The 288,358-nt window shown below is 45.8% G+C and overlaps 2 protein-coding genes across 2 annotated transcripts; one reads left to right on the top strand and one right to left on the bottom strand.

The window, feature by feature from the left end:
• The first annotated feature begins 119,080 nt into the window (after positions 1-119,080).
• On the top strand, positions 119,081-240,267 carry STX18 (syntaxin 18). Its single transcript, XM_068543232.1, has 11 exons — positions 119,081-119,367; positions 186,606-186,673; positions 198,961-199,076; positions 200,838-200,915; positions 201,075-201,141; positions 215,207-215,322; positions 224,641-224,729; positions 233,941-233,999; positions 235,495-235,564; positions 237,950-238,030; positions 238,729-240,267. The coding sequence occupies exons 1-11, from the start codon at positions 119,200-119,202 to the stop codon at positions 238,822-238,824; spliced, it is 1,008 nt and encodes a 335-aa protein (XP_068399333.1). The 5' UTR covers positions 119,081-119,199; the 3' UTR covers positions 238,825-240,267.
• On the bottom strand, positions 239,663-270,737 carry NSG1 (neuronal vesicle trafficking associated 1). Its single transcript, XM_068543233.1, has 5 exons — positions 270,559-270,737; positions 270,035-270,189; positions 266,252-266,368; positions 248,316-248,426; positions 239,663-241,530 (listed from the first exon to the last, which is right to left on the bottom strand). Exons 2-5 carry the CDS (start codon positions 270,161-270,163, stop codon positions 241,330-241,332), a joined length of 558 nt encoding a protein of 185 aa, XP_068399334.1. The 5' UTR covers positions 270,164-270,189; positions 270,559-270,737; the 3' UTR covers positions 239,663-241,329.
• Between the last annotated feature and the right edge of the window lie 17,621 nt (positions 270,738-288,358).

Here is a 288,358-nt window from a genome sequence, read left to right as displayed (position 1 = left end):
GTTTCGAAATTAAGTTAATAGCAGTGGTGATGGGGGTCGGTGTCTGGGGTGCCTGGGAGAAGCATGTGCAAAAGCTCCTTGAACAGCAACCCTCAACCCCAGCAGCAAAGTGTGTCCACCGAAAATGAGCTCACACTCCACAATCACAAAACAATGGGAGTGAGTTGGCAGACACAGCCAAATACTAATAACAGAATTGTCATATCCTACTGTTTCTCATCACCTTCCTGAAACCACTGCCTCCGGGTGGGATTACTGCTTCTGCCCTTGTCCTCTCTGCAGTTTATGGTCAACCCTGATGATCAGAGTGAGCTTGTTAAAATATAATCGGATCACATCTCTCCTCTGCTCAAAATCTTCCACTGCTTCTCCATCTCATATAGAGTACAGCTGTGAGGCTTGACATCCCCCGGCCCCCCACTGCCTTTGAGAGCTCACCTTTAACACTGCTACCCATTCCCTCACTCTATGCCCAAGGGAATCCTGTGTTCCCCAAACACACCCCAACTATCTCTATATTCTTGATGTTTTGCTTATTCTGTTTGTTCTCTACTATTCTATCCTGTTTGTATCTTCTCTATTATACTGTAAGCAGAAGACCAGGGTTTTGCCTCGTTCCTCACTGTGTCCCTGGTGCCTAAAATAGTGCCTGACACACACTAGATGCTCAATTTGTGTTGAATGAATGAATGAATGAATGAGGACACTAGAAAACCACTGGTGCACTTTAATAAAAGGAGTAACTTGATCCTATTAATGTTCTAAAAAGTCACTATTCACATGAAAACCATGATTATGTTCAGCACATACTGCCTCTGTGTATTGATTTCATGGTCACAGCTACCATGTGGGGTCAAGGGGAAGTGAACTCTTTTTATACTTACTTCACAGATGAGTAATTGGGGGTTCAGGGATTTTAGTGTCTCATCTGACTTCATGCAACTGGTGGGACAGAATTGGACCCACCCTTCAAGATACATCACTCGGCCGCCTGTTTTCTTACCTGCCAATCTTACCCTAGTTTCAAGTTTCGGTGTGAAATACCTTTTGACAGATGAGGGATTTAGAGCTGAAAACCTAAAATCAAGTGTTCCTTAAAGAACAATCCCAGGGATGAAATGTCACTTAATAAAGGGTCTCATGGCAGGATTATTTGTGGGGATATTTCATCCAGGAAGAGCATGAAGTGGGAAGTGGCCATCTCTGTAGGGTCAATGTTAACACGGTTGAGTTGAGGTGAAAGCCCACCCAATGGGACACAGACGTCCTGGACTCCAGCCCAACCAGCATCCCCTGACCACTCTGGGAATGTTTTCTCATCAACAAAGGAAAGCAGAATCTCGAACTGAAGGAACACTACGTCCCTTCCAGCTCTGAAATTCCATGTGGAGGGGTTGATTGTTGAGCTTGAGAGACCACAGCACTTGATCGCTCTAGTAAACACTCTTCTGACCATTTCTGTCCGTGAAACGAGCCCAAACATAGCTCTCAGCCTCCCCAGGGACCCTGGTAACTCCCAGAAGCCGAAGCCGGGTGTCACGGGAGGCTGTACTACATTGTTGCCATTAAAATGACTCTCCACTGACTGACCTAGCACAGAGCGCCATGCTAACAGCTGTGCTAAGAGCTTGAAGCCCAAGGCCTGGGCTGGAATCCCGGCCTCACCCCCAGTGAGTCGCTTAACATTCAGCCTCAGTTCTCTCCTCACTAGACTGGAGATAATCACAGTCCTAACCCAGTGGGGCCGCTGAGAGGACTCCAGGAGGTCAGCGCCGTCAAGCACTGTGCGCCTGTTAGGGAAACGCCTCTCCGCTACATGAACATCATCAGGAAAGGAGAAAAGACAGTTCTGGGCTCACGAAGGCTGCGAAAGGAAGCTCCTCCTTGCCTCATCCCTCTGCTCTGCACCAGCCTCTGTCCTAGACACCTGGACAAGGTCCACCGGGACCCTGCTGCTTCTGTGCTTTTGGCACGAAATATCTGGTTTTAACAACAGGGACTAGCAGAGCCGCGAAAGGACGATTTGCAAACACCCACAGCCAAAGGCCCAGGGGGATATTGCCAGCCACGACCCATCAGGATAAACAGTGATGGAGTTTAGTGGGCTAGGAGCTTTATGCTGACAATGTTTCCTAAGTTTTGCCCAGCTTCATTTCAGCCGCTGGGGAGGCAGCCGCGGGGGAGGCCTGTGATGTCCCGGCCACCCGGCCTGCTCTGCCTAGCACCCCTGCCCCTCCGCTCCCCATCCCCACAACACGCCAGCCTTCTGTCCTCTCCCAGCACTGCGTGGGCCTGGCCTACGCCGCCCCTTGGGTGGGGCGCTCCCCGTCCCAGCCCCCGCCCGCGTCAGGGGCGAAGGCCCCCCAACCTGCAGGTTGGTCTCTGGGTAAAACTGACCTCCCTGCGGAGACCCTGCCTGGGCCTCCACCTAAGGTCAGTCCCCCCGGCTTTGCTCTTAGAGCCCCCTGTAGATTCTCCCTTGTATAACGTATCACAGTGGCAACTACCAAATTATTAGTATAATTTAGCGACTGCCATTCCAACTAAACAGTAACTTTCACGAGCGAAAGTGTCCTCCATCTCGGTCCTGTCACTGCTCAACTGCCAGGCCCAGCATCTAGTAAGTTCTGAATTACTGAATGAATGAATAATGAATGAATGAGAAAGAGGGGAACCAACATTTTATGAGCTCCTACTGTGTGCCAGCAACTCCTTCCCTTCTCCTGACTCCCCAGGGCGTAGGGCTTATGGATGAGAAAACAGACAAGGAAATTGCCCAAGATCTCTTGGGCCGAGAAGCAGGGGAGCAGGAGTTGAATCCAAGCAGCACGACCCCAAACTCAGTGCCCCTCCGTGACCTCTTGCTTCTCCATCCTCTGGGGTTCCAGCAGACCCCCTCAAGTCTCTGAAGTCACCCCAAAGGGGGTCCCCTCATGGTAGTTAGAGGACGGACCTCTAGTGGGTAGAAAGCTGCTGGCACGTGGGGACATTCAGAGAACGTGAGTTCTCATTCCTCCTCTGTTCTGTGTGGCCTGGAGAGTTCCACAAAGTGCTTCCATGTGTCTCGGCAAGTGTGGGGCGGGGGGAGGCAGGGGCTCGCTCCACCTCGCCTGACCCCGGAGTGCAGCTGGAGGAGGCCGAGAGGGCCAACGAGCGCCTGGCCGGCCGAGCGCGAGGTGATGCGCGGCCTCTCATGCGAGCAGACAAGGCTTAGTGAGCGATGCGAGACCTCCGCCCGGCGCAGGGAATTCACTGAAGTTACCGAGGCTTCAGCACCAGCACAGTGTCGTCCCGGGAAGCCAGCTGAAGGGTAAACAAGATTACACAAATCTCGCCGCCTCCTGGACTCATCGGGTTAATGAGGCTTGATGCCTGCCTCTCTGTGGTCAAAGAAATTAATTGTGGCCCCAGTGCCCACCTCGCACGGTAGAAGAGAGGGACCTCAGATTGTGCATTGGTGGACCAGCTCCTGACACACTGGCCTTGAGTGTGAGGGATGGTCCCCTCCTACCTTCCATCCTCCTATCAAATACTTACTGGGAAGTCAGTCCTCTCCTTAAAATTTACCTATGACCTGTCTGAACTTGACAGGTAGCAAATAAGAGGCATAAGAATAGTATTGACTAACACTGGAGTGTCTACTCTGTACCACTCACATGCATTACACCAGATAACACCCACAGCATTCTTAGGGACTATCATTATCCCATGTCACAGATGAGGAAATGTGGACGGGAGGGATGTAACATTCCCAAGACGCAGAGCCAGGGTCCACACCTGGCATGGGACTCTCAGTGCCAGGCACAGGAGGGCAGAGGGCAGCTCTGGGAGAAGGCCTCGGGACAGACATCACAGAGGGGGCCCTGGGCTAACTCTTCATCTCTCTGAACCTCAGTCCTCTGCTGGGTTAACCGGTATAGGAAGCCCTGCTTCATAGGACTGAATGAGGATTAGAAGTGGCAATGCACGTGGAGTGGGGATCCCAGCACATGACACAAAATAGTGCAGAAGAATGGTTTGAACTCACAGCCCTCATTGCCTGACAGCTCACAGAAGCAGGAAGGGCCATAAGGTCAAGATGCAGGGAGGCCTGGTGATTCTGGGGGTCAGACAGCCCTGAGATGGAAGCCTGGCTCATGGACCAACTGTGGAACCTTGACTCCAGCTGCAAACTCCTCAGCATTGGGGCCCTGGTATGTAGGATGGTAGATGGATGAATGAATGGATGAAAGGAGAAATGGATGGAAAGATGGATGGAAGGATGGGAAGGATGACTAGAAGAATGGATGGATGTGGGATGAGTGAATGAATGAGTGGACACATGAATGGATAATGGATGGAAGGATGAATGGGTGTATGGGTTGGTGGATAGACAGAATTTCAGAACTGAGAGGGGCTGGTCAGCTCAATATACCTCTTCCTCTTCAAGTGAACAGAGGCCTGAAGTGGGAAGTGACTTGCTCAAGCCCACACAATTAATTAGGCCCAGGGCTGAGGACCCCCAGCCCTTTTAACCTTGCCCCTCTCTCCTTTTAAGTTTCCTGATGTCATATAACACTTGGGCTGTGACTTAACTTGAAGCAGAGAATCTGGATCATACCAGCCAGGGTCCCTGCCCTGTATCCTCGTGTCCGGCCTGAGGTATGTGTGGTGCTGCCTCATTCAGCCTTCACGAGGACCCATCCCCATCTCCTCTAAAGACCGTATTCTCCCCCCTCCTCCAGGGCAGCCTCCCCACCTAGGAGATCAGGGAGCCACTCCCAGGTTTAATACTGCTAAGGGCAACAGTAATCACCATGGCTATCAGTTATTGAGCTTTTACTTGATGTCATATTTATTAATAAATTAACCTTCGTGGAGATGTGATAATAATGTTAATAGTAGGCACAGCTAACATTTACTGGGGTTTATCATGTCCCAGACATTGTGCTTAGCACTTTAACTCAACTCAGTGAGGTAAGTACATCATCCATTTACAGATGAGGAAACCGAGGCACAGAGAGCTTAAGTGACTTGCCCAAGATCACACAGCATGGAACTCAAGAAACCTGGATTTGAACTTGGGAGTGTCTGACTTGGGCACCTAATCTTTTTTCTCACACTAGTTCCCACTGGCTCCCAGATTACACAGACAAAAAAAAAAAAAAAAAGCCCCTAGTCACGATCAGCTACACCTTTATGGGAGATTTCACAGCATTTTCTACTCAATTTCTCATGAATCCTCAATAAGGTAGGAAGGTGAGTCCAGGTGAGTCCTGCCTTCATCTGGAGTCTAAAACTCTCTCATATACCCAGATACTGAAAGACTTGAGGTCAGCAAACTTGGCTGCTATAACTAATTCTGCCACTAACTGGCTATGCAACTTAAGGAAAGTCACTTAACCTCTCTGAGCCTCCTAAATAACACGCAAGGGTCATTCCACCTTTTAGGTTTATGGTGGTTGGGGAGAACAACTTCCAGGGCCAAGGTTTTTCAGAGCCATCCTGGGGGCTCAGTTACCTCCTAAATGTGGAGGAAAGGAGATTCAAAAGGGAGCTGCCCACATGAAGGGGAGGGGGCAGCAAGCCCTGAAACCCACTGGAAGATTCCTCACCTATGAAGCTTCTGCGGAAGCTGAGGGGAACTTCACAAGCAGCTCCAGCTGTCAGGCTGCCTGGCCACAGGAGAGGTAACGAGGCAAAGATGCAGTTTCACCGCAGTTCTTATTCAAACAGGAGAAGAAACTGTCTAAACCTTGGCCAGGCTGCCAAGCCCACGGGGGCCTCCTGCAGTCTTGTCATTCCATGAGCTGAGAAAAGTGATCCACACGGCCCCGTGATGGCAGGGAGCTCTGCCAGCTAGGACCCTTCAAAGGTGCTCACGTGTCCTTGTCCAACGGTCCCGTTGACTCCCTCAGCCTGCCCGGAGGCACTTCTTGCCCTGGAAGGGCTGCTTTGGAAGAAGCAAAGGAAGGATGAGTAAGAGCTGAGTGGGAGCAAGAGCTGGGAATCGGGGGACGCCCCCAGGCCAAGGTCACAGCTGGGGCTGGCCAGGGAAATCAGTGAGTAAGCAGAATCCACCCATCCCTGCGGCTCTTCAGCAGCAGTGCTGCGGGGGAGAGGGGTTCTACTGGGGATCAATTTAACTCTCACAGTAGCTCTGCAGAGTGGGTACTGTTATTCCCACCCTACGCATGAGAACAGTGATGCTGAGAGGGTAAGGAAATTGCTCAGTTTCACGGCTATCAAGCTGCAATTTCAGGTTTTCAATCCAGGTCTCTTGGACTCAAAGCCAGTGAGCTCTTGCCTCAGTGTGCCCCATGCCTGCTGCTGGGCCCTCACTGAGCCCAAGGAGAGGGATGTGCCCCCTCACTCCCCACCAGAGAGATGGAGGAGGTTGCGCCAAAGGGAAGAGGTCCAGCCTTTAAGAAAGCATAGGCAGCACCCGGAGCAAGGGCCACCAATGCCCACCCGTAGCTCCTCGCATGTACCCCAGAGGCCACTGCAGACATTCCCAAACAAGGCCCAGGGCTCCTCTGGTTGCAGGGGCTCGTTTGGCTTGGCCAATGGGGTGGCCAGAGCGCTAGAAAGTGGACAGTCCAGGAGCCACCCTTAACCAGAGCCAGACAAGAGCTGGAGGACCAATCCCCCAGGCTCCCCTCCTCTGGGGGCAGCTCTGGGGTGGGTTCTGCACACTCTGGACCCTCTGGGGGACTGAGCTCAGGATGCCTACAGTGGGGACCTGCCCACTTCACCCCCTTTATTGCCTCATCTTCCCTTCCTACCCCACTTCCCTTTTCTGGGTCCATCTCATACTATATTATACACATCACACATGAATTACTTGAATCGCATCCTTGTCTCAGGATCTGCTTTGGGGGAACCTACACATAGACACGACCCTGGAAGTAACAGGCGTTGTGTAAAGGGGTTGCTCCAGGCCACTCTTGCCCTCACAACCTTAATTCTGAGTCATTCTCAACTCCTCCTCACTGGATTCCTCCTCACTCTTAATTATCTGGATACTGACCTGGCGCTGTTTTCACTTCCGTCCTTACCTTACTGTGGGGATTAGACTCTGGGGTCATTCTCCAGGCTCCCGTGTCATGTTTTCTACTCAGGTAGATACTGTTCCCTGGACCCTGAGCCCAGGCAGCTCCCTCCCATGAGGCCACCCTTCTGGTGACAGGTTATCCAAATCTGCCTCATTCTCACTTACTCTCACTTTCACGAATAGTCTACAGTGCAGCAGTCCCATGAATGAGGTAGGGCCAAGAAGGCGGAGTCGATGACGACACCCATGGGTCTGGTTTGGGACAGTGGGTGGGCAGTGATGGCAGTCAATCGAAGAGGACCCCCAGGGTGAAGGAAGTCTTGGTGAAAGAATAAGTATTGAGTTTAAAGTGCCAGAGGGACGACCCAGGGGTGATATCCAGTGAGTGGGTGGAGCTATGGAGCTCAGTCTTGGCTGATGAGGTGTTGCTGAGAGATTTCCGCTACAAGGCGGATGCGCTAAGTCATCAAGCGGATGAGATTCCCCAGGGCCAGGACCTGATTCAGGTGTTTATGGGCCAGGAGCTTATACAATTTGGGATGGGGATGCTCATTAAGGAAAAAACCCACACAATTATGAAACCAGAATTGCAAGGCCTCTCTTAGACCCTTGGAAGGGATCCATGCCAAGTGAGGGACACTGAAGCTTAAGTTTGTTAAATTCATAGTAAACCAGTAGGGAGTTAAGAGACAGGTACATTATAGTGAAAGTACTTTCTAATGTTCTGTCTCCATCACTAGAGTGTGAGTATCTTGAGGTCTAGAATTATGTCAGGTTCACCTGTGGCCCCGGGGCCTTGAACAGTGAGTGGCTGCATCAGCAGGGTTCAGTGCAGGAAACAGAAATGTGTCTAGGTATTTTTGGCAGAAAGGTAGTCAGTATGAAGGAATAGGTGCTTACAAAATTGTTGGACAAGCTGGATGAGTAGAAGTTATGCTGCTGCTACTGGGTTTTTAGCTTCAGTTTTCACCACTGCTTCAATTTTGAACTCAAGAAACAGCTAGAAATCCCTGCAGATGTCCCAGCAACCCAACACCCATGAACTGATAAATAGAGAGTGGGACATGGAGTGTGGCCACTGCAAAAGCTCACGTCTGGTAGAGCCTGTCCATCAGCTGCCACAGCAAAAATCCTGCTTTCCAAATCTTTCACAAGCTCATCTCATTAGCAGAATCTAAATTACATCCAGAACACTAGCAGGAAGGGAGTCTGGTAATGCAGTTTTTATCCTTCCAGCCCCTGGGAAATAGCAGGGTGGGGAGATCATGGGAGGGGACACAAATGAATGCAAAGTGCCGGTAGAAAGTATCAAAGACAATGGGCCAGAGTGGGTGCTGTATTCATTATCTACTGCTACACAGAAAATCACCCCAAAACTTAGTAGTCTGAAGCAACATTTATTATCTCATGGTTTCTGTGGGTCAGGAATCCAGGCAGAGCTTAGGTGGGTGCTCTGCTTCACAGTCTCTGCCAGGATGCCATCAATGTACCAGCCCAGGGGTTGTGGTCTCATCTGAAGGCTCCACTGGGGAAGGAGCCGCTCACTCAGTGGTTGTTGGCAGCATTCAGTTCCTCGTGGCTATTGGCTGGGCCTCAGTTTCTCACTCATTGTTGGCTGGAAGCCACCTTCAGTTTCTTGCCATGTGCCAGCCGACTTCTTCAAAGGCACACACTGAGAAGTCAATAGAAAGCATCTGGTAGCAAGATGAAATCAGACTTTTGGAACCTGATGACGGAAGTGACTTCACATCATTTTCGCCATATTCTCAGGTTAGCAGTGAGTCACATTGGGTCTAGCCCACACTCAAGGGGAGGGGCTTATCCAGGGCATGAATACCAAGAAGCGGGGATCACCAAGGGCCATCTACTACAGGTGCTAACAAACACTTCGTGAACACCTGAGTGAAGAAAGGAAAAAGGAAAGGGGAAAAGAGACTGATATCCCTGAGGGAAGCCATCTGGCTGCCCACACACAGTTTCACATGGTCCTGGGATCCCGATGGAATCACCTGGCTCAGAGTTCCAAAAGGTGATCAGCCTGGGTGAGGCCGGAGGACAAAGTGAGGACCACCTCACTGGTACCCACTCATATGACATGGATGGATGAACTGAACACCAGGTGTCCTTTACAATGAGAAAGGTGACTGCCAGGTGGGCCAGCAGTTTGAATCAGCTGGTGCATGTAGCACTGTCTCAGTTTGACTTAATTTTGCCTTCTCTCCTAAAACTTTTATCTCCCTGTGTCTCTTTTTCCATTTCTCAGCCCCAAAATTCACACGGTAGACTGGATTCATTCATTTGGACATATTCAAGTGCCAACTATGTCACAGGCACATTAGATAAAGGGAATGCAGAAGTAAGAAGAAAACGGCACTTCCTTTCTAGGTCTTTGCAGAGCCAGGGTGGGGACATGAGCACAGATGCTGACAACCAGGTGTGATCAGGGACAAGCATGGGGAGGGGGCTCTGAACTCGAACCTGGAAAGACAAGAAGGCTTCCCATGGAAATGACTCCTAAGATGTATCTCAAGAGTAGTTCCCCAGCCTGTCCTCCTGGAATATTTTTATAAAGAATGCAGTGTTTTGGGGTACATTATTTTTGGTCTTTGTTTAGACTAAAAAGAAAAACAGCTAAGGCACTTAGCCTTAATGAAATTTGGTTAGCCCAGGACATCAGCCAACTGGAAAGAAAAAGCCAGTTCCTTTGACTTTCAGAACGCATGCATCACCTTAGGAGAAGCAAACGCTGTGCCTCAGTGTTTCCATCTGTAAATGGGGCTGATTGTATTTTACACCTACTCACTTGATGGAGTCGCCTGGGGATTAATAAAAATGGGGTTCCCAGGCAAAGTCACTTTCCGAGGAGTAATCCCCTCCTTTCAACAGTTTTGAGGCCCTCAGGATGAAATAAAACACATACGTAAAATTCTGTGATTCTCTAAGAACAAAGAGTCCCGACCAATTTGTAGGCTTAAGGAATAGGTGACTCACTGGAAGAGAGAGATGGGAAAGCCATGCGGAGCCAGGGAGGAGGGAACCAGTGAAACTGATGAGAACCCAAGGGTGATTTACAAAGGCAGGAATAGGGATGGGAAAATCAATAACACCACAGACAATGTAATATGCAGCTGTCAATGAAACTGGTGTTTACAAAGCAGCTTTAAGGATGCTAGAATAGAGGCATGATAATTATTCAAAGAAAATGTATGTGCAGGGACTTCCCTGGTGGTCCAGTGGTTAAGAATCCGCCTTCCAGTGCAGGGAACGTGGGTTTGATCCATGGGTGGGGAACTAAGATCCCACATGCCGCGGGACAACTAAGCCCACACGTCACAACAAGAGAGCCTGTGCACCACAACTAGAGAGCCTGCATGCCACAACTACAGAGCCCATGTGCTCTGGAGCCGCACACCACAACTAGAGAGAAGCCCACGCACTGCAACGAAAGATCCCGAGTGCCACAACTAAGACCCAACACAGCCAAAAATAAATAAATATTTTAAAAAAAGAAAAAGAAAACATATGTGCAGAGGAAAAGGAGTGGAAAGAACTTTGCTTAAATAAGATATAGAGGTAGTGGAATCACAGCTTTTTATTTTACATGTGAGTCTTCAAATTTGCCAGATTTTCTAGGGAGGGCATGTTATGCTTTGAACTCAGAAAAGAGAAACGTTTAAAAGTGAAGAAAGAATACCAGGGGGAGGCAGAGGAGAAGGAAAATGGATGAAAGCTGGAAAAGAAGAAATGCAGGCTGCTTTCCTGAACACTTCCCTGACCACATGCTGCATGCTGGGCACAGCATGAGGCCCCATATAAACAGAAAAGAATAAGATGAGGACAACCCTTCCAAGGAGCTTCAGTCTGGGGAGAGGCTGAAAAGTAGCAGGCAGCCTCAGTACCTGTGATGTATGCTAGAGGTAAAGGGAGCACAAGGGCCGTGGGTGAGTACTCAGCCCAGAGAGATCCAGGAAGCCTTCCTGTAGGAGGCAACACTGAAGCTGAGTCTTGAATGAGTGGTAGACGCCCTGATACAGGGAAGATGGATGATGGGGAGGAGTGAGCAAGAGGAGACAGACATCCCAGAGAAGGTTAATTTTTGAATTTTGTCATGAGAGACAGTTAAAGAGTGTCTTGCCGACTAGACCAGCCAACAGATAGTCCTAAACATCCTCATCTCTGTGGGTGATGGAGGTTTACTTTTTAACAACCTCATATTTGAATGGTGTTCGATTGTCTTAAAAGTCTTTACATGTCATCTCATTTTATGTTCTGACAACTTTCTGGTATAGATATCATTACTATTATCGTTCTATATGTGATAAAATTGAGATGTAGAAAAGTGAAGTGGGGTAGAGGGAGGGGAGTGTAAGAACCCAGAATCTGGAGCAGACTGTGTGTGGTCTGTCATGGACTGAATTATGTTTCCCCCCCCAAATTCGTATGTGGAAGCCCTACCCCAATGTGATTGTATTTGGATATACAATCTTTAAGAAGTGATTAAGATTAAATGAGGTCATAAGGGTGGGGCCCTGATCCTATAGGACTGGTGTCCTTAAAGAAGAGGAAGAGGCACCAGCAGCAAGATGCACAGGGAAAAGGCCATGTGAGGATATAGGGAGAAGACCGTTGTCTGTATGCCAAGGAGGCAGGCCTCAGGAGAAACCAACCCTGCTGACACCTTTATCTTGGACTTCTAGCCTCCAGAACTCTAGAAAATAAATTCCTGTTGTTTATGCCATCCAATCTGTGGCATATTGCTACAACAGTCCCAGCTGACTAATACAGGTTCCTATACTGACTCTACTACTATTTGCTTTGTGACCTTGGGCATGTTACTTAACCTCTCTGTGCCTCCATTTCCTCAACTGCAAAATGGGGACAGGAATAGTAGCCTACTTCCGAAAGCTGTCAGGAAGAATACATGAGTTAATATCTGTAAAGCATTAGAACGCACCTGGCACACAGTAGGTGCTCAAGAAGAATTGTTTACTGTCTTAATGATCCGCTTATGGTCACACAAGTGTTAATTTATGGAGTAGAAATGCAGACCCAACCCTGTGAGGACCACTGCTCCCTGCTGCCTCCCCTTAGGCAGGCAGGCGTCATTAAGCCCCTTCGTTTTACAAATACAGAAGCTGAGTCAGTCCGAGGGCATCTGTCTGGATGTTTCCCACTTACCTGAGTGAAGAAGCACACCTGAACCCTGAGATGAGTCTTACCTGATGGCAGGTACCACCTACCATATAACCCAGGCGTCCATCTCAATGGGTCCAGACCAACTTACACCAAGGGATAACCTCTCAGGCAGCCGGAGGTTTGGGCCACCACGTTTCATCCATTTTCTCAGCGAGTGCTGTTGAGCGTCTGCTGTGTGCCAGCCTGTGGGGACAAACAGTGAGCAAAGTGGACAGAACCCTGCCCTCAGGGAGCAGAGGGTGCGATGAGTGACACCCACGTTAGTTCAAGAATGATACACGTTAGCATAAAGTCATGTAACCAGGGTGTTGAACATGGAGGAAAATCAGGAAAACAGTTGTGTTTCTGTTTCTCACAGTCCCTTCCTACCTGCCCTTTATCTCCTGCTGGTGAAAACTCAGATCATCCCCAAGACTTTTCTGCTCCCTTGTACGTAATAGAAAGTTCCATCATCACTGGAAGACATAACCATGGTCTTGATTCAACATGAAGATCTAATCCCAAGTAATAACCAAAACTCCGAATTTCAATTTAAACTTGGACTCTCCATTCCCCAGCTTGGGCTGGCTCCAGACAGCTTAATGGTTTATTTCTTTTTGTCAATTACTTCGCTGGTATCTGCTTAGCGTGCTTGCGTTTCTTTGATTTTGGTGAGAAGGACAAAGCTATAGAACCGCATGGCTGAGCCACCCAAGGACAGGGGAATGGATAAGAGAGAAAGGGAAGGGGGAACAGCATGGAAAGGAAGAGGGAACAGCATGCAACTAGTCTCAGAGTTTTAGTGAAAAAAAGGAATGAAAATGAAATAGGGGAAGAGAACAGTGACCCAAAGCGCCACCCTTTACAGTTAGCATGTATTGAACAATTCTTGTGCCAGGCTCTGTTCTTTTCTTCACGGATGAGGAAACTGAGACAGATAGAGTTAAAGTAATTGGCCCAAAATATTAGAAACAACCTACATATCCATCCATAGGGTGTTGATGATAAATTGTAGTATAGCCCATGGTGGCACCCAGTGATGGGACAACAGTAACCGGAATGTAGAAGTTCATGAGCTGGTATCTTGCCATCTCCAGGATGGAGAGTTAAGTGGGAAAAGCAAAGTACAGAGCAGAAGCGGGTAGGGAAGGTGAAACCCTGTGCACGCTTGCTTGTGTGCACAGAACTCTTGAAGGGTGCACGAGAAACTCGGAACACTGGAAGCCTGTCAGGAGAGGACAGAGAGGGTTGCAGAGAAAGTTCTCTCACTGTATGTTTGTTTAGATTTTTTGGATTTTGATTCATGTGACTATATTAGCTATTTCCACCAAATTTTTTAGGTTAAAAGAAGGGAATAAAAACCATCAAGTTTCTCACCATGTCTCTGGTGGTAAGTAGAAGAGCTCAGCATTAGGTGCAGGGGGTCAGGTCCTGCAGCCCAAGCCCTTAGCCCTCAGCTCAGTTCCGTTCCTGAAGCAGGCAGGGCTGATGGGGCCTGGCTGGGAAGGAGCGTGTCAGCTGCCTTGGCGGATCACAAAGAGACTGCCAGGTCACCACCATCTCTTGTCCTCTAGTCATCTGCCCTGACTCCAGAGGTCCCTTCAGGCCAGAGCGTGCAGAAGAGCCGGTCCCAACAGAACCTGACGGAGAAGGATGCTACCTGAGGGACGCTCCCTGTTGTTCCCAGAGCTACAGCACTCCTAATGCACTTGACCCTCCTCGTACCTCCTCCTCTGAGGGCTCGAAGGATCAATCCCACCTCTCTGATGAGGAAACTAGGTCCCAACAGCAGAAGGAACTCGCTCAAGGACGCCTAGCTGTTAAAGGGCCAGAACTGGGGCCATGACCTTCCATCATCTGCTAAAAGCCAAATTGTAACCCCCCAAAATTCATATGCTGAAACCCTCATGCCTGGTACCACAGAATGGGACAATATTTGGAGATAGAGCCTTTAAAGAGGAAATTAAAGTAAAATGAGGTCACTAGGGTGGGCCGTGATCCAATCTGACTGGTATCTTTCTAAGAAAAGAAGATTGGGACACAGACATGCACAGAGAGAAGACCATGTGAGGACACAGGGAGAAGGTGGCCGTTTGCAAGCCAAGGACAGAGGCCTCAGAAGAAACCAAACCTGGGAATTCCCTGGTGGTCGAGTGGTTAGGACTCTCACTGCCGAGGGACCGGTTTCAATCCTTGGTCGGGGAACTAAGATCCCACAAGCTGCGCGGTGTGGCCAGAAAAAAAGAAGAAAGAAAGAAAGAAATCAAACCTGCCAACACCTTGATCTTGGGCTTCTAGCCTCTAGAATTGTGAGAAAATACATTTCTGTTGTTTAAGCCACCCAATTGGTTATGGAAGCCCTAGGAAAGGAATACACTCACCCTGCCCTGGGCACATCATTTCATTTAAATTCACAACAAGCCTGGATGTGTTATTCTCATTCAATGGCTGGGCCAACTGAGATGCAATGACTTGCCAAGTTGTCTTAGCCAATGAAACTGTGGCTTTTAAGAGAGGCAATCGATAGAAATGAAGGAAAAGGAAAAGTGTAAAACTTTAAAGAAATCGGGTGCCCTGTTCTACTGTGAGAGTCAATGCGACATTTCCATGGGGATGAGCATGAGGTGCTCAGGTCGGCAGGACTTTTTGCAGCCATGGAGTCAGGGTCAAGATGAAGTTTCTCAGCACTGTAACAGCAGTACAGTCTCCCAGACTCAGTAACAGGGTGAAGAGCTTTAGACTCCGAAGACCATGCTCCACTCACAGCGCCTCCACACCCGCCCCTGCCCAGAGAATCCCGGATGCTTTCACGTCCAGTCATTTTACAGAAACATAGACATGCACATAGATGTATATACATCACCACCTCCAGTCACCTCTATCCTGGATGCCTCTCTAAGGGTCTGGCTCCCCCTAAGCAAGGGAGCAAGATGCCACGGAAAGTTCTCCAGCACCGCAGTTCAACAGACACAGGTGTGCACCCAGGTTCCGGCAGATCCTGGCTCTGCCACCTTGAGCAGATCCCTTGCCAAATTCCAGACAAGACCTGAAGCCCTACCTCGTGCTTCTGTTTGCTTTTTAAGCACTCTGCCAGCATCCTGTGAAGAGTGTCCCTGAGGAGTTGCTGTTCCTTCAGAAATAACCAAAAATGAGGACACAGGGGGCTAGAGCCACTCCAGCCCAGCTCAGCTGACTGGCAGCTTGAAGCAGAACCACCCAGCTGAGCCCAGCCTGAATGTGCTGCCCCAGATGACACACACACCTTGTGTCCATTACTGAATGCCACAGAATTCTGTGGTTGGTTGTTACACAGCATCATGAGGCCATAGTTGGCAGATACAGGATATTAATGGGCCTTAGAAGTGCTTGTACATCATCACACACAGGGCTTTAAATTGGTAATGAGTTGTTCCTGGTATGGCGTGATGCAGAGGAAAAAGGTTCCTTGCCTTTATGCTAAAACCATAGTAATAACAAAAGCAGCAACCTTAAGAAGCAGGGTAGCAAAGGGGCTAAAAGCCTCTGAATTCAAATACAAGTTTTATCCCTCACTAGCTGAGTGACCTTGGGTGAGTTACTTAACCTCTCTGTGTCCCAATTTCTACTCTGGATAATAATATGCCTAAATCATAGGACTACGTAAGGATTGAATGAATTTTTACATGCACAGCGCTTATGCAGTATCTGACACATATAAGTGGTAGCTGTTAGTATTCACTGAGCACCTACTGCATACCAGGCTCTAGGTTGGGGGTTCTCGCTCGGCTACGGCTTATCCTCTCAATAAGTCAATCAGTCCCATTTTGCCAATTAGCTCAGAGAGGTTAATCCATCCAATTCTTTCCATCTACATATCTGCCCCCTAGCCCAAAATCTAGACTGCTCTTCCTCCAGGACCCCTCCCTATCTTTCTCAGATCTCAGCTCAGTTGTCACACCTTCAGAGACATTCTCCTAACCTCCCCTAACCAGCCCATTCCCCTACTATACACTTTCACAATACCAAGTACCTATCTAGTGGGGCTGTATTAGTCAGGATAGGCCAGGCTCTGCTGCAGTAACAAACAAGCCCCAGTCTCAGTGGTTGATCAAAGGTTATTTCTCCCTGGTGCTACAGGTTCACTGTGGGATAATGGGAGGTGGGGGGGGTGGGGCTAATTCATCATGGTCACTCTGGGACCCAGGCCTAGCAGAGGCTTCATCTTGGCACATGCTCCCACATTCCCCGAAGCAGTGGGAAGGGAATGGGGCAATGGTGCCCTGGCTTTTAAATCTTCCACCCATCACTGAGACACATGACTCTTATGGTCACACTTCATTAGCCAAAGCAGGTCAAGGCCAGGCCTAACTTCAAAGGAATGGGAAAGTGCGGCCCTACCATGTGGCTGATGAGGGATAAGGCGACGACTCTTCAGAGAACATCACTGCTAACTGCCACAGTGGCACTTACCCCAGTTGTGAATTGACATGCATTTCCATGACTGATTTATGTCAGCCTCTTCCCCTAAGACTATAGCTGCTGGAAAGAGGGTCCTTGTCTGGTTTTGCTCATGCTTGCATCTCTGGTGCTCTGCAAATAGTAGGCACTTAATAAGTACTTACTGAGTACATTATTGAAGTGACTGTTCCAAAGTCACCCTGTGACAAGATCTGGATTTGAATCCACATCTAGCTAACATAAACACTTTTTTCCGTATCACTGTACCAACATTTGAATTCTATCAGCTATAGCCTAAATTGGGTGCCCTCTTGTCAACTAACTTTTGTTTATTTGTTTGTTTTGTTAATTCTGAAAGAGTTCAGGTAGGAACACTATGATTAATTCATATCACAGTGGGGAATTAATTCAATCAGATTTTTTTTCTCACAAAACTTCGCTTAGCTCTACCTCAGAAACTGAATCTGGAGTATAGGGGATGGGATGGACCATGGTTTTAATGAGATAAAGAATGAAGAACAGGAAAGAGGCAGGGCTCATTTTGGAACTTTTACCACCTGGCAACATTTTGAGATGGGATGACAATCTTTGGCCATTTCCTAGTTTTGCCAACTGTGGACTCTGGCTGTGCAAAATGATACAACTCCAGTTAGACAACCTGATTCCTTCCTTAGAAGGCCTGAACTCTAAGAAACTGTCATGGGACTGCAAAATTCCATTCAATCTGAGTATACAGACAAGGAATCTGCACAAATATAACTTTCCTTTTTCTTAATTGTGGTCAGAAGTCATTTGGCCAAGAGTAATCAGGCCCTGGTTATGAAATACTTTTACTGAAAGCTACCCCACACAACACCCTGTAATCCTCAGGGTCTTGTGCAATGGGATACCAAAGCTCCCTCTTGTGTAAAACCTGGGAACTACAAACCCACCCCAGACATCACTGGCCAAACACACCCCTTACCTCTGTTCTGCAAAGTATGTTTCCTAAGACCTTTTCTTTTGCTATCAACCATAAGCATCTCAGACTCCATGTAGAATGCCTGAAAGACATGCATTAACATGGGATTCTTAGGAGTATGGCAAGAGGGAGTATGGAAAGAACTGAGCTATAGGCTGACAATCACTTGTTCACAGCAATGAACCTACTCTGATATTTTCAGTAATCACTACCTTTCCTAACTGCCGGCTTGAGTTGCACAATGAATGAGGAGGAAAAATCTCCTGTTTTTAAGGAAAAGAGAAGACCTACTTGGATAAATTAGGAGTTTGGGATTAACATATACACACTACTATATATAAAATAGATAACCAACAAAGACCTACTGTATAGCACAGGGAACAATACTCAGTATTTTCTAATAACCTATAAGGGAAAAGAATCTGCAAAAAAATATATATGTACGTATAACTGAATCACTTTGCTGTACACCTGAAATTAACACAGCATTGTAAATCAACTATACTTCAATTTTTAAAAAAATTTCTTTTTTAAATACATACTTGGAACATGACCAGAGTTAGGGGGAGGGGTGGGAGTGGGAGTGTTAACTTGGCACAGACATTTTTGCATCGAGAATCCGCCAGAAGAATAAGCGTGTTTTAAAGTAATCTGTGAGTTCATCTCCTTTTTGGTTTTCAAAAGCCTGACTGAGTAGCATGTTCAGGTAGGGCATTTACATTTTAGCCTGAGGACTTCCTGCCTCTGAAAAGGCAGTTCTGCAGACTTGACTACTGGTGACTCAGAAGCACAAATATCAATACAAGAGTTTTCTAACCTCAAAGGCAAGGCATCCCCAGGCACTTTTACTGGCTTCATTGTTGAGGTCGATTTAAATTTAAATTTTCCCCCAGGAAAACACACACACCCAGCTCCTGCTTGCACCCCAAGCAGAGAGGGAGCCCCTCTCAGCCCAACAAGGAATGAGGATCCCCAGCTCAAATGCCAGGGAAATTCTTATCAAGTCAGAGCTTCTTTCCGTGGGGAGACAGGCAGGATACTTGGAATGACTTGAGACAGATATGATCCAAGTCATAAAGAACCCATAATTACCAGTAACATTTACTAAAGAACTTAAGAATAGGAAAAGAGAGAGAAGAAAGAAGGAATGAAAACAACAACTAAAGAGTAGGACATTCAACAGTGCAATTGAGAGAGTAAGGAGAGAGACCAACGTGAAAATGTTCACCATAATACACGTGTGCTCACAAAGTTGCCTTTCTTCAGCAAGAGCCACTGCCCAGATGTCCCACACGTGAGGACAGCTGTGACACTTGGCACCCATGGAAGACTCCTAACTTTAGCTCTAGGGAAGATGTGACTCCTCCGGAGAAGAAGAGGCTGTTAGAATCTTCTGAATGGGTTTCCAGAACTTTCTGGAAAGTTCTGGAAATGTTCTGCTGATCCTTCTAGGATCAGGGGAAGATGTAGGCTCTCAGAGGACTGTCCCATCTGGGTTCCCCTCCTCTTTTCTCCAAACGTTATTTGAAAAGAGAAAATTCAAATCAACGAAATTATGTTTTCATTTTGGGGGTCAGAGGGCTCGAAAGACTGAAACAGCCCCAGGAAAGCCCAAGGACAAGAGAGTTTTTAGGAAAGGGAGCAGTATAGGCGGGAAAGTTGTTTCTAAAATAAGCGTGTGCTCTTGCCAACCGCCCCGATGCTCAGATGCTCAGCTTCTTGGGAAGGGGTGGTGGTGGCATGAACTCCCCGTGGCAGTTAGAAGGCTGGAGGCTTGAGCACAGACACACACGGGTAGCGTTTCCCAGGCTGAATCTTTGCCCACGAAGTGGTATTTTTGGCTTGGTCCTCAGCTAAATCTTATGAAAAGGCTTCTCTCTAAAGTGTCCATTGGACCGATGCCGACAATTTTGCTCTCAAAGGAAGCCGCTGGGGAAGCAGTAGAGCTACTATAAAAGGTGGTGGTGAGACACCCCTGAGTGTGCAAAACCCGGGAACCCGGGATCCAGAAGATGGACCACAGCCTCCATCCGTCTCTGACATTGTCCGCTTTTCAATGTGGACATCGCCTCTATGACAGTAAACCTTTCATTTTGTTTTTAGGTGAGAAAGTAGTTTTTCTTAATTTTTAAATTAAATTGTAATTAATTTTTAAAATTAATTTAAAATATTTTTGTTAAGCCAACTTTGGGGTCCACTTGTCATCTCTGATTTCTTCTTTTTAGATACCAATTGGACCTAATTCTAAAGTGCTTTTTTCTTTCCTTGTTATTTATTACATTTATTTGAGAAAACCTCTCTTCCTATGTCTATTTTAGAGTGATTTCTAGGGAATTGATAGACCTATAAATATTATGATTGTTTTCTATTTTTTCATAGAAATGTCCCCATACAATATACCTGTCATTTCCATTTCTATTAAAACACAAACACAACCCTCCCTAAACCTCCCCTTACAAACTGCAGGACAAAGTGGGAACACAGCAGGATGTACAGTTAGCTTTAAATCACTGTAAATACCTCCTAATTCTCTTAGCTTCAGGCCCAAGATGCTATCTGCAAGGGGAGATGTCTCAGAGCTAAGGGACATGCAAAATGCCCCCCTAAAAGCCACTCCAGGATCCCAGGCTGCCACCTCATTAACCCACCTGCTTGGTAAAGAGCAAAAGCAGAGGCTGCACGTTGGTGAGACTGAAACTCCATATTGACAATTGAATGTGTTTCATAACATGGTGGAGACTGGGCGGTGGGTAGGTGCGGGGAGTTTAATCTCCACTGAAAAGATTCAGTGAAGAAATTTCAGTGAGACTGGGGGCCACGGGTAGGGAGCAGGGCAGTGACTTAGAAGTAACAGTAGCTAACTCAGATAGCTCTGGCAGAATAAAAGGCAGAGAAAGACAGATCCTTTGATATCCTCACCTTTTTATTCTGTGGTATTGTAAACAAATGTGGGAGTAGCTCCCAGGAAGTCAGAACTGCAAATAATAGGATGGATGGATGGATGAATGGATAGGTGAGTGGGTAGGCAGGTGAGAGAGTGGGTAGAACAATGAACAGATGGATGGGTGGATGAGTAGGTGAGTGGTTAGGTAGATGGAAGGAGAAGGGTGGTTATGGGGATGAGTGGATAGGTGGGTAAATAGAATAAGCCTTTTCCCACTTTTATGTGTAATTTCATTACAGCATCCCCCCTTCCACGTTCACAGGTCTTTTATTTTAAAAATTGCCATCAAGCACTAAATATAATAAAATAGGCACTCTATACCCACTGCTAGTGGACACGTAAACGGGTACAACTTTTCCGAATGGTAAAGCTTATCGAGAATATTTAAAAGATTGGTGCACAGCAATGTTTACAGCAGCATCACTCATAGTGGCCAAGAGGTGGAAACAGCCCAAATGACCAATGGAGAAGCAAAATGTGGTCTATACATACAACTGAATACTCAGCCTTAAAAGGAACGGAAATGCTTTTTTAAAACAATTTTTAATAGTTCAACTAAAAACATAAGAATATTGATCAGACTTGCTATCAATCTAATGCTGGCCGCTGGTCCTCACCGTGTGAACACAGTGTAGCTGGCAGAAAACTGTTTTCCCAGGAATGGCCCTGGATTGAAAGTGCTTCACCCACATGCCCTTTTAATTTCTCGTTGGTGGCCAAGGACATAGTTTTTGGTTTCATTTTGTTTTGTTTTTCTGGCTGTATTGAGGTATAGTTGACAGATAAAATTGTACATATTTAAAGTGATGATTTGATACGTATACGTTTCAATTTAACAAATCTACCACTTCACATGGTTACTTTGTGTGTGTGTGTGTGTGTGTGTGTGTGTGTGTTTGTGTGTGTGGTGAGAACTCTTTAAGATCTACTCTATTAGCAATTTCAAGTACACAATACATATCATTAACTATAGGCACCATGCTGTACATTAGATCCTAAGAACTTATCTTAAAACTGAAAGTCTTTGCCTTTGGACCAACATCTCCCCATTTCTCCCACACACACACCCCACCCCAGCCCCTGGCAACCACCATTCAACTCTGTTTCTACAAGTTTGACTTTCTTTTTAGATTTCATATGTAAGTGACATCATACGGTATTTGTCTATCTCTGCCTGGCTTAATTCACTCAGCATAATGCCCTCCAGGTTCATCCATGTTGTTGCAAATGGCAGGATTTCCGTCTTCTTTATGGCTGAATAATATTCCATTTTGTGTGTGTGTGTGTGTGTATACATATATATGTGTATATATATATATGTATATATACATATATATATACACATATATATACCATATTTTCTTTATCCATTCATCCATCGACAGACACTTCAGTTGTTTCCACATCTTGGCTACTGTAAATAATGCTGCAATGAACATGGGAGTACAGATATCTCATAATCACTGATTTTGTTTCAAATATACGTCTAGAAGTGGGATTGCTGGATCATATGGTAGTTCTATTTTTAATTTTTTTGAGTACCCTCCATACTGTTTTCTATAATGGCTTTACCAATTTACATTCCCACCGACAGTGTACAAAGATTCTCTTTTCTCCACATAAAAGGAAGGAAATTCTGGTACATGCTACCACATGGATGAACCTTGAGGACATTATGCTAAGGGAATTAAGCCAGCACAAAAGGACAAATACTGCATGTTCTAATTATATGAGGTATACCTAGATAGCCAAATCCATAGAGACAGAAAGTAGAATGGTGGTCGCCAGGAGTGGAGATGCGGTAATGGGAGACAGTATTTAATGGATACAGAGTTTCTGTTTGGGAAGATGAAAAAAGTTCTCAATGCTGGTGATGGTTGCACAGCAATGTGAATGTAGTGCTGCTGAACACTTAAAAAAGTTAAAATGCCAACTTTTATGTTATATGTATTTTACCACAATTAAAAAATAAAAAGATTGGTGCTCTCTGACCCCTTATAAAGCTACTTAGAGCAATCAAGCCTTAGGAAATATATTAAAATGCAGGCAAAGGACTATGCACAGCTATGCTCATCACCCAACTGTTTACTGAAAACAGCCTAAATGTCCAAAAATGAGGACTGATGGAGAAATGATGGTACATCCACACTACAGATTATCATGCATCCATTAAAAATGAGATTTATAAAATTGTTTTAAAGAAATGGACAACATGTAAGATCACTTTACAGTATAAAAACAGAACACAAAATGGTGTTTGCAAATGATTAATAAGCCCATGAAGAAAAAAAGTAGCTAGAGAGACTACTATAAAGAAATTGGCCAAAACATTATTTCCAGCCCTCTGAGTAGTGGGATAATGGATAGTTTTTTGGCTTTATATATTTTTATGTTCTCTCCAAATTTCCTACAGTATGCACGTGTTCTTTTGATGGTGGTGGGTGGAGTTAGGTAATTGGATCGGAGCAAGAAGTATAGGTAATCTGCTCTCTCCTTGAGCAAAATAATTTTCAAATTTACTTGGTGGTAAGGAAACTTGGTCTCAACTGGCATCAGGATGACGTGTGCAGAGAAATACCTTAGCTGCAACCAGAAAGGAGGCTTCCAAAAGTGCCCGCGGGGAACCAGAGTCCCCGAGTGGAAGATGAGGTGGGCGTGGCAACGACGAGGGATGGGCGTGGTCTGGAAGGAGGATGGGTGTGGTCAGGGCAGGACTCCTGGCAGAGAAGCTTTAGTGTGCGCTCTTAGGCAGTCTTCAGAGAGTGAAAAATACAGATTCCTTTCTACGGTGAACAAGCCAGGCCGGATATTCAAAGAAAGCCGAAGGAAAGGGCTCAGAGAGGAGGCAGAGCCAATCAAAAGCTTTTCATTTCTCTAATGATTAATGATGTTGAGCATTCTTTCATGTGTCTGTAGGCCATCTGTATATCTTCTTTGGAGAAATGTCTATTTAGGTCTTCTGCCCATTTTTGGATTGGGTTGTTGGTTTTTTTGTTATTGAGCTGCATGAGCTGCTTGTAAATCTTGGAGATTAATCCTTTGTCAGTTGCTTCATTTGCAAATATTTTCTCCCATTCTGAGGGTTGTCTTTTGGTCTTGTTTATGGTTTCCTTTGCTGTGCAAAAGCTTTTAAGTTTCATTAGGTCCCATTTGTTTATTTGTGTTCTTATTTCCATTACTCAGCCATAAAAAGAAATGAAATGGAGGTATTTGTAATGAGGTGGATGGAGTTAGAGTCTGTCATACAGAGTGAAGTAAGTCAGAAAGAGAAAAACAAATACAGTATGCTAACACATATATACGGAATCTAAGGAAAAAAAATAAAAAATAAAAAAGCCATGAAGAACCTAGTGGCAAGACGGGAATAAAGACACAGACCTACTAGAGAATGGACTTGAGGATATGGGGAGGGGGTGGGGTGAGATGTGACAGGGTAAGAGAGTGTCATGGACATATATACACTACCAAATGTAAAATAGATAACTAGTGGGAAGCAGCCGCATAGCACAGGGAGATCAGCTCGGTGCTTTGTGACCACCTAGAGGGGTGGGATGGGGAGGGTCGGAGGGAGGGAGATGCAAGAGGGAAGAGAAATGGGAACATATTGTATATGTATAACTGATTCACTTTGTTATAAAGCAGAAGCTAACACACTATTGTAAGGCAATTATACTTCAATAAAGATGTTTAAAAAAAAAAAAACAAGCAATATTAAATGCTTAAATTTGAAAAAAAAAAAAAAAAAAGCTTTTCAGAACTAAATAAATTACTGATATAACCAATGGGGCTTTTTATGCTGTAGAGATGGGGTTAGAATGGAGAACAGTTGTTTCCGAGACTTTTTTAAATGAGAGAAACAGACGCAAACATTCTGGCCATGAAAGTTGTCCATGAGTTATTATTAATATTACTCATTAATTCTGCAAGTATTTATTGAGGACCTACTATGTCGGCACTGGTCCAGGCATCAGTGAACAAAACAGACAAAATTCCTGCTCTCCTGGAGCTTACATTCTAGTGGGAACAAATGACAGTAAACATAATAAACAGGTCCAAAAGAAGCTGTGCACCTACTGTGTGCCAGGCGCCATCCCCATGTTGGAAATGAGGAAACTCGGATGCCTGTCTGCTCCTGCTCCACTACATCTCCCTGCCTGCCAGTAAGGTCCTCACTGCAGTCAGAGCAGTATTCAAGTGATAAAGAAAGAGCTGGACCCTTGGAATATTGCCCATAGCCTAATCCAGCGACAGCACACGGCAGGCACACAGTAAACCTTTGCTGAATAAATCAGCGCATTGAAAGGTAAATGAGTGAGTGCATAATCAATCAATTAATGACCACATTCACCTGGCAGGTGGAAGGATGAGGTTTCTAGAAAAAGAATTGTACCAAGAAAGAGGAACTTGCCAGTATGAGGACCCACTGTGTGCCTGGCACTCTGTCCATGTAAGATCCAGTCACCAACCCTGAGCACTCAGAGTCAAGGCAAAAGGTTACATACCACCGTCCTACACGGGTATGTAGGGGGCCAGGGCTCACATCCAGGCCTGTCTGCCTTTCCACTCCCCTTCTCCAGGTGTCCCTGTGAAACTCCTGAGCTGCTAAGTTCTTGAAAACATCAGTGTCTTTGCCCCAAGCCACTGAACCCTGGAGAATTTCCCCAGGAATCCAGATGGGTTTGCAGCAATGGTGGCTAAAGGTGGTGCCTCAGACTGGCCCTTTGTGCATCTTTATCTAACAAGGCAGAAGTTCCTGCTAATTGCGTTGGTTTGTGGGTGTTCTACCTGATCCTACAAATTGCCGTCAATAAATTCAGAGCCTGATGCAGTCCTGGAGGCTGAGTAGGTTTAAATCTCATCTTGGTTGGGAGTAGATAAGAGCAGCCTCAGGTCCTCTGGAGGGGCTGGAAGGTAACTGGGAGCCCAGCAGGCCCCCAACCCACCCCCACCCATAAGCAGCCCGCCCTCTCCCGGCTCAGCTGACAGCAGGTATTTATGCTCTGGGACCTGGAGACGCTGTTCTTATAATGACCTAATGGCTGGTGAGCCGACGCTGTTTGGAGGAGGTCATAAATTAAGCCTGGAATTCTCAGGATAAACATCTTCAGGATTTATTCTTGTAGCTGCTCTCATGAGGCACATTTTTTTCTGGAGCCAGGGTGTTGGGAGAAGCCCACACACCCCCTCCTCAAAACTCACCAGAGAGAAAGGCTCCCTCTCGAATGGATGGAAGCTTCTGCTCTGGGAGGGCAACCGCATTGCGGAGGCAGGGCTCAGGAAGCCTCCACGCGTGGACTCTCCCCCTTGTCCAACTCCCCGGCAAAGGCTATTATTCTGCCAGCTTCCGCTTCAGGACTTAGCTCTAGCCATGCCCGGTGCGGTGCAAGGAACATGGTCTTGGGAGCTGGAGGTGGGCTTGGAAGCCAGCTGGGGGATACAGAGCAGCTTCCTCACCTCTCTGAGCCTCAGGGTCTTCGTTCATGAGAAATTAGCCCACTCATATGTGGGCTTTGTATTAGATGGCTTGGGCCACCTAACAAACTACCAGACTGAGCAACATAGACCACAGAAACTTACGTTCTCAGAGTTCTGGAGGCTGGAAGTCCAAGATCAAGGTGTCAGCAGGGTTGGTCTCTTCTGAGGCCTCTCTCCTTGGCGTGTAGAAAGTATCTTCTTCCTGTGTCCTCACATGGTCATCCCTCCGTGCATGTCTGTATCCTACTCTTCTTTTCGGATAAGGACACCAGTCCTGGTGGATCAGGGCCACTCTAATGACCTCATTTTACCTCACTTAGCTCTTTAAGGACTCTGTCTTGAAATGCAGTCACATTCTGGGGTCCTGGGGGTTAGAGCTTTAACATATGGATTTGCGGGGGACACGGTTCAGCCCATAGCCGTGCTCACAGAGTTGACTCGTCTCCAGGGTCTTGGGTAGTCCTTTCTGAGAAGCTGCACCCACCAGATGCTCTAAAGACACATTTCCCAGGAAAGGGAAAGAGGACCCAGATTTGCTGAGCACCCACCACATGTCAGACACTGTGCTGCGTGCTTCATGTACATATCTTTGAGTGGAACCCAGTGTGTTAAGGGATTTTGTGTGTGTGTATGTGTGTGTGTGTATTTTATTTCCTTCTGGGAGTGGGGAGCAGAAATTCCACCATGGAGTAGTGGTTTATATGAGCTCTAAGGCCCCTAGAGTTCTGGAAAACTGGGGTTTGTTTACACTTATCCATTCATCCAATAAATTTAAACTGAGTTCCTATATGGCCAGGCATTGTTTTAGGCAAAGAACATAAAAAAATCTCTGTCCCCGTGGAGATTGCATTCTAGTGGAGGGAGACAGATCATCGGTAGACACAGTGAGTCGTGTAATATGTTAGGGGAGCAGGTGCCAAGGGGGAAACAGAGGGGCCTCCAAGGGGGCTGGGGGGGGTGTGCCTATACTTTCAATATAGGGTAGTCCTGACAGAGGCGGAGCAAGGATTTGAAGGAGGGAAGGGAGCTAGTCATGCAGATGTTCAAAGAAACATATCCCTGGCACAGGGAACAGCCAGTACAAAGGTCCTGTGGCTGGTGTGATACAAGCAACAGAAAGGAGGCCAGTGGAGCTGGACAAAGTCAGCAAAGGGGAGTCAAGGGAGGAGAGGTCAGGTGGCAATGAGGCCCACATCAGGTCAGGCTCGGAAGGCCTTTGCCTTTTTCCTCAGGGAAATGGAAATTATCGGAGGGTGAGAATTAATGAGAGGAAGAATCAGAGTCAGCGAGTTCAGAAAAACAAATGGGATGAAAAACTGTGTCAAGAGATTCCCCATGACCCAGACCAGGTGCTGGCAGATCGCTGAGAGGTAACTGCAGTCAATGTCAGGTCTCTGACCCACTCCTGGGGAAGTCAGGGGCCAATTTCACAGCTAGAACACCAGCGTTTCAGATCTCTCCCAATATCAAATAGTATCACCCCTTAAGAGTGGTGGTATTGGTGTGGATTAACACAGAGAATCCTGATAAATAGTTTACTGGGAAAAAGAAAAAAAGCCACAAAACCACAGGTGGGAAGCAGTAAAATAAGTGGTTAAATGTTGGGGTTCTGGAAGCAGGTTGCAGGGTTTGAATCCCAATGCTGCTGCTTGTTGTGTAACCTCAGGCAGACTTCATGCTGTGAAGCTTCATATGTATGATCTCATTCTTGCTTTAGAAAGGTGGACGTATGTACATCCCTGTGCATAGAACAAAAGGTAAGGAAGGATGCTCGCCAAACCACAAGGGCAGGCATCTGGGGTGGAGGATACCAAGGAATATGTTGCCCTCGGGCCTGCTCTCTGCTTATGGATTCCAGAGCCTTGGAAGCCCAGATACACCCCACCCCCAACTCCACAGCTGATCCTCTGCAAACAGATAAGCAGACTCCATTCTCCCGATGCTTCCAGGGATGAGTGGTCAGTAAACTGCTAATTTACAGCAACTTTTCCAGCTACAAGGTCCCTAAGATCCCCAGCAGAACTTTTTCAGATGACCCGAGGCTGTAGAATAATACTGGTGATTAGATTCCCAGGCCCTGACATGAAGCAGCCCAGTGCAGGAGGCAAGAGGTGGCCTCAATCAAGGCCCCACAAGCATCAGATAAGGACCTGGCGAGAGGGAAGGCAGCCCTCCTGACAGCCCTCCTCACTAACCACACCCAGAGCAGGAACCAGCAAACAGCACCCTCAGCCCACCAGAATTCGACTTTTAGGAGAAAGTGGGAAATTGACAGGAGGATAAGCTCATAAGAACTGATTTTCTGTGTCTGGACCTCAGGACCCAGACAAACACGTTCCCTGGAAGACACCTCAGACAGGAACCACAGATCCTGGTGTGTGGCTCGGGCAGGGTTTCCAAAAACATGCAAGTTATGGGCTGAATTGTGTCCCCCCAAAAATTCATATGTGGATGTCCTCACCCTCAATACCTCAATATGTGACAATATTTGAAGATAGGGTGTTTAAAGAAGCATTCAAGGTTAAATGAGGTCACTAGGGTGGGCCCTGATCCAACATGACTTGTGTCTGTATAATAGACCGTTATGACACAGACACGCACAGAGGGCAGACCACGTGAGGACACAGGGAGAAGAAGCCGTCTATACAAGGAGAGGGGCCTCAGAAGAAATCAACCCTGCCGACGCCTTGATCTTGGACTTCCAGCCCCTGGAACTGTGAGAGAATAAATTTCTGCTGTTTAAGCCACTCATATAGTGGTTAATTTTTAAAAATTGGGAGATTTCAAGCAGAAATCCAAATTTCTATTTTCTCTGTAAAAACTGTGAGTCGTGGCCTCCGTGGGCTCATTCGCTCCTGGCTGAAGCTGGCAGTAGCCGTTCACTTCAGAGAGGCATCAGCCCCGCCTGGCCTCACTCCCGGACCCTTGTTTTCTGGCCCCAGTTGGCATTTGTGTCTTCAGTTCCTGAATTCAAATCTGCTAATCCCAGACACAGCCTTGGGACAGAGATGTTATTAAACATAGAGGCCCACGGCTGTTTGGCTAGAAAGACATGGGATGTAAAGCCACCGTTTCCTGCAGATCCAAGGGAATTGTTATCCTTGATGATAATAATTTCTCTTATTGTTGCTATTAACTGACCATTTGTTATATCCCCACCTGTGTTGTCTTATTTAATGTTCACAACAACCCAATGAAAGCTGAATATTATCCCCATTTTGCAGATGAGGAAACTGAGGCCCAGACCCAATAAGTGACATGCCCAGTCACACAGCTATGAAGTGGGAGGACAGTCATTCAAGGTCATTTCTGCTTGACTTTTCCACCATGTTCTAATTTGTAAAGAAGAAGTGCCTTCGATCTAAGGAAGTGGTCTGGGTGGGAGAAAGAGACCAGAGGCAGGAGTCAGGAACCCTCATTTCAGGGAAGCCCCAGCCTGGAGTTAACACAGGTGCTCACAAGGTACTCGCTGCCCTGCACCCCATCTCCCCATCCCCCCCATAAGTGCACACTACTATAACCTTGGGCTTCCCCTTACGTGTTGATTAGGAGGATCAGATACAATCAGATATTTCCAAAAGGAAATGCCTTTCCAGAGGGAAAAGCTTACTAGGGAAGGAGATGTAATTCTACAGCCCCCAAACAAGCAAACCAAAATCAAAAGGAAAAACAAGCTTTTAATGTTAGTTTTTAATACAAAAAATCTGGGAATGTTCAGACTCTTTACGTTGGGGTTTCTGTCTCCACATCACAGGCCAGGCTCCCACCTTCCTCAGGATGTCATCAACTAGCCTCTGCAAATATATGCAAACTCTAGCCGAAGGGGTGGGGGAGGGGCAGAATACCGGAGCCCCAGTGTGACCCAGGTGTGCGCCTCTCTGAGCCTCAGCTTCCTCATCTGTAAAATGGAGCTAGGGGCTTGTGTCTCGCCTGGTGGGAGAAGATTCCTTCTAATTCTGCAAGCTCTGAGGCCCATTCTGAGGCAAGATGCTGTGCTTTTCCTGAGGATTCAAAGGGCCACAAGGTGGGGGGGGCTCATTGGAAGCTCGTGGGTGACCAGGTGCTGGATACAGCATCCACTCCTGGTCAATGAGCAGGGTTCCCACAGGGAATGGAGAGTACCTTCCTCGCCTAAGAGGGAGGGTCACTCCATGGTCTGGAGGACACCTGTCTCATGTTCATCCAGACCCAGCATGAGCTCTACCCCAACTGCCTTCCTAAAGTTCCCAGAACCTGCCACTGCTGGCTCACCCCTGATAATAAAGATGGAGACCACTAACATTTATTGAGCACTTACCAGACTGAACCCCCATTTTACAAATCAGGACACAGAAGAACAGCAAGCTTAAGCGATGTGCCCAAGGTCACACAGCTGGTCAGAGACAGGGCCAGGATTTTAACCCAGACACTCTGGCTCCAGCGTCTGCACTGGGACTCTGACTATAGCACTGCCTTCTGCCTCATCTGCCTGGGGACTCCTTAAGCTCAAGTCCAAGCCCCATCTCCTCTCAGAAGCCTCTCCTGGCCACCTGCTAACCATGGCAAAATGGGACTCCACCCTCTTCGTGCCACTTCTGTAGTCCCCATGCATCCATGCCCACACACCAGGCACTTAATCCCTGATGGCTGCTCACCCCCAACAAGCGTGCAAGGTGGCCATTGTTCACTGCCATTTAACGATGGGGTCCTGAGGCTCAAGACATTTAAGTAACTTGACAAGGCTGCATTGCCGATCAGTGCTAAGGCAGGATTTGAACTCAGGTCCTCCTGACTCCAGAACTCCTGGGTGTCCACTCTTATATGCTGCCTGCCTTTCAAACTCAGCAGCCGTCACTTGTCACACTGACGTGCAGCTCTGCCTCTGGGGTGGGGCTCCTGCCTGACACATCCCTGATGCCAGGAGCCAACCCCAGGCCTGGACAGAGCCAGCACTGAGGACCTGGCTACCAGATGCCTATGGCAAGGGCGCCGACTGGGAAGATGCCGAGCACCAGTCACACGGCTAGTCCAGCTTCCTTTCTTCCTTCCGTCATTCATTCCATCGACAAATGTTTATGAACGCCCGCAATAGGCCAGGCACTGTTCTAGTCACTGGGAAAACAGAAGAGAACAAAACAGAAATGTTCCTGCCCTCATGAAGCTTGTATTCTACTGGGCAGTCAGACACCAAAAAAAAAAAAAAAAAAAAAAAAAAGACAGCAGTGTCAGCTGGATGGTCTTGAGTTCTGTGAAGAGAAAGAAAGCAGCTGGGGCGATAGATACAGGGGTGGGGCTCACTGTTTCATATCAGGTGGTCAGGAAAGGCCTCTGGTCAGAGTGTGCCTGAGCAGAGACTTGAAAGAAGTGAGAGGTCAGGGGAAATGGGGAATTCCAGGCAGAGAACAGCAGTCCTAAAGGCTGAGTGAAAGAAGCATTTAAAGATGGAGCAGGGCTTCCCTGGTGGCGCAGTGGTTGAGAATCCGCCTGCCAATGCAGGGGACACGGGTTCGAGCCCTGGTCTGGGAAGATCCCACATGCCACGGAGCGACTAGGCCCGTGAGCCACAACTACTGAGCCTGCGCGTCTGGAGCCTGTGCTCCGCAACAAGAGAGGCCGCGACGGTGAGAGACCCACACGTCGCGATGAAGAGTGGCCCCCGCTTGCCGCGACTAGAGAAAGCCCTCGCGCAGAAACGAAGACCCAACACAGCCATAAATACATAAATTAATTAATTAAATAAAATATGTTTGTTATCTCTAAAAAAAAATTAAATAAATAAATAAATAAATAAAGATGGAGCAAATGCTGGCTGCTGAAGGATGGAGAAGAGGCCAGAGCCAATTCCCAGTGATGCCCAGTGGTGCAGGGGAAAGAGAAGGCCACAGGAACGAGGTCTAGAAAATGCTGCACTCTGACAAAGTGAGAAGGTTTCTTCACCCAGGGGCCTTTGGGGGCTTTGACGGGCTGGTGCACCTTCTGAAGGCCCAGGTGTGGGAGAGCGCACATGGTGCCCCCAAGTGTATCTGACCCCAAAAAGCATCTCCAGGATAAACACTCCTCAGAAAACATGTTGGAACTATGGAGAGTGATTTTCTGCAGGGGCTGTTTTCTGAGCTGGAAGGGAATATGTGGCCTCAACCCCTCGAGATGTGATCCTGGGAAAACAGACCCCATCCTCAGGTAGGTGCATCCCCCTGCCTTCCCCAGCCGCTGCCCTGAGAGGCAGTGAGGTGGGAAAAAATGCCTGTGGGAATGAGGGCAAGTGCCTCAACCTCCCCAAGCCTCAACTTGATAGCACTTCCTGCACTGGAGTTGTGGGAGAATTAAATGACTCAACTTGTGGGGAAACTGTCAGGTCAACCGTAAAGCGCTGAATAATTATGAGTCATTGTCCTTCTGAGTCATCATCATGTCTCTTAACAACAGTTTAAGATATTAACTTTCCCAAAGAGCACTTGCGTGTCGACGGGGAACTTCTTGAAAGGCAAAACCTGAGTCAAAAGAGTGGCAGTAAGGATGAAAATATTGCTCCGCCCCCAAAGGCAAAAATAGTAATAAATAATAAAAATGGCAAAAAACAACAAAAGTAACCCTTCATTTACCACTCATCTTTGCCTGGTGCTTTACCGCTATTAGCGGTGACCCTATGGGGTAGACATTAGCATCTTTATTTTACAGATGGGGAAAATAAGCCTCAGAGAGGTTAAGTAACCTGTCCAAGGACACACAGCAGGAGAGGATGCCACTGGGAAGTAATTTATTCACTCATTCATTTACGAAATACCTGTTCCTGCTTCCTCTGTCCTGTTCTCTGGTGTTTCTCTGGTGTTTCCAACACTGAGCTTTGAAAATGAGGACTTCAGAAGGAGAGGAAGAAGGGCCTTTCAGAGCAAGGGACTGCCTTGCTGCAGCCCAGGTGCTTTGAATCTGTTCTCTGTTCTCAAGCAGGTTCATTGCTAGTGCCTTGGCAGTGAGGGGTCCCCTTGGAAGGATGGGCTCCTTTTTTTCGTGGATAAAAGAACGAGCACTGGACCAGGATACGGGCTCCAGGTCTGCCACCTTGGGCAACATGACCTTGGGAAAATCGTTCTGAGTCTCAGTTTCCCCAGAGAGGGCATTTCTTGGACAGTGATTTTCAAAGTGTGGTCCCTAACCCGGCAGCATCAACCTCACCTGGGAGCTTATCAGAAACACATTCTCACCCCCCGACCCGTGGAATCAGTAACCCTGAGTGTGGGGTCAGCCAACTGTGTCTTAACAAACCCTCCAGGGACGCTGATGCCTGGGAGAGGTCTGCTACCCCAAGCATGGCCCTGGGACCGGCCACACTGGCATCACTGGGGAGTGTGGTAGAAATGCAGAGTCTCAGGCCCCAGCTCGGGCCTACAGAATCAGAATCTTCCTTTCCACAAGATCCGCAAGAGGTTGCCTGCATATTGACTCTTGCAAAGCGAAGCCTGATAGCTGGGTGACACCCGGATTCTGAGTGACACCTCCTGGCAGCTGTAAAGCCCTATCAGGCGCTCTTGGGAAAATCACCCAACCTTTTATTTCTCCTTCTGTGAAGACTCCCAGGCAGGAGGGAAGCCCTTTGGGTTCAATCAGGGCTCTGAGTCCCTTTGATCCGTTCCAATCTCTGATAAGAAGTGGGGCGAGGGGCACTGGGAGGAACCTTCTGGCAATAAGGAGAAAGTGCTTTCCTGCAGGAGTCAGGAAACTGAACAGCAGTCTTCCGCCAGCTCGGCCAAGGAATGTCCCCTTACAGACCCTCTGGAATTGGGAAGAAACTCCGTGCAAATTCCACGGCCATCCCAAGCCAGTGCGAAATCGCAAGAGCTACCCAATGTGGTGTGGCCGGCTCGAAATTGAGTTCAAAACAATTACCAGCCGACATGTGTTTCCTATGAACGGTGCAAGTGTTAAAACGGATTTAATTTTCTTTTGTAAATAAAGAGGCCCATCCAGACCAGCCAGTTTATCTCCCTGGGAGAGATGAAAGTGTTTCATCTGCCAGTAGCCTCTGCCCGCTGCAGAGGTGGGGGGCAGCTATCTGGACCCCATGTGTTCTCTATCTTGTAATCCAAAGTCATCTTTCCCATGTAGGACTGTTTGGGCACCATGGGGTCTTGGCTGGAAGTCTTATTTTTAGTTATCTAAAATGGTACTCCCTTTCTTTTCTTTTTTTTCTTTCTTTTTTTTTTTTGGTTCTTAAACATATTAGTGATTCATAAACAGTAAAATTAGTCTGCTAGGGGCTAGTGGAGGTATTCATCCTGGTGGCGCCTGCTTTCCTGAGTTAGTAGTTAAAATAAATCATTGCTGTCACAATGGAATTCAGGCCTAAAAATCACCTGTAGGAATCCCCACCCCCTCCCCGTTCCACCTCCCCAGGCCCCCAGAGCATCAAGGATCAAAGTTATCTCCCCCACTCCAGCTGAGGGGGTGAAGCAGGGAGGAGGAGGGAGGAGAGAAGGACGGACGAGGCACAGGAGGAAAACCCCAGAAGTTATACCAAACCAGGAAATTAATGTCTCAGCTCTATTGTCGAAGCTGGAAGCACGAAAGCATGAGGCCAATTTATGATATTAGTGTTTCTAAAGTGGAATATGATTAACCACTTTATTATGTAAAGTTATGTTTCCACTTAACCTCCTTACGCTGGCATCCAGAACTTGGGGGCGGGGTTTTTTTTAATTGCAAATTTAATAAATTCCAACATGCCCAAACTTCCTGACTTCCACTGTCCACCGCTGGTATCCCTAGAAACTTCAATAGTGGGAGATAACTCATACAGTCTGCTGCCTACCTTCTCTGCCGATGCCCTAATCCGGGATCAGGCAAATAAGCTTTCATCTTCGGAGCACTTAAGTTAATTACATGGAGGCCGGCGGAGGCCCCCGGAGCCGGTTCTGCGCACAGCCCTCCCGAAGCCAAACATCATAGGATCCAGATGCAAACCCTTGGCAGCTTAAGCCCAACAAATTTCCTTTGTCAAGAAATGCAAACAGCCAAACATTGCCGCATAGGCTACTTCAGTGAGTGGGCCTCCTTCTGGGACGCTGGGCCTGCGGGGTGGAGGCCAGAAGTGCAGACCAGAAACCATTAAAAAAAAGCGCGCGTGGTCAAGGGCCTAGCTGTTTCCCAGGCGTCGGATGGGTTTGTTTTATTTTGGACGGGTTACCGATCAAAATGACTGGCTGCCTCCTTTAATCCAGCCCAAGGCGTTCTGATGATTTAGGAATCCATCCTAGGAGCGGGAATGCAGGGCCGGGGGAGTGGAGGCGTGGGGGCTGCTCCCACCCCACTGACCCCCTGCAGACTTACTTCTAGGTTCACTTCTGCGCTCCACTCTCTGGTTCCCTTCGGTCTGTCCCAGTGGGCACAGTCCCTTTGCCTGGACCCTCTCCGGGGATATCCTGTCCCTGCTCTCTGTCGTCCCCCCCCCCCCCCCGCCGGGACCTGCATTGTTGGGCAATCTTCCTCCCTGACTTTGTGCTCCACGTGCCATCAGAGCAACATGTGCGGCCCTCTCCAGCCCCTCCTCTGCAGGGTGGCTTGGACTGGGTGATGAAGCTGCCGGATTCCGGGGGTGGCCAGAGGAAGCCCACTGGAGCAGCATAACTAAGACCACGTTCAGCAAGCCACAGAGCTGGAATTCTGACTCTGCCCACATGACTTTGGTGACTCAGAGCTCAGGTGGAGAGCAGACGAGCGTGCTGGATTAGCTTCCTGTTGTAGGTGAAATCGTGTCCTCCCCCCCCGCCCCCACCTCCCAAATATAAGTTCAAGTCCTAACCCCCAGTGGCTGTGGATGCAACATTACCTGTTATTATTACTTGGAAATCGGGTCTTTGCAGATGTAATCCAGGTAAAACGAGAGCATACTGGCTCGGGTGGACCAGAATCTGATGGCTGGTATGCCTAGAAGAAGACAAAAATTTGGACACAGAGACACAGAGAGGAGAGAGACAGTCATGTGAAGACAGAGGCAGAAACTAGAGTGACGCCTTGAAGCAAGGAGCCAAGGATGGCCAGCAGCCGCCAGGAGCCGGGAGACGCAGAACGAGCCTCCTCCTGAGCCTTCAGGGGGGAGATTTCAGACTTCCAGCCTCCAGAGCTGTAGAGAATAAATGTCTGTTGTTTTAAACCAGTTCATGGTACTTTGCTTGGAAGCCCCAGGAAACGGATACACCTCCTAAAACCTCAGCACTAACCACCTGTGTTTTCCCACCTGGACCCAAGCATCTGAACCGGATGATGGGGCAGCGACTTCCACGGCTGTGCCTGTCCTCTTGGCTGGCACACAGCACTGAAGTCTGCAAATGCTCAGCTGACTTGTGGGCTACGGCCAAGCCTGGGGCCACCCTGCCAGCCTCTAGGATTCCATCCCTGGCTGCCCAGGCCCCCTCCTCCGTGCCTCAGCTACCCTGGGGCTTTGCAGCTCCCTGACTGGAACTAGGACTGCCCAGCCGGCCCCCAGCCCTTCCCCCAGGCTGTCCTCCCTCCCAGAGCCCACCTTTCCTTTATGCCTGGCCAATTCACCCAGCTCTCAGGACCCAACTCCAGAGTGCCTCATCCAGGCTCCAAGAGCGCTTCCCTGACTCCCATCCAGCCTGACTCGGGGCCTCCCTCTGTGACCCCAGAGCCCCTCACACAGCACCTGTCACCTTCTACTGTCACTGTCACTTGCCAGATTCACTACTGTGAGGCAGGCGTCACAGATGGCCCACCTCGAGCGCACATGCGGGCCCGCCATGCTCTGATGTGTGTGGAATGAAAAAGTGACTAATAAATAAGTGGGTGGATCCCAATGCCCTCCCCAAATGTGTCCTCCACACGAAACTCTACATCCCCTCAAGGGTCATGCCCCCCCCCATAGGAACAGAAATAGGAAGGGACACCCCAGCAGGACCTGCTGTCCCCTAGAAGGGCAAAGAGAAATAAAGAGAAAAACCCTCTGAATTCCCTAAGTTGGCCCATTTAAGTCAGACCTGAAACACGCTGTCTGAACTCTTGCTTTTGGTGTGTTTGTGTAAGAGAATTGTATTTTGTCTAGCTGGAGAACATTTCCTCCCTTGATGGGTTTCCAAATCCACCTTATCAGCCTGTGTCTTTGCCCGTTCGCTTTCTCCTGAGGGAATAGTGTTGCTGGCAAGGACGGAGATCCAATGAATTCCCTGAAGGCAATTAGCTTGGAAGGACCCAGAGGGAACCCACCAGAGAACGTCCTCACATTGATTCTGGGAAGAAAGTTCCAGAGGCAGGTCAGTGTTTCATTTATGGAAAAATATCTTTGAGCCCTGAATCAAGGAAGACTCTTTCTAAAAGTTCAACAGCCAATAACTTAATATTTCCCCGATGGCCACAACCCACCAGAAGGAGAGTTGGGACAGGCCGTGTTCTCTTGTATAAAAGTCTCATTTTTACACCGCACTTCTTGCTGAGGCTCAAATATGCTGCTTTCTGTTGTTCCCTCCGCCAGAAATTCCACTCCCGACGTGCCTTAGCCCTAACGCCTACTCTCCCTGCAGGGATCAGCTTAAACGTCCCGTGTCCTCAGGGAAGCCTTCAATCCCATCCAGCTCGGCCCCTCCTGCAGGCCCCATGTGTCTCGGGGTCCCTGGTGAGGTAACTGTCTCTGCCCCGGCCACACTGTGCCCCAGCACCCAGCACCTGGCACAGAGGGGACCCTCAGTATCCGGAAAGATGAACTGCTCAGCCGCCTCCCTGCAGCCCTGTTTTAGTGAAAGATACAAATCAGCGTAACCAGCCATTCAGGTTTGGCGGCTCTAACAGAGACCCAGAAAAACAGCAGTTTAACAAGATAGAGACCCATCTCTTTCTTATCAGGGATCCAAACTCCCTCTATCGTCTCCCTTTGCCTTAATAGGAAACTTCTACCTCATGACCAAAATGACACCTCAAGCTCCTGCCCTCTCATCCACACTCCAGCCAGTGAAATGAAAGGGGACCAAGGAAGGTAGGCTCCTGCATTTAAGGATGTGCCCTGGAGGTTGTATGCCTCACTTCTGCTTGCATGCCACTGGCCAGAGGTTGATCACATGGCCACACCTGGCTGCAAGGGAGTCTAGGCAAGTAGGCATTGGCTGGGCAGTCACATGCCCAGCTAAGAACTCAGTTACTGTAGAAAAAGGACAGAAAGGATATTAAGGGACAGTGGGCCTACTCTGCCTCCCCCTGGAACCATTCTGAGGTACTCTCACTCTCTTCTCTTCCCAAACATTTCTCTAACCAATCACCACTTCCTTGTCCTTTGATTTTTACCTCAAAAATGAATTTTGGTTCTGCCCCTGTCTCCCCTCACTACTGTGGCCTCAGATCAGCCACCTTCATCCCTTAGCTGGAACCCGCAGTGGTCTTCTGCCCTCTCTGGTCCTGCCACCCTGCGGCCCCATCTATCTGCCATATCTGAGTCCATCGGGTCCAACCCTACGGTGGCACTTTACAAATAGCTATCAAAGGGGCAAATTCATAGAGCCTTTGACCGGCAATTCTATATCTGGGAATTTACCCCACCACTGTCTTAGCCCGTTGGGGATGCTATAATAAATTACCATTGGCTGGGTGACAGATAAGCAATAGATAGTTTTCACAGTCCAAGATCAGGGTGCCAGCAGCTGAAACAGACAGGCAGTCAGTGCAAGAAAGTTCAAGGGGGTTCTGGGTGTTAGGTGTGCTCAGTTAGTGAAAATGCAGCACACTACACACATGTGCACCTTTCAGTGTTTATTGTAATTAAAAGTTTTCTAAAAATAAAATAAAACCTTCACATATAACATGCTTACGAGTGCTTGAAACCTAAGTGTGGACCAGGAGAAGAGGAGGAAAAGGAAATGGATATTACAGGGTAATGATGTCACGGATGCACTGTTTTCCTTTAACATCCTTTTGTATCATTCATTTCCTCTTCCCTTCTTCAGTATTTAAGAAGTAACTAAGCTAGAAGGATGAGGAGCAGGGAGGAACTGGCCACCTCCTCTCCCACAGGGTAATGAGGGCAAAGATTCAGAGAAAGAAAATAATTTACCCAAGTTACATAGCAGGTAAGTGGAGCCGTCAGGATTCAAACCCAGGTCTGGGGGCCGTCCTGGGTTGGTGTGTGCTCCTCTAATCCACATCTAGCCCACTCCATCCAGCTCGGCCCATCACATGCTCCCCTATTCTGTGCAAGGCATATAGAGAAGGGGATGCAACTTCTGGAGGTCACACAAGTCTTCTCATTAAAGGATGCATCACCCACTCAGAGGGTACAGAGCCAGGAGCCTCCATGTGCTCCTCACCCAGTGACAAATGTTTTTCATTCAGCAAATATTTTTTTAGCATCTGTTCTAGGTGCTGTTGTAGGTGCTGGGGATGCGATATTGCCCTGCCCTCGGGAGGCTGTCATTCTAGTGGAGGGGGATGAACAGTGCACAGGGGAGCAAGGAAAATATGGAGCAAGGGAGACGGGCTCTAATGGGAAATGGAGCAAGGTCCAGAGGGATGAGTGGGGCTGTGTCTATGTCTGATGGCCGGGGAAAGGTCCTCTGTATCCGTGACCTGGAGCAGAGGCCACCATGGCGGGGAGCAACGTGGGTCTCTGGGAATGATCATTCCAGGCAGATAGATGAGCATGTGCAAAGGCCCTGAGGCAAGAATGGGTTTGGTGTGTTTGATGAAGAGCAAAGAAGCCAAAGCAGCCAGAACAGAGCTGGAAAAGAGAGGGAGCTGGTGTCTAAACCCATCACCCTGAGGTCATGGTCGGGATCCTGGATTTTATCCACATGAGATGTGAACCATTGGGTTTTGAGCACAAAAGTGACAAGCACTGAACATCGGCTGAAGGGGAATGTATTAGTCTCCTCGGGCTGCCATAACAAATTACCCCAAACTGGGTGGCTTTAAACAACAGATATTCATCCTCTCCAGTTCTGAAGGCCAGGAGTCCAAAATCAAGATGTCAGCAAGGTTGGTTCCCTCTGGAGGCTCCAGGGAGGATCCATTCCAGGCCTCTCTCCTGGCTTCTGGTGGTTTCCTGCAATCCTTGGCACCCCTTGGCTTATAGATGCATCACTCCAATCTCAGCCACCATCTTCACATGGCCTTTCTGTGTATCTTCTCCCTTCCCTTCTTTTCTACGGATACTTGTCATTGGCTTTGGAGCCCATCTGGGTCATCCAGGATGATTTCATTTCAAGATCCTTCACTTGCTGCCCTTTTTGCAAGTAAGGTCACATTCGCGGGTTTTGGGTAAACATATCTTTTGAGGGCCAGCGTTCAACCCACCATGGGGTCCAGGGTGGACACAGGGAGACCAGTTAAGAGGCTACTGCTATCACTCAGTGAGTGATGACGGTAGCCTGGACCAGACAGGGGAAAGCTGAGACTCGGCAGGTTTAAGAGGTTATCAGGAGATGGAATCCAAAGGATGTCATGCATGACCAGGTACAGAGAATTGAGGAAGAGGGCACAGTTAAGGATGACTGTCAGCTTTTGGCTTAAACAACTAGGTGGATCATGATTCAAACAAAACAACCAAAACAAAACAAAACAAAACTTTATTTCATCCAATTCTATACCACACAACTTACCCTTCTCACACAACATTGTAAATCAACTATACGCCAATGTAAAATAAAAATTAAATTAAAAATTAAAAAGAAATAAACTTACCCTTCTCCCCAGAACCAATTACCCCAGTTCCCAAAAAGAGCACACCCAATCTCTTAAAGTCTGTCTGCTTCCCTGCAGACATTTTTAAAGGCTGCAGAGCCCCAGGAAACACAAGAAGACCTTCATGTGATTGCTAAGTAATTGCTTTCCAACTATAAAAGTAATTAAGAAATGGCACCAATTTCCCTAAGTGTAATGTAATTAAATCACTGGCTTGGAAAATCATTTGCGATAAACTGAAACAGCAAAAGATCAGGGGAATTAGGGAAGTGTCTGACACGAGGGACAGAGTGTTCTCAGGGGCTTTTCCCCTGGAAGGGTGGCCTTGGCAGGTGCAGGAGGTGGCTGGCAAAGGAGGGGAGGGTGGAGGATGGGGAGGGCCAGATCCCAGGCTGGAGAGGCCCAGCTGGGGCAGGGTTACCTGCGGGGAGAGGGTGGAGCCCAGGGACCGGGTGGAGAGGAGTAGAGCCCTTATCCCAGGAGGTCAAAGGCAGCTTCGACTTTGGTCAGGAAGGTGGCCAAGGAAGCAGGGTGAATGGTCGGGACTGAGGAATGAAGCTGGACCACGAACAGAAGCAGGTGAAATCAGGGTCCAGTTGGGCCAAGAAATGCAGACAGGTCAAGACCAAGACTCTGGCCAAAAGGCAGGCCATCAAAGGTCTCTTCTTCAATGGTTCCAGCTGCAGGTACAGAGTCTCACGGCTGAAGGGAGCCAGGAAGGCCAAATAGACAGATTTCCAGTATAGACTGCAACTAGCACCTTTTGGGGCAGAGTGTGGTAGAGAAATAAGAAAGAAATTTTGCATCAGGCGGAGAGCTCTGGGTTCAGATCCTGACTCACACACCTTGTTCTCTTGAGCACTTTGCTAAGCTCTCTGAGAACTCTGTTTCCTTTTCCATAAGAGCATAACAATCGTTCCTAACAAGCGCATTGTTAGGGAAAGATGCACACGACGTGCCTTAGAAACTATCAAGACCCATACAGATGTCCGCTGGGATTACTGAGAAAGGGCCATCCATCCTCTGACCCCTCTGTCCCATCTCTTCTCCCTCCCTGGGAACTCCCTCCAGCTGGGACTTCCTTCCGCTCCCTCTCCACATCAGCACCCCTCTCTCCTCTTGTTCCCTCCCCTGGACCAAGGCCCCTACTCTCTGCTCCTCAGTTTCCTCAAATATAATGAGAAGAAAATTAAAGTCTCTCCCTCACAGGGTATTGTAAGGATTGAAAGAGCTAATGCATGAAAAAATGTGAGGATTAAGCTGGGCCCAGGCCTCTGTGGGCCTGCAGGAGAGCTCAGCTATTATTATTATCACTAACAATCTAGAAAACAGAGAGCAAAAAGCAGAAACAAAAGCACCCCCAGCTTCCCCCACCTGGCAGGAACTATCGTTAACATTTGGAGAATAACCTCATTGGCTTTTTAAAAAATGCATAGAGTTAATTTTTTTTAATTTTCAGGAACTGATCAGATTCTTACACACTGTTTGGGGGACTATTTTTGTCATATAACAACCTATCATAAGCAACTTTATGTTATCTCACTTTCTTGTACATTGTTATTCTAATGGATGCCAAATTATCTGTAGTATTATCACACCATTGTTTAATCAACTAGCTGTTCCATGGACTGCTGCAAAAGCTGTCTCCATACCTCCTTTCCAGCCAGTTCCCATGCCCCATTTCTGGTGCAGGCTCACCTCTCTCCATGTCTTCCTACAGATCTCCATGAAGTAAGACACAGTTCCAAACACCTCACTCTTCTACTCAGACACCTTCAGTGGCGCCCCAGTGCTTAACAACTGAAATTGTATCTTCTCCCCCTGGCGCTCTCTCCAAAATGTTGCTCCAACCCTGTTACCTCCTAAATCCCCCTGTCATACTCCACACACCGCCCCAAGGACACTCCTCACTCTTGCTGTTCCCAGCACCCTTAAGGAACTTCTTCCCCCATCCCCACATCTTGGTCCTACCCATCTTTCAAAACCCAACCCAGTTCATTTTCTTCCTCAAAATATTTTGTGCTGCCCATTGTATCACTCAGGATCAGATTCAGCTGGGAAGAAACAAGACTCAATATAACAGTGACCTAAACAAGGTAAAAACTCATTCTCTCTTGCATGAGAATGACCTGAGGTAGATGATCCAGGGACTAGTATGGTAGCTCTTCAATCATCTGGCATCCAGACTTCTTCTGGCACTCCTCTGCCATTCCTGGGATGAATACTCACCCTCATGGTCTAAGATGGTTGCTAGAGCTCCAGACATTGCATCCACATTCCTGAGAGAAGAGTTTTAAAGAAGATAGGAAGAAGAATGTATGCTCTCTCTTTCAGGAGGCTTTCCAGAAATACCACACAGGACTTCCGTTTGCATCTTATTAGCCAGAACTTGTTCACTTGGTCACCCAGGTGCAAAAGAGACTGGGGAATGTAGTAATGTGTGCATTACTAAGAAGGGAGAATGGGTACTGAGAGAGAGCCCAGCATCCCACAACTAGCAATAGCAGCCCCTTCCTCTGAGCTCACAATGCATCTCCCATAACACTGGGCTCCTACTCCAGGAGGCAGCAGGGGCTAAGGAAGGACAGAGGCTTTGGAATCCAACAGACCTGGGTTTATTTAGATCCTGGCCAGCTGCTTTCTAGCTAGACAATTTAGGAAAGTTACTTAAACTTTCTCAATCTCTGTGTCTTAAAAAAAAAAAGAAGAAGCAGTTGTGGGGTCATAACATAGTCTTATGTATATAAAGTACCCAGGAAAGTGTCACGGAAGAGCCCAATAAATAATCATTGGCTGCCACACCCTTTTGCATTATGTCATCTACACCCATGTATTCCATCTTCTACAAGACTGTGAGGGTGGTCGAGCCCAGGCACCTGGCACATGGTAAGGGTTATCAGTAATATTTGCTGCATTCAATTGACCCCAGTTGGCCTATCCCTTCTCCTGGGCTCGTTCTGACCCTGCCTTAGCCATTGAACTTGTGGCCACTGGGATGCTGGGCATGAAGCTGACTCAGCAGGTTTGGGATGGAGCCTGGAAACCTAAATTTTTCGTCTCCCCAGGGTTGAGAATCACTGGTCCAGACATAAAGCACCTTCCACCTCTGACTCTATAAGCTCTTACAGAATACAGAGCAGGCAGCGAGTGCTCAGTAAATGTCAGCTCCTATCACCATGGTGGTTGCCTTTGCTCTACTACTGCTGCTGAGTTATAAACAAACCCTAAACCGTAGCGGCACCAAACAACCATTTTGTTATACTCATGGTTCTGTGGGTCAGGAACTTGGGCGGGCTTTGTCTCTGTTCCCCAAACTCTGGCCCTCAGCCAGGAGACTCAAATGGATGGAGGCTTGAAGGCTGGAATCATCTTTATGCATCTTCACTCCCACGTTTGGCGGTTCATGCCGCCTGTCAGCTGGGCTGTTGGTTGGGACACATGTGGCCTCCCTCTGTGGGCTAGGTTGGGCTTCCTGACAGCATGGCGGCTGGGTTCCAAGAGACAGTGACCCAAGAGAGCAAGGCAGGCACACGTGGCATTCTTATGATCTAATGAACTAGCCTTGGTAGTCACATAGTGTCACTTCCGCCATAATCAGAAGTCTGCCCAGGTTCAAAGGGAGAGAACATAGACCCCACCACTCAGTGGGAGCAGTGTCAATGTCACATTATCAGAAGGACATGTGGAATGGGAGATATTGTGGCGGTCATCTTTAGAAAGTACTGTCTGCCACAATATAATAATAATAATAATAATAGAGGAGGAGGAGGAGCTCGTGGAGGAGGAGGAGGAGCACGTGGAGGAGGAGGAGGAGCACGTGGAGGAGGAGAGGGAGAAGGGGTCACTGTCATCACTGTCATCATCTGTAACTACCCAGGCCAATGCCACTCAGTGTGATGGAACTGGCTTTGGAAATGGACAATCTGAGATCTACCACTTACCAGCCTTGTGACCTTGAATAAGACCCTTCTCTGTGCCTTATGTTCTGAATTTATAACATGGGTATCAGAATTCTTCCCTCCCAGGACTGTGGTAAATCTTAAACACATACAGAACATACAGAAAATTCCTAGGGCCTGGTGCTGGCTCCCTCCACGGTGAGATGCAAGTTTTCTGTTCAGGGCTGAATTAGAGCCAGCCTTCTCCACAGATACTTCTACAGCCCCTGCAGGGCATTCGGTCAGGGTCAGGGACCATGCTGGCCAGGCCAGCGATGTGTCCAGACCATCTTTTCTAATGGACTCATCATAGGCCTTTTAAACTTCAGCTTCCTGGATGACTATCCTTTGAAGTTACCCTCGGTGGTTTGAGCCTCTTTGGGATCCCCTTGACTTTCCCCCAGTGAGATATTTGGTTGGTGATATGGCTGGAAAGATCCACAGGAGAGACATGCAATATCTTTCTTCCCAAACTTCCCAGTCCTCCAAGGAAAGGGCGTGTTTGGTTTGAAAACAGAATGGCTTTATCACCAACCAGAGCCCTGGATGAAATCTCTCCCCCTAAAGCTGAATAAACAGCCTGGGCTCCACTCACACCCTGCTCTTAGCTCTTGAAACCCATTTGGGCTTATCTAGGCCCTGCCTTTCACCCTGGGGCTGCCCAGGCGCCCTCTTTTTGGAGGTGTGCCCTGAGCCCCATAACACCCCATGGGATGGGAGACCCGCATTCCGCTCCATCTCCTCCTTGTAGGAGAAAGAGGCGGCTGGATTCAAGCCTCTTCCTTCCCTAAGCCTCAGTGTCCTCATCTACAAAGTGGGGTGATGTTGCCTCACCAGACCGTGCCAGATTATTTTAATGGGAAGCACTGGCATAGTAGGTGCTCAGGGAGCCCTAGCTTGGTCTGAAGAGAATATGGCCGGGTGGGATCCAGGGTCCGGCTTGGCTCAAAACATGCTGTTTATGTGCTGGGTGACTTTGGGCAAATTCATTAACCTCTCTCAGGTTCAGCTTGTAAATAATCTTGTGATAATAACATTGCTACAAAAGTTAATACACTGCTTGAGCATTGCACCTAATGCATAGGCAGTTCATTAATGGTAGTTTATTATTATTATCGTTATTATTAATTCATTACATTCCTTTAGGCAAGAACTTATAATTTATTTAATCCCAACACTTTGCATACACAAAATGGAGCTCCTCAATGTGACTGTGGGTAGAATCTTACAATTTTAGTTCATTTATATTTTTTAATACAATTTTTTATTAAGGTCACTGTAGATTCATGTGCAGTTTTTTTTCTTTTTTTTTTTTTCGCCGCACCGCGCAGCTTGTAGGATCTTAGTTCCCCAACCAGGGATTGAACCTGGGCCCTTGGCAATGAAAGCACAGAGTCTTAACCACTGGACAACCAGGGAATTCCTGATTCATGTGCAGTTGTAAGAAATTACACAGAGAGACCCCTTGTACACTTCCCCATGGTAACATTTTACAAAACAATAGTGTATAACATTTTACAAAATATTTTTTGTATTCAAGACCAGGATACTGACTGATACAATCCACCAAGCTTATTCAGATTTTCCAGTTTTATTTGTTCTCATTTGCGTGTGTGTGTGAAGTTCTGAACAATTTTATCACCTGTGCAGATTTGTGTATCCACCACAGTCAAGATAACACCACGAAAGCCCTTTGTGTTGGGATCCTATCATTTTAAAACGAGAAAGGCACCCTAGTTTGATTTTACGTGTCAACGTAGCATATAGATTAAGAGGGGTTCAGTGACCTGCCCACCTGGGTTCAGATCCCTGCTCTGCAATTACAGCTGTGTGACCCTGGGCAGTGCCTCTTTAGTCTTTTGTTTCCTCATCTGTAAAATGAGAAAATAACAGCTCCCAGCACTCAACAAAGAATCCCATAAATGCAAGCTGTTAGTACAGCTTCCAGAAGTTAGTGATGAAGAAACTGAGGCCCCGGAAGAAAAGATACTTGATCAAAATCACACAGCAAGCTGGAGGCACAGCTGAGGTGGGAGCTCAAGAAGATGGACTGCAGTAATATTCTACTTGACAGGCCAGCATGCATTGGCCATAGATAAACCAGTCCTCTTTCCGTGGTTGACCACACAGGCTCTGGAGGCTGCCAGCCTGGGCAAGTATCCCCACTACTGGCATCTGACTGAAACAAGTGGCCTAAATTTCCCCATGCCTCAACTGCCGCATCTGCAAAATGGGAACGGCAGTTGGGCTGCAGTAAAGATTTGATGATGTCCATTGTAAAGCAATTAACAAACTAAGGGCAGTATGTGTGTAGTTATTATTAATGTTAAGCCAGTTGCTATTACTAGTTAGTGGCATGGTCTTCACTGATTTCTTTAAACTAAAATTATCATGAGGAACCTTGTGGGCTTGGAAAGGTAAGGCGAGCAAACATGTCAAATCACAAAATTGTACAGGTGGTCCTCCATACCTGTGGATTCGGAACCTGTGGATACCAAGGGCCTCCTGTACTACACCATTTTATTCAAGGGACTTGAACATCCGTGGATTTTGTTATCTGAGGGGGTTCTGGAACCACTCCCCGATGGATACCGAGGGAAGGTCGAATAAGGGAATCATGGAACGTTATCACAGAATCCAAGTATGTTCTGTTAGAACCTTAAATAACTGAGCCAGCAGATCCTCTCCAGTTTACAGGGAAAGCACAGTTTCTCATTCCTCCCAACAGAATTTCCTTCTTTTCTGTGAGTGGATTAACTCTTTTTTTTTTTTTTTTCCTTTTTTTTTTTTTTTTTTGGATTAACTCTTGAATACAGAAAACTTCTGATACTGTACTTGGAGCCTGCTGTTAAAATGTCATTTCCAAAAAACACAGGTTACAATCTCCTCTCTCTCTCTCTCTCTTCTTTTCCCCAAGATCAAAGGAGGCATTTGGGCCTTTAAGATAACATTCATTTGGAGAGAGATGGTAATATATAAGATTAATGAAAATTAACATAATCCCTCTGAATAGAAGAGAGCTTTTGTTCAATCGTTTGTCCTGCTGTTAATTATGCGTTAGGTGGTGATAAATGCTTTAAATCAAGCGATGCCTTGAAAACCATTTAAATGATTTTCACCTAATTAGGTTCCCTGCCTTGTTCTGAGTGTGGGGTATCCCTCCCTGCTGCCCCCCTCCTTCGGAAATGTAACGTGCCGGGGGCGGGGGGTGGAGGGGCGGATCAACAGACCCTGAGCTCCAGAGGGAATATTTCTTGGCTTCCACGGGCTCTGACCCACCCCGGTGGGCACACGGTTGTGATTTATTTTTTCGGAGTGGCTTTGCAGATCAGAGATCAAAAGGAAGTTTATCAGTTTCTGTCTCCCTTCAGCCTATTCCAGCCAGACTTTATGACAAGACCCTATCGGCCTTAAAGTTGAGAAGGCCCGGCATCAAGGGGAACAGAGAGGGGGAAAGGCCCGCGAACTGTCACTGTCAGATCAGGGGCGGAAATTGCTGCGTGGCACCCAGCGGTCCTCAGGAGGGGGTGGAACAGGGCAGGACGGGGAGGGGTGCTGGTTCGCGCAGCCCCCAGGGGTCACAGTTTCATAAAGGCTCCCCCGCTCTGCCACCCCCTCTGAAGTTGAAACCTCATCTGTGCCTCTTAAAGAAACGGGCTAAAGGTGAATGGAAACTGAAGAGGAAGGGCTTGGTGGGGGTGGGGAGGAATAACCAAACCTCCCAGAGAACCCGGCTCCTTAACCCGAGGCAGGCGTGAGCCAAGGACTCTTGCTGCTCCCCTACAAATTTGGGAATCAAATGAGCTCCTCCTCCTGGGGGGCCTCCAGGGTTGCAATCCAGGCCATTCTAGCTCAAGGGGGACCCCATGTACCTTCAGTCGCCACCCTTCTTTCTTGCCAGGAAATGAGGACATTAAAGACAGTTTATCTGGAGGCAAATCGCCACTATCCTAAGCTGTCAAGTGCTGACCATGGCATCCTGACACGCATGACATGACTCTCTGATCCGAATTTGAATTCCAGTCGAGACCTGCTACCTCCACCTCCATAGATTCCTGGTACCCTTCTGTCTGCAACAGCTGAAACATCACAAGGGCAGCAGCTCCCATTGGGGTTTAACTTCTTGCCACACCCTCTGAAGCCAGAAGATCCAAAAAGAAAAATGAAACAAAATTTAATTCCTTCAATAGATACCTCTTCTAGCTGAAATAAAGAAAAGAAAAGAAAAAAAGAGCCAGTTCACATTTGAAGTTGGAATCTTCGTGGGAGCTTTTCCCCTCCTTTCATCCTGAACAATTCTCCCATTTACCACGCAGAGGGTTTCAGAACCCCCTGAAGTTGCAATTATTTGGACATTTTTGGAACATGTCTGTTAATGATTTGTGATCCTAAGGACTTATTTTGAATTAATTCCTCTTTTAAAGGGCAGTTTGGTCTCCCAATAAGGGGCAGACCCTGAATGCCACAGCCTCTGCCTTTGTGCTAAATGAACTTTTTAGAGATTCCAGATGACTCCTGGCACCGGACAGAAGGAAGCCAGCCAGAGAGGTCAACGCTCTGGGCCAGCTTCCCGGGAGGATCCCCCCCATCCTCCCATCCTCCCATCCTTCTCCCTCCCCCTCCCCCTCCCCAATCACTGGGCAGGAACGGTGCCCCCCAGCCAGGTATTTCAGAAATGCCTTTGAGACAACAGGCCAGGCCAGCAAGGCCTTAGTGAGCTTTCAGCAGGGGCAAAATGGGAGATGGAGTCCCAAAGCTCCTCAGACACCACCCAGAAGGCCCTTAATCACTCCTCCCCCGCTAATGTTTTTTACTGTGGTAAAATATACATAACATAAAATTTATCATTTTAACATAATTAAGTGACGTTAAGTACATTCACATTGTTGTATAGCCGTCACCAACATCCATCTCCAGAACTAAGTCTTTACCTGTTCCCTCCACCTGGAATGCTCTTCTTTCACCTCATAGCTGGGTTAACTCCTAGTAACTGTCAACTCTCAATTGAAATGCCACCTCCTCCAGGAAGTCTTCTCTGATAGCCCCCTTAAACACTTAACACCCCATTCTCCCCTCCCCAGCCCCTGGCACCCACCATTCTACTTTCTGTCTCTGTGAATTTGACTACTCTAGGCACCTCGTATAAGAGTGGAATCAAACACTGTCTTTTTTTGGACTGGTTTATTTCACTCTGTGTAATGTCCTCAAGGTCCATCCGTATTGTAGCCTGTATCAGAGTTTCGCTCCTTTTAAAGACTGAATCATATTCCATTGTGTGCATAGACCACATTTTGTTTATCTGTTCGTCTATCATTGGATATGTGTGTTGCTTCCACCTTTTGCTAATTGTGAACAATGCTGCTGTGAGCTGGGTGTGCAAATATCTGTTCGAGTCCCTGCTTTCAATTCTTGGGAGGTATATACCCGGAAGTAGAATTGCTGGATCATATAGTAATTCTGTTTTTAGTTTTTTGAGGAACTGCCAGACTGTTTTCCATAGCAGCTGAACCATTTTACATCCCCACCAATAGCGCACGAGGGTTCCAATTCCTCCACATCCTCCCCACCACTTGTTATTTCCAGTTTGTTTGATAATGGGTGTGAAGCGGTATCTCATTTTGGTTTTGATTTGCATTCCTCTGACGAGTAGTGATATTGAACATCTTTTCCTGTGCTTATTGACAATTTGTATCTTTTCTGGAGAAATGTCTACTCACGTCCTTTGCCCATTTTTTATTGGGTTGTTTGGGTTTTTTTGTTGTTGAGTCATAGTTCTTTATATACTCTGGTTATTAACCCATTACCAGATATATGACTTGCAAATACTTTCTTGCATTCATAGGTTGCCTTTTCACTCTGGTGATAGTGTCCTTTGACACACAAAAGGTTTTTATTTTGATGTAGTTCAATGTATCTATTTTTTCCTTGGTTGCCTGTGCTCCTTAATCATTCTTGCCTCTAATACTTTACCAGTTCTCTCCACCTGGAATGAGCTTCCTTCATCTCTTAGCCGGGCTAACTCCTAGTAACTGTCAAGTCTCAATTGAAATGCCACCTCCTCCAGGAAATCTTCTCTGATAGCCCCAGCATGGAATAGGTGCCCTTCCTCTTGTGTTCCCAGGGATGAGAGGCTTCCTTCAATCAGAATACTTATCCAATTATTTTATAATTGGGCTTCCCACCAATATACACACATGCCCCTGAACTTCGAGTTCCTTCAGGACGGGGTTCTATTTTCTAGTTCATTAACCAAGTGCAGTGCTTGGCATAGGGAAGGTTCTCAATCAAATTCGTTGACAGAAATAAGCTATTCTGTGGCTCCAGATATTTTTCATTATAAAACCTCTTACATAAGAAAGTTTCATAAATCCTCCCCTGATAGAAATTATATTTCCATGTTTATGTTCATTGAGAATATCCGTGACAGAAACAGTGAGGTTTTCAAATAAATGTTTCTTCTTAGTCCCAATAGCATCAAAAGTCATTCCATCTGCCACCATGCTAGGTTTGCTTGAAGATTCCAAGACTCAGAGCAACTACTCAGTCTCCCCTTCCTGGGATCCACAGCCCACAGATTGGGAACAACCATCTATGTTATTGATGGGAAAATTAAGTCTCAAAAGGTGAAAGAGAATTGCCCCAGTGATTCCGGCAATGATTTGTCCTAAAATACCAACTGCAAAATCCTGCCCTGTTCTCGCCAAAAGATGCCTACGTTTGTTGGACTCTGGTCCAGATACAGGATTTGGGAAAATCTGGTGGCCGTGGCATAGACAAGGTGGTGGGTCCACCACCTCATTTCTTCTTCCCAGACACATCCTGGTCTACATTTCCCAGCCTTCCCTGCAGTTCAGCTAAAGACCATAGGACTGAGTTATGCCCAATGGAATATGGGCAGGGAGGATGGAAGCCGCTCTCAGCTCTGGTCCTAAATGCACCCTTTCCCTTCTCCTTCCAAGGTGGCCTTGGCAGCCACGTGTTTAAGATAATGACGTGCTGAGACGGAAGAAGCCTGGATCCCCCAATCACCACTTGCAGGAGAGCACTGGAGTGTGACCCAACTAAAATATACCTTCACTGTGTCAAGCCCCTGAGATTCCTGGTTATCTTGGCACCTGGCACTGCCCACCCTCTCCCAACTAACGTGTCTGCTCTGCAGATGAGTAAACCCACGAATACTGATTACGAAGGTGCCTCATGTGCTGGTGGGGTTCTCCCAGCCCAGTGCTCTTGTGACAAGTGACCTCTCTCAGTTTTATCTCATTGATTTGATGGGACTCAGAGACCAGTGACGTCTCCCCTGGTCCCCAGGCACATCCTAGTCCAACGGGGGAGGCTGACAAGCAAAGCCAAGGTTCAGGCAGGGGACCCCGGGGAGCCAGAAGTCAGAGTCACAACTACATGTGTTACAATGCCAGGGGATTAGCAGGACCCACTGTCTCTACAGGAAAAGTAAGTTACAAGTGACAAACCATGAGAGAAAAAAAATCGCGAAAAATCTTGGGCTCTGGAGTCTGACAAATCTGGGTTCAGTTCTTCCTTTGGCTACCTGAGAAATCATTTCAACTCACTGGGCCTCAGTTTTCTCATTTGTAAAACAATAATTACCAATACAAAATGAATGAATGAATGAATGAATGAATGGATGGATGAATAAACAAACAAATTATTTGCTGGAAGAATTGAATGAACCCAAATCTCCCACACAGTGGGCACAGAGCAAACTGCTACTATTATGACCACTATTATAAAAAAAGCTTTGTAAATTTTCAAGTTCTATATATAATCATCTTAGTCTGTTTGGGTTGCTATAACAGAATACCATAGACTGGTGGCTTATAAACAACAAATATTTATTTCTCATGGTTCTGGAGGCTGGGAATTCCAAGATCAAGGCGCTGACAGATTCAGTGTCTGGTGAGGCCTGCTTCCTGGCTCATAGATGGCCGTCCTCTCCCTGGTCCTCACGTGGGGAAGGGGGCTCTCTACCCCTCACCTGTTTTATTTATCTCTGTAGCACTTAATCACTACCTTGTACATTATATGCTGGTTTCGGTTTACTGTCTGTTTCCTTTTCCTCCATTTTGATACAAGCACCTTCGGAATAGAGATTTTTGGTCCGTTATATTCCCTGCTATTTCCATCATAATGCCTGACATGTGTGGTAGACATGCAGTAAATATTTTTTGGATGACTAAATGAATAAAATAAAGAATGAATGGGCCACTGGAGAAAAACTCTTGTCACCGGGCAGGTTCTGAGTTGCTTTCCCGGGTGAATAATGAGACAGAATCAAAACTAGCCTGTGTCTGAAAGAAAACCGAAAATTCCTCCTCTCTGTGTTGCAAGCGTGTTGGACCTCCTGACTACCTCTGGCTGGTGAGCTTGGTCCTAGGTTCATCTGATGGCTCATGTCCAACTGAGCTGCTTAATTCGCATCTCTTAGAGCAGGAAAATAACTCCTCCAAAGTGCCCTGAAATCCCACTTCCAAGAACCTCGGTGGCCATTGTGTTTGGACTTTTGAATATGCTAAGGGCATCATTATGTTATGTTATCTGCAGCACAGAAGGAGAAAAACTAGATGCAGGGATCCCACATTTTCAGAGAACTTATACCATAGATGCAGCAAGTGATTGGAGGCTGGTGAGTCTACTTACAGTGTAAGTGAACAAGTTCTATATCCTACCATAAAGTAGTATTTAATGTGCAAATAAAATATTTAATAACTTAATGTGCAATGATGCACATGCTTCGAGATGGATGGGTGACATATTCTGAAGATGTTTAGCAGGAATTCTGTATTTAACAGTGATAAAAATCCAGAGTGGAGTTGTAGCTATTGTTTTTCCAAGAAGTTTTTGCTTCATCTCAAAAAACATGGACAAAAGGGCTTCTATAAAATTAAACTTAAACTGACTTTTCCCTTCCTGTCTGGGGAAACTTCCTCTATTTTCGGGGTTCCCTTAGTCATGGAATGTAAACAGCCTCACCTTACCAGCAAGACATTCTGAAATTACAAAGTGCTCATCAAAATCAAATTCTTCTTTGCAGCAACATGGATGGACCTAGAAATTGTCATACTGAGTGAAGTAAGTCAGACAGAGAAAGACAAGTATCATATGATATCACTTATATGTGGAATCTAAAATAAATGGTACAAATGATCTTATTTATAAAACAGAAATAGAGTCACAGATGTAGAAAACAAACTTATGGTTACCAGGGAGGAGAGGGAGGGGAGGGATAAATTGGGAGATTGGGATTGATATGTACACACTACTGTATATAAAATAGATAACTAATAAGGACCTACTGTATAGCACAGGGAGCTCTACTTAATACTCTAAAATGACCTATATGGGAAAAGAATCTTAAAAAGAGTGGATATATATATATATATGTATAACTGATTCTTTATTGTACACCTGAAACTAACACAACATTGTAAATCAACTGTATTCCAATAAAATTTTTTTTAAAAATCAAATTCTTCTGTCCCAGGTTTGTCCAATTAAATTGTGACATCGTTTTCTTGTTTGTTTATTTTTGTTTTTTTCATTTTAACCAAAGCTGAATCAAAATGTTGGTTCTTAATTTCTATTTCTGCCTTTGGGAAGATCATTTTCATGAGCGTTAGACAGTACAGAAAAGTTGGTGCTTAAATAAACTCAATAAACCTTTAAATAAAGGTTCTGTTAGCAATGGTGTATTGATATAAACATTCTTTAATGATCTAATGATAAAATCACCTCCATTTTTGAGGGACTTGACCAATGGCACAGAGCTCTCTGCTGCGGAGCTGCATTTAATCCAAACAGGCTGAGAGGTAAACCAGGTAGGAGGGAGCTCTGCCCATTTGCAATTAATTCAATTCCACTCATACTTACTGGGCACCTACTGTATGTCAGGTCGCTCAAGGAGTTCACCCAGGGTCTCGTCGGAAGGAGACACATGGACAGTGTTGGCAACATAGTGCCATAGAGAAGAGCCAGTAGCTCAGTTCTTGCTCAAGTAGGCACTGCTCCAATTCTGTACACGTGTCATCTCATTTAACCCTCAGGACAGATTCGCAAGCTGGATCCTGCCAGGACCATCCCCATTTGGCAGCTGAGAACAAGACACAGTGAAGTCACTTGGAGTCACTATTCAAATCCTGGAGGTCAGAGCTGGAGCCCACACTCTTACAGACTGTAGCCACGTCTCTGACGCCGGAAGCTTGGGTGATATGGTCTCTGAGAAAGCAGCTACCCCATCCCAGGTGGGGAGGGGGCATCCAGAAAGGCTTCCTGGAGGTGGGAGAGCTGTGCAGAATGGTGTGGACAGAGTAGGAGTTAGCTAAGGGTAAGAAGATGTTCCGGGCTGAGGGAACAGCCTATACAATAACAGAGAGGAAGACATCTGTATTAGGGTTCTCCAGAGAAATAGAACAAATATGAATTTTCCTATTTTCCTATTTATTTATTTATTTATTTATTTATTTATTTATTTATTTATAGGGGGAGAGAGAGAGAGGGAATGAGAAATTGGCTTCGGAGGCCGAGAAGTCCCACTGTCTCCCATCTACAAGCTGGCGCCCCAGGAAAGCCAGTGGTGTAATTCAGTCCGAGTCTGAAGGCTTGAGAACAAGGGACACGATGATGTAAATCCCAGCCCAAGGACGGAAGATGACATGAGATGTCCCAGCTCAGTGAGGCCGAATAAAGGGGCAGGTTCCTCCTTCCTCCACCTTTTGTTCTGTTCAGGCCCTCAGTGGATTGGATGATGTCCCTGCCTCCACACTGGGGGGTGGGGGGGTCTGCTTTACTGAATCCACCCATTCAAATGTTAATCTCACCTGGAAACAGCCTCACAGACACAGCCGGAAACAACGTTTAATCTGGGCACCTGGGGGCCCCCTCAAGTCGTCACCCCTTCTGGTGCAACCCCTGATGCTCAGAGGCAGAGGCAGCTGGTGGGATGGAGTAGGGCCTGTGTCTGTCCGTTCGAGTCCTCGTCTCAGCTCTCCTAGTGATAGAACTTTGGGTTCATTACTTGGTATTCCTGGACCTCAGTTTCCTCATTAGTCAAATGGGGTAGCTGGTGTACCTATCTCACAGGGATATGACGGGATCAAGTGATAAAACATGGGTAAAAGCAATTTTTAACCTCCACCAAAAAGGGTTGGGGTTTTTTTTTAATTTATTTATTTATTTATTTTGGCTGCGTTGGGTCTTCGTTGCCGCGCGCAGGCTTCTCATTGTGGTGGCTTCTCTTGTTGCGGAGCACAGGCTCTAGGCACGCGGGCTTCAGTAGTTGTGGCGTACGGGCTTAGTTGCTCCGTGGCATGTGGGATCTTCCCAGACCAGGGCTTGAACCTGTGTCCCCTGCATTGGCAGGCGGATTCTTAACCACTGCGCCACCAGGGAAGCCCCACCAAAAACGTTTTTACAAATGAAAGGGCTCTTGTTATTATCTCCAATTTTCTACTTTTTCATGTTTTCCCCAAATATTATTTTGTTGTACTCCAGGCAAAGTTGGAATGAATTCATTCACTCAACAGATATTTGCTAGGAGCAAAGGGTAAAGATGAAAATCCAAGACATCTTGGAAGGGGACTTCCCTGGCAGTCCAGTGGTTAAGATGCCAAGCTTCCATTGTGGGGGCATGGGTTTGATCCCTGGTGAGGAACTAAGATCCTGCATGCCGTGTGGCACAGCACCCCCCCAAGAAAAAAAAAATCCAAAATTAAAAAAAAAAGACATCTTGGAAGTGTCAAGCTAGGGAGGCTTAAAATGGACTCATTCCAAAAAAATTTATGGAGCACCTATTATCTATGATACATTTTCAGAAATAACAGCGACCATATAGGTGGAAATAATATTAGCTCCTGTAACAAATATACTCCCCGATTGCAGTGACTTCACGAAATGTTTCTCACTCCCATAAGAGTCCCACGCAGAGGTACCTGTCTGCTGGGGGCAGGATCCATTCTGCAGGATTATTCAGGGGGAAACTGCCATCTCCCACAGTGGCTACCATAGTCATCCTGGGCTTTGACCTCTGGGCGAGAGATGGGAAAAGATGGTATGAGGACCATGCCAGGAGGTTTGCAGGCCAGGTGTGGAGGTGGCCACATCACTCCCATTCACATTCCAGTGATGCAGGCGCAGGGCCCCACCCCAGTGCCTGGGGAAAAGGAAACCAGGTTTGGTGCACAGCTGGCTGTCTATGCCAACTGACTCTGCCCTCCAGTGGCTCATAATATTACCTGAAAATTCAATTAAGGAAACAATTCCATTTTCAATACCACCAAAAAGAATAGAATACTTAGGAACAAACTTAAGCAAAGAAGTGTAACACTTGTATGCTGAAACTACAAAACATAGTTGAAAGAAATGAAAGAAAACCTAAATAAATAAAAAGAGGTCCTGTATTGGTGGATTAGAAGAACTTACATTGTTTAAAATGGCGATACTCCCCAAATTAATCTACAGATTCAATGCCATCGCTATCAAAAGCCCAACAGCCATTTTTTGCAGAAATGAACAAGCTATTACAAAAATTCATATGGAAATGCAAGGGACCCAGAAGAGCCAGGACAAACTTTAAAAGCACAAAGTTGGAGGATTCACACTTCTTAATTTTAAAGATGACTATAAAACTAGAGTAATCAAAACACTATTGTACTGGCGTAAGGATAGACATGTAGATCAAAGGAATAGAATTGACAGTCCAGAAATAAACTGTCACATTTATGATCAATTTATTTTTCAACAAAGGTGCCAAAACCATTCAATGAGGGAAAGAAAAGAGTCTTTTAAACAAATGGCACTGGAATAACTGGATATCCACAGGCAAACGAATAAAGTTGGATCCCTACCTCATACCAGATACAAAAACTAACTCAAAATAAATCAAATCAAGGACCTAATGTAAGAGCTAAAGATAAAATTCTTAGAAGGTAACATAGGTATAAATCATGACTTTGGATTAGGCAATAGTTTCCTAATATGTCACCCAAAGCACAAAAAGCCAAAGAAAAGAAGTAGATAAATCGACTTCACCATACTTAAAAACTTTTGTGCATCAAAGGACACTAACAAGAAAGCGAAAAGAGCAAATGGGAAAATATTTGCAAATCATATATCTGGCAAGGGTCTAGTGTCCAGAATACATAAAGAACTCTTTCAACTTAACAACAACAAAAAGCCTCAGTTTAAAAATGGGCCAAGGATCTGAATAAACAGTTCTTCAACAGAGAATGGCCAATATACAAATGGCCAATAAGCACAAGAAAAGGTGCTCAACATCACTAATCACTAGGGAAATGCAAATCAAAACCATAATGAGATACCACCTTATACCCACTAGAATGGGTATAAATAACCAAAAAGACAGATAATAACAAGTGTTGGTGAGGATGTGGAGAAATCAGAACCCTGTACACAGCTGCTGGGAATGTCAACGGTGCCGTTTTGGAAGACAATTCGGCACTTCTTCAAAAAGTAACCATGTGACCCAGCAATTCCACTCCTAGGCCCATACCCAAGGGAACTGAAAACATACGTCCACACAAAAACTTGTACGTGAATGTTCATTGTACCATTACTCATAGTAGCCAACAAGTGGAAACAACCCAAATGTCCATCAATGGATAAATGGATAAACAAAATGTGATATATCCATACAATGGAATATTTTTCAGCCAAAAAAGGGATGCAATTCTGATTCTACAGCCTGGATGAACCTTGAAAACATATGCTGAGTGAAAGAAACCAGTCACAAAAGGTGACATATTGTATGACTCCATTTATATGAAATGTCCAGAATAAGCAAAACTATAGAGATAGAAAGCAGGTTAGTGGTTGCTAGAGGCTGGGGGAGGGGCAACTTTGGGAGGGTCTACTAACAGGTATGGAAGATCTTTGGCCGGTGATGGAAATGTTCTGAATTAGACAGTGGTGATGGTTATACAACAGGGTGAATCTACTAAAAATACTGATGGTACACTTTCAAATGGTGAAGTTTATGTTATGTGAATTACATCCCAATAAAAGTTACTCTAAACTAATACGAGAGACACTGAGTAAACACATGAATTACAATAGAGTGTGATAAGAGCATGGCAGGTCACACAGGGGAAGGGACAATAAAGTATAGGGGCATCAAGAAGGCAGGGAACACTTCCTGATCGGGGCTGCCTGGGGTGAATTTTGAAAGATGAGTAGGAGTTTATCACACAGTGGGAGCAGCCCAAGCAAAGACATGGCCAGCTGCCCAGCATGGCCGGAGTGGGGACGGGCATTGGGAGAGCCAGGAGTGAAGCTGGAGAGGGCCCCGGGCCAATATTTCTATTAAATTATTTGTGTAACTGCAATCAGGGGTCTCCCTGCTTGACTGTTGGCTCCACGAGGACAGCCTATGTGTATGTCTTGTTCTCAACCACTGGCCCAGCGGCCAGCCCAGTGCATACTGAGAGGAAACTTCTGGAACTTATTCTCGTTGTCCACCTAGCTAGCCATCTTTGGGCTCTGCTAGCTGCCCTGCCTCCCTTGTCACCCTGCTCCACAGGTCCGGATATGTCAGACCGTGCATCTCTGAAGCCATGGGCTCCATCAGGGCAGACTCTCATTCCTAAGGCCTGCCGGCATGGGGACTCTAATGCAGGAACCCAGCCTCAGATGCCCAGCACTTCCAAAAGTCAAGACAGGAAGTAAAATTCAACTGAGATGCAATCAGAAGGCAGATGCAGAATTCTCTAATTCAGGCCAACCGCTCCTCCAAGGTCAAAATCCCACTGTACCCAGACTCTGTAGCCATCTCCTGTTGAGCCAGTCGGGGAATGAAATACCCATGACTTGTTCATGCAGAACAAATTTGTCTCCTAAACAAATACCAATCAGCAAAACAGCCCAGAGTTAAATACACTGACCTCTCGATAAACTTAAATAAGCTGTTGAGTTTGGACTTGTGGATGGGGGGCTCTCCCTGTGCTGTTTCTTTCCAGAGGGAGGAGAAGAGAAGCCCAGGAAGATCCCGCCTTGCTGATGCTTTGCCAAGGTCGCTGTCCACCCCCTGAACTTCTGACTGAGGGGCCTGGTGGGCTCCCAACTCAGGAAGCCCCCAGGAGCTGGGCTTAGCTCAGCAGATCAGAGCATGTTGACCTGCTCCAGCCCTTCCCCTCCTGCACAGGTATCTTTGGGAAAGTGCCCATGGAGGAGCTGGGATCACGCTGGGCTTGGGTGGGGCCGGCTCAGGATTGATGAGTTAGGGAGTGGGGACAGTTCCTCCGGCCCCATTGCACTCCAGGCAGACCTCTCCATAGAATACCAATAACGGTGACAGCTACCAGTTTTGTGTGTGTCACCATTACACACATTTTCTTATTTAATCCTCACATCAACCCTCAAAGTTAGCTGTTATTATTCCCACTTTTCAGATGAAGAAACTGACGCAACTTGCACAACGTACTACACCTAGTAAGTGGCTGAAAGGAGATTCTAATCCAGGTCTGTCTAATTCTATAGCGCACGTATTAACCATTAATATCACGCTGCCTGTCAGTAAGCCTGCAGTCCCAGTTTGCATGGGACTAAGGAAATTTCCAGAGCACCAGACTTTCAGGGCTAAAACTGGTTGCCCCAGGCAAACTGGGATGGTAGTTTACTGGGATAGGCTGAATCACAGCATCTCCCAGCCAAAGATGTTCTCATTCTAAGCCCCGGAAACTATGAATGGCAAAGAGAACTTTGCAGATGTGATTAAATTGAGGATCTTGAGATGGGGAATTATCCTGGATTACCAGGGTGGGTCCACTTATAAAGAGTCCTTATAAGTGGGAGGCAAGAGCACGAATTTAAAAAAAGGCGATGTAACAACAGAAGCAGAGGTTGGAGTGATGCAATTGCTGGCTTTGAAGGCAAGGAGGGGGCTACGAGGCGAGGAAGTCAGGTGACCTCTAGAAGCTGGAAAAAGCAAGGGACTGATTCTCCCCTGGAGCCTCCAGAAGGAACCAGCCCTGCCCAAATCTTGACTTTAGCCCAGTGAGACCCACATGGGACTTCTGACTTCCAGAACTGTAAAACAATAAATTTATGTTGTTATAGCAGCAGTGGGAAACCAACACAGACACTCCAGCTGCCTCCAGGCAATGGCCTTGCCGCTCTGTCTTACTTTCTTTTTCCAGGAGAAGGAACGTACCCTGGGTGAACAACTATGGTGTCAGGCCCTGGAAGAGTCTCACTCATTCTTTCACGCATCATCTCGTGAACTCCTGTGGACAATGGGTATGAACGTGTTATTATTCCAATTCTCTGTTTACAGATGGAAAGACTAGGCAGGAACTAATGAAGAGGGTTTCGGACTAGTACGTCCCTGAATCTGACAGCCTGCCCAGGCTCCAGAATTTCACCCCTGAGCCCTGTCCTAGAGCTCGGGGCCCTGTTACTCATAGGCCGATCCTGTTCATTCGTTCATTCATTCAGCAAACACTGAGCTAGCAACTTCTTGGTGCCGGAAGAGCTCCAGACACTGCGGATTCAGAGATGTGCAAGACATAAGTTTTGCCCACAAGAAGCTCACATCCTAAGAGGCTGATGTTCTCCAAAGTGGGGGAAAATGCACACCTGGGGCTGTGCACAATGGCACTGGGATGTAAGAATATGGGTAAGAATTGCTACTTCTATTTCTTCTTATCTAATAGTTAGCAGGACTTAGGAAATTAAGCTCTGCTGCATTTAATATGTGGATTGATGCTGGTGCCCAGGAGCCCACCTGTGTCTGGTGGGTCCACGTGAGCATCCCGCAGAAAGAGGGAGAACTAGTCATCACGTGGTGGAATATGCCGGGGGTGGAGGGTGCGGATGGGGAGGATTCGTGGTGATCCCGGCTCTTCCACTGGCCTGTCCGGAACAGTGTAGTTACCTGCACCAGGTAAAGTAGGTTTGCAACTTCATATTATCTTGCTAATTACATGAACTTTAACAAGCACACATAGCTGAACAAAATTCCTGCAGAGAATCCACAGATTGCAGACAACACTCAACAGGTAAGCCTGAGTGGGCCAGAAAACAGCAGATCTGACACTGCTCCTCCTCCAAGTATGAGCTCTCTGTCATCTCATAGGTAAAAACCCTGACATCTAATCAGAGGCCAAGGAAATGGGAGAGAGAGAGATTGAGAGAAATTCATCAGGAAGACAAGCTAAATATGGATCTACAACTGCTATCATTAGCAACAAACTTCTCTGAATGATTATATGTTGTGCCTGGAGATATTAACTACAGATTTCACAGAGTAAGGGATGTTTTTTAAAAAGCATCCAAAACATTATTAATAATTTCTGTTTTAGCACTGGGAATGAAGAGAATAAAAATAGACTTTTAAGAAATCTTGTTTAGTATTTTTTAAAAATCCATTGTGAAATTTTACTGTAAGGTTTATAACATTCATTATACATTTACAGTTATTATACATATATAATTTAGAAATATATATGGAGTGCCTGCTCTTTGCATGTGGACTGCATGATTTATGGGGTAAACAAATTTTTTAAGTGGAGACAAGAGTGATAGAGATGACAGGCATGTCAACCATGAAGTTGATAAAACATTACAGATGCCAGTTTAGCAACGCCAACTGCCTACTCTCTGTCTGCTCTCTTCTTTACTAAGAGAACCCTGATTTTTCTCTCTAGGTGTCAACGTGCCTGCACATTTCCCAGACTCTTTTGCAGTTAGAGGTCCCCACGTGACAGCCTTCTGGCCAATGGCACGTGTTCTGATTATCGGTTGCAGTGCAGAAAAACCAACCCCAAACCTGGTGACTTAACACAGCAACCGTTGTCTATTTCCTTTATGATCTGAATGTGTATCATCTTTGTTCCAGTGGTATCAGCAGGGGCAGCTCAGCTGGGCTACCAACCCCAAACCTGGTGACTTAACACAGCAACCGTTGTTCTATTTCCTTTATGATCTGAATGCGTATCATCTTTGCTCCAGTGGTATCAGCAGGGGCAGCTCAGCTGGGGCTGGAGGATCCATTTCCAAGACGGTTCGTTCACATGGCTGGCAAGTTGGTGCTGGTTGTGGGCTGGGGGCTTCAGTTCCTCTTCACATGGGCTTCCCCATGGGATGACTTGGGCTTCCTCACAGTATGGTGGCCTGGTACCGAGAGAGAGGATTCCAAGAGCTAGGGAACAGAAGCTGCCACTTCCTTAAAGCCTCGACCTGGAAACTAGCTCAGCACCCCTTCTGCTGTACTCTATTGCTCAAGCAGCCCCTGAGGCTGCTCATATTCAAGGCGAGAACACAGAGACCCTATCCCTCACCGAGGAGAGTAGCAAAGAATTCATGGATATCTTTAATCTACCAGTACCTGTAAGCAGAGCTTGCTAAGGATTCCTAGGAAAGCTTGAACATCCTTCTCTACTGTCGCTTCCTACTTCCTTTTCCTGGAACTCCAGTGGGAGACTTGGGGTGGAATGCCCATCCTCTAACCAGGAAGTAACCACGTTAATGATTGCCACACACTGGAGATGGTGTGGGGGGAGGAGACGGGGTCCCTGGGAACATCACTGAGCTGCTGCCCCCGCCAGGACTGCCCATATCGAGACTCCTTGTGAAATGAAAGGACACGAACTGCTCCTTGGTTCAGCCCCTCTAGTGACAGGCGGACAAACACCGTCCTTAGGCCAGAGCTCAGAGCTGGAGGAGCACAGAGGAGAGAAGGATGAGAAGACTTCATAGGGAAGTGATGTTGGAGTCAAGGCTTGAGAGGTGAGTAGATGGCAAAAGCTTTCCTGTAGCAAACGTGCAGAGGGGCACCATCTACTCTCCCTGCCAGCCACGGATCCTGCACCTGAGTTGCAGTCCCTGGGTAACAAACACCATCTCCTAATATCCCTCACTTCTTCTCGGCCCCCTGAGACCTCCTTCTCCCCCACTGCCACCAGGCCCAGGCCCCCTGCATCTCCCCACCCCCAAGACTGTTTCAGCAGGATTAAGCACTAGACAAGGAGCCATTTAGAAAAGGGAAAGAACAGGGAACCAGGCACCTTCTGTGAACCAGGTCTTGGGCTCTGTTTCATGCTTGTTATCATCTTGTTTAATTCTTGCAACCACCCTGATAAGGACACATATCCCCACTTCATAGGGGCAGGGGGAACCGAGGCTCAGAGAGGTTAGCGACATAACCAAGGTCACACAGCTACTAAGAGAGGTAGCTCAGTGCAGAGTTCAGGCTGCCTATGTCCCTTCAATGTATGTGTTCATTCTAGTCCAGAATGCACCCGATCTGCATCCAGGAGTCTTGAATTCAACTCTTAGCCCAGACACCCACATTCTATGTGGCTTAAATAACTTAGTTCACCTCCTGAGTCTCAATTTCCTCAACCCTAAAATGAGCGAGTTCTGAGGGCTGAATAGGAGCTCTCAAAGGAGGTTTCTATCTTCAATATCCTTTGATCTTATGCAACTTTGGATAACATCAAGGTTTATAAAAACAAAGTATCATCAAACAAGCTTGTAATAAAATTCCAAAGCAGTATGTAGAGGGGAAAAGGGCTATAAATCCACAGGATGTCAATTCCAAGTTGAATACAATTTACAAGAAAATGGTTCAAATATCACAAGGTCAAAACAATTTTGAGCTTTCCAGTATTTACAAACATACCTCACTTCATAAACCTTTCCAATCCATGCTGCGCAATATATACAGGACCATTTTAAAACGACTCTAGTTAATTTGATGTGGCTTGAAGTGAGGTCTGTTAGAAATGTGCTACTAATTTTGGACTTTTGTGTTTAGCAGAAAATGCGATTGAAGCTTAATCCAATTTTCTAACACCCAAAAACAGCTACAAGGAAATAGACAGGCATGAAGGAACAATGGCCTCAGAAAAGGCTCAACTCATCACTAACTTGCCCTGCTGGAATGTTCCGTACCAATAAAATGTTAGCCCTTCCAGCATGAGGGAAAGTCAAGCCGTGAAGGTAGCTCATAATGGGGCAGGGAGCTTAGGGAGAAAAGTCAGCTCAGCTTGTACAGCTGCCCTCAAGAAACTCTTTCTGGAGGACATTTCCGCTCTGACTAGCTGCACAGAGGATTCTCAATATATATCCACCTAGTCTTAGAACTAGATGACCGATGATAGTAACATTTATCATTTGTTGAGCTGCCCCCAATGCAATACTTTAGGTTGCCTAGCTAACTGCAGTTTCCTGTTTTTTCCATATTGGCCAATGCCCTGCCCCATCACCACTCTCACAAATCCAGATAGGTCTGAGCCAAACATGGCGGTCTCATCCTCCTTGTTATTGATTAGTTAATAGGTAAGCATGTGTATTTTGGCAAATTGTATTTTCCGAAAATGGCTGCATCCATATATAATCCATCCTATGTGCTCTTCTGAATATATGACTTTGACACTCCTCCCGTTGACAGGCAGGGGTCTAGGTACCCTCCCTCTGAATTTGGGTGGGATTGCGTCTGCGGCAGAAAAATGCTATGTGACGTCTAAGGCTACGTCGTAGGTAATATAGTTTCCACCCGGTTCTCTTGGGAGGCTTGTTCTTGGAACACAGCTACCATACTGTGAGGACACTCAAGCAGCCCATGGAGAGGTCCACAATGGAGAGGAATCAAGGTCCCAGGCCCACAGCCCCAGCTGAGCTCCGAGCCAAGAGCCAGCACCAACTTACCAGCTGTGTGAAGGAGCCATCTTGAAACTGGATTCTCTAGCTTCCAGTGGAGCCACCCCAGCTTAGGCACGGAGCAAAGTCAAGTTGCCCTTCCCCAAATGCAGATTTGTAAGCCAAATAAATGATCGTTGTAGTTATGTCACTAAATTTTGGGATGATTTCTTATGCAGCTGTAGGTACCAAGAATAATATGTGATCTGTTCTGACAAATAAAATATAAGTGGAAGACTGATGGGGGTCATCTGGGAAAGATTTCTTTACTCTTCAGAAGACATGCACAAGGGAAGAAAAAATGTCCTACTTCTGCCTCTGGACATGGGTATGTAAGAATCTGATGTCTGGAGCTGTAGCAGCTGTCTTGCAACTATGAGGGGAACTAGTGAAAACGCTGAGGATGGAAAGCGAAGAGGCAAGATGGAGAGAACCCAGTCTTTGCTGACATTGTTTAGCCAACCCTGGAACAACCCTATCCTCAGACTCCCTTTTAAGTGAGATAATAAGTTAATTATTGATTAAGCCAGTTGAGGAGGGGTGTTCTTTTACTCGTAGCCAAATGCATCCTAACTAAACATGTAGCCTATCCTTTACATCATTCTATTTATTTGTGACAACAAAACTGAAAGTTAAGTATTAATACCATCAATTTTGGGCTGAAGAAACAGACTCAGTGAAGTTAAGTAGCTCCCCCAAGGTCATTTACCAGAATTGGGGGACCAGAATTCACACCTAGGTCTGTCTGACTCCAAAGTCTGTGCCCTCCATGACACCCCGTATCTCTTTGTCACTGTCTAGTGGAACAAGCATTGACCCAGGAGTCAGGGTCCCCGGGTCAATTTCAGACTCTTCACTAATTCTCCGTATGGCTTTGAGAAATCACCTCACCTCTAGGAGCCCGTTCCCTTATCTTTAAGCCTTACGGGGGGAATTCTCTGGAGGTTCAGTGGTTAGGACTCGGCAATTTTACTGCCGAGTGTCCGGGTTCCATCCCTGGTAGGGGAACTAAGATCCCACAAGCCACGCGGCACGGCACCGCCCCCCCAAAAAAAAGCCTTACAGGGCTACTGAGAAGCCCAAGTGTTCATTTCATTTACTGTGACATGAATAATATTTGGATATATTATACAGATATACATTTTCATCTCCTCTACCTTACTATAAATCTCATTTTCTGTTAGCCATTCTACTTTAGGGTCCCAGGAAATAGGAGAACAAGAATGCCACCTTGGAATGAAGAGGGATGGACAGAGGGAAGTCCCTACCAGATAGGAAGGAGAATGAAATAAATCCATCTGGCTCTCGAAGAGGAGAGAGAAGGAGGTGGGACAGAGAAGTGATATGCCCGTGACCTTGAGGTAGAAATGTGCACATAATTTGGAGGAACCAGAGAGCCTCAGCTTCACGACCTGCTCGCCCAGGCAGAGCCAGAGGAGGCTGGAAGCCTCTAGGAGAAGCTGCACATTGCATGTGGTCCAACAACCAACATGGCGGTCCAGGGCAATAGGGAAGCATCGACAGAGGACATGTCTGGATACATGACCCTAAGGAGGCACTGCTCATTCTCCATGATCAACAGAGCACCCAGAGGTTCCCAAATGCCTTGGCGAGAGGCAAAAAGGATGAGGGGACCAGGAGAGGCTAAAGTCGGAAGGAAGGAGCCACAGAATGCAGAGACTTTGAGAGCAGAAATGAGTACATAGCCAAGACTGTTAGCAATGAGTGCTCAGAGGCTGCCCCAGAGGCCAGTTGGGCCCAGCTGACCCTCATGAGATCCCACACAGGGGCCCAAGGACCAGATCAGCCCAAACTGGACATGCCACCCCAACCAACCTGCCTCCATAGGGTCATGGAAGCATCACCCTCAACCCTTGCAGATGCCAAGAAAGGAGGAGACACGGAAACTCTGAGCGCGCACCTGAAAGAGATCTGTTACTAAGGAGACTTGTAACTGTGGAAGAGACTGAGATCCCAGGACTATCAAACTGTGGGTCCCTCTCCCCTTTCTGCTGCTACCCAACAGCACAGGTTAGGTCATTTCTAGAAAATACAGAAGCTGCATTTCCTTTGCCTGCGTGAGGGGTGCTGTGTAAATCTGCGATCCCACTCTACCTGTTAGTGTTATTGGTCCACCATATTGTCTCTGTCATAAGTCCTCTCTCGCAAAGGACGACTCCTATGAAAACTCATTTTAGAAAGTGTTCCAAGTGGAGCCGATGAACTGAATTTTCTCCTGAGGCCAGTCGGGACTCTGGTGTTTTAAGCAGGGAAACGGCTGAAGAAGTTAGTGGTTTAGGAAAAGCTGGAGGCAGTGAGGAGAAGGGACAAGATTCGAGACCCAGAGCCTCGGATGTGAACTGGTCCAAAAGAAAGATGGCGAGGATCCTGGACTCAGGCGGGGGCCACAGAGAAAACAGCTAAGGAGGGCAAGATTCAAGATATATTCAAACAGCAAGTCTTGCCGCTGTCATTTGTTTAGCGCCTGCCCTTGGGCAGGAACGACCTCCTCTCTGAACCTCAGTCTTTTCTTCCATTAAAAGGAGATAGTAGGGCTTCCCTGGTGGCGCAGTGGTTGGGAATCTGCCTGCTAATGCAGGGGACACGGGTTCGAGCCCTGGTCTGGGAAGATCCCACATGCCGCGGAGCAGCTGGGCCCGTGAGCCACAATTACTGAGCCTGCGCGTCTGGAGCCTGTGCTCCGCAACAAGAGAGGCTGCGATAGTGAGAGGCCTGTGCACTGCGATGAAGAGTGGCCCCCGCTTGCCGCAACTGGAGAAAGCCCTCGCACAGAAACGAAGACCCAACACAGCCAAAAATAAATTAATAAATTAATAATTTTTTTAAAAAAAGGTCTCCTTAAAAAAAAAAGAAAAGAAAAGGAGATACTAATACTGATCCAGCAGAGATGTCAGGAGTGTTCAACGAGATCACAGCGAAAACACACAGCACAGTGTTCCTCCCGCTACAATTGCTATCCTCACCCCAACCCCACTATGGAAGGATTCGTTTTCAAACAGCAATGAAGATGTCTAAGAGAGGTACACCTGTCTCTACTGCTGTTAGGAAAGCAAACAAAAAGCCTCTGTCTTCCACTTGGAGAAGGAATTATCTTTACAGCGACAAGCCGGGATCCGCAAAGCACAAGAGAATTTCATTACAAGTCTATAAAGAGGCACTCGGAAAAGAAACCCTCCGCACGAGGGGCCTTTGCCAACCACATCCAGATGTGTCGTGAGAACCGCGTGCCTCTGAGGGATTAGGTGAGACCCAGCATCCTGAACTAGAGTATTCTCTGCTTCTGTTTACTGTGAGAGGTCAGGAAGGCTCCTCACTTCTCAGGCCCTCAGTTTCCCCACCTCGAAGGGGAATAAATACCCCTGCTGTTACAGGGTTGCTGTGAGGCCTATGAGGAAGCATGCATAGGTGAAGAGGAGAAATCCCGGGTGTGGAGTCACGTGGATGACCTTGGGGGATAATCAGCCCAAACCTCAGTTTCCTCATCTGTTATGTGGGCATAGCACCCCCTGCCTGTCTCCCAAAGTTCATTTGTTCTCCCAAGTCTGAAGAATGGAACCAGTCTCTTCCAGGTATCAGGCTCAGACTGCATACTAGGAGTGCCACCAAAACACAGCAGATGTAGCCTCTGCCGCTGTGGGGCTTAAAAACACTGGTCAAGGTCATCCCTGAGAATAGCACAGACCCCTCGGTACAGAGGCAGTCAGGCAAAGAGCCTCTGGAACACAGCTGCCTGGGTGGAATTCCCATTCTACAGCTAACTAGCTGAGCCACTTTTAGGAAGTCACTTAACCTTTGCATACCTCAGTTTCCTCATCTGCACAATGGCAATAATACTAGTTCACTCAATTGTAAGAGCTCATTGAAGTAAAATGGGGAAGGCTGTTGGAAGGGTTATCTGCATGTCCTCTCTCCGAGTCCTACTTTTTTATGAAAGGATCTATGCTACCTGGCCCCAATCCCCTTACAGTCTCATTCCCTAGTATTTTCCTGCCATGTACTCACCCAAAACCTAGAGACACCAAGCCACTCCCAGCCTCCAATCTTGCCAACACCTTGATCTTGGACATCCAGCCTCCAGAACTATGAGAAAATAAATGTCTCTTGTTTAAGCCCCCAGTCCGTGGTGCTTTGTTAAGCAAACTCAGGCAGACTCATACAGATACACACATAGGACTTTTAAATTAACTTTTTGTGCCATTGCCCAAGTCACATTACTGGTCAAATTGGAGTTTTTGTTTGTTTTTTACTTAACAATATATCAAGGACAGCACCCCAGATCACTACATAGAAATCTAATTTTTAAAAGGTTGATATTCCAAAAAGATGTATATCATTAACTTCTTCAACCTTTCTAGTCCCAATGGACTTTCCAATTGCTTCCAGGCTTTTGCCACCACAAACAAGCGACAATAAACATCCTGTTCCTATGGTCTTACATTCTAGGGCTTTCGTTTCTGCAGGGGAGATTCCCAGTGTGGGATGGCAGGACCAAAGGAAATGTGTGTTTCTAAATGTTAATAGATTCTTACAGATGACAGTCCTAAGAGGCCTTGCCAGTTCCCAAGGACCCAAACAGCAACTCCTGTTCCAGCCAACAAAATACGGTATGAGAAAAGACTCTCTTTCCCCTGGGAGTTCAGCCCCCTGTCTGCAGAGAGCCTGCCTCCTTAGAGGCCAGCTGGCCAGGTTTCCGGGTGGCAGGGAAGCAAGCTGACAGCCGGGCCTGGGTCTTGGCTGAATGTCCAGAGGGAAGTGGCTCAACCTCGGACCAGAAGAGGACCCAAACCTGGCCCAACTCACCTTGCAAGCACTTGGCTGGAGAGAGCAGACACAGAGGGCCACGTGGTACATTGGGGACGATTGTTCCATCCCCTGAGCTGACTTCCTGACCACACTACTCTGGAGGGCAGTGCGGCCCAAGCCCCTTCTGTCCTTCCTCCCTGCTCACTCGGTATACACTGCCCTTCCCCAGGACAGGCCTTTCTAGACCCCCATTTGTTCTTTCTTCCTCCTTTTTCTTCCCATCCACACTTCGCCGCATCCTTCTGAGGCCTGGTCTGCCATGCTGGGCGTGGGTCTTCATTGACAAATAACAACTGCTCTCCTCCTGGTCACAAGATTGGCGATTCAACCTCATCAGTTCAGCAAAATAATAATAATAATGGCTAACATTTGCTGAATGCTTGGCACTAAGCACTTGAACTTGAGGCGTATTAGTTCATTTACTCTTCACAGCAACCACTGTTATCGCATCTTACAGGTGAGGAAATACAGGCTTAGCAGCAGGCACATGGGACCTTGACCTCCTGCTGCCTTGTAATCTTCTGTGAATTCCACAGGACCAGGACCCACCTAGTCCGGGCATCTGTGTGCCTTGGGGAGGAACCTGGACTCACCTTGGTCCTGATGGGGAGGCCCAATGTTCCAGGCAACCAAGGGCCCTACTGTGTCTGTCCCAGGGGTTCCTCTCTGGTGCCCAAGTTCCAAGTAAAATGTCTGCGGCAGGTTCAGCCACATCAGATGCCTTCATCAACATGAAGAACACAGCCAAAAATAAATAAATAAATAAAATTTTTTTAAAAAAACCAACAAAAAACGGTCTCCTTTAAAAAAAAAAAAAAGGAGATAGTAATACTGATCCAGCAGAGATGTCAGGAGTGTTCAACAAGATCGCAGCGAAAACACACAGCACAGTGTTTCTCCCGCTACAATTGCTATCCTCACCCCAACCCCACTATGGAAGGATTCGTTTTCAAACAGCGATGAAGATGTCTAAGAGAGGTACACCTGTCTCCCCCGCCATGCCCACTCATCATTAATTCCGCCCTCACCTGGAGCACCGAATATGTGCCAGGCGCTGGGGAAGCAGAGATGGATTTAAGCCAGTGCCTGCCCCCAAGGGGACCACAATGTGGTGAGAGTTTCATGAGCCCAGAGGGGCCCCCCCCCTGCCCGGGAGCAATCAGGGAAGACTTCCAAGGGAAGTAAAGTTCCACTGAAGAGGTATCAGGACCACCGTTCCTGGAAGAAGGCACAGAAAGAGCAAGGTCTCGGAGGTCATCAAGGAAGACCAGCACTGGATGCACTGCTAAGGCCCAAAGTTCTGAGAAGGGGGCCCAGATTCCTTGGTCCTGGACATTTTCCATTCCCAGAGCCCGGAATTAGAATTACAGTCACGGCTGCGTCTGACATCTGCTCGAACCAATTCGTTATCATTAGGAAATGAATCCCTAATGAATTTCTGCCACCATTAAGTCTGATTTACAGTAAGGGTAATCACTCTTGGAAGCACATGCTTTATCCCTTTAATTAATAATCCTCGCTTATCAGCAGACCTAATGATCATGGGACAAAAAATGGAAGAAAGCCTCCCAACTCCAACACCAGCTTCCCCATCGCACCCTTGGGGACAGGGGAGAAGGGTCAGGTCTCTGGAGAGGGTCCAGGGACCACGTTGTCTGCCTGTGAGGTTATTAACAACCCTGATCCTCTAGCTGAAACTTCTGAGCCAGCCAGACGGCTCGGCTCAGACCCCGAGGCCCACAGGTCACGGCCAGCCCCTGCCCTGCCAGGCTCCCCATTTCTCTGCAGGCTCACTCACGCTGCGGTATCTCCACGCTGCAGTCAGGGGTCCCATCTAGACTTTAGCAAATCTGAACAAGCCACTCCCTGCTTAAAACCCTGCAGGGGTGCACTTGTGTCCCAGCTCTCTACACCCCAAAACCACCTGCCTGAACCTTCCTTCTACACAACCAGCAACCCTGCCCATTCTTCTCCTCTTCTCCCAGACACCCGGGGCACCCTTGTGTGACCTTCTGCGTCACTCTGACATGACCTTCCTTCTGTCGCCTCACACTCATCCACAGCCCTTCTCCCATCCCTCTGCTGCTACCCTAAGCAGTTTGTACCAAAAGGATCTTCTGTGTATCCGAGAGGCAGGTGGACAAAGTCAGTGAGTAACACGAACGTAACATAAGGAGCCACCATCAGCACGTATGAGGCACAGAGGGGACCGAGAGGGGAGAGCTTTCAAGATGAGGGGATGCCTGAGCTAGGTACTGAAGAGCCAATTCTATATTAATGTTCCACCCATTACTAACCACTCAGCAGGTGCCGGGCACTTTACTACGTTATCTCACGTAAATGTCATATCAATGCTGAGAGGTAAGTATTATTACCCCCATTTTACAGGTGAGAAGATCAAGGTCCAGAGACATCAAATGTGCCTGAGGTTTTGAGGAGCCTGTGAGTGGCAGAGCTGGATCCCAGTCTCTGAGTGTCTGTCCCAAGATGCACACTTCCAAGGGTACCAGTTTTCATGGGCTTTTAAGAGCACTCTTCATGCCAAAGCAGGACACAATATAGCACTGCCATTATCTTGCCATGGCTCACACACACAGATCATATCGGCTGACTTGTTGGGGTCCACCATTGACCCAGAAACAACACAGCAGGTGTATGTTTCCACCCCATCTGAGGACAATTAGATTCAATATCTTGGCACACTTGGTCTCAGTCAGCTCAGGCTGCCATAACAGATACCACAGACTTGGAGGCTTAAACAACAGACCTTTACTTCTCCCAGTTCTGGAGGCTGGAAATCTGATCAGGTTCTTGGTGAGGGTCTTCTTCCTGGCTTGTAGATGGCTTACTATTCTTTGTGTCCTCACATGGCACAGAGAGAAAGGAACAAGCTCTCTGGTGTTCTACTTAGAAGGGCACTTACCCCATCATGGGGCCCCACCTCATGACCTCATTAACCCTAAGCACCTCCCAAAGGCCCCATCACATTGGGGGATTAGGGCTTAACGCATGAATTTGGGGGGGCACAATTCATCCATAGCACACCTGAAGCCCACTGATGGTGTGGGCTATGCTATGCTAAGGGGAAATCCCATTCATGTCAGAATGGTGGAGCCGGATGACAGAGCCATTTGCTGGGTTCAAATCCTGGCTCAACCCCTTACAAGGTCATGATACTGAGGAAACTCCCTGTGCTTCAGATTTCCTCATCTAAGAATGAGAACACCAATAGGACCTATCTCCTAGACTCCTGGTAAGGCTTAAATGAACTGAAACATGTAAAACATTTGCAACAGTGCTTGGTGCATAAGAAGCATTCAGAAGTGTTCGTTGATATTACTGTGTCAGCAGGAATATCTTGTTCTCAGCAAAAAACTGGTAAGATTCAGACCTTTGGAGCTGAAAGATGAAATGGATACAAATATATCTAATGAGACAGAAGGATAACAGGTTAGATGGAATTTTGAGATGATAGCCTGTATTTCCCCCCCCCCCCCATATTCCTTTTTTCTTCCCAATTCTGAAATGAACAGCCAGGTGACATGTCCTGAAACACTCCAGTTATAACAAAGAAACATAATAGGTAGAATTGTGCGCCATTCTCCCTAAAACCCTGGTCCAGGCCTTTCTTCCTCCACATGCAGGAGAACCTCCACGTCCTCAGGGCAGCGTCCGTGCTATTCCTCAAGCTGATCCCTGCTCCACATCTCTGGATTCATCTCTTGATGCTCTGTCTCCTGTGATGAGGCTCCAGCAACACCTGACACACGTGTGGACACACCAGGCTGTTTCCAAGCTCAGGGACTGTGCCTGCTCGTCCCTTCTCTCCTTCGTCAGCCCTAGCTCCAAGTTTCTGCAAGGACGCCCCTCCAAGAAGCATTCTCTGGCCCTCCCAGACTGTACCCTCCCTCCCATGGGCTTCCATAACCCCTGGGCACTGAACTTACCCCACTGCACGGCACCTGTTGGAGGAGGTTGCCCAGGACAGTGGTTAAGAGCATGAACTCTGGACCCCAATTGCCTGGATGTGAACCCTGACTTTGCACTTGCCGTCTGCATGATGATGGGCAAATCACTTGGGCCTCCCTGTACCTCTAGTGTGCCCTTTGTCAATGGGGTTACAGACATGCGCCTCCCTCACGGGGCCCTGTTAGGATATAAGGGTACATAAGGCCCTTAGAACAGTGTTCAACATGTACCCGGTCAAGAGGCCATTGCTACTTACAAAACCGTACCCCTCACTAATGCTGTCTGTACATCCCCACCGCCCGGCCCAGCGCCGGAGACTCAGTAGTTGCTCCATAAATATTTGTTGAGCTGAATTACCCGACAAAATGGAAACAGAGCTTGGCTCACAAACAGGGCGATCACTCATATTACACATTAGGCGATTTTTCCAGAGTATATCATGCCAAACATTGTACATTCTTTATTACAGTGAGGGCAGTGAGATTCATTAAAGGGTAGCGCCGTTTCATTAGAAACCCTTATTTTCGGAATTTTATAACTCGGCCACAAAAATTCACTCCGGGCAAAAACGCTAACTTTCGCCTGGAAGTAAATGGGTTTATTTTATAAATTTTTATGCATTTTCCACACATAAACAAATGGCTAGATAAACCATTCTTGAATGGAAGGATTGCAAGCGGAAAACTTGATATTTTGGCATAGGAGACAGAAAGACTCAAAAAGAGGGGCGGGGGCAAGGGAAGGGGGCTTGCTTGGCTGGAAAGTGTGCTTCACTGGGCATTTATACATAATCTTTCCTCGGAGCCTTTTCAAAGGTTTCTTGCATCATAATGACCACCATTGTGAGGGCTTCATCGGGCCAGCTGCTGTTCTAAGTGATATATATGTATTAACAAATTCCTCAAATTACAAATTACATGTCCTCCTAAAGGATGGGTATAGTGGGTTGAATCGTGTCCCCCCCCAAAATTTATGTCCACCTGGAACCTCAGAATGTGACCTTAGCTGGAAATAGAGTCTTGGTAGATGTAATCAAGGTAAGATAAGGCTTCCTAGACAAGGGTGGGCCCTCAGTCCAATGACTGGTGGCTGATAAGAGAAAAAGGAAGGAGATTTGGACGTAGACACACAGAGGTGAGAAGGCCCTGTGATGACAGAGGCAGAAATTAGAGTGACACAGCTACGGCCAAGGAAAGGCAGGGACTGCTTATTGCCACCGGAAGCTGGAGAAAGCAGGAAAGGATTCTGCCCTGGAGACTTCAGAGGGAGACATCCTGCTGACACCTTGATTTGGACTTCTGTCCTCCAGAACTATGAGAATACATTTCTCTTGTTTTAAGCCACCCAGTTTGTGGTCATATGTCACAGCAGTCCCAGGAAACTAAAGCAAAGCAAGGCCAGGTAACTTACCTGTTTACTCAGTGAGTAGGCAGAGCTGAGGTTGGAAACACAGGCGGTAGGCTCCAGGGTCCAGAGGTGTACCCACTCCGTACCTGCTCACCAGCACATACATAAACAAACCTTTCGAGCCAGCTCAACAGTAAACAACACACCTGTAGAAGACTGCATCTCTTAATCCTTCCCCAAGGTCCCACAGGAAAAAAGGAACAGGCACCCCGAAAATCTTGTTTTCGTTTCAGGATTTTAATTCATAATTCAGGGCTCTACCTAATAGCCTAAAAGCTACCTCTCATTGATTTCTACACCGTGGTGAGATCTGATTAGGGCAACAACATAGATCTTTACACACATTCAATGTCTAGAAAAACAAAGTCACAAGGAAAAGCAATTTAATAGTGTCTGGGTCAGGGCAGGAACCCCACCCAAACGTCCATATCAGCTCATAATGATAGGTGTGGAAAGATGTGCGCAGTGTTATGAAGTGAAGAAGCAGCTTATAAAATGGTATGTACAGTGCACATCATTCTTAAAAAATGTAAATGCAGGGAGTTCCCTGGTGGCCTAGTGGTTAGGATTCCGGGCTTTCACTGCCATGACCTGTGTTCAATTCCTGGTCAGAGAACTGAGATCCCTCAAGCCGAGTGGCACAGCCAAACAAATAAATAAATAAAATAAAATGTAAATGAAACATATAAACAAAGAAAAAGGGTGTGTGTGTATCTGTCCATAAACACATAAGTAAGAATGGAGAAGAGTTGACACAATGTTAATAATGGTTCAGTAGGAAGATATTAAGGGTCATTTTTGCCACGTTATACTTTTACTTATTGTCTGAATTGTTTTCAATGAATATGCATTTATTTTAAAATTAGAAAAAGATAACAAAACTCTTTACACTCAGGGAGGGCCAGGAAGCCTGCAAACTGCAGTGAATTGTGTGCGACCTCTTCTGCAGGACGGGCACCAGAAACCCCCCAGGTCACAGGGTCTCACCCAGCAGTGCCCCAGTGGAAGAAAGGCTTCGTTGAGTCAGCAGCCCAGAAGGATTGGATTTCAGCTCCCCTGTCAGCTCCCCCTGCAGCCATCCCTTGTAAGCCGGCCTTTCTTATCTAAAATGCAAATGAATTCCTCAGAGTTAATCTGAACCTCCTGGCCCAGTAAGCAACAGGGAAATGACAAACTAAGAGGGCCTACCAAAGCCCAACGGGGCCTGAGCATTTACAGTTAAGGGGACAGGTCCATCAGAGGGGATTCGAGTGTTCCAGAAAGAGAAGCAGTGCCAGGCAATCAGCTTTGAGAGGCAGAAAGACCCAGTGACTGCTTATTCAAGACAGAGACTGTTAGTTTCCTGTGGCTGCCAAAACAAATTACCATAAACCAGGTGGACTAAAACAACAGACATTTATTATCTCACAGTTCAGACGGCCAGAAGTACAAAATCAAGGCGTCTCAGAGCCATGCTCCCTTCAAAGGCTCAAGGCGAGAATCCTTCCCTGCCTCTTCCAACTTCTGGTGGCTCCTGGCACTCCAGTGGCTGCATCGCTCCAGCCTCTGTCTCCGGATTCACATGGCCTTCTTCTTTCTGCATATCTGTGCATCTTCTTACAAGGACTGTTGTTGGATTTAGACCCACCCTAACCCAGTATGATCTTAATTTAATTACCTCTGCCAAGATCCTATTTCCAAATAAGGCCACATCCTTAGGTCTGGGAGGACATGAATTTTTAGGGTACACTATTCAAATCAGTACAGAGACAGACCAGCTCCTGGGACCAGGTCTACTCCCAGCCTACCCCGAGGTTGTCTGTCCCAAATCCCACATCCTAACAGTATCTGGTGCCTGACACAACTGCCCCTCGGAGCAACTGGTCATCCATCCAACAGTCAACAGCTATTTATTCAGCAACAGAAGAAGGACCCAGACACATTAGGGTTAGACATTTGCATGCACATTTGCTCACTTTGATGGCTGATTTTGCGTGTCAGCTTGACTGGGTCACAGGAGCCCAGCTAAACATTATTTCTGGGTGTATCGGGTCAGGGGGGTGGTGTTTCTGGATGAGCTTAAACTCAAATGTAGACCAAGTAAAGCGCATTCCCTCCCCAATGTGGGTGGGCCTCGTCCAATCAGCTGAAGGCCTAACTAGACTAAAAGGCTGAGTAACAAAAAATTCTTTCTCTCTGTCTGTCTTCAGGCTGGGACATCAGTTTTCTCTTGCCTTCAGACTTGAACTGGAACCAATGGCTCTCCTGCTTCTCAGACCTTCAGACTTGGACTGGAATGACACCATCGGCTCTTTTGGGTCTGGACTTAGCCTCCATAATCACGTGAGCCAATTCCTTATAACCAATCAATCATATTGGTTTTATTCCTCTGGAAAACCCAGACTAATACACTCCAACATGAGGCAGATAGCCATAGACCATCGTCAAGGAACAACAGTGTAAGGAGGATTTAAAATAGAAGGGGGGCTTCCCTGGTGGCGCAGTGGTTAAGAATCTGCCTGCCAATACAGGGGACACAGGTTCGAGCCCTGGTCTGGGAAGATCCCACATGCCACGGAGCAACTGGGCCCGTGAGCCACAACTGCTGAGCCTGCGCATCTGGAGCCTGTGTTCCGCAACAAGAGAGGCCACGATAGTGAGAGGCCCGCGCACCGCGATGAAGAGTGGCCCCCACTCGCCGCAACTAGAGAAAGCCCTCACACAGAAACAAAGACCCAACACAGCCAAAAATAAATAATGAATTAATTAATTAATTAAAAAAAAAACCAGTGACCAATTAGAAATACAAAGGAAGAAACAATTCAGTTTACAATAAAAGAATTATTTTTAAAAAAATAGAAGGGGAAAAAAAAAAACCTATGAAACTCTGAGAATGGGCAGTCTTGTTTATACACTTTTAGCATAAACTAATAGGCTGGTTTCTAACCAAGAAGTCAGTCCTGGCAACCTGGGCCTAAGCAGACAGACTAGGGGTACACAGAAAACCGGTTCAGCTGTTTTGTGGATCCTCCAGAAAACCTTGGCAATTGGGCTGTGAAGCACAGGAGACAGACTGTCCTGCGTGAGGCTTCCTGCTCCTTCCTTCCACTTCCCATGGGCACGTGTCCCAGCCTCACTCCACGACAGGCCACGAGATCAGATACCGGGACAAGCAACACAGCACAGCCCCGGCCTCAGTGCGCTTTAATTTTCTCATGTCTTAATGACTCTCACCTTTACCACTTAAAGAATTGAGTCTTGTCCCAAGTTAGCATAAGGAGTGAAGGAGACTCAGCCCTCATCCCTGACATTCTCCTTCCACACTTTCTTTGATGCAAAACAGCCTGGCCTCCGACACCAGCCTGAGCTGGCTTTGAACCCCAGTCTTAGGAGGGTTCCCTAGATGCAGCCTCAGGTGGGGTCTAGCACACAAAGGTCACCAGCTCATCCCAGCTAGACATCCCCGGCTTTAACACTGAAAGTCCTGTGTCCCCAGGAAAGCTGTGAGACAGAAAAGCTGTCAGTCCAGGCTTATGACAGAGGGAGGGGAGGGACTCAGGATCAGATTGCGGGGGGAGGGGAATGAGAAGTTAAAGGCAATACAACCCCGACCCCCAAGGGCTGCTTCTGGAGCTGGGCTGACCCTTCAGCATGGACACCCTGATCAGTCAGAGGCAGGCTGCCCTCAGAAGGGCTGTCACTGTAGGTGAGGTGGCCCCCTTCTCTGACGGGGCTGACAGCGGGCTGACAGCAGCTGGGGCCACAGGCCTCTGCTGAGTTGGAGGAGGGTCTGGATGGCACATTCCATCCTGCTTTAAGAGCTGTGGATCTCGGGCAGGTTACTCCACCGCTCTGAGCCCAGTCTCCTCAAACAACATCGTTTTCCTACCTGAAAAGGGTGTGGGGAGGAGAAATCTAAAAAATATAAAGAAAGTGACTAGAACATAATAGGACCTCGCCAATGGGGTCGTTTCCCTCACTTCCACCTGGCTTTAGGACCTGAAATGAAGGTGATAATGAACAGGGTTGTACTAGTTTATCATAGTAATGATAATAATAGCAATAGCCAGTCTTTATGGGGCCCTTACCTTGCATGCTTGGTATTATTCTACGCACTTTGCATATATGAGCTCATTTGATCTTCAAAACGACCCTGGGAAGCAGGTACTATTATTATCCCCATTTCATAGATAAGGAAACTGAGGCTCAGAGGCACTCAGTAAGTCGTTGACGTTTGCAAGAGTAAGAGGGAAAGGGATGGTATTTACGTTGAGTATTCCTTTTTCTTTCAAGTGACAGAACTCAGGCTAAAGCACCTTTGACTTAGAAGAAGAAAAGTTAGGCAGCATCCAGGATATATAAAGAATTCTTACAACTCAATAACAAAAAGACACACAAGCTAATTTAAAAATAAGCAAATGACTTGAGTAGATATTTCTCCAAAGAAGATATAGAAATGGCCAAGAAGCACATGAAAATATGTCATCAGGGAAATGCAAATCAAAACCGCAGTGAGAGTTGGTGGGAATGTAAATTGGTGCAGCCACAATGGAAACAGTATGGAGGGTCCCCAAAAAACTAAAAATAGAGTTGCCATATGATCCAGCAATCTCACTCCTGGGCATATACCCAGCCAAAACTATAATTCTAAAAGATACATGCACCCCTATGTTCATAGCACCACTATTCAGAATAGCCAAGACATGGAAACAACCTAAATGTCCATCGACAGAGGAACAGATAAAGAAGACGTGGTACATATATACAGTGGAATATTACTCAGCCATAAAAAAGAATGAAATAATGCCATTTGCAGCAACAGGGATGGACCTACAGATTATCATACTAAGTGAAGTAAGTCACACAGAGAAAGACAAATATCATATGATATCACTTATATGTGGAATCTAAAATATGACACAAATTAATTTATCTACAAAACAAAAACAGACTCACAGACATAGAGAACAGATTTATGGTTGCCAAGGGGGCAGGTGGCAGAGGGATGGATTGGAAGTTTGGGATTAGCAGATGTAAACTATCATATATAGAATAGATAACAATGTCCCACTGTATAGCACAGGGAAATATATTCAATATCCTGTGATAAACCATAATGAAAAAGAGTGTGTATATATATGTATAACTGAATCACTTTGTTGTAGAAATTAACAGTAGAAATTAACACAACATTGTAAATCAACTATACTTCAGTAAAATTAAAAAAAAAATAAAGTGTACAATCCAATGGTTTTTAGTATTTTCACCACAATCAATTTTAGAACATTCCTATCCTCCCTGCAAAGAAACCCAGTACCTTTTGCCTATTACCCCTAATTCCCCACCTTTCCCAACCCAAGGCAACCACTAATCTACTTTCTGTATCTATAGATTTCCCATAGATAGAATCATAAAATAGGTGGCCCTTTGTGATTGGCTTCTTTCACTCAGCATGTTTTCATGGTTCATCCATGTTGTAGCATAAATCACTGCTTCACTCCTTTTTATAGCTGAAAAATATTCCATTGTATGGATGGACCACATTTTGTTTATCCATTCATCAGCCATGGATGTTTGGGTTGTTTCCACTTTTTGCTATTATGAAAAATGCTGCTATGAGCATTCATGTGTAAGTTTTTGTGTAGACATCTTTTTTCCACCCTTTTGGGTAGATAGGAGTGGAATTGTTGGGTCCTGTGATAATTCTATGTTTCACTTTTTGAGGAGCTTTTGGACTGTTTTCCAAAGTGGCCGCACCATTTTGCATTGCCAGCAGCCGTGTAGGAGGGTTCCAACTTCTCTACATCCTCACCAACCCTTGTCATTATCTGTCTTTTTGATTCTACTCATCCTAGTGGGTGGGAAATTGCACCATTTTTTAAATTACCCTTTACCGAACACTTAGAAAACACCAGCGACTCTGCCAGGAATTTTCCATGCACCGTGTCATTTGTCCCTTTCAACAGTTCTATGAAGCAATTACTTTCATTCTCCCTCTTTTACAACAAATACTAAGACTGAGAGAGTGAACAGGTGTGTCCATGATCACTCATCTTAAGCACGCAGGTCAATTGCTACAGCTGTCTGCCTCCCAGTTACCAGCTGTAAAATGGGTATAATAAAGAACAATAGCCACTCAGTGTGATGTGAAAATGGGATGAAATAATATGCGTAAGTGCCTGGCGTTCCCTCACTCACTCATGCATTATGCATCCAACAAGCATTTCTTGAGCATCTGCTATGAGGCAGGTGGTGTGTTGGGCACTGTGTAAACTAGAAATGTATTCCTCAAAGTGTGGTCTGCAGACCAGCAGTATCAGCAGCATCAGGACACTTGTTAGAAACACAGCATCCTCCCTCCTGAATCAGAACCTGCATTTTGCCGAGGTCTCAAGGTAACTCATCTGCTCACTTAAGTTTGAAAAGCACTTCATGACAGCAGCGAGTCTCAACCCAGGCTGCTGCCCATCCAAATCACTTGTACAATTTTTATTTTTTATTTTTTTAATTTAATTTTTATTTTATATTGGAGTATAGTGGATTTACAATGTTGTGTTAGTCTCGGGTGTACAGCAAGGTGATTCAGTTATCCATATATATATATCCATTATTTTTCAGATTCTTTTCCCTTATAAGTTATTACAGTATATTGAGTAGAGTTCCATGTGCCATACAGTAGGTCCTTGTTGGTTATCTATTTTAAATATATTGAAAGTAGTGTGTATATGTTAATCCCAACCTCCTAATTTATCCCTCCCCCCACCTTTCCCCTTTGGTAACCGTAAGTTTGTGCAACTTTTAAAACTAGAAATGCCAGTCTCTCTTCCCCTCACACTCCGCTCTCAGATTCTGATTCAGCTGATCCGACCTTCCTCTCCTGGTGCAGGGATCCAGTTGTGTGTCAGAGTCGGGAACCTGCGATGGAGACTAGGTCGTGCATGGCTCCTCCTCTCAGAGCTTTCTGTACGTGAGCAACCTGGCTTTGTACCTGGAAATGTGGGGGTCAGGAGACTGGAGAAATAATCTGAGCAAGAGTGATGGGGTCTGGACGGAAAAGAAACAACAGACCCCAGAAATGTCTAGGAGACGACCCTGGCAGAACCTCACCAAGGGGCAGTGATGATAATGATGGTGACCAGGTGACTGAGGAGGAGCCGGTGATACCATTCCAGGAAGGGGGCAGTGGTCACGAAGATAAAGAATATGGCATATGGACAAGCAGAGTTGGAGCGGCCATTGGAATAGCCAAAGGGTGATGCATTGCAGGTAACAGGATAGGCAGGTCTGATGCTCAGCAAAGAGTTGAGGGATAGAGACATGAACTTGGCGTGTGAGGACAAGACCTTTCAGACCATGCAATGATAGCCTTTTTATTTTTAGGATGTTGGGATGCCACATTAGGCTATGTTCTGCAGATGGACCTGTAAGGGTGTACTCTTACCCTTGTGTGAGCCACAACTCATCTGGTTTCCTGGAGAAGCGGTACATTTCTCAATCAAAGCCTTGGACCTGGGCAGGAATGCCTGAAGAAGGGAGATAAGAAGACATCCTTTCTCTCTGGTCTAGAGTCTGGGAGAGTAAAGGGTGCCCTGGAGAGCTACCTGCTCACATGTAGTCACATTAAATATATATATATATCTATGAACCAGGGACCTTCACCTGGGTAGAGGCCCAGGGAAATTCTCACTCAGGACTGAAGGGAAAAGGGTTTCTTTGAAGCAACATTTGTGGTGGAGGGGTTGGAGGTGATCTGGGTGTCCATCCATCACCAGGAGGATGGATAAATGAAATGGGGCAGAAACCCACCTCTGAGGACATAGGTGCTAAGTGAACCAAATGACATACAGAGCAAATTCTTCAATCTAATAACATCCATGGAGATTAAAAATCCATGAACAGACAAAACAACACTACCTATTTTCCAAGTATGCATAAAAATACAAGGATACCCATTGTTATAGACTAAATGTTTATGTGCTCCCCAAATTCATATGTTGAAATCCTAACTCCCAATGTGATGGTATTTGGAGGTGGGTCCTTTCGGAAGTAACTAGGTTTAGATGAGGTCCTGAGGGTGAGGTCCCATGATGGGATTAGCATCCTTACAAGATGAGGAAGAGAAACCAGCCTCTCTCACTCTCCACCATGTGCGAACACAGTGAAAAGGTAGCCATTTTTAAGCCAGGAAGAAGGCCCTCACCAAGGACTAAAACTTGGTCTTGGACTTCCCAACCTCCAGAACTGTAAGAAAGAAATGTCTGTTGTTTAAGCCACTAGTCCATGGCATTTTGTGATAGCAGACCAACCAGACTAAGACATTCATCAAACATTTTAAAGTGATTGCCTGTGGTAGTCATGAGGAAGGGGCGTAGAGGAGAGAGTGCAAGTGTGAAGTGGAGATAAAAAGAGAATAAATAAATAAAGCAAAAAAGCAGCCTCCCATAGAACAATGATGAAAGTATACCATGAATTGTGGAGTAGGATTAATTAAATTCTCCACTTTTGATGTCTAAAGATAAAACTGGAAGAGGGGTGGCCCTGCATGCTCTTGCCCAGTTGGTGCTTGATCTGTGACAACGGGTGAAGCCAAAAAGTGAAGGCACCTAAAACCCTCTCTTCATAGGAATCCTCATGGCATGGGACAGTCCCACAGATCCTGGAGAACAAGTTGGTTCTTGTGGTATCCAGCTTCCAAGATGGTCCCCAGTGATCCATGCCTCTTGGCATTCATGGCCCTGTGTACTCATCCCCCATACTGAATCAGGGCTGGCCCTTTGTGACCAATAGAATATTAAGGAATTGGACGTGTGTGACTTCTGAGGTTAGATAAGAGGCATTACAGCTCCTGCAATGACCACTTGCTCTAGGGAAAGCCAGCCACCATGCCATGAGGACACTCAGGCAGCTCTATGGAGAAGCTCACCAGCAGAGAAGCCGAGGTCCCCCAACCAATAGCCAGAAAGAGCTTGCCAGCCATGTGAGTGATCCACTTTGGAAGTGGATCCTCCAGCCCCAGCCAAGCCTTCAGATGATGTAGCCCCAGCTGATATGTGAGTGCAACCACAGGAGAACTCTCAAGTGAGACTGTCCATGAGATGCCTTTCTCTATTCCCACCCAATGGAAACCAGGAATATAATAAATGACGGTGTCACATCACTACATCTTGAGTTGATTTGTTACCTAGCATTAGATAACTCACACAGCTCTGTTGGTTCAGACCTTGTAAGCCAAGCTGTTTAACTTCTTTGGTCTTGTTCTGCTTATTACCCTTGAGTTTTTCCTTTGTATGTAGCCCCATATTAAGAAAGCTTCTCTTGTCAACTGTGCTTTAGGAAAGCCAAGGGGAAGGGATTGTTCACTCTTAGGTCAGAGATTTGCAGGAAAGCAGGCCCTTCCTGACATGCCCCAGAGGAGGGGTGAGCAAGAATTCCAAAGAAAAGAAAACTCAGACAGAGACCAGGTGGCTAGATACCCCTTCCCGTCAGAAAATTCTCCTCTCGACAAAAGACTTGTATGCAGAAAACTATAAGACACTGATGAAAGAAATTAAAGGTGATACAAACAGATGGAGAGATATACCATGTTCTTGGATTGGAAGAATCAACATTGTGAAAATGACTATACTACCCGAAGGAATCTACAGATTCAATGCAATCCCTGTCAAACTACCAATGGCATTTTTCATAGAACTAGAACAAAAAAATTCACAATTTGTACGGAAACACAAAAGATCCCCAATAGCCAAAGCAACCGTGAGAAAGAAAAACGGACCTGGAGGAATCAGGCTCCCTGACTTCAGAGTATACTACAAAGCTACAGTAATCAAGATAGTATGGTACGGACACAAAAACAAATATATATCAATGGAACAGGATAGAAAGCCCAGAGATAAACCCACGCACATATGGTCACCTTATCTTTGATAAAGGAGGCAAGAATATACAATGGAGAAAAGACAGCCTCTTCAATAAGTGGTGCTGGGAAAACTGGACAGCTACATGTAAAAGAATGAAATTAGAACACACCCTAACACCATACACAAAAATAAACTCAAAATGAATTAAAGACCTAAATGTAAGACCAGACACTATAAAACTCTTAGAGGAAAACATAGGCACAACATTCTATGTGACATAAATCACAGCAAGATCCTTTTTGACCCATCTCCTAGAGAAATGGAAATAACAACAAAAATAAACAAATGGGACCTAATGCAACTTACAAGCTTTTGCACAGCAAAGGAAACCATAAACAAGATGAAAAGACAACACTCAGAATGGGAGAAAATATTTGCAAACAAAGCAAATGACAAAGGATTAATCTCCAAAATATACAAACAGCTCATGCAGCTCAATATCAAAAAAACAAACAACCCAATCCAAAAATGGGCAGAAGACCTAAATTGACATTTCTCCAAAGAAGATATACAGATTGCCAACAAACACATGAAAGGATGCTCAACATCACTAATCATTAGAGAAATGCAAATCAAAACTACAATGAGGTATCACCTCACACCAGTCACAATGGCCATCATCAAAAAATCTACAAACAGTAAATGCTGGAGAGGGTGTGGAGAAAAGGGAACCCTCCTGCACTGTTGGTGGGAATGTAAATTAATATAGCCACTACGGAGAACAGAATGGAGGTTCCTTAAAAAACTAAAAATAGAACTACCATATGACCCAGCAATCCCACTACTGGGCATATACTCTGAGAAAACCATCATTCAAAAAGAGTCAGGTACCACAGTGTTCACTGCAGCACTCTTTACAGTAGCCAGGACATGGAAGCAACCTAAGTGTCCAACGACAGATGAATGGATAAAGAAGATGTGGCACATAGATACAATGCAATATTACTCAGCCATAAAAAGAAGCAAAGTTGAGTTACTTGTAGTGAGGTGGATGGACCTAGAGTCTGTCATACAGAGTGAAATAAGTCAGAAAGAGAAAAACAAATACCGTATGCTAACACATATATATGGAATCTAAAAAAAAAATGATTCTGAAGAACCTAGGGGCAGGACGGGAATAAAGACGAAGACGTAGAGAATGGACTTGAGGACATGGGGAAGGGGAAGGAGAAGCTGGGATGAAGTGAGAGAGTGGCATTGACATATATACACTACCAAATGTAAAACAGAGAGCTAGTGGGAAGCAGCTGCATAGCACAAGGAGATCAGCTCGGTGCTTTGTGACCACCTAGGGGGTGGGATAGGGAGGGTGGGAGGGAGATGCAAGAGGGAGGACATATGGGGATATATGTATACATATAGCTGATTCACTTTGTTTTACAGCAGAAACTAACACAACATTGTAAAGCAATTATACTCCAATAAAGACGTTTAAAAAGAAAGAGAATTCTCCTCTCAGGGCTAATCTGGGAGACTCTGGGTTTTACTTTATTAAGGCAGGTAGCATTGCCTTTCTGGTATCTCTAGGCTTAAAGTAACCATTTAAAACATGGGGCTGGATGAACTAACTCCGGGAAGAGAGTGTTTCCAGTGAGTAGAAGCAGAGACCTGAGCCCTGGGGAAAAGCAACATTCAAGGAATTACCTTTGGAAGAGGAGGCAGGGAAGGGAACAGGAGAGGATGAGAGGTAGGATCAGAGTTAGGGCTCCAGAGGGTCTTGGAAGCAAAGGGAAAAGATCTTTGAAAAGGGACATTTCTGTAACAAACAGACAAACAAGAGGAATGGATCTTATTTGCTTAAAAAAGAAAGGAAAAAGGCTTGAGATGATGACAGCTCTGCAGTAGTCCGGAAGGAAGGTTAGAGGCTTCAAGGATCCAATAAATGTGATCCTTGCCAGTCATGCTTCTCAGAGTCCCTCCTCTGGACCCAAATGACCCGGACAGTCACCACGACCCATCATCACACAAGCATCTACTACCTTTCAAGAAGGTGACGTCATTTCCCCATGTCTGTTTCTCGTCTTCAGACGAGGCACAACTCTAGAAATTGCTGAATGCACAGTTTTAGCAGAAAGATGGGCTCTGTCTTCAGCCCCTATTTTCCCAGTTGCTGTTCTCTTTTGTTTCTGCGCACCCTGTCTCTGTGTGAATAGTGAGATGTCATTGAGCATCCCCAAAAGAGGGACTGCACTCGACGTGCTGAACCGTCCCTGGAGGAATACACAATCATCTTCAGTGAGCGGAGGACAATAAGGAGGTGTCCTGTTACATAATTGAGGAGACAATGTCTTTTAGACTCAGTCTGGTTCACTTTTCACACTAAATTAATCTTAATAAGCATCTGCTTTGAGTAAAGGAAGTTTTGTGATAATTCAACCGTGACCTCTGTAAAAGTCCAAATGATTTCACTTTAGTCTCCCAGCCCCGAGTATCCTATTGAAATGGTCGTCTTTATTTCATGATCATCAGCATGTTAACATGAGCTGATTAATCCCATCAACCTAACTACACAGATCGGACGCAGCCCAGGGCTATGACATCATTAGCTTTGGGATGCGAGCACAGAGAATGGCAGACGGGGCCAGTCAGCTGGTCCCACAGGTCATTTGATCCAGGCTCCTTGTTTCTAAGAATTAAAAGCAGATTCTCCCTCCAGCTTGTTCTCTGACTCCAAGATCCAGGTAAAATTGTCCCTACAAGGGCATCACTGGGACATATGTAACAGGGGCCCACTGAGCCTTCATTCTCCCATGGGACCATTTGTGACCAAGCAACTGAACACTCAGCCAGGACTTAGGACCCAGCACCCCGTGGGCCTCAGTGGCCAGCATGATCTCTGCCAGCCTCTCTTTATCCTCCTCCATCATTTCTGAGCACGCCTTCCTCATGACTGCATCGCATACTTTCTCCAAAGCGGGAGCCCCTAACAACCTGGACATTCGTGTCCCTGCCACCTGGCGGCCATTGCTCCCAGCTCCTGCATCCTAATGATCTTTCCGGAAGTTTCTCTTCCCACCATGTACAGGCTGGGTGAGAATGTCAGTCAAGGAGTTCTGCCTCCTCTCAGCTTGAAGCGTGATTCTGGGACGAGCAGCATCAGTATCACCTGGGAATTTGTAACAAATGCACATTCTCAGGGCCCTCCCCACACCTGCTGAGTCAGAAAGTCTGGGACTGGGGCCCAGCAAGCTGTAAGCCCCCGCAGTGGCTCCATCGTATGCCATTGCCAGAGGTAGGCACGTGAGCCAAATTACTCTGTTGGCCATAAGTCCATAGTTTACATTAGGGTCCCTCTCCCTGTTGCACATTCTATGGGTTTTGACAAGTGTATAATGACATGTATCCACCATTACAGTATCATACAGAAGAGTTTCTCTGCCCTAAAATCCTCTGTGCTCCACCTATTCATCCCTCCATGTGCTCTGGTTTAAGCCACTTGTTTGTGATAATTTGTTACAGCAGCTACTTTCTCCCTCCCCCGGACTTTGGTCTGGAACAGAGTGAGGTAACTCGGAAGTGGGCTGGGGCCGGTTGTCCAGCATTGGCTTGGCCTCACCTTCTGTTGCTCACATGCCCTGCACCCTCACAGGTGCCCTGATTCCTGTCCTTCCAGAGCCTGCCTTGGCCTTTCTGTGGATTCCAAGAGCTATGATGATCGATCATCCTAGAGGTGGCCTTTCTGCTTAAGTGAACCAGAGTTGGTGCTTGCTGCTTATAACCATAGGGTCTTGTCTCCAAAGCGCAGATTTGAACGACAGTAGAAGTAGTGCCCATAGCTTACACTGAATTCAGCGCTTAGAATGTTAAGAAAAATCTATTTCTGTTTCTAGGATAGAATTTAAAACAACACTGCCACAAAGCTAACAACTTTCCATGGAAGGGAGCAGACCTCTAAATGGTGGTTCAAGTTGCTGAGCAAGTTTCCTGAGACTTCTGGGTCGGGCTGAGAACACACCGAGCACCATCAGAGCTTCATTTACTCACTCCTCATGGCAACTCTCTAGAGTGGACACTATTATGGTTCCCTTTACAGAGAGGAAACAGGTACAGACAGGTTGGCTGACTTGCCCAAGGTCACACAGCCCTGCTTACTCAAAGAGTGCAAAGATCACCATGCAGTCTAAAGCGCTGGTATTGTTTTCCGGCCTTGTCACTCACAGCTGAGTGCCTTTCTGTACCTGCTTGCTTTCCTATTAAATGGAGGTCACAATACTCACGTGACAGGTGGGCACAGAGAGGATGTGCTGGAATGAAAAGAGGGGCCTCCCAACAAATGGTAATCTTTCCACATGAACAAACCAGTGCAGATGAGAAAACCACAGCCCAGAGAGGACAAGTGACATGCCAAATGCCAGCCAGTCAGTGGGTGGCAAGATCAGAAAAGGTATTCTTAGCCGGACCCAGAAGGTTCCGGAAGCTTTCTCAGCAACTTTCACCAGCAGTAAGAAATCTGCTCCTTTCCATGGAGAGTTCTTAGCTCCGTGGTGGTATTGTTTTAAACTCTATCCTGGAAACTGAAATAGCTTTTTCTTAACATTTTAAGGAACATTTCACTTTCATTTACTATTTTAAATTATAACTTGGATATGAAGACATGACCTAGTTTGGCCTGCTTTGCAATTGGGATTTGGGGCTGGAACACTTTAGTGTTAGATATACAGACCCAGTCCAGCTCTTTCAAGATTTCTGCACACACACAGACACACACACAGATGCACATACCAGTATTACAAAATGAAGTCGGGGTTGGAGGTAGGAAAATCAGGAGGCCAAGCAAATCAGGCCTCCCCCATGTGACCTGTCTGGAGGCCTCAGCCCACTACCTACCCAGCCCTTTCAGAGCCCGTGCACACACATGGCTTAGATTTCTCTTCCTTGGCCTGGCATAGAGATTTAAACACAAATATCCTGTGAGAGGAAAGAGTCGGTGCCAACTCCCTGACTCACAGATTTGCTCCCTTTTCTCTGATTTTAGCAAGGACTGCAGGAGTGGAAGAGGCCTACCGCGGGTAGGCACTGAGTTTGGAGGCAGGACACCTGGGTGCTAGCCCATCCTCTGCTACTAACTCACTGTGCGGTTGTGGGTCAACCATCTACTCTCTCTGGGCTAGTTTTTACATTAGGAAAGGGAAAAATGATATCTTGTACCAAGAAGAGATCTCACTTAGAACCCCTAGGTTCACTCAGTTCCATAAAATACTCGCTGAGCAGCTATTATGTGAGGCACAGAAGCCATAAATATGAGAAGATGCATCCTTCTGATGAGAAGAAGCTCATCACTGGGGATCAGGGAGGTACCAGGGGATGTCGGACCTTCAGCCTCAGTTCTACCACTAACCATAATTTGGATAGCCCTGATCTTACAGACTGAAGTATTCCCCCCCACCCCCCACAAATTCATATGTTGAAGTACTAACACCCAGAACCTCAGAATGTGACTGTATGTGGAGATAGGGTCTTTAAGGAGATAATTAAGGTTAAATGAGGTTCTAAGGGTGAGGCCCTAATCTGACAGAAATCATGTCCTTATAAGAAGAAGAAGAGATACCGAAGAGTTTGCTCTCTCTCTCCAAGCCCTTAGAGGGAAGGCCACGTGAGGATACAGTGAGAAGGCAGCCGTCTGCAAGCTGGGAAGAGAGGCCTCACCAGAAATCAACCTTAATGGCACCTTGATCTTGGATTTGCAGCTTCCAGAATTTTGAGAAAATATATTTCTGTCCCGTAAGGCACCCAGTCCATAGTATTTTGTTATGGTAGCTGGAGCGGACTAATACACCTCTTCTCAGGCCGCCTCAGTCCTCCAATTAGGTTACTGGATCTTCGCCTTTTTTATCCCCGGGACCCTTTAGGAACCTGATGAAAGCACAAATGCTGGAAAACACCATTTCAGAGGTCTCTCCTGCCCACTAAAGAACATCCACGAGAGGGTCTTGAACCCCAGCTGGTCTCTGTTAGTTCCTGCCAGTCTCAAGCTTCCCCACCTGGTCTTATGCACTGACATAGGACAGAGAGACTGTCCCTTCTTCTCTCTCAAATATGGACCTCCTTTCAGTGCCATTAGAACAACCGCATGTCTTGAATAAGCAAAGAACACTGGGGTTTCTCCCTCACTATCCAGACAAACCATTAACCTTTTTTTCATTAGGGAAGAGAACCCACACTGAGTTAGCAACTTTCTTTATGCAAATCCTATACAAAACTTAATTCAAACTTCCTCTGCTTCTGGCTATACACAAGTAGCTATACAAAAGTATTCGGAGTAAACTTCTCACTGAGAACAACTATAAAGGCTGAATTTTTTTAAAGAAAGAGTTGTTTGAAGGCATCCAAAAATATCCCAGTCAGGTCAGACTAGAGGGATCAAGACCCCACAAAAACACACTGAAATAAGTGTTACATCCTCTGCTGATTAGCTCTTGGGGTATTTTTCACAATGTGGGTCATAGAGGCCGAATCAAAAGCAGCGATCCAGAACATAAGGCAGCATCTTACTGAGATTAGAAGGATAAAGAAAAAATTAGATACCAGGGGTAACAAGCACCTGGTGGAGGGGACAAGATACCAGAGGATGGAGAGCCATGAACAAGTGAGTGCTATAATCTGCCCTCAATTTCTCTACAAGACAGGTACCAAATCCTAAACTATGCAGTCACAGGGAGAGAGACACAGAGAACCCAACTAGAAAGTATCTGCTAGGAGGCTAAGCACAGAATTTGGCGGTCTCGTGGGCTTGGGGAAACAAAATTTGGAGTTCAGGGTAAATCAAGAGTAAGCGTTCCTAATAAACACCTCAGGCTTTCAGTTGAAACCCTAAAGGGCTACACTCTAAGAATATGATAAATGGGACACAGGCCAGACGTGACTGGATGAGGATGACGTAGCCATACTTTATCCATCAATAAGAAGAAAATTAAACCTCTTCTGGAAGAATATGATATCATCCAAAAGCTCTACAATTTTTCATACACAATTTCCAGCATGCAATAAAAAATTACCAGGTGGGATAGAAACAGGGTTGAATACCAACAGTAAAGAGAAAAACAGAGTGAAAACAGATTACAGAGGAACCAGATATTGGAGTTTTCAGACATAAACTTTAAAATAAGTATGGTTAATATGCCTAAGAAAATAGAAGAAATGATGGAGAAAATCACCAGAAACTGGCATCTATTAAAAAAGAATCAAAGCCTGCTAGTTTGCCCTACAAATTTTGGACTTGCCAACCCTCACAGTCACATGAGTTAATTCCTTTAAAAAATCCCTCTAAATAAATCTGTATCTATAGATATCCATAGATATGTATCTATATAGAGAGAATGTATATATATAATGTACATATCTTATTGGTTCTGTTTCTCTGTAGAACCCTAGTGCAGGCAAGATCAACCATTGAAGAGAAAATGGCTCAGCATTTTTCCAAGTTTTATTAGAGATATCAACCCACAGATTCAAGAAACTTTACAAATGCCAAGCAGGATAAACACAAAGAAGAGAGATTAAGAGAGCCCGGAAAAAAAGACTGGCTTCAGTTTTTATGATGATTAGAGGACAGAGCTGGGATTTGGCTTCCCACACAAGGTTCAGACTTGTGTGGTTCAGATTTCCCACTGGCACAAAGGGAAGATGCACCCAGGCTTTCTGAGCTTGCCCAGATGTGGGACAAAGGGGGAAGAGGGAGAGGCGGGCTTGAAGGCTGTCACTGTCAAACATCAAATGAAAGAGTCAGGCTTTCTGACAGCAAATCATAGTCAAACTACTGAAAACTAACAGCAAAGAGAATAATCTTTAAAAGATACTTTATCTTAAAAAGAGCAACAATAAGACTGACAATAGACTTCTCAACAGAAATGATGGAAGACAGCCAATGGAATGGCATCTTTTGAGCAGCCAAGTAGAATTCCATACCCAGTGAAAATATCACTTTTTAAATGGAGGTAAAATAAAGATATTTTAGACAAATAAAAACAGAAAGTTCACTGTCAGAAAAGCAGCACTAAAGGAATATATTAAAGGAAAATCTGAAATAGAAGCACAAATAAGGTAGAAAGAAATGAGGAGCAATGGGAATGGTAAATATATTGGTAAATATAAGTAAATACTGACTACTTAAAACAAAAATAACAATGTATTTAGGGAATTAATATATACGTAGAACTAAATACATGACAGTATAGCACAAAAGGCAGAAAGGATAAATAAGCTGAAAGTATTGTCAGGCCCTTGCCTTATGTAGGAAATACAAATACAAAAGTGTTATCTAGGAAATGGTAACACCCAAAAGTAGATGCAATAGGTCAAGGGTGGGTGTTTTATTCTCTAGGGTAACAGGAATAATAACAGAATGTATAACTAACAAGTTAGCAGAGCAGAAAAAAATGGAATAAATTTAAAAATTTTTATATTAATGCAAAAATTGTCAGATATCTAAAAAAGCACAACTCAATTGTATTGTGACTATAAGAAAAAGGTACCTTAAATATAAGGAGTCTGAAAAGTTAAAATTAGAAGGATAGGAAAAGCTGATTATGTTAACAGTATAGTTATTGCTATTAACCATAGTAACATATAGACATAGAGATAGCTACATGTCTTTAACAACATATAGTTAAAAAGATAATATATTCTTTAAAGCAAGATTTATTACTAGAGATATTTCATAATATTAAAGAGCCAATTTAACAAAACAATATAAAAATTTTATATCTGTACACAGCTAATAACATAGCCTCAAGATAATAAAACATAAACTGAGAAAAAAAAGAGAAGTAATCAAATCCATACTCATAGTGGAAAATTTAACATACCTCTTTCAGTTACTGAAAGAAAAAACAGGCAAAAATTCAGTAGATATAAAAGACCTGAACAACGTAATTAATGAACTTGAGCCAACAAAAATATATAGAGCACTGTAACCAACAACTTCCAGGTACATATTCTTTTCAAGAGCACAAGGAATGATTACAGAAATAAACCACATGCTGTGCAATAAAGCAAGTCTCAACAAATTTGAAAGGACTATCATTGTACAGATATATTCTTTGACCATGATGAAATAAGCTAGAAATCAATAACAACATAACTAAGAAATCAGCTAAATGTTTAGAAATTAAGATATAGCTTTCTAAAACTACGCTTGGTTACTAATCATTGCTCCTGGGAGATCATCTGGGGCCTCCTTTGGTTCCCTCTTGTGATACCAGAACTGTTAATAGATAAACTGAGACATAGTAAACATTTTAAGAGGTTATTTGAGGAAAAATAGATTTGAATCAGGTAGTACCAAACCAGGAGTGTTTAGGAGTGATCCTGGTATCAGGTGTTATGTTTAAGTCTTTAATCCACTTCGAGTTAATTTTTGTGAGTGGTGTAAGATAGGACCTAATTAAAAAAAAAAAAAAGATATACCTTTCTAAATAATTCATGGGACAAAAAAAGGAAATCTAAAAATATTTTTAGCTGAATGATAGTTAAAAAATGACATTAAAAACTTGTAGGATGCAATGAACTGCAATGAACACAGAGTTTATAGGAAAATATAAACTTAAATATACATATTAAAAAGAAAAAACAATCACTTATGTAAACCAGGAGTTAGCAAACTACAGTCCATCAGCCAAATCTAACCCACCATCTGGTTTTATAAATAAAGGTTTATTGGCACAGAGCCACTGCAATTTGTTACTATATTAACCATGGCTGCTTTTTACTATAACACAAGAATTGAATAATTGTAACAGAGATTGTAGAGCCTGTAAAGCCTAAAAGATTTACTATCTGGTAAATATTTCATTGACCTCTGATCTAAGTTTTCAGTCTCAAAACCTGGAAAAGGAACAGAAAACTAAACCCAAATAAAGTAAAAGAAAGAAAACAATAAAGATAGGAGTAGAAACCAGTGAAATAAAAAATAAACTTGCAGAAGAAATCAACAAAGCCCAAAGGCAATTTTTTTAAGATTAATAATACTGATAGGGACTTCCCTGGTGGCACAGTGGTTAAGAATCCGCCTGCCAACGCAGGGCACACGGGTTCGATCCCTGGTCCGGGAAGATCGCACATGCCGTGGGGCAGCTAAGTCCGTGGGGCAGCTAAGCCCGTGGGGCAGCTAAGCCCGCGCACCACAACTACTGAGCCTGCGCTCTACTGCCCACAAGCCACAACTACTGAAGCCCGCGTGCCTAGAGCCTGTGCTCCGCAACAAGAGAAGCCACCGCAATGAGAAGCCCGCACACCACAACGAAGAGTAGCCCCTGTTCGACGCCACTAGAGAAAGTCTGCACGCAGCAGCAAAGACCCAACACGGCCAAAAATCAATTAATTAATTTTTTTAAAAAATAATAATAATATTGACAAACTTCTGACAGGATTGTTGTGGAAACTGACAAGTTCTAAAACTCATATGGAACTGCAATCAACCGATAACAGTGAAGATAATCTTGAAAAGTACAAAATTGGGTGATTTACACTACCAGATAGCAAGACTTTTTGTTACTGTAATTAAAACATTTTGGTAATTATGTGACGATAAAGAAATAAACAGAACAGAGTCCAGAAATCGACCCACATATATCGGGGCCAATATAATGCAGCTGGCGAAAATAAAAAAGTCTTTCAATAATGGTACTGATCAACTGAAAAGCCATAGGAAAAAAAAAATGAACTTTGACCCCTACCTCACATCATATGCAAAATTTCATTCCAGATGGATCATAGACCAAAACAGGAAAACCAAAACAATAAAGCTTTTAGAACATAAAAAGAAAAGGATTTTTATGAACTTGGGATAGGTAATAATTTATCAATAGTACACAGAAAACACTAACCATACAGGAAGAGATTGATAAATTAAACATCATCAAAAACTTCTATTAATCAAAAGACACCATTATAAGAGTACAAGGCTAACCACAGAATGGTAAAACATATTTTTTACATATACCCACAAAATATCCATCTTCAAAATATATAAAGAGCTCTTATAAATCGTTAAGGAAAAGACAGATAGCTCCATTTCTTTTAAATTGGGAAAACACTTGAATAGGCATTTAAGAAGTCATCCAAATGGCCAGTATATAAATGCTGCAGAGGGTGAGGAGAAAAAGGAACCCTCCTACGCTGCTGGTGGGAATGTCAATTGGTACCACTATGGAGAACAGTATAGAGCTTCCTTTAAAAACTACAAATAGAGCTACCATATGGTCCAGCAATCCCACTCCTGGGCATATATATGGAGAAAACCATAATTTGAAAAGATACATGCACCCCAATGTTCACCGCAGCACTATTTATAATAGCCAGGACAGGGAAGCAACCTGAATGTTCACTTACAACCTGTGTGTCCTTAGACTATTTAGCTTCTCTGCACCTCAGTTTCCTCATCTGTAAAATAGGGATCATACTAGTACCTAAGTCTAAGGTTGTTCTGAGGACTCATAAGTTGATTCATGCAAATTTTTTACAGTAGTGCCAAATATGTAGTAAAATCTCACTAATTGTTTCGTTTTTGTTTTTTTTTTTGGTTGGTGTTATTATCTTTGCATTCAACCTGGAGGGCCACAAAAGTTGGGGTAAAAAGTAAAGACCTTACACTCTCAGGCATTCATCCCAGAAAAATGAAAACTTGTGTTCACACCAACATCTGTACACAAACGTTCATTGCAGCTTTATTCACAATAGACAGAAACTGGAAACTCAAACGTCCTTCAGCAGGTGAATGGTTCCAAACCATGGAACACCACTCAGCAGGGAGGAGGAATGAACCATTAGTCCATGAAACAACTTGGGTGGGTCTCAAGGGAATGATGCTGGGTGAAAAAAGTCAACCCTAAAATCATATAAATGTATGCTTCCATTTATAAAACATTCTTGAAATCACAAAATTATAGATCTGGAGAACAGATTTAGTGGTTGCAGGGTTAGGGATTCAGAGTTAGGGAAGAGAAGTAGGTATGGTTATATATGGGCACCACGAAGGGTCCTTGTGGTGACGGGGTTGTTCGGTGTCTTGACTGTAGTGGTAAATGCATGGACCTACAAATACGCTAAAATTGCACAGAACTAAATATATATGTGTGTGTGTATATAGACACACACACATAAGTACATGTAAAACTGAGGAAATCTAAGTTTGGTGGATTCCATCAATATCAATATATTGATTGATATCATAGGATAGCTTTGCAAGACATTTTCACTACGGAAGACTGCACAGAGGTTGCACTAGCTCTCTCAGTATGATTTCTTACAACTGAATGTGAATCTACAGTGATCTTTGATGTCAATCAGCCATGGTTTGATGTCCTGACTCCACCACTGACCAGCTGGTGACTTTGGGCCGGTAAACTCCCTAAATCCTCAGTTTCCCCATCCACTAAATGGAGATACTCATAGTTCCTACTCCCTAGGGTTATGGTAAGGATGGAGTCACTGAGCATAGTGTCAACAAATGCCACTTTAAGGAAAATTACCATTGTTACAAATAAGAAGAGGGACATTAAGGAGGTGAAGTGATTTGCCCCAGGTTGCCCTGAAATGAGCCAAGATTCCAATCCCTGAGTCTGGGGTCTATTTGCTCAGAGGGGAGAGAGGATCAAAAGTGGGAAATCTGGGGGTGGATGCACTGATTTTCTCCCTCTGACATTGTGTATGAGTATGTTGGGGGAGGGGAGAATTAGGAACCGGGAAGAGGTGCATTAGGAGACAAAGGAAGAAGGGGTCAGAGAGCAGACACCAAAAAAATGCTAAGAAAATCAAAGGGCCGAGGGGAAACAATAGTTTAGGGGGCTATTGTGCTCTTGCCCAGATCCTCTGGCTAGGTCTGAATAGAGTCCCCGGCCATGTCCTCCTCTCCCACCAGGGTGCATGCAGAGGTCAACTGGGTTCAAGGATGTGACAGCTGCTCTGGACAGCGAAATGCACTGCACAAATGTTTGTTGTTGTTGTTGATGATGATGATGATAATGACAATGATGATTTTTGTAACTGTTGGTTGAAAGGACCCTTGGCATCATTTCACATTTTTTACTCCCCTCGCTGGCCCAAATCCGGGCAACTGTTTGTCAGTCTCCACGTGCCTGATGCCAGGGCTCAAAGTCAGAGCCAGAAGTGACCCCAGAAGCCCTCTAGGTCCTTGCCACTCAAAGCTGGTCCAAAGACTGGCAGGAGCAATGGCATCATCACCAGGAAGTTTGTTAGAAAAGCCCCACCCCAGACCGCCGGAATCAGACTGCATTTTAACAACATCCTCAGATGATGTACTTGAGCAGCACGGCTCTAGTCCAGCCTACTGGTTTACTGCCAAGGAAACAAAGGTGTAGAGAGGGTGAGGGACTGCTCTGAATCCCAAAGCATGTTTGCACCAGAGCCAGAGTCAGCGCCGGAACCCGGGCTCCGGGGCTCCCAGACAGCTGCCTTTAGCCAGAAGCCTCTGGTTAAGATGGTTAGAGGAGGAATGGGGCTGAGCTTCCTAAGTAAGGAGGAAAGTTCTCTGTCTTCTCTCCTGAAAGCTGTCCCGGTAGGAAAACAATGCCCCTCGGTGAGCTCACTCAGCTTGTGCTTTGGGCACAGGTAACAAAGTCCACCAGTTTGCAAACATATAAAATCCTCCTCTTCCAGGGAAGGTTGTGCAGAAACATCACAGGAGCTGGATTGTTTTCGAGGTAGACCACTTCCTCTCTTTGTACCTTGGTTTCCTCATCTGGAAAAGGTGCTCTTCCCTGACAACCATGATTAAGCACCTGAATGCATCAGGCCTGGTGCTGGGCCCTCGGTAAAGATGCACACATGCTTACAGCCTGGTGGTCACAGACACAGGAAGGTCATTCGGTATCTGCTAAGGATACAAAGAAAAGTGGGAGGCAGCGGGGAGATTGCACCCAGAAAAAATGCAGAGAATCACAAGCCACCACTGCTGGAAACATTTATTTGACCCCACTTGCCAAAGCCAACCTTGGCGTCTTCCCTTCCCATAATGCTCATTTGGGTGAAACCAAACTGCCTCCTCCACGAACCATGTCAGTTGAAGAATGGTAGCACTGAAAGAGGCATCGTATTAGAAATCTCCTGGTCCATCTTCATTTCCCAGAAGGGGAAACTGAGACCCAGCGAGGGGCAGAGGCACCCCTGGGGACACCGAGCATTAGTGGCAGCACCAGGACTCTCCGCCCCTTTTCTGGGACACTTTCTATCTCACATCCTTCCCCCCACTTCCATGATAAAGTCACAATTCAATCAATATTGACAAGCGTCCTCCCTCTATCGGCGGTAGGAGGGTTGTTGACACTTGGTTACAGTTAGTTCTTGCCCTGGGTAAACTCATTGCTTAGCAGTTGGTTAGCCAGAGGAGATCCTGCCTACTTAGAAGTCGCAACACTGGAAGGATGGCAAGCGTCCCCCAGAGTGCGGGGGCGGGACTGGCGCGGGCGGGGCCATTCTAGGGGGTGGGTACCCTAGGGAAGAGCCTGCAACTCACAAGGTGTGAGGAGGGCTTTCCAACAGCAATGTTGGAGACCTGGATAAGTAATTTTTGGCTCCACCACGATAAAAGCAAGCTGCAAAGTCAAAACTAATAAATGTTTAATTAAAGGTCTACAGAAGGTAGCACCGTGTCAACATCATTAAGTTGCTAAATTAATTATTCCTAAAAGTTTCATTACATGTGAAAACGATTTAGATTTTCTCACTTTGCAAGAACTTCCCAGTTCGCCCAGTCAATCCTAAGAAATTGCAGCCATTATAAATTAGGGTCTTGTAACCAAGTAAAGCAAAATTAAAATCATTAAAAAAATCCTTTCAAAAATTTTATCATAAAGTTCTATGTAATGTGTGGGATGTTGCTCTTTTTAAGAGTTTGCTATGATGACAACTGGGACCTCCAAAACAGAGGTACCTAAGGGCCTGCAAGTCACCATAACTTGGCATGCTAACTAGCTCAGGGCTGGTGGCATACTAGCCTGCCAGAAATCCTTGGGCAAGTCACTTACCAACTCTGAGCTTCGGTTTTTCCCCTTCTGAAATATCCAGGGGAGTCAGTAACCCCAACTGCGGGAGCTTGCTGTGAGAATCCATGCCAGGCAGTAGAGGGGAGTGGACACCAGCTGGGTAGTACTTCCCTCACTTGTCTGCGAGGCAAAATTTAAATGGGCGCCAAAAAAACTGGGTATCCAAGATAACATTTTAATGCAGTATATTTTTTAAAAGCAAAATTAATGCACACACCAAAAAAGGCAGATGAGCAAAATACCAAATATGAAAATACGATCTGTTGGGGACTCTGAGGCCAGCCAGTCTGGCAGCACCACTTCTAGTTCTGCAGACTGGTGGCGCAGTTCCTTCGTGCCTCGTTTCCTTTAACTGTAGAACGGAGCTAACCATTCTCCCGTTTCGAGGAGTTTGGGGGAGGCGGAAATGGGTTAATAAACGCTAAAGGATTTAGAAGAGTGCCTGGAAGGTAGGCGCTTTAAGTCTTTACGGTGCAAAGAAAGCACTGCAGTCAGTGGGAATTTCACACGCCATAAGAGAAACCGAAGGTCACACTGTCACCAAAATTTGGTTCGGGCCAGGTCTGGGTAGAGACGAGTCCTGGCTGCGTTTGGAGCGGCCGGCGCTGCAGCTCCCGCCCCCGGGAGGCGCTTGGGGGAACTCGGGGACGGCGAACGGGCGGCGGGGAGCCGGGCGGGGGCGCGCGGGGCAGGCGCGGCCACCCGCTGGCCCCTGCCGCGTGCTCGTCTCCGCCTTTGTCCCGCTCCGCGCCGCGAGGCAGCCGAGCGCCCTTTGTCCGCCCAGCTGCGTCTCGCGGCGGCGCTGACACTTGATCCCGCGGCCCAGCAAGCCCTTCATTAGGCCCGGCCGCACTTCAAAGTGTGCGCAACCGTCCAGCTCCGAAGACGATCCCCGCGGGGCCGCGCCCGTCGAGCTACAGGGCCAGACTGTCCGACGGGGCGCGGTGGCCATCCCTGCCCCGCCGCGCCCGGGACACCGAGGGGGCGCGGGTGTCGGGGCTCGCAGTGAACATCAGCTCCTTCGGTGGGAGGTGGGAGGACGCCTTACCCCAAGGGGGCCAATAATGAAACGCTTTTTGTCCATTTCAGAGTCAAGTAGAGTGCGTAATTATCTTCAAGATTTTCTTTTTGTAAATAAAACAGCCCGCCCTCCACACACACACCCTTTGGCCATTTCTGAGACCAAAGGAATCCTTGAGGCTGCCCAGAAATCCTTGAGGCTGCCCAGAAGAATTACACGCTGGGAGTAAATTAGCGCACTGGGCCTCGCTGGATGGGTAGGGATGCGCACAGTTTCAGGACAGCTGGTGTGTGTGTGTTCTTGTGTGTGTTGGGGGCCTGGGGAGGTGGTCACTCTCAAACGGAGACGTGTGGGGGCGGGGAGACCAAGCCAGCACTCACACACTTCACCTACTTCAATCTTTTCCCACCCACTGACCTTGTCCCGGCTCCTTGGTCTTTTCCATCAACCCACGTGCTGTTCCTTGTCCTTGGAAGGCTCTTCTCTCCATTTTCTACTTAATGAACTCCCACCCCCACCCCCACCCCCCACCCCCGAGGCCCTGCTCAACTCACCCTCATGTGAAGTCTTTTCCCTTGCCTTCAGAGTTTTCTTGGTTTAGCGCAGGAGCTCTGGAACGAGAGCGTGGCTGCTTGGAATCCTGACTGGACCACATATCTCCCCCTGTGAGAGAGGCAGGAGGGAGGATAAGTATTGGGTAGGTGAATCCTGGACCAGGTTTCCCAGATGCTGACCTTGAGGTGAGAATTAGTGGTCAAGGGATTTATTAAGGAAGTGCTCCTAGGAAAAAGCAGTAGGGGAGTGGGGGAAGCAGAACAGGGCAGGGAAAGAGGGCAAGCAAGGATGCCAGGTTAGGCGAAGTCCCAGTCTTAATTAATCTTACAGGGAGCTCCTGAGGGTTAATTCCACCTCCATAAACTCCTTGACATCGGTTTTGGTGATGATTTTTTTGAATCTGACACCAAAAGCGACAAAAGCAAAAGTAAACAATTGGGACTACATCAAACTAAAAAGCATTTGCACGACAAAAAGCTGAATGGGAGAAATGCTTGCAAATCATATCTGATAATGGATTGATATCCAAAATATACAAATAACTCATACAACTCAATAGCAAAAAATCAAACAATCCAATTAAAAAATGGGTAGATGTTCTGAATAGACACTTTTCCGAAGAAGACAGACAGATGGCCAACAGGTACATGAAAAGATGCTCCACATCACTAATCATTAGGGACACGCAAATCAAAACCACAATAAGATGTCACCTCACACCTGTCAGAACGGTTATTATCAAAAAGACAAGCAGTAACAAGTGTTGGTGAGGATGCGGGAAAAGGGAGCACCTATGCTTTATTGGTGGAGACGTAAATTGGTGCAGCCACTGTGGAAAACAGTAGGGAGATTTCTCAAAATATTAACAATAGGATTATTATACAATCCAGCAATTCCATTCCTGGGTATTTATCTGAAGAAAATGAAAACACTAATTCGAAAAGATATATGCACTCCCATGTTCATTGCAGCACAATTCACAATAGCCAAGACAACCTAAATGTCCATTAATGAATGCATGGATAAAGAAGATATAGTACATGCATAACAATGGAACATTATTCAGCCATAAAAAGAATGAAATATGGCATTTGTGACAACATGGATGGACCTCCAGAGCATTATGCTAAGTGAAATAAGTCAGACAGAGACAGACAAATACTCTATGGTCTCACTTATATGTGACATCTAAAATAAATAAATAAACGAAGCTCGTAAAAAATTAGTTAAATAAATAAACAAATTACACCTCCCAATTTATACTGCCTGCAAAGCAAGGAACATGGACTCTCCTACCTGTCAGTCTTTGGCTACTGGGGGCTGGGGGGAGGCAGGGCTCGGAGAGACACACTTACAGGAACTGTTTGTTGGCCATCGCTGCCAGTGCAGAAGACACTTCTAGCATCCCAGGGTAGCTCCTTGAAGAAGGCTGCAGGTGTCAGTCTTTAAAAGCAGAGCACACAGAAGCTTGGGGGATGGGCAGGCAGAGCCAGTAAAGGGCATCTGAGTTGTCTGGGGGCTCAAGGTGTAGGGGGTCTCTGGGAAGAGCACTGACAGCATTGGCTACAGTAGCTCACAGTGGGGTGCCACGTCCTGGTCCAGAAGACACTCTATTGTTCTTCTCACTTATGTGTCTGCCCCACCCAGTAAACAACCAGCTCCTTAGGGCAACAACAAACCCAGATGAGGTATGTTCTATAAAATGTCTGGCCTGTAATCTTCAAAACAGTAAAGGTCATGAAGATTAAGGGAAGACTGAAGAACAATCCAGACTGAAAGAGACGAAAAGGCACTTGACATCTAAAGGCAAGGTGTGACTCTAAATGGGATCCTTTTGCCATAAAGGACATTATTGGGACAAAGGGTGAAACTTGAGTGTGGTCTGAGGACTAGATGCAGAAATGCATGATATGAACTTCATGAATCTGGTGGTTGGTCTCTGGAAATACACACTGAAGTATTCAGGGGTGACCAGGCATCATACTGACAACTTTCATATGGTTGAGGAAAAAAAATTCTTTGTACTATACTTTCAACTTTTCTGTAAACTTGAGAATTTTTGTGTGTGCATGTATATATACATGTGTATGTGTGTGTGTAATATATCAGGTCGTATCACTTCACTGCTCATGCCATTTATTGCTTCCATATCACCTTTGGAATAGACAAAGTCCTGACCCTGGTCTGTGAGCCCTACACAACCTTTACCCATGTCCTCATGCCTCACTGTGTTTCAGCCACACTGGCTTCCTGGATGTTTCTACAGTGTGCCAAGGACTCTCCGGCCTCTGGGCCTTTGCACTAGCTGTTCCCTTTGCTCGGAGTGTGGCTCTCCAGATTTCCACACAGCCCTCTCCTCACTGTATCCAAGGTCTCTGCTCACAGGTGCCCCATCCGAGAGACCTATGAAAATAGCTCCTCATTCAGGTCAGTCACCTGTGTCCCTTTACCTGGTTATCTTTTTTCACAGTACTTTTCACTACTTGACATTTTAACTTGGGTTTCCCTGTCTAAGGCTCATTTCCTCACTAGCACATAAGCTCCCTGTGGGCGGGGACTCTTTTGTTTTTCCTTCTACCCCCAAGTCCTAGAAAAGTCCTGGCACAATGTGGTTGGTCTGTGTGGAGCGCTCTGTAAGTCCCTAGCACGGTGTGTGGCCACAGTTAGTACTTAGTTAGTACCCGGGAAGATAAACAAAAAATACAACACTGACCAAGTTATGAAGTTGTTCGCTCAAGTCTTGGAACTGGAGATTTCAAGAGGTGAAAGATCAGGAAGAAAGAACACAGGCTCTACCTGAAGCCTGGAGAGGTAAGCCCCTGAGGACAGAGGCTGGATTCCAAATCGTTTCCTCTTTGCTCTGGGTACAGGTCGCTTTAGTGCTTTGTATCTGGGATTTCTGTCCGCCTCTGGGGACTGGGCCACGCCCACAGGGGTGGGACTTCTCTCTCCGGCTTGGGCTCAGCCTTTGCTTCAGACGCCTTCCTGGAGACAGGTTTCTCATTTGGCCAAGGCCGCCAGTGCCACTTGAGTATGATCCAGTCCACAGGCCGTTTGCTCAAGGCTGAGAAACAGTCTTGAAATGCGACATTTCCAGATTTGCTTTTGCTCGTTTATAAATGTATACTGTAAGCAGTTTCTGTCCCTGACAATCCAATCCCTCCTTTGGCACTGAATTACCTTCAGAGCACTAACATCAACATCAAGAGGATGCCCTTTCCCCAGCCCCAGAGCAACTGGAAACATTGGATATCCTTTTAGCCATTAAGGATGGATAGGATGGGAAGTTTATAAAATAAGTACCTATCACACTTTTGATAATCTTTGCGCCTTGCTAGGAAATAGAATTCTATTTTGCCAGGTCCTGCCAAGTTACCACTCATTCATTCAACAAATATTCATTGAGCTCTTCCTCTATGGCAGGCAGAACTCTAGATACTTGGGACATACATCAGTGGACACATCAGACAATGATCCTGACAAAGACACCTTTGTACAGGTGTGATGCACCTGATACACACATTTCTTCTCGCTTTACCTGGTGAATTTCTACTTACCCTTCAAGATTCTGTTCAAACCAAATCCACCTCCTCTGGAAAGGTTTCTCAGTGTGCCCTGGGAAAGTTAATTACTGCTTTCTCTATACTATCGCAATACTTTGTTCAGACCTCTCTTATAGCACTTTATTATCTTTTTTTTTTCTAAATAGGTATTATTGGGGGGGTAGTTTTGGGTTTACAGAAAAATTGAGCAGAAAGTACAGAGAGTTCCCGTATACTCCCTCCATCATACCTGCCCCCACTGATTTTCCCCTATTAGTACATCTTGCATTAGTGTGATACTTTTTTTTTTTTTTTTTTTTAATCTCTGGGGCTGGGACCCAGACACCAATGTTTTCCTTTTTTTTTTTTTTTTTTAAACTTTGGGTTTATTTATTTATTTATTTATTTATGGCTGTGTTGGGTCTTCATTTCTGTGCGAGGGCTTTCTCTAGTTGCGGCAAGTGGGGGCCACTCTTCATCACGGTGTGCGGGCCTCTCATTATCGCGGCCTCTCTTGTTGCAGAACACAGGCTCCAGACGCGCAGGCTCAGTAATTGCAGCTCACGGGCCTAGTTGCTCCGCGGCATGTGGGATCTTCCCAGACCAGGGCTCAAACCTGTGTCCCCTACATTGGCAGGCAGATTCTCAACCACTGCGCCACCAGGAAAGCCCTGTGATACATTTTTTATAATTGATTACTATGTGAGGAAAATAGCTCCCCTTCCTATTTAAACTGCTATTAGGAGGATTTGGGGATTGTGTTCTGTATTAGCTTTCCAAAGTAATACAATACCTACAAACACTTACTACAGGCCTGGCACTGTGCTAAGCCTTTTATAGCCATTATGCCATTTAATCTTTGCACTAATCCTATGAGAAAGTGGTACTATTACCACATAAGAATTTTTTCCAAAGCTGGCTCTGCTAAGGCTCTGCTTCTCCAATTCTACCCAGACTCCTGAGAAGCAGACCCCAGTCCATCTGCACTTACCCCAACACAGTAAGTTGGAGTTTTACTTACCCAGGTGTGGTCTTGGCAAGAAATTGCTTTGAGAAACAGAGATTTGAGCCAAGGTCTGCCACCCCCATCCAATAACAACAGAGAAATTTGTGAGTTGAGGCTGGAAAAAGATATGAGAATCTTAGGGCTCTGGGGTCACCACAGCGTTTCTGAACTCAATGCAGTTTACTGGCGGACAGTGGGGATGAACAGAACGCACGCTGAGGATTCTCTGAACATTTCTGGATCCTGGGGGTAGCCAGCCTCCTTTTCTAGAAGCTCCAACAGAGGAGAGGGTTGAGTGGTACACTGAAAGTCCCCCATCACAGTTAGCCGAATGATACAATTTAAAACAAACCTCCACTTGCTCCTGATATTACCGTCTGCTTTTTCACCAATAAGATTTGCATTTGGGTTAACGAGAAAACACCCTGGGTAGTGAAGAAGAGGGCAAACTATCAATCATTTACTCCTTAGTATGTATTACTTTGCTTCCATTTTCTCTGTAATACCTAGGCAAAAAGTTCTCAAAGAACAGAAGTTTCATTAGGGGATGTTGAATAAATGTGGCAGAATGAAAAAATCTGTGTATGAATGAGCTGCATTCATAAAGGAGTGTTCAGAAACTCACAGGTGGGCTCCTCAGAGCTGAACCCTAGTGTGTATATGCACACATACACACACACTCTAACAGGAGATGCAGAGCTTTTGAGGTCTTCTTGGGTAACAGGAACAAGATTCGAAAGTTCAAGAAGCTACAACAAGGGTACTAATGTAATAAGACTAAGTTTAACAAGGGCAGGTGTCCAGAACTGCCCCACACAGGGGGGAGATGCAGAAGGCAAGGCTTAATAGCCTAGAGGACAAACATGAGGATGGGGGTGGGGATGGGGGATGGGGGATGGGGGAGGGAGAGCGAGTGGGGAGTGCTGGTAGCCACCAGCTCCTGTGAATCAGGAGTAGGAGCTGGCTGCCAAAACATTAATGAGCTTCTGAGCCACTCTAATACAAGCACAGTTTTCAGAACGGGAGACAACAGAGGCATGAGAGTCAGACCACACCTGAAGTCTAGGGCTCAATTCTGGGAAGAAACACGGGCAAATGGTGACCGAAGGAAAAGCCACATGACAGGAGAGGGAACGGGGAAAGCAGGGCAGAAGAAGTGGCCTCCAAAAAGCAGGAAGGGGGCTTCCCTGGTGGCGCAGTGGTTAAGAATCCGCCTGCCAATGCAGGGGGACACGGGTTCGAGCCCTGGTCTGGGAAGATCCCACATGCCGCGGAGCAACTAAGCCCGTGCGCCACAGCTACTGAGCTACTGAGCCTGCGCTCTAGAGCCCGCGAGCCACAACTACTGAGCCCACGTGCCACAACTACTGAAGCCCGCGGGCCTAGAGCCCGTGCCCTGCAACAAGAAAAGCCACCGCAATGAGAAGCCCGCGCACCGCAACGAACAATAGGCCCCCCGCTCGCCGCAACTAGAGAAAGCCCGCACACAGCAACGAAGACCCAACACAGCCAAAAATAAAAATTAAATTAAAAAAAAAAAAAAAAGCAGGAAGGATGGGGGCGGCTGGAGAGCAGGGATTGTGTCTGATTCACTTTGATGTTCCCAGTGCCTGTTGCCGAGCCAGGGATACGTTTGCGGCTCTGTAAATATTTGCCGAATGAACAAATTGGAGCAAAACAGAAAGAGCTTTCCCGTTGAGTTCCCCATCCATGAGAGTATTTTGATACAAAATAGATGGCCCCTTGCTGGAGTTTTCCGGGAGAGATCCAAGCATCCAATGAAGGCTTGGGAATAGATGCTAAGATCGACGTCCTGAGAATCTTATTCTCTAAGTCTAGGTAGTAAAGCCCTCACCATCTCCACCTCTCAGACTTTATTTCTCTTTCATCAGTGATTCCCCAAGAGAAGGGAAGAGTGGCCAGTGTAAGGGCTGTTTGCTCCCGGAAGCTGTACTCCCCTCTCCCGACGCCCAAGGAGAAACACCACCCCACCCCCCTGCCCCCTCTCCCCGTGCACCACTTCATTAAGAGCATTCATTGTGCGGTGTTTTTCCCGTCTCTGCCTGGTGCACGTGTAACAGCCTCTCTTCCCTGAAGCCTGGCATCATTTGTTTTGTACCATTTTGCCCCTAACACTTACACAGTATTGGTTGAACAGTACCTGTTAATAAACATTTGTCCAAGGAATGAGTGAATGAATCCTGCACTCTTTAGACTTTGTTAGGAATGTGTTTTCTGCGCTGGCCTGTCTTTCATACAATATTCTTAGGTAAAGTTTGTGTATATCATTCCACTGGAGGAAAAAGGAAGGCAGGCGGGGTTGGGGGGTAGGGAGACATTCTGGAGAAGTAAAAACTACCCTCTGTGGGTTTCAGAAATGTCTGGGATATTATGCCTGAAGCAGAAACATCAGGTTGTATTTACTTTTGCTGTTCTATAAACAGCTGTAAGTTTCCTAAAAAACAAACAACAAATAGCAAAACCTCTTGCTACTTTTTTGTAAAGAAATCATGTGAGCATGTGTCTCTCAGATTCTGGGTCTTGGTACTCTTTCTTTTACTTGCTTTGGTCTCCAAGGTTTAGAAAAATTATGTATTGATCTTATGCCTTGTGTAAGGGTTTTTAATGAGCAAAAGGCAAAAAAGTACTTGAAGAAATTTCAATGAGAGCTGGGCTATCCATCCCCTATCATAGTTCCTGCAGCTAAAGCAGTGCCTGACCCATAGTAGGTGCTCAGTAAATACTCAGAGAATGAGTAAAATAGTTGCTGCCTCAATGACAGATATCACATAAGGAGCACATTATTAACAGTACTAGTTAATCTACCAACATCCCAATGGTTAAGTATGATTCTGATGTTCAAAAACAAAGAAATAAGGTGAAGGAACTAGTCAATGGTGGTAACTGAATGAGTTAGGATTCAAAACCAGCCGTGCCTGACTCCAAAGCCACTGATCTCTTGTGTCACAAGCTACTCAGGGGACAGTGGCCTTTGGTCCGAGCAAAGTTCATCTTGGGCTTTACCTGCTACCTGCCCAACCCCTTCTTCCCCTAGTTGTTCTTGGGTCCAGATCTCTGGCTACCTTTTTCAAATGCTTTTGAAAACAAGGTAGGATATAAGTATTAAGTGGGTGGATGGTTAGAGAGTGAGCTAAATGACGGATAGTGAGTGAAATTGATGGGTCGATAGTTAGTTGCACACATAGGCTCCTTCTCTGTCTGTACCTACAGTATCAGCCTGGCAATTTCAGTCTGGCAACACATCCTAACAAAACAAATTGGTCTCTATAACTCTTCCCTGCCAGTTCCATATCAGCTGCCTGCCCCACCCGGGATGGTAAACCCCGAAGTCTTGAAAGTGGAGCACACTTCTGCACTACAGTTTTTGCCAGACCTCGTTAATTCAGGAAGATGATACTTCAGTCAGTGGAAAGACATTGAATGCGTGCAAAAACTCCTTAATTGTGGGTTTCCTTTTGCTGTCTGCTTCCTTAATAAATTTGGAAACTATTTCATGTAAATTATATTCTTTGAATGGGGTCCTCATGCTTTCCAGCTCCATGAGCTGGAGCAGAGATGGAGCAGAGCGGGATAGAGGAAAACAACCGCCTGGTGAAAACGCTCCTTCCCAAGGAGATGGCTATTGTCACTACATCTGCCTTTTAACTCTGAATCAAATTCCTCTTAGGGATGCTGTATGTAAATGTGAACTTTGGGGATGCCGATGTGAAAGGGAGCCAGAAGTTTGATGTGCAGGCAACAGAGTAACGGTGCAGCAGAACGCTTGGCACCCGTAGTAACTCCAAGGGCAGGAAGTATACGCTAAGCCTGGAGATGCCTGGGGTGGGATTGGGTGGCTTAATAAGAAGGATGCATGGGCGAGAGTCAGTGAAATGGAGAAAAGAGAGGATGTTGGTCCAGCCAGCAAGGCAGAGCTGGAAGGGCGGCCCAGTGGGGAGGTCTGGCCAGGCCAGGAGCCCGGGGGTAGAGATGGCCCCTAAATCTGTTTGAGTCCACCTCTGGTCTCAAAGCCAGAGTTCCTGCAGCTACTCTGCACTTCCGCCTGTCTGGCCCACAAGCACTTCTGGCATGACTGATCTCTCCATGGGAGGCATTTCAGACTTTGGAGCTGGGCTGCTTGGGTTCCACTTCTGCTCTTTACTTACTAGCTGTGTGACTTTAGGCAAGTGTCTTAACCACTCTGTACCTTGGTTTTTCATATATATAAAATGGAATGATAAGATGACCTCCCTCATAGGATTGTGTGACTTATTGCCCATAAAACACTTAAAATAGTGCTTGTAAGTAAGTAAGCTAGTAAGTGGTACGTAAGGATTTACTATCACCGCCGCCATCATCATCCTCCTCTATCTCTATTAATGGCAATGAGTCACCCAAGCCAGAAATTTCCGTTCATCTGCTTGCGGGGAATGGATGTCCATCTTCACGCCCATCCTGCATTTCCTGGAACCTACACTCCCCAAGGCTAAGACAAATGAAGGGACTACAGCTCAAGGTGGAGGAGGAGGAAGACATGACGTAGAGAAAGAGGTGGCAGAGCTCACACCGGAAGCACGAATGAAACATCTGACCATTGTTTACACCATCCCCCCAGTGGGGCAGAGGAGACCTCCCTTCAGTCCTTGCATGAGCCCCACTAGCAAAGATGAATGACAGCCCAAGAAAAGGGAGGAGCCAAGGGGACCTCCAGGGCTTCAATAGACCAAGCAGTCAGGGAGGGAAGGACAGAAAGAAGGTCTGAGGGGAGGAGGTCTCTCTGCAGACCCAGGAGGGTGGCCATCAGGGTGCCATAGAAACGAGAGCTAAGGTCCGGCTGGCTATGGGGGCTGGGCCGACGATGGGTAAAGCAGCTGCCTCTGCCTTTCCTCCCTCTGTCGGCCATGTGTGGGTAAGAACCTGAAGTAGAGGACGATGAGAATATTTTTCTAGTCTGTTCAGTTATGGAAACCATGACTCCTCCTTTGACAACAGGGGAGGGAGGGCCAGCCTGGGCTCCTTCGTAACCAACAGAGTCCTGTGGGTCTGACAGGAGGCATCCAACACGTGAAAGTCCTTTGGTTACAATTAGGGACTTCGTAAATTAAATTAGTGGATTGTTATAATGAATTTGACATTTCCAACAAAACACTTTGGGGGAGTGTTAACTACTGAATGATTGAATGATACAGGTTCTTTCTTAAAAACCTCTTCCAGATTATAGCCACTCAACTTTAAATCACTTAAAACACAAACCTAACCCATCAAGCCTACTTTTGGGGGGAAATAACTCAAAACTATTCCAACACTGAAGCTCACAGTGAGACTTTTATGTTCAAATTTTAACTTAGAGCTGTAATTTGCCTGCCTTTTTGATGAACTATTATTAAAACCGGTGGCTGGCTTAAAGTCTTCCTAAATTAACAGTGAGAAACTTGGCTTTCATGGGAGGGTTGGGGAGAACTCCAGCAGTGTGGTCAATTCCTGGTTATTGATAACTTTTGGAATCCTGCTGGGCTGGCCTGCCTTATGCCTACAAGGCAAAGAAAGGTGAAGACAAGTGATAATGGAGACCTAAAAATACATCAACAGGAATAAATGTGTTGTGAGGAAATTCCAAGCTTTATTAAACGTACTTTTGTTGAAAGAAGCCCTACAGAGAATTTCTTAATAAATTTCAGAGAGGGGAGGTGTTTGGTCACTGGAGTAGCCTACATAAGCAATCGTGGTATTTGTGGAATGTCGAACGGCAGATTGCTGGAGGTTAGTAGCACAATTGTTTCTTACAACAGGCCAAGGTCTAGGACAGTGGTTTGGGGTTGGCTGAGACTCGTGTTCTCCTGTTAAAGGATTCTGTGAGTGACATGGGCTCCTCAGTTTGGAAAGAGCTTGAGAGTGTAGCCATCCCTACGTGTAGCCAATGCTCCCACACTTAAAGGTCTGTGGCCCAAAGAGACATTGTCCTGATATTAAACACCTTTTGGTAAATCATTCCCAAGTCCAATAACACCCACATCCAGGAAATACTTCTTGATGTTTAGCCTCAATCCCTCCTGCTTCACTGTAAGCTCATTTCCTCTCGTTCTGTCCAAAACAGAAATAGGGAACAGCTGGTCTCCATCCACTGGTTCATACATTCGAGGACCTTTATTTCATCCATCCCCTAAGTCTTCTCTTTTCCAGAATAAATACTCCAACTCCCAGAAACATTCTCTGAGACGGACCCAAACCACGGTGTCCAATTACTTTATAAGTGCTTCCTTTAACCCCTACACTGATCCAAGGTACCGTCTCAGCCTTTATTCACCCTTGCACAGCACACATTAGCTGGGTGATGCAGAGACCAGAAAGTGAACCAAGTCTCCTTCCGATACTTGAAGAAGACTCTCCACGACCTCCATTTGCCCCGACACCACCAGCCATGAAGTTAATCCTCAACGACCTATTGCCACAATGGCTGTACTTTCATTATTAGCTCTATGCCAGATGCTACCTTATACACTTTATGTAGATCAGCTCAACTCACACTTCCAAAGCCCTGTTGGATAGATATTTTTTATGTTTAATTCACACTGGGATTTGAACGTGAGACTGTCAGACTCAGAGCCCAGGCTGTTGCCACAATAACAGGCTAAGACCTCATTCCAGCTTTGTACAGTCCCATCAAGACTGGGATGACTGAAATGGCGAGAAAGGGCCACCAGAACATATTCTCTACAGTTCTATTCCTGCAGTTGTGTCCCCTTTCTCATTCATGCTGATCTTTTCCTATCCCTGGAGAGTGGGCTAGTGATACATAAAGCTTTTAAAAATTTCACTCTTCCGAGATGTCATTTAAAAAAAAAACAAACTCTGTTATTGTGCTTAACAGAGCACAACACGGGTTCGAGCCCCGGTCTGGGAAGATGCCACATGTGTCTATATATACACTTAACTGTCCCATTAGTTTTTGACCTTTTCCAAGGTGGGGACTTCACTTTGTTTTCATCTTTTCAGCACCTAGCACAGTGCCGCTTATTGAGTAGACACTGAAAATGTGTTTGGAATCTACCTGCCTGGATGGATGGATGGATGGATGGATGGATATAACACACACGAATCCACACTTACTAGTCAGCCCAATTCTCTAATCAAAAGTTCTTATATGATACATATAAGTATAGAAACACATGGGTCCCTTTGTATAAATGCCTCTCCCCCACTCCCGCCTCCACCTCCACTCCCACCACAAAGCTAGTCTGGGGGGGGGGCACTGAACAGTTTAGGGATAAAGAATAAAATCTCATTTTTTCCCACTAACTCAGTGTGTGATCTTGGATGAGTTACTTGTTTTCTCACCTGAAATACGAGGGGAATGGCCTGGATGATATTTGAGGACCTTTCCCGTCCTAAATTTCCATAATTCTATGACTATTTACCTACCTTAATCAGACTTATCTAAATAATCACAAAAAACACCACTTCATGCTGGAGAAACACAGTCATAAGAAACTAAGCAAAACCAAATACCCTTCAATATCCTGTTGTGAACTATAAAATGTCCCCTAAAATCACACTTTCCCCTTGAAACAGGATGTAAGAAAAATATTTTCCTATTAAATCCTTTTAAAGTGCAAGGGAAAGCATTTATTCTGTGATTTGCTGTCCAACTCAATAAAAAGTGGAGGATTCGGCCACGTTAATTACAGAAGATACTGTCAGAAAAGCAAAGGTGGTGGAAATTCAGGTTGGAAACCAAGATGCCATGCCAACAAAATGAAGCACGAGTTTTCTGGAGGAAGCTTCCAAGTGTGTACCCAGCATTTTATTTCTACCATTACATTGGGGAAACCAGTAAATGAGTTTTTATGAAGTGATTTACGAAACGCCTGGGGTGGAGGGAGTGAGTGCTGGGAGGAAGTGGCACCAACCTTGCAAAGCTGTGGGGTGAGGGGAGGGAGAGGACTTGAACTTTGGTAACTGTTGATTACATTGTTGCAAGTTGAGTCCTCTGAAATGGGTTCAACAAAGTAGGATACTTTCCTTAAGAGAGGTGGAAGGGGCTAGAAGATTTCAGAGGAAATCTTGGTACTTTGTATATCTGAAAGCCTCCTGCTAGATTAAATACTTTAAGGGCAGAGATTCTGTTTTCCTTTTTTCTCTAGACCCTTGGAATGTTTCAAGGAGCAGGACTGGAAACATTGTTTGAGAAATGGAAAAAGAATAGGTGGATCTCTCTGTTCATCCAGGGAGACAAGGCAAGAGGTATCTGCCCAGTTTATAATCAGTCCTCCTTTCTGTTGGAGCTACCCCACTGGGGTAGGCAGAATAATAGCCCCCCAAAGATGTCCAAGCCTTAATCCCTGGAAAGTGTGACTATGTCATGTTACTTGGCAAGGGAAAACTGAGATTGCAGATGAAATTGAGGTTGTTAATCAGCTGTCCTCCAGAGATTATCCCAGACTACCCAGGTGAGCCCAGTATAATCACAAGGGTTCTTAAGTGTGGAAGAGGGAGGAGCAGAGTTGATGTCAGAGTGATAGGTTGTAAGAAGATTGTTATCTGTAGGCAGAATGCTGTACAGCTGGTCTCAAAAAACTATCTTGTGTAACTGAAATTATATACCTGTTAATTAGCAACTCCCCACTTCCCCCTCCCCCAGCCCCTGGCAACCACTATTCTTTTCTCTCCTTCTATGAGTCTATTTTAGATACTTCATATAAGTGGAATCATGCAGTATTTATCCTTCCGTGAATGGCCTCTTTCACTTAGCATAATGTCCTCATGTTTAATCTGTGTTGTTGTATTTTGCAGGATTTCCTTCAAAAAAAAAAAAAAAAAAGAACGCTGAATAATATTCCACTGTATGTATGTGCTACTTTTTTTTTTTTTTTTGATCCGTTCATCCGTCAATGGACATTTAGGATGTTTCTATGTCTGAACTCTTGTGAATACTGCTATTATGAACATGGAAGTGTAACTATCTCTTTGAGATCCTAATTTTGATTCTTTTGGATAAATACCCAGAAGCAGAATTGTTGGATTATGTGGTAGTTCTATCTCTAATTTTGTGAGGAAACTCCATATTGTTTTCCATAGTGACTGCGCCATTCTGCATGCCGACCAACAGTGTACAAGGGTTTCAGTTTCTCCATCACCCTGATTTCTTTAGCTAGGTTCCTCCTTAGGAACAAGTTTATTCTTTGAGCTTCCCATCCCTAGAGTCATGGTCCTTTTTAGAATCCCTGAGAAAAAAAATTTGATGAATTTCTTTAGGTCCACTTTCTAAAGTGAAAACACATGTTCTCCAAGTCCTCTCCTCTTGCATTGTGAATTCTACCATGGCACGGCCAGCCTTCCAGGGTTTCTGTCACTCTAACGCTCCTAACCAGGTCTTTTCTATTGGTTAGATCTAGGTGTAATCTAGTAGTTCCTTCCTCTCTGTTCTTTACCTACTGAGAGATAACACTGCAATGTTGGTAATTGATGAATGTACCCAATAGTCTGTCTTGGTAGATTTCTGGATATGGGGTGTATCAGTCAGGATAGGATAATTATGCTGCAGTAACAAACAACCCCAAATCTCCATGGACAAGTAGAGCAAAGGTTTACTTCTCACTGCCAGCACACGTCCTTAGTTGGCTGTGCTCCGTGTCATCTTTACTCAGGGACCCAGGTTGATGACCCAATGGAACATTACAGGTTGCCATGGCAGAGGGAGAAGAGAGCACAGTGAACCACATGTTAGCTCTTAAATTTGCTGCCCAGAACCAACACGTCACTTTTCACGGCTAAAAGGAATCACCTGGTCAAGTAGCTGTCAATAGGTCAAGGAACTATAATCCTCCCCTAGGAGAAGCCATGAATATGAGTGAACAATGAAACAGACCAGCAAGGAGGGTCTCCAGTTACTACATTATTGTGGCAAGTCCATGATTTCATGAACCCAGAAAACTGGTCTCCCCATGCTGCCCTGCAGGAATTCACACTTCCAGGCATTGGGCACCCTCCTCCATACAGCAAATGCCAGCTTACACCAACTTTCCCCAGGCAGTAGGGCTAGAAAACCAACGTCTCTAAAGGATGCAACAATGACAAAACCTCGGTGGCTGACAACTACATGTCTCCTTCTAACTGACAGCACAGTTCTGTCATGGCTTGGGCACCCGGTTGGGCAATACACCCTCGTTTTGGTGGAGGCTGCATTTAATGACTTCCATGAGACTCCCCAGATGATTCTAAGCTGTCTACATCTATCCTGATTGTAAGGGGGGTGCTGTTATAGGGAACTCTATTCGGTAATTCCAATATGCCCTACTGTTTTTCAAGAGTAGAGAGCCTAGCCTAATGAATGAAACATTGTTACTAATGAAATATAATTTATGTACCACTTCAAACTTGGAAGTTTGTAATACACTCCCACCCTGCTTCTGTTCTTCCTTTCTATCCACATCCCCTCTCAGTTTTATGGGGTTTCCGTTAGTCCATGGTCAACTGAAGTGACCTTGCTCTTTGAGGTTAGAAGAGTAAAATAAAATAATAAAAATGCAACAGCTCATATCCCATGGTCTGTGGGACATCCAAGGGCCTCCTCAAGGTCTTTGTTAACTTTTCTAGTGGTTTTAGGTGCTTGTGGTCACTTGTGGTTTTAGAGCCTGATGTTTTGAGCTCACATGGGTCTCATCTCCATAATCTTCTTTGCTCTTTGCAGAGGCAGACAGAAAATTTAGACCTTCTCCCAAACTTTTTACCCAAAAAACCCAGCCGCACCAAACACACTACTCACTGAAGCTTTGGTGTAGCTCAGCCCCCTCCCACTCAAAAACCCTACCCAGTGAGCTACTATCTCCTTTCCTGGCCCCTTCCCTGGGTTCTGGTTCCTCCCTCTTACCCTTAATTCAGTCCCGTTCATTTTATTATGCAGGGTGATTTAACTCTCCTTCTACTCTGCCCCAGACTTACCTTTGCATAAACCAAAGACTCATTAATGTCTCGATAAGACAAAGGGCCACGTATGCAAGGCAGAATCATTGGCAGAGATTTTGTAATTTCTGTCTCATTTTCTCTCCCTTACTCTGTTGGTGGAAGAAAGCTGTATGAAAATTTATTTTCCTCATAAGGGAAGGCTGAAGTGGCTACAGTGTGGGTTTTAAATACCATTTTCCTTCTTCCTTCCAGGTGCCTGTGTACTTTCTTGACATCTATTTCTGATAAAATAGATGTCTGATAACATATTTAACACAGCGGGCGTCAAACTTTTGGTCTCAGAACTCCTTTACACTGTTAAAAATTATTGAGGGCCCTAAAACAGCTTTTGTTTATATGGGTTTTAGCTATGGATATTTACTGTATTAGAAATTAAAACAAAAATTTTAAATATTCATTCAAAGTAAAGATAAATCCATTACATATTAACATAAATGGTATCTTTCTGTGAAAAAAAAAAAAAGCATTTCCAAAACAACTTAGTGAGAATGGCACTGTTTTACATTTTTGCAAATCTTTTTAAAGTTTGAGCTAATAGAAGACAGCTGTTTTGCATTCAGTGTTGCAATATCACAAGTCACCCAGTCTCTGGGAAACCCAATTGTGCACAACTTATAAGAGAATAAGAGTGAAAAGATAAATAACATCTTGATATGAAAATAATTTTTTATTTTGCCTACCACTCTTTGACAACCACATTTTAATACATATTCTAGTTGTACATCCTCTTTAGAAAAAAAGAAAACAAATGATGAAATCAAAGAGATCTTGAATTAGATCTGAATCTCGAACCAAAATGGAGAAAGAATTCACTGGCTAACTTTCAGTCGACTTAAATAACTATGACTTAAGATGGTATATTTAAAAACCATACATGACCAAGAACAGAAACCAGTGAAACTCTTCCGTCCTTGTCTCGATCTGATAAATTCCTAGTCATTCTTCAAATCTGCCTTCTCTACAGTGTGATGCCTTCTCTATAGAGCTTCACCCACCATAATTAATTACAAGAATGTTAACAGTAATGTTATTATTAACAAAGGTAACTAACTTTCATTGGTCTCTAGGAGCCAAGCAACGCCAAAACACTTCGCACTTGTTATCTCGCTTAACTATCACAGTAACACTGAGGAAGGTGCTGGCTTCATTTTACAGATCAGGTGGGTGACGGTTGGAAAAGAAAGGCCTCTGGCCTCTAGCTCTGTGCCGTGCACACCTGCTCTGCCCTAGCACTTACTGCACCCAGGTGGTCACCGCCCACGTGCTTCGGTCCCGCACAAGATGGGTTCATGAGGTCTGGGTCAGGCTGGGTCGCTTCCTGTCCCCTCGCAACCCGCGCAACAGGGAGCCAAGAGAATGGAGCCAGCCTTCCGGCTTCCCGATCCCCTCGGTCCCGGGGCCTACACGCCCTAAGCGAGCTCGCGAGGGCTCGGGACTCCGGGACCTCCCCGCGCTGCCAAGCCCGCCAAAGTTTGCCGCGAGGAGAAACGGGCGCGGATGTGAGCGTCGCGGGGTCCGGGTCGCCGAGGGGATGGGCACGCGCGCGGGCCGAGGCCGGAACCTTTCTCCTCTCACCGCGGTAGCCCCGGGCGGGCCGGAACCTTTCTTCTCGTGTCGCCGTTGGCGGGCGGAGGCGTTCGGAGACGGAACGGTCCTCCATCTGCCCGGCTCGCGCCGCGGTCGCCGGCTGCTGACGTGCGCGGACCTGGTGGGGTCCGTGGGTGCGGGTCGCCATGGCAGTGGACATCACACTGCTGTTCCGGGCCAGCGTCAAGACCGTGAAGACGCGCAACAAAGCGCTGGGAGTGGCGGTGGGCGGCGGGGTTGAGGGCAGCCGCGACGAGCTGTTCCGCCGGAGCCCCCGGCCTAAGGGCGACTTCTCCAGCCGGGCGCGCGAAGTGGTGAGCTGGTTGCTATGGAAACGGCGGGCTGGAGAGGGGGGCGGACCCGCGGCAGGGACCCCAGACCCCAAACCGGACTCTGTCCCGTAAGCAGTGGGTGAGGGAAGCGCCTGGAGAAGGTGATGTCAAGGGGGGGCAGGAGAGTTGGTCCTAGAGAGTCGACGGCTGTCTTTGGAAAGGAACAGCCTTAGGTCGAGGAATGGGGACGCATGTTGGGGAACTCGGAACTCTGTCTGCAACGTACATGGGCTGCTTTGTGAGGTAATGAGCGTGCAGACCTGAACGCCGGCGAAGCTTCCCCCACCGCCCTTTGCTTTCCGGTCGCAGCACTGACTGCAGTCACAGTGTATTTATCTCTTCTGTTTACTTGTCTCAGCCCTCTCCGCTCCCCCGCCCCGCACTGAGATCCAAGATCGCATTCGGCCGCCCTGTCCCTTCTCCTTGCTTCCTGCAGTAGGTTAGGGTTCATGCCAGGGACCGGTCTGTCTTGAGACTGGTTTAGGATAATCTTTCACAAACACTCTCTATTACAGCCATCTAAACTACTTTCTGTTCCCTGAACACAGCAGGCTTTGGTTCGGGAGAGCAGGGACCTATTCCTTCAAGGCAGTAACAGCGTTGGCTTCACTTCAGAATCCCCGAAGCCTGACTCATAGCATTGCTTAGTAAATGTTTGTTGAATCAGTGAATGAACAAATGGTTGTCTCCTTCCCCACTAAACAGGAAACTCTGTAAGCGGAGAGATAAAGTTTGCCAGGTTCACTTTTGTAGCCTTGGCACCAAGGGTGGATCTAGTTTTTGTGGAGCTTGAAGCTTATACAGTTCTGTCTGTCCTCTTTAAGAAATAAAAATACAGAGTCACAAAAAAAAAGGTTCAGAGCATTGGGGGGTGCAAGGGAGGGGCCCTGATGCTTAAACTTCATGGTAATTCTACTTCTGTTTGATACACAGTGCAGTGCCTGGTACTTTGTAGACACTCAGATATTTTTTAATGAATATATGTATGCATGAATTAGTGACTGGCAGTTTCTAGAGGATATTCAAGCCTCGGAAGGGAAATTGGTCCAGATGAATATATTCAATCCATCAATAAGCATACATTAAGCGCCTACCTTCTGACCAGCATTGTGTTAGAATAACACGATTTAAAAGGAATGGTGGGAGAGACAGACACATTACCAAAAGAAGTGCCACAACACCTTGAAGACGTTGTGTAGGACACAAAGGAGAGTGTGTTCAATTATGCGTCAGGGCCAAGAAAGGCTTTACAGAGGCCCTGATGCCTGAAACAAATCTTGAAAGAAGAGTAGTTGGGTCCAGTGCAGATAGGGTGGAGAAGGGCATCTCAGGCTAAGGGAAGAGTATGCACAAAGGTGTGGAGATGGGTAACTTTATGCTCAGTTTATTTATACTCAATGCGTGTCTACCCATTAAATTACAAATTAGTAATGGCATTTCAGATTTGGCGGGGGGGGAGGAACTTTTCATAGCTGAACAACTCCTAACAGTGGTAACTGTGCCACTTTGCAATGGGAGCTTGATTAGTTAACTCGTTTGGGCTGTGGGATTAATGGGGACCTTGGGAGTAGAAACTGGGTCTTGGATTTAGAAGACTTAGATTCCAGTCTGGGTTCTGCTACTTAGATGTGGGTGACTTGGGTAAGTCCTGTTACCCGAGTCTCATTTCCCTTTTCTATAAAATGGGCATGATAATACCCTACTTGACTGGTAAGCTGATTATTAGGATCTTATGAGACTTTGTATATATCGTAAAGAGCCATAATGATTATTATTGTTCCCCTTCACCCTCCTACCCTAACCCCGTGTAGGCCATTTAGATGTATTTTCATCAGTGGCACAAAACTTTATTCCCTACACCACTTTGCTTTCTTGTACTTTCATTCTTTACTTGCAAAGGGGAACCAAGTAAGTTCATGAGGGAATCTGAAAATCCTGTGTAGGTACTAAACAGCATCGATAGTGGAGGCAGTGACACTCCTCTGTCAAGGTGAAGCTATCCGCGATGGCATATGTGTGGCAAGCATGCAGCTATTCCTCTTTCTCCCTCCCTGGGACCATGAAAGCCAGTGTTAATTTCACAGTACATCTGTGTTGCTCAGAATCCTTTGTGCCCCAGGCAACCATTACCTATTGTTGGACCTGACATTCAAGTTGATATTTGCTGACATCCTACATAACATATAGTAAAAATAGAGTCTTTGCCTGAAGCAGAACCATGGACTTTTTTCTTTTAGTACTTAAAAGGATCTTAAGTTCATGTTGTTCATTCAGTCTTTTCATTTTATAGGTGGGAAAACTAACACTCAGGTAAGTGAAATGTCTTGCCCAGAGTCATAATAGATGAGGTCAAAGGACAGAGCCAGAGGAAGAAGCCAGGTCCTTTGACTCCAGTTTAATGTTGCTTATTTCCCACCCTGCCCCATACATACATTTCCACTATAATTTTAAACCAAAAATTCTTCAGCTGAGTTTCTTCTTCCTGAGTTAATACTGAATTCATAACTGCATACTGAATAAGATTTGGAGCAGAAAGACCTGAATTTGAATGCCTTTTACTTACTGCATGAACTTGGGCAAGTTACTTAACCTCAGTTTCCTCACTCCTAAAATAGAGTGAATAATAGCAACCTTATAAGGTGGTTATGCAGATGAAATGAGAAAAGGTGTGCAAGTGCTTGCATCAGTGTGAATTCTTTTGATTGCTAGTAAGGGTAACCTAATTTAAACTAACCTGAGCAAAATAGGAATATGTTGGCTTGTATAACTGGGAAACACAGGAAGGAGCTTCTTTCTCTAGGTCGTATCCATAAAACCCCAGGAAAGGACTCTAGTTGGTTCTGCTTGGGTCCTGAGCCCTTGTTACGTCCTCAGAGGGATAAGGTTCTTCACATGGCCAGGTCAGATGTCCACTCCAAGAGGTGGGTTGGGTGCTGTGATTGCTGCCCCACCAGAACCTTGGAAAAGGGAGTGCTATGTCTGACACTAGGGAGTAAGGGATGCTGGGCAGGCAAAACCGACAAAAATGTTCCTTCTAGTCCCTAGCACAGTGCCTGACCTGTCTTCACTTTACCTGCCTGGTGGTCTTCAACTCTGTGGGGAATAAAAAACTAGAATTGTGGGAGTTTGTATGACAGGCTTTGGTGTGGGAATGTGTCTGGAGGTGCCTCGTAGGGGCAGCTCTTTCATTTTCTTACTAATTTATAAAGGTTACAGAGTCCAGGGGAAGCAATACACAGTAAACCAAGACCCCTCGAAGTAGCCAAACTGAGTATGCAAGGGCAACAGGAGCCAGTGAACAGAACATCAGGGAACCTGTGTTCTAGACCAAGTTCAGCCATGAAGTGGACAGACCACCTAATCTTTCTGCACCTCAGTGTCCACATTGGTAAAACCGCCAGCTTAGACTATAACTGTAGCGATTTCTTGTAAAACAAAGATGTCTTGTTTATAAGATAAACAGCGACTCTGTGTTGTTGGGAATTCTATTTTCAGATTAGGCATGCAAATGAATTTTTCTTTGTTTATTACACATTGCTTTTGTGAAAGCTAAGTGTCATTTATTTTTATTTTTGTTATGAGTTAATTACCTTTAGTTCCTGGCTTAAATTCAGACTTCTTACAGCAACCCAAAGCCAAATGGTCTGGTCCCTGCTACCTTCCTTGAGCCTCCCCTCCTCTCACCTTCCTCTTAGTCTACTCCAGCTGCCCTAGCCTCCTTGCTTTCCTCACGTGCACCAGGCACATTCCTACCTCAGGACCTTTGCGCTTGTTGTTCCCTCGACCTGGAACACTTTTCTCCCAGATTCCATGTGGTTTGATCTTTAGGCCTCTGCTCATTCGTTGTTTCAGTGAGCCCTTCCTCCACTGCCCTGTATAAAGTAGCATCCTTTTTCTGTTCTTTACTCCGCTTTATTCCTGTCATTATCTAACATATCATGTATCTATTGACTTGTTTATCCACTAGACTATATACTTCATTGAAACAAAGACTCTTTAGGTTCTAGAATAGTGCAGGATAGGTTCTCAGTAAATGTTTCTTGAATTAAAGAATGAGTGTTATCTACTGTGTCACTTTGCTTTTAATTTTGGAGCTGGTTGATCTCTGTCCAAGGCTCCTTCCAATTCTAGAAATGTGTGATCCTAACATGATTCCTTAATATTATACAGTATATATGTACACTTAATCCAGCATCTGGAATAAACCTTGAATAAATTGTAGCTTTTATTTTATTAGTAAGATTTAGTTCCTACCTCAAAGAGTTTATAGTCAAGTGGAGAAGCAGACCCATAAATAATACAATAACTCAGGTAGAAGTGACAACCGTAATGTTCACATTGATTCCCCAGGTCCTCCTCGATTTTCTTCTGAGATGTAGTGTTGAACTTGTGTGCCAATGTTTGGAGCCAAAGGTTAAGCTGGGACCACCTGGATTATTATCCATAGCAGCTGGAAATAGACTTTATCCATAGATAGATACTCAATAGATTGAGTATAATTCTACTTAAACTGGGTTTCAGTTGAGGGAGCATGGTTCAAAGAAGCAGTATCAGGCAACAAGTGCCAAGGGTCAGTGAGAAGCTGGAGATAGGCCCACACAAGACAGGAATAGATCAGGAAACAGTGTAGGTTTAGGATGTAGGATTCAAACAGAACGTGGGTCTGTTGAATCATATAGATTTAAAAAAAAATTAATGGAGAGTTCTTTTTGCAAATGAAATAAGGAGCAGCTTTTGCTAAGGCTGGGATGAGGGGGCGGGGAAGAGAGAGGTTCATTAGCCAGCTTGCCCCTCTACCGCCATTCCCCCTTCTCCTTGAGGAGCCCCTTTGGAACCAGCCATAGGGCTCAGAGAGACACAGTTTCTCACTGCATTAATGTTCTCCAAGTCTTCTTTTAACTTCATGATGCTGTGTGTTTATGGATCATAATAACTGAGTGTGTACTGTAAGCAGAACTCAGTGCTAGTGACTTTCCATGATATAAATAGTGAGCCCTTTGTATGGACTGCACTCCTGAAATTTTCCAGGATTTATGAAGACTACCTTTTGAAATTATATTTATTCAATACTAATTGATTTATTCCACCTCCTGTAAGCATTGGACTGTTGATAGGTGTCAGTCATTGTGAGGACACAAAAAACTATGAGACATATGTCCTGGCTCTTTGAAAATAGAAATAAAGGATAACTAAAGCCCCTTGAGGGAGAATCGGTAGAAAATCAAACTGAACCTTGAAGGATGAGAACCATTCTACCAGACAAAGGAAGGGAGTTAAATCACATTCCTGGCAGAGGGAGGAGTGTTAGCAAAGGCACCGGTGTACAACAGCAGGGTGACTGGGGGGAGCAGAGGCAAGGCTGGAGTGATGGGAACCCTTTTTTGGAGGAGGCCTGGGTGAGGGGCAGAGAGGCAGGGGATGGGGCTGTGCTGGATTAGGTTAGAGCAGGGGTCAGCCAACTCTGGCCCGTAGGCCAAATCCAGCCACTGCCAATTTTTGTAAATGAGGTTTCAGCGGAATGCGACCACGGTCATTTGTTTCCACGTAGGCTATGGATGCTTTTGTGCTATAGTGATAGAGTTGTAGCTGGCAAAGTCTGAAGTATTTCCTATTTGGCTCTTTAGAGGAAAAGTTGGCCAGACCTTGGGTGAGAGCATTGTCAGCAGTGCTGAGGAGTTTGGACTTTATGCTCTAAGCTATGTGAGAAGAGGCCTGAAAAGTTCATATTTGTCTTTTAAAATAATCAGCAATATTGCAGATGGGTTTGGAGTGTAACACGACTGACATAGAGGAGCTAATTGGGAGGCTATTGCAGTAATCCAGGTGAGAGCTGATGAGCTAGTGACAGAGGAGTGGAGGGATGAAGTAGATATTTAGGAGGTGGATTTAAAAACATGTAGCCATTGGTGGGGTTAGAAAGAGGGAGAGGTAGAATAATTCCCAGCTTTCTAGTTGGCAAGTTTCATGGCGGTAGATATCACAATAACATTTTTTTCAAAGTTAGAGTAGGATGCCATTAATCATGCCTTTCCGTTCTCAGTTCTAAACAGTGGAGAATAGATTCACGGGGCCCAACAGACATTAGAGTTTTATTAAGACAACAAGTGGTGGGTAACTCCCCAATGGCAGTGCTTCTTGGTAAATCTGGATTGGAGAGCATAGCTGGAACCCCCTGGGGTCCTCTAGGTTTGTCATATTTAGATCTTGGAGATGATTGAGTCTTTAAAAAGACACGTAGTTCATATACCCAGCCAACCACATCACAAATCCAGTGAACACTGGGCTGGGCCTTACTATGATGAGAGCTACAAGGCAAGTCAACCACACCAGACTGCAGATGGGGATACTCAGTAGGGCCATTTAGACACCAGGTTCTTACACAGACTTTTGTGCTCAATTGTGCATTCTTTATTCTTGAAAGAAATTCATCTTGGTGGTAATGACTGTATCACATACTGTAGAAGCATGGTTCTCAGGGATAGTCAATTGACTTTCTCCTTCATTCCAAGAAAAATCTGGAATGGGTCAAAGAGTTCCCTCTTTTCTCAGTTTCTAGTTGGCAGGTAGCCAGTAGTTCAGTGTATCACCTACTAGGATAGGGCTGCCAAAACAGGTCCTCTCAGGATGACATTGTTAATGAACTCTTCCTGTCCACGGTCTGATACTGTCTTGCAGGCTTGAGAACCAGGTTTGTCAACATACCAAGGATAGAACCATCTATCAGGGCAGATATCAACTGAGCTCACACCAACTTGTGTACAAGTTAGAATACCAGATTATTTTCTTTGAGTGCCATAACTAATACTCAGGAGGATCCAAATTTTGGAAAGTCAATTATTTTTGAGCTTCTGCTATAGGTCAGGAACTCTGTTGAGGGCTTTACATATGTGATCTCAATTAATTTTTCTCTATTTGAGGGAATAGAAATATAATATTATCAAGTGATTTTACAATATTAATCATATTATGAATAATATGATTCTAGAATTCATACAAACTTGATGTTTGAGGTTTCTTGTTATGTGAAAATCTATATGGGCTCCCTCTGGTGGGCAAAGTATCAGTGACGTTTACAATGGTTAATTATGGCTTGTGTTATGAGAAACTTGTTGTGCTTAAAACATATTAAGTTTAAAATTGACTTAAAAAGAGGCCCCTTCCGAACCCTCTAAGAGAAAGTGAATAAACCAGAGAAGTGAAAAGTATGATGTGTTGAATGAACTCATATATCATATAACTCACATATGAAAAGTTTGCAGCACAGTTATAGTTTTGAACTCGGTAGTACTTTTTTCTTCCTGACTTTCAGGTTCTCAAAGTCTGTAAATACTAGAATTTGCCTTCTCCTACTTGTCACAGTCTAACCTAATGCCTATTTGTCAAAACTTTCTTATGGAGCTCATAAGCTATATTTAACCAAGAGAAGTGAGTCTTTTCATTTCACAATATTGTATACATTCCTGTTCACTTTTTGGACAGATGATAAGAAAACCCTAGTAAAATCAACATTTGTCTTTTATAGTCTAAGTAGAAATGACAGACTGCAGCATATCTTGACTGGGAGAAGTTAAGAAAGGAATTAAAAAGCATAAGTTTTGAATTATAAATACTTTTGGACTATGCCAATAATTAACTGTGTGATCTTGGAGAACTCACCTAACCTCTATTTTTGTTTTTCGTTTCCTTTTTGTTTTTTTCATTTTTCTTGTTTAATGAGGAGCTTTGACTAGATAATCGTTAAGGACCTTTTCAACAGGGTGGTTCCATGATTCAGTACTCTTTTTTCTGAAAGTTTCAGAATATATTTTAAAATGCTTTTTGCAGTAGTAACTGCCCAGCGCCTTATGATACTTCCCCCCGAGCTCCTATGTACTCAGAATTTTTCACCTAGATAAAAAAAAATGATTTTGTTTTTCAAAGTTGTTCGGTATGTTTCCACAAGTATATTTGATTTAATAGTGATTATGTACTCTTATAATGGGCTGTTATCAGTGAGGCATGTTTTTGAAGTTGACTGATTTTAAAATCTGATTATAAAAACAGTAAGTGCTCATTGAACAGAATAAAAAAGAAAGTGAAACTCACATATAGTACTACTGGCCAGAAATAGCCACTGTTTTAATTTTCATATATATTTTTTCAGACATTTTTCCTATTAAACAAAAACAATTTTTCTACAATGCCGTTTTCTAGCCCCTCCTTTTTTTTTGTCTTGTCTTGGCTTTTTCACTTAATAACATATTGTGAACATTTTTCTATGTCAATACGTATTGTTCTTGTCATCAGTTTATTTGGCTGCATAACCATTAAAAATAATATTGCAGAATAAAAATCTCTTACCTAAAAAAAAAAAAAATATTACATAACTTATTCACCTGAACCTCTATTGAAAGATATTTAGGCTGCTTTCAGTTTATCACTATTTTAAACAAACAGTACATTTTTTTACCAAGTTTGTTTCAAATTTATAATCTCTTAAGATAAAAGGCAAAATGTATATAAATTCACTTTACTTGTTTTCTGTTGAATCTTTTCTCAAATGTAAAAAATTGGATGCCCTGATTTGATAAAAAGAAAATTATTCCTAACTTTGGGGAAAGTGTTAAATGTATGAGAACTTATTTCGGTGCTGGAGGAGAATGGAAAGGGGTAGGTGATAATTGGGAGCAGGCTAGTCAGGAAAACTTTTACGTGGGAGCAGAGCCTTGAAGAGCAAGTAAAATTGGGTAGGTGGTGAGCCTGAGCAGGATGTATTTCAGTGACAGTAAGGAAATTGGCTGACTAGGCCAGTGGGTTCTTCTTTGTCAGTGGCGTGAAACAAACTTGGGGAGGTACTTTATAGCCTGCAGATTACAGAAGGCCTCCTGAGCTTTTGTACAAAATAAGTGTACAAAAATCAGTGGCCATCCAAATCTAATTAATGACCATTTAAAATCTAATGAAATCATTTACAGTAGTAACAAAAAGCATTTCTAGAAATAACCTTAATAAGAAATGTAAATGCCCCATTTGAAGAAAACTTCCCAGTTTTGTAGAGAGATATAGAAAACTTGAATAAGTAGAAACACATATTGTGTATGTGGAAGGGAAGAAGTGCTAGAAAGACATCAGTTATTCCTAAATTAATTTGTAGATTTAGTGCAGCTTTATTCCAAATTCCAGCAGAAAGTAGTTCTGAAATTTATCTAGAAAAGAAGGTGAGTGAAAATAGCTAATTAATTTTTGAAGAAAAGTGGAAGGGTGTGTGTGTTGGGGTGGGTGTACTAGCCTTACCAAATATTAAAACATTTTAAAGCCAAAAAATAATATATGCATATATGGATCAATCAGTGAAGCCTGCTAGGCCAGGTGTGTATGTGTGTGTAACTCTTGTTTAGGGAGGTATTGTAAATCAGTAAGAAAAAGAAGGTTTATTCAGTGATTTGGGGATAATTGGTTAGCACTTTGGAAAAAAAGGCTTTTTTTTTTTTTTTTTTTAGGTCCTTGTCTTTTACTGTACACACATTAAAGTAAATTTTTACATGGACTAAAGATTTAATTGTAAAAGCAAAACTGAAGAAAATGGAAATGTGTATGAAATATTGACCTATCTTCTAGAAGTGGGAGGTCTTTCTGAGTTTAAAAATTAGCAGCAGTAATCTTAATAATGGTGTTGATTTTGATGATAGCAGCTATCCACAAGTACTTTACATAGAGACACTATAGCATTATTTCCAAGTACAAGAAATTATTAGGTGAATATGGCATACTGAAGAGTTTGTCATGACATGAGAAGAATTGCTCATATTAAAAAATAGTACCAAAACCAGATACAATTAAAACTATATATACAAAATCAAAAAACTCTAGGCATGGACATAATGATAGAAGGGAATACACTAAAATGTTAACAATGGCTATTTCTGGCTGATGAGACTATGGGTGATTTATTTTTCTGCTTCTATCTTCCTGAATTTCTCTAATGAACACGTATTACTCTTGAAATGAGAAGCAAACAGAATAAGTAAAACTCTAGGCAGATGAGTTTTTATTTGCATTGGAAGGAAATGGAAAAGAATTAATATCTTTTGATTGGAAAAATGTCATGAATAAGCAGTATCTAATTATATATTAAATGTACAACGGAGGGGGCCCCTCTTTAAAGGAAGTCTGTGGTAAATCTTTTGTAAAGGGAGTAATTTTCCTGTAACTCAGCTGGATTTTCAATTCAGACTTTCTTAACCTGTACAAGAAAATCATCCACAAATGCTTCATTGATGTCTTAGCTTTCTGGTTGTCATTCTAAAAAATAATAAACAATAATAATAGCTACCACTCGTAGAGCACCTACTCTACCTGGCACTATGCTAAAAGCTTTGTAATTTGGTTGACTATCCTTGCGAGTTAGGTTCCTTTACTCATGAAGAAACCGAGGTGCCCTGCCCAAGATGATGTAACATTGATGAGCTTGTGCCGTATCCCTGGGATCGCCTGCCACCTCTCCAGGCTCTGTGAATGCAGGGGTATGTGCATGCTGAGTGCTGTCCTGGGACTTTGGAGCTGGACATCACTTTGTATGGCACAGGTCAGATCTCTGGTGATTCTCTCCTTGGCGTGTTGTCATATCATCTACTGTCTTTAGGAGCATATTTTGCTACATAAATCACAGGTATTTGAAAATGCCTGACTAGCTTTTGGGGAAGTACAGCTGCCTCCAAATCAAACTCTTTTTTTAGTCAACAATTACTAGTAACTGTGTATTTTTTAGAGGTAGTGTTGAGGTATGTTTTTGGGAAAATGGAAAAAGGGTTGTAGTTTTAGTTAGTAAAATCATTGAGAAAGAAGTAGACCCAACTTATATATTATATCCATATGAAAAAGTATAATTCCCTTTTCTGTCACTGGGACACTAGTTTGTTATTTATTTGTTCATTCAACAGTCAGTCCCATGGAGAACTCGAGCTGAGATGATTTTTCAGAATTGCTCAGGTGAGGCAAGGGGCCAGGCCTTTAAAAACCATCGGTCAGTCATCAGATGAGGGCTTCACCAGGGAAAGGCCTTCGAGCTGGGTGACATAGCTTCCTTCTTCTGAGGACAGTGCCTGAGAGAGACTCAGCTGTGAGCCATCAGCAGGCAATTCTTCTGCATGTTGGGGGAATGGGGGCCTTCATCCTGAAGGCACAGCTCTGCCATACTACCTTTTAGGGTTGTTGTGAGGACTGAATGAGATATTTCATGTGAAGCTGCCAGCATTGTATCTGGTACATTAGAGATACTCATTAAATGGCAACTACTTCATTATCAGCTTATATTTTTTGAGTATCTGCCCATAAGTATAAGGAAGGCACTTAGATTGCTCTTTGGGCTGGAAAGATGAAAGAGACTTTCATTTTGGTCATTAATATGCTAACAATCTAGAAGAAGGCATTCATTCATTCAACAAATATTTATTGAGCATCTGCTATACGCTATGCACTGTTTTTGACCCTGGGGATAGAGCAAAGGTAAGACAGACCAAAATCTCTGCTTTCATGGAGAGTATATTCTAATGGGAAACTTATATTAAACAAGTAAACAGATTAAAAAATACTTGCGTCAGGTAGTGATAAGTAAACTCATAAGACATACTCATAGAAGTTTTCACAAGAGGAACTTTGATAATTTAGATAGCAGAGAGATTACTTCAGGGTAAGGTTGTGGGGAGGCTTCATGGAAGAGGTGACATTTAGGTGCGCCTCCCAGATTTTCCACATGTGGAATGGAGAGAGGAGATGCAGGACTGAACACATGACAAAGGCTCTAGGAGTGGGAAAGCACAGGATGGTAAAATCTGAGGAAAGCTCAGTTTAACTGGAAGGAGTGTGAAAAGTAGGTAATGGGGTGTGCCAGGTATTACCCCTCGGCCCCTACAGATCTACTCCCTATCCTTTCCACTCTGCTCCTGCATCAGGAGGCCGATCTTTAAGGAGTGCGTGGCTGGGTGTCCTTGTTCTCTGGCTTCTGATTGGGTGCAGCCAGTTCGAGGCTCTAGCAGGAGACTGGAGGGCTGGAAGAGGCAGGAGTTGGTTTGGGAACTGGGTAAAGGCTTTGCATCCACAATCTATTACTCAGATTATGTGTCTGCCCACCAGCCCTAGAATTTTTTACCTGTGTATGTCAGGCATCCCATGGGTTAGGATGGATTTAGCCAATAGGCTGGTACCAGCCATCAATAGACAGGATTGTACTGTAGCCCCACTCAGGGGTGACCCTGAAAGATAGTGACAAAGGGAATTCCTCCCCGTGGATAGAACTTTGGACAATTCATCTTTGCCTTTTTATTTAAGGTGGCTTTTAAAGGCGATATGTTTCTCTCTGTCTCTCCCTCAACTTTACAATTGGGAAATGTCAAGAATTTTAGGCTCAAACAGATTTTCTCTTAGTGATGTGGCAGTTCATACTTTTCTTCCAAATATGACCTGAAGGGTTAGAGGTGGTAAATGGTCTTGTGGCATTTTGACTATAAATCTGAACTGGACTGGAATCTGTAACCCATTATCAGATTCTGAATCAAGCTGCCTTGTCTTTCTCCTGTTTTTGTTTCAGTGAAAATGTGTGTTTTTATTCTGTCAGTGGATGGTTTACATACCTAATATACCTAATATTAAAAGGGAATTATATAATGAATACTTGATGTGAAAGGGACTAGTTAAATACTTCAACTCCAAAGGATTCCATTAAAGTAATAATTAAAGTAATAATAAAAATTACATTTAATTTTAAATGGTAGAAAGATTTTTTTAATGTTATTGCTATTAAGCATGTATTACACACACTCAAGCCATTTTTTGCAAATGAATTCCGAAAGCACAATTCATCTTTATACAGGTGGAGAGGAAATATTCTTGAAAAATATAGTTTGATGTTGTCTTCTTAACTGCGGAGAGAAGCATACTTTTCCAAAGAATAGAATGTGATGGTTGATTGGAAACTTTTGGAGTTACAGGCTTTTAGCTCTACCTCTTGAAATAAGAAAATATATATAAATGGGTCCCCAGATGAAGGCGTGGTGGGGTACTTTATAGCCCTAATTGACTCCAGACATAGAGGCCGTGATTTGCAAGCAAGCAGTGACAAGAGGAAGTTAAATCAAAATTAAATTAAGGGAAGGAAGAAAAAAAAAAAGAGATATCAAGGAAAGGTGATGAATTTTCTGAAGGCGTCTAAATACTTATCTGTAGGTAAGTGGGAAATCTGTGAATATATCTCAGTTATGTCAAAGGATGAAATCTGGAAACATTTCAGTCCTAAAAAAGACCTTCTTTCTTTTATAAAGTCTTTTTTTGTATTCATTGCTTGGTACAATTCAGTCAGTACAGGCATATTTGCTGCTATGCTTTTCCATGACTCAACTGGCAATAAAAATCAGCATCTCCCATGATACACATCAGGTGATATTTTGGGAGGATTGGTTTTTCTGTTTATATTTTGACTATTTGATTTTGTTCAGCTCATGTAAATACAATTCTGGGAATCAGAGCCTACCGGCCACTCAGCCATGCTGACCGCCATTTCTGCACTTGTCTCAGTTTCCCTTTTGCTGGCCTCCCCTGTCCAGTGAGTTCTCAGGCCCAAGAGGGCAGGGACTGTGTCCCACTCCCCATCACAGCAGAGACGAAGTGCAGAGTTCAGCACGTATTTGTGAAATTAATCTGTGCCTTGTGCTTCCTCTCTTTCTCATCCGGCCCACTGCTACCATGTGGGCCCATCCCTCACCATCTTGAGCCTGAGCTGATGGAACAGCACTGAGCACTCCCCGCCCCCGCCCAGAGCCAAGCCACTGTGCCGCAAATGCTGCTTTCCTTATGTTCCTGTGCTCAGAAGTGTTCAGTACTGCCCATTCCTCACACAGTGAATTGTGTTATTTGGCTGGTCTTCAAAGGTCTTTATAAAGCTAGCCCTACCCACTTTTCCAGCGTTACATCCCACACTTCCCTGGATCATCCTACCAGCTTTAACCAAGCTGCTCTTTTCACAGACTCCTCTGCTTTCTTGTCTCCTTGTTTGGCTCTTGCTATTTCTCTTGCCCGGACGGCTCGCTCCCCTTCACTTAACTCATATTCTACCCATCCTTAAAGGGTAGTTTAATCTCTTCTGAATTCAAAGCATTTGCTGCCTGTATTACTCGTTAAGCCAGCAACTATGTGTGGCTTATGACAGCCTTTGCATTATTGTTTGGTGGTGTTATTGTTATTACTTTTTGAAGATCTGATTGGCTTTATTCAGTGATTTATGAATCAAGCAGTATCCCATCTAGCAAAGAGCTAGGCACTCACATTTTGTTATTTAATGATTGCATTGTTGCTTAGCTTTCCAAGTGCTGTTGTCTAAACTATATTATTTATCTTTGAGCATGGGAGATGGAAAAGGAAAGGGTGAGAGTGATTTGATGTTTTTTAAATATTTCCCTCACTGGCTTTGGTAGCTAGTGCTGCAGCCGTTAGACAGGACAGTCACCACGTCTTACTCACGTTTTTCTTCCCAATGCCCAGCCCTGCTCCTGGTCCGTAGTGGTGATTCAGTACATGGTATGTGACTAAATAAATAGAAGGCGTTCTCAAATATTTGTTTACTAGTTTGACCCAAAGCTAAAAGAATCAACATGGGTGATTTTCCATCTTCTAAAAGCCATAAAAATCCAGTTTCTCATTTAGCTTTTTTTCACCCTTAACAGTTCTCCCTCGAGCACTTCTTCCTTTTGCCTGCCTTCAGCTTCATACTGAAATATAAATCAATTTCCTCTAATTCTTTTCCCTGTGAAATTGGAGAACAGCTGTTTAGTCACCTCCTTATAAATAACCCTTCAACAAGTTAAATTGCCTATAGGACTTGCTTTCTCCAGATTAAATTATCCCAAAGCCCTTTCTTTTGCTCATAAAGGCCTTTTCAGGAAGAAGCGTTAGTTATTTTTTTTTATTTCTTCTTCTAGCTCTTTATAAAACTTTATTCTTTTCATAAATGTACCATAAAATACGCTATAAAGGCCTGATTAATGCTGTCTGGAAAGGAAGGCATCTTGAATCTCCTTCTCATTTGTGTTTTGGAGTATCCTGTTAACGTTTTTCCCTGTTGCCTGTCAGATTTAACTTGTGGTCTACTCTCACCCTCTCCTTGTTTTGTTTCCTTTTTCTGTGCCTTTCTTCAAATGAGTAGCTTGATTTTCTTCCCACAAAACACTAACCTGCTATATCAGGAGTCTTACAATTACAAGTTACAGAGACCCAATGTAAATTAGCTTAAATGATTAAGGGAATTTATTGATTTATGTCACTGAAAAGTCTAGTAATAGGACTTAACCTCCAGCTCGGCTGGACCCAGGGGACAAAGCAGTGTCACCAAAAGCCTTTTACCTCACTCCCTATGATCTGCCTTCGTGGTATTAACATCTCCCTTAAGGTACCCCCAAACTCTGCTTCGTGATAGCTGTAGAGCTGCAGCACGTGCAGACCTTACTTGCCATACTACCCCATCCAGAGGAAGAGAGAGGTGCTTTCCTCGGAGTACCCACCAGCATCTTGGAACTGAGGCAGATGCCTCTCCTTAATCCCGTCTCCAGAGGTCTGCTTAGGACCCAGCTCTGCAAATAAAGGAGTGTCACACATGGCTGAGAATAGGGAAAGAATGATTTCCAAAAGAAATTTGGGGAGCTATTCCCAGGAGGAGGGCAATGGATGTGGGTGGCCAACAATAGATGTACGTTACACTCAAAATTGTGCTTCTTCATTCTGCCTTAGACAGATTATTGATATTGCTTTGGACTGAGGGTATCTCTGCGAATGAATTCTTCACTCACTCACTCACTCACTCATTCTTCATTGAACACTCTGGATAGAGTATGCCAGGCATGCAACTAGGTATTGGGTGTACAGACATGAGTGAGGCAATATCCCTGACCAGAAGAAACTCATAGTCTAGTGAAAAGACAGACTAATAGGCAGATAGTTAAAGCATGTTGTAATAAGTGCTGTTATCAAAGTATATATGGACACAGAGGTAGAAGTGAAGAACTCAGTGGGAGGGGCTCGAAGCAGGGAGGGCTTCACAGGAGAGCTAAACCTTGAAGAGTAGAAGGGATTTCCCTAGATTGGGGAAGGAAGGTCATTATCCTCAAAGCCATGGTGAACCATAAAACGTTTTCAGCAGGGGACTGGCAGGATCAGGTATGGATTTTAGAAAGATCGTTCTGCTGGCCGTTGGTAAGCTCAGTGGAGGTGAGAAGGGCTGGCAGTGAGGAGGAGGACCCATTGACTGCTGCAGTAATGCAGTCTGAGCAACACCCAGTGAAGACCTGAACTGAGCCAGGGACCATAGGGACAGAGGACAGATTTAAGATATATTGACAGGATTTGGGACTTGTTAGATGTAGGAGATGAAAATCAATGGTTCTAGATGAATTCAAGGTTTCAGTTGTGGGTGACTAGATGAGTCTGGTTCAGTTCAAGATGAGTTCATCTTTGTGGTTATTTGAGGTGCCTGTTGAACACCCACCCAAGGGATTCATGTTTATCAGGCCGTGGTAGATACAGAAGTGGACCTCAGGAAAGGTGTCTGAGCCAGAGACATAGACAGGGAGACATCAGAGTATAGGTGGAGGTTGAAGCCTTGAGGAAGGAGTGAGGTTACCCAAGGGGAATTTCAAATGCGAAGAAAAGAGGGCCTGGGAATGGGGAATGGCAACATCTGAGAGGCTGGTAGAGGAGAAGGAGAAGGAGGCTGTGGAGGAGTTAGGCATCTGGGTCCCTCCAAGTAATAGACCTCTTCTTATCTAGATAAAGGCAGTGTCACCTGGGAGGTTGGTGGCATGGTGGTTAGTTAAGAGCATGGACTCTGGGCTTTACTACCTACTGGTGTGTGACTTGTGGGCAAATTACTTAACTTCATTTCCTGATCTATAGGATGGGAATTAAGTAGTACCTAATTTTGGAGGATTAAATGAGCAAAGCGCTTTGAAAGTGCTTGGCACACAGGAAATGTTATAAAGTGTTTGATAAATAAACATGGAAACCAATAAATGCATGTGCCCTGCATTTATGCATCTGTCTCTCTGAGCTTACATATCCACTGGCCAGTTAATCTGAAATCCAAAATTAGTCTGTTTGGACTTAAATAATTTATTCTTCTGAAAACTCTGGTGATTCCAGTGTAACAGTTTAAGTATCTGACTTCCTGAAGATTTTCTGGATTATTTATTGGATTATTTTTTCTACTGGCTATTAATTTTACCTCTGACTTTGATGTATTTTTCTTTGTTTCTTCCATACTTCATATATTTTAAAATTGTTCTTAATAACCTCACAGCATACAGCTTTCTCTTCTCTCTCTCTTTTTTTTTTTTTTTTAAGATTTTCTTCCCCAGAATCAAGGTTCTGGAATGCTCTGTCAGTTGCTCCCCCGCATTTTGGTCAGTTTCTGGCATGTTACTTTTAATCAGGCTACTTTTTTCATCCATCTGTAGGAATTGGCAATATTTTCAATTCCTCTCCATTATGGTCAGGAATATGAACTTGCTGTCTTTTCTTCTTGCTTTTGCATTTTCCCAAGTATATGTCTTGAACCACTGATTAGATCTACGTGCCCACAATAACATAAGCAGGCACAAAGCTTAAATCTGATTTAAAGGAGTATTGTACAGTTTGTTACTCCATTAAAGTCTAGATTAAAATAGAACAGTATTCAGGGTGTGAGTTTGTCATGGAATCTCTAACACTCGTTGAATGAGACATCGTGTGTGTTCGTTTTTAAATAACCGGGTGGGTCACTTTTTTATTTATTATGAACACAAACACTGATGCTAACAACTGACATGTGAAAGGAAAACAGGGAATAGTGATGAAAACCATTTAATGATTAGTGAGGAAACAAATATTGTTTAATGAAAATAAAAACCATGTCTAAAGGGCCTAATGCTGACTTTTGGAAATATAACCATGTTGCGGTCTGTTGTGTACCCTCTGTCCTGTACAGTAGATATTGTTTAAAATTGCTTGGGAACTGGAGCTTGCAATTGTGAGCCTGGAATGTCCTGCAGATAATTAAGTTGTGGTCAGGCTTTGGAAAAATAAAAAGTTCTCGAACTATGATTTTATAAACATGCTACAATAACATTTCTTTATATTTAACAGTTTCTTATAGAAAGCTGATACTCTCATGAGGCATTGATTAAAGGTAAAACATCAAGAAAGAAAAAATATTAAATTAAAACTTCACTTAGGATGTTGACAGTTGGCTTGTAATATTAAACAGATGTGTATGTTTCTGGGGATATTCTTCTTTCTGAACTGAATTGCTAAGTTGTATTTTTTTAAATGACAACTACAAATTTTTGATCAGTTAATAATTTTAAATGCCCTTTCTACAATCTTCTGTATTCTAACTTCATCTGTAGTTTGAGCCCTCTCAATGATATAATGATTGGTGAAACCTTTGCTGCCTCTTCTAAAGTCTTTCATTTTCTTTCTTTCTTCATCTTTTCCCCCCCGTCTTAAAGCTTAACTGGGCTCTTCTGATTTCATGATGCATTCTTGGAGATTGATTCCTTGAAATAATTTTAGGATCACTGAGTGGAATTCTACCCTTTTAGATTTATGTCTGTAGTTTACTTCTATATAAGTTTCACGTTGCCATCTCAGTGCACAAGTTGACCTACATTGTGGTATTGTGTTTGTGTGGTCAATTGTAAAGGCTTCATGGTACGTGTGTAGAGCCAGCCATGCAGATCGGCCCATGCCCCCATGCTGCGGGCCCAAAGAAAAGTCAGTGAGGGACCTAAAGGAAAGAGATTCAGTAAACTCTTCTTTTTGCTTACAGGGTTTGCCGTATTAGGCAAATAATGTAGAGTCCAGTAAGGGCAGTGGAAGGGGTGGGTGGGTAGCCTTTGGTAAATGGAGGAGGAGTCAGGTCAGATTTTGTAGGATGAGGTGAAGATATTTTGCATCTTCAAAGATTCTTCGTATCTGTTCGCAAGACTAGATAAATTGTTCATTGCGTTTGGGCTGATGAAATTTTTTAGTTCTGAAGATCATTTTAATTGTAAGTCTGACATGTGGACATCTTAAGTTTTCTGAAAGATATATTTTATGAGGCAGGAGTCTCTGATTAACCTGGAAGAACAGTTTAGTTGGTTTGGGTAGATTTATTTATCTTGGAACTATATTGTTTGCACAGTCTTCTTTTTGGAATCAGTGTTTTTTCTCTGCAGAGTCCATTTGGGAAGCTCTGATTTGGGGCCTAGTATTTGGAAGGCATTTCCAATAAACACAAACAAAGACCCGCTAGACTGTCTGAACAAATACAATGACATACTTTAGCATACAAAGCTTTATTTAACCTCAAGAGTAATGAATTTAGTTTTAATAGCAAACTATTTAAACATTACTATTTGTTCTTTATATCTAATATTGTAAATCGTTTTTAAATGTCCTCTTTCTTAAAGTTTGATTTAGAAGCCAAAAATTTTCTTCTTATAAAGAAGTGCATTTTTATATGAAAGGATTTGACAAGTATGCATTTCAGGTGTTCAACTTTTGTTCTCCAGCTCGCTGTTTTAGAATTATTATATTAAATTTTGTGTGTGGGAGGAAGGAGAGCAAATTTCTGTGTTCGATGTCTTAGCAGATTTAATTGAATCATTGCCATATTCTCCTAGAAGTTTTCAATGCTAATTAACAGTACTCTTTCAGAAGGAGTTGGGAACTTTGAGCTACGTGCAAAAATACTATATAAATTTAGCATAATTTTTTACTCTAGAAAGAGCCATCCATTTTAGCATAAGAATCTGAAAAGCAGTAGAACATGTCTGTTAAGGTTTCTATCAGTTAGCTTGTTTCAGAGCTTTGTATTATTTCATTCCAATTCTCTTCCAATATTTTGCTGTGAAGGAGTGTTGTAAATATTTTAAATAGTTCTCTCTGACCAGAATTAATAATACCAGATATAAGTAGAAAATGCTGTTTCATTTTACCATTCTTACTGCATCATAAGCTAACTCTCTGTAAATGATATTCTTGTATAGATATTTTGGCCTGGCTCACTGATCCTAATTTCAGTATTATGCCTGACTTAGCAATAAGCTGCTGTGATCAGCAACAGTAAATTGTATTAGGCAGGCTTTATTTTCTGTGGCAGTGTGGTATTGTAGTTTCTCCCACCCCTGAGGTAGAAAACCATGGTCTTAGTATTGTTTTTCAGTTTTAATGTTTAATAACTCTGTCTTGGGGAAAGGGAAAGTGGGAAGTTTTTCAAAGTAGATGATGATTAAAGAGTTATACCATTTGAATTACTTTCATCTTTTAAAAATTTCATTTGATCATCCTTTTTTCTCTGTACAGTGTTTAGATCTTCTCAGCTGTTTCACAGATAATGAATTTGGTTCTGTTCGGGAGAAGGGAGTACATTGCTAGTGTTTGCAACGTTCATTCTCTTAACCGCGAAGTTACTGATTTGGGAATGGAAGACACTCGTTGGTCCCTAGTGGTCTGAAATGGGAAATGCATCTCCGGAAAATTTCATTTGAACTTTCCATAAAGTTTAACATTTGATTAGAAACAAAAATGTTAATAATTTTAGGTAGGTTGATTGGCTTATTTATAGTGTTCTTTGAGCTACAGTTGTAGTTACTTATTTTCTTAATCTCTTATTGAAAGTAGATGAACTACATATAAAAACTTGGGAACTAGATTAGCACCTGTATTTCAAGCCACTTAGGAAATGAAGGAAAATTCTGTAAATGCTTGTGTAAGTGCTAAGTGCTAAGTAGACTGAGGAAAATCTGTCAGAAGTTTTCTCTTTGTCATTTCTTTGTTAGCTTTATCATGCTTAATTTTCATGAAAATAATGTGTTTGTTACTGTGGTCACACCATGATTTAGCTTTGGCTTGTGTATGATATTTTATTGTCCCTGTCCTGGAAAATTATAGCAGTTTTTATGAGGAGTGGTTTGTGGGTTCACACAACCCACTTGGAGTGCCATTTACCATAATTCTCTTCTAAAAGGACCATAAAACATCATGTAAATTGTTTAAAAAGGGAAAGGCCTTCTTTGAGAAAGGCTAAGAAGAAATCTTTCCAGGCTTTCTTTTGTTTCTTATAGTTAGTTTCATGATTTTAAGCTCAATTTATTTAAAGTATTAATGTTAAAGAAATAAAGTGCACATGTATGTGAGTAAAGATTGTTGTGAGCCAGAGCTGGGGTAAAACCGGGTATTGATGCAGAATAATATGTATCAAATTCATTATAATATTTCCTGTGACTTTGGAAATGTTTCCTGTGACTTTGGAAATGAAATTAAGGAAGAAAGGAAGAGAGAGAGGGAGGAAGGAAGGACGGAAGGAGGGAAGGAAGGATGGAATTAATTCATAGCATGTATATCTTTTTAAGAAAACCCTTGTGTTCTCTTAAGTAGTTGTTGTGTATCTGTAGTCGACATTAAGGCACAATTTTTGGTAACCAGTCTTGTGAAACGCATATTTAATTTCACGAACAGATTTACCTAGAGAAACTTCCCTCCTTGGCCGTTTTACCATTTCGGTTGGCTTGTGGCACTCAGTTTATATACACCCTTACGAAGAAAGCATAGAATAGCACAGTAATAAGGCCAAAGTTCTGTCATGGTTTTCTGTACAAATACTTTATTCCGATATTATGTTGGTTTTGTGCATGAGCTCGATGGAGAGCAAGGACGGAAATTGTTAATAATTTTCTACAGCATTTACGTGGTACTCTGAGCTTCTAGTCACTTAATACAGATATATCTTATGCTTAGGAAATTTTAATAAGAAAATCCATACATATGCAAAATATAATATAGAGGCCCCTGTTTGTTTTGCGTAAAGATACAACAAATATATAATAGATTTAATTTAAAAAACCACTTCCTTAGTACATGTGAGGCTATTATAGTTGGAACAACATTTATGGGAACACTTACATATGAAATGATGATAGCTCTGTTCATGTAAATAGTGATATAAACATTTGTCTCTGCAAAAATTTTCTATTCAAATTAGTGTGTTTTAAAAAACCCAAGATTATCTGTGTGGTTTAGAAACTCCTTGGTTTTGTGACAAGAGGAGGTTATAAGTAGATTATATTTATGCATCTTGAAGAGAGTGTCAGTAAAATTGCTAAATTTTCTTGAACATGGCTATAAATCTTTGTCTATAAATACTTCCTATTTGCATGTATAATTTCATGAAGAATATCAACTTAGGTTTTATTAGGTGACTGTAAATTCTCCTTTTCCATGTGTGTTAAAACACACACAAGCACACAAAACCAACTTCCTAAAACATATCAAAACTTTTTAGAATTATTTCTTACTCTACACTCTATTTTTTTTTCTCCTGTTGAGGTGTTTCTATACTATCAGGATCACAGAGTAGCCAACTGAAGTGAACTTGGGGAATAGAAAATGAAGGAGATTTTAAAAAGAAACAGGCGAGTCTAATGTGACATTGTGAAAGGTGGGAACGAGGTGAAGGCTGTCTTGCTGGGCCTGGAGCCTCTGTGCCGCTGGTACAGAACCGCCCTTGGCCTGAACCAGCTTTTCTCGGGGCTCCTTTGGTGGAGTCGGGAACCCCTTTGACCAAGTCTTTAGCCTGAGAATCTACTTTCTGTGGTTAAGTGTACTAAGCAGAGAAGACTTTTTGTGGTATTTTAGCTGAAGCTATTGGTTATGCCACAAATTCTATAATTAAAAATTTTGTGTCTAGCTCTATTGACTAAATTGTTTTAACATGAGATGTTTGGAAATAGGATAGGCAGGACACTGAAGGGACCAAATACCAAATTCTCCAAGTTAGATATTATTTTCCACCATGAATTTATAATACACTGCTATATAATGACATCATTATTATTGTAAGTGATATAGAATGCTATGTTTAGGGGTTTTCTTTTTTTAGATTAGGAAATAATTTTTCATTTTTTGTGTTTACACAGACAACATACTTCCTAGTCATTTACAGTTATTAAATAAAAATGCATAAGGTGAGTCAAGTGTGTGTTACCTTGTTTTATAAATTAGTTGGAAGGAATCTAAACTTACTTTGCTTACAGCTTTTGTCCCAAATGTTGATGTTTCCTTGTTTCTGTTTTTCACTTGAGTCAGAAAATATTTTTCATGGACTTTAGGTGAGAGTAAATCATTTGTTATTAAATAGCTAAATTTTTTCTCTTATGTGAAAATCCTCATCAATATGACCAATTCCTGTCAGAGAAGGGGCACAATTTTTCAATTTTTCCCCTCAAAACTGCAACTTCAGAAAATATGTAAGAGATGTAGCAATTAACCTACATGCACATTTATAATACTAGAAAATGGGCAGCTAGTTACATTCAAAGACAGGATCTGATAGACCCAAATTGCTTAAAACATCACAGTTATTGAAGATCTACCCCAGGGAATTTGAGAAACCATTTAACAGATGAAAGTACATTTTGAAAAGTCTGACCTTACAGGCAATCATAAAATGAATCAAAACAGTGCTTTTTTCCCCCTGAAATGTACAGAGCCCATCTGTGTCTAATCCAGTAATTATAGACTGTGTTCAATTACCTTTTCAAACTTGGAGCAGACTGGAGACTAGGCAGTGAACAAACATAGGGTTTTGTCTAGACCTCAATTGACCACAGTCTAAAACTTGAATTTATATCTAATTTTATTTTTTGTTTGGTTTGATAGTTCTTAAAGGATTCATTTTTGCTACTTGGTGTTTTACCTTCTTAGATTTGAGATATTGCCTTTTCTCATCACAAAAGCTTTTGTGTCATTGATAGCTTATGCTATAATCAGATGTGTGTTTTCTGAATAATTTTGTCTGCAAATCAATAATTTGCACTGGAGAAAAGACTGCATGGGGTGGGGGAGGGGATTATACCTGTGAGTAGTATTTTTTTAAAGTAGCCTTTAAAATGTTGCTGCTGACTATAACTCTTTTTTATGTGCTAGGAAAAAATAATTTATTTGCCCTTAAACTTAGAAAACTATAGTTAAGGTAATTTTCAGTTGCTTTGTACACTTAATAAGATGTTTTTAAAAATACATGTAAACTGCCAAAACAAATCTGTCTCTTTTATCAAATATATTTTACAGTTGTTTTTCTCTTTACACATTTTTTATTGCATTTGCTCATCAGGCTGGTATCCATTATAAGATACAGTGTATAGTGTTCAAAATCCACTTCAAACCATTTCTCTTCAAGTCAGTTTATGATTTGATGAATCTTCGTGTGAGAATTAACCACCGCTCTGGCGGTTCAAAATATTTAAATTTTATCCAGGAATCTTGGAACTTCAAGTTTTTCTTAAAACACAAGACAAACGGAAGATGACTACAGTTTTTAGAATGCTTATGCAATAGTTAAAGCTCTTTTTTCCCCATTATTTAGTATTCAAGTCGTTCACATTCTAATTAGCATTGGAAACCAATGTTTTGAGGTATTTATTGGATGTCATCATTGCATATTGGACCATGAATTTTTCTAGAAACTTTATGACCATTCCCAGAATGGTGTTTTGGTTTTTTGTTTTGTTTTAAGTTCATTTAGGTCTCACCGTTCTAGGGAAGTTTTGAAGTTTCTGTCATAGGGGAGGGAAGTAGTTGTATTTGGTTGCATGAATGAACTTTCTGAGAGTTATATGGGGAAAATGAAACCTAAAGAGTGTTACAAATACCTTATGCTTAATATTTCCATGAGACATTTGCTCAGTTAGACTAGAATAGTACGATATCTTTACCTCTTTCCTGTCCCCATGCTTCTTAGGATCTTCACAGAGAAGGTGAAAGATTAGTCCTTCTAAGTAGGAACTTGAGAGACCCTTCGGATCCTGTCTCATTCCCTCCCTTATCTAATCCATTTAAAATGTTCTTGTTTCTATCTCCACCCAGTTTTTCCTAGACCAGCACTCCCCACTAGTTCCTACTTCATTATGTGGTGTTTGGGCCACTGAAGCTACCTCCTTTATGACACTTAGCCTGGTTTGGATTTTTATATTTGTTTATTAACCTGTTTAATGCCACTCCCACTGGACTGTAAGTTCTTTCAGATCAAAGGCTGGATGTGTGCTATGTTCTGTTGTATTCCACCATCAAACACAATGTTGCTTGTGGCAGGCATTCCGCTCCTTGTTGGCTGAATGATGGATGAATGCACTGTCTGCCTTACTTTCATCCCATTCTCCCTGGCTCAGTCACCATATCCATATTCTTTCTCAGATCATCCAAGCCCCTCTTAACCCAACGCTAGTCTTTCTCTCCTTTTCTTTTTGTGCCATTTCCTCATATAGATCTTATTTCTCTCACCAAATGACTCTGGCCATGCTGGTACCCTGCCCTGAATACCCCCCACTATTTTCCTTTCAGCCAGCCAATTACTCTTCTCTTTACAAAGTGATCCACTCCTCAGAAACACTGTTGCTCTAAGCTACATCTCCTCTTGTATACTTGTACTTAACTGATATTTGCACTTAATTGAACATAACCTTGGAGAAGTTGTTTTTATGGTTGAGGACATTGCTTTATGATCTGTTGATATAGAGCAGTTAGTCTTTTGGGCTGTGTTGTTATAGGGCTCACATGAGGTCTAAGTGTGTGAATAATAGCTAGTATTTCTTTAAAGCGTTCCAGCCTGCCAGTCGTTTTCGCTCAATTCTCACAATCCTTTTAGGAAGGCCTCCCTGTTTTAGAGATAAGAGTAAGTAAGAGATAGTGAGCTTCAGAGAACCCAAGCTGACTTGACTGAGTCATGAACCCCAAAGCAGCAGGACAAGAATTCAGATCAGGGTTTTGTCACTCTCAACTCTTATGTTCTTTCTGGCACATCAAGATTGTTTGAAAATATAAGTTTTATCTTTATAGACATTCTGGACACATAGAAAACTATTGGGTTGTTCATTGATTAAAACGATGCAGCCCATAGTTTTGTTATATCACTTATTGAACTCACTGCAGCTGTTGACTGTTTGTCTTCCCCATTTTTGCTTCTTAAAGGCACTGGCCACATCCTGTTTGATTTTCAGTCCACAGTGTGTGGTCATAGTAGAAATGCAAAAAACGTTTGTTGAGTGAATATAGTGAATCAAATGAAAGATATAAAAGAAATGCAATCAAAGATAAATCCTTAACTGACATAGATAATATCTAAAACATTGGGCTGGGGCTTCCCTGGTGGCGCAGTGGTTGAGAATCTGCCTGCCAATGCAGGGGACACGGGTTCGAGCCCTGGTCTGGGAAGATCCCACATGCTGCGGGGCAACTGGGCCCGTGAGCCACAACTACTGAGCCTGCGCATCTGGAGCCTGTGCTCCGCAACAAGAGAGGCCGCGATAGTGAGAGGCCCGTGCACCGCGATGAAGAGTGGCCCCCGCTCGCCACAACTAGAGAAAGCCCTCGCACAGAAACAAAGACCCAACACAGCCAAAATAATAAATAAATAAATAAATTAAAAAAAAAAAAGAGTTCTAAAACATTGGGCTGATATAAAGGCAGTACGGTGTGGTGGTTTAGACCAGAGAGGCTGGAATCCAGTCTGCCCAGGTTTTAAGCCCCAGCTGTGGCACTTTCTAGCTGTGTGGCCAGGCAAGTTTCTTTACCTCTGTGTGAATCAGTTTTCTCATCTGAAATGGGGAATTATAATCGTACCTGCCTCATAGGGTTGTCTATGTGTGTGTGTGTGTGTGTGTGTGTATATAAAAACTTAGAATAGCGTCTGGCTCATAATAATGCTCACTAAATATTAGCTTTTATTAGATAGACCACATAGGGCCACTGGGCCATAAAGATAGGCATTCGTAATCAAATATAAATATACTTGATTGTGTGTATCAGTTAAAATAATGGAAAGTATTAAGGAGTTGCTGGAGTGATTTGGGTGGCTCACGTTGTGTGAGGGCAGCATGAGAACGCCAAATGGAGGAGGGAACACTGAGCATTGAGTGTGGGAGAAGAACATTCACTCTGCAAAACACATGCAACATTTCCTGCGTACTCTGCCGTATATGATGTATGTATATTCCACAGGTCAAGTTCAGAGGAGAAAGGTGCTACGAGGTGCTCCTTTAGTCAGGAGCTAAGGATAATTCCTGAGACGTGCCCTCAGAGAGTAGAGGATACAGATCGGAATATCCTGGATCCCAAGGAAGAGAGAATTTTGATTAAATAAATAATTGGTTAAGTATCATGCAACAGAGGAAAACCAGGAGGTTTGACCATGTTAAATTGGTTATCATGTAGAGAAGAATTTCATTGAAGAGTTAGTTAAGAGAAGCCAGGTTGGAAGGGCTTAAGATTAAATATATGAATGTCTTGAAAAATCGGGACAAAGTGGACCATCCATTCAGGGTTCTTAGTATTGAACGACAAGAGTGAAAGATCTTTAAAAGGTAGTAGAAATCACATCTAAATAACACTGAAGCTCTCTCTTTCTGCCATAACCAAATAGCTGAAAGAACTTTATTTCTCACTCTAAATTTTTTTAAATGAGAACAGTGATAGAATGAATTTCATTCATGAGGTCTCTGTTTTCCATTCACGCTGCACTGTCTTTTGCTGTGCTTGACAAATTGATTGCTTTACTTACGATAATATTTATGCAACTGCTTTCCCCATCTGCAGTGAAAAGATTGAGAAACATTTCTTTGATTTGTGTATCTACAAGTCTTCCTGATTTATAGAGAAGCCTTGCAGCAATGACCACTCAGTAAACAGTTTTTGAGCACTTTCAAGGTGCTGCTTGATGCGGAGACATCATAACATACAAGTCCTGGCCTCGTGGAATTTGAAGGCTGAGGGTTGATCATCATGTCTCCTTTAGGCTGGATTCTCTCCCTCAGTGGAAGCTGGAATCGTGCAGTTCTTCCTCCAGTAGTGACTCATGCATGGGTTTCTCCCAGATCCTCAGTGTCTTTATCACAGCCCTGCCCTCAGGTTGAAATGAAAATAAATTATGGCATTTATAAAAGCAGTGATTGAACATCAGTCTTTTATAAGAAAAGATAGAAGTTTATGGTTGTCTAATCGCAGCCAACTAGCACGTTATTACTGCATTAGCACAGAGACACCGCAGACCTCTGGCTTTGCAGTGAGGATGTGAGTGCTGGGTTACTTTTTCCTCATCAGAGGATTAAGAATCTCATTGGTTATTCCTTTTTGTTGGGTGTCTGTTTAAAATGTAGAAATGTGATTTTTACTAAGCTTGGAATTTTGGAGATTTCCAAGGTGTCATATTTAAGTAATCTACTGATGAACTTTGAAAATATTAGTATTCCTGTGTGTTGCTGGTGAATGTAGCCCCTATAACTGACTCTAACACGGTAAGATTCAAGAACAGAGGGGAGAGGCCCCAACTCCCGTGACGCTGACGGAGATGACTCTGCAGGTTGAAACCCCCTACACTTTCCTCTACTGCTTCAAGCCTTTCTCTCTGTCCTTCCTTTGATTATGACTGGCTCCTGGCTCTGTAAAGGGGTGCTTCTTCTGGGATAAGTTGCAGTCAGGTGTTTGAGCCTACTTCTGTGAGATAACAGATGAATGGAAATCCTGAGAGCTCTGGCGTGCCTAAAGCTGAGATTTGGGAGCTAGGCTCTTTCTGATCTTACTGTCAAGGTGCAGGTGCTTCTAAATTAACATGGAATATAATTTCTGGGATTTGCTAATGGGAGAACCAGGGAAAGATTTCCTGTCTCCTGTCTCCTCTTAGTCTTTGGGAAAATTTTTAAAAATTTTAAACTTAGACTGCTTCCTTCCTTAAATTTTGAATTGAATGCATTCATGCCCATTTGATGTGTATATTATCATATTCCTGGATTTTATTCTTGAACCCAGTTGGAAAGTTTCAAGGCAAACATTTGGTTTTCTGTTAGCCCACAAATTGGGCAATGGTTGTTCAATTATGGTCTTCCGCTGACTTAGGCAGAGTCACATGTTAAAAGTATATTTTGCTAGTAGCCCACAAAGCATACCAACTGTCAGTCCTTTGTCATGTCTGCCTGTGGACAGTAATATTACAGTAATAGTAATATTCCAAAATTTCATCTGTGGATTACTTAAATGTATCATCCAGAAATTCACTTTAAAATACATCAGTGACAAAACAGCCAAGCATAGATGTTATGTACTCTGCCTGCCCACTTACCTAAAAATTATAATGGTCTCTCAGTGGACTCTGATGCTGCCCAGAATACCTAACTCACAGACGTGCCTCAAATGTAGAAAAGCAAGTTCAATATTATGAAGAAATATTATTTTCCTGACTATTTGCTCTGTGTTATGCTTATTATTCCGTATTAAATGGTTGTGGTGGATGCCTATTATATTTTTTGTCCCAAACCACCCTTCTATCAACAATAAGCACCTTCCTCCTTTTGGGAACTGATACCGTCTCTGACTTCAAACTGGTATTTTCAGCAGAAGCTGCTGTGTTTCCATGTAACATCCTCCAGGTCACACACAAAGGGTAGGTATCAGACTCAAATCAGGACAATAAGAATCCTTCCCTAAGATTTCTTAAAAATTGCAATTTGAGAAAAGAGTCATTCTTTGTCCAGAGGCCTGGATTTTATCAAATAAAAGGAGCTGTTGGTGGCCATGTTCCCATTGCTGAGATGCAGTGAGAGAATTAACGCTGAAAATCAGAGAAGAAAAGGGATTAGAAATCAAGGGAGCTCTATAATTTAAAAATTAATTAATTAATTTTTAATCCAAGTATAGTTTACTTATAATATTAGTTTCAGGTATACAACACAGTGATTTGATATCATTAGAGATTTCACACCATACAGAGTTATTATAATATTATTGACTGTATTCCCTGTGTTGTACATTATATCCCCGTGACTTCTTTATTTTATAACCAGTGGTTTGTACCTCTTAATTCCCTTCACCTATTTCACCCCTCCCCCCACCTTCCTCCCCTCTGGCAGCCACCAGTTTGTTCTCTGTATCTGTGAGTTTGTTTCTGTTTTGTTATATTTGTTCATTTGTTTTGTTTTTTAGATTCCACGTGTAAGTGAAAACATACAGTATTTGTTTTTCTCTGTTTGACTTATTTCACTTAGCATGAGATACCCTTTAGGTCCATCTATGTTGTCGCAGATGGCAAGATTTCTTTCTCTTTTACAGCTGAGTAACATTCCGTTGTGTGTGAGTGTGTGTGTGTGTGTATCACATCTTTATCCATTCATCTGTCAATGGGTACTTAGGTTGCTTCCATGTCTTAGCTATTATAAATAATGCTGCAGTGAACATTGGGGTGCATGTATCTTTTTTTTTTGCATATATCTTTTTGAATTAGTGTTTTTGGTTTTTTGGATAAATACCCAGAAGTGAAATTGCTGGATCATATGGTAGTTCTATTTTTAATTTTTTGAGGAACCTCCATACTGTTTTCCACAATGGCTGCACCAGTTTACATCCCCACCAGTAGTGCATGAGGGCTCCCTTTTCTCCACATCCTTATAGACACTTGTTATTTCTTGTCTTTTTGATGATAGTCATTCTGACAGGTATGAGGTGACGTCTGATTGGGGTTTTGATTTGCATTTGCCTGATGGTGAGCATCATTCCATCCCCAAACAGAAGAATACCCATTCTTTTCAAGTGCATGTGAAACATTCCCCAGGATAGATCACATGTTAGGCCACAAAAAACAAGTCTTAACAAATTTAAGAAGATTGAAATCATATCAAGCATGTTTCTGACCACAACGATATAAAACTAGAAATCAATTACAGGAAGAAAATTGGAATAAACACAAATACGTGGAGACTAAACAACGTGCTACTAAAAAACCAATGAGGCAATGAAGAAATCAAAGAGGAAATCAAAGAACAGCTTGAGACAAATGAAAGTAGAAACACAGCTTTCCAAAATCTATGGGATGCAGCAAAAGCAGTTCTAAGAGGGAAGTTTATAACGATACAGGCCTACTTCAAGAAACAAGAAAAATTTCAAATGAACAACCTAACTTTACACCTAAAGGAACTAGAAAAAGAACAGAATAAGCCCCGAGTCAGTAGTAGGAAGGAAATAATAAAGATCAGAGAGGAAATAAATGAAATAGAGACGAAAACAAACAATAGAAAAGATGGATGAAACCATGAGCTGGTTTTCTGAAAAGATAAACAAAATTGATAAACCTTTAGGCAGACTCAAAGAGGAGTTTTAAATACCCACTTCCAATTGTTTCAGAGGTCCAGCTGAATCTTTGCTCTTCACATGTTTTGGCATTAAACCAATGACTCTCAACTGGTGGCAATTTTGCCTCCAGGGGATTTTGGCAATGTCTGGAGACCTTTTTGTTTGTCACTGCTAGGGGCCTGCTCTGGCATCTAGTAGGTAGGGGCCAGGGATGCTGCTAAACCATCCTGCAATGTACAGGACAGCCCCTGTTCCCAGAATAATTCCCCTACAACAAAGAGTTATCTGGCTCAAAATTTCAGTAGGGCTTAGGGTGATAAACCCTGAAGTTTAACCCCTCTTTCAAACTTGTTGGATAACCTTAATATCCCCTTTTTTGGAATGCTGGCTAGAAGCAGTTGCTGTTCAAGAGAACCTTAACTAATCTAGAGGTGTACATGAACTAATTGTGAGTGTTGCTTGGTTATTGGTACACATTTTAGTTCCATATTTAAGATTTTTCAGCACAAAGCTGACCTAATGAACAGATATCCCATCACTCAGGTTTAGAGAGACTATTGATTCACCTACCACACCTACACACATTGTTCAAATGGACCTTTGGAGCCTTTCTTGGGTACCTAAGCAACATATATTCTGAACTTGAAAACTTTTGAAGCAAAATCTATTCATAAATTGCTACTAGGATTGCATCAAAATTATGCTGTCCTCCCTAAGATTTCTTTTGAGATTTACATTCAGCTCATATATAAGGGGTGAAATATCCATTTTTAGGAATAACTATGTGGAATAACACACTGTCTTACAATGGCCTTGATCAAGCATGGCTAACACAAGGAACTGCCATCATCTGTGTTAACATGGGCTGGGCAAGCAGAATTCCTCTTTGAAACTATCAGAAAGCAAGGTACCTCTGATTCATCTTCAGACTGATATACATGAATTTCTCAATGAAAAATTGATGAAAAGAATGTTAGTGATGACTTAACAACGAGAATTTGAGGTGCTGAGCACAGTCCTGCAGTTAATCTCCTAGATTAAGAATCAGATTTAATGTTTCTTACACTTTTCACTAAATCTTTTTTTTTTTTTTTTGTAACTTTCTTTGACTAATGTTTTTTAAAAACCGTGACGGGGAATTCTCTCACAGTTTCTTTCCCCCTGGCCTCCCCCATTGCTCTGGTTAAAACTACAGATGAACTGCAGAGCATTTTGTGAGGCTAAGTTTCTCTCTCTCCTCTGTTTTGTCTCTTTCTCTCTCTCTCTTGTCTCTTTTCCACTCTCCCTGGCCTAGTTGACACATAGGCACACATTAAGTGTTTGTTCAAAGAACAATGAATGGTTGTCTCATCCAACCGTACAGCTCTATTTGAGCTCCAGTGACTCCTACTAAATTTTTATTTCCAGCTCCAACTTCTCTTTCAAACTCTACGTTGGATTACCTACCTGACATCTGTGCTCAGAGATCCAGTAGACCTTTGGTGTCCTTGCTTTTCATCACATATGCTAGGTCTACTCCTGTCTTAGGGCCTTTGTACTTGTTCCCTGTACTTGTAATGCTTTCCCCCAGATATCTGTCTGGATGACTCTTACCTCCACTCCTTTAAGCATGTCCTTACGTGTCATCTTCTCAATAAGGCCATCCTGACCACTCTATTTAAAATTATAATTCATCTCTTCCCCCACATTCTACCTAGGTTTCCCTTCCCTTACTCTACTTTTTCTTTTTGTTCCCCCATAACATTTATCACTGTCTAATATACTTTACTAACAGACTTACTACTGTTTATTATTATATGTTTTTTAACATATTTATTATATTTATTGTTTACCTGTCTAGAATCTGGCTAGATTGTAAGCAGAGCCAGGATCATTCAAATTGGGGTCTTTTGACTCCCAAGTTTAATTCAGTTTTTGTTACAAACCAGCTTCTTCTTGTTGACTTCAGAACGGCCCTGGTATTTTGGGATCTACTACTTCTGGTCTCCTGAAGTGTTGGGCTCAGTCTTTGCTTCAAAATAACAAATTTCATATATATAACCTACATAATTAAAGTGATGTTTCTTTCTGTTTCTGACTGCAACACCAAAACTTCTTGGATTTTCACCAAATTCAGAGCTTATGTTTGGGATGATCTACAGTAAAATGTAGGCTACATAGCATAAATGAGAGATGAGGAAGGGCAGTCAAAAGAGGCAGTTTTCGGGCTTCCCTGGTGGCGCAGTGGTTGAGAATCCGCCTGCCAATGCAGGGGACACGGGTTCGAGCCCTGGTCCGGGAGGATCCCACATGCCGCGGAGCGGCTGGGCCCGTGAGCCACAACTACTGAGCCCGCGCGGCTGGAGCCTGTGCCCCGCAACAAGAGAGGCCGCGACGGTGAGAGGCCCGCGCACCGCGATGAAGAGTGGCCCCCGCTCGCCGCGACTGGAGAAAGCCCTCGCGCAGAAACGAAGACCCAACGCAGCCATAAATAAATTAAAAAAAAAAAAAAAAAAAAAAAAAAAAGCAGTTTTCTTCTGGAGCAGCTTCAACAGGGAATGGAGAGGCCCAAATGACAGGCTCCGAAGACCCCATGAGCAGGCAAAAAACAAAAGCAAAACAACAGTGGTTTGGGATATGAGCCCCAAGTTAAAAGTCCTAAAAGCAGGTGTTTTTCACCTGGGCATTTCTATAACGCACCTTACGCTCTAGAAGGAGTGTCAGCCATGATACCTTTATTTGATGATAATTCATAATTCTCCTAAGCAGTCGTGGGAGGCCAGCTAGTATTTAAATTAAAAGACACCCTATATTTGGGCTTTTACATCTGTGTTAGGGTGGCCAAAATCATTTGTTCTGTGGTCAGCTCTCTGGCACAGTAGCTGATAGACGATAAGCACGCAGTAAATACGGAATGCTTACTTTCCAGGCTGGAGCATAAGGTGCTAGGAGAGTCAGTGTGTATCTTTCCGGTTGGCTCCTTTTTTTTCTTAATTTTAATTTAAAATTAACATACAATAAAAGTGACCTTTCTGCTGTACAGTTCTATGAATTGTAATACATATATGTATATATATACACCAACATGTATGTATATATACATATATATATTCTCTTTTGGTATAACCATTTTACAGTCAGGATACAGAACAGTTACAACACCTCCAAAATCTCCCTCATGTTACCCTTTTGTAGACACCCCCACCCCCCTCCCCCCACACAACTGGTTCTTCCTTGCTATAGTTTTGGTTTTTTGAGAATTTTATGTAAATGGAATCATGTAGTATGTAACCCTTTGAAACTGACTTCTTTTAGTGAGTATAATGCCCTTGAGATTCATTTAAGATGTGTGTTTATTAATAGTTCCTTCCTTCTTTGTTGCTGAGGAGTATTTTATTATATGGAGGTACCATGGTTATCTGTCACTTGTTGAAGGACATTTGGGTTATTTCCAGTTTTTGACAATTATGAAAAGAGCTGCTGCAAATATTTGTGTACAGGTTTTTGTGTGAGCATAAATTTTCATTTCTCTAGGGCAGATAGCCAGGAGTGGGATTGCTAGGTCATATGGTAACTATATGTTTCATGTTATTAAAAAAAAAAACTGCCTGTGCACAGATGTTCTTAGCAGCATTATTCATAATGATCAAAAAGTGAAAATAATCCAAATGCCCATCAACTTGAGGAATGGGTAAATAAAATATACCTATACAGTGGATATTATTTGGTAATAAAAAGTAATGAAGTACTGATGCTTATTACAACATGGATAAGCCTTGAGAACATGCTAAGTGAAAGAAGCCAGTCACAAAGGGCCGCATATTGTATGATTCCGTTTGTATGAAATGTCCAGAAGAGAGAAATCCGTAGAGACAGAAAGTAGGTTGGTTGCCTAGGGCTGGGAGGGTTGGGGAGATGCAGGAAATGACTGCCAATGAATATGGGATCTTTGGGGTGATGAAAATATTCTAAAATTGATTGAAGTGATGGTTGCACAACTTGGGAATATACTAGAAACCACTGAATAGCACACTCTAAATGAGTGAATTGTATGCTATATGAATTATATCTCAATAAGGCTGTTTAAAAAAACCCGGCTAACTTGTTTTTCACAGTGGCTGTACATTTTGTATTCTCACCAGCAATATGTGAGAGGTCTAGGTGCTCCACATCCTCACCAGCACTTGGTATTGTCAGTATTTTTTATTTTAGCTATTTTAGCTAATGGGTGTGTGTGTAGTGATATTTCATTATTAATTTGTATTTCCCTAATGGCTAATGATGTAGAACAGCTTTCATGTGTCTGTTTGCCTTCTTTAGTGAGGCGTCTGTACAAGTCTTTAGCCCATTTTAAAATTGAGTTGTTTGTTTTCTTAGCGTGAAGTTTGAGAGTTCTTGACATATTCTGAATACAAGTCCTTTGTCAGATGTGTGACTTGCAAGTATTTTCTCTTAGTCTCCCAGTTAGTTTGTCTTTTCACTCTCTTAAATACTTCTTGATGGGTTACAAGTTCTCAGGGTTTCGTTGTTTGATTACTCCTGCCCTCACTGCCTAATATAGTACCTGGCATAAAACAGATATTCAGTTAATATTTGATGGATGAATGAATGAGTTCCCTCTTCTTACTGATTAGCAACAGGTTTTTGTTTTTGTTTTTTTTCCTGAGAGATAATATATTAAAAGTAAACCTAATTAGGTCACTTCCCTGATTAAAATATTTCCTTCCAGTTACCTCTATAGGAAAAAAAAAAATCTCTAATATAGATTGTAAAGCCTGGAATGATACAGCTTGGTTCCTTGAACATTTCATGTTCTCCTCTGCCTCATAGTCTTTATACATGCTGTTCCCTCTGTCTGAAACACTTTTCCTCCCACTCTCTTTGCCAGGCTAATTTATTTATTTCTTAGTTCAAGCATCACCTTCGCTCATTCATTCTAGACTCTGGGAATATAAGAATGAATAAGACAGACACAATCCTTATCCTCTTGAGGCTTACCTTTCATGGCAGAAACCCTCTCTGCCCCTCACCCCAGAGTAGGTTGGGTGCCTCTATTTTATGCGTTTATAGTATCCCTATGTATTTACTTCACAGAACTTTGTTTAATTATTTACAGTTATGTATGTTCAGTGTTTTTCACCCTACCAGCCCATAAACCAGTGACCTTTAAATATTTTTGTTTATTTGTCCTTTAAAAGAATTTTGAAAAAAACTAAGTAACCTCATACATATATTTCAAGCTGACGTATATAATTTTTCATTATAAGTTTAAATAGTTGCACAGGATATAATTTCCAGCATACTATAAAACTTGACATTTTAAAGTTAAACTTTTGATCATTCTTTTAAATGTATCCCATGGAATCTAAATACTATATTTGATACCATCATTTGTTGGAAAAAAAAAAAACCTTAAAAAATCTTTTTTATAGTCATAAATTTTACAGTCCTTCTTTTTCTCTGTAAACTCCATTTCACTTCCCCCACATAATATTATCCTATCCCTCATTATTGTTGAAAATCTTTTATTGCTCATTCTCTTATACTTCTTTGCAACAAAAATAGGTATGCAAGTAGAAATTTAATTTTTAAGGTATTTCCGGTGATGACCAAAAGGCTGTAATTGTTCTCTGTTGAACTATTGTGTTGAATTATTCTGTGTTGAGCTACCTTTGCAATTATTACCAATATACATGGATTAAAACAAAAAATACGTTATTTGACGTGAAAAGTCTCTTAAGGCAACAGATTTTTTTAACTAGATCATGTGCAAGTGGATGAATGCTACTTTTTTTCTAGACTATGACAGTGTTCAGTATCAACTGCATTCTTAATTTTCATTTCCTATGACGTAAGAGCCAAGAAACCTTGGAAACCTTGTTTGCATACATAAGCGGACAAGAGTGGAAGGAGTTTTGTTATAGCGCTGGCGCTCCACTCTGTTCTTTGAACTTCCTCTGACTTACATGCCCAAACTGTCATCAAAACTTTTTAAAATGATCTGTCAGCTGACAACTCAGATCCTCCATTAATTGTGTTGAGTGGAAAAAATTGGAACCCGCCCCCCCACCAGACTTGTGAAAGGGTTTCTTGTCCAGTCATTAGAATCATTCCCAGAATTTATAATTGTCCCTTTGTTAGAGGTTTTTATGTCCAGGACAGTGCACCATAGGAAGATTCAGGTATGGTGGAGCTCTGACTTTCTTTAAGAAGTGGGAGAGGGGTGCTTGTGAAGTGTTTGTAAGAAAGTAGAACCAGCAGGATGTGGGTCACAGCAGATTCACAGGCAGATCTGCTTCAGAAAAGAGTATACATAGATGTTGAGGCTCTAGAAATAGACTTCCTTAAAACTATGTGTGCCAGATACACCACAGCACAGCAGTCCCTCCTGTGCTTCCAGGGATACCCATCCCTCCGTTGTGTGGACTACTGCTTCAGGACACACGAGGGCAAAGAGCTGTGATTTTTTTTTTTTTTTTTTTTCCAACCACAATTTCCTCAACTCAGGACATCTAGTAAGAACTCAATAAATATTTTTTCACTGATGCAGGAAAAAAATTTTTCATGTAAAATTTGACTCCAAATCTCTTAACCCTTTCAGTTTTCTTTGAAAAGATACAAAAGGGAAAATGTTTTTATTCCGGAGTAGTGTTGTATGCTATGAAGTTCATTTTTAATTTTCAAGAATAAAATGTTCTTTTACAAGTAAAGTTTTTAACTCAGTAGCTGTCTTGCTATCTTAATAATAATGCCACTTTCCCTAAATCCTTTTCCTTTGTTTTTCCAATTACAGTGTTTAAGATAACTTTTACTGTTTTTCAAGTAATAAGGTTCCGCTTGAATTCTCCACTGAAATAATGTTTTTTTGGTACTTTTTATCCTAATGTAACTTTCAAAGATTTTTAAAAATAGTTGTCATTTGTTTTCCTTTTACCTGCAAGTGGTTTTGAGGTATCTGGCAGGTACTTTTAGGCATATTACACCTATAGGGTAATAAAGGTCTGTGCGCGTGCGTCACGTAAATAGGTTATATTGCTGCTAAGAAATATGAACTGCAGATTGGCAGCTTCATCTTTCTGTTAATGTGCAGATTCTTAATGCTTAATATCCTGGAGGTTTCTGTTTTTCTGCAGAAAATCTAATACAGATTTTCTGTTGCCTCTTAAAATGCTGCACTTCTCCAGGAAACCTTATCTTCAGTATAGCATCTGGTTTTCTGTGAAGTCAAAATTCTGAATCAGAATTTCCAGCTGTTGCATCTAGTTTTATGGAGCCTGAATTGAAAATCAAAAACTAGGTTATGTACTTAAATACCAGAAGTGAATATTATCTTTCTTTTTATAAAACAGTATGGCAATTGTATTTAAGTATTTCTAATTTGCAGTTATTGTTCATGATTTGCTCCAAGAGAAACAAGATTGAATAACAGCTGAACAGCTTTAAGTGAATAGGTTACGTTTTATTCTCCTGTCGGTGTCCTGTGAACCTACACATACGGTGTCTGCACAAGGACAGATAAGAATTGTAAAATGTTAGTACTCACAGGTGCCTTACAGACCATTTAGTCTAACTCTCCTCATTTTCTAGATGAGGAAACTGAAGTCTTATTTTGCCCTGTATATAGAAAATGATCACTAACTTGAGGCAGAAGAAATCGGGTTTAATGGTATTAAGATAATTGTGTTGTTTACTGTTCTAAAAAGCAGTCATTCTGAACAGGCAAACAAAGGGAGGGGAGTCTTGGCAGTACTGCTCATGGACTGCCGCTGTGTGCCTGGGACTGGGATGCCGTATGAGGCAAATAGTTCCTTTCCTGTCTGGGAAACCGTTTGGCAATATATGTCAAGATTTAAACATGTTTGTAACTTTTTAGCTTGTAATTCCTCTTTTAAGACTTTGTCTTAAGGAATCACAAAATCAGATAAAGGTTTAGTATACAAAAATACTCTGGTATGGTTTAGCACAAAGATGTTCATTACAGCATAATTTATCCTGTGGAAAATCGGAAGAAACAACTTAGTTATCCAGCGGTAGAAAAATAGTCAAATTATGGTAAATTTAAACAATGAAATGTGATATAGCCATCAAAGTAGTTTTTAAGAAGATTTTTTTAATTATGTGAGAAAGTGCTCATTATGGTGTCAATTAAAATAAGTAGAATATAAAATTGTACATGTAATATGGTTCCAATTATATAAAGGATATATATATATATATATATATATATATATATATATATATATATATATATATATATAAAATGGAAAATACATCAAAGTGGTAAAAGAGTTTATTTCTAGGTGATCTTATGGGTTGATTTTATTTTCTTTATATTTTGCTTATTTCACAAATTCTCCGTGATTAGCAGAAAATAAGGTTATTAAAAAAGAAACTTAAAATGTAGTTGAAGAGGCAAAATTTTTTCTAATACCAAGTGATGGGAAACCCACTTTAAAATCCCACTGAGGACAGGCTCATTGATACACAGTCTCTGATGCTTGTGCTCTGTTAAGTCTCACACAGCTGCCCTACCTTCACCTCCATGGCTGGGATCCTAACGGTGGGAGTAGTGACCCATCTGGACTGTGGGCAGTGGGGAGAAATCCACAAGTAACTGCTGTATTAATCAGCAGTCATTTTATTTGGAAAAAAATATATTTGAAAAGCCATTTCCCCCGGTTGAATGAACATTCCTTTATTCTTTCATTTAGCAAACGTTTTTAGTGCCTACTAGTTAATTCTTCTGACTTGAAGGTAACATTCTGCTACTAGTGATTCTTTGCCCAGTGATTGTTGAGATTTTCCTAAATGTGCTTGCCAGAGTATTCTGGTATACAGGTAACTCGACACAGTTCCTGTTCTCACCTGGTTCAGGTTTAATAATTAAATTGGGTTAGCGATTAAATAATGAATGTTTGTGTAGAAGCCAGTCAGTGTAATATCTGTGAACCTGAAAATACAACTTTATAAACAGTGCAGGGCTTGGTGGGATCCATGTGGCTGTGGCTTTGCAGTGCAACATGGTCGAGCAGCTGGGCAAATTAAATGCTGTTTTTCTAAAAGGTAAGCTTTCCAGAGCATGATATGCTTTTCTTTGCTTTCAAAATTCTTTGCAAAATCTGTGAATATTTTGAAGTCCTCAATTCCACTTTATAATTTAAAATTAATAACTTCTTACTACTGTAATTTCATACGTTTTATACTAACCCCCTAGGAAAAAAAAAGTATTTACTTACTTCAAATTTCTTATATTGATTTCAGTTGGTCTCATTCCACATTACAATTACGGCTTTTCAGTCCACAAGGTATGGCTTAGAGTTGTGTTTCAAATTTGAAATGGGTTGTGCATTAATAAAGCTACTGTTTTTAATTTAAAAGAAAAGATCTTCGAAGAAAGTTTGTTAGGCACTGGGATAAATTTTTTAAATGTCTGTTATATGTAAGTTCATGATAGCCTCAAATTGTTATCCCCCTGCTAAGAAGTGGCACCTTTTTTCTTCATTTGCCTGTTCGGCCTAGTTGTCCATTTTGTCTCATAGGCTATAGCCAAGGAATTCTAGAGCTGGAAAATGCTGCCAAGGTGAGCTTTCTGTCTTCTTGCAAAAATAACCTGAAGCCCTACGATGAGTATCTTATTCTTAAAGGCCTTCAGAGAAGGCCACAGTCTTTCCAGTGCTTATTAGCATTTCTCTCTCTTTTTTTTTTTTTATCTGATATGAAACCTAGATCTTTTTCTTAAAATTTAAGCTGTTTTGCTATTTGCCTAATATTTGGGAGTACTAAGTTATACCCTTAAGGATATAAACTAATTGTTCTTATTATCCTTCCTAAATGTTCTGACTGCTTATATATTACCTGATTGTTTTGTCCTAACAATAGTGTTGTGTACCAGTGAACTGGTATCACAAAACTGTTTTTCTTAGAAAGATTATGAAGTCTTTGATATTGGATTGGGCCAGTGTTAGGTTTATTTAGCAATTCAATAGGTGTTTATGGGATACCGGGACAATGTGCCAGTCATTGTATTGAGGATTGAAGATACCCCAAAAAAAAAAAAAGGGTGAGGTTAAGTGTTTCAAAGTACAGCAAGTCTAGTAGGGAGACCTTTCTGATATATTGGCAGTAATATTATAGTTATTTGGGGTTTATTATTGTTAATGGGTTTATTATCCAGTATTATTTTGCAAAGAAGTAGAAAAGTGACTTCAAATCTGTTTTCTTTTTGCTTCCCCCCCCCCCCCCCCACCTCCCCACTCTGCCGCCCCTGGGAGTGTTTCCCTCCAGAGAAAAATTGTTCTAAAAAGAAAAAAAAAACTTCCAAATTTAGGGAAGACATATATAAATCAGTTGTAAATTTATGTGGTAAAAATAATATGCATTGAGGTTCTGTGGAACAAGAATTCCCCTTTTATAGAAAAGAGTGATTAAGTTTGATTTTCCCAGTTAGTATTGTTACAAAAGTTTTATGTGACTAATTTTAATGAGTAGAAGAATACAACATCTGTTCATTTACAGTAACTAGTAATCATACCTCTCTTTGACACATACCATATACCCTCAGATGTAGACACCCAGGAGTACATTATCTCTGGCCATAGCATATTGTCTCCTTATATTCTTGTGTCTTAGAAGATAAAGTTAATCTTCGTTTAACTCAGCAGGTGCAATACACATTTTGTTCTAGGCCTAGTAGATGTATCTCAGGAAGATACGACAGGGTGATTCTGAGGACCAGTGAACACATTTTTAACTTACAGATCTTATAAAATTCTAGCGCAATAGGCGGTATAGACATTAGTTAAGAGCAGAGATTCTGGAGCCACATTAACTGGGTTTTAATCTAGTTATGCTCTGCATTAGCTGAGTGACAGTGGGCACAGTATTTAACCTTTCTGTGCCTCAATTTCCTCAAATGTAAAATAGGGATAATAGTACTATTCACCTCATAGATTAAGGAGAATTAAGTGAGTTAATATCTGTAAGACAGAATAAAACTGTGCCTGGTGCAGGGTGTTATATGGGTGCTAGTGAGTGTGTGAATAGATGTTTTGTTATCTGTTGATGTTTTTGGTATTAATCACAGAATAATAAGGTGCCATTTGTAGTTCTGGGGCCTGCTCGGGGGTCGATGCTGAACAAGTTGAATGGTGATACAGCTTTTTCTAGTTTTCCTTAGTTCCCCCCTGCCGCCACCCCCAGTTTTTCTGCAACTCATGGTTCATTATAAACATCTTAGAAATTGGAAGTCTGTGATCTTTATTGGCATATTGTGCAATAATCCTGGGAATTCAGCCTGAGCCCCTGAGAGCTAAATCAGAGGTCATGCTCTCCTAAAGCCATACCAAACAGGCCTTCTGGTACAGATACTGGGGGGCAGGGGTTGGAGGAGTCTTATGGTCTTCACGGCTCCCTTTGTGCTGTGGAGCCTGAGGGGGCGTCTGGGCGATGGTACACTTGCATGTCTGTGATCATCCACTCCCATTGCCAACCTAGGTCCTGGATCTGGGATGGCAGACCCAACCACAGTCCTCAGAAACCAACACAGTCCTTCATTGGTTCAAATGCTGTTTTTATGGAATTCATTTCTGTGTAAAACATTAAGAAGCCAATTCTTCCATTGGCTATTAAGTCCTCTCAGATACAGGCTAATTTGCCTTGGCGGTATGAAGGAATCTTCTCCCTTCCTCCCACAAAAGGCATGTAAGTCACTGCTTCCCACACCCTTCATCTACCTCTTTCAAACAGCTGTTCTTTGCACACCCTAAGTGCTAAGACTTACAGAATTTGAGTCTCCTGCATGACACCATGGTTTAATGTGGCTGGTGGTAGGTTTTTTTCCTTTTCTTTTTTTTAACTCCAAACCTGTGGTACTATAGTTATTTAACATGGAAAGGGTTATAGGTAAAATGTCAGTCTTCCTACCCACAGTTGTGTAGGCAGCATCAGTATGGTGAGGCTTTTAATGACACTCCAAAGCGGCTGCTTTTAAACAGCACAGGTAACCCAGGCCTCAGCTCCTCCCCCCATTACTGTGGCTTGGGCCAGCTGGGTGGGTGGGGTGGGAGTGTGGGTGGTGGATCAGAGAGCGGAGAGCCTGCAGAGCAGGGACAGCAGTGAGGCATCGCCACGGTTAAGGCTGACGGGTGAGCAGAAGGGGGTGGATTCAGGAGCCGTTTCAGACATGGAGTCTGGAGGGCTCGCTGATGGATTGGCCGGAGTAGTTCAGTGGGAGGCAGTGATCAGCTGTGGGGGCTCTGCGGAAGAGGACACTGACGTTCTCGTAATCTCATAACTAACCCAGAGCATAGTAGCTGACACAGGACCTGCGGCCACGGTCCTGCGATGCGGGGTTATCAGGACGTGAGAGGCCTCACAGCTCTTGGATGCTGTTTCATTTTGCTGCCCAGGCCTCTCCTTTCTTCCTTACCTCACCACTGGGGTTGCTGTTTAAGAAATCAGAGTTTGGGACTTCCCTGGTGGCGTAGTGGTTAAGAATCCGCCTGCCAATGCAGGGGACATGGGTTCAAGCCCTGGTCTGGGAAGATCCCACATGCCGTGGAGCAACTAAGCCCGTGCGCCACGAATACTGAACCCGCAAGCCACAACTACTGAAGCCCGCACACCTAGAGACCATGCTCTGCAACGAGAGAAGCCACCGCAGTGAGAAACCCGCGCACCGCAACGAAAAGTAGCCCCCGCTCGCCGCGACTAGAGAAAGCCTGCGCGCAGCAACAAAGACCCAACGCAGCCAAAAATAAATTAATTAATTAATTTTAAAAAACCCCAAAACTCATCATTAGATGTTTAAAAAGGAAATCAGAGTTTATCTCAGTTAATGGTGGTGTTGGGCAGTCCTCTGCCTCTCGGTTTCTTCATCTTGATATTGAAGATCTTGTATTACTTGCTTTACCTTTTCTCTTGGGAATGTAAAGAATAAATGAATAAAAAGAGAGAAATCTTGTTTTTGAAAGTATATATGACAAAGAGATCTTGATGAAGGTACACTTATTTAATGAAATATAATTCAACTATAGGATAAAAATATCACATGATCTGATAATCATAGATGTTCTCATTTACCATCCCAATATTTCAGATGTGGACAGTTTTTAGAGCCCGTAGTGTGTAGTTGACAGGCCCACTGTACTACGTCATTTTATTTTAACTCTCATATCCATTTTAACTTGTTCCATTTCCTTATACTAGGATACTGTGAGATCCTCCTTTTTAAAAAAATCTTGTTACGGTTAACTCAACAGATTATTTTACCTGAAAATGAATGTTATTATGTGGGTTTTTTTTTTCCTGTTTAATAATTCAGACATGGGGTTGGGGAGCTGGACCTGGACCTGGACTAACACAAGGCTACCATTTATTTTTTGTATTTAAATGTACAATTTTAATATGAAAGAAAAGAGAGAGAAAGAAAGAAAGCTGTCTTCTTCTGTCAGCACTGTCTGTAAAAGAACACTTAACACCGTTGGCTTACAGAAATTCCTTCACTGGGCATTCAAGGCCTTCCAGTCTTTGCATAGTACTTGTTGTATGCCAGGTATTTTTCTGAGCAGAAAATAACCCATTTCACCCCCATACATGTGTGGTATGTACCCATTTTTACAAAAGAAGAAACTGAGGCAAAGATAGGTTAAGTAATCTGGGCACATCCACACAGCTAGTGACTGTCAGAGCCTGTGTTGGATCCAGGCAGTCTGAGTGCAGAGTCCGCTTTACTGTCCCCCACCCTGCCCGCATCAGTGGTTCTCAGCCTGCTTGTCCATTAGACCCATCTGGAGAGCGTGCCAAGAGGGCCAAGGGATAAAGAGAGACGTTTTACCTGACCCTACGTGAGACCAATCAAATCTTCCTCCTTCTCCCTTTTCAAGGTCACTGTCTCCCTGTTTTTCTAGTCCACCAGACCCTTTTCTTCCCCTGATTTCATGACATATGTAGGGTTTTTAATGGCCTTTTGCAATTAATGGCATACAGCTTTATGGTTTGGCTCTCTAAGGCAGGGCCCTTGGGGACAGGGACATCCTTCCTCCCTGTGTGTAGCCTTCCCGGTGCCCAGCACAGCATTGTACGCATACACAGCACTTGATTGTTAATCCCTCCGTGGACGCTTCAATGTACTGTTGTCACTTCGAATCAGGGGAGATCCCATGATGTATGGAAAGAGCATGGATAGTTAATTGGGCAGATCTAATTTGACCAACTCTAGCATATCTGAGCCTCAATTTTCTTACCTGTAAAATTGTAAAGGTGATAATATTAGAGGATTAATGTGAAGATTAAATGAGATATGTGAAAATATGGACTGTGTTCTGTAGTAGGTAATCAAAAATAAACGCTGAATTCTTTCTTTGTAAAGTAAGCACAGTTTTGAATATGAAAAAGCGCTTGAAAATGTGCTGTTCAGCTTTCAGTCAAATGCAAGAAGTCATGGAATTTTTGGAGCTCAAATAGACCTTCAGCATCAGGGAATGCAGTCCCTTCATTTTACAAGCGAGGAAATTGAAGCATAAAGAAGCGACTTGACCAAGGGCACGCTGTGAGCCCAGATGCAGTCTCTGTGTGGATTACCCATTCTGTACTGGTGTACAGATAGGTGGTTAATAAATGCTTTCTTACTACTGTGTTTATTATTACCTTATGCTTCATAGCGTTTGCACTGTCACCTCAGTGTACTCTTATATGCGTTATGGAACTCTCAAAGCAACTTTGCAGGCCTCCAGTGTCTGACCCCAGTGTAAAGCTTTGCCTGTTGGATACAGTCCTCAAGGAGCCACCATCGGATATGGAGTTAAGGAGGTACAAGGAAAGAGTATATATTTACTTGATTTTTTGATTTTTTTGCACAAGAGGGAGAAGAGTTAAAAATATACAATGAGGTTGAGAGCCCATGAAGCTCTTTCCAGTTCCTGTGTTTTCTGTGAAAACGGGGCTCTTTTATCTTTCATAAGTTCTTGCATGTATAAGGTTAAAAGCAGACGGGAAATGAAGTTATTCCAACTATGCTTCTAATAGAACGTTGATATTTTGTTTTTACTAAACATCATATTGTAAAAGCTTCAGAATAGCATCATGCTTTGAGGTTGTTTAAACCATTATAAACGTCATTTTCTGTTGATGCTTTAGAATAGATTTTTTAGATTTCTATTAATGTTATTATAGTTTGAAATAAAAGAGAAAAACAATTCATAGACACATAATATGTATTATTTATTTGGGGGCCTAATTGCTAGGGAAGTGTGCAGCCAGTAGTGAAGATAGGAAGATAGTAAGATGCATCATTTTCTGATCTCTGAACCCAAATTCTTGACTCCTGTCATCTCCCCTCCACCCCCTGCAGAAACCCTTTTTTTTTTCATAGTGGGATAGTTTTTGGAACAACCAAGGTGAACACACTCTGGTGTCAAATCATTTACAGTTCCTCATCATTTTCTGTCCCATTTTGCAGCTTACTACATATGCTAAGATGTCTTGATTCTCTTAAATGCTTGGGAAGGTTTTCCTTTGTAGGACTGTGAAATTAGCCATGGACAGTGGGTGGAAGAAATGCCTGTGTCTTTTCCAAAAAGTGGGTTTGCTTAGAGAAGATGATGATAGATGTTTAGCATTCTTAGCAGCGCCTAAAGTCATTCGGAGAAATACCTATTTCAGGCCTCTCCAAGGACTTTGTCTAAAAGCAGAAACATTTGTAGTTTGGACTTTACTTGGGGTTTACAATATACTGCATGAGCACGTTACAAACATTTAACATTTGTTTTTTGACATGATCATTGGTATCTTTGTTTCCTGATTCTACACTAAGCTCTTAACCTTTTTTTGTTTTTATCTTCTTTTTCAGAAAAGTCTAAACGGGTGGGTTTTTAAAAATATAATGGAAACAGAATGTGGCTTAACTTCTAAAATTATTCATTATGCAGAGAAAAACCCAAAGCTATAAAATTTAAATCTCATGAAAGTTAATCAAATTTGGTAGTGCACAGATTTCATCAAAACCTGAATTTCATAAGCGTCGGAAACTTTGATGTTTTAAAAATGTTTGAGGAGTTTGTCTTTACCATTCCTCAAATACACACATTCTTTCAGACCACTCGGGAAGAAAGTGTACAGAAGAGTGTTGCCGACTCCCTGAGGCGTCCCCGACTGGTTTCTAAAGCTGAAAGAAACTTCTTAGTCATATGGTGATAAGCAGAATTCAGAACATGTCTCTATTTTATTTTAGCGCGTGTGAAATAGAAAGTGATAGTGATCACAAGAATGAAATTTGAGTTATGACATGTTGGTGGATCTTCATATTAAGGCACCGTAAATGATATTTTCGGTTTCCTTATGAAAACAAAGTGAGTTCTGCTCTGAGTGATTCTCCTAATTGTTATTGTTAAGTTCTTTGCTCTGCTCTCTCTCTTTTTCTGCTCACGCTTAGATAATCTACAAATATGGTTTGGATCCTGTGTGTTTCACTTTCTTTTCTTAACTAAAAGTTTTCAGTGGGTGTAGTCTCTGAGCAAATCTTTTTCTTTCCAACAAAGTATTTAGCTTTCTATGCACACAAATTCACGAGTCAGTTAAACGTGTTTGATTAATTTATCACAAAGAGTGCCACCTTGAGTAAAAACAATTCTACTCTGTGGAAAGTTCTTTCTTTTTAAAAGAGGGTCCTTATTTCTAAGAGCAGAGCTCTGATTTAATTAAAGAGCATTTTATGCAATTTTTTTCTAAAGCTTAAGATTAATTTCTATGGTTACTAGGGGTATAAATCTCTAGATTGCTTTAAAACAGAGATTTTTGTTCAGGAGAGAGTTGACAGCTCCCTTTAAGAGAAGCAATTACTTAATTTTACTTTCCTAAGTTTAAACACATAAAAATATTTGTAATGATACCCCAAAGGCATCATAAAAATGTAAAATAATTGTACTCTAAAATATCTAAAATTACAGGAAATAGACCTCATTTTAAAAAAAGAACTGGGATTCATGGCTGGGGAACTGGGGTGTGACATACTTCAAAATCAGAATCTCTTGTCTGGAGCCTTTTTTTTAATGGTTAAAAAAAAAATCTTTTCTATTGCCAATCATACAGACTTTAAAATATGTTCATTTTATTAGGAAATATTTCTTTATAGTTTCATTACCTTTAACATGTATTACTTTATGAATGTCTTAGATCCCCCTTTAGAGACAAACTGCTGTCTCTAGAATTAAATGGCATCAGTTGGCTGGTGGATTAACTGTATCGCAGTTACCCTTTAGGCTCTTTTTAATGATTATTTTTAAACCTACATAGCCCAGTTTTCTAAGCAGCTTTGAACAAGGGCAGCATAAATAGTTTCCAGTGTTTTACTTACCCAAAGTATACTTCCTTTTTCAGTAGATAATGTTAACTGGTAAATTGTTCCCAGGTTAAAGGTTTGTCATATTTTAATAAATATAGTGCAAGATCTATAGTAGGGACGCTTAAAGAAAACCTCCCACCTTTCCAAGTAAATGAATTAATACTTATCTTCTTTCCCACTTTGGTATTGTAGTATCAGTTCTTTTGCTATTTTCAGTTACTAAAATTTTAAGTGGGTCTTATATAGTAAAATGTCATTTTATTAGGAAAAGTGAAATTAGATAGTTTTGAAAGAACTGGTGTTTCTTATGTAATATGAATGCTGTTGGGACTAGATATGCTTTTAGTTTAAAACGTGCCTGATTCAGGAATGCTTTGCATTAAATGAGTTTATATTTTGAGAGCAAAATGGGGGGAAAGAAAACTACTTTCCCTCCTTTTTTTTTTAAGAGATAAAAAAATTAAGTTGAATGCAGATATTGAAAGTGCTGTGAGCTGAATGTTTGAGCAACAAAAGTAAACACTGATTATTGCAAATGTACATTTGGACCAATTTACTTTTATCTTTCAAGCGAAACATTTCCCACGGTTTTTGTGGGCTTTTATTTAAGTTGGGAAAACTTTGGAAGTTTGTGTGAAAGTATAAATAAGTTTGGAAAAGTCATGATTAGAGTTTGATAATAAACATGCAAAAGCAAATTGGGAAACTCTATTAAAGTCAGATGTAGTATTTAATAATGTTTTCTCTAAAAACTCATTTTCAGGGAGAAGAATGGTGATTTATGTGGCTCTGGAATAAAGACTTTGGCTGTAATTGAAAATAAGGGTTAAATATGAATTCTTCAACATGTACGAAATTTTGCTTGTTTTTTTTTTTAAAGAACCTTAATGATTGTTTGGGAGTTCCCAAAATGTCCCCCTCCAATTATGGGCACAAAAACTACATATGGATTTCCATGTAAAAAACAAAATACATACTTAGTTGCCAGGAAAATTTAAACTACTTTTTACGAAAGAAGCATTAAATTTTAATGTATAGGGAGATTCCTAATTTTGCAGGGCGGAAAAAAATTTTAGCTCATTTAATTATTGAAATATATCATAATATAGAGTATAAATAAAATTTAAAAACCTTAGTAGTCTAAAATTTGTTTTAAACCTCATTGTCATTACATCAACCTCACAATTGCAAACTGGCATTTTATTTTTAGTTGTTTATACAAATTCTTGGGGAAATTTGTCCGTTTTTTACTGTAAGGATACTGTAAGTGTAAAATGATATTACTTTAGCAGTTATTACATTTAGGTACTTTTGAAATAGTAGTCATGCCAACATTTGATCAGATACAGAATTTTTGAAGGATTTCTTGAACATTATAAAGTTTTACTTTCCTTTCTTTGACACACTACTGTATATGTCCCTGAAAAGTGTATGTGTTTGGGATGGGGGGGGCGGTTAGTGTTACATTTTGATGACAGTTTTATTGCTTACAAATTGATATGTGATTTTAGCTGAAACTTGTTGCTAGGATAAGAATGGAAAATTTTATATGCATGATGTTTCAAAATGTGCTTTACCTAATCTGAAAAACTGTTAAAAGGAATTTAAATTATATACACTGGTTTTACTTTTAAAGCTTTCAACTGAGTTCTCAATATAAAATTCACATATAGGACTTAAATATTTAGGTGTCTAAGTATAAAACAGTAAATCTTAAAAGTAGGCTGAAAAGATATAATTTGATTCTCAAAATCAAGATCTATATATACAGCTCAGGATCTAACCATTATTTTTCTAGTTATTATTACACACTGATTGAAAAATGTATTAGGAACTAATTATTTTCTGCTATTTTGAACACTTAAGTAAGAATCAGTTTTTATCAGGCTAGTCCCCATTTTATAAAAACTAGCAGTTAGCAATTTGCTACAGTTTCTTTAAGTCCTAGATACAACTAAATTTTATTTTCGTTTTTTTCAAGCAAAGAGATTGTTAGAATGTTTTGTAACTTATTCCTTGAAATAGTATTTTTTCCTTATTCTCACTTTCAGTTTTATGCCTTATTTACTCCAAAGAAGACCACAATGAGGGAAAGGAATCTATATTTTTTAGAGGACAGGGAATGATGAAACAAGGCCCGGATTTTGCTTGGAATTTGAACGTTTGTATTATTGTTTGAGGCTGGCATGCTCTGCATTTTATTCCCACTCACTCAGTTGAAACATGACTTCGGAGGCAAGGCTGTGTATCTTGTTACCAAGCCCTCTTTCTCAGAGCTTCATGATAAAACGCACATTGGTTCCTTTGCTTTTGTTTTCACTAATAAAGAAAAAATACATGTTTTAATAGAGCAAAGCACTTAAACACTTTGGGGGTTCGGATGTTATCTAAGCGTTTTCTGTTGGATGTAAATTATTGGCATCTATCAAGCAGTATGGAAGTTGAATGTATGTTTTCCCTTTGTACCACCCTCAGTTGATTTCGCTCTTCTCTTTGCTGATGTGAAGCAGAAACTGGACAAGGTAACAGTTTTGATGATGAGATTAGAGGTAGCCAGGCTGACTGTCTCCTGGCTTTTAGAGAACCTTATAAGCTCAGGGCCACCCCTTCCCCTTGTTTAGATATTACTTGCTCTTTTGAGTTTCAGATTACAGGAGCAATTGATCTGCATGACCTATCTTAAGAACTTTAACTTTGCAGTGGAAACTTAAACCAAATGTATATCCTCAAGAGACAAATCATCTTAAAACCAGGCTGTTGTCATTTTGATATACTGTACTGTTCTCTGAGGGACAGTGTGGTAGAGGGCACCACCTAGTGGACGGGACGTGCACTTGCTGCTCTTGGGTACAAGGTTTAGAGAGCGAGTCTATATTGATGTGACTCTTGCCCTTCCTTGGCTTGCAAATAAGTGAGGTTTTATGTTGTTCCCAGCTCATAATTTCTACCCAGGGCTAGGGTCCCAGGAGAATGAGATTGGGAGAAGTTGTGACATGTCAGTTTTATTTGTTGTTTTCCCACTTGCATAGGTGTGTGTGTTGGTCCTTGCCATCTTCACAAACATATTCTCCTCATAGTTGATATTATAATTAAAACAAAAAGATCGTTTTTAAAATAATTTTAACACTCCTTTTTTATTTTTCTTTCTTTCTTTATTTTTTTAACACTCCTTTTTTAAAATTTTATTTATTTATGTATTTATTTTTTTGGCCGCGTTGGGTCTTTGTTGCTGCGCGCGGGCTTTCTCTAGTTGCGGCGAGTGGGGGCTACTCTGCATTGTGGTGTGCAGGCTTCTCATTGCGGTGGCTTCTCTTGTTGCAGAGCATGAGCCCTAGAGCGCGTGGGCTTCAGTAGTTGCGGCTCATGGGCCCTAGGGTGTGCGGGCTCAGTAGTTGTGGCTCACGGGCTCTAGAGCGCAGGCTCAGTAGTTGTGGTGCACGGGCTTAGTTGCTCCGCGGCATGTGGAATCTTCCCGGACCAAGGATCAAACCTGTGTCCCCTGCATTGGCAGGCGGATTCTTAACCACTGCGCCACCAGAGAAGTCCCCAAAAAGGTCATTTTTTAAAATGTCAATAGGGCAACATTCAGTCTTTGGGGATTTTATGTTTTTGAGTGTTTGTGTTTAACCTTAGTAATAAGAGACTACCTTTGGATAGAACTGCTTGTTGCCATAGCCTTTATACTCTGTTGCTAATCTGTTCTCTTTATGAGAAGAGGAGTTGCTGCTGATTTATCAACTGGATCATAAATTGTTGGCTGCCTGTTAACAGAGAGTTGTGTGCCTTTGGAGTAAACTAACAAATTTGCAAAAACAGTGTGAGAAAATTCCATATTAAAAAAAACTTTTAATGCATCACAACTACCCATTTTAGGTATAGCTATTCCTTAATGTTTATTTTAGAATGAGACATTCTTAATAAAATGTATCACTCTTTCAACAGACACTTATTGAGTTAGGAACCTTGCCAGATTAGGGAATCTGAAACGAATGTGACATAGTTCTTTTTTGGACATGCCATTTTTTTTTTTAAGTCTTTTAATTCTTTACTACAGAAGGAGTGAACATATTCCTGAGAAGTGGAATGTACTACAATTGGGTATAAATGTGTTTATTTGCATGGTGTTTTCTGCCACGACTGGAAGAATTTAGAAGACATTTAGCAGGTACTTTTGGAGGAACCGATAAATAAAATTGATGGCTTTCTTTTAACGAGTTTGGTGTGTGGGAAGTTGTAGAAGCCTGCATGATAACTCTTCCTCAGTTGGGTTCTTCAGCTCGAGTTTTATGCTGAAAGAGCCCAAGCTTGGAGATGCAGCGTGAAGAATTTAAGAGCACAGGCTCTGGAATCTGTTTTGAGTGTGGACCTTGGCTTTTCAACTTGCTAGCTGTGTGACCTTGGGCAAGTTACTTAACAGCTCTGCGCTTCAGTTTCCATTTTCTCATTTGTTACGAGAATTAAATGAGATCGTCTATGCAGTGGCATAGTCAACACTAAACACTGATGATGATGATGATGGTGACGACGCTCGGTTAGGGCTTCTCTTCCATCTTCCCTTTTCTCCATGCTGTAAGGCAGGAGTGTGAGTAGTTGTGACAGTGTGCTCAGTCTTCCCCCCACACCTGCAGGCCTCGCGCCCCTGCCGCCTCCACCTCTCCCTGGTTACTGTTACCACTGTGCAGGTAGACTCTGCCGATGGACGGCCAGCAGCTGCTTCCAGGTGCTGAGCTGGAAGTGCTTCCTTAGGCACATGAGGTTTACAAAAACATTGTGCCCTCCTGTGTTTGTCTGTGTTTGCCTGTTTGTTGAATTGTGTTTTGTGATCAGAGGGTCTTAACCTGAACTCCAGTGAGCCAAGAGCCTCTGAAGCTCAGAATGGTAGACAGGAAGTTTTTTGTATCTTTGGGAATATTCATCTTCTTAAAGGAATAGATCAGACACATAGCTTTGGTTAGTGTCTCAAAGGATCTGTGCCCCCTAAAAGGGTCAAGAACTATACCTTTGAAGTTCACAGTTCTTTCTGGAAAGCCACTCATGAAATTAAAGATACTATAACCCACCCCCTAGAAAATGAAACTCAAATTTGACTTTTACACTATTTGTTTCGTAAGATATACAGGCATAATTTTAAGGGTAGAGTTGAGAAGTTAATTTAATTTGAGAAACTCAAATATAAATGGAACATTTTTCCTCTTACCCCTCTTGTCAAAGTTCTGAAGAATCATAAGAGCAAGGAAAAGTTAGGAGTACAGGCTCTGGAGTAGACCCCCTGGTCTCAGATCCAGCTCTGTCACTTGCTAGTGAGACCCTGAGCCAGCCAGTCAGCCTCTCCCACTGTAAAGGGGGAATAATGACGGTACCTCCCTCATAGGATTGCACCGAGGGTGAAATGGAGTCATCTGGACGAAGCCCTTGTGGCTCTTCTTGGTGTGTAGTAAGTACTGCGTGTTTGCCATTATCATTTTGTTGCACATTTTTGTTTACCCAACAACATTTGTAATACGTACAGATTTGTTGCCTATTACAAATGGTCTTTAATTGTCTATTTTACCTATACTTTATTGATGTGTGAACAATTACAAATATTTCTAATTTCTTTCTTCTGACCGGACTTTCCAAGGTTCTATAGCTGAGTTGCCTGAGTCAGAAAAACCTTAATAAAGGAGGATCCCAAGTACGTGGATCCTTAAAATCACGCTTGAAACTTTGGAGAGCATAAAAGGAGTGAAAAGAAACCAGTAGGGTTTGGTCAGAAGGAACGTTCAAATGGATTGAACGCCAAAAATTATCTTGGAGTTTCTTAGTCGAAAGGACCTCTGCGGCCTGCAGGTGAGGAGTTTGACTCCCAGAGCAAAGAGCAGAGAGTCGGAGGCCCTAGGGCCGGCTCCGGGCCCGGTGCGCCCGTGGTGGGGGTGCCTCTCCCTGCCTGGAGCTGGCCGCCCACCATACCTTCTGCTCGAAGCGCGGTGTGAGAGCAGGGTGGATGCGGCAGGCTAGCTGCGGAGTGCCAGTGTGAGCGGTGGTCCTCAGAAAGGGGGCGGTAAATGCAGAGACTGCCTGGGAGGAGAGCACCTGCGCTGAGAGAAAGGAAGTCCTTGTGAGCCGAGAGAAGATGCGGAGGAGGGGGGGTGGGGGGGTGGGGGAGCCAGCCGCACCCTCAAGACGCACCTCACAGATGCTGAGCCGGCAGGAGTCGGCTCCGTGTGCTTGGCGGAGAAGAAACACCCATCTCGCCTGGGCCCCTTGTTGTCCAGTCTGCACGTGCGGGCCCCGGGTGAGGGTGGGATGGAGCTTGGGCACTGCTGTGCCTTCCTCGGTTGTTTGCGCAAGGCCTCTTCCGGTAAGAGTACCTTGCCTCACTGCCTGTGAGTCTGGCATCTAAGAATAAGCATTTTTGCTCTCATTGTGGCTCTTAAAACTCAAACCAGCCACTCCCTCTGATGCACAACTGAAGAAATGGCAACCGTTCCAGCCCTGGGGGAACGAGCTGTCTTGGACGTACCGTAGGAGGTAGGAGCATCCGGAGCAGCCTGTGTAAGCGCCGGCTGGGTCCCGTGGGCGCGTTTTACCTCGTGCCTGGAAGTTAGCCTGGCGGTGAGGGGCGGCTCCGCTGTGGAAGCAGCCCGAGGACAGCAGGCAGCGGAGCTCTCGTCCAGCCAGCTCTTTTCAGGAGCTGGTCGTGCCCACGTGAGTTGTTACCAAGCTGCTTTCAAGAAGGGCTTTGCCGGGTGCCCCGCCGCCGTGGCGTTGAGCATGCATCAGGGCGCCTCTGCCCCTCCTGCCTCTGCTCTTTGCGCCTGACCTTGGTACCGGCGGGGGCCACCCGTTGCCGCTGAGGCAGTTAAAGTTGGACTCCGCAGCCAGACCCTCTGGGGCCAAGTTGTGATAAGTCACGGACTCGCTGTGGGGCCTTGGGCAGCGTGTTAACCTCTCTGGGCTTCAGCTTCCTTCTCTTCCATGGGGGTAGTAACAGTGCCTGTCTCATAGGGTTGTCATGAGAGTTAAATAAAATATACATAAAGCTCCTAGAATAGTGCCTGGCCTGGAGTAAGCAGTCAATGAACATTAGCTACTAGAGTTAACCACCACCTGTCCTCCACTTGTGCTGGATTTGTGCCAAATCCAGTTTCTTTCCTTCCCCTGACTCCATAGCTCTCTGTTCCCCTCAGTGCTACGATTTTGTGAATGACCTTCTAGGTCACAGCTCTTTCAGGTGACCTGGGTCCCTCCACCCCCCTTTCCATCCGCTGCCCCAGGCAGCCCCTACCCCCATCCAGGCAGACCTGGCCTCATGGGTAAGGCCCAGACAGCGACGAGGAGGCGGCGGAGGGAACCTTAATATGCTTGAGTACCTGCTTTGTACCAGACACAGTACCGGCATTTTCACTGACAGCTTGTAGTCACCTTCAGTTACTGTCTCCAGTTCATACGTCAGAGGTTAAAGCTCAAGTTAAATATCAATAAGTTGCAGAAGGCACTATCACTAGTCAGTGACAGGGCTGGGATCTGAACCCAGGTCTGTGTGACTCTGGAGTTCATGCTTTGCATTACCCAGAGTGGACAGAGCAAGATACGTGCGCACTCTGCACACACACTCTACACACAGCCTCCGGACCAGACGGGATTTGGATTGGGTCTGAAAAGCGATGTGAAGCCATGTCAGCCCTGGGTTGGAACTTCCTGTCTGTCCTCCCTCCTCCCTTCCCCTCTTCTGCCTTATTATCTCCCTCCTTAATGTGCTTGCCCCATACTGGGTCTTAATCTGTTTGTCCAGAGAACAAATAAAAGGAAGGTTTCCAAGCACACAGAAAAGAAAGTAATGATGATTAACCAGCATACATTTGCAAAGCACGAGCCCTGTCCCCCCCAGCCTCATTGTGCACTTTTGGATCAGGTTGTAGGTGAGGAGAAGATCTGATTTCAGAGTGCGGTTAGCAGATCTCCCCGTGATATTTTTGTGGAGGAAACTTTTTTTTTAATGGACTGAATATTTGGATTGCAAGGGTGTCTGTGGTTCGTTGATCTGGCTGTCCACCGGGAGGGGTCTATGACTCCATGCTTCTTTTTCAGCCCTGTTTTCATTCCAGTTTTTAAAATGATAATTTTTACTTAGAGATGTCTTTAGTGGCAGAATGATCAGAATGGCAAATGCCAAGGAGCCAGGCGAAAATATGGATATAGTGAAGACATAGTTCTTCATGGAAAAGGCGATTTTACTTGATGGAAAAAATAATTTTAGTTGATGTTAAGTCAGCTTGACTCTGACTTGACAGTGAACATCCTCTTAGGCGGCATTAGTAGAAGCACAGAGGCTGGAACGGAGGTAATGGTCCTGCCTGCTCTCCACCTCCTGTTGACACAGAGTATTGAGTCCATTCTCGGAACCACATTTGACTTTGGAGGCCAATAAATTCCTGCATTCAGAGACTAATAAGTAAGACCAGCAGCCACAAGTGTATTTCACGTAAAGAATTCCCTAAGGGATTGAGAACGTTTAGCTTACAGAAGAGAGAAGACTCGCGTGGGGGGCACACAATAGCTGAACTCGATTCAGAGTGAGCAAGAACTGTGAGCTGTGGTGGAGCGGATGGCCCGGAAGAAGCAGGGGCTCCCTCCAGGCAAGCAGAGCAGGGTGTTACTTCCTGGACTTGTACTCTGTATGTCAGCTAGCAAATAGCGGGTTCAGATAGGCCAGGAGTGGACCGAGCTTTGGAAGTGGAGGGTATGTGCCAGCAATGCCAAACCCATGCAGTTTGGGGAGCCAGTAGAATGGGAATTAAAATGTTTAATGAGATTAAAGTGTGAACCTGAAGACGATGAGATGTAAAGAGAAAGTGGGGCAGAAGGATTGAGGAGGAAAAGGTTGAGAACCTGATACGCTTTTACTTTTTCTTGAGGTTAAGAGTCCTAGACCTGTTTTAAAATGGAATTGCATTGAGCTTCATGGGTCATTAAGCCCTGTGGTGCTACTCAGCTTTTGAAAGTTGTCATGAGTTCGTTCATTATGTCATTAGCACTAAGAATCTAAGATTTTACTTTTTTCATTTCTTAAAAGGAGATGGGGCTTAGTATTAGAAAATAATACCTTTCAGGTTGCTGGAAGGTTAGTTGCTAATATCAGCAATTAGACCACTAAATTCATCTCGACCCCCGTTAGTTGTCCTTGTCCCCTCCGTGGGACCGTCCCTATCGTCTGCTCCTCAAGATCTGTGCAGCTGGCGTAGAAGGCTGGAACTAGAAGAACCACTCTCTCTCCTCTTTCACGTACACATTTCTCTCTCCCTCTCTCTCTCTCCCTCCCTCCCTCTCTCTCTCTCTCTCCCCCTCCCCCTCCCCCCTTAGAAAACATACACTGAATTCTGGAAACTACAAACCAGTAAGGTTGGCACTGGTTCTCAGCAAAATTCCACAACAGGTTATTTAACCACTGATGACAGTTTCCTTAGATCAAGAACGTCTATATCTTTTTTTCTAATGAGATTTCCAGACTGATGGGGTAGAGCACTTTATATATTCAACTAACATTTATGTTATATATGTGCACACATATATATGCATGTATATATGTAATGTGTATAACATATATACATGCGGCAAACATTTATAACATTCAGCTAACAGACACTTACAGCATGCCTCCCGAAGGCATCATACAGAGAAAGTGGGAAGTGAACCCAGAATGCCATATTTTAAAACCTCCTAAGGCCCAGCACATTTGAGTGCTTGGTGGATGAGAAAGAAGATGTTCCAGGCAAAGCAGCAGTGCCAAAGGGCAGAGGCGGAAAGAGGAGGCTGGATCAGGGAAGGGCTCTGAGGGTCTGGGCTCCGGGGTGGGTGTGGGAAAGCAGGCAGGGAAGCTGGCTGGTGGGTGCCCATTCCTTTGGCAGATTTTCAGCCAGTGGTTTGGACAGGCCTGGCTGACCAGTTTACTCTGTGGGGTGAAAAAGAGGGAAGAGTCAAAATGTTCTGAGATTTTCTAACTTCGGGAATCGAGAGAGAGAGGCTCTGTCTCTTTGCGGGGACAGGGAGGGGCTGAGGGTAAGTCAGGAGGATTGAGCGTGAGTGGTTGGATGACTAAGGCTTTGGGACATGTAGCTTTTGAGGCACCAGTGGGACATGCAGTAGATGGTTGAATACGCTCCTGGAACACAGGAGCGAGGCAGGGGCTGGGTGGGCATTTTCTGTAGATGGTAAATTAAGCTATGGATGGAAGGGGTGGGTTTAGCAAGAATGTATCAGGGCCGAGCTTCATTAAGTTTCCGAGGTGTGCAAAGGCAGAAGAGGCAAGGAAAGAAGGTGAAGCAAAGTTGTCAGAGGTTTAGGAAGAGAACCTGGGGACAGTGGGGTCCTGGAAGCCGAGGGAGTATGGTGCTTCAGGAGGGGCTTGTGCGAGGACTGCAAGAGTGGCTGCCACCCCTCCAGGGCCTTGTACGCGCTGAAGGGTGGCCTCGTGCAGTAGAAATTAGGGCGGAAGTGATAGGAGGAGGCTCAGACTCCTTGCTTATTACTTGCTTATTACTAAACAATTGCTGAAAGGAAAGAAGTGAGAAAGAACAGTTCATACATGTAATCCTTTAACACACTCACTGCTGTGACCCCAGCACCGAAGGAATGTCTGTGGCCATGCCAGGCTCTTTTGTGGGTGACTAGTCACTGGGAGCTTCTCTAGCACGGGGATGGGGACAGGACTCAGACAACCCTCACCGTGACTTCAGCAGAGTCGTCGCGCTCCAGAGCTGTGACGGTTCTGAACTTTTAGCTATAATTGGTATTGATGCATTTTTCAATTATGACTGAAGGGAGGTGGATTTGGAATTTAGTTAGCGGGCCTCCAAATCAGACTTGGGAACATGATCCTTGTGAAAAGTCGTTTTAGCTTATCAGTGGTTGGCAAACATTTATACAACAGTGGTTGTTCTGACTGTGCCTTTGGCTGCCTACTAAACTGGACAGCAAGCTGTGTCCACTGATTGAATGAAAAAAATAACGATTTTGTGTTACAGGGAACTTTTTACAATATGCCAGAGGGCCGAACTGGAGTCTCTTTAATCTTTAACAATGGCTGTCCCTTGCAGAGGCAAATTATGCAAATCAGTACTTAGTGTTTCATAATCAATCAGGTCTTTGTTGGAAGTGTTATGAGCGCCAGAGCAGAATTCCTGTGGCGGGGGAGAGTAGTAGGGGACGTTGCAAGTCAGGCCACTGCTGTGATCTGCAGAGGACACTGGTGGCTGCTTTGAACCCCCCTGCAGTGAAAATGCAGTCGTCCTTTGAGAAGAATCCCTCCGTTTTGTAGCAGGGTTTTTGTTTTACAGTTTATCTTGCTTTGGGTAATTTACAAAACACCCACGAAGGAGCAGCTAGCAGGTCTGTGCTGTGGATGACACACATAAACAAAGCTGGGCCCGCTGCCTGGGATGGCAGATGGCAGCCATGCTCCGGAGCTGCCTTTGTGTTGAACCTGCCAGGAGTGCAGTGTTTTAAAACCTTGGGCTCATCCAAGTGCGCGTGTCTATTTCAAAACAATGTCATTTCAGCTTCAGCCTGCACAGCACAATTAACCTTTAATAATCCTTTGATTCTAGATCAAAAATACAGAACCAGAGAAAATTTTAAAGGCCTTGGGAAAAAATTGTGATATTTTTGAGAGTTCCTGTTACTACTCCTGCTATAATACATGTGTTGCCATCTAGTGGATAATGTAAAGTATATAGCAGACTTACTATGTTTGGAGTTTATTTTACCCTGCTAGTAATTCTTGAGGCGAATAGAAAATCAGTTCAGTTCGGAGCATTAAAATCATTTTTGGAGAGCCGCTTTGGGCTAGGCATATGCCTGAGCAGCTTATGTCCGATAGACATGAAAACATTTCGAAACAAGATGGTGGCATCTCCGAAAAAGAGGTGCTTGCGAGGGGTCCTTAAGCTGGCCTGGAAATGGCAGAGAAGACTTCCGGGAAGTGTATCCCCTGAGCAGAGTAGGAGTAAGTCAGAAGACCGGGATTGGGCGATGGGGGAGGGCTCTGAACCCGGAGAAGTCAGCAGGGCCAGGAACACTAGGGGGTCCCAGGCTCAAGGAATTGGATTTGACCCTGCGGGGCCTGGGGAGTCAGTATACACTCTTAGTTAGGGAAGAGTTACCTTTTTGTTTAAAAACATTTTTTGTCTGGTTGCAAAGATTACACATACGAAGCGTAGAAAAATTTTAAGGTACAAAAAGGTATTAGGAAAAAGCAAGGTCTCCAAATCTTACCACCCAGACAACCATCAGTGTTTTGATGAGCAGTCTTTTAGATTCCTCTCTCTCTCTGTGGATTCAGCTTCAGGTCTGTATTTCATATAATTTACCTAAGTACATGCTGTGCACAACCTTGGCTTCCCCCCGTTCAGCAGCATGCTTGTGGGCAACCATCCATGGGGATGAGTCCCTGCGGCTGAGTCCATGTCAGCAGTGCATATTTACCTGCGGGAGCAGATCTCACGGCTGCACATATTGGGATGTTTTTGTTTGGTCTCTCCTAGTAAAAGCTTTATGTGTAACAACAGGTAATGTGAGAATCTGTTCTTCCCTGTCAAATGCATCTAATATAGGGACCACTGCTACTGTTTTTTATAATCAGTCTGCTTATACGGTAGATGTGTTTTGTGGAGAAGTCCAGTGTCTTGATGATTTTTGAAATTAGCCTTATTAAAATACAGTCACTTAAAAGTGAACTTGATTCCTCTTCAGAGAAAGAAAAGGATGAGTCAACGTGAATGCCTGTCATTTTAGAATGGAGTTTAAACAATTGTTTAGTTGAGTATCACCTTCGTGGAGAAGCCAGATCCTGGCTGACCCTGGAATGTGGCTCTTGGCTTTGCGCTGACCCATAGCTGTTGACATTGCATTTGACCTGAACAAGGCATCTCAGCATTGGGTGCTTTTGATCTTAAAACGTTCTGTGTGCACTGTGGTGAAAGCAGCCCTCAGAGACCCACTGCGCTCCGATGGGACAGTAGGCTTGTCTTCATGGGCGGACTTGCAGAGGCTGAAAGCACGCAGGCGCTTGGTTTGGGAGTCACAGTCCCCTGTTTATTTTGAACCATTTATATGAAATGTGTCACTTCAGTGTCTTCTTATCTGTAAAGTGGGATTATAGTGGAACCTATCCCACAGGGTTATTAGGAGAACTAAATGAGCTAATGGATACACAGTGTTTAGACTGGTTCCTGCCACACAGCATGTGCTCGATGAAAGTTGGCTATTAACTCGTGCTATTTCTATTTTTAAAGAATCATTTTTACTGCCCTCCCTTTGTAGTGAAGCTCAGGGAGATTAAGCAACTTGCTCAAAATTTCAGTTGGCAAAGGTTAAGAATTTAGGGAGTTTATTAAAAACACCTCTTTTTCCCAGCACAATTTTGGAACTACCTGAAAGAAATACAGGAGTCAGACGTGAAATAAGCCAAACGGAGAACCTGGCTTTAGATTTGTGGCCAAGTATGGGTGGCGCGCTGGCCAGAACAGACCCTCTCTGCTGCCTGGCTGCCGAGCGTGCTCACTGCTGTCTCCACACCCTACACCAGTAAGTCCTCTTCCCTGAGACGCGCGAGTGAAGCGCTGGGAGACAGAACAGGAAGTTTGTCCGGCTGGGGTCCCTCCACACGAAGCCTGAAGGTGGGGGAAATCAAGGTCCCCTTCAGAGTAAGTGGTGGAGATTGAGCAGAGATTAGAACTGAGAAGCTCAGCCAACTCCCTGGATTCCGTACCCGTTCTCTCTCGTCTGCCCTGCTCCACCCAAACCCCACAGTCTTCTGCGCGGAGTCCGCTCCCCTGCTCATAACCCACCCCACACTACGCGTGGAGGCAGAGGAACTCAGACGCGGGGAAGAGACCCAGTCCTGGAAGTTGCCTTCGTTACTTGTTTAAACTGTGTTTTGAGGCAGTCTGATGATTGATACTCAGGGTGAACGGGTCACCGTTGCACCGCCAGTCTTTCTGACCATCCTGGTTCCTTGCTCACAGCTGTGGGCCTTCCTCCCAGCATCCCTATGGTACTTGCGAATTCCAAGCCTCCCGTGTGGCAAACACAAGGAATAACAGCCGACCTTGGAGCAGGAGACTTCAGTGGTAAAAACAGGCACTTTGGATATGGGCATGTTCCTACTTTGAGTGACTTTTAAAACAAGCGCTCTATGTGGAAACATTCGAAAAACCTTTCTTGCAGATCTTTCTGTATCCACTGTAGTTGAAAACATTTTAAAAATCAATATATACAAATACTGTCACATGAAACCCAGTTTATATTTCTGTGAAGAAAAGCCTCAAACTTAAATAAGCTAAATAGTAATAGTTTATTAGTCTTTTGACGACGATATAATGTAGAATAAATAACTTAGCCTTTGAGTCATACAGACCCGTGATCCATGCCAGTTCTTCCCCTTATTATCCTGTGACCGACCTCATGTGGGCCTCAGTTTCCATGTTTATCACACGGGAATGGGGGTAACGTCTAACTCATCTGATTGTTATAGGGGAGCCGATGCAGCACACAGTGAGCAATTCACATACTTCCTGGCACACACATGCCTGGTGTGTCACTCTCGGGTAACATCAGGTGTGTAGCGCACTGTTGAATACAGATACAAGAAAACACAGCTTGCTGTTGCTCACTGGATGCTTTTCTCGGTTCCCAGTCATCCCTCTTTGTGATTACTATACTGGGAAACTGCACTTGCCACCTGCCAGGAATCTGTGCTTAAATTTGGGCGTTAAGAACTCAAGCCTGATACTTAGAATGCTGGGTTCCATTCAGGCTTCACCCCATGCGTTCCTGAGCAAATTACTTACCCTGTCTCTGACTTAGTTTCCTCATCTGTAAAACAGGTGTGATGATGTTACCCATCTCGTGAGTGTTGCTGGGAGAATTTGATGAGCTAATGTGTGGGGAGATCTTGGAACAGAGCCTGGCACGTAGTAAACTCTCAATGAAGGTTTTGTTGGTGGTGGTTTTTTTTAAGTGGCATTGATCCTCTTAAATGGAACTTTAAGCAAGGCTTCCAAGTACTTAGAAATAAAATAGCTAGAGATTTTGGGTGGGGTTGAGTTGTTGGTTCAAATGTGGGTTATTACTAGTTTGGCAGCAGAAAATCTGTACTTCAGAATCACCAAACACGTTAAAAGAGAGTGCAAAATGGGAGATTTTTTTGAAAATAATGTTTTGTTAAGAAAAAATGTCAAGTATATACTAAAGTAGACAGAGACTGTAAGGAGCCCGCGTGTACGCATGTGCCCATCTTCAGCTGTCAACTCAGGACTGAGCCTCTTTCACGTGTTCCTCCCCACCTCCATATTATTTTGAAGCAAATCTCAGGTATCATGTCATAAGAAATTGGGATCACATTTGTTGTACTTTAAGTGAAACTTCTTGTAAGCATGTTTTCTGAGATGCCTGCGGGGCCTTCTTGTTCCTGGCACTTATCCCCTTGCACCATTCCACCCTGGTGGACTGAAATTAGCTAAAGCTGGGGGGTGGGGCCGCAGTAAGGGGGTGCTGCTGGGTCTAGCCTACGTAGTAGATTCCTTTGGGCCTGTTCAAACTTTTTATTGAAAACTTTGACTCCTTTTTTAAAAAAAACTGTTTTGGATAAGGCTTTAAACAGATATGCTATGACTGAATGTTTGTGTCACCCCAGAATTCATATGTTGAAGCCCTAATACCCATTAGGGTATTAAATACCCATGGGATGGTATTTAGAGGTGAGGCCTTTGGGACCTAATCAGGTCATGAGGGTGGAGCCCTCGTGAATGGGATCGGTACCCTTAGAGGAAGAGACACGAGACCACCATGTGAGGATTCAGCAAGAAGGCAACTATCTACAAATCAAGAAGAGGGCCCTTACCAGGCACCAGATATGCTGGCACCTTGACCAGGACTTTGCAGCCTCCAGTACTGTGAGAAATAAGTGTTTGTTGTTAAAGTCACCCAGCCTGTGGTATTTTGTTATAGCACCCCAAACTGAGACAAAGTGTATTAGTTTCTTATTGCTGCTGTAACAAATTACCACAAGTTTAGTGGCTTAAAACAACAAAAACTTACTATCTTCTAGTTCTGTAGGTCAAAAGTCTAAAATGGGACTCCGTAGACTGAAATCAAGGTGTTGGCAGAGCTCTGTTCTTTTCTGGAGATGCTAGGGGAGAATCCATTACTTTGCCTTTTCAAGCTTCCAGACGTTGCCTTCATCCTCTGGCTCCCTTCCTCCATCTTGAAAGCCAGCAATGTTGGATTGAGTCCTTCTCCCGTTGCATCACTTTGACTCTCTCTTCTGCCTCTCTCTTCTCCATTTAAGGACGCTGTGATTACATAGGGGCCTACCTACCTGGATACTCCAGTATAAATGCAGGATATTCTCCCTATTTTAAGGTCAACTGATGAGCACCGTAATTCCATCTGTCACGATAATTCCCCTTTGTCATGTAACATAATATAGTCACAGGTTCCAGGGGTTAGGACTTGGACATCTTTGGGCGGAGGTAATGGCATTACCTTGTCTACCACAGTAGGTATAATCCTTTGGGGATTATTCAGTACCCACTATCTATTCAACATTTAGTAAACGTTTCTGAGACTCTGCTTTGCACCAGGAATTGTGCCTGACAGGTTCTGGGGAAAGAGAGAGGACCCTTTAACCTCTAGGAGCTTGCACCCTGGTGAAGGGAAACCAGTCGGTAACGAGTCATTGTGGCCTTTGTGGTCTGTGGGGAGCGCGGCAGGACTGAGGCCACTCAGGACTTTTGGAGCTGAATTGTGAAGGGCCTTGAGTGCTGCATTTGGGGTTTGGACTCAATCCCATTGGTTAGGCCCAGAGATGACAATTAGCTGCCCTTTGGCAAGTTGGCCAGCAGAGGTGCTTCCTTTGGCTGCAGTGTGTTTTAAAACCAGAATTCATCCCTGCCCAATGCACTGCACCCTCCACTCCTCTTGCTTTACTCCCTCACACTGCTTACCTGGCCCCTTGCAGGCAGGGGTTGGGGAAGGGAGTGGAAACCATTGAAATGTATTAAACAGGAGACTTAACTTGATTAAATCTTGAATGTGGTACAGTAAATACCTTGTTTGCACATCTCTTAAATTTTTTTCCCAACAATCTTAAAAGTCAGATTTTAAAATGCAGCGTCAGTGGAAAATAGGAGTAAGAGTGTGAGGAAGGCAGCTGTGGCTTGGTGGAAGACAGGTCAAATTTGAACTCAGAGAGTCCCAGGCTTGCCTCTGAGCCCCACCAGGCACTAACCATGTGACTGGGGACGAGTCACTTAGCTTCTGCAAGGTTCACTTTCCCAACCTGGTTAATGAGCGCCGTGACGTCCGTGCCCACAATGGGCTGCTGGGAAAGAACGAGGTCATGTGGGGGGGAGTTCCTCATGGAGCCAGGGATGCTGGACAGACTCTGGCTGTCTCAGTTGTTGTTTGTAATCTGGTAAATAAATGAATATTATGGCCATAGTTCAGTTTTTCTTCGATTCATGCTCTTAAGATGCCTAAGGGTGCTTTTCTGAACCATATTTGTTTTTAGTCTAGACTCTGTGAGAAATTTAACTGAACCTTTACTGACCTGTCTCCAGACAAATGCTGAATGTTTCCTTAGTGGCAAATACTATTTTTGCATTTAAACATTTACTCATTCCACAAATACTGACTGACACCTTCTGGGCTTCATGTTGTGCTTAGAGCCATGCAGGAAGCTGTGCAGCCCCTCCTTGCATGGTTCCTAACCCCCAAGAAAGAGGTGTGCATGCAAAAGTGGAGCCAGAGGACGTGGCTGTGTGTAGCTGAGTGCCCAGTGGGTGGGATGCAGAAGTGCTTTTAAGTTCAGAGCAAAGTGAAAATTAGCCTGAGTTGGCCTTGACAGAAAAACTTTCATGAAAAAGATGAAAGTTCAGCACATCCTTCAAGGCTGGGGCTACGTATGTTTGGAATAAGTACAAAGGACATTAGGAGGAAACTAGTGTGAGCTGTGGTCAAAGGACAGGGCAGGCCACCAACTTAGTTAATCATTCTCTCCTTCTGGAAACACTTTTGTCCATATTGACCATGATCCTAGGTTTCTTCCTACCTCTTTTTATTTTGTTTGTTTCTTAATCCCTCATTCCACACACATTACCTGACACATGCTTTAGTACTAGAAATGAGCCATCACAAATTCCGTCCTCTGTACTTTTGTGTCTGTTTTGTTCATCCGTGGAAGTAGGGAAAATGGAGATTTGCTGTGTAGGGATAAATTGTCGCTCCTGCATCTTTTCTTTAATTCTGCTGGTCTGCATGGGCCCTGTTTATACACTTGATAGCTCCAGCCTTAGAATCCATCCCCTAGAACACTTGGAAGAAGGAATATTTGTCTATAAAATTTTGGATATAAGACACATAAGGAAGGGAATTGGCCTTTATTGAGCACATGCTGTGTAGTTACTAGACATGCACTATCTCATTGAATCTCAAAGTTCCTTAGAGATCATCTCTTCGTTATGCCACAGGTCACAACAGTTACAGGAAGAAGGAACCATCGGTAAGAGACCAAGACCCAGGAATGTGGGTGACTTTCCCAAAGCCACCCAACAAGTCAGTGATTATACAGGAGTCTAAAACCAGAGATATCCAGTTTGTAGCTTCAAAATCTTTTTACTACCTGCATTCCATTCTCTACTAATTTAAAATTTGTTGCATATGAGCGTAACATATTTATCCATATAAATCGTTTGCTTGCTTTTCATTATAGATTTCGCACATTGGCAAACTGAGAGATTTTCTTCTGGAACACAGGAAAGATTATATTAATGCTTATAGGTAAGTGTCTATTTTTTACCATGATTTTAGTGACTGTTCTTTTCCATACCTATATTCCTTTTGAGCTTTTTGTCCTCACTTTTTACTAACTTAGGGTTGTAATGGGGAAGGTCAGTTTGGCAGTGGAAGAATATCTGCAGAGCAAAAAGGGGCTCCCCCCCAGCCAAGGTAAGCTCAGCCATACCCCATGTCCTCAAGGTCACCATATCCTCATAGCAATGTCCCCTATTCTGATGTTCCCATGTGTCTGTAGCTCTGTGTGTGCCATATATGTTGTGAAACATGCAGAGAGAAATGGGGCAGTTTCTCACTGATTGCATATTGCTGAGCAAATGAAGAGATAATGCAAGTCATGTAAAAATGCCATTTGGAAAGACAAGAGCTCTTGCCTCTAGTGAAGAAACTTTTGGTTAGGTTGATTTTTAAAAAGAAAAAGCATTTTGATCGAGCCTTCCAAAATGGCTTCTGGAATAGACTCCAGCTCTCAGTAGACACAGGAACACCGCAGTGCAGATATCATGCCTCCTGCTCTTCCCTGACCTGCATTTGCACCTGGCTTTAGTGTGGCGTTTCTACCATAGGAGTCAGCTTCAAGTGTATTACCTAAATTAATGGAAAAGTTGGATTAGACATACGAAGTGACATCATTAGAAGCATCTTTTTAGGATTTCATCATTATAAAACAAGGGATTTTGCCCTTCAGAAGCCTTCCTATCACAGTTAGAAAATACAGAACAAATCTGATTTTTAAAAAAACTTTGTCAATATATGCAAAAATGAAAATGTTTCATATAAATTCTTTAACAGAGAAAATAATTGTGCCCCAGGTGAATTTTAAATAATCTCTACCACTTTGTCTACTTTATACTTTTAAGTGTATTTCATTTGCATAATTTTGGAATATACTGAATTAGTCTAATGCTTAGTACCAAGAAAACCTTACTTTAAAGTTCTCAGTTAAAATAGTTGGTCACCACTAGATGGCAGTGTAAATTTTATTTCTAAAGGTGTATGTACATCAGATGCTAATTTTATAGTGCATAAAAATGGAAGCGACAGTCATTTTGGAAAGCTTAATAAAACCAGTATAAGCCTATCAGTTCCAGCTCCTTTCTTTAGTACTTTACAACTTAGGTTAAATAAGTGGTTGTAGAGATCTCTCATGGAAATCCATTATTAACTCCCATTATTTGCCTTGAAAAGGCATCCAGCCAGGTGAATGCTTTAGAGGTTGGTTTAGTTCAGGCCACCCTGTCCCCTGATTAGCCGTGCAAACCTGAGAAAGTCACTTAATCTGTAAAATGCAGTGTCTTCCTCTAAACCAGGGGTCAGCAAACCACAACCTGTAGGCCAAGTCCAGTCTACTGCCTATTTTTGTGCAGCCTGTGAGCTGAGAATAGTTCTTATATTTTTAAATGGCTGGGGGGGAAAATAATAACAATAGGGACTTCCCTGGTGGCTCTGGTTAAGACTCCTCGCTCCCAATGCAGGGAGCCCGGGGTCGATCCCTGGTCAGGGAACTAGATCCCACGTGCATGCCGCAACTAAGGAGCCCGCCCGCCGCAACTAAGACTTGGTGCAACCAAAATAAAGAAGAAAGAAATATTAAAAAAAAAAAGAAGATGAAATTAAGAGAAGATGCTGGGCCAGTGCCCCACCTCCTCTTCCCTAGTTAATTAAATACACTGTCCCTCTTAACAGTATACGTGTAATACATAAGAAATAAAACCAGTTTTTAAAAATAATAATAATTATAATAATATTCTACCACATAAGAAAATTATATGAAATTAAATTTTTGTGTCTATAAATAAAGCTTATTGGAACAGCACCATGCCCATTCATTTGCATGTTATCGATGGCAGCTTTTACACTACGACAACAGAGCTGAGTGGCTGTGACAAGCTATATGGCCCTCAAAGTCTAATATGTATACTCTGTGGCCCTTTTCAGAAAAGGTTTAAGGAGCCCTGCTCTAAATAATGAGAGTGATGATCACTTGCCACTTGTTAGGTGATTCAAACAAGACAGTACAATTGAAATGCAGTGCAAAAAGAAAAAAGCAATGAGGGGACTTCCCTGGTGGCGCAGTGGTTAAGAATCCGCCTGCCAATGCAGGGGACACGGGTTCGAGCCCTGGTCTGGGAAGATCCCACATGCCGTGGAGCAACTAAGCCCGTGCGCCACAACTACTGAGCCTGCACGCCACAACTACTGAAGCCCGCGCACCTAGAGCCCGTGCTCCGCAGCAAGAGAAGCCACCGCAGTGAGCAGCACACATACCGCGACAAAGAGTAGCCCCCGCTCGCCGCAACCAGAGAAAGTCCGCGCGCAGCAATGAAGGCCCAACGCGGCCAAAAATAAATAAATAAAATAAATAAATTTTTTTAAAAAAAACAATGGATTTATAAAAGGATTATAAGGCTGCTATTCTGTAACTTTGCAATAGTTTTAAACTTTTGATTATAATGGTGGGATTAAGGCATTTCTCCTCGAACAGCACAGCTCGGCGCCACGCACTGTGTGTCAGTGTTTCCAGAGCAGGTGTGGACTTACTCCGAGTCCTCATGCTGCTCAGGACAGTGGGCAGCTGGCCTCGGCCTCCCCCTTTCCCGGCTACCATGGCAGCACACTCTGGGGCGGAGGACCAGGGTCCCTGGAGCCCGTCTCACCCTGCCACTTACTGGTTGTGTGGCTGCAGCGTCAGCAGAACTAGAGCTCCTGAGGCTTTCTTAGTCTTGACCAGTCATTACCCCATTATAGAAACTCGGTCTTGAATTCCTTTTCCCAGTTGCAGTTCATGGCCAGCCAGTGCAGTCTGAGTTTCACTCCTGCCCCTGTTTTGGTCCCTTTGAAAGGTCAGGGACTTTGAGGGTCAATCACACCTAGGTTCTAGTCCCAGTTCTGCCACATATTAATCATGTAAGTGTATACAGCTCACTTCACATCTTTGTGCTTGCTTTTTTTGTTTGGTTTTAAATAAAGTGTGGATAATGTTCTTGTGAGGATTAAATGAGATGTGTGAGAGTTCCTGGCACGTAGAAGTCCCTTGGTGAATGGTACCTGAATTGGAATCCCATTTGACCTGTGATGAAGGTGGGGCAGTGGTCAGTTGATAAAGAAAGCACCTCTAATTTCCTGCCAGAGGTGGGAGGGAGGGAGAGAAAGAGAGAGAGAGGATGCCAGAGTCAAGTCGACATGACAGAGATGGACGTGTTCTCAGCTTGATCACTAGTGAAACCTAGGGTGGCGGCAGAGGTTAGGTCTGCAGGTGGGTGACCTTGCTGAAGGCTCCTGAATTAGACGCACTCAGCCATTGGTGCCACTGAACGGTCACAGCCCCGGAGCACAGAGAGCACAGAGGCCCCTGATAGCATATGAGAGAGAGGGCAGGCAGATCCCAGAGGAGAGGAGAGAGAGGAGCCGTGGCTCCATGCGTGTTCACGCCCATGCCCAGGTCCTTCTGCCAGGCTGCCAATCAGAGAAGTCCCTGCCCCCAAGGGAGGGGCAGGAGGGAGGAGGCTGAGGTTAGGTGTCATGCTAGAGGAGTGGATTCATGTAGAAACATGAGGACCAGGGAATAAGCATTCCCCTCCATGCCCTACATTCTCTCCAGATGGAGAAAGGCCATCTTTATCTTCTCCCATCAAGCTCTCCCTCCCAAAGGTGGTAGACTGTTTAAAGCCTTTCTTTTTTTACTGCTCTGCCTCCCGATGCAATGTGCTGGCCTTGGCCTGTTCCTGAGAAGATTTTGGATAGAGTGTGATCATGGAATTGAGAGAAACATTGCCTTCAGACCCATAAGGCTATGTTAGCTTGGCATAGTTAGGAAGCTGTAATCTTTTCCACAATGTAGAGCTCAGACTTTATTGACCCATTTAATTTTTTTAAAATAATGACATTTTACTAGAGCAGAACAGCATGCAACCTAGATAGCCTCTGGCTGGACCTCTTAAATGATTTTAATTAAAACTAATTCCTCCACTTCTGGTAGATGTACCTTTTCCTTAATATCCTGGCAACAAAACGATACCACCTGGGGGAGAAACTTTCTTGGTTTTTGTTGTTGTTACTAATAGAATAACCATACTGTCAATTTCCAGTTTAAAAGGTTAATATATAATGTCTCCTAAAGGAACATCACCTTTTAATTGAGTAATCAGTTTTATCAAATTAACCTTTAGACCTTTTCAGTTTCACTGAGCTGAGTTTCCATTAAGTCAAAATAGAGTAGGAGGATGTTAATCTGATGTTCTTGGAATTAGTCATTTATCGGTCTGCTCCGACCACGGGGTGCATAGCCACTTGGAAGTGGGTACCTGTCTTATTTATTTGTTCCTGACCCCGTTAGCCTCCGTTTCCGCGGAGACGGTTTCTATTAGGGGCGGCACAGGACTCGCCGCCCCTCTGCTCACTGCTCTCACTCCGCCCGCCTTGACCTGACTGGGGAGTTGGGAGGAGGGTGGAGCATGCTTGCCCAGCCCCTTCCCCTCTTTCTTGGGTCTTCTGCCTCAGGTAGAGTACATTCTGTCAGGGTTACCATGTTAAGCCAAACTAGTTAAGAAAACAAAGTATTGGGGAGGGTTGGGAGAGGGAAATAGGTCTCTGTTGCTTTTCAGGTTCTGCTGACGGGAGGACCATCCATTCCCCAGGAACCCATGGGCTTCCTTCTCTCCTTCCAACGACCCCCCACCCCCGAAAATGTGGACCCTGGGGTTGGGTCGTGGGAAGGTGCCGCACTGAGGGAGGAGAGGAGACTGGCCTCCTGGTTGGCCCTGGGAAGAGCCTTAGGCTTACTCTTCCCTCTTCTCTTGGGTGCCTGTCATCAGGATGGACACATTCCCTGCCCCTCTGTGCCTCCACTTTTCCAGGGAAGGCTCTGGAAGGGGGGTGCCTGCAGGTCTTGGGGTGGGAGTGAAATAAATCTGGGAGGGACCTATTAAGGAGCACAGTTGTGTAGCTGTGTGTCAGGCCTCTTCAGGTCGGCCTCATGCATTAAGTGAGGTCATTCAGAAAGTATTTGACTATTGAGATATTGAGATATTGAGATATTGAGAATAAATGAGTAAAACATAATAGTGTTAGAGCAGGATAAATGCTTTTAGGGGGAGGGGAGAAGGGAAAATAGAAATTGTCAGGGAGGGTACAAGTTTATAAAGGTAGCTTAGGGAAGGACTTATTAAGATGGGGGGGACATTGAGTAAACACCTAAAAGAAGTAAGCAGTCAGTTTATATAGATATCATCCAGGGAAAGGACATTCCAGAAGGAGAAGACGGCAGCAAGTGTAAGGTCCTAATGCAGGAGTATGTCTGGAGGGTTCAAGGAACAGCAGGGAGGCCAGGGTGGCTGGAGCAGGAGGGACTGGGGAGTGTGGGGGGCGGTAGTTGAAGATGAGCTCAGAGAGAGGGCAGCAGCCAGATCTCGTGAGCTGTCTTACGGCTCGTGTAGCTCTTGTAAGGACCTTGGCTTTTACTCTTAGGGGGGAAGCACTAGAAGGTCTGTACAGAGGGTTGATAGGATCTGACTAACTTTCTAACAGGATCAGTAAGGCTAGTGTGTTAGAATAATCTGTGGAGGGACACGACAGAAGCAGCAGACCAGCTGGGAGGCTACGGTCATGGTCCAGGTGAGGGATGCCAATGGCATGGCCCAGAGGATGTGGATGTGGCAACGAGGTCACATTCTGGAATTATTTTGAAGGTAGAGCCAACGAGATTTGTTAATGGATTAGCTGTGAGCTGGGAGAGAAAAAGAGGTGCAAGGATGACTCCAGGTTTGGGGCCTGAGCAGCTAGAAGGAATGGAATTGCCGTCAACCCAGATGGGGGAGCATGTTTGAAGAGAGCGGGCAGGAGCTCAGTTTGGGGCATATTTGTAACACAGATTAAACATCTGAATAGAGATGTTGAGCCAGCAGTTAGATATGCGTGTCTCAAGTTCAAGGAGAGGTTCAAGCTGAAGACATAAATTTGGACTTGTCACTGTAGAACTGGTATATACGCTGACAAAAAAAAAGCCATGAGCCTAGCTGAACTCACCGAGGGAGCAACGTAGACAGTGGAGAGATTGAGGGACTGAGGGTAAAAGGTATCAACCAAAAGCCTGAAAACGAGCAGGCGGGGAGATAGGAGGGAAACGGGAGAGAGTGTTGTCAGGGAAGACAGAGGAGAAAGCAAATCAGGGGGAGGGGAGCCATTAGCTCCATCCAATCTGTGGCAAGTAACTCAGGGGAGGGATGACCCAGCGGTGACCTTGGGGAGTGAGGACCACAGTCGGGGGATGAGGGCAAAAGGCCCTTTGGATGGGGTCGAGAGAGAATAGTCAGGAAGATGGAGACAGGGTTGTAAACGTCTCAGAGGAGTTTTACTGAAAAAAAGCGGGGAAATTGGACCGTAACTGGTAGGAGATGTGGATTTGAGAGATTTTCTTTTGTTTTTTAAGTTGGGAGAAATAACAGCATGTTTGTATGTGGCTAGGAAAGATCCAGTAGACGGGGAACACTGATTTTATTGGGAACTAACACGTGTAGTGTTCACTGTGTGCCAGACACTGCCTAAGCACCGTGTCTACGCAGTAATTCTTTTACGGTTGATGGTGCACGAGAGAGAAAGGAGAATCACTGGGGCCAACCTGGTGCCCAGGTGGAGGGGCAGAGCTAGGAGATGGACACGTCATCCTTAGTAGCTGGGGAGAAGGCACAGTGTGCCGGCCCATGGGAAGCAAGGTGGGGAGAGCTTGGAGGAGCGCCCAGAAACCAGGAAGCACAGTTATTACTGATGCTGCAGATGGGGACGGAGGTGTTGGAGGTTTGAGCTGTGAGGAGAAGATAGGAAACAGGCACCTGGGAGAGTGGGAAAGCAGACACAGTGAGGACATACCGCATAATTGCCAGGCACCATTAGGGGGCCATGTGTGGTTAGTAATCATATAAAGCCAATATTTTGATCTCTGTCTGATTCCCACTTGATCCTAGACTCAGCTGCTGGTGAGCTAGTAACTCTCCGTTCTCTGTACAGCGCTGGTCTCCGGACTCTTAACTCCAAATGGCCCTTCTCTCAGTGCTTCCCACTCCTGGCATTCTTCCAGGAGCCAGACTTTTCCTATAGCCCTCGGAAGTTTAGGATGGAAAGAGTCAGATCAATTAAACAAAATCCAGGCAACCAAATATTTTTTGAGTGTCCATCGTGTGAAAGCAGTCTGTTATTAGTTTGTGGACTGCACCAGTGTTCTGTTCTCTTTATCAGGTGAACGTCAGTAACCTCAGCCCTGTGTCAGCTTTGTGGCCACTGTGCTGTATGTCACAGTGACTTTTCCCTTTCTCCTTTGTAAATTATAGAACTTCAGAACTTTAGTTTCTCTAGATTTTATCACAAAGTGTTTAGAAGACCATTTGCCCTGGTTTCATTTTTGAAAACAAAGTATCAATCATGGAACATCTAGTCTCAAGAGCATTACTTCTGTCCTTTTGAGTTGCATTATAAGGACAAGTGTTAGTAGCAGCTTCTTTCTTTCATATTTCCAGTTCTTTCTCCTCTTCCTTCTGTGCTCTTTGTTTCTACTACTGTCTCTTGCTTACCCAGGCCCCAGATCTCAGGGTCTGCTGATGCTTTGCCTCCAACGTCTACTCTGTTCCTGACGATTTTTGCATCTCAGATCCATCACCTCTTTTCGGTCTTGCCACCCACGCTCTACCATTGCTCCTGTCTTCAGTTCGACAGAAATTTACTAGCACCTACCTGTGCTAGGGATATAAAGATGAATAAGGCAGGATTCTTTCTGACTTCCATAACCCATCACCTGATCTTCCTCCTCTCTTCCAGCTAATGTGGAATTGCCAACATTTATCTTCTTCAAGCTCTGCCTTTCCATTGGCTACAGAATAAAACTCCTCAAGTCATACTGGAGGCCCACCAAGAACTCATCGCTTCTACCTAGCCTGTGCTCCAGCCAAACTGAACCACTGACTGTTCTCCAGACAGGCTCCCTCTCTCCCGATTCCGTTCTATTGCTCAGAGCGTCTGCTCTTGTCTCCCACGGCTACATCCTGCCTTTCAAGATTTAGTTCATAGATCACCTTCCTTCTGATTAGCTAATAGGGAATAAGCATCCCCTCTTCTGAACTCTTCTACCTTTTATGACTCAAGAAGTGCCTTGAGCAGTGGTTAAGAGTGTGGAGCCAGGATGCCTTGGTTCAAATCCAAACTCTGCTAATTCCTAGCTGTGTGACCTTGGCAAGTTACTTAACCTCTCTGTGCCTCAGTTGCATCATGCGTAAAATGGGAATTATAATAGTACCCACCTCATAGAATTTTGATAATTAAGTGGGTAAATATATGTGAAGTGCTTACAACAGTGAATTAGTGTCAGTGTTAATGCATGGAAAGTGTTATATGGCTATTAACCTTTGTTTATGATGTATAGTTGTGTACATAAGCCTGTGGATATTACCTGTTGTGATATAGTTTATTGAGAGCAGGGTCTATATTTTGTTCATGTCTGTAGCTCAGACATTAACAGTTTCATTTCATAATGTATATTGGGCATATACTATGGGCAAGGTACTACACTCGCTCATATTTAATATTTATAGCAAAAATGAGATTGTGGTCTTTAACTTTTGTCCAGACCTTTTCAGTAACCTTTGGAACAGAGTCTAAAATAATTTACGTTATTCTCTCTTCTTCTCTGTCTTCAGGAAGTATCTAATTGCATATTAAATTAATAGGCAGAATGTCAATGGTATTTTGTAATTTTGAACTTGCCCTTTCTTAACATACTAATCAACCAGATAATTTTTAAAAGCCTATTCCTTTAAATTTCTGAACCAGCGAATGAACTTACTCCTCTGGTTTTTTCCTTGTTTCTCCCTGAAATAAATTGACTAATCCAAACCTATACCTAACATAATCTCCTTAAACTGAATCTAATATTTAGATAAATTGAAGTCTGTAATAAAATTATTCCTCTGCACATCATAAAGGAAATAAAATCAAAGTTTGAAAAAGTTATGTGTGCATGTCCTGTGAGAATATATCTTTTGGAATTATTTTCCAGATGGTTAACCTTTTCCAAATAGTAGTAATTTTGTTATGGTGATACGTAATTTGGGGCTATGTCACTGGCAAGCGTTCGTTACTTTTGATGAGTGTTTCAAATGCCGATTATATAGCTAGTGCTGTTCTTAAAACATCACAGAAGAATCAGAGGTTGAACCCTTTCTCAAGTTGCTCCATCTCCTCATCTGTCACGTCCTAAACTTTCTGTGCCATCTTTGGCCCCGCACCTTACCATCTTTCCTTCCACACCTGTGCTTTCTTCTGTGCTCTGTGTCCTAGGCGTCTCCTCATTTACCTCCACACCCAGTCAGCCCGGTCTTGTAGACCCAACCTATGAGATCTCTCTCAGATCTGTTATGCTTCCTCTCCCCCACTGACGTGGCCTTGCCCAGGCTCTGTTCATCTCTTCCTGGATGCTCAGCGCCCTCTTAACTGGGGTCTGATTTCATCCACCTCCAGGCCAGCGACCACAGAAGACCCCATGCAAAATGCAGATTCCTCTGTTTAAAATCCTCCAGTGACTATGCCAGCCGGCAGTCCCCACCTTCTGTACCGCAGGGACTCCTTTCCAGTTGATAGTGGCATATTTGTATTTTGTATGATTGTTTTATTTGGGGGAAACCTATTGATACTGAAGAAACAGCTAATGCACATTTGGTAACTTTAAATAAATGTGTACTTATCATAATACCGTCTGCATTCCTTTGGAAAATTCTGTAGACATATGCTAGACACATTCAGTGTGGAGACACTGACCGGGTGCATGTGATGTGCTGCCCCTTGAAATAAATCAGGGGGTCCCAGAGGTCCATAGCTAGGATGCTTGGTTTACAGGGACCACCTGGTATACTTCTGTTTTCCCTTTCGTTCTCAGATGTGTCCTGTTGTAGATCATACGTTATGTGGTCATTCCAACCATGACCCACAGGCTGGGGATTTGGAGCAGGTCTTCTCCCGCTGTCCCCTGTGTGGAGACTTTTCCTCTCCACCTGCCCAGCACCTCCCCTGCATGAACTGACCACTCCCCGCATGGGTCCCACTGTCCACTTCCAGACCAGTGCCATCCACCGCCGTTCCTTGTGCCCCCCCGTGTCTGTGCCAGTCTCCCCTGTGGTGTGGTGCCCTCTGTGGGAATCAGAAATGAGCCTTACTTAATTAACTTTGAACCCCCAGCCCCGCCACAGTGCCTGACATATGGGGGGCTAGTATACAAGTGAGTGAATGAATGAATTGCGAGGATTAATAAGTAAATAAAATACATGTAAGGCACCGAGAATAGTGTCTGGTGCATACTAAGTGCTCAGCTAATGTTAGCACACCTACTGTGTGTGGGACAGCATTTTTAGGTATTGGGGAAACAGAAGTGAATGAGACCAAGTCCCTGCTTTCATGAAGCTTGCATTCTCCTGGGAGGAGATGGATGTTACTATTTCAGAATGCTGTAAAGGAAAACAAGCCAGGTAAGGAACGTATAGTCCGAGAGGAGTAGTGTGATTTGGGGAGCCGCAGCCCTCACATCACAAAGCAGAGTGTGGGAGGGCAGCTTTGGAGCTGAGAGACAGTGACTTAATAACCAGCACAGACTATTTACAACAACTGAGACATGGAAGCAACCTAAATGTCCATCAACAGATGAATGGATAAAGAAGATGTGGTGTATATATATATATACAATGGAATGTTACTCAACCATAAATTAGAATGAAATAATGCCATTTGCAGCCACATGGATGGACCTAGAGGTTATCATACTAAGTGTAGTAGGTCAGACAGAGAAAGACAAATATCATATGATATCACTTATATGTGGAATCTGAAAAATTGATACAAATAAACTTATTTACTAAACAGAAACAGACTTAGAAAACAAAGGGGTTACCAAAGGGGAAAGGGGTAGGGAGGGATAAATTAGGAGTTTGGGGATCAGCAGATACATACTGCTATATATAAAATAAACAACAAGGACCTACTGTACAACACAGGGAACTATATTCAATATCTTGCAGTAATCTATAATGGAAAAGAATCTGTATAACTGAAGAATCTGTATAACTGAATCACTTTGCTGTACACCTGAAACTAACACATTATAAATCAACTATACTTCAATTTAAAACCAAAGAATTAGGCAGACTAAAAAAAATAAAAATTAAAAATAACCAACACAAGCACTGACCATCACTGAGGGCGAGTGCTGGGTGCGGCACAGGGGGCGGTCGGGGGGCTGGCTCTGATCAGGCCGTGTGAGCAGAGATACGAAGGCCGAGAGAGGGCAGGCGTCTGCCGGGAGAGAGTCCAGGCTGCCGAAGGCTGTGTGTCTGATTGGGGGACAGCAAGGAGGCCATTGTGACTGGAGCGAAGTGAATGGGGGCGAGAGGCAGGAAGTATGGTCACAGGTGGAGGTTGGGAATATCAGGACTTTATATTTTATTCTCAGTGAGAATGGGAACGGGGGCTAGTGCGGCTGGTGGGTGGAAATGGAATGATTATCTAAGGTCCCTTTTAACTTGACATTTTGTGATTCTGAATTTCAGCTGTAGTGTCCGGGGTATCTCATCACTGTTCATAATAATGCTGCAGCACCCACCCATGTCTTACAGAAATGAGCACAGCGATATAACTACAGCAGCTTCAGGGTGCAGCATTACTGAAAGTGGGCACCCTTGCTTGTTCAGTAACTTTAGAGTTTTAACTGATTATCAGGGGAAGTGAAATGGTTCTAAAAGCTCTTTCATTGTGAGTTTTGAAGACCGCCTGTCAACATGGGAGAAATGCCAGCCTGAAGCAGCTCTTCACAAATGGTGTCCCCGCAGCACTCTCCATGCAGCCCCCAGGCGTTCCTCTGGGGGACTCCGACTCTGTCAGTGTGCTGTGTGACAGCCGTCAGTCGCTGCCCCGCTGTTCTCAAAGTCAAAGCCCACACTCTTAACAAGGCCTGTGTGCTCCGGCCCCTGATTCCACTCCAGGCCCGCCACACTCCCTCGCTGGCCTGGCCTGCTCCAGTTTGGTCTGCAGGAAGCTTTTCCTACCTGACAGCCTTCTTAAGTGTTGGTTCTACTGTCTAGAGCGTTCTCCCACCTCTTAGCCTGGCCAGTTCCTCCTCATCCTTCAAGTCTCAGCTTAAACGTCACTGCAACAGGGAACTTTGCTCTTCCTTTCACACCCCGTGACTCCATGTGTGGTCATTTGCTGCTGCCCTTTAATTTTGTGCCTCTCTCTCTCTTTGTTAGCCATGTCATGTCTGAATATGGGAGAATGACGGACACAGAACGAGACCAGATAGACCAGGATGCTCAGACATTCATGAGGACCTGCTCAGAAGCGATCCAGCAACTGAGAACACAAGGTGCCGTGCCCCGAAAGATGCAGCCAGCCAGCTGTGACTCAATTAAGTACTTACATGATGCATATGGCACAGCCGCGTAAAGCTCTCTTTTGTGTTCTTATTTCGATTTAGGTTTCAGAACTTTAAAATTCTTTTTTCCTGATTAGTGTTTTAACCTAAGCTGTTAAAAATAATGAAAAGGCCATGAATTCAAGTTAAACAGATGGGAAGAGGGAGGCGGAAAGGACCTCTCCAGACAGAACCAAAAATTTACCAAGGGGCCAGGGTCAGAGAAGATGAATCGTGTGTGGAGGTGTGTGCATGTGTGCCTGTGTTCTGGGTGGCACTGAGAGGGGCAGCAGTTGATGGCACGTGGACAAGTATGCAAGGTCTCTAAGCTCTCTACTTAGAGTATTAAGGTAAACTGTAGTATCAGACTCTCGTGGTTAAGAGGAAGGCTCTGGAGCCTTGGCTGCTTATGTACCCACCCCAGCTCCACCATGTTCTGGCCATATGGCCTTTGGCAAGTCACTTAATCGCCCTGGGTCTCAGTTTCTTCATCTATAAAATGGAGATATTTCTTAGCGTATATTTCTTAGGTATATTTCTTAGGGTTGTTATGAGAATTCTCATAGCATCCTTAGAACAATAGCTAGCATTAGGGTTACTATTATCATCTCACTTTCACTGATGTTTAATTCTTACTGAGGGACTGAGATGGCTTCCTTGATTCTTTTTTAATTTGCTTAGGCAGATACAGATTACATTAACATAGCATAGAGTTCAAGTGGCCAGATGCTATTGTGCTTGACACAGACTTTTGTTTGGGAAGCTTCCATGGACAACCTGGAGAATCTGTTGAAAGCTATAGACATTCCTGCCAGAAAAAAATATACGTATGCACAAAATTTTGTGTATAATTTCATGGATCCGCTAAATTCCTCATGTGAATCTCAGATTACGCGGCCCTATGGTAGAAACAGATCATGCCCCCTACCCTTAAGGACATTCATTGAGATAACCTAGAAAATACATGAACATTAATAAAATGAGGAATTAAGTACCAAACCACGTGACCTTGGCCTCCTTATTGACTCTGAGCCTTAGTTTCTTCATGTGTAAAACAGGCATAATTATAATTGCCTTTCGGATTGTTTGGATCATTAGCAGTGAGTTATGTAAAGTACTAACAGGGTGCCTGCACATGGTAGGTACTCAGTCTCTCATAAACCGGAGCTGTCCTAGCAAAGTAACTGGCACAGACTCTAAGAAGAAGTGATGGTTCACAGAAGAAAGGCATCCTTGTGGCTCAGTGACTCAAGGTTTCCTGGAGAAGGAAGGTTTGACTCGGTGTCTAAAGGAAATGTGAATGGCTGAGGGGAGAGGACGGAGCATTCCAAGCTGAAAAACAGGCAGGCAGAGGGGGCGTGTGTGCTCTGAGTTTGATTTAAACATGTTACTTGAAGGTCAGCTTGAGCGTTGGACGCTGTTAATACGAACGGGGTCAGCACTCAAGAAGAGGGCCGTGTCAAATGCGATCCCTACGTGCTGTAATAAACCATAAATTATTTGACTAGTTTTTCTGCAGGTTTAATCTTTTGCTCTCACAAAGCCTAATAAATCTTACTCTTTTAAAAATGTAATGTCACTTGACACAAGACTTGTTTTATAGCTGTATTTTTAAGAATACTTCTAATAAAGAAACTGTTGTGAGGAAGATGATGAATTGTTCTTCTGTATAATTGAATACAGAGCCCTGAATATTGTCCTTTTCTGTTACAGCCCACAAGGAGATACATTCCCAGCAAGTGAAGGAGCACAGGAGTGCTGTTTTGGATTTCATTGAAGATTACTTAAAAAGTATTTCATTTTATCTTAAAGGTCAAATGTGGCATTTCACAATAGATGGGATGCAACATTTAGCTTTGCTAGCTGAGGACTGTCCTGTCTCATTGTATTTAATGATACCTTTGCCTGAAACGCAGTTCTAAGTGGTCTCTGGTATTTTCCCCTGAACAGGAGTATGTAAACTTTACTCAGAACAAAGAGCCATCCGAGTTAAGCGAGTGGTGGACAAGAAAAGATTGTAAGTATTGTCTCCATTGGTGTTCTTTAATTAATAATAGTAATGATAATAACAGCAACTAAAGTTTGTAGAGCACTGTGCTTTAGAGTCAGACTGGGTTGCTATATAAACATAAAAAAAAGCTAACTTAATCAGGATATGTCATAATTAGTGAGATCAGTAGCAAGTTCAGAGTGGGGACTGGTACCATTGAGTAGCAAAGCCTAGGACCTAAGAGCTCCAGCTTGCAGGCAGGCAGCCTGTGTTCAAATCCTGGCTTTGCTGTGTGACAATGGGAAGATTGCTTAACTTCTCTGTGCCTTAGTTTCCTCATTTGTAAAATGGAAAGATTTATAATACCTACCTTGTTGGGTTGTTGTGAGAACAAAATGAGTTGATATAGGTAAAACACTTGCCGTGAGTGGTTAATATATGTTAACTTATACTATTATCTGCTCTTAAGCATTTACCATGTGTCAGGCACTATGTTTATTTCATTTAGTCCTCACAGCCACTCTATTAAAAAGTATTAGTATCCCATATTATAGAGGAAATTGAGGCTCAGGGAATTTGGGTTACTTGCCCGGTATCACATAGCTGAACTCAGATTTGAATGTCAGGTTAACCAGGGCAGATTTCTCTAACAATGGGCTTTGTGTTGGATGTTGAAAGAAAATAATCTGGGTAAGGGATTAGAGAGGAAGGAAGCAGTCCAGGCTCAGGCAGGAGGGCAGGCAGAGTATTTGCCCAAAGCAAGTCCTGGAGGAGAAGTTAGGGCCTTGATGGTGTGTGATTTATCATCGAGATGGTGCGTGGTCACTGGGTCTCACACCCACCAGAGCGAGAGATGCCAATTCTGCTTCCTTATCTCAGGCGGACCTTGACACTTGAGACTTAACAGGTACCTTGAGTAAAGTAAGAAGGGGCTTTTGCAGCTGCCTCCTCAGTTCCTGGTTCTCAGCAGAGGTTTGGACAAATTAAGATCAGATGGGAATTGTTCTCATTTAGGCAGTGAAGTTCATCCTCGTCTCCTGTCAGATAGCTGCCCTGTGCCAATTACTTTGAGCAGAGGACCTTGAGGGAAATAACTGTGTGACCCTTCACAATGTAGTCCAGCCCTCCCTTCTAGTTCTTTCCTCACCTTACCCCAGAAGGCATCTGCCTAAAACACATATACTTTTATCACTCCCTTGCTCTAGTGTCTTAACAAAGCTAAACTTCACAGCATGACATTCCAGGCCCGTAATGATTTGTTTCTTAGTTGGTCTCCATGGATTTATGCTCTGACTATACCTGACTACTTTGTGTTCTAAAGAGGCCTTGTTCTTTTAAATTTTTATGCCTTAATCCTTGCTGATGTCTCTGCCCAGAATGCCCTTCACATATAAATTTATATTCTCTGCCCCTGTCCCCCCATTCATGTGGCAAGCAAATTCCTATTTATCCTTCCAGTCCCGGTTAAGATGTTGCTTGCTCTTTAAGGACTTTCGCAGTTCCCACGGGCCATATTAGTGTCTCCTTCCTATGTAGGTTCCCTGCGCGTTGTCATGGTCAGGTGTGACACTTCCACTCTTGGAAAAGCTGCTAGTACGCCCCCTTAGCCCAGTGTGCAGCATGATGCCTGTCCCAGTCCAGGGAAGCCACTCAGTAAGGACTGTGGAATGAATGAATGAATGGCAAGTTTCCTGAAGATAATTTGGCTGTAAGTAGAGTTGTTTCCATTGTCAAGTTGGATTGGTGGGGTCTTTGTTTTTGTATTATTTTCTTTTCATTGGTGATGGTTATTGTTAAAAATCATTCTTATAAAATAGATTTGAGAAACCCAAGTTCTCATGTTTTATGGCATTGTTGCTACTCTCGTGTTTGTTTTTTTCTTGGTGAAAGAAAAGCATATTTGTTAGTAAAGGGGCAGTCTGATAGTTTCGTATTTTAAATCTTTCACAGTATAAGGGAAAAGTTATTCTCTGATGGTGTTTATTTTCATAGAATGGTAATATCAGACTAATCTCTCACACCAAAGGGCTCTTATTCCAAACAGGGTAAAAATGTTTTGCCCATGAAGGCAGACATAGTCTCAGCCGAGCTTTCTGGGGTTTTCTCTCCATGCCTGCTCCATTTCTTAGAAGGATGCACCATTGTCAAACGTAACTCTCTTCACCCATCCCTAGGCACTGTGCTACCTGAGTTGACAGTTGCACCTGCTGTTAGTTGCCTTAAGCTGAACATGCGGATGGTGATAACTCTTGATGGGGTCTCACCTCTGTTCTTCCTCCTGCTATGAGACTGAGAGTCCTTTGAAGACAGGGACCATTGTGTCTTTTCTCTCTGTGGTCCCAGTGCCTTAGTCAGAGCCTAGCACAACGTAGGTGCTCAGTTAAGGGTTCTTGAGTGAAGGAAGGAATGGGGCACAGACACTCATTACAGGATCCTCAGGTCTGCGTATTGAGAGCTTATAAAATGGACAGGTTGTGGGCAGTATAGACACAGCATTGGCACAGGTGACCTTGTCATCCCCAAAGGGTTTGGCATACACCCATATCCTCCTGATCACCTGAAAGCACTAATATTTTGGTTAAGATTTAAGTTGAAATGGCCAACAGATGCCCTCCTGGGTATATGCTCTAATTTAAAACATCGGAAACATTTCCCCTTTCCAGAAAGTAATCAGGTTGTGTATCAATCGCCTTTCTTTTTCCTGGGAAGAGGTGTAAGATGGCGATCTGGAAATTAAAACTAACCTCTGATATTGTTTTTCACTAGTTCAGAGCATTTTCTTTGTTTAGGCATAATAAACTACACAGAAATCCAGGAACACATCCAAACTTAAAATAGTAGGGCTTCTCTTCAAATTGCTGTTTCTCTCTTATTCAGCGGTGGGTGAGTCGTCTGATCCTGAATCTACCCATGGCTAACCTTACTTTAAAGTTTGATGGGTTTTGGCCCATCATTTGAACACATCACTTTTCACTAGTACAGTGATATTCTTAGAGTGGGAACTTTTGGCTATTTGTTCTGCTTTAAGGGAGACTTGAGATTGATAAAACATATTGCCTGAAAGATTATGTTTCTTCTAACATTGCACAGGTTATGAAACAACAGATAGGAAGTCTAGACAAGTTTACAGCACCTTCTGAATTTATCATTGTAGCTTGAAGTTAATTATCAGAATATTGTCTAATCCTACTATTAATTCTAAAGGATAATGTAAGTGAGAATTTCCCGTGATATTCTGAGGAAATCCTGGCAACCTAAATAAAATAAGTGTTACTCTGTAAACAGGTTCCATGGTCAAACAAGTTTGAGAAACTCTTAGTGTACAGAGTTCCTTGAGTCTTTACACTGACCCTGTGCCTTGATTACATCTTTCTAAGAGAGAGCCCTGCTCACTGTGGAGCCTTTTACTCTTGAAACACCTGGCAAACACACTTTAGAACTAGTGCCCAATCCCATGGCCAGGTGTATGACCTTGAGTTATTTATTATTTACTCCCTTAGGTTGGTTACAAAAGATAAAAATTTTGCTGCATTCCATTTTTCCTTCTCCTTTAAAGAAAAATTGGTATACTTACAACACATGCTCGCCATACTTATTTGGTACTTAAAGAATGTATTCATAGTATTATTTATGATTTGGTCCTCTCATTCCAACTAGATTGGAAGCTTGGTGAAGGCAGAATTTTGTCTTTTACCTCTTTATATCCACAGCCCCTAACCCGGTATCCTACACATCGTAACAGCTCAATAAATTTTGCCAATGTTGGGGATGATAATGATGATAGGGATGAAGAAAACAAGAAGTGATATGATGTGATACTAAGTCCATAGCAATGATTTTGTGTGTTTTTTTTTAATTTCAGCTTTTTTGTATTTGACATACAAAATTTTAAAATATTTAAAGAGTACACTGTAGTAATTTGATTTATGTATGCATTATGAAAGGATTCCTGCCCATCTAGTTAATTAACACATTCATAACCTCATACATTTATCTTTTTTTAACCTATTTATTTATTTATTTTTTGAATTTTTGTATTTTATTTTATTTATTTTTTATATAGCAGGGGTTTTTTGGGGTTTTTTTTGCTGAGAACATTTAAGTTCTTTTCTCTTAGCAAATTTCAGTTATACGATACAGTGTTATGAGCTATAGTCATCATGTTGTACATTAGATCCTTAGACCTTGTTCATCGTATAATTGAAAGTTTGTACCCTTTTACCAACCTCTCCATATTTCCCCCACCTATGATTTTGTCTTATTCACCACCTAGAACAGGGGATCAGCAAACTATGGCCTGTAGGCCAAATCTAGCCTGTTTTTGTATAGCCCTCAAGGTGAACATGGTTTTTATACTTTTAGATGTTTGTAAAACAAGAAGCAAAAGAAAAAAAGAAGAATATGGGGATAGAGACCATATATGTTCTTTCACAAAGCCTCCAGTATTTCTCATCTGGCCCTTTGCAGGAAAAGCATGCTGACCCTGGCTTAGACCAAACTCTCTGAGGTGAAGGACCACATTCTTGTTGTTTGTTCTTTGCAGTCCATCGTGGATTGATGTGTCAAGTTCCACTGCGCAGGTCAAGTTCATAGCTTGTGCTGCTGGTGAGCCACCACAGTAGTTTGATAACACCTGAAGTGGTCTATACCCTGTTCAGAGACAGGAGTCCCCTGATTAAATGGCAGTATCAGATTGCTATAAATGTTTCTAAATGCTTACTCTTCATTTTTGTACTTATTCATAGCAGACCAGTAACAAACAGTTCATAGTCTCATACTGGTCTGCGGACCATACTTTGAGTAGCACTGGCCTGAAAATCACCCAGTATGGAGTAGATGCCCAGTAAATATCTGTAAGTGTGAAGATGGCTTAAGGTAGTGTGAGATATTCCCGCTCTGTGGGAGCAGAGGGTACCTGTGCCAGAGTGGATACCTTAGACTGAAAGCCATCTTTGAAATGAGAGTGCGATAATATTAGGTATCAAAAATATCTCCTTTCTACCCAGAGTCTTTGTTGGGGGCATAAAAGAAGTATAAGAGCTATGCCTGACTCTGGAATATTAATCATTTTTCTCTAATATTTGTATAGGGCTTTATTTAAGGTTTGCAAAGAACTTCTTCCACATATTTTCTTGTTTTAAAACTGGAAAATCTGTTTCTCTCCCTCTCTTCTATCTCTTCCTGTTCTTAAGTTTTAAATAAAATCCCAAAGTCTTTCAAATAAGGGACCTGGAAACAGATGTTGGCCAGGTGGAAACTGTTTTGATTGCTGTTATGAAATGCTCAGCTTTCAGTTAGAGAAGTCAATTTAAGTAAATCATGGAGCATAAACTGATCTTTCTGATGACTTTTTAAAAATTGCTTTTTTCAAATTACCTTCAACTAGTTAATCTGTAATTTCCCTGAGGATCTCAGTAGACATTCTGTATATAATTAGATCTGTTTTTATCACTTAAAAAAAAAAAAGCACTCAACTTCATCTACGTCTGCTGCATTGCAGTCTTTTATTCATTTTAAATTAAAAACTGGCACATTAGCATACCCTGGACACAAAGGGCGACAGACATTAATGGAACCCTTTATTTAAAAGTCAGTTAAGCCCCTCTCCTTCCTGAACAATTCAGTCCTGCAGCCATGGAGTGGGGCACAGTAAGGCGCGAGTCTGCAGCTTCGGGGAGCTGTCATTTCCCAGGGCAGGTCAGAGTCTGAGCAAGCTGAGGAGGGGTGGCTCAACTGGTCAGTGAGCAAGGACAGGGGCGTGTCCACATGGGGGAGGAGTGGCAGTGGAGGTGGCAAGTTGGTGGTGTACAAGGGGGACTGATCAAATAATAAGTATATACGGATAATGGGAGCCAGGTTTCACACTCTCAGGGGAGTGAAAGGGAAATTGGATTGGAATGAAAAGTACTGGTGTGAACTCATGGTTTTCATTTTACATAGGTAGATATAGAAATGAAATATGGTTGTAAACGTGTATGCGTGTCTAGGTCTGCAAACACATACACATACTTTCTGGTTCTGTCCACTGAGAGGGCCTGGACGCACCGACATCCCAGTAGCAATGAGAATACTTAGCACTCAGATCTTGGCCTTTTAATAGCAATTTCAGCTTCCAGGAACCAGCGCTCCTTGGAGAAATGGCTGATTCTGGGGCTGGGTCAGGGAAAGTATAAAATGAGCCTGGACCATTTTGTTGGGCCAGAAAGCAAGGAACGGCTCAGAGAGTGATAGGGACATGCAAAAAGGACATAAGCCAGTTTGAAGGGGCTTCCGCTGACCAAATTAGAGACAATTGGAGCGTCAAAATACATGGTAGCAGATTATAACCCATTGAATAAAGTAGGGCATCATGAGCCCATCTAGAGAGGAATAAATAAATGAGTAAATTGAAAGTTTGAAATTGATAATTGCATAGTATCTAAGCAGTCCCTCCCCCAGGACTTATTAATTACAAAGAGGGAAAGAGTAACTTTACGGTTACGGCCACTACCTTAATCAAGTGATCAAAGTGAAATCATGTACAGCCTGATAGGATGAAATGAGAAGTATAGAAATAGAATATCACTTCTATCATATCATATTGTTTTTACACCAGAGATGCATAACCTGAATCCAACCGCAAGGAAAGGTCAGACAAACTCAAATTGAGGGATGTCTTACAGAATAACTGGCACATTATTGTGTATCAAGGATTTGAAACTCAAGGAAAGGCTAAGATCTGTTCAATCCAAAGGAGACTAAAGAGAAACGACAACTAGATGCAGTCAGTGTGTGACTCTGAACTGAATTTTTTTCTTACAAAGGATATTATTGAGATCTGGTCAAATTAGAATGGGGTCTAGGGAGAGGATGGGAGAAATGTATCAATGTGAATTTCCTCATATGGATGGTTGTATTCTGACTGTATCAAAGAATACTCTTGTTTTTAGGAAATACTAAAATATTCAGAGGTGAAGGGGCATCAGGTTGGCAACTTACTCTCCAATGGTTCAGGAAAAAGCGTTCTTCGTACTACAGACTTCTCTGCATGTGATTATTTCACAATAAAATAAAACCCCACAAGATCCCATTTCACACATGTTAGAATGGCTAAAATAAAAGTGATAAATGTTAGGGAGGATATGCAGCAACTGGAACTCTCATTTATGGCTGGTTAATAATTGGAACTCTGATTTATGGCTAGTTACTTCTAATAAAGTAACTCTTTATTAGAACCAGCCAGGGACTTCCCTGGTGGTGCAGTGGTAAGACTTCACGCTCCCAATGCAGGGGGCCCGGGTTCGATCCCTAGTCAGGGAACTAGATCCCACATGCATGCCACAACTAAGATTTCACATGCCGCAACTAAGGAGCCCGCCTGCCGCAACTAAGACCCAGTGCAACCAAATAAATAAATAAAAAGAAATTTAAGAAAAAGAAAAGAAAAGTATATTAACAACCAATTTATAAAAAAAAAAAAAAAAAGAACCAGCCAAATAGTTCTCCAAAGTTAAATGACCACCCAATGGCCCAGCAATTCCACACCTAGGTTCTTTATGCCTAGAATATCCTTTCTGCTTTTCTGTGCCTGGCAAAACTTTACTCCTCTTTCAAGAGTTTGCCTAAGTGACACTTCCCCTGAGAAGCCCCCAGTTATTTCTACTCTCTGAATTAGTAGCAGTAAGAATTTATAAAGTACTTACCTTTTCCATAGTACTTTTTTTTTTGGTCTGCTGTGTTATTTAGTCTTTGCAGTGACTTTGAGTGTTAATACTGGAAGGATACCAGAAGCCAGGTTTCTTATTATCTAAGATGTGAAACGGAAAAAGGCAGAATGAACCTTGTTTTATTGGTTGGAACAGAAGATACTGGAAGCTGCTCTACAGATATGGAAACTGAGGCCCAGTGCTTACAAGGTGAGCCAGGGCAGCACCTACTGCACGCCAACCTCTATGCTAGGTCTGTTGTCACGGGTGATCTCATTCAATGTTGACAAGAACCTTTTTTTAGAAAAGCGCTATTTAATTCATTTTGCAGATGAAGAAAACTCAGACAAAGAGGATTTAGAAAAACAAAACAAAACAAAAAACCTGTCACATTGCAGATAAGTGGCAGACTAGAGGCTACTCTGCAGATAAGCTGCAGACTAGGATCCAAGCCCACTTTTGTCTCCAAACATATTTCTGAACATATTTATCTTTCTCAGGCAGTCAATCAGCCAATGGTTTAAGGACCCAGTCTCCTACCACCATGGATGTGTGGAATTACTGGAGTAACCTGTCAGCCAAGACAGTCTAGGAGGACATCAGGCCAGTCCTACTGAGGAACATGGCTGAGGACAAGGCTGTGCACACTCAAGCAGCTTGTGGCTGCCCCCCCGAGACCTCTCCCCTGCTGATGTACCAAGACTCCTCAAATCCTTCCCCCTCCACAGCACCAACCCAGAAGATGAGCACTAGTTGGCCCCTAATTGGAAGACGCTGCTGAGTCCCTTGCACTGATTACAGCAGTGTTCTCCCTTCTCTGAATTTTTTGATTTTTTCTTTTTTTTTTTTTTTTTTTTTTTTTTTTAGATTTTTGGCCACACCATGCAGCATGTGGGATCTTAGTTCCCAAACCAGGGATCAGACCCGTGCCCCCTGCAGTGGAAGCACGGGGTCTTAACCACTGGACCACCAGGGAAGTCCCTGAATTGTTTGAATTATTAATGGATTTTGTCAGCTGTTTTCTTCTGTTCCTCCATTGGTCTGCATCTTGTCAGAATAAAAAATGTATATTTCTTTAGGATTTCACAAGACTATATAACCCCTCTGCCTTTTCTTATTACCCAGTGATAGTAGCAGCAGTAGTAAGAGTGGTAGTAATAGCTAATTTTTTCAGCTCTTGCTCTAGACTGGTCTAGAGCACCTTTTCCTCTGCTTATTGACCATTCGTATATTTTCTTCTTTGAGATGTCTGTTCAAGTCTTGAACCCATTTCTTTACCGGATTGTTTGTCTTTTTATTGTTGACTTGTAATGGAGTTATTTTTGTATAGCATGCATACAAGTTCCTTGCTGGATATGTGCTACAAATATGTTTCCCTGTTCTGTGGCTTGTCTATTCATTTTCTTAAAGGTGTCCTTTGATGAGCAGAAACTCTTAATTTTGAGGAAGTCCAATTTATCTGTTTTTATATTGTCTACCAAGCTATTCTTTCATGTTTTCTTCTAGGATCTTTGTGATTCTAGGTTTTATGTTTAGGCCCATCATCTATCTCAGATTAATTTTTTGATATAGTGAGATGAGGTTGAGGTTCATTTTATTCCATATAAATATCCACTTACTCCAGCAATATTTCAACTTTCTTTTCCTCGTTGAATTGAACTGGCACCTTTGTCAAAAATCAATTGACCATACATATATATCTGTTTCTGGACTCTTTATTCTGTGTTATTAATCAGATTTTTCTTATTCTGGTACCCACTATCTTGATTACTGTGGCGTTGTAGTAAATCTTCAAGTCAGCTGATGTTAGTTCACCAAATTTCTGCTTTTTCAATATTGTTTTTGCTATTCTAGATCCTTTGTATATTTCCATAGAAAGTTTAGAATCAGCTTGTTAGCTTCTTCAGAAAACCTGCTGGGATTTTTATAGGGATCATATCGAACCTATATATAAATTTAGGGAGAATGGATATCTTAATATCTATCCACAAGCATGGTATATCTTTTCATTGATTTCTATCTTTATATTTAAATTTCTTTTTCTCAGCAATATTTTGTCATTTTCAGCATAGAGGTGTTGCTCATCATTTGTTAAATTTATTCCTAGATTTTTTGAAGCTCTTGTAAGTGGTATTGTTTTATTAATTTTCCTTTTCAATTTCTCATTGCTAGTGTATATAAAATACAATTAATTTTTGTATCTGCAAAATACTTTCTGTCCTGCAACCTTAATTAATTCACATATTAGTTCTAGCAGCTTTTTTGTAAATTCTGTGTAATTTTCTGCATAAACAATAATGCCATATATAAATAACATAATCTTTATGCCTTTTATTTCTTTTTCTTGCTTTATTGCACTGCCTAGGATGTGGGCCTCCAGTACCATGTTGAATAGAAGTGGTTAGAATGGACATCCTTGCCTTGTTCCTAATTACGGGGCAAGGATTTATTGCTTCACATTAAGTGTGAAGTTAGCTATAGGTATTCTGTAGCTCTTCATCAGGTTAGGAAATTCCCTTCTTTGTCAGGGGTTCCCAAGACTGCCCTCAGGTTTAATGATTTGCTAGAAGGACTCACAGAACCCAGAGAATCTGTTATACTCATGGTATAGTATTACAGTGAAAAGAAACAGATTAAGATCAGCAAAGGTAAAAGGCACGTAAGGCAAAGTCCAGGAGCCACCAGATGTAAGCTTCTTGTTGTCCTCCCAATGGAATAGTACGGACAGTGCTTAATTCTCCCAGCAATGAGAATGTGTGATGTGGGACAACATGTACACAGTATTTGTCAACCAGGGAAGCCCACAGGATTTCATTGGGGATCAGTCATGTATGCATGGAGCACCGAAGCCGCTGACTTTAGTTAATCAGTCTAGTCCCTCCAGAGGTCAAACTCAAACAGCTTGGTCCAAGACCCCAACATTAATCACATTGTTAGTGTAAACTGTCTGGTGTGGTCCAAGGCCCCAGGGGTACAAAAACAGTCTTTATCAGGCAGGATGTTCTAAGAGCTTGGTGGTTATCTCCCAGGAACTGGTCCAGGGCCAGTTTCTTTGTAATGTGTAGAGTTGCAACACCCAAACCTGCTGCATCGACCCTTTCCTGCACACTCTCTAGTACTAGTTTGCTGAAACATTTTATTGTGAAGGTATCTTGAATTTTTCAAATGCTTTTTCTGCATCTAATGAGATGATCATGTGCTTTTCTTCTTTTCTGTTAATGTGTATTACACTGATTGATTTTAAGATGTTAAACCAACTCTGCATTCCTGGGATAAACCCCACTTGGTCATGATGCATTGCTGTTTTTACACATTGTTAAATTCAGTTTGCTTATATTTTGTTAAGAATGTTTGCATTTATGTTCATGAAGGTATTTGTCTACTTTTCCTTTCTTGTCATATCTTTGTTAGATTTCCATATCAGGGTAATGCTGGCCTCATAAAATGATTTGTAATTGTTCTCTCTCCTCTCTTGTTGCCCAGGTATACTACATCCCTACCTTTTTTCTCATCTTAGGGAAAACATTTAGCCTTTCACCATAAGGTATGATGTTAGCTGTAGATTTTTTGTAGATGTCTTTTATCAGATTATGGAAGTTCCCTTCTATATGCACTTCTCTTCACCTTGCTTGATTTGCTCCATAGCAGTATATAAAGGTATTCTTCATTCCTTGCAGCTCCGTAGTACTACAGAGTTTATTAAGCCAGTTCAGGTTGATGGACATATGGTTAGTTTCCAGGATTTTGCTGTATTAAAATTGAATTACAAAATTGCTACAATGAATAGCCTTGCACCTACCGTTTCATATTATTGCTGTATCTTTGGGATAGAGTCATAGAAGTCATATTGCTGGGTTAGAAAGTAAATATAATTTTGCTAGATATTACCAGATTTCCCTCCATAGGCGTTAACACCATTTGGCATTTTTTATGCATTTCAAAGTAAATTGCAAACATCAGTACACTTATCCTTAAATACTTCAGCATGTATATCATTAACTAGAGTTCAATATTTATTTACAGTTTTTCTGACTATTCTTGCATGTTTCCAAATGAATTTTATAATTGACTTGTCTGACTTCATGATGGCGGGGTGGGGGAACCTGGTGATATTTTTATTGGGATCACATTATATTTTTAAATTAGGGAGAACAAACAGCTTTGTGATATTTCTTTTTTCAATCCAAGAACATGATATATCTTTTCATTTGTTACAGTATATTTTTTTTATCTTTCAAGAACATCTGTGAGTTTTGGGCTTTTCTTGCTAAGTTTACGCTGCAATTTTTGTTGTTATTGTTAGTTTTTTAATCTTTTTTGTTTTGGCTATTGAAAATGGAGTCTTCTCTTTAGTTGTATCTTCCAACTCTAAACCAGGTACTTTTTGATGAACATCTAAGTCATTTTTTTGTTATTATAAGCAGTGCTGAATATCCTTGAAACGATATCTTTGTGCATATCTGTGATACTTAGAATAGCAGATGTATTTTTCAAAGATGGCTGCACCCAAACATATCCCATTCCACATGGTCTTATTAAAATGTGATTTTGTTACTGCTTCATTGAGCGGGAGATATGAGGTCTGTATTCCCTCTCCTTGAACCTGAGTGGAGCATTGCAACTGCCTGGGCAGTGGAATATGACAGAAATGACAGTTTGTTATAAACTGAGGCTGAGGCTGTTATAAAAGGCATTCAAGCTTTTACCATAGTCTCTGAGACTGCTTTCTTTGGGGGAAGCCAGCTGCCATGCCAGGTAACACATTGGCATGGCCCCATGAGGAAGAGATGGGGCTCCTCCCAGCACCAACACACAGCTGTGTGAATGAGCTTCCTTGGAAGTGAACCCTCCAGCCCCAGTCAAGCCTTCAGATGGTGGGGCCCCATTGCCCTATAACGGTACCCTCATGAGTCAGAACCGCCCAGCCAAGCTGCTCCCAAATTCCTGACCCCAGAAACATCGATAGGTGGTAAATGATTAATATTGTTTCAAGGCACTAAATTTTAGAGTGGTCTGTTACTCAGCCATAGTAACTGGAACACTTAACATGATTGATATTATAATTACTTTTGAAATTTCTTTTGTTAACGTTGTAGAGGAGCATTTCCGAAACAGCCTTTCTTAGAACACTAGTCTGTTGTGTTTTGGGTTCCCTAAGGTCACATCCCACCCCAGCCATTTACTAACTATGTGACCTGGGCAAGTTTCCTAACTTCCCTATACCTCAGTTTCCTCCTCTGTAAAAAGGCCATTAATACTAGTAACTACTTTATAGGGATGTATGACATTAAATAAATTTATGCATATATAGTGCTTAGAAAAGTGCCCAATACCTGATAAGCCCTCAGTAAATGTTAGCTGGCATTGATTATATCATCCTTATATGCATTTACATTGTTCTTTTTATTTTTAGTCTTTCTGCCTAGTAACGTGGAAATTATCTTAGATCGTTTTAGCAATCTGCCTGGAATTTTCATAGTGCTGTATGAATTCCAATACAAGGCCCGTTGTTTCATAACCGGGTTGTTTTTCCTCGTATTAGCCATTTATTGACAATTATAAAGTATCCGTTCATTCAACCTATATTTATTAAACACTAAATGGCACACCCTCATCTAGAACCTAGGGCCACACAGCAACCACGACTTACAAAGTCAGGTACCCTGCTCTCAGAGCGTGCACTCCAGTGGAGTGAGACAGACAATAAAGAAATGAACAAGCGGGGTGATTCCAGACTGCAGTGACTGCTGGGGAGAAGACAGACAGGCACTGGGGCACAGGTTAGTAACAGGAGGAGGCCTCTTTTAGGTAGGAGAGTCAGAGGAGGCCTCTGTGAGCGCGTGAGGTTGCACCTGGCCCTGAGGGTGGAAGAGAATACACTGTGGGAGGAGCCCAGGGCCAGTGCTGAGTGCTGAGGCTTAGGGACCTGAGTCAAGGCCTTGCCCCCCAGTGGATATTTAAAGACTTGGGCTTTTACGGTTCAGTTCTTTTCAGATATTACTTATATATCATATTTGTTATATAACGTGCGTGTGTGTAGTCAGCAACACTTTTGCATTGGTGTAAGACAACCAGCTTCTTGGGTTTGTTGAACTTAGAGCAGTCGGCCTTTGCTGCCCACGTGTAGAGTGTGGGTTCAGGAGGTCGGGCTGTTCCGGTGTCCTTTCTTTCGGCGCGTCCTGACGGCACTCGTCCTGCTGCGTGCTACGGCTGGGGGTGTGCGGTCTGCCATGTAGTAAGTGCCCCACTAGAGCTGTGTGGGGATGGCCGCTGGGCCCAGGGCAGCGGCTCTGCTCTCCCCCAGAGGGCACAGAGCAAGCGTGAGGGCCACGTGTGACTCCTCTCTGCTTTCAGGCAGAATCCTGTTGTGTAAGTAAATGATATGACTGCTAATTTTTTATCTTTAGATCTAAGCTGGAACCAGAACCAAATACAAAGACAAGAGAATCCATGTCTTCTGAGAAAGTTTCACAGAATCCTTCAAAAGACTCTGAAGAAAGACCTGTCACTGAAGAATTTCCAGGTATGAATTAAAATCAAAATCTTGCCTTGCGCCTCTTCCTTGTGACACGTTGGCCAAAATACAAAGCAGAAAAAGAAGGAACACAGCCCCAGACATCTTGTGGTGTTAGTATTTGCATAAAGCAAAGGAAACATGGAAGTGTCAGTCTTTTTTGGTCACAGTTGGATCTTAATGCCGCCGCAGGGGTGGGGTGGGAGGATCCCCCAGTCACCTGGCAGCCGCCAAGGTCCAGAGAAAGGGCCTGAGTTGCTGTGCACCAGTGGGGTGGGGACTGGAGACTTAGAACCTGGAAGAATCATGGGGATCTTTGCCTGTCAGTCTCGGGAATGGTGGGGCGCTGCCTCCCCTGCACCCACGCAGCGCACTGTCAGCACTGACCTTGCCTGGACCTGACCATCCTGCCTTGGGCGGAGCCTGTGGTGTCAGCCGCCTTTGTCAGCCAATTGAGCCACTAGGACAAAATGCAAGTCTGGGTTTATACACTTCCTGTCTTCATATTTGCTAGCCGGGCTCCTAACACATGGTGGATGCTGGATAAATACAGTGTCTCTATATAAAGTCTGGAAACATAGGGGAATATATATATATAATGCTGTCAGGGACATCTTCAATCCATGTGTCTGGCCAGGGTGGCCACCCTGTGTAGGGGATGCATTCTTAGTTTGCTCTACCTCAGAGGCACATGAGCTTTTGCTTTGTGTGAATCCCAGGATGCTGAGGCCCGAGAGTCTTCCTCGCCTCCTCTTCTGTACTCTCACAATGGCTGTCATTTACTGCATGCCTCCCAGGTGCTGGGCACTGTCCTGAATCTTCACAGACATCACCACCATCCTTGTAGCAGCCCTCTGGGATGGATTTTATGACCTTTTTTTTTTAAGATGAGCCTTCTTAAAGGCTCTGAGCGGCTGGGAAACTTGTCCAAGTTAAAAGTTCATAAATGGTGGACCTGGCATTTACATGTGGATCTGTGCTGCCCTTCCATCTAATTTATTCCCTACATATTACAAGTGAGGGAATTCAGAATGCATTTGGGGCTTTGTGAGCCTGAAAGATGCCAGAGGCCTTTCTGTGGCTGAAAACAGCTTCTATGGGAAGGGCAAGGAGACTGGCGTTCAGTGACCCCCCCCTTCATTGTGCTGGGCACCCACTGGGGGTGTCAACAAATCAAGTCTCATTGAGTCTTTTGAGGTGTTATTGTCATCATTTTATGTGTGAGGAAACAGAGCTTTGAAGAAATTATATAACCTATTAAAAGTCAAATAACAAATAAGGGCGGCACTGGGATTCCGGGTGTGGGTCACTCTTTGTCGAGCCTGAGCCCATCCTCTCTGGAGGCTGCCTTGTCCCATAGGCCAGAGGCCTCGCACACACCCTCCCATCCCCATCTCCACTTGTCCCTAATGAGGGAAGACCCCAGCATCAGTCACAAAGTGATGGGGCCCTGCTTTTCTTAAACAATACATAGGGGTATCATATCTAAATTTATTCCTGCCAGATATAGCCGCTCGACCCTTTATCCATCCATTCATTCACTCAGGAACTATTGTCAGGGCTGCTGAGAGTGGGGAGAAGCCAGTCCAGAGTCTTGGGGCCCAGGTGAGGGTAAATCTCATGTGAAGAGAGTCTGCCCTTGCTGGGTCCCTCGCTCACACTGAGAATTGTTATGCCAGGCACTGCGCTAGGTGTTGGGGATACAGGAGCGAGTAGAAAATAGGCACATGTGCTTGCAGTCCAGAGGGGAACAGATGGTAATGGAATATTACACAACTGGGTACACAGTCAGTCTGCGCTATAAGAGAGAGGGTCCTGGTAGTAGAGATTTGGCCCACTGGAGAGGTCGGAGCCCTTGAGGTTTCAGTAAAGACCCAAGGGCAGTGAGGAGTGAGCCATGTGGCTCTCTGTGGGAAGAGGGTCACAGGCAAAGGAAGCAGAAGTGCCTGGTGTGCTGATGAGCAGCCGGGAGGCTGCAGAGTAAGGGAAGAGCAGAGGGACAGGAAGCGAGCAAGTACCAGGGCACCAAGGTCATGGGGCCTTCCGGGCCACGGGAGAGCTGTTTACCCTGAGTGAGGGGGGAGGCCACCAGGATGCTTGCACAGAGGACTGTCACACAGAGGACTACATTTGAGCAGGGTCCCTCTGGCTGCTCTGTTGAAATAGATTGTTTAGGGGATCAAGAAGCAAAATAGGGACAGTTAGGAGGCTGCTAAAGTCTCCTGGAAACAAGCTGATGGTGCACCACACCAAGCATGGGAGCAGGGACGTGGGGGAGAAGGGGTAGGATTCTGGATATATTTTGAAAGTTGAGCCACAGAATGTGCTCCCTGGATGTGGGGCATGAGGAGGAGATGGGGCAAGGAAGGCTGCAGTGGTTGTTGGCAGTGGGAAGAAGGTGGCTGCCCTTCACTGAGATGTGGGAGGCTGAGGAGGGGCAGGCCGGGGACTGCAGGTCAGCTCAGCGTGGAGTATGTTAATTTAGGGATGCCTGGCACAGAGGCTGAGCAGGAAGTTGGGTTTATGAGTCTAGAGGTCAGGGGACAGGTCTTTAGGTCACGTCAATGCCATGAGACAGGCTGGGATCCCTGAGGAATGAGGGTCAGTAGAAAGAGGATGAGGCACTAAGCCTCCCGATCTGGTCTTCCCTGTTTTGTCTTTCTCCCCGGCACTTGTCGCTGCCCTTCTATATATTTGACTCATTTATATCCTTTATGCTCTGTCTCCACTACTAAAACAGAAGTTCCACAAGGACAGGAATTTCTGTATGTGCTTTGTTCAGTGCTGTAACACTGGCACCCAGAACAATACCTGGCACATAGGAGGTGCTCATTAAACATTTGTTGAAAAAAATGAATGAATGAAGACTCTATTTGGAGCACTGATTGCTTTTAGTTGCTGTGGAAATATTTCCTGAAGCAAAAGGAACCTAATGCCTCTCGGTGGTAGAAAACAAATGGTCAGTGAAAGAATGCTGTTCCTCACGGTTTGTATTTTTATCTTAAAGTCAGTATTTGGATGCTTTATAATCACGAAGTTATCTCCTGACTAAGCCAGCCCACCAAAATGTTGAGAGAACCCTCCAGTTTAGCTTCTGCTCAGCGTGTAGGAGCAGAATGGTGTGAAGGGTGTCTCTCTGGAGGCCGTCAAGGTCCCAGCTGCAGCATTTAGTGGCACTTCCGAGAACCATTTCCCCCATTTTGTAAATGCATCTCAGGACTCCTCCTGCGCCATCTTGGTCCTCTCTTGCTTTTTCCCCTGCATCCTGGCCCCTGCTGCCACTCCTGGCTCCACTTCACTGTCCCCACAGCTCCACCAGGCAGCTCTTTCCTCCATGGTCCTTTGGTGATGCTCATTTCTGAGTCATCTCTTCCTTGGTTATGTGGAGTCCCAAAGGGTAATAAAATCTGAATTAGTACTTGTTAAAAATGTGCACACTTTATGTACAAATTCCTGCATATATAACAGGCTTTTTCTACTTCATTTTGTTTGTTTTTCCCAAAAGAAAGCTATTACCATTGCTGTACCCCACCTTTATCTATTTTCTGTTCATGGAGATGGACCATCCCTTCCTCTGAGTGTGAGGGAAGGGAAAGCACAGTGGTTGCAGTGTGATGTCATGGAAGGGTCGTGAACCTTGGTTTAACAGTCTGGCCTCTGTCCTGCACCGTGACCTTGGACAAGTTATTTGAACTCTGAGCCTCCACTTTCTTATAGTATCATGTGGCTGTGGTTTGTTGTGAGCATTTCAGGAGCTAGTATAAAGGGCCAGGCAGTGTCTGGCTTGTGCAGTAGGGCTCCACAAAGAGCACATTTTACATTAGTTCGTAGAGCAGCTATGACGAGATCCATTGCTTGACACTCAGGATTGGGCAGGATTCTTTTTCAAATGAGTACTAGAAGTCAATTAGTAGGCTGGCCAAGATAGCAAAGGCAATTAGGAAGGCAAAGGAAATGAAAGTCTAGATTAGGAAGGAAGTTTTTTCTATTCACAAACCGCCTGGTATTGTGTACAGAAAATTTTAAGGAATCCACCAATAAAAGAAAAGTAGTAAATGAGTTCAGCAAGGTTGCAGGATACAAAACCATTATACAGAGATTTCATTTCTGTATACTTTCAATGAACAATCCAAAAATGGAATTTAAAAAGCAACAATTCCTTTATGATAGCATCAAAAAGAATAAATTCAACAAAAATGTAAAACATACTTTGAAGGCTACAAATCATTATTGAAAGAAATTAAAAATGATCCAAATAAATTGAAAAATATCCCAAGGTCATGAATCAGAAGAATTAGTGCTGTTAAGATGGCAGTACAGGGGCTTCCCTGGTGGTGCAGTGGTTGAGAATCTGCCTGCCAGTGCAGGGGACACGGATTCAAGCCCTGGTCTGGGAAGATCCCACATGCCGCGGAGCAGCTAGGCCCGTGAGCCACAACTACTGAGCCTGTGCGTCTGGAGCTTGTGCTCCGCAACAAGAGAGGCCACGACAGTGAGAGGCCCGCGCGCTGCGATGAAGAGTGGCCCCTGCTCGCCGCAACTAGAGAAAGCCCTCGCACAGAAACGAAGACCCAACACAGCCAAAAATAAATAAATTTTAAAAAAAAAAGATGGCAGTACACCCCAAAATGATCAACAGTTACAATGCCCTCCTCTTCAGAATCCCAGCTGATTTCTTTGTGAAAATTGACAAGTTGATTCTAAAATACATGAGGAAGTGCAGGGAACTCAGGATAACCAAAACAGTCTTGGAAAAGAACAAAGTAGGAGGACTCACACTTCCCAATTTCGAAACTTACTACAAAGCAACAGTAATCAAGACAGTGTGGTACTGGCACAAGGATGGACATATGGATCAATGGGACAGAATTGAGAATCCAGAATTAAAACCGTGTGGCTCTGGTCACCTGAGTTCCAACAAGGGGACCAAGATCATTCAAGGGGGCAAGAATGGTCTCTTCAACAAATGGTGCTGGGAAAATTGGATATCCACATGCAAAAGAACGAAGTTTGACAGTTAAGTCACACCGTTTATAAAAGAGTAACTCAAATAGACCAAAGGCCGACACAGAGCTAAAACCCTAAAACTCTTGTAAGAAAGCATACGGCTAAATCTTCCTGACCTCAGATTTGACAAAAGATTAACAAGGATATGACACCAAAACACAGGCAACAAAAGGAAAAATTAGATAAACTGGCCTTCACCAAAATTAAAAACTTTTGTGCTTTAAAGATTAAAAAAAAAAGAAAGTGAAAAAAGCCCACAGAATGGGAGAAAATATTTGAAAATCATATATCTGATAAGCGGTCTATATGTAGAACATGGAAAGAACTTTTACAAGTCAATAAGAAAATGATAACCCAATTTTAAAATGGGCAAAGGGTCTGAATAGAAATCTCTCCGAGGAAGGAATACAAATGGCCAAAAAGCACACGAAAAGATGCACAACATCATTAGTAATCAGGGAAATGCAAATCAAAAGCACAATGAGATTCCACTTCACACCTACCAGGATGGCTAGAATGAAAAAGGCAGATGATAACAAGTGCGTTTGCAGGATGTGGAGAAATCAGAACCTTCCTGCAGGTAAAAGTTCTCCAGGCAGAGGGACCAGCCAGTGAAAAGATCAAGGAGAAATGAGCTGGCATATTTCCACATGCGTGCACACACTCACACTCACAGAGGGAGGCGCCAGTGAGAATGGTACAAGAAGGGGTGAGAGACGAAGGCAGAGGCCTGATCACACAGGGCCCTACAGGCCGTGGCAAAGGTTCAGCTCTGAGTCTGTGTAGTGAGGAGCCCTGGAGGTTGTGAAGCTGAGCGTGACAAGGCCTGGGTCACATTTAAAACCTCCCTGACTACCGTGTGGAGCTGGAGTGGAGTGAGAAAAAGAGGAACCAAGTGGACTTGGGAATCTATTGCAGGAGGCCACACGCCGGCGGGACGAGGTGTCACATGAGGGAGGTGGTGGTGGAGACGGAGATGGCCGTGGAGACAAGGGCTCAAACTCCGCTCACACTTGGGAACTGAAGGTTAGCCAGTAGGTAGGACGCGAGAGGTGAGGGACAGAGAGCCACCAAGGGCAACTTCTAGGTTTGGGCTGGACCGACCAAGAGGAGGAAGGTGCGAGGAAGATGAGGTTCGGCAGCGAGGCCGGGAGGAGTGGGAGGGAGCAGAATCATATTCTGGCTACACGCGTGAGGTCTGAGATGCCTATTGGATTTCCAGGTGGAAATAGTGAGTCCGTTGTTGGAGCGAGCCTAGAGCTCAGGGAAGAACTCAGGGCTGGAGGTCGTTGGGAGTCATAGGACATAGGCAGTTCAGAGCCGCGGGCCTGGATGCGTCACCTAAGGGGAATGTGTGGGGAGGGGAGAAGCCTCCGCAGACCTCCGTGGTGCTGCCAGTTTTCCAGGGCCTTTGACATTTCATCTCCGTCCCCACCTCGATGCTGGCAGGTAAATCTCGTCCCCCACACCCAGCTGGTTCCTCTTAGGGGTGGCGTATCTGCCCTTTTCTCTGTGCCGTTGGAAGACAGCTTCTTCCTGTCCGTGGACATTTTGCTAAGGTTATCTACAGTTAGTAGAAGGATTTTTTAAATCTGGTCTATGTGGTGTCTTTTTGCTTATCTTTTCAGGTTTTTCATTTTGCTTTTGAAACATGAGATGTAACTTAGAAAAAATACTTTAGTGTAGGACTAGGCGGTACAGTTCTAGGCAGAGGGTGGTTTCTTGCTTGCCATACTCCTGTTTCTTAAAAAAGGCACTAGTCTTGTTACTTTTTCATTTAGGCAGCACAATAAAGCACCTCTGTGGTCACAGCTGACCTTCTGTGCATATCTGAGGTTTAGGTTTTTTCCTTCCATATTCTTACTCAGCCAGGATGAGATCTTTGTGGACCCATTTATAATTTGTTTCCTGACATTGGTTTCCGCTAAGATGGGTACGGTTATTTGTGAATACTTCTTGCCCTTCTTCTCCAGTCAGTCACAGGTCCTGCCCTCAGTTGACAGGATCAGATTCCAGCCCCTGAGAAAGTGAGTAGTGCCAAAAGAGAGGGCACAGGTGGGAAGGACGTAGTCCACTCAGAGGGCCAGGGAACTTCAGGAGGAGGTGGTCCGGAGAAATGAGTCTGAACCTGAAAAAGGGGAAGCTTAGAATGTTCTAGGCAGAGGAAACAGCATGAGTAAATACTCAGAGGCCGGAAAGCGTGGGAGAGGTATGGAATGTAGTCAGGAAAGAAACCACTTCTGGGTCAGCAAAACTCACAGAAAGGGGAGGAGGAGTGGGCCTTAAGGTGGGAAAGGTGAATGGGGCCAGAGCATACGGAGGGCCTCAAGTACTGGACCAAGGAGTCTGGACTTGAGTGCCTTGGCATCGGGGTGCATGGAGGTCTGGGCAGAGCACTCGCGTGGGGTGTGCCGTGCTTCAGGCTGATTCTTACAGCTGCAGGTCAGGATGGCTCCAGGTGGCTGCAAAGGCTCCTAACAAAGTTTCCATTCTAACTCAGAGCAGATTCATGCTTCGTTCTGATGTGAATGATGTTTCTGTGTTTCTAAATTTGATGTTCTTATCCTTAAAACACATAAAGGTAAAAGCTTGAGATGGACACAGTAATGAGGTCAAGTAGGAGATAGAGAGCTCTAGGGGTGGGGGTGGGATGAGTGAAAAGTACAGATGTTCCACCTGAAGAATGTCATCTCAGAAAAATACCTCCTCAGCTTCTGAAGATGTTTTCAACCTTTTATAAATATCTTTTATATAAAAATTATATATTATATTTATAGGTACTATATTATATCTAAGTTATACATGTGTCTTTTATAAATATGATGACAGTTCTGGCAAAAACAGCCAATTTTTAAAAACTTGCACAAGGTCGCAGATGACATGGAGTTTTTTTGTGATGACATATCCAGAATAACCATACTTTGTACATAGGTCTGCCTAATCTTCTTTCTCTAAATTGGTGCTATCATTATGTTCTTTTCCCTTATCAGTCTCAAAACAAAAACTCTGGACTTTTGCCCATCTCATGGGGCTGAGAGCAGCTATGGGAAATTTACTGAGATTGGGGAAGAAAAGAAAAAGAAGCAGTATTTGCCTTTAAGTACTTGGCAACCCACTGACAAGCCCAGAGGCACTGCTGAGACACCCGACACAAAGTCACCTATAGAAAAAAAAGACCCCATTACAGCCTCCACCCAGGGGTGACGCTCCGCCTCCCCCCTCCCCCCCTGCACCTTGCTCCCAGCCCACCCCTGGATGAGCCGCATAGGCCTCTCTATCAGGGTCTCAGGTGGGGCAGCCCCTTCTGGGAGCTGTGCTGTTGGTCTGCTCTGTCAAAGATCTGGCCCATGTTTATGTGATCCCGGTCAAAATGTTCTCTAGATTAAAAGTAAAATTACCACCAGTCAGCAGTCCATGCCCAGGTTCCCGTCCTGGAGTACATCAAAATGCACCAAAGCATGGACTGGCACACGTACCGTTGTACTAGCAGAAAACCCAAAGTAACCAAAGGTTTATCAGTGGAGTTACAGTTACACAGAAAATTCCTTACGGTGGAATGTTATGCGGCAGTTAAAAGAACAAGGTAGATCTATGTGGAGTGACATTGGATAATCACCCAGATGCATTGTTAAGTTATAAAAAGCAAGTTTTAGAACAATGTGTTACCATTGATATCTTTGTGAAAAGCACACTACCACACACACAGAACTATAAATTATCTCTAGGCTGCGGTGGGGGCAGAGGAGGCAGGGAATTGCATATCTGTGTGTGTGTGAGTGTGCTGGATAGAGCCTGCGAGACTCCATCAAAGCACTGACAGTGGTTACTTCTGGGAGGGGAATGGGATTGGCGTGGTATGTCATTTCCTCTATTTTATATATATATGTATGTATATATATATATATATATTTTTTTTTTAATGAAATTACCCATACATTTTGCAGTCTTTAAAAAGTAGAGGGAGGGGTATAAGTGTACGAGTACGTGTTTTGAAGTCAAGTCCGCTTGAAAACTGGTCCTGAAGAATGTCCATTTGGTTTGCAACCATTACTGAGATCAGGGCAATACTGAAAATGTGCGTGGGTCCCCTTTATCCATACACACACACACACACACACACACACACACACACCTTTACATTGTAAAGAGTCATGCTGCAGTGCTTGAATATTAACCAACAGATAATTGAATGTGGACAAAGCTCTATGATTTCCTTCCATCTCATGTTTTTAAATATGCCTGCATCCTAAGACAACCTATTCTAAAGTGAATATTTTGCCTTCTGCCTACTTTCAATTTTTTTTTTTTTTTTTTTAACAGAAAAGGTTCCGGCCGAAGCACAACCTGAGTTGGGAACCTGGGGAGATGGGAAAGGTGAAGATGAATTATCCCCAGAAGAAATACAAATGGTAATGCTATTCTCTGCCTAATCATGTATTTTTAACTAGTTTTAGTAAGAATATTTCATTGAGTAGGAGGTCATCCTAAATGCCCTTGCCCTAATTTTTATACTGACTTTTAAAAATTACAAATAAATATTTTAGATCAATTTTCCACTTGATTTCCAAATTCTTAGTATGTTTTTCATATGTTTTAAATTTGCAGTAGCATTAAAGAAGAAATTGCCTTGGAATAATTTTATTAATATTAGATGTCTTTTCAGCAGCAGTAAAATAGTCTTCTATTCTAAATGGGTCTTTTATAATCGCTGCTATGGTGCTTTTTTTTTAAAAAATTTTATTTATTTATTTGTTTATTTTTAATTTTTGGCCGTGTTGGGTCTTCGTTTCTGTGCGAGGGCTTTCTCTAGTTGCGGCAAGCAGGGGCCACTCTTCATCGCGGTGCGTGGGCCTCTCACTATCGCGGCCTCTCTTGTTGCGGAGCACAGGCTCCAGACGCGCAGGCTCAGCAGTTGTGTCTCACGGGCCCAGTTGCTCCGCGGCATGTGGGATCTTCCCAGACCAGGGCTCCAACCCGTGTCCCCTGCATTGCAGGCGGATTCTCAACCACTGCGCCACCAGGGAAGCCCATGGTGCTTTTTAATTGTTTGAATTACTGGTGCATGGTAATGTGAAGAAAGCATAAGTAATGGCTGAAGAATGAAAAGAGTAACATCTTAACTGCGAATATCACCTCCTTTTATTTACCTGTCCCCTAGTTGCCAATTGTAGTTTATTATCTCTGGGTGAGTTTCAAAAGAAAAGGGACAGATTTGGCCAGAGCCCCTGCCTGTTCGTTTACAGCCGGGTCTGTGCACAGCTGTCTGGACATCGGTGTGACAGAGCCACATGGAGTACGTGTACCTGGGTTTGGGAACAGATGTGTCCTAGAGCTGCCCTGGTGGGATGCTGGCCTTGCCCAAAGAGCTGAGAAGCCGGTTCCCACACAGTCCCCCTCCAGTGGCTGTGCCTGGCAAATGACACCTTAATTTGCAGCTGTTTACGGTGGACAGAACTTTTTAGTACTTGTTTTATCCGTGATACTCTCAGTAATCACACTAAGAGGTGTTGGGGCATTACTGTCTCCTTGTAACTTTGGCAAAAAGCAGTCGGCTCTCTTGTCTACGGGCCCCTCGTTAGTAAGTGGTTGAGCCTATCTGCAGTCAGCGGTCTCCTGATGTCTCCTGAAGAAGATGAGAGGTAGAGCTTCGAGCCATGGCTGTCGAGTGAGGGAGGCCCCCATCTCCTCCCAGACCTCACACAGAGGCATTCGTGTCACCACGCTCTTCACTCTTGTCTTCCTGTCTTACAGGCTCAGATGTTATGTCCTCAGAGAGTCCTTCCCCGACCACCCGGCCTGAAGCGGCCCCAGCCACTATGTCTGTGTGCCCACATCCTGCCCTCATCCCTCCACTAGAATACAGGTGCCCCGAGGGTAGAAATCTGTCTGCTTTCACTGCTGTGTTCCCAGAGCCTAGAGCAGGGTGGGAACTGTTTGTTGAATGGATGAGTGACTTTGATGAATATAATATAAAAACTCTAGGTTGTTTTAAATGGTAAAGCAGGATCATCAGTAAGAACTACTAGAATATTCTAAGTTATTATTGTTATTATTTATATTTATGAACACCTTCTATGTGGCAGGCCTTGTTTTGTTTAATCTCCTAACAGTCTAGTGAAGTAGGAATTATCTCTCTTGTATAGTTGATGAAAATGGGGCACAAAACTTCCAAAGCCCGTGCAAGGTCACAGAGCCGAGCAGCCGAGCCGTGCTCCATGCCCCGAGCCCTGGCTCCAAACCCTGAGCCTTTTTCCTGCATCACAGCTCATGTGAGTGCCCGCTGGGATCTGGTGGTCTAGGTGAGTGTAGCCTGCACAGGAGCACTGGCGGACTGACCTGGGCGGCCTGACAGAGGCCTCACCGGCCCCAGCCAGGGGGCCAGGTCTGCTCTCCTGAGCGCTGGCTGCCGAGAGCAGAAAGCTGGCTCGGAGTCCTCTTGCTCTCGAGGCTTCCTGTTTCTTCCCCACGCCTGGTCGTGGGATTGAAACACCGGTGGCCCCTCACGGTGGGCTAATGACTGAGTGAGCCAACCCAAGAGGGTGCCAGGCGTACAGAAGGCACTCATTATTGAGTTCCCTCGGCCTTTCCCCTTCAGAGTGGCAGGTGTGCACAGAGGCAGGACAGCGTGGCCTGCACAGGGTCGGGGGGGCCTGGGCAGTGCTCACGTGTGTGGGGAGGGGCTGTGGTGTGTGTGCTGCCCGCACGGCAGGATCAAAGGGCCACGCAGGGTGGCAGCTGCCGCTCCATGGAGTCTTCATACAGATTTTATCCTCAGGACTGTTTCACACACATTCATTCACCCAGATGAGCAGTTTCCCCTTTAAGATCATCACCTTAGAAGCGTGACACTGATTCCAGTGATGACACCATTAGCCATGACTTTCCTGGGACTTGCTATGGGGGTGCTCCCTCAGAGCCTGTGGGACTTTCTTTGGAACAAGAAGCAGAGCTACCTGTGCCCTTGATAGATAAAAATAATTCTGAGCTAAGGAAGTAACTCAAACACCTTAAAGTGGCCTGCCAGGCCCCTGCCTTCCTTCCACACCTCTGACTTGGAGTACATGCTCAGTGCCCCCCAGACCAGCAGGCACGTGACCCGGAGGCCTCGCAGTGTAGACTGCAGCACAATTCCAGGCAGCAGCCGTGGCTGCCCAGTCAAGTAGAGAGAGGCTGAAGACGATGGCCAGGGAGTGGAAGTGAGAGCAGAGATGAGATAGATGCTGCGGGAAGCGGACTGGACCTGGTGATCCACTGGGGGGCAGCAGGGCGTGTGAGAGAGCGAGGCAGGAGAAAGAGCCTGGAGCTTTGTGACCTGGGGAAGCAGGATGCCGGCAGTCAGGAAATGACCTGGTCACCGACAGGTGTGAGTCCGCGGGAGGTGTCTGGTGGCGCTGGGATCCTGGGCTTGGGTTTTGGGCTGGAGACGTGACTGTGGGATACACCCGAGGGCTGGTGTTTGAAACAGTGCATACAGGGGAGAGAAAGGCACAGCACATCACCCGGGGATGCAATGCCGGAGGGCAGGCCCAGGCGGAGAAGCCAACAGGCTAAAGGACAAGTTGATTATGCTCGCTGGTAGCCAAATGATGGCCAGAGTTTCTTAAAAGCTCATAGTTTTTCTTCAGTTTATACAAAATAACTCTATATTGAAAATGATGTCACGTTCCCCGTATCATGTAACATGACCACCTATGTTTGCTAGAGATAAAAATATGTATAGTACTGTCCCTTCATTAAGAAAGAATACATTTGTATTTAGGCAGAACTTAGCTTCCATTTAGGGCTTTTTAAAAAATACACTGCACTGCTTCATAAAGGAAGTAGCTAGAAGAATGGCAGTCAGCCGTTTGCCAGAGGACTTGCCTTTCCCCACAGGCAGTGGTGAGCAGCAGCGGCTTGTTAACCTACACAGACACGTGCTTAGAAGCTGCAAATGCACAGGGGTTGGACCAGTGGAAGGCTGGCAGCAAGGATATCTGTGATTAGCTGATGCTTGGCCCCGGTGAGAGATGGCCCCAGTCAAGGGCTTTGGGACTTGACAGAGTTGGTTTTTAAGCCTCTTTATGTCACTTACTGCCTGTGTAATTTGGGGGCAAGAAAATAAGCCTCACTGAACTTCAGCTTGGTAAATTGACAGGATTGTCAGGAATACAGTCATGTATGTATGAGTGCCCAGGAAAGTGCAGGGCACATAGCAGCTGCTCAGAGAATGTTCCCTCACAAACAGTGAGAGATCGTTGCTGGACCCGTGTGGTCCTGGGTTCCCTGCACACATTCCGAGTGTGATGTATGTAGCTGATGCGTATGAGAAACACATGTTCATATCATAAGGCCTGTCTTTCCATAATGATGGTTGGTGCACCATGCTTTGTCCAAGCATTGTCCAAATGAATGAAGCATTGTCCAGAAACATGCCAGGGATCATTCCCAATAATGCTAGCTATTTCGGCGTCATGATATCTGTGACCTAAGCAATCAGAACCAGCAGGACCTCCCTAATTTTTATTGCGTAATTGCAAGAGGATGGGGCAAAAGGCTGTACTGTTCAGTACTTTTATGACAAGCTGTTTAATGTTCAGTTCACTTCTTTCTTAATTGGGGCTCATAGCTAAGTACCATATCTTACAGTCTGACTGACCCAAGCCTTATTTAAAAGGCTCAACCCTGAAAATGAAGAGAAAGAAATGCCATACTATTGGTTTTAAATTGGAAAGGGTTACAGCAAATTGTGGTCATAAGTCATAATCACTGTTCCTCAGGGTAAAATAATGAACTAAGCCCTATAATAGCAGTTTAATTCATTATTTCACCCATAGGAGCTGTTGTTACTCGTTCCAGAATGGCTGCGGAGCATTGTATGATTCGCACAATACGTTTCCATTCATCACTTGTGATGCAGGGATATTAATGCCTTTGAGTTAATATAAGCAGATGTTTTGTGGTCAGGCTGAGTGGAACCAAATTGTTTTCTGATGTTACCCAGAGAAAATACCTCCTTTCTAAGCCCACATTCATTTTACTTGCCTCCAGTGAAACCACTGCACTTAGTGATGTATTTCTTGGAATAATATTTGAAGACATGAATGTGACTTCTGTTATTCAGATCACATGAAAAGTGTCCCTAGCCCCTGTCCCCGGAGGTGGGCCCTTGGAAGCACCAGGTGGCTGGCTGGCAGGGCTTGTGGTCTGTGGCCAAGCTTGGCTTACACATTGAGAACAGGAGAATTGTTGATAGAATTTGAGTGCCACACAGGTGAAAGCTGGGGTACAGACCCTGGGGAGGTTCACAGGGGCACAGGTGGGGGTCACGGTGAGGGTCACAGAGCCACAAGTGTGAAGGTGTTTGGCACAGATAAAGCACAACTAGAAGGGCCCAGAGTGGGCCTGGGCGGTGGGCTCCCGAGCCAAGGGGGCAGACTGCCTTCTAGGCCAAGCCCCCTGTGGGTTCATAGTGTTGCTTCAGTGAACTGCTCTTAGGTCTTTGCAATGCAGACACTTCTCCTGGTCTCGTCTGACACTCAAAGGCCTTGGTAGGAATGATTTTCTTTTTAAAACTATAGTAAAGAGGATTAGATTAAAAAAGGATTTCTGTAACAATGTATTCACAATGTGGATCTGTATCCTTTAAACCAGATTATAAACCCTTTTGGGCGGCCCTGTTTGGAAGTCTGACTGACTTCTGAATGGAATAAAGCAGTTAAATGATACTGCCTAACGTGCGTGTAACACACACACACTGTCTCAGCCCAGTACCATGTGAGCACTTGAGCATTTATTAATTTATGCTGCCCCACGTGGTAGGGACTGTTGCTGGGCCCCCAAGTCCTAGACTCTTAACCATGATGCCTACCACTGCTGTTGGGGGTCTGCACTGAGGGAAAGCACCGTGTTTTGCCGTGAGACCTAAACAGCGTAGAGTGCAATGGCCCAGAAGGACAGGCTGGCTGCTGTCATGCTTGTCGGGCCCTGCCTGCCCACCTCCCCCATCATCCAGGCCTCTCATCTCCCTTTTCCGGGACTCTTGGAGACGGAGGACATGGTAGGTGTGTCTTCCCAGGGCCTGTAGGTCCCCCTGCCCTTGGTGCTGATCGTGGAGCTGAGGCTGCATTCAGCACTGCACCTTGTGAAGCCCCTGCCTGTGCGGGCTGCCAGGGAGCCCCAGGGCGCGCTGTGTGCCTGTGCTTCTCAGGCCTGAGAGGGTAGGAGACCAGTAGTGGCCCTCTAGAATTTGAAACCAGGGAGGGGGAAGGGGCCGTCAAAGCATTTAATGACTCATTTTGCATATCCAGGATCTGACTCCTGAAGAGATTAAATAACAGTAATTAACATTTATCGAGGAGGTGAAGTTGGTAAGCAGCGTCCACGTATTAGCACGTATCTTCCTCCTAACAACCCTATTAAGTACTACAATTATCCCCAGTTTAGTGATGAAGGCAGAGACACAGAGAGGTTAAGTTACCTGCCCAAGGGCACACAGCTTAGAAGATGAAGGAGCTGTCCCTCCCCACCCTCAGGATCAGGCAGGAAAGGATAAGAATAACCAACCACATCTGTTCACAAAGAGAAACTGACAGGCCACACAGAAGGCCAGAGACTGGGCCAGCATCACCCAGGAAGTTCCCATGAGGCCACAGGAAGTGGGCCATCAAAGCCCCTGGCATAGCCCCTAGCTCCCCCTGCAGCCTGGCATTTGGTGGCTCCCTGCCTCACTCCGCGGATGAGAGGTGAGGTGTACAGGTTTGCTGCCCACAGTCTGGGAAACCACCCTGCAGCCTGCGCGAGTGAATGCGGTCAGCATCCTGGCCGCTGCCGAACCTACCAGAGCGCAGCCGGGTCTCGTTAAATGGCTCCCTGTGGGAAACAGGTTTTGTTGGTTTTTTTAAATGCAGTTTCACTGTTACTCCTGACCCCTGAATGGAGGCTGCTCTCCATAAACGTGGTGTGGCAAACCGGCAAACCTCTCTGCTCAGCCGTTACCACTGCTTGATCCCTTGAGGCATTTGTTTCTCTCACTTCCTCCAGGAATGGGGAGTTTCTCAGGTAGCATCAAGAACCCGTGGGTTGGAAGGAAATCAGAGGCAGAATCTGATCCCACTCCTGACCGCTGCTAACAGGAGCCCTTCAGGAGTAACAATTACCAACCAAAAAATAAATAAATCAGTAACAATTACCAAGAGGCTTAAAAGAAAGCCAGGCGCCCTTAAATTGGGGAGGAAACAAAAAGAAAGCTTTGTTCCCAAGGACCATTTCCAGTAATAAACCACCTCAAACCCTTAGTTAATTTTGTTTAGGAACAGTTTAAAAGCATGAAAGGACTGTAGATTTAAAAGGGTAGGGCCATATTATCGTTAGAAAAATTCAAAGAATATGCCCCCTGCCAACCTCCCCACCAAAACCTGAGTAAAGTACCTGAGAGAATTAGTCAAATTAGCACCCACATGCTAAAGTAGTTGTATTTTTTCATATATATCAGACTCTTAAGTAACTGTTGACAGTTAACAGAGCTGATTCTTTCAGACTCAAAAGTGACGCTTTTATTCCCTTAAATAGCTTTTTTTTTTTTTTTTTTTTTTTTTTTTGGGCTGCATTGGGTCTTCATTGCTGTGCATGAGCTTTCTCTAGTTGCGGGACTGCTCTTCATTGTGCGGGCTTCTCACTGCCGTGGCTTCTCTTGCAGAGCAGGGCCGTGGCAGTGCCGTGGCAGCAAGGCAGCCTGCCGGTTGCCCTGGCCCTGCAGGAGGCTCCCCACCGCTCCCGCCCTCCCGGAGCCTCGCCAACCCCGTCCTCTGAGGTGGCCTGGGGTGGAGTGGAGCCCTCTGTGCGTTGGTGAGCAGCTGGTGCTGGGAACCCGTGCCCCGTCGTGTTTCGGGCCCTGTGCTGGGCTCGGGGTCCAGAGGAGAAAGACCACCCCGCCCAGGAGGGGAGCCAGACCCTGAACGAGTGTGGAAGTGCAGTGATGGAGGCGAGAGCAGAGAAACTTTAAAGAGAGGGGGATGGTAGAACATGATCAAACCTGCCCTGCTGCGTCTGATGACTAAGAAGGTGCCTATGCTGGGTTTCTAGGGACCAGTTGGAGTTCCCCGGCCAGAGGATAAATCCACCTTAGGCTGAGAGCTAGCTTGTGCAGAGATGAGGCGGGGGATGGCAGGAGATGCCCTCGGAGAGGCCTGTGGGGTGGCCGGCTCATGGACCTGGCATCAGACCTGATCTGCAGGGTGCAGGGGCAGGGCCGGCATGTGACTGACAGGATGGAGGGCAGACCGAAGGAGAATATGAGAGATGAGGGCGGAACTTAGATAGCAGGGAAGGAACGAATACAGCAAGTGTGCCAAGTAAATCTGGCAGAGTAGGAAGGGAGGGTGCCAGCGGAGAGCCTAACATAGGGCCTGGAGGGAGAGGAAAAGGACTGGATGTTGAGGAGGCCCCGCTAGAGGAAGCCGCCCTGAGTGACGGGGCGCGGGAGTGAGCAAGGCGGAGGTGAGGGGTGCGGAGGGGCCGGCAGGTGTGACAGGTTGCGGCGCGGGCAGGTGCGGAGGTGAGAGCACAGCCCCCCTCCCTGGTGGACCGAGCCCCTGCGTGTGGACAGCGGCTTTTTCCAATGCGTGTGGGTCCAATACGGTTCCCACCTGCGCAGCTCATAGTCACGCAGACAGTTTGAGACACGCACAACTCAGTACAAGGCAGAAAATGGCTAATATTCTAAGGGATTTTGAGAAGATACCAGGCTACGGTTAGAAACATGAGAAATAACCTTGAGCGCCAAGGCCCAGGACAGTATCATGGAGAAGGTGGCATGTGAGCTGGGAACACGTGGGAGCCGTCGGGGAAGAGACGGAGGAGTGGACGCGTGAGGACTGAGTCATCATCGTGGACAACAGGACGGGGGAGCTCCTCCTGGTCCCACACCACGGCGGCGCTTCAGGTGCGCGCCATCCTCGCGTTTGACCAGTGTGAAGTTGGCAGGATGGCTGGGAGAGCAGCTGTCCACCCTGCAGAGTTAGCTCAGCTCTGATGAACTCCCCGGGTGCTGGGGTGGCATTCTTACCCAGACTGAGCCCCAAAGCCTGGTGCCATCCCGAGCACCGGGAATGCAGCCTCTCTAGCTCCCGGGCCTCTGTCCGTGTTTGGCGACTGGCCAAGGCCAGGCTCTGCAATCAGACTGAGTCCCAGTGCAGTCCTGCCTCTACCCTGATTCAGCACAGCCGCACGGCCTCACCGCTCCATTTAAAGAGGATGATATCAGGAGGTCTTGAAGGCCCAGAGGGAGAGCAGGGCGGCCAGCCTAACGGGGCTGACCCACAGGCCTCCGCGCTCCCAATCAGAGTCGGCTTGCATGCTTGCGGTTCAAATGAGTGAGAGGCAAGTCCAGCCACAGGCAGCCCCGCTGCACTGCGGGGTTTCATTTTCTTCCTACAGCCTGGCTATCCTCACACGAACACTCAGGGTCTTCCAGCAATGCCGCCACGATCCACGCTGGAAAGAGGGGCTCCGGAGTGATTCTTGGAGGGCGGATCCAAGGTTTCTGCACAGACACGCCTTGCTCGACACTTGCCTTTGGCTGTGTTGCTTTGAGACTCCAGTCAGTTTGTCGTCATCCTTAACGTGTTTGTTTCCTTACAGTTCGAACAAGAAAATCAGCGCCTGATTGGTGAAATGAACAGCCTGTTTGACGAAGTGAGGTATGTGTGTGGTTCCTTTGTGAGCCGATGGCCTAGTTTACAACTTTCCCCAAAACTAGGAACTTTATTAATTTACTCTGGTGCCCAGGCATCCACATGTGGCCCTTGGGCCAAATGTAGCCCCCCTCCCGCCATTTAGGGGGTCACGGAAACTGCCTGAATTCACTGACTCCCCTCGACTTGTGGGCCTGTGAGATAACCCCACGGGCTGCTACGAGGCTCCCAGTTGCTGCTGCCCCATCCAAGAGGATCGGCTCATGAAGGCAGATGACACCGAACGTAATGACCACTGCCACGTGGGGGCTAGTTACACTTAATTACGCTAAGATGAAAGGGAGACCTCGTGAGGGACGGCTGACAGAGGGAAGCCCTGCAGATGGCTCCACTGGGGCCCGGCTGCTCCCTCACCAGAGGGATCAGCCACGCAGAAGGCCCGTGGCCGTGGCCGTGGCCCACACAGGTACGGTTGCCAGCCCTCCGGTGAAAGCACTCGGACCTCTTGCCCTGGGAATGCCAGGAGCATTCTGAAAGGATGCGCCGAAACTCTTGTTGCACTGTGGTCACTTCCCAAAAGAAGATGCATCCTGACGTTGCACTTGCGCAGCCCTGGAGACTGAGGGCAGGTGTTTCTCTCTGACCGCTGCCCCCAGCTCTTCCACTGTCTCTGCCTTTGCAGGCGGGTCTCCCAGTCCTTCCTCAGAGACGGCGCTCTCCCCGCCCTCACCCCTCCTTACTCTTCTCCCAAGTCTCCTCTCCTTCCTCACCTGGTCTACGGGGACTCGAGGCCCAAGCGACACAGCTAGGAATCATCTCCCCATCGAACATTTCCGCTTCCTCCTGGGCTGGGAGCTCAGCCGCTGCCTGTGCTAAAGCAAGCTGTCAGCTCAGCCTCTAGACATGCACCCCCCGGCCCGCCCCAGGGTCACCCTTGCTGCCCATGAAACGGGGAGAAGCCCACACACTTAGTTGCTGATAGCCCAGCGTGGGAAGTTTTCAGCCAGAATCAGGTTTCCTTTCAACAGGGAGTTGGGTTGAGTGGTGAATGCACTCTTCCCCCTAACCTGCTTAGAGGTAACAAAGTTGGGTGACAGCACATCCTGACGTTTTCTTTTGAATCCCCACCATGTGTCACTGTGTTGCTAGGACAGGGCTCGGCGTTAAAGGAGACTTTGCTTTGTGTGACTGGGCGCAGCTGCGTGCCCCTGGCCCAGGCACTGACTCAGGAGGCTGGGCCCCGGAGCCAGCTTATGCAGGGGGGCGGGGTGGGTTTCCAAACAGTCCAGTATGCCCCAGTAAGCTGAGGGATGGTAAAGGGGAACCAGTAAGGAGAGTGAATCTTCCTCTGCCCGTGTTCTCCTTCCCTGAACCTGACGCGGCGTCCCCTCCCTCTCTCATGCCTTCACTTAGAAGAGACGACTTGTTTAGAAATGTGTGACACTGCTGTTAAGATCACCAAGTACTAATAGTTAATGTGTAATCTATTTTTTTTATGAAGGCAAATCGAAGGGAAGGTGGTTGAAATTTCCAGACTCCAAGAGATATTCACAGAGAAGGTTTTACAACAAGTAAGAAAAATATAGTTGTTTTAAGATTTGGCTTAAAACGGGGAGATACTAAGAACTCGGGACATTTCTTCTGAGGTCGTTGGGCCTCTGCAGCTGTGTGCCCAGAGCCTCCCCTTCCCGGGGAGCAGCCTCTGCGGTCCGGGGCAGCTCTCCACACACCCCAGCCCTGTGCGGCGGAGCACGTGGGGGAGGGAGGCAGCTAGATTTTGGTTCTGGATGCCCTCTGGGAAGCTGGGGAGCCTCTCTGAACTACAGTTTTTTCGTCTGTAAAATAGAGTGGCCCCTGCATGGTTGTCGTAAGGCTCCGAGATAACCCATGGAAAGCACCTGGCACGATGCATGAGTAGTAGCTTTTTAGTCAACGGTGTTACAAGCTCAGACTTGGCCCTCTCAGATGCCGGGTCCCCGCCACCTCAGGTGTCCCGTCCTCACAGGAAATGTGACTGTCTTCATACATGGATTTTCATGTCATTTCTACCTGCCTACAGTTCTGAAATTCTTCCAGCAGCCACTAACTGGCAAAGTTTTCAGACACCTGATAAATTCTCCCTGTTGTTTTTAGTATCCACAGACTGGAAGGGTTTGAAAGACAAAATTATTTTTCTCCACTGTGTTAGACTGGGCTACTTGGCTTAAGATACTCCACTCACAAAATGCCCCCTAAACCACACAGCCAGAGTCAAATCATTGCACATTGGGTACACAAGGTGGTTCATAGGAGTTGCCCTTTTCACTAGCGTGTTGCAGGAACTATTCTAATATGTATCTGCTAAGCCTTCACTTGGAAGCCTGATGGCCATCAGTTCAGCCTCCGGACACAGAAAACCACTCAGTCAGATGTCTCCCTCTCAGAGCACCCACTTGTCCTTAGAGGCAGCTCGGCGTGGCGGGAGGAGCTCAGAGCCCAGGTGGAGTCAGACAGACGGCCCCCACCCGGTTCCCCGTCACGCGTCATGTGACCTGCGGCTCTCCTGAGCCCTTTCCCCCTCAGCAAAGCGGGGCTGAGGTCACCTGCGTCACTCTCAGGGGTGGCGAATGGGATCCGGGCCCCCTCTGGCTCTCAGTCCTGGAACCAGGAGCCGTTGTAGTTTGTGGGCATGGCTGTGGCAGACCTGGGTAATGCACTGTTCACTAGCGCGGCCAGAGCCACGGGCCAGGGGCCTTCACTACAGCAGGGCTGCTTACATGCAGCAAGGTACTCTGAGGTCCTGGGGCCCAAGTGCACTAAAAGCCCTTACTTTTCACAACCACTGCTTCTGCTCCTACACTCAGCCCAGCCACTGAGGAGCACTGATTGCCATTCACATTTGATTCTCAGTTGGGGGCTGGTTCTCGGTTAGGAAGCAGCAGTCCCAGGGTTCTGGACGTGTGCCCCAGGGGGTGGCAGAGAGCCACTCAGGGCCCCACCCTGTGTCACCCCCAGGGCTCCGGGCCTCGACCTGGGAGGGGTTTGCAGAGCACAGGCTGAGCCCTGCCTGGCTCCCTCGGGGTTTCTAAGACCTGAGAAGAGCTGAGTCTGTCTGGGCCTCCGCATCTATGTTGCAAGGTGGTTCTTACCCATCCTCTCATGGGAACAGTGGCCGCGGTCAGCCAGCCCCCACTTGGAGATTCTCTAAAAAAGCAAGATTTTGGAGCAAAGCAGTCCTTGGCCCTCAGGTCCTTAGACTATGTGGCATTCACTGCTGGCAATCGGATGGCTGGAGGTGGATTTCCTCTCTGCGGTACTGTATCAGTCAGGTTTCCCTAAAACCCACACTCGTCTATGTTCCCTCCCCACCGCCCAGAGGGAGAGTCCTGCTCCTTAGACCTCAGTGTGGTTCACAGCCGGTGCAGGGGTGCAGTGGTGGGTGATTAGCCAGCCACTCGTGTGGAAGCCCAGGATCCCATGTTTAAGCTTTCCAAGTATTTGCAGTAAAATTTTTGCAAGCATCCTGCATACCATTTTGATTTTTAAGTTTTAGCTTTTTTTTTTTTTTTAAGAGAGAGAGAAAATGGTGATATACAAAGTGCCATTTTGAAGCTAGCATGTATGTTTTAAAGCCACATGTGCTTCGAAGCCCCTGGCATGTGGTGGCCACTCTGCGATTGAACTCTCCCTGTCCAGTGAGTGGAGGAAGGCGGCCAGCCGGCGTGGAGGGAGCACGGGCACCGGGTCCAGTCCCAGTCCTGCAGCTTGGGTGCTGTGTGACTCTGGGCTTCTCTATGCTTTAAGTTCCCCTCTTGGAAATCAGCATGTTGCCTACCTGTTGGGTGCTATGAGGACCCATGGGTTCATTGTGTGTAAAGCCCCAGCACTTAGTAAGTGGCAGCTACTGTTTCTATCGTGACATACACTCGGCGAAGGAGGCGGCGGTTGTATTTATCTGCTGTTCTCTTCCCTGACAGGAAGCTGAGATTGACAGTATTCACCAATTAGTAGTAGGAGCAACTGAGAATATCAAGGAGGGCAATGAAGACATCAGAGAGGTGGGTACTCTCGGGGCACCGTGTCTGATTTGGAGGGGCGCTGAGTCCAGGCAGCAGTGTCCACCCGGTCAGGGCCCCGTGCACAGGGCTGGTCTCAGGACTGTGCGCTGGATGGGCCCGTTCCACCCTGCCAGGCCTAGGACCCCACCCACTGCCCTGCAGAGGAGCCAGCTGGGGCGCAGGGGTCCCTCCCTAAGTCCAGGCTGGGCCCCACAGGAGAGGCTTGTTGGACCCCCTCCAAGGACCCAGAGCCCTGGTCGCTGTTTACAGGGCCACCGCAGTAGACTCTGTTGAGTGGACTTTATTTTCTGAGTGCAGTCCTCAGGTTTGGGTTGACGTGGGACCGTTCTTGGACCACTGCCGTCGCATTACTAGGAAACACACGTCAGGGTAGTGGACACACGCGCCGATCCTGTCTGTGTGGGTTTAACCCTGGGGTGGATGTGAGCCATTTTTCCTGGGAGAATTGTGCATGATCTCCACGTGATGACTAACCAGAGAGGGAGATGCAGCCCATTTGTCTAACAGACTTTAAACCCACTTTTTGGTTTTGCTTAATAATTAAGCCGTCTGTGCAAGGTAAGCATAGGCTTGAGCCGTTACAGCCCCGCAGTTACAGCCCCGCAGGGAGAGCATGTGCAGACACACGCGGCCGTTGAGAGCCTTTCAAACCAAAGCCCCTGTGCCCCGCCCCCCAGGCCATCAAGAACAACGCTGGCTTCCGCGTGTGGGTGCTCTTCTTCCTGGTGATGTGCTCCTTCTCCCTGCTCTTCCTCGACTGGTACGACAGCTAGGCGGCCACACCCGGCAGACGGCGCGCTGGGCGCGCTGTCATGGCCCCTGGCATTGGAGCCATCGGGGGGGGAGGGGGCACTGAGATATGTACTCACAAAAGGGACACCCGACTTGTGGTTTTAAGCCCATTCAGTAGCTGAAAAAGAAAACAACACAACTAAAAGTGGTCTGCGTCGCAATCCCGAGGCCAGAAGAAAGGACTCGGGAGGGTGATTATTCCTGCACCTGACGGGGCTGACCCGGGGAGCGGGGCACGCGGGCCTCCTGCTCCACAGACGTCTCAGGCTTAGAGGAGGCGCCGGCCTTTCCCTCCCGGTGGCAGCAGGAAGAGCGCTGGCCAGTACCTCCTCACAGCAGATGATGGATAGTTTCCTGTGGCTTCCTGTCTGCCTCAGCCAACTGATACACAGACTTGTCGTGCGGCAGAAAAGATATCACCTTCGCCTCGCCCTGTGAGTCTAGTAAATACAGCTACAGCCATTTAATGTGTTGTTGGTGGGTCCAAGGTTAGAAAGTCAGGGCGTGCCCACCTGCCTCCTGTCCGGGAAGAAGTGTGGGGACGGGGCCTGGCTCCCCCCAGAACTGCTGCCCCCAACACTCTCCTGATGGGTGGGCAGGGGGTGGGGAAGGCCCGACTTCCGGCCACTGGGGCCCACGGAGCTTCGTCCAGAGAAGGACCTGGGCCGCTCCACCCACCCGAGCCCCAGGAATCAGGAACGCCTGCTTGTACTCAGGCACAAGGCACCTGCGGCCACGTCTGTGCAGAAAGCGCGCGGTACGTATGGGCCCCAGGGTGTGGGTTCGAGGGCTCCGCACAGACAGTCCGGGGAGCACCACAGGGGTCCTGTGTTCTTTATTTGCACAGAGCGAAAATGTCAAACGTTACATGTGAATGAGCTTACAGTCAATAAAATAAATACATGTCTCCTAGAAAATACAAATAGGGTTGCCTTGGCACTGCGTTGACATGGGCTGGAATTTGCTGATAGATGATATCTCTACACGGAAGAAGTTCTGGCACGTAGTTATTGCTCTTATGCGTCGGCACAGCTTCACAACATCCATGACTCTGCGCCCACCCACTGCTCCAAGGTCATGGTCGTTGTTCCCAAACACCCTTGATCATAAAATATACTGTATGTTTTGGAAGCACCTTTCAGGAAACAGTAATGGAGTTGGCCATGACCACCATGCTTGTTCTCAACAGATCTTGCACTATTTGTCATTTATTTTTGATGTAAAAAAACAGTGAAACTTTTGACATGTCCACCAGAAACAACACATGTAAATAACATGGAAGAAAATGTCCATGAACGTCTTTTTTTTCTATTTAATCATCTTATACACTTAGTTTATCTAACTGGCAATTTTGTAAACATATACTTTAACGTCAAGATTCAGGTTGAAACATAATTGTCTTACAAAGATTGTGAATGAAAATGTCATAATTGGACTTGCAAGGTGCGACGCCAGCCCCCGCCCCCCACCCCCCCGCCCCGAGCCTTTCCTGCCTGTTTCTTACATCAAAGGAGTTACATCTGTCCCACAAAATAAAAATTAAAGTAGCCTTGGCTTACCAGCAATTACACTTTCACTTTTCTCACCCAGCTAATTGTTTTAAAACTAAGTAGCTAATACGGCTGTCGGTGCAAACTTATTCATAATAGATGTGAACAAAAGGGCCGGTAGGTTTCATTCCTACTCAGCCCATCACAGAGCAGACGGACTAGCTACAGGGAGACGGGTTCTGCAGCCTGTGGCCCAGGGTCCCCTCTTCCCAGAGTCCCCACCTCACATGCTCTGACCCAGTCCACATGCACTGAGGGAAACACGGCTCCCCTGCCCAGCGGGCGCCCTCTGTACCGAGAGGCAGCGTTCTGCCTGCAGCAGTGACCCCTGCCCGAGCCGACCTGCTGCAGCGCCTGCGCACTCAGGGGTGAGCATGGGGCAGGCAAGGGCACAACTGCGACCTGATGGCATCTTTCCTTCCTTCCCTCTGACACTCACTATGGTGCATCTTGACCATTGGCACTATTGCCATTGGCGGGAAGTGGGAAGAAACGTGCAGTACAGCTTGCTCTTAGCAAAGCAAGGGATCACTCTAGATATGGCTATGGTGTAAGGTTTGCAAACGGCAAGGTGGTTTAAAAAAAAAAAAAATCAATCCCACAAAATGCATCATTTATCTGAAGTCCGAACCCCTTGCATACCCAGTGTAAATTTATTTTTTGACAGCATCCAATAAATCCCAGTAAAGTCACTAAATTAAGATTCTTTACCATGGAAAGTGGTGTCAGAGCTCTTTAAGCAATGCTGATATGCACTTGATTTTATGCCCATGGGTGGTCTGCAGCAAGCTGTATTTGCAGAGCAGCATTAGCAAACAGAAGCAGTTGCACCATACATGAGTAACCTCTAAATTATCGGTAATTATATCTAATGAAATGTCCCTCAAAGTCCCTTTGTTACCTTCAAGTGACACTGTAAGGAACCTGCCCATCTCGCTAAGCGGATTTCTCAGCAGCCTCAGTCTCCTGCTCTGAGAGCTTCTCTTCCGACAGAACTGACATCCACGGTGACACCGAGCGGGTGATGCTCTGCTTGGCCAGGTTGTAGTGGTTGATGACGGTGTAAAATTTCTCCCGGGCATTGGAGTCCTGCTCCGCATAGTAGCTCTCCAAGCCTTCTGGGATGCACTGGGTGTTCTGAAAGACAAGCGGCCCCTGAGACGCACGCACCGATGCAGGAGGCAGGCCCGTGAGTCTCCAGGTAGCACCCAACCCGTGGTCACCGAGCACCTCCCTGGGCTTGGAGGAGACTCAGAGATGAGCTGACTGCCTGACACTGATTGCATGGCAACAGGATGGACGTCTGTACAAGGCCGTGGCAACGGGACTTACACAGCGGGCCTTCCTGCTTCTTTAAAGATCTTACACTCGTTGCCATTTATTTTAAATCTCCTAGAAAACAATGGAACTTCTGACATGTCCACCAGAAGTAACATATTCAAACAGTGAAGGAAGGGGAGTCAGAAAGGCTCCTGGGAGCAGGGGTTGGGGGCACTTGACCCAAAGGAGCCGGTCCTCGGGGCAGGAGGACGGGGACGCAGGCTGAAGAGAGGCCCGCGGCCAGAGCAGAGAGAAAGGAGCCGCAGGGCACAAACGCTGGGGAGAAGGCAAGGGTCGGGGGGTCAGGACACACAACCTGCAAGGGCCTGGTAGGGAGCTGTGAGTGTGACCTTGAGATCCAGAGAGCCCAGGAAGCCACGAGGACCCCATGAGGGCACTTGAGGGTGGGGGGCTCTTGGGGGGCAGCTGTCCGCTAAGGGAGAGGCACTTCCCTACAGCCCGTGGAACCCTGGGGAGGCCGGGGGTGGGGAGGTCAGTCCCTAGCTCTCGTCCGCTCACCGGGGGTCTAGGGCCCCCAAAAAGTCAGGCTGCCTTCCCTTGTCCATCCAGCAGCCGGGCTAAGCCGCCGCCCACCCCGTCTCCACACGTCGCTCGCCAGGCCCTGAGGAAGGGGTGGCGGGCTGCACTCTGCCTCCCCCTGCCCTTCTCCCAGCGGCAGGCGGGGCGCGTGGCGCCCAGCTCGCAACACGCTTCTCAGCCCTCCCGGCAGCCAGTAGAAGCCATGGGGCTAACTTCTGGCCAACGGGGTGTGCGGGGCTGTGACAGGAGCAGGTTCTGGGGCGCCCCACAGGGAAGCTGCCTGCCCTCCACTGCGCCCTTCTCTCAGCGGCTTTGATCGCTGGACTAACCTGCCTGGAGAGGGACAACACCCTGGGGGCCGGCAGCGCAACACAACAGAATCGGGGCTCCAGGAGGACCTCAGGGAGCCCCACTGCCTGCCAGCTGCGGCTTTAATGAGAGAGAGAGAGAGAGAGAGAAAAACCTTCCATCTGGCGGAAGGCACATTGCCTGTGTCTCTAAGCAACCAAAGCATTACAGGAACGCCAAGGTCTCCCTGTCACACAGTGAAGGGAGACTGCAGTTACAAGGGTCCTGGGCCTTGGCTACCTTCACAGTCACCAGGGAGACTTTTAAACCCCCCGATTCCCAGCACCGCCCGCAGGGTCCGGCTTGCACCCCCCGAGCAGCATCTCGGCCAAGGCCACCTCGCTGGCAAGAGCGCAGCCAGGATTCTACCACCTCCTGGGGCCCAGCAGGACACCCCGCTGCGCGACGCGCTCCTCTGCCTCTCTGGGTGAACCCAGCATGGAGACCGTGACAGAGTCTCTGATGGTCACCAGGATGGCCGGTGGCGGCTACTGCCCTGGGGACGTGGGCGCCAGCCTGGGATGCACGGGGGGACCTCCCCTGGGAGCCCTGTCCCTGCCCGACCCGGGTTTCTTCAGCCTCCGGAAGTTAAAGGCAGGTTACTTCTGTCTCCCTGTTAAGGGGCTGCTCCTTGGGGTCTTTCTGCAGACCCAAGGCCCGTCTCCACATCCCAGCCCTGCCACCACACTGGTTCCTTCTGACAGGTGGCCGAGTGCCTTCCAGGCACGATGTCTCCCTGTGAGCTGAGATCTGTTAGTCCCATTTCAGTCACAGCAGGTGAGACCCAGAGAGGGGAAGGGACCACAGGGCAGTGTGGGAACCGAGCTCCAACCCGGGCCTCTGCTCAGTGCACTCCAGACGTCGCCCCGCCACCCGCAAAGCTGCCGATGGTGACTGCTCAGCCCAAAGGCAGAACAGTGAGAAACAAGGCAGTGAGGTCCCCCCGGGGTGCCGGAGCAGGACTGTACCCCCTGGCAGCTTCAAGTTCAGCCAGCGTTCCTCAGGCCCCAGCCCGGCACACCCGGTCCCGGCTCGGCTCTCAGCATCCTCAGAGGTGGGTGTGGCAGAGCTCCGTCCGCAGGGCTCAGGGGGCTGGGCTGGAGGGGGGAGGTGCTGCCCGGGAGGTGCTGCTGAGGCCAGGACCAGGGGAACCCAGTGAATGCCACAGCCTTCGTCAGGCCCTCTTCGGGCACCAGGCGGGCACGTCACCCACTGGACCCGGAGGCCTCCCCGCTGTGCGGGTCCATTTGCCTGGTATCAGGAGCAGCCACACAGGGCCGAACAGATGATTTGTGGAGGAGAGAAGGGACCACATCCCGGTCTTAGAAAAGCTCCCACTTGAGCCAACGTAGAGGCCTGACCGAGTGTGACCCAGGGCCTCCTGTTCCACCTGTAAGTGAGCGAGCTCCCTCTCCGTCCGGATGGTTCTTACAGGGGTCCCCAGCCCTGTGTCTGCGAAAAGGAGTGTCAGCCTGAGGTTAACAGGCTCTCCCACAGGTGGGCTGCCCGTCGGGGGCAGAGCCGCTCACGCCAGTTCTGGGCCAGGCCCTGGGGATACCACAGGCCCTGCGGAACCTGGCCCTGCAGCCCCGTGCCCACCCCGTGGCCTCCAATCAGGATCCAGCTCTGCTGCTCACACTAGGGAGGGGCAGGTGTGGCCACTCGGCAGAGGGAGGGCAGCGCTACCTGGCGTGGTTACTGGCGGATGTGATGGTGTCATGCCTGGTCCAGCCCTGGCCCACCTGGCTGCTATTTCATCACTCATGGGTCTGGGAGGATGGCAGGTGGTGAAGGATGGGACGTGGTTTGGGGGCAGGGGGGTTTAGAGAGCTCTGGGACCTGGCAGAGGTTTGTAAGTAAGTTGAATTTGACAGCAAATCCATCCACCCGCCTCTGTTCCCTGAGCCAGGGATGCATGGCTCACTGCCGCCGGTTTAGCGAAGATGGAAGGGAAGATAGTAAACGCGTGCTTTCCCCGCAGCCCTGATACCGCCCTGCCCCACGGAGAACTGGTCTCCTCACCAGGTCACTGACCCTGAAATACAGACCAGAAACACCTGCCAGCTAGCTGCTTCCAGGAGAGAAATGACAAAGGGACGCAGTGTGTTTACGGCCCGGCACAGGTCCACGCAGCGAATCTGCGGGCTAAGGCCGGCAGGAGCGGGAGCTCACGTTACAGGCCGAGGTCACGGTCTGCCTGAGCCTCAGTTCCCTCGTCTATAGAAAGGGGCTGATGAGTCACCGCCCGGGCTGCTGTGAGGACTGCAGCCAGCGCAGCACAGCAGACAGAAAAGATTAAAAGCCCACAGGGGCACCGCTGAGGTCATGCCCCTCCGTCATCGGCGTCCTGACCCCGGCCACGCCTGGGCACTGGGGAGCCGGGCCACTCTGCAGGGGCAAACCGTCTGTTCAGCCCAGGGCCGGCCCTCCAGGTGAACTGGCCCCTGTCCAGCAGGCCAGCGGCCACCCTCCTCCCCCACCTGCACTGCCACCTCTCCTTCACTCTGTCCTTGCCACCAGCACAGGGTCTGGCAAGACATTCTGAGGCCACCAACACCTGCTGGGCAGTGAGTGACTCTGCTCCAGGCTAGGACAGGCCTCCAGATGGGATGGGGCAGCCCTGCCCGCCAGGCAACCAGGACAGACGGTCCCGCTGCCACCCACACAGCGAGGCTGTAAGACGGGGGTGCTGGGGAGGCACTGCGGGGGGCGTGCTGGCGGCAGGCAAGGCCCCGGGGGAAGACGGCTTCCAGGGGTGTCCGGGAGCCACGCGGGAGTAGGATAGGGTGGGAGCTCCGGGGAAGCTGCGACCTGCCCCCTTTGGCTGGAGAGACCCCAGCAGAAACACATGTCAGCCGTGGGTGAGCTCAGGGAGGTCACAGAGCCTCTAACATGAAACGATAACTGGACAGGTGAGGGAACCCAGGAAAGTGTCCCAACAGCCCTGGCCCACGGTCCAGGAGGCCTGGCTATTAAACCTTACATGTAAGCTCCCTGAGAGAAAAGTCAGTCTACGGGGAGCACCCATCTGGAAACACCTTGTAGGGGTCTGGGGCAGTTTTCTCCCATTATGTTAAGACCTTTCTGTAACACTCATCCAGTGACTTCATGGTTTAAAAAAATAATAATAAAGCAGAACCCTACGATCCTCCCCAGCCCACATCTGCCTTTTTAAATCCCCTCGTGACACTCCTCAGCTTGGGGCCCCCTGCAAGAGGCTGGCCCGCACCCCTCTGCGCATCCCAGAAGCTCAGGCACCTGTGCCCGTCAGCCCTTCCCTCGGGGCCCGGGGTCAGCAGGCCCGGCCCAGTCTGTCCTCAGCACAAGCCCAGCCCACAGCAGGTCCGCGCCAGCGCCCCCCTGCTCATTCGGATCCCAGCCCGGACGAGCGCCGTGCTCCCCCAGGAAGGGGTGGCCACAGGCACGCGGTCACCACGTACTCCTGCTTGCCTAACTCCTGGCAGCATCCACATCATCTGCACATCGATCTGCTGGCTTGCTGCTGCAACATGAGCTCCGAGGGCAGGCCCCCGACACATCCTGTGCCCCGCGGCACGCCCAGCACCCCACCACGCACACAGGACGCGGCAGTTAATAAATACATGCCGAATAAAGAAGGAAGTGCAGGGTGAGACTTTGGGTACGACGTCTCTGTACTCAACTTCCTGTTGGTAAAAGGGGGTCTGATGGCATCTACCCCACAGGGTTTCTGGGAGCATCAGAGATCTTAGTTAAAAGCCCCTTGTAAACTGTCGGGTGGTGGCATGTGATGCACATGTACGAACACGCAGAAAGGAGGGAGGAAGGGGACACACACACGCTCACACCTTCCTTTCTCCAGCCTTAGCCCGAGGGCCGTGGGATACAGGGCAGCAGCTCCCCGGCCCTCCCAGTGACGTTCTCCAGGAAGGACACCACCCATTAGATGCCAGTGGAAAATGCCAAGTCCCCAGAGGCGGAACAGTCTCTCAGGGGCTCTAAATTCCCAAGGCTGGCTGTGCACCGGAACCACCTGCAGAGCCTTGTAAACATGCACACACCTGCCGTCCAACGCTGCTGTGAGTCCGAGGACTAGGCCTCATCTCCCTGGCTCCACCTGGACCAGGTTATCCAGCAGAACCTGGCCTTGCAGTACGGGGAAGGCAGTTTGGGCCCACTCCTCCCTCTGCCTCAGGCACAGAGAGAACGAGCCCGGAAGGAAGCCCTGCATCCTCCTGGTGGGGCTGTGGCCGCAGGTATGGGAGCCATCTGCCTGGACGAGGACTCCAGTCCCCAGGGAAGTGGTCCTCCGTGCACCCAGGTTCCATCAGGGCATGGCTCCTGCGTCACCTTGGCTCCTCCTCCTTGACCTCAGGTCCTCCCCCCCGCCCCACCCCTGCCTCCCAGATTCACTCCTGTTCCATCCGCAGCACCCAGACCGGTCTAGACCCCCATCTCTTCCCTGGTCGCCTGCAGCAGCCTCCTGGGCCGTCTCACTGCCTCCTGTCACTCCCTTCCAATCTGCAGCCTCCCCAGCCACCCGAGTGACCATCCCATCACCTCCCTCTCCTCCAGGGGCCTCTGGCCGGCACTCCAGTCTGGCCACAGCCGGCTCTTCCCCAACAAGGACCACGTACGGACAGGCCCAGCCAGCACCTGTGCCCCGCTCCTCCCCTCGCCCACCTGGCTCAGCCCTGCTGTCCTCCAGCATCAGCTCATGTGCTGCCCTCCTCGAAGTCCCAGCCCCCTGGATCAGCCTCCTTTAAACCATGGTGTCTCCAGAGCCTCCAAACAGATCATAAGTCCTCCAGCCCCAGCCCGGGGTGTGCACGGGCTGGTGGAAGGGGCCGGGGGCTTCCTCCTGCCCAGACGCCCTTCCCCAGGTCCCTGCACGGCGCCCTCACGGGCCTCTTACGTGGTGGGCACAAAACGCACACTCGCCGAGCGCAGAAGGGCTCAAGTGTCAGAAGCCTTGAAGCTGTGGAAGGAGGAACCCATACAAGGGCCTGTGTCCCTCACATCAGCAGCACCCAAACCGCAGCCGCCCAGTGGCAGCGGGCAACTGGGCTTGTTCTGCTCGTGCCCAGTAGCACACACGACGGGGTTCTGCTTTCATTCCAGCAGCGCCAAATCCTGGGACTGATCATGTTTTCCTCTTCGCACTGGCTCTGGGAAGTTCAGAACCAAAAGGGGGCCCAGGTGCTGAGTGTACGGGACACGGGAGCAAGTCCACGGCCCGTGCGTTTCACTCCTCCTGCTTCTCCCTTCACCCCACCCCCTCCCTTATTTTTCTCCCCTTAATCCTGCGGCCCCATGTGTCTGCTTCTCTGCCACTTGTAGCCTTTGGGGAAGGAGGCATCACATCAGCAAAGCGAGCATCGAGCGTGGAGAGCCCAGCGGCATGGCGGGCAGACCAGGGTCTGTGGTCGGGGGGCTGGGGTCGCCCGGCCCTGCTCCCAAACCCGAGTGGCGGTGCAGGTCTTCCTCTCCCGGGACCTCTGCTTCCTGGCATGTCCCCTCATCACTCACTGCCCCCTGCAAGGGGATGTGCCGGGCCTGCAGACAGGAGCCTCCCTTTCACAGGCCCCGCCGTGACCCCGCTTCCCTGCCCGCAGGGTCCCCATGGGGAGCTTCTGCCAGGCCCCCTCACCGCCCCTGCCGCTCCAGCCCTGTCATGAGTCACGCGGGGGGACGAGGCGCAAAGGCATTGGGGGCCCAGGGGAGGGGGGGCTTACCTTGAGGACGAAGCCGTCGGGGCAGGCACGGTCATACTTGTACACCTTGTAGACGACCAGGAAGACGACACAGGTGAGGAAGGCCAGGGCAAAGAGCACCAGCACGGACACCTGTGGGCGGGGGCGGGGCCGTCAGCAGGGCTGAGGGGGCAGCCACGCAGACACGCCCACACACAGATGCACACAGACACACACACAGGCCCGCGGGCCGCTGTACACGGGCACCGTCTCCGGAAGGAGGCACGCAACACAGAACCGGGAGGCCTCTGGTGATGAGCGGTCAGCGGAGTCTCTTTACACTGGACAACTTTTTGTACCATCTTCGTTTTTTCACCACAAGCATGCATCACCTTCATTTTAAACTAGCCATTTCTAGTATTCCAGGCCTTGCATAGAGAGCTCGGGGGACGGATAGCGATCAGGCCTCATGGACATCGGACACACCATCGAGCCGTGGGCGTGGGCTGCCCTTCTGATGCTGCGGGTCACCACAGTGACGCATCAGCCAACGGCTAATCAGCTGTTCCAGACACACCCCTGAGCCCTGGACACCAGCCCTGCCCTTGACCTGGGGCCAGCTGAGCAGGACAGACAGACCCTCCCGGGCCCCCATCACCTCCACTCTGGACAGTTTCCTGCGTGTTCAGTTAGAGCCTGTCCTCCCCACCCTGGAGGGCGGTCCCCATTAGCATGGGGACTCAGCATTCTGCACCGTGGCTGGACCACGGGACGTACTCAGTAATGTCGGCAGATGATGCATGACAGCCCATGAGCAGAGTGGGCCAGCGATGGGAGACCTCCCCACTGCAGGGCCTGGGGCACGGGGGACGAAATGATGCTGCATCTGGCCTTGAAGGTGCTCCCTGGCTGCTGGGAGCTGCTGGGCAGGGCGAGAGCGTGTCCTGGGCTGAAAGGGCATGCAGAGGCCCCGCGGGTCAGGTCGGGAGGTGTGACCAGGAACAGCGGCACCCAGGCCCCCAGCCCAGCCCCACTACTCCCTCTCTTCTCCCCACACGGCCACCCTGGCCACCGGCCACTGCTGCCCGGGCTACGAGTCCCCACCTCCAACCACCCAGCTCACGCTCACTGCAGCCTGGGCGACACCCGTCCCCTCTGTGTCCCCCACCCAGGGAACAGCCCCTCAGACCCCCAAGCAAGCAAGGAATCTCTGTGTCACCCCCCAAGGAGGCCCTTCCTGCCCATCTCTGCAGTCCGTCCCCGTCAACATCTCTGTCCTCTACCCCCTGTTCTTCCCATGACCCCGTCACCTGGGCTATCAGGGCTGTCACCCTCTCTAGCCACTCCAGCCTGTCTGGACAACCCGCCTGCACGTGGAGCCTGCGTCTGACAAGGGGACACAGGGTGGCGCCACGGCTGCCTCAAGGCCCAAAGCACCCCCAGGGAAGGTGCCATCTGGGTTCTGGTGGCCGCTATAGCATGTGGGCAAGGACGAGACCACCCAGCCCGGGTGGGCAGCCCGGGGAGACCGCAGAGGCAGCTGAATATGGAGCTGGGTGACAAAGGAGGCTGAATCTGAGGAAGGAGGGGGCAGTGGCCCTGGGGACACGCGGCGGCCGAGGGAGCAGCAGAGTATGTGCGGGGCTTTCTGACAGGGGTGGCAGCCCTGCCGGTGCCCGGCGCCCAGGAGGGGCAGCCAGATTCTGGGTAAGTCACCCAACTCCTCCAGGCCCAGGCTCCTGCCAGCCAATGGCAGTGAGAGGACCCAGCTCCCGGGGCTGGTGGGAGGGTGGAGGGCTCAATGCTGTGCTGCTGAGGACAGCACCTAGGCACAGTGGATGCTCTGGAAGGAAGTGTTTGCTATTGTTGCTGCAACTGTCACCACAGCCATTCCCTTGCTCACTCGGGTCACACAGTTGGCAGATGCAGAGCTGGACTCTCAGCCCAGGCCACACAGCCTCCCCCAGGCCCGCCGCCCTATCCTACCTGAGCCCCTCCCCACATTCACCTGACTACTGCTCACCCAAATCTGCCCTGCCTGGGACCCAGCTACCCACTGGCGGCCCCTGGGGGCAGCAAGGGCCACTTCAGCAGCTCTTTCCACAGTCTAGAATAGCAGGGTTGTCCATAGGGAGAGCTGTATCTAAAATAACTGAACTCCTTCGTAACCCTCTATTTTTTGGGCATATGAAAACATTATTCCAAGAAGAGGTCCATGGCACACAACAGGTTAAGAAGCCCTGTTAGAATATGTCCTCCTCAATAAAATATTAGCGAACTGAATTCAACTATATGTTAAATACATGCACCATGATCAAGTGGGATTCATTCCATGGTTGCAAGGATGGTTCCAACATCCACAAAATCAATGTGACATATCACATTAACAAAATGAAGGCTAAAAATCATATGACCATCTCAACAGATGCAGAAAAAGCATTTGACAAAATTCAACATGCACTTATGACAAAAATTCTCAACAAGTGGATACAGAGGGAATGTACATAATAAAGGCCATATATGACAAGCCGACAGCTAACAGCATACTCAATGGTGAAAAGCTGAAAGCTTCTCCTCTAAGATCAGGAACAAGAAAGGGATGGCCACTCTTGCCAATTTTATTTAACATAGTATTACAAATCCTAGCCAGGACAATTAGGCAAGAAAAAGAAATAAAAGGCATCCAAATTAGAAAGGAAGAAGTAAAACTGTTACAATTTGCAAATGACAAAGTATCTATAGAAAACCCTAAAGACCACCAAATAACTGTTAGAACTAATCAACAAATTAAAGTTGCAGGATACAAAATCAACATACAAAAATCTGTTGCATTTCTATACACTAATAAGTGAACTATCAGAAGAGTAATTAAGAAAACAATCCCACCTACAACTGCATCCCAAAGAATAAAACATCTAGGAATAAATTTAACCAAGGAGGTAAAAGACCTGTACACTGAAAACTATTTACAGACAGCGATGAAAAAAATTGAAGACGACACAAAAAAATGGAGATACTCTGTGCTCATGCATTGGAAGAATTAATATTGTTAAAATGTCCACACTACCACTACCCAAAGCAATCTACAGATTCAATGCAATCCCTATCAAAATTACATATTCATTTTTCACAGAAATAGAACAAACTATCTTCCAATTTGTGTCAACCATAAAATATCCAAAGCAATCTTAAGAAGAAGAAAATTGGAGGCATCATGTGCCCTGATTTCAAACTATATCACAAAGGTATTCAAAACAGTATGGTAGTGGTGTAAAAACAGACACATAGACTATGGAACAGAGAAGAGAGCCCATAAATAAACCCACATGTGTATGGTCAATTAGTTTATGACAAAGGAGCCAAGAACATAAAACGAGGAAAGAACGGTCTCTTCAATAAATGGTGCTGGGAAAACTGGAGAGCCTCATGTAAAAGAATAAAACTCAACCACTAACACCATATACAAACATTAACCCAAGACGGATTAAAGACTTGAACGTAGGACCTGAAACCATAAAACTCCTAGAAGAAAACACAGGTGATAAGCTCCTTGACGTTGGTCTTGGCAATGATTTGCTGTATTTGACCCCAAAAGCAAAAGCAACAAAAGCAAAAATAAACAAGCAGGACTACATCAAGCTAAAAAGCTTCTGCACAGCAAAGGAAATCATCAACAAAATTAAAAAGCAACCTACTGAATGGGAAGGAATATCTGTAAATCATACATCTGATAAGGGGTTAATATAAAAATATATAAAGAACTCATAGAACTCTAGAGCAAAAACCAAAGAATCCAACTAAAGAATGGGCAGAGGAACTGCATAGGCACTTTTTTCCAGAGAAGACATACAGATGGCCAACAGGTACATGAAAAGGTGCTCAACAACACTAACCATCAGAGAATTGCAAATCAAAACCATAATGAGATATCACCTCACATCTATTAGAATGGCTATTTTCAAAAAGAAAAGAAACAGTAACGGTCAGAAAGGATGCAGAGAAAAGGAAACTCTCGTGCAATACTGGTGGGAATGTCAATTGGTGCAGCCACTACGGAAAACAATTCAGAGGTTCCTCAAAAAACTAAAAATAGAACTACTGGGACTTCCCTGGTGGCGCCGTGGTTAAGAATCCGCCTGCCAATGCAGGGGACACAGGTTCAAGCCCTGGTCCGGGATGATCCCACATGCCACGGAAGAACTAAGCCCGCGAGCCACAAGTACTGAGCCCACGTGCCACAACTGCTGAAGCCCACGCACCTAGAGCCTGTGCTCCGCAACAAGAAGCCACCACAATGAGAAGCCCGTGCACCGCAATGAAGACCCAACACAGCCAAAAATAAATGAATAAATAAATTTATTTAAAAAAAAAAAAGAACTACCATGTGATCCAACAATCCCACTTCTGGGTATTTATCTGAAGGAAATGAAAAAACTAACTTGAAAAGATGTCTGCACCCCCATGTTTACTGCAGCATTATTTACAATGGCCAAGATACAGAAGCAACCTAAGTGTCCATCAGTGGATGAATGGATAAATATGTGGAATATATATTCAACGGACTATTATTCAGCCATAAAAAGAAGGAAATCTTGCCATTTGTAACAACATGGGTGGACCTTGAAGGCATTATACTAAGTGAGATAAGTCAGACCAAGTAAAACAAATACTGTTCAAGCTCACTTACATGTGGAATCTTAAAAAAAATAAAAATAAAAACTGAGCTCATAAATACAGAGATCAAATTGGTGGTACCAGAGGCAGGGGGGTAGGGGAAACGGGTGAAGGGGGTCAAAAGGTACACACTTCCAATTAAAGATAAATAAGTCCTGGGGATGTAGTATACAGCATGGTGACTACAGTTAATAAAACTGTGCTGCGTATCTGAAAGTTGCTAAGAAAGTAGCTCTTAAAAGGTCTCATCACAAGAAAAAATATTGTAACTGTGTGGTGACAGATGTTAACGAGACTTACAGCGTGATCATTTCTCAATACACATAAATATTGAATCATTCTGTTGCACAGCTGAAACTGAAATATTGCTATATGTCAACTACATTTCAATTTTTTTAAAAAGAGTATAGGGACTTCCCTGGTGGCGCAGTGGTTAAGAATCCGCCTGCCGATGCAGGGGACACGGGTTCGAGCCCTGGTCCGGGAAGATCCCACATGCTGCGGAGCAACTAAGCCCATGCGCCACAACTACTGAGCCTGCGCTCTAGAGCCCGTGAGCCACAACTACTGAGCCCGCGAGCCACAACTACTGAATCTCACGCGCTTAGAGCCCGTGCTCCGCAACAAGAGAAGCCACCGTGATGAGAAGCCCACGCACCGCAACGAAGAGTAGCCCCCACTTGCCACAACTAGAGAAAGCCCGCGCACAGCAACAAAGACCCAACGCAGCCAAAAATAAACAAATAAAATAAATAAATTTTTTTTAAATTTAATTAAAAAATAATAAAAAGAGTATAATCTCAAGTCTTGGAGAGACGTGCATCCTTAAACCTATCCCTTGAATCAGAAGCCACGTGGAGTTTGGTTCACAGCACCCCATCTGTTTAGGTATAAAAAGAACCCCCCTCTCTCCACAGGACCATGGGGAACCACCTCCTCAGGGCCCTCCTCCTGGAACCTGGCCTGGGCCTTCCATCCAGGATTCCTGGGCCCGATGGCCGAGGAGCTCACAGAACTGAGAAATGGGAACACGACAGTCCCCCGAGCGGCCGAGGGAGAAGGCAAAGGAATAGATCCCCGGAGAGTCAGCAGGAGGCATGGGGCATGGCAAACCCCAGCCCCCAATGGTGGGCTGTCCCACTCCTCCTCCATGCCTTGGTGAACCCCAGGCCTCTCCTGGGCCCCAGAGTCGGCTTGGAGCTGGAGAGCACCCTGTGGGGAGTGGGGGGAGAAATGTGTGTTAACATTTCCCTACATGGCATGGTGTCCCCTGCAGTCACCACGGCCCGAGAAGCGAGCTGCAGTCCTTTCCAGTAAGATCCCCAACTGGCTCCGAACTGGATCCCGGCTCTGCCACCCGCCACCTGTGTGACGAGCAGGTGGCCTGCGCATCTTGTCTCTGAAGGAGACAAGGCCTCACACTCTTACACATTTATCAAGAGAATGAAAAGCTATCAAGGGCTCGAGAGCATGTTGCCAGCCCCACGTGCTGCACCCCGGTCAAGGTTGAATTGTGCCCCGCCCCCCAAAAAAAAGCGGAAGTTCTAAGCCTGGCACCTGTGAATGTGACCTCATTTAGAAATAGGGTCCTTGCAGGTGTGATTCAATTAACTGAGGTCATCGGGTGAGCCCTAATCCTGTATGACTGTGTCATGAAAAGGGGACATCTGGACCCAGAGGTGCACGCACATGGCCACGTGAAGACGGAGGATGGAGTGATGCACCTTCAAGCCATGGAAAGCCAGGGACTGCCGGCAACGCCCCGCCCCGCCCCAGGAGCCAGGAGGAGGCAAGGAAGGGTCTTCTCCCCTGGAGGCTTCAGAGGGAGCACGGCCCTGCTGGCACCTCAGTCTTGGACCTCTGGCCTCCAGAACCGGGAGACGATACATCTCTGCTGTTGGAGTCCCCCAGTCGATGTACTTTGTCCCGGCAGCCCTAGCAAACTAACACAGCCCCTAACACCAAGGCTGTTTTAGGCCCTGAGTGGTCAGCACTGGCTCACCTCCCCTGAAGGTCACCCTTGTCCCTTCCCCAGCATGGCCAGACTGGCGGCCTTCCCTCCTCCTCACCAAAGCCCTGGCCAGGCCCGCTGCCTCCCGGAGGGCTCTGGAACGTGCCAGCCTCTCTGGACACCGAGAGCACATGTGTCCCCCATAACCCAGTATCTACCACTTCCTGAGTCAAGTGAAATGAAACTCTGTCCCAGTTTGGAGAGTTTCATGAACCTCCCTCACCTCCCACCCCCATGAGACAACTAAGAATATTCCAGAACAGAATGTGAAATCACTTAGCCAGACATACCTGTTTCCTCCAGGCCCTGGGACAGGCCATGGCTGTAAGCACCCTGGAGAGCCCCGATCGCCCAAGGCTCCATCTTTCAGCCAATTCTGAAATACTCTGGCCGAGAGACAAGCCACCATCCACTGCCCAATGTGTGTCAAGGGCCCTGGGTTCTAGGCCTGCTTGGCCAACACACGCAGTGACCCTGGAAAGGGCATCTGTCCCCTGACCCTCGGTCCCCTCTCAGCTGTGAAGGGCGAGCACCCACATTTACAGTGGGGAGTCCGGGAGACCTGGGCAGAGCAGCCCCTCACTGAACAACATAAGCCCCACTCCCTCAGGGCTGCGGCCTCAGAGCAAGGAAGATGCCTGGAGACCATCAAATCCAGCACCTTCCTGTACACGGGACGGAGGCCCAGCCACTGAAAAGGCAGCACCTTCAACAGGAACAACGGGACGCCCAGGTGGCCGAAGAGCCCGGGGCGCACACAAGAGGAGGGGCGGCTGCCACCTCAGTGACCCGACCTGAGCACAGAAAAGGCCCCAACAGCACTGTGTATTAGAATCACAGGAGCCTCCAAGGATCCCGATACCCGGACCCCAGACCGGGAGACCCCGACACCCGGCCCCCAGGCTGGGACACCCCGACACCCGGCCCCCAGGCCGGGATACCCCGATACCCGGACGCCAGACCGGGAGATCCCCATACCCGGACCCCAGGCCGGGAGACCCCGACACCCGGACCCCAGGCCGGGAGACCCTGACACCCGGCTCCCACGCCGGGAGACCCCGACAGCCGGACCCCAGACCGGGAGACCCCGACACCCGGCCCCCAGACCGGGACACCCCGACACCCAGACCCCAGACCGGGAGACCCCGATACGTGGACCCCAGACCGGGACACCCCAATACCCGGACCCCAGGCCAGGAGATCCCCATACCCGGACCCCAGGGCGGGAGACGACTAGGCCAAGGGAAGCCTGCTGATACCCTACAGGTATCCAGGTCCTAATCCCTGGAACCTGCACATGCCACTTTATATGGTAAAAGGGACTCTGCAGACACGATCAAGTCAAGGATCTTGAGATGGAAGATTATCCTGGATTATCCAGAGGGGCCCTCAGTGGAATGACAGGCGCCCTTATAAGAGGGAGGCAGAGGGCGAATCTGCCACAGAGGAGACGGCGATGGGAAGACAGAGCCGAGAGAGATTGGAGATGCTGTGCTGCAGGCTTTGCAGGTGGAGGGAGGAGCTGCAAGCCAAGGAATGCGAGGAGCACACCTCCAGAGGCTGCAAGAGGAAGCACAGCAGTGAGACTGATTTAGGACCTCGGGCCTCCAGGACTGTCAGAGAACGAATGCGTGTGGTTTTAAGCCACTCAGCTGCCCCAGGAAACTAATTCACCTCCTTGCAAGCCCATCTCCCCATAGACCGAGCCCCTGCGGGCAGGGCTGAAACCACACAACAGGCAGAGGGAGAGGAGTGAATGAGTCAGTGGGTGGATGCAGCTGGCAGGTAGCCCATCCCCCAGGGAGGACTTACAGGGCAGCCCTTGGGTGCCAGGAGCCAACCCGGAGCATCTATACATCAAGTGGAACATAAATTCAGTTTGCTGGGTTTTATTAAGGAAATGGTCATGCACAGGAAGGGGGCAGGACCCCGGGCAGCTCTGCCCTCCAGGGGCCCCTGGAGGCCGGGACCCGGGTGGACGGGCAGTACCCAAACCTGCCGCTGTCCTCTCCGTGCAGGGCTGTGGGCCTGGAGGCCAGGGATGAAGGCCATGGAGGCCCTTGGTTGGCGGAAGGGTGTTTCCTTAGAGGCAGGGCCTTTGTTTCAGGGCCGCCGACATCTCTATCAGGCACACAAAACCCAGTGCTGGGGCCCGCGATGCTTTTAGTGACCCCAGAAAATGGTTTTAACTTTTGCTTAAAAACCAGAAAAAAAAATAACGAATCCAGCCTGGATTATATTCATCTTTAGTCCAAGACTGTCATAAGACGTTCTTTTTTTCTTAAGGAGGAAAGGGCCCACAAAGGCAAAAGCGCCTTGGGCCCCAAGGCCCTGCCTTCCTCCATCGACGGAATCCCCAGTAGCTGGTGGATGCTCCCGGCCACCATGGAGTGACCTTGGCCGGCAGGGTCAGCCCTGGTCTCTGCCGAGTGGTGTTAACTCATCACAGCACAGAGTGAGAACCAGGAGGGGAAGGCGGGAGCAGAGGCCAAACCCCCCATGCGGTGAAGCGGTCCAGGAGGGGGTGTCTCATCTAGAAGGATGGGGAGCGCTCCAGGGAAGCTCGGGAAAGTGTGTTGTAGTCAGAGGGAGAGAGAGGTTGTACCAAAGCCCCAGGCACCCAGGACACAGTGTGTTCAGCCAGTGCGGCTGGAGCACCACACGTCCTGCAGGAGAGCGGCACGGGCGGGTGACAAAGGACCCCGTGTGCCACACCAAGAGGTGGGAGCCCAGACGGTTCCTGGGCGCTGCGGGATTCCAGAAGGCGGCTGCCCCTCTATTATGTCCCAAATGAGCATTTCTCACAGCGCTGGGAGGCGTCGCCAGCTGCCTGAAGGACAGATGTTTGCCACCAATTTACGTGCGTGTGTTAGAGCAGATACTACATGGTCCCTAAATTGACCTCACTTTTGTGCAGTTGTCAATAAAAACTCTAAAGCAGGACACAGTGGGGTGAAATTACAGCTACTGTACAGGGATTTGTACTCATCACCCCGTGTCCTCTGGCGGGTGCCCCACGGCGACCCTCACCCCACTGCTGTGGGCAGTGGGCTTTAAGGAACAGTGTGTGGGAGCAGCGGGGGTCAGGGGAGAGCCTGGTGCGGGGCTTCCACCACGTTTGTGCCACTGACCTCTGGCAGCCACGTGAAGCCTATAAATCCTTCTCAGAATCATGCTTAAAATGCATAAGACACAACACACAGGAAAAAGAAACCAATTATATTGAAATACTATTATCAAAATATTGCAAAAATGTACATTTTTTTGTGATATATTATGCATGTGCTTCCTTATTAACACACCAAAAAAACAAGATCTTACAATACTGTGATTTCAAAGGAATGATGAGACTAAACACTTCCCAAAATCTTGGCAACACCTGCAGTGTGATACAAAGAACACTTGTGATTTGCATTGGTGACAGTCACGGGATTTACTTATACTACTGTTGATCGCCTACAGTAAAAAGTGAAAGAATGTGTACACTGCAGACTATAACACGTTGCTGAAAGAAAGTAAAGAAGACCCAAATAAATGGAAAAACACCATGGATTGGAAGACTTAATAATGTTAAGATGGGAATACTTCCCAGACTGATCTACAGATTCAATGCAATCCCTATCAAAATCCCAACAGCTTTTTCTGTAGAAATGGAAATTGCAAGGTATAGTGAATAGCCAAAGCAATCTTGAAAACGAAGAATAAGCTAGAGGACTCACGATTCCCAATTTCAAAGCTTACAGTTTCAAAACTTACAGCTACAGTAATCAAAACAGTGTGGGACTGGCATAAGAACAGCCATATAAATCAATGAAATAGAAGGGAGAGTTCAGAAATAAAACCATGTGTTCATGGTCAGCTGATTTTTTCGCTAAGTGTGCCAAGACCATTCAATGGGGCGAGAACGGTCTCTTCCATAAATGGTGTTGGAACAACTAGATATCTGCACACAAAAGAATCAAGTTGGACCCTGACCTCACACCATATACAAAAATTAACTCAAAATGGAATAAAGACCTAAATATAAAAAGCTAAAGCCATAAAACTCTTAGAAGAAAACATAGAGGTAAATCTTCATGACCTTGGATTTGGCAACGGTGTCTTAGATGTGACACCAAAAGCACAAGCAACAAAAATAAACTGTACTTCACCAAAATTTTAAAATTTTGTGCATTAATGAACACTAGCAAGAAAGTGAAAAGACACCCCACAAAATGGTAGAAAATATCTGCAAAATGATACACCTGATAAGGATCTAGTATCCAGAGCATATAAGGAACTGCTACAACTCAACAACAGAAAGACAAACAACCCAATTAAAAATGTGAAAGGACTTGAATAGACATCGCTCCAAAGAAGATAAACAAATGGCCAACAGGCACAGGAAAAGACGCTCAACATCATTAGCCATTACGAAATGCAAATCAAAGCCACAATGAGATACCACTTCACCCCCACTAGAATGACTATAATAAAAAAATAAACAAGTAGCAAGTGTTGGTGAGGATATGGAAAAAGTGAAAACCTTGTACATTGCTGGTGGGAATATAAAATGGTGCAGCTGCTGTGGAAAACAGCAGTTCCTCAGTATGTTAAACATAAGATCACCACACGAACCAGCAATTCCATTCCTAGTTACATACCCAAGAGAACTCAATACAGGTGGTCACAGAGAAACTTGTACATGAATGTTCACTCCAGCACTATTCACACTTAACCAAAAGGTAGAAACAATGCAAATGTCCATCAATGGATGAATGGATAAACAAAATGTAAGTCTTACCCATTCAATGGAACATTACTCAGCCATAAATGGGAATAATGTACTGATACATGCTGCAACATGGATGAACCTTGAAAACATTATCCTAAGTGCAAGAAGCAGTCATACAGGACCATATATTGTATGATTCCACTTATATGCAGTGTCCAGAATAGGAAAATCCATAGAGACAGAAAAGAGATTAGTGGTTGCTTAGGGCTAAGGGCAGGGGGAAATGGGAAGTGACTGCCAGTGGGTATGGGGTCTCCTCTGGGGGTGATTGAAAATGTTCTGAAAATAGATAATGGTGATGGTTGGGCAACACCGCGAATGTAGTAAATGGCACTGAACACTTTAAAATGGTAAATTTTATATTATGTATATTTTACTACCAAAAAAAAAAAAAAAGGGCCAGAGGCAGGAGGCCGGCCTGTGGCAGGGGTCTGGAAGAGATGGTGAGCCCAAGCCAGAGCAGCCCTGCCCCAGAGGCAAGAGGGGTCCAAGGGGTGTTTTCTGGAAAGAACAGCCAGGAATGGACAGCAAATAGGATATGGGCCTCGGGGTGAACTATATAAGGAGGTTATAAGGAGGGGACCATGTGCCCGAGACGCTCGGGACAGCCCTGGCTGACAGTTACTGCCCCGGCATCCCAAATGCACAGGGTCCACCATCACTCTCCAAAGTGTCCTGGTCTGGGCCATAAATTACGCGGCCACTCAACTTACAAGGCCCTGGCCCTTATACCTGTTCTCCAAATGTTCACCATGAGTTGGGAATTAGCAGTCACCCTGTTTCATAGACGAGGAGCTCGATGGGCACTTGAATTTGCTGTGTTCCCCATCTGCTCTTTCTGGCCTGGGGTCTCCTCTCCTGCCGGGGGGCCTCCCGGGGGTCACTGCCCAGCTGGGATGGGAACTAGGGCATCTGCAGCAGGGGAGAGTCACCCCGCGGGCCCCATGCAGCTGTGGGTATGGAAAGCAGAGCTTGGTGCGCTTGGTGTCAGATGGATGTGGGTCCGAATCCTACTGCTATCCCCAGTTAGCTGGCTGACCTTGGGCCGGTTCCTCTCTGACATTAATTCCCCACCTCCAAAATTAGGACAGTAAGATCAACCTTGAAGACTGTTACTAAGAGCCCAGGCAGGCAGCACTGGGTCGATGGCGGCTGGGTCATCCTTACTCCGCTCTCTCTGCCCTCCCACCCTCGGGAGGGAGGGGAAAAGAAATGTGCTTTTCTGCTGAGTAATGCAGTTAAAAAAAAAAAAATCTTGGAAAAATAAGATGCATCCTGACATCTCCAAGCATTTACAGCACTAAATATTTCGGTAACCCACACAAAATGAACATACAGACACACCCCCCAGATGACTCAACCCACTTAATTATTCCACTCTAGATGAAGCTCCCACTCTCTAGCTGGGCCAGGAAACCGCAAAACGGGGCAGCTGAACCCTGCATGACGCTCTGCCGAAGGTGACAGAGTGCTGAGATGCATTTCTAGGATCCCCAGTGCCACCTTGCAAAGACCACGCCCACTGCTGAGTGCCAAGGCAACGGTGCCGCCGTTCATAAATATTTAACAAATGCATCTTGAAACACACCAGGGGATTATTGGAGAGGGTGGAAAACAGACGGACACCTAGGAAGCTCAAGGTCATTAAGGATGTGAGAAAAGATACAAACCACCCACAGATTCATTTGTTGACAGAAGGCAAAGGGACCCCCAATGCAGCACATGGACACTATTCAAACAAACCTGGTCTCTCCTTCCAGGACATTCTCCCAGCCCTGCACCAACTGTGTAAGGCTGACCTTGGAATTTCTGAAAGCCCCGAAGGCAATGTGGCACCAGGGAAGGGGGCGCGGCTTGTTCGCCCGAACCCTGAACTCACAGGGAGACGGTGTGTGGATGTCGGAGGCGTCAGCAGCCCTCCATCACGGCAGCCACAAGCATAAACCTTCCTTTAATCTGCCTAAGTATGGCCCCTCCATCCTCCAAGCGTTAAGAAGCAGCCTCAGCAGCACTGCAACACGCCGCTCTGCATGGGTGAGCGGGACTGTGCAATTAAAGCACTGTTTAGGTTTAGTTAATTCGAGAAACATCTCAGGCCCGTGTTTATTCTCGGCATAGATACACCTCCAATTAATTAAACAACTGCTTTCCTCGTTGACACTAACCTCTTCGGAAGCCTAGACTTCGGGCCACCTCTGGGTGACTCATCCAGCAATCCCAGTGTGGCAGAGCCTCAGAAAACCCTCTCCCCAGCCAGCAGTTACCTAGCAACCAGCCTAGCAACCTCGCAGCCAAGAGATTAATCCCCGGGTGATAATCATAAAGCAACATCCAAAAAGACATCTCATCTCGAGGATGCCATCTAAAGGTACATAAAGATGAGGAGCAGAGCAGCGGCACCTCACTCCTGAACTACACAAATTACAGACAAAAGGCGGACATGTTATCTACTTGTTGCTTCAACAGATGAAAGGCACGATTTCATTTCTGCGATTCACACACGGAGCCGAAAAGAACGAGGAGACAGCTGGGCTGGGGAGCCACATGGAAGCTACCCCATCACCAGCAGGATGAGGAAGAGGTTCTGTTCCAGCCACAGCTGTGATGACCCTCAAGTGGGATGGGGGGCAGGGGTGTAGGTCCTCCTCTCCGTTGCCCACACGCATCCCAGTTTTCCAAAAGACAGCCCCCAGCCCTCAGCCAGCTGACGTCTCCCACCACGGAAGCGCGCCTCACTGTGTGCGTGCATTCAGAGATGGCAGAAACACAACTGGGCAGTAAAAGGCCGAGAGAACATTCCAGAAAGGCCAGCACCAAAAGGCACCAGCCCTCCTGAGCCTGACGCGTCCTGGTGCTGGAACGCAGCCCACCCATAAAGGGTCACGAACTCAGTAGGATCATCTGGAGAGCTTGTTACAATCCACGTCCCCGGGGGCCAGGGTCTCTCTGTTAAAATGGAACCTCAGGTGATTCCAACACAGGTGGCCCCAGACCACACCTGGAGGCCACCTCCCACGCACAGACCCCACGGCCGGCACGCAGGGAGCCCGGTAAACCAGCTTCCTGTTCAGGAGGGCCCTGGAGCAAAGGCAGGAGTTGTGCACGACGCGGGTCATTCAGCTAAGGGACTCAGGCCCACAGGCCTCTGGGTCAAGCTGGCCAGGTCCCCTCGCACTGACTGTGGGACCCTGGGCGGGTCACCTGCTGAATGTGTGATCACCTGTAAAGGGCTCACACCCACTCATGGCCCAGAGAGGGCTCCCTCAGGAGCTGCCATCAAACTTACCCAACAAGCGAGGGTCCCTGGAAATCTCACCAAGTCCCCATCACTGGGGGCCAACAGCCCAGTCAGTCATCCCCTGACTTATGGAGTTGTCACTGCACATGTGTCCAGCACCAGAGGGGAGGCATCAGGGAGCTCCTCTCTTGCCCGACACAGAGGGGCTGGTAAGTTCTGTCTGCACCCAGAGCCCCGCACCGTCTGCCTGACGGTGGCTCAGGGGGCGCTATGCTCTGGGTCTCCCCCAGGTCACCAACTCAGGTCAGGGGGCCTTTGCTTACCAGGGCCACCCCACTGGACACTCATCCCACTCACTGGGACACCAGGTCACAGGCCTCACACCCAGAGAGAAGCATGAGCCAGGGAAAGGGGTCTGGTCACTGTGACATAAAAGGAAAGGAAGGCAGAAAAATGATGCTTACACGGGGGAGGACTCGGGGTACGTGGGCCCCCCCATATCCGAAGGCTGCTGTGAAGGAGGGCGACTTGTGTTCAGATCGAGGCCACAGGGCAGCAGTCACTGGGAAGTGTTTTGAATCAACAAAGGAAAAGGCTTCTTAGAAGCAGAAAAATCCAGCAGCGCAATAGGCTGCCTGGGGCTGAAAGCATCCCATGCAAATGTGTCCTCCAGAAGCCACGCGGACCTCAGGTGTTACAGCCAAGAGCAGGCTGCTTGGGTTCAAGGTCTCCGCCTCGGTTTTCCCTCAGTTGTACAATGGAGATAATAATGGTGCCTGCCTCATGAGGTTTCTGAGTATAAAATGAGATCATAAGCATAACGAGCTTGACCCAGCATCTGGCTCATGGGAGCACTCCACTACTGTTAGATGCTGTTATTGCCTCGTTACAAAGGGCGGTGGAAACACCAGGAGAATGAGGTTAATCCCAGGAGGCTTCATGGCAGCGGTGATATCTGAGCTGGCACTGGAAGGTGATGGAAGGGGAACGGGGTCTGGGAATTGGAAGTTGGGGCCCATAGGGAGGTGTGTATGGCAGGAGATGTGAGGAAGGGTGCTGCCTCAGAGGTACAGTCATGGGGAGTACCCCATCTGCAAAAGAGGCAATATGAGGCCCCCTTCAGGGTGGCTGTGAATCACAGGGAGGCCACAGATCTAAGTGCACAGACATGCCTGGCTTATGTATAGAACTGGGGACATGGCCGCTGCACTGCAATAATCCACTGAACACCAAGTGCATATACCACCTTCTCAGACATTCTTAGACATCCCAGGAGGTGGGAGCAGAGAAGGCAGGACTTGTGCCACCACAGCCCGATCCACTGGGGCAGGCACGGATCTTCTGGGTCCTCAGGTTCCGGGCAACCGGAGCCAGGGAACCACACAAAGGCCCAGCTGTGGCTGCTGAGAGCCCTGATGGCCCATGTGCGTCACCCATGCCTTAAACAAGGGACCTGGGGACCTGCATCAGGTGAGCGTGCATGAAAAGCACCAACAAAGGACCCCAGAGGTGGGGACACAGCCTGGCATGCAACCAACAGATGAAGGGATAGCTGTTCAAGTGCCACACTGCACCCTGCTTTGTGGACACCCAAAATGCTGGGGCCAGGAGAGGCAGAGTTCAAGTCAGGGATGACAAACCCAGACACGCTCAGATATCCAGATGGTGTCTGCCATCGGGATGATGGCTATCATGACCTTAAAACTGAGGTCACCTCTGCCTCAGCCAGGGGTCGATCCCCGGGTGTGGACAGGGCAGGTCATGCAAGTGGCAGCAGATGAGGCACATGCCAAGCAGCTGGCCAGAGCGGGAGAGAGATACTGACCTTAGGTCAGTCCAACCTGGCCCCCGTGAACCTCACAACACGGATGAATTACCAAGCCAGGAGCCGCCAGAAGAGCATCTCAACCTATACACCCTCCTTAGGCCACCAACAGAAACCACAGATGCAGGCCTCTCTCTCTGTGCCTCAACTTCCCCGTCTATAGAATGGGTTATACCAATAGTACCTGCTTCTCGGGGAGGGTTGCTGGGAGGATTAGATGAGCTAACACGAGTAAACACCCCACAGACACAAACGACGACGACTCTGATGGCACCCGCTGGCTTGGCCGGCCCTTGTATGGTTTTCCTCCAGCCCAGGGAGGCAGCACAGAGTGATGGGAAGGATGTAAAGTCACATTACGCCCTGGCATCCCCAATCACCCCACAAGGCCACCTCACTCCTTGGGCTTCACTTTCATCTCTTAACTAGTTCACAGGTTTGTCATGGAGATCAAACAGGATGCAGTATGCAAAGGGGCTTTGGAAACTGCAGGGCATGGAGGTGGGCAGGTGCCCATGCACCCAGCATAAAGACACGGCTCACACATCCACATGGGTGGCAACCAGGGAGCCAGCCAAGGGCACCCTTCAAGGCCTGGGTGACCCACTTATGTCTCCCACATCACCCTTCTGAATCTAGGTGAGGGCCTCCATTTTACCATCTCTCATGTTTCCCAAAGAACAAGTTTCCAGAAGATCAATATCCTAACTTGTTCCTCAACCAACACAGCTGCTTCCATCCTCAGAGGCCACCCAGACTCAGGGGAGAAGGCTCTGTGCCCAGGCCTGGCTGCAATCCCGCCCCTTTCAGCAGTTGTTCTTCCCTGAAGAACGGTCCAGAGCAAGGTTTCCCTCCCCGAAGTGAGCACTTCCAGCAACCCATGTACAGGGCCAGCCAGGCCCCACCCCTCCACATCCTGTCAGATGGAGTGTGAACACAGGGGCTCCGCAGTGGACCACCTCTGACTCCTGGTCCTGCCACGTAGAGCTGTGACCATCCTGTGCCTCAACTTCCCCATCTGCAAAATAGGTTACACGGATAGTACTGACCTCCTGGGGAGGGATGCTTAGCTGAGCCTGCACATGCCAAGGCTCCGATTGGGTCTTGCACTAAGTAAGTGCGATGGGTTGCCCTTTTGTTATTGTCTGCCCTCCTCCCGGAGCTGAAGGGACTTTAATGTTTGGTAAGTGATCTGTTGTATGTTTATAACCTTTGCCTAAAAGAAAGTTTAGGGATGGGTCTTCCCCGTTATTAAAACTAAGTAATACTGATCATTTTGGAAGTTAAGGGAAAGAAAGAAGAAATTTTAAAAACCACAAGGTCAATTTTGCACATCTGGGGTCAGCCCGTATCGGTGTCTCGTCCTGTTCCCATCACTCCACAGGTCATCTCTGCAGCTCAGTGGACCCCTCCTGGGGGCAAAAGCAGCATCTCATCCGCTTCCAGGGCCACTCACCTTGAACCTCTCGGTAACACCCTCGGTGATGCTGACGGTGAACTCAGCTATCTTGGGAGGACGTGCTTTGCCTTTCTTGCGGTCAGGTTCATATTCAGTCTTAGTTTTCACGACCACCTTGTCCAGGAAACAGAAGCAAACCGTCAGTAGTACAGCCAAATACATTCAGACACACCTGTCCAGAGAGGACAGGTGGGGAAACCCTTGTTCAAAGTCACCATTTCACCAGGAAGCATTTCACAGAAAGAATGAGAACAGCCACCACTTACTAGAAATCTCCTCTGTGCCAAGACTTTCAGAGAAATTACCCATTAATAATCCTGATAGCAGCCCCAGGAGTGAAAAATGATAACGGAGGGGCAGAGAAGTTAAGTACGTCGGTCAAGGCCACGTAGCTAGTAGGTGGCAGGGCTAAGAGTAGTCAGCAGGGCTCCTGACTCCTAATTTGGTGCTCCCTTCGCTGCCCAGAGCTTCATCGGCCCAGGTGGTGGGAAGGATGCGTTGATTTTTTCACTGGTCTTCATGTGCCGCCACGGGTAAAACAAGAAGATTCAAGGGCACTATTTCCCTCCAGCACTAGGAAGGCGCAGGCAGCCAGCCTTCAAGCAAATCGACCTTGGGGAGTCTGTCGCTGCCCCACCATCCTCCTCTCTCCCTTGTCTTGGCAACAGCCCTTAAAGGGTCTCCCTGCTCTGTCCCCCCTCCACTCTCCACTGTGAAGCGGGAGATGTTTTTCCAACCACGAAATCTGCTCTGCCTCTGCTCCGGGCAAGCCCTTTCCCTACACCCCCGCCAGCTTCAGCTGCGCCCCAACCCACCCCTCAAGCCTCCACCCTGGGATGCTCACAGCCTCGCCACACCATCACTGCCCCCATCACACCCCGTTGCCAGGGCTGTTTCCTTCTCTGTCCCCACTGGACGGGGAGGCAAGGCGTCCGGGAGCAGTGTCCAGGGGCTATGTGTGTCTAGTCCCCAAATGCCCACCCCCCAGAGCAGGAGCCAGGAAGTTGGACTGGAGAGAGACAGCCCCCCACCCTCTTGCTCACCCAAGTGACAACACCCTTCACTGGGTGAACCACAGCGTGGGGACACACTGCCCTCCGTGATGGTGGGACCCAGGGCAGAACAAGCACTCAGGACATCGTGGGCACTCCCAGACTGAGCTGTGACACCAGACCCAGCCTCAGGAAGAAAGTGGCCCACGCCATGCGACACTGAAAAGTGATCCAAGGGCCACACCCCTTTTAAGCACACTCTTGCCTCCTTCCTCCCTTCCGTTACATGCAGCTCTCCCTGCGCCCAGTGTGACAGCCTGCGTGCCCACCCTGGGGGCACCCATCTCTGGGGCAGCACCTGGGCCTCACCCTGCCATCCTCGAACCCCAACTGTACCTGAGTAGCTGTGGGACCCTGAGCACACCCTTGGCTACTTGGAACCTCAGTTTCCCGGCCTGTGATATGGGTGCAAGGCCTATCTGGTAGGGCTACTGTGAGGAGGAGGGAATCCACGGGATCCTGAGCCCAGTGGGGACCCGGTCAGGATCCCATCAGCCCGGATTCCATCTGCCTCTGCCACTAACAGGCTAGGTGACTTCGGGCAAGCTCCTTAAACTCTCTGTGCCTCCATTTCCACATCTGTAGAATGGAGTAACAGTGGTAGTTACCTCCTAACGTCAGTGCGTTAAAGTAACTGAAAGCCATAAAGCATGCAGACAAGTGCCTGGTGAGTAATAAGCATTCAAACACGTCAGCTGAGACTGGCCCCGAGGCTGCTACCAGCTCTGTGACTACTGGCACTGTTGCACCTCAGAACCTCAGCGCTCGGCACACATTCCATTTACAACCTTAACTGTGTTATCTGCCCTCGGACACGTGTCCCCTGGGACAGGTGACATCACCTCCCTGAACCCTAGCTGGGAGCAACACATTGCCGCTGTTCGGGTTAAGAGATGTCTCGTGAGAGTGCAGTCTGGCTGCAAGCAGGGCAGAGCAAGGGGCCCCGCCAGAGCTTCCACATTCTGGAGGATGGTAGCCTTCAGCCAAGTGACCTGGCACACATCCTATAAACTCCTGGAGACTTGGTTTCCTCATCTGTGACCTCAGAAATCTGGCCCAACCATCACTCCCTGCTAGAATGCCCATCTCTGGAGCATGTCAGGGATGCGAGACTCGTCACCTTCAGAGCTGCTTAGGCTATCCCGGATGGCCTGATTGGTTGGCCAGAATTTCATACCTGCCTGAAACCTCCTCCCTGGTATAAGCCAACTGTGTGCCAGACGGTTCTGGAGTGGAACAGACTGAGGACGAAAGCGGAGGCTGAGTGGAGGGAATCACCTGACGGAGGTGCTGCCTGGGGATGCAGTGTCCCTGGCACAGGCTGAGGCAGGAGGGGAAGGTGGGCACGGTGGCGCCAGGCTGTGCTAACTGGGCAAGTCTGACACCTAGACAGGGAAGGGGGAGGCGGAAGCCGAGTCCTCAGGCAGCCCTGCCCCTCCCACAAAGCTTCTTTTGGACCATCAATGCCCCAGAGTGGCCCCACGTGACCCGGGTGCACAGGTGTGACCAGCTGATCCTCTTTTCTTGAAATAAAACACCTGTTCCAGCATCGCTCTGGCCCCTGCCCCCTGCTCTCCTACCCAAACACAGACAACAGAGTTGGGGGAATCAAAACCACTTTGGGGAGCTGAGTAAGGCTATCAAAAGGCCCACCATGGGAATAACGGAATCCTGCAGAAAGGAAGGACCCATGGCAGGGACAGTCTCTCATCCCCACCCCTGCCCCACGGCCAGCAATCACCAACATGCCCCAATAAACGACAAGCCCTGAGTCAGAACCTCCCTGCCAGGCATTAAATTAAACAATAAATGCCAGCACACTTGGGGGAACAGAGTGTGCTTCCTCGTGGCTGGGATGATTTTAAAAAGCAGCAAGGTGGTCAGAATGGATGTGTGTGGATAATTTTAGGTTTGAGTTTTACAATATAATTGTCTAGACGTTTAAATGTTTTTAATGTTAATTCTTGAAAATATGGCTCTTAATGGACACAGAAACTACTTGATTGCAGGCGGTATTCAAGAAAGAGGGGATTCCTTAAATTCAACAAAAAGAAAAAATCCCACTTTAAGGGGAGGATGATGAATGGCTGTCCCCAGTTACCCTAATAATGAGGAGCACGAGTGCTTATTTGGAGATTTCACAAAAGGAACAAAGAGAGGAAGGAGGCGGTGTAGGAGCGCGCACCCTGCCGCATCTACCGCCGATGTGGGAGGGGTGGGCGCAGAGGGTAAGGAGGGGGATTCAGCCCCTAGGGAGGGCCCATCTGGCCAAGGAGAGGGGCCTCTCCACCCCAAAGGGGCAAATCGGGCTGAAACTGCATCATCCGGGAAGGCACGAGGGGCAGCCGCACCACTCCTGGGCTCACCCCAGAACCAGAGCCCCTGGGACCCCGGGGCAGGGACGAGCGGGGCTGGGTTGTAGGTGGAGGGGCCAGGGGCCTCTCTCGGACAAGAGTCCCACGAAAATCAAGAAAGGACCTTTCCGCGACCGCGTTCCATTGTCAGGAAGAAGCTGTCATCTAAGGCGGGGCGGGGGTGGGGGGAGAGCCAGATCACCCGATCCAGAATCCCGCGCGGGTACGTGGTCCTCCGAGGGGCGTCCTCCACATCGCCCGAGCCCGCCCCCAGTTCGCGTCCCCAGCGCACGCGGCGCGTTTCTTTTGTTGCGGCCGCCACCCGAGATTTGGGGGTGCGCACCCGGCGGTCCTGGGTGCCGGGGGCCTCTCACCTTATCCGGGGGCGGGAACTGCAGTTGATTGACATCAAGGGGCGTCATCAGGGGGATGGTGTCGAAGCCATCCTCCAGCAGCGGCTGCTTGGTGCCCTTCTCCGCGAAATTGTTCCCCAACTTCACCATGGTTCCGGGAGACCCGAGGCTGACGCCTGCGGAGCGAGGGCCGGGCGGGAGTCACCGCGAGCAGGACCCAACCGCTGTCCCGGGCGTCGGCGAGCTCTCCGGCCCCCGCCTCGTCTCCGAGGAGGGGTCGTGAGGACGCAGAGGTCGCGGCCCGAGGGCTGGGGGGGTGGGTGCTGTGTATTTACGGACTCACCCGCTGGGCGAAAGCGCCGAGCTCAGGGACGCCTAGCAGCCGGGGAGGGGGCGCCGCCCCTGCCCGCGGGTCTAGACGCGTCCCCGGTCCTGGCGACGCCGCGCCGGTGACCTGCCCAGGGACCCCTGTCCCTCCCACCTGGGGAGATGCGCGGCCCTGTACCCGGCTCCCCGGCGGAAGGGGCCTGCCGGCCAGCACTCACCCCACGCCCGGCTCCGGCAGGTCTGGACTCCGACCGCACTCCGAGCCTCTGCGTCGCCCGCTCCCGCTCACAGCAATGGCAGAGGCGGCGCCGCGCGGGCCGGGGCGGGGGCGCCGCGCGATTGGGCTCCCTCCCCCCGCTCGCCACCTCCCTTCCTGCCGCTCCCGGGGGTTAACTGCGCGCGGTGAGTGCGTGCGTGTGGCGGCGGCGGCAGCCTTGACGCAGCGCGCGCGCGCCGGCCGCACAAAGAAGCGCGGGGCGGGCGCAGGGGGGCGCTCCCTGTGGACCCCGCAGTCGCCGGGACCTCGGCGTGGGGGGCGATAAGGGGGATGGGATCGCGCCCCGGATGGGAGGCTCGGAGCGGCGGGAGGGCGCCACAGGGCTGGAGGCCGGGGATGGGGGAAAGAGAGGTGCGGGCTGCGCAACCCCGGGGCGGCGGCCGGGGCGCAAGGCGATTCGAAGCGAGAGAGGGGCGAGGGGATCCTAGGGATGGAGCGATCCCCCAAAGTGGGGGAAAAGGTGCCCCCCTTGCAGCCGAGCCGATCTGGGAGTCCTGAAGGATAGGGAAGGGTCCTGCGGGGTAGGGTTCCAGGAGGCGGTGGGCGGTGGCAGAGACCAGAGCGTGGTCTGGTTAGTGCATGGCTGGGTTGGGGAGAGGGCGACAAAAAGAGGGCGTGTCCCTGGTGAAAGGAGGCTCGGATGGGAATGGAGGGGGGAGTTTTTCGGTGGTAGAGGATGTGGAGGGAGCGCTCTCCAGAGCTGGGGACGGTGTCCGGATGTGGGGGGACGCCCAGGGTAGCGGGAGGGAAGGTATCCAAGGTAAAGAGAGCGCTTCGCGTGACGCCTTGGAGCGTTTCTCTGGTCTGGTCGGAAGATAAAGCTGGGGTCCGCTCCCGGCAGCCGCAGCCTCGATCATCCAGGGTGCAGAGAAGGGGCGTCCTGGAACGAAGAAGCGGGTTTCTAACCCGATCCGTTGGCCCTCTCTCCCCCCAGCGGGGCCACTGTCGCAGCTGCCCAGATTAGGGCCCCATTTTATAGACTTCCAACCAGCCCTAGCCTAGGGCTCCCCGGATGAGAAACTGCGGGGTTTCGGGGAACAAGACCAGGTGCGGAAGGAAGGCTGCTGCTGGAAAAAGGGCACCTCCCAGGCCCCTGTGTCCTGCTGGGGCCCTGCTAGGACACAGAGTAGGTGTCCCCCAAAGTCTCACTTTGACACCCTTTGCCTGATTCTGTTTTGCGTGGCTGATGGCCTGAGACCCAGCGTTTTCCATCTGCCGCCTGAGAGCCATGAGAGGACCACCCCGGCACAACCTCCTCTCCGTAGAGCTAGAGAACAGGAACACTATTCCCTCGCTGCCTGCTGAGCCTTGAGCCACCAGGTCAGTCTAGGAACCTGGCCATGGGCACCTTGATTTCAAAATCCCCGGGAGGGCACAAGCAGATGAGGTGCCTGGATTTCTCTTAACTGGGCCCAAGTCCTCAGCAGGGTCCACGTGAGCCTTTGACCACAGGGCAGCCTGGCAGGACCCAGGCTCTTGGCACACACTACCCCTGGCCAGCCCAGGAAGGGCCGGTGTCCCAGACGCAGGCACCTGGGGGCCTGGCATCAGCATCCTTCTGGCAAAGGCCCTTTGAACGCAGGACTGGTACAGCGATAAGGCATCTGTGTGTGGTCCGGGTTCTTACAGGGGACCAGGGGAGCCTCCCCCCTGACGCTTTGTTACTTCCTGCAGTAGTTGAGGAAGAGTAGCTAGAATCTGCTCAGGTGCTGGTTTAGGTGCATCCCTGGCCGGACTAAGCTTACAGATCACAAGAAACCGTGTGGGCTTCATTCACCGAGGGAATAGCTTTTTCCCCATCTTAGGCCGCAACACACACACACACAAACAATGCAGTCAGAATCCCACACAGGGAGCTGCAGGGTGGGCCTCCTGGGCCCTGTGTGGACCCCTCTCCCCCTCAAAGGCTCTGTCAGCTGAGGAGGACAGAGACAAGTATGGCCCATGGTTGGTGTCCCAGAAACAGCAGGGGACAGTCGCCAGTTGCTTTTTCACGCTGTCCTGGGTTTTGACTGGTGCCGGTCACTGGGACTCTGCAACTTCGTTCTGTGTGGGATTTTTGTGGGTGCCCAGGCCGCACCAGACTCGGTGAAGGGCACACACGTGGACAATGCAATGCACAAGACACGCAGCGCCCCCCCATCAGCAGCTGATGGACAAGGGAAATGAAATGGCAAGGCTTCCGAAGGAGCAGAGGGCCCGCCAGTGGGAGCGACCTCGTCCACTGCGGGGGGAGAAGGCAGGAGACTGTGGGCAAAGTATGAAATTCTCCAGGGGGACCCGAGGGAGAGCAGAGTGGGCGGAAGGTCTCCCAGGTGGGGATGCATGTGTAGGCAGATGTCAGTTTCCCAGGCCTGCTGTAACAAATTACCCCAAACTGGAGGGCTTAAAACAACAAATGTATCATCTCACAGCTCTGGAGGCCAGAGTCCGAGATCAAGGGGTCAGCCAGGCCACACTCCCTGTAGAGACTGCAGGGGAGAATCTGTTCCTGCCTCTGCCAGCTTCCGGTGGCCCCAGGCATTGCTAGGCTTGTGGCCGCATCCCTCCAGTCTCTGCCTCCGTGATCGCCCTGCCCCCTCCTCTCCTCTGTGTCTCCTGTAAGGGCACTTGTCATTGGATTTGGGGGCCACTGGGATGATCCAGGATAATGTTCTCTCAAAATCTGTAATCACGGGGCCTCCCTGGTGGCGCTTGTCAGTGCAGGGGACACGGGTTCGAGCCCTGGTCTGGGAAGATCCCCCATGCCGCAGAGCAACTAAGCCCATGCGCCACAACTACTGAGCCCTTGTGCCACAACTACTGAAGCCCGCGTGTGTAGAGCCCGTGCTCTGCAACAAGAGAATCCACCGCAATGAGAAGCCCGCGCACCGCAACGAAAAGTAGCCCCCCACTCGCTGCAACTAGAGAAAGCCCACACGCAGCAACAAAGACCCAACGCAGCCAAAAATAAATAAATAAATAGATACATTAAAGAAATAAAAAATGTTTAAGAAAAAATTCTGTAATCACATCATTTGCCCTATAAGGCAATATTCACAGATTCCGAGGGTTAGATTTGGACGTCTTTGGGCGGCCACCACTGAGCTTACCACAAGCGTCAAACCTGCAAGGGTGCAGTGATTTTGGGAACTTAGGGTTGTAGATGGTTCTGGGACAGGCAGGGTAGGGTCTTGGCTAGAGATGAGGTTGAAGAGGCCACAGTCACAGAACTGGGGACCAGTGAAGCTGTGTTGTGGGACAAACTGATTTAAGGTGTTTTTACAGTGTCCACAGAGTGAAATCTTTGTGAAATACACTATGCTCTTCCCTCGGACCCCAGTTTCATCCTAGCACCAGCAATCTGTAACTCCTAGTGATTCACAGGATTTTTGACACGGATTTGGTTTTTCTAGATGACTCTTTTAGGGACATTTCTAGGGTTATGATCCCTTTCTAGGGACAGATCCATCACTGCACAGATGAGTGCAGTAACCGCCACCCCATCCACCTTCCACCGGGCAGGGCAGCCAACTGCTGCTCCCCAACACTCAAGACCCTGTCATTTCCACTTCCTAGCCTCTCGGCGACCTTCTTTGTCCCACTGGTTGGAGCCCAGGCTGCCACAGCAGGAGGCAGTGTGACACAGTCTGATTTCCAATCCTCTCTCCCGCTTCTAGCTGTGTGACTTTGGACAAGTTGCTTAACTTCTCTGTGCCTCAGTTTCCCCATCTATAAAATGGAAAGAATAATAATAATACCTCCATCACAGTGTTGTGAGACTCAAATGAGCTATTATGATATTTAAAAAAAACCAACACAGTGCCAGCTTTGGCTCTTATTATGGCTTTGACCTCTAATTAGGTACCCTGCAGTGTCTTCTTGGTAGTGATGCTGAGGCCAGGAGGAGGTGGTAGAGGCATGTCACGAGTGTAGGGTTAGTGCTCAGAGTGACTAAGGAGATCCTCCCCAGGTCCTAAGGAGCCTCTTTGTAGCTCAGGGAAGTAAATTCCTAGTCCCAGGCCACACAGTGCCGGACAGAGGCAGGCCAGGCTCTGGGCTCACCCGGCAGGTTTCCCCATAACCAGCCTGATCCCCAGCACAGGAGCAAATTCTGGCAAAATAAATATTTTTCATTTCTCCATCCCCCGTACCTAGAACAGGGCCTGGTGCACAGCTAGTACACAGGAACCATATGTTAAATGGAGTAGGCATCCACTCATCTTATATTCACAGTAGATTCAGACATTGAAATGTTAGGTTTGTAAAGCCAAGTTCAAGTGTGTAGTGAGAAAATTCACGGTCTAATTCAAACTGAAGGCACGGTGGCCCATAGCATCATTGAGACATTCTCCTTCCTAGGTTTAACCCTGTTGCAAATGCTCATTTCTGGAAAATGCCAAACCTTATTGTAAAATGTATAATGTGTAGACAAAATCATAAATACAGTGATTTTTATGATTTTAGTGTTTCATTTACCTTTGTAGTCCCTAACCCTCTGCGCGCATTAGGGACTCAGTAAATGGTTGAGAAATGAATGAGCGATATTTTTATTCCTTTCTTTGTACTTATAGAAACTAAATAAACAGGATTATGTGGCTCCAAGTCATTTGGTGACCTCTTACATTTTTAAGCAGAACTGTATGTGTATTTGGGGTTTTAGGAGTCTTGGGGGGGGAGTTGGGGGGTGGGTTGTTTGTTGCTGCCTGTAGAGTCTTAATGAACCACTCAGCAGTTCCTAATTTTCCCCAAATGTTTCTAAGATCAACCTCGCTTTGGCTGTGAGGCCCTTGACCTTGGCGGGGTTGTGGGGGTCAGGGGTTGTGAGCAAGAAAGACATGGGGCTCTGGGGAGTGGCACTCTCTGGACCTCAGTTTTCTCGTCTACAAAATGACGGGAGTGATCACAAAGGTTTCCTTTTCTCAGCTCCAAGATTTGGGGTATAAGAAAACATGATTTTTAAAATCCTTCCCATTGGAATCCCATTTTTGGATTTGTGGTCAGAGCATTGCCATTCTGGGTGATCAATGCACATAAAGTCAGCAGAAGTTGAATTTTTTGGTTGCGTAATCGTCTCCAAGATGCTGGTAGCTCCAAATTCCTGTGGTTTGCACAACGCAGGCTGCTTTCAAACGTTCAAACCTGTCCAACCCTAAAATAAAGGACGGTAGAGTAGAAAAATATTCAGGACAAGGAACGTCACTGTCCGGCGGAAGGAACCTAAAAGAATATCTATTGACCCCAAGGTTTTCCATGTCAGCAGGGAGGGAGGAGGAGGGAGGAGCGACACCACCTCTCTCTACCCCCGACAGAAGAGGCTGAGGGCAGGGGAGCAGCATGTGCGGTTCCAAGGAGAACATCCAATAGTTTCCCTTTATTTGGCGGGTGGGGGGGTGGGGAGCGTTCAAGTTCAGAAGCTACATCTCCACGGTCCTGCCTGGGGAGGAAATACAGATCAAATGACGACGCATCTTGGGATCAAGGGTTTTCCAGAAGTTGAATAATCCTCTAGTTCCACACCCTCGTTTCACATTTTACATCCAGGGAAGCTGAGGCCAGCCAGGAGTAGGGTGCGCTGCTGCCAGCCACTCAGCGGAGAAGTAGAACCTGTCCCTGGGGCTTTCGGCGGGTCAGCCCCCAAGTGAGCCATGGCGGTGAACTCACAGACCGGGTGAACTCCCACCCCACCCACTTCGCCTCCCAGGCACCCCGTCTGAGCTGGGGCACCAACAGTGCCGTGCTGGGCCCCCTGCAGACCCGCTCCCGCCGCCCCACTCTCTGTCTGGGCCTGCACAGACCATGGCTTACTTCAGTGCCCTCTGGCCAATAGGGTCCTGCGTCCCAGCCCCCTCAGGCTGGCCCTGAAGAAGGTGGGCCACGTTCCTGAAGTGTCCCTTGAGGAAGGTCACTCAGGAGGAGCCCAGGCCCCTCTCCCTGCCTCCCTGCTGACCCAGGAATAGTCACAGCTCCCCGGTGCTCACTCCGGCTACCGGACCACAGCTGCTGGGCCCCTGGTCACATCCCTCCTCAAACGATCCCATTTTAGTGGGGCACCTGCTACCTCTTGGCATCTTGACCGATACAAATGCCGAGAGAGAACATTTTTTGCTCCTGCCTGGACCCTCTCTGGAGCCTCCAGGAAGACCCCTACCCCCTGGCCTGCCCCTCCTCCTGGGTGAAGAACTAGATGAGGAGGAGGAGGATGAAATAGTTCCTCTGACATCATCTTTTTTCTTCTTCTTTTTAGCTTCACAAAAATTCCAAAGTGGTAGGGGGCAGACATTGTTATACCCATTTTACAGATAAAGGAACCATAATAATAGGTAGAAAGACTGTACCAACTATAGCTAATGGGCAGTGAATGCTGGTAAGTGCTCTCTAGGCACTGACTATCAATCCCCTCTAACCACTGTGTGAAGTTCTATTATTCCATCTCTCAGAGGACACCACTGAGGCTGAGATGAGATATGCTGGTTAAGACAATGCTCAGAAGGTATGTGGGTAGAAGAACATCAGGACATATCAAGAACCTAGTCAAAGTGTAGATTCCCGATCAAAACTGCAGCTCCCTCCCTCTGCTCCAAGCCCCGGCCAGATGCTCTTGCCCGCTGATGGGAGAACCCAGCTGCCTCTGCTTTCCCCTCCCTCCCTTCCTCCAAGTTCCACTTAGGACCAGAAATGGGGGAGGGGGAATACCCTAAATCTGAATACCCTAAACTCTGGTCCTGAGTTTATGCCACCCGTTGGAGTCATACTAGCAACGTGGCCTTAGGCAAAGCACCAACCCACCTGGGCCTCAGTTTCCCCTTACATAAAATGAGGGGGTTGGGCTAGAACCATAACTTAATTCCCCTCCAGCTTCAAAGCCACACCCCCCCCCCCATTTGGTTCACTCTCCCATGACAAGAATGGCCCAGGATGGGGCTTCCCTGGTGGCACAGTGGTTAAGAATCCCCCTGCCAATGCAGGAGACACGGGTTCGAGCCCTGGTCTGGGAAAATCCCACATGCCACGGAGCAACTAAGCCCGTGCGCTACAACTACTGAGCCTGCGCTCTAGAGCCCACGAGCCACAACTACTGAGCCTGCGTGCCACAACTACTGAAGCCCGTGAGCCTAGAGCCCATGCTCCGCAACAAGAGAAGCCACCGCAGTGAGAAGCCCGCACACCGCAACGACCCCCACTCGCTGCAACCAGAGAAAGCCCGCACGCAGCGACAAAGACCCAATGCAGCCATAAATAAATAAATAAATAAATAAATAAATAAATAAATAAATAAAAAGAATGGCCCAGGATGAATCAGAACCCAAATTACAGAGAACATGTTGAGGTCTAGCAAGGTACTGCACACGACCTGGGGAATAAATTACCAGGGCCATCTAATTCCATCCAGCTTTTACCCTGCTCAGTTCAGAAGCATTTTCTTATCACCCAGCACCAGCTAAGAACCAGGTTTCCAGCCTGTAACAATAACTCGTGTTAAATTATTTAGCTGGTAAATGATTATAAAAGCCCTTTGCCAAAGTAAAGAACCAGAGAAAGGCCAAATCCTAATAACAGTAATAGAACCGTATGGTGGAATTAATTATTGAATTTTTAAAAAGCCCACAGATGGATGAGTGCAATACATTCCACGCCGTGTGGAGCCAGGGTCCCTGGGAGAGTGTCTAAAATTCACAGCATCCCGGGAGTGTGCTGGAGACTACACAGCACAAGTCCCAGCTGCATTGCAGGCAGCTCAGCTGTGACCTAATGGGGCTGTTCCGTCCGGAATGTATCCTTTCCTGAGGCTGGGGCTGGGATTTGGTTAGTTGCAGCCCAGCGAAATTAGCACATGGCTGATCCACAGGCTCTGAGCTGAGCTAGGACTCCTGGCCGTGGAAAGATTTTTTTCCTTACATCCATAATTTATAACCTTTTCTCTGTCGGGCAGGCTCCCCTGTGTCTCTGGTCCAGCAGGGGAATGGGGGTGGGTCTTCCAAAGATTGAAATTTTCCTCATTTTGCACCACAGTTATTCTAACGTGCAAGGTATGTTGCCCTGTCTTCCAAAACAAAGGATGTTGAAAAGAATCTTACCCTTTCTTGAAGAATGGGGTCAGCTTTCTGCACGAGCTGGACAGGGAGCCCAGGGCGGGGAGCCCCCCCACACCGAGTGTCCCCAGGCTCCGGGGGCTTGGTTAGTGCTTATTTATTGACATCTCTGTGGCCTCCATCCCCTTGGGGGGCTGCCGGTAACCATCCTCACCAGTCACCCCATTACCTCTTTCCAACTTGCTGTGAGCAAAATATCCAAATTGCCAAATTTATTAGACTAAATCAAAAAAAGGAGAAAGTGGGCTGCAGTGGGTTGAACGGTGTTCCCTAAAAATTCATGTCCACCTGGAAACTCAGAATGTGACCCTTCTTGGAAATGGGGTCTTTGCAGATATAATTGGTTGAGGCTTGGGACGAAATCACCCTGGATATAGGATGGGCCCTAAATCCAATGACCAGTGTCCTTATAAGAAGAGGAGGGGACACAGAGCGACATACAGAAGAAAAGGCCAGATAATGACAGAGGCCACGGCGCAGAGAGATGCAGCTACAAGCCAAGGAACGCTGAGGATTGCCACTAGCCCCTGGAAACCAGGAGAGAGGCATGCAGCAGATCCTCCCCTGGAGCCTTCAGAGGGAGCACGCCCTGCTGACACCTTGATTTTGAACTTCCGGCCTCCAGAACTGGGAGAGAGTACATTTCTATTGTTTTAAGCCCACCCCCCACCCACCCCCAGTTTTTGGTCATTTGTTACAACAGCCCTGGGAAACTAACACAGAAACTCTTCAGCCCAAATAACTTCCTTAATGTTTTTACATTTTTTTTTAATCTTAAACCAGTGCATATTTTGACGTCATATGCGTTTCTTTAAATAGCCCTTTAGAGTTTTCAGAGCATTTCACAAGCATGAATTTCCACGATTAAAGCTTGGTAGAGTGGAGGGTACCTGCTCCGTGCTGCCAACTTAGCTGGGTGGTCATCACAGGAACTTGCTAACTCCTGTCCAGAGCCCTATCCACGACGTTGTGCTTCCTCCCCTCGAGAGGAGAGCCCGCACTCTGGGGTCTAGAATCACGAACCTGCATTTCAGAGCTGGGATGGAACTTGGTGTTAGTCCAGGGCTGTGATTCTGAAGGGGGGCTCCCAGACCAGCGGCAGCAGTCTTGCCTGGGAACTGGTTAGACGTGCGCATTCTCAGGCTCCACCCCGGACCTGGCTGGATCAGAGACTCTGGTTTAACAAGCCCTCCAGGTGATTCCCATGCACACACAGGTTTCAGAATCATTGCTTCCAGGTTTGCAAACTGGAATTCTGAAGGCTGGGCGAGGCTAGATACACAGATATGTTTTGGTTGCTTGCACTTTAAAATAAATTGCTTGCATTGGAAATATTGAAAAACCAGGAGATTGCACAAAACATCCAGATTTCCTGCCTTCTTTTGAAAAGTTGGGGGATCTAAGAATAGAGGTATTCCTATGTGGCAAAAATCAGCTGCATAGGGATAATGGCTGCCCACCGCCCCCCATGCCCCCATCCACCTTACACCTGTGCTACCTTGCCTGCTTGGCCCCTGTAGGCACTTGAGTTTGAGACCCTAATCTAATCCAGTACCTCATTTTACAGTTGGGGAAACTGAGGGACAGACAAGGAAATGAGCACTTTCCAACATGTTTGCCGGGTGACTCGGGCAGCTCAGAAGCCTTTGCAGGTACTTAGGCAAACACAGAGGTTCATCATGGGGCACCTGGGAAAACTGCGATCCTGAGGCAGTCAGCCGTGAAATTAGAAACCCTCAGTGGTACCATGGGCCACGCAGAAGGTGAAGGAGGAATGGGCACGAGGTCATGGAGAAGGAGAGGAGGGAGAGACACAGAGATGGTTGGGGGATGGCTATAACAACAACAAGAGACAATAATTAGTATCTACAAGGATGTGAAGAAATTGGAACCCTCCTACACTGTTAATGGGAATGTAAAAGGATACAGCTACCGTGGAAAACACATGGCGGTTCCTCCAAAAGTCAAATGTAGAATGAACGTAGGGTCCAGCAATTCCACTCCTAGGAATGCACCCAACACATGTTCACACAAAAATGAGTACACAAATGTTCATTCCAACATGAATCATAAAAGCCGAAAAGTGGGCTCAACTGATGAAAGGATAAACAAAATGAGGTCTCTCCATACAATGGACTATTACTCATTAAAAGGAATGACGCACTGGGAATTCCTTGGCGGTCCAGTGTTTAGGACTTCAAGCTTTCACTGCTGAGGGCCAGGGTTCAATCCCTGGTCAGGGAACTAAGATCCCACAAGCCGGCTGGCATGGCCAAAAAAAAAAGGAATGACATACTGATGCGTGCTACAGCACGGATGAACCTTGAATACATTATGCGGAGTGAAAGAAATCGGTCACAAAAGACCACATATTGTATGATCCCATTGGTATGGAATGTCCAGAATAGGCAAATTTACACAGATAGAAAGTAGATTAGTGGTTGCTGGGGGATGGGGGAGTGGGGGAGAGGAAACGGAAGGTGACTGCTAACAGAATAGGGTTTCTTTTTTGCCATGATAAGAATATTCTAGAATTAGATAGTGGTAATAGTTGCACCACTCTGTGGATATTCTGAAAACCAGTGAATTGTATGCTTTAAAATGGTGAACTTTATGGTACGTGAATTATATCTCAAAAAACGGGGGTGGTGATGATCGGGTCACAAAATGGTTGGTGCATCGGCAGTTCGGGTGGGGACAGAATGATTCTGAGGAATAAGGATCTTAATTGCTAACTCTTTTATAGCATTTACACGACAGGCACTGTACCAAGACTTTACATACATCGACTTATTTAAATAGCATACTTGCAGTGAACGTACGTGTAGGTACTGTGGTTAGAGCCCTTTTGCAGATGGGGAGCCAAGACCTGTTCAAGGCGTGGCAGGGCTGAGACTCAAACCCAAGGAGTCACCCACTCTACCATTGTGTCAGCCGGCTCGTGACACTGTGGCTGTGTGTGCAGGTGTGTGCGTGGGTTTTGTGCGTGCAGGAGCCCATCTGTGTATATATGTGTGTGCGTGTGCATCTGTGTGTGAATTGCGCATGTGTGCGTGCACGGGTGTTCATGTGTGCGTATGCATGTGTGTTTGTGTGTGTGCATGTGTATGCACGCATGTGTATGCCTGTGTGCGTGTGTGTTTTTTGTGTGTGTCTTGCACACCCATGAGAAGAGACTGAGGGCCTGTTAGGGAGCCTCTCTGTCTCCCGGTTGGGTACTTCCCAAGGGTGGGATGGAGCTGGGTTGAGAGAAGAAAAGCTCCCGAGGAAGTCAGGCTGTGCCTCAGGGCAAGACTGAGAAAGACACTGGGATTGGGACCAGAAGCAGCCCTGCCTGTGCAGGTCCCCCCTAATGAACTTCAAGACCTGGCCGCCCGACGTGCAGATCCTCTAAGACCTCACCCCCTCCCTAGGTTGAAACTCACTTCCTCGTTCCCCTCAGCAACACAACAAAGCACCACAGATATGGGGACATATGTATATGTATAGCTGATTCACTTTGTTATAAAGCACACCACTGTAAAGCGATTATACTCCAATAAAGATGTTAAAAAAACAAAACAAAAACAAAGCACCCACGGCCTGGGGGCTTAAACAACAGGTACTACGTTCTCATCCTGGAAGCGGAAGTCTGGGATCAAGTTGTGGGTGCAGATGATTTCTCCCGAGGCCTCTCTCCTTGGCTTGTGGATGCCCGCCTTCTCCCCGTGTCTTCACAGGGTCGTCCCTCTGTGTGTCTGTGTCCTAATCTCCTCTTCTTATAAGGACCCCAGTCCGATTGGATCAGGGCCCACCCTAGTTACCCATTTTACCTTAATCACCTCCTTAAAGGCTTTTTCTCCAAATGCAGGCAATTCTGAGGTGCTGGGGGTTAGGACTCCAACATACGAAAGGCGGGGGGCAGACGTCAGCTCACAGTGAAGCTCAACTTCATTACTCATCAGAGAGTAATGTTTCAGAAAATAGCTTGGGCTTCAAAGCCAGATGGGCTGGGGCTCAAACCTAGATTTGGTCACTTTCCAGCTGTAAGTCATTTCCCCTCTTGGAGCCCCAGTTCCCTCCCCTGAACCATGAGGGGCATCATGAGAGTCTAATACGATGCCCTCAGGTTTCTGCAGCTAACAGTGCCTGGCACACAGCGTGCGCTCAATAAATAACACTCCCTACCATGGCAGCCACCCCGGCTTCTGGTCTCTGAGGCTGCTGTGGGCCAGGCCTGGGTGGGGACTCTGCAGATGTCCATCTGATCCTCCCCGGGCCATGAGAGGAGGGAGGCACCTGTAAGGAAACCGAGGCTTGTCGAGCTGAAGTACCTGCTCAGGGTCGCATGGCTGGGGCAGGGAGCTCAGGGTGGGTTTGCGTCTCCTGTGAGCCCTGAGAGGGCAGAATCGGGGGCTCATCCGTTCGGCACCCCCATGCCTGGCATGGGCCCCTTGCGGAATACATTCTCCATAAATGGAGCTTCGATCACATCAAAATGACTTGAAACAGGCAAGAGACAGGGTGTGGGAGATGGAGGGCCATGACGTCAGTTTTGTTCTCTGGGTCCTCTTGGCTTCTGAAGATTGCTTTGAAACCTCTAACAAGGCCCCTGGAATGTGAAATGAAAACATTTTTCCCAGCAGAAAACACATCCATCCATGTGAAAGCGGAGGCTAGGCTGTGAACAGCTCAGGCTATGCTGCTTGCTCCCCGCTTCACCCTGTGAGGAAGGAGATGATATTTATAAATGATACAGCTAATTGTGTTTTTCTACAAGATTAATTTTATTGTCCCATTATCTGCTCCTTCTGAATCCATTCAGGGGTGGATTATGTCTTAGCTTTCAACTCTGGAGCTTTCATTAATAATTAGGTCACCTTTTAGCCAGGAGCCCTGGATGGCCCAGGCCAGGGAGACTTCGACTGGAACGGAACCCCTTAACATGTTACAGTATTCTCACTGCTAATGTCAGGATGCCCCGGGGCCTGGGAACAGCGTGCTTCCTCCAACATCTGATGTCAGGAGCAGGGGACCGGCACTGGTTTGGGGTTTACTAGATCGCAGACACTGTACCTGGGGCACTTTTCTTGTGAAACCTCACAACAGCCTGGGAGGTCAGCGCTATTCCCCATGATACAGAGGAGGGGCTGAAGGTCACCCCCGCAGGACGGTAGAGCCTGGTCATCTAACACAGATTCCAACCAAGTACAGCTTGCGTCAAAGCTGGTGCCACCCCTACCCTGCCAAATGGGTACCTCTCCCTCCAGAGTTTAGAGAGAGGATATATGTAGTTTCACTCTCCTGAGATCTAAAAGCTAAACCAACTGGAAACGTTTCTAACAAGATGCCTCGAACACATTGACACTGGTTATTTCTCCTTTTTTTTTCGGTTGGTAAAAGATGAGGCAAGTAGTGGGAGGGCTGGAGGTTAAGATACATTACCGTTGACTAAGCACCAGCTATGTGCCAGACAAGCTCTATTCTTATCCTTGGTCTTCACCATAATCCTAAAATATAAATCATATTTTCTTCTATTTTCCAGATAAAGTAACACAGGTGAGGGGCCAGACACTGAATGATCAGCTTATTAATTGGGACCCAAACAATACATGTTGAACATGCAGGATGTTTATGACTTTTCCCAGTGATAAGTAACACTGTAGTGAACATCTTTGGGCACATACAAGTCTCTGTGAACTACTGTGATAATAACTATTGGTATAGGAACTCCTGTACCCATGCTTTTGATGTGCTGTGTAATGGAGAGGCTGGAAAGCAAAATGCTTGGTTTTCCACACTCCCTTGAAGCTAGAGAGGCCATGAGGCTCAGTCCTGACCAATGAGCGCTATACGCAGTCTTCTGGGAGTGTCTACGGGAAAGCTTTTGTTTTTCTGCTGAAGAGGGACACACATGTTGGCAGTACTCTTCATCCTCCTTCCTGCCTTAAATGTAAAAATGATGTTTGGAGGCACAGCAGCCTTTTTCTGTCCATAAGTCTCCAAGTCTGAGGATGGAAAGCAACCCTCAAAGTGTGGTCATCTTTGTAATGGCTACACTGCACCAGCAACCAAGCACTCCTGGTCCAAGAAAAGCAAAGCCTAATTTGCTGAAGCTCTGTTAGGGCAGGATTTCTGTTCCTTGAAGTGAGTACATTCCTGACTCACAGGGTCAGGTAGGTTCAGCATAACAGATGTGGACCATTCCCAACACCCTTTCTCCCTTTCTTCTGTTGTAAAAAAAGGTCCCTCCAGGCACATGTCTGTTCAGAGTAAAAACACCATTGTCTTACCTCCCTTGCAGTGAGGTATGGCCCTGTAGGTAAGTTCTGGCAAGAGAAAAAAGGTAGAAGTGTTGTGTGGCAGCTCCTAGTAACCTTCCGTAAGGGAGAGTTGGTGCCTGCTCCTTGCCTCTATTGCCTTTGTCCCTTTCTCCCTCCTGCTGCCTATTATGTGGAAATCACCCTCCTGGACCGTAGGATAAGGGCCCCGGCCAGGATGATGTAGCTGGGAACTGGGATCCCGAGGACCTCACGCTGAGCCTGCCCCCAGCCCTGGTCCACTTGCCTCCAGACTCTGTACCCAGCTCTTTTCTTTGAGCTACTGTTAAGTGGGATTTTCTGTCACAGTCAAACCTAATCCCAGCTGTATTAGTTTCCTGTAGTTGCTGTAACAAGTTACCATAAACTCATTGGCTTAAAACAACACAAACTTACTCTCTTATGGTTTTGGAAATCAGAAGTCTGAAATCAGCTTCACCGGGTTGGTGGAGCTGGTTCTTTCTGGAGGCTCTAGAGGAGAATTTGTTTACTCGTCTTTACTCGTCTTTTTCACCTTCTTGTGGCCTCCTGTATTCCTTAGTTCATGGCCCCTTCCTCCATCTCCAAAGAGCATCTCTCCAGTGTCTGCTTCTGTCATCACGTTGTCCCCTCCTCTGCCTGCCTCTCACAAGGACCATTGTGATTTCATGAGGTCTTTTGATGATCCAGGATGATTACACATCTCAAGACTCTTAACTCTATCACATCTGCAAAGTCCCATTTCCCATATAAGGTGACATTCACAGGTACTGGGGATTAGGAAGTGGATGCATTTGTAAGGCTGTTATTCAGTCTACCACACTATTATGGATTGAATGCTGTGTCCCCCTCCGCCCCCAAATTCATGTGTTGAAGCTCTAACCCCCAATGTGACTATATTTGGAGACAGAGCCTTTGAGGAGGTCATAAAGTTTAAATGAGGTCATAAGGGGAGGGGGTTAATCCAATAGGGCTGGTGCCCTTGTCAGAAGAGGAAGGGACCCCAGAGAGCTGTCGCTCTCTCTCCATCATGTGAGGACACAGTAAGAAGGTGGCCACTTACAAGTCAGGGAGAGAGCCCTCACCAGAAATTGATCTTGCCAGACCTTGATCTGGGGCATCTGCCCTCCAGAACTGTGAGAAATAAATTTTTATTGTTTAAGCTGATCTTGGGTGGGCTCGGCCTGCAGCGGCTTGAAGTAGGATTTTGGTTCCCCAGCCAGAGATTGAAGTCAGGCTGCAGCAATGAGAGTGCTAAATCCTAGCCACTAAATCCTAGCCACTAGACCACTAGGGACCAGTGGCCAGTGACAAGGCCCTGGCCCATCAGCTGTGTAGAAATGAATTTCCACATAGAGATGGAAAGTAGTAAAATGAGTAAAGTGTTTATTAGGAGGAAAAAGAGTACGTGTGGATAGACACACGGGCAGGCTCAGAGAGAGAGTCGCACCCTCGTGGTAGTTTGGATCACTTTTATGGGGCATTTCCTCTGGGTTTCATTTGGCCAATCATCTTTTTTTTTTTAATTTATTTTATTTATTTATTCTTGGCTGCATTGGGACTTCGTTGCTGTGCGCGGGCTTTCTCTAGTTGCGGCAAGTGAGGGCTACTCTTCCTTGCGGTGCATGGGCTTCTCATTGCAGTGGCTTCTCTTGTTGCGGAGCACGGGCTCTAGGTGTGCAGGCTTCAGTAGTTGAGGCGCACAGGCTCAGTTGCTCCGTGGCATGTGGGATCTTCCCGGACCAAGGCTCGAACCAGTGTCCCCTGAATCGGCAGGCAGATTCTTAACCACTGCGCCACCAGGGAAGCCCCTGGCCAATCATTTTGCTTTGCCTGGTTCTGAGTTTATCTCAGGGTCCTCCCATGTGTGCGCCCGCATCTCTTAGCCAAGATGGATTCTAGTGAAAAGGCCTATGGGTAGGTTGACATCACCTACTATGTGGTGTCACCTCCTCCCTTTTTGACCTTCAAGGAGCCTTTCTGCGCATGTGTAGTCAGGAAGGTCTCCTTGACTTCGAGAATGAAGAATATGTGGTCTTTTATCTCTTATCCGGGCAGGGCTCTGGAGTATCTGTCCACAGAGGACAAACTCCAGCTGCTCGGCCTGGGGCCCATCTACCTCCTGCTGCAAAGCCACCCAGTTTATAGTATTTTATTATGGCAGCCCAAGCAGACTAATACTCTAACCAACCAAATCGTTCGGTAACTGGCTGGTGGTCACGAAGTTGGTAGGAAGGACAAAGGTGGGATTCCAGCCTGGTTCTCATTCGAAAGCCCACACCCCCAGTGGCCAGCCTCTGACTGCAGTCAGGCTGTGGAGCAGGTAGCACCGTGATGAATGCTGAGGCCTGGGCTCTGCTCTGGTGTTTCAGAGATTCAGTTGCAAAGTTGTATTGTCAAAGACAGGTAGATGAACACTGCAGCAGGTAGAATTTAATAACAGGGGGTCTGAGGAATGAGGGTTTCCCTCCATCATTATGAAGAACTACACTGGACACCTTAAAATCCATAAAGTGATGCCCACTGTGTATCAAGTCAGCTGAGGTCAAGCCACGCTGCAGTAACAAGCAACCCTAAGATCCCAGCCGCATCAACAGGGATGCTCCTATTCAGGTCCACTGTAGGTCTCTGTGGTCCTGCCGTGCATCCTCCTTATTCCAGAACACGAAAGCAGCAGCAACCCCGCTCAGGGACCAGCTGATCTAGGAGCAGAGAGAAAAGAGAGCTGCCCAGACCACGTGATGGGCTTTAAAGATCCTCCTCAGGAGGGGCACATGTCACTCTAGTCACATTTCATCGGCAAAGCAAGTCCTATGATCCCCTATGATGGGGAAGTGGAGTCCCCTCTAGAACTGTGAGAAAATACACTTCTGTCGTTTAAGGCCCCGACTCTGTGGTACTTTGTCAGGGCAGCCAATATTGGGAAACCAATATCCTAGGCTTTGAAAGAGTATTGGTAGTTATAATTTGGTAGAAATAACGTAAGCTTTCATGTTTCTAAGAGTTGGATAACTGCAGTTATACAGAAAATAGGATCTTGATTTGAAAGTCTATGATCTCCCATCACATACCCTGGGGGGTATTTGGGAAGTGTAATGGGGATCAGTCAGGCCTGAACTCAATTCCAGCTGGACCACTCACTTGCCTTCTGATGGGCGGCAGGTTGCTTAACCTCTCTGAGTGTTAGTTTTTCCATCTGTAAAATGGGACTTATGTTCCCAGTGATGGATTGTTGTGAAGGCTGGCTCAGCATTCAGCAGGCTTAGAGAAAGTGTTATTAATCAGACCTCTCAGTATTCATGAGCCACACCTCTGACTCAATCACTGTACATAGCCCTCATTCATTTGTTCATTCATTTAACAAATCTACCATATGATCCAGCAATCTCAC

This window comes from Eschrichtius robustus, chromosome 4 (genome assembly GCF_028021215.1).
Source record: "Eschrichtius robustus isolate mEscRob2 chromosome 4, mEscRob2.pri, whole genome shotgun sequence".
In the NCBI taxonomy this organism is placed as follows: domain Eukaryota; kingdom Metazoa; phylum Chordata; class Mammalia; order Artiodactyla; family Eschrichtiidae; genus Eschrichtius; species Eschrichtius robustus.
The sequence above is the reverse complement of the archived record's forward strand: the minus strand, read 5'-3'. Positions and strand labels throughout refer to the sequence as shown.

Excerpts from the sequence above, each read along its gene's own strand:
- STX18 (XM_068543232.1), top strand. The coding sequence starts at position 119,200 with ATGGCAGTGGACATCACACTGCTGTTCCGGGCCAGCGTCAAGACCGTG. Across the intron at positions 199,077-200,837 it reads CCAGCAACTGAGAACACAAG|CCCACAAGGAGATACATTCC; the intron begins GTGCCGTGCCCC and ends TTTCTGTTACAG. Across the intron at positions 224,730-233,940 it reads CCCCAGAAGAAATACAAATG|TTCGAACAAGAAAATCAGCG; the intron begins GTAATGCTATTC and ends GTTTCCTTACAG.
- NSG1 (XM_068543233.1), bottom strand. The coding sequence starts at position 270,163 with ATGGTGAAGTTGGGGAACAATTTCGCGGAGAAGGGCACCAAGCAGCCG. Across the intron at positions 266,369-270,034 it reads AGTTCCCGCCCCCGGATAAG|GTGGTCGTGAAAACTAAGAC; the intron begins GTGAGAGGCCCC and ends TTCCTGGACAAG. Across the intron at positions 248,427-266,251 it reads GTGTTACCGAGAGGTTCAAG|GTGTCCGTGCTGGTGCTCTT; the intron begins GTGAGTGGCCCT and ends CCCCGCCCACAG.